This window comes from Pyrgilauda ruficollis, unplaced genomic scaffold (assembly GCF_017590135.1).
Source record: "Pyrgilauda ruficollis isolate IOZ18807 unplaced genomic scaffold, ASM1759013v1 scaffold24, whole genome shotgun sequence".
In the NCBI taxonomy this organism is placed as follows: domain Eukaryota; kingdom Metazoa; phylum Chordata; class Aves; order Passeriformes; family Passeridae; genus Pyrgilauda; species Pyrgilauda ruficollis.
The window spans coordinates 18,176,835-18,422,811 of NW_024523648.1; the positions used below are offsets into that span (position 1 = coordinate 18,176,835).

The 245,977-nt window shown below is 37.1% G+C and overlaps 1 protein-coding gene across 1 annotated transcript; it reads left to right on the forward strand.

Annotated features, from left to right (window-relative positions):
- Positions 1–12,090: 12,090 nt before the first annotated feature.
- On the forward strand, positions 12,091–216,756 carry RGS7 (regulator of G protein signaling 7). Its single transcript, XM_041469997.1, has 18 exons — positions 12,091–12,295; positions 13,356–13,467; positions 111,273–111,369; positions 141,495–141,545; positions 161,380–161,486; positions 171,427–171,478; positions 183,479–183,543; positions 185,248–185,324; positions 185,464–185,545; positions 199,975–200,049; positions 201,093–201,191; positions 201,935–201,996; positions 203,449–203,559; positions 204,030–204,155; positions 211,336–211,522; positions 214,278–214,367; positions 215,659–215,712; positions 216,525–216,756. Exons 2-18 carry the CDS (start codon positions 13,390–13,392, stop codon positions 216,597–216,599), a joined length of 1,488 nt encoding a protein of 495 aa, XP_041325931.1. The 5' UTR covers positions 12,091–12,295; positions 13,356–13,389; the 3' UTR covers positions 216,600–216,756.
- The last annotated feature ends 29,221 nt before the right edge of the window (positions 216,757–245,977 follow it).

The following is a 245,977-nucleotide window of genomic DNA, read 5'->3' on the forward strand; positions in this document are numbered from 1 at the left end:
TTTTTTTTTTTTTTTTTTAGTATTCCCTTTCCCCTTTTTTTTTTTTTTTTTTTTTTTTTTTTTAAAGATTAATTTCTTATGGGAGAAATGGCTGTCTGCATGCTAAAAATGTTCTTTTTTTCTCTTACTGTGTTCCCACCTCCCTCTTTGACAATAAAATCCTATTTTATGTCCTTTTATTCTGTTTTTTACCTAGCTGTACTTGACCTACTATGGACCAGAAAGGTTTTGTACTATTGTCTCTTGCCTTTAAATTCATGGCCCTAACTTTGTCTCTCATTATTCATCTGCTTGCTTCATACCTGCAAATTTTTCCGTTTTATTTTGCTCCCTATGCCAGAGTGACTGTCAGTGCTGTTTGCCAAGTAACATAGTTTAAATGACCTGCTCCCATTTGTCACCTGGTGTAATTGCACTTTTCTCTCCCATAGTTATCTCCTGTTGTGTTATGTGTCAGAAACAAGCTCACTGGCTCCTTAGGATGCTGTTGGAATGAGGTTTCCAAGAAGCCTTTTCAGGTGGGATTCCACAGGGTCTGGAGACCAAAACCCCTTTCCTTACTGTTCCTCAGGGAGCTGTGGTTTCTCAGAAGATTGCCATGAAATGGGATTTTGAAAGCTGTGGAATTATTAAGCCTGTCCTCACCTATGGGGTCTTGCTGTTCAAATCGGGAAGTTGCAGCTGTCCTGAGAAACACTTCTGGATTTTTCTGTGCTTTGGGAAGGTGTGCCTTGCTTGGAGCCCTGTGCTGATACTCTGAGTGCTCCTGAGCTCCTGCCTGCCTTAGTATCCTGAAAAGTCAGTATACCAATACAGAAGGTATTAAAAAAATAAAAAGTTCAGGACTGAGAGAAAGAAAACTGGAGAGAGGAAGGAAAGGGGATGGTTGCTGTCTCTGTACCAGTCACTCAATCTCAACAGTGTAGCTGAAGGGTGAAATTCAGGCACCAGTGAGCAAGTTGGACTTTGAGTTCTCTACACAAGAAATGGGTTTTTCAGGTCAGTTAGCACTTGCCTTGTGAAGTCAGTGTGTTCTTAATGAGGGAAGCAACACAGGAAAGGAAGAAGGTAGTTTCTCAGCAACCCATAACTGACTTATGCTGCTGGCAGCATAACTAGAAGTTAGAGCCCTCCAATGGTCTGTAATGGATATATTTCTCTGATTATCATACTTTCAATCTCTTACCCATCTCTTTGACAATTACATTGGGAAGATTCTATGGTTTATATGCTTGTCCTTTAATTGACAGAAAGTGAAATTCTTTGTTTAGAACAAGAGATAGCCAAACAAGACCCTGGACCCAAACCTTTGTATTACATCCCACTGCTATAGAAAGTAAGAGCTATGTAAATTGGTACCTGGAGGTGGATACAGTAAGTAATGTTTGCTTACAAAGTGAATGATGAAGATTCTTGATTTTTTTTCCAAGCCCTCTAATTTAATTTTCAGAAGCAGTTAAAACTGTTAATAATTACAAATCACCAAGTGTTTGGTGACCTGAGCTACATTAATCTGCATGAATAATGCAAATATGTTTCTTTTAATTAAACACATTTTTAAAAGTTAAAGATCTGAAAAAAATTAATCATACACTGTGCCCCACTTTTGATGCCCTAGAAAACTCCCTTTTCCATTCCCTTTTTTTGCTGCTTCACATGTTTAATTGTAATGTTCTAGATACTGTTCCAAGAAAATCTTCAGAAATATTTTGTCAGTGTTCAGTGAAGCCAGTTGAACTTTACCATTTGGACAGGTTTCTTTGTTGGTAGGGATGCTTTGTTGGCTCAGACGTCAGTGTTGCATTTGTTTAAGTGATTATTTATTTTTAAAGGAAGAGATACCACCCTTTAAGTTACCTGTTGGAACTTTTGAAGGTCAAACCTGATTTCTTGCCTCTTAATCATGGTGGGTTTTTTTTTCCTATGCATGAATTCTGGACTGCTTTAAACAGGTTTTAGAGTTACTTGGCGTCCACTGTGAGAATAATAATGTCTTTTTTTGGCAAGAGAGCTGGGCAAAAAAGGATCTTGGAATACTGCAGAAAAGTTAGTATGTTGAAATAGCAAAACTCTTCACCTCCTTGTGCCGATGCATGAAGCTATGAATATTTGGTATCAGTAAAAACTGTTACAGCATTTTCATTTTTAGGAAGGAGGACAGTAGTGGTTTGAGAAGGAAGGAAGGGCCTGTGAAGTGGGGATGCCTCTGTTACAGTCTGTAGCAAAAACTGAATAAAGCATATAATTTCTCTGGAGTTGTAGGACTTACTCTTAGAGGATTTTTTGTCCCAGAATGAAAACTGCAGTGTAAGTTTGGCTGCTTAGACATGCAGTCATTGCCTCAAAGCACTCTACTCTCTGCATCCACAGACTGCCCTACTAACTGTAGAGCAGCAGTTCTTTGCTTTTTTGCAGACTGCAGGAGTCAGGAATCAGCACTGTGTAGGAGGAGGAGGAAGTGTGACTTCTGTCCTCTTCATTTCCATCTGAATTGCTGGCATGGAGAGGTTATCCAGGTAGCATTGCCCAAATGCTGGAGAGTGAAATGGAGAGAGGCCAGAGTGAAGAGGATGGAACTGGATTCAGCACTTGCACCCTGTAATGATACCATTATAACCTGCTGACATTTAGAATTGAAGCATTTTCATATCACTGTTAATCCTCACCTGTTTGAGTTCATGGCTTTATTCTATTTCTACTCTAATAACAAATACTGACCTTCCATTGTCACAGATGCCTGCATACAAATTATTGGGATATTGTGTTTAGCCTCGTGGACGAGGCTGGGAAGGACAATCAATAGCTGTGTTGTGACTGGCAAAGCACGCTTACAATGTTTACAACATCAGGAACAATATACTTGAGCGTTCTTCTCCAAACCAAAACCATATTTAGTTGGCTAAAAATGTAGTTAGGTTGGCATGTGTGCCTATATTTCTATATTTGCTGTTTGCTTCCTGGATGTGAGTTTCATGTCTGACAAAGTTTGCTCTGAAAGTGATTACAGAAAGTGATTGCTGCTTTGCAAGGTATTGTCAGTCTAAATTGTAGGGTTGGTTCCATATTTCAAGGTCCTTCCCCTTGTGTGTTTGCACATTTTGATGCTTTAGGAGAATGAAAAATATTCCCGATGATGACAACTGAAATGCTAATATGGCCATAGAAATAATCTCCAAACAACAGAGAAAGGAAACATGAAATCAACTGGGAAGAGCCATGGCTGAGTCTGTGGACCTAATCATTGGTTCCCCTGAATGTCTGCTGTATGCCAGGAAGTGTCTTGATTGCTGCTTTTTGCTTGGTGAGCTTTTGGTCTGAGGTGAACCGAGCTGAAGCCAGATTTCACTTCTGTTTATTCTTCCGCTATCAAATATGACCCCACTGTCTGTGATGAATTTGTGCTAGACATAAGTGCATTATAATGGCATAAAATGACATCTATTTCAATACTGTGTATCCAGCTGGTGAATGTAGAACAAATAGTATCATGAGGTCATATGCACAGGGTAGAACCTTTGCATTGCCATCCTGTAGCACTATCAGGTGACAAGATGCTGCATAAGAGAGGGAGTGTGAGAGAACTATGAACAGTGCATTGAGTTTGTGACTGTAAATTTCAGTTCCCTCTGGCACATAAAAGCCATTTATTAGGTTTTTAGCTACCCTATTGTGGTTTTTTCTGCCTATAGAGAACTCCCTGAAATCCCTTGTGGCTTAGACTAATAAATTAGCTTTTCATATTTTGCAACCAGTTTTGTTCCTTACTAGCCACATTTATTTGTAGATACAAAGCCATGCTGTCCTCATCTGGAAGTTGCTCAGAACTTGTTCCTGTATTATTTTAGTCAGGAAATAGATGTTATCAATTAGATTTAAAGACTGGTTGTCCTTGTCCAGTAACAGTAGACTCTTTCTGCTCTGTACCTATATTGCTATTTGTTTTCTTTTTTGTCCAGTCTCCAAGTATTTTGGTTTCCTTTGACTCCCTGAGTCTCTTTTCTTTGTTGAGGTGAATAGCGAGGTGCATTCTTCTTTTCAATAGCATTCAATTTTTTTTCAGTATTCTTGGATTAAGTTTTAGTTTTTATTTCATTAATTTTATCCTGAAAATCTAATCAATTTGCAGAGAAAGTGGGATCAATACTTGCTTTCTGAATTGTATTTGTGAATTGTGCTTCTGAATTGTCTGAATTGGCCTTGCTTCCTCTCGTTCATCTTAGTCCATTCTCTTACTTTACCACTGGAAGCTGCATAAGTTTCATTTGGCATACAGTCATTGAGATAGTGAAATCTGGTTTTACTCTGCTTCCTTATTTAATAAGAAGTACTGTCCTTCCCCACTGGATCATTTTCCAGTCTGGATGTATTCATGCTACCTTCCTGCCTTCAATATTATGACCTCTTTATTCATTTTCCCCTCTCTCTCTCTCTCTCTCTCTTTCTCTCTCTCTCCTGTTACCCACAGGCTAAATAACTTTCTTTCCTGCCATATAAGACAAGCTTTTGTACTGTAAAAATCTCATGCTGGACACCTGATAGCCTTGCATGAAATTTTTGTTCCCAGTCTGGCACAGCAAAGCTCTGCTTTTTGTAGTACCAGATTATTTTCCTGCTCCTGTCTGTCTCCGTTCTCCTGCAAAAAATAAAAACCATTGCTGTATTGGGGGAAAAGTAATTCTTTCATGCTAAGCATTTTATCTGTCACATACCTTATCAGGCTTTAGTGTCTGCTTCTTGTACTTGAAGTAAAACCTAGTGACAAAGCCAAATGCATATATCCTTGTGTTAAGCAGTTCTTTCACTGGAGAGTGATATTGTGCACAGTACCAAAATTCAGACATTTTGGAAAAACAATACACAAAATCAGATTTCTTTTCCTACATGTCTTGCTCTTTTAATTTCCTTCTTGTTTTTCCTCACTGCCTGGGTATTTCAGGCTGTGAGGTCAAGGCTGCTTTTTTTTTTTCCCTGCTTGCAAAGTGTCTTGATATAGTATAGTCCAGTAAAGATGCATTTTTTACTCACTGAATCTAAAATATTGGAAGCTGAGGCAAGTATTATGATACCAGGTTTTTTCTTGACTGTCTTAACTATTCTGACTGACTACTTTGAACCAATGAATCTATAGCTAGTTTAGGTATACTGTTTTTCAAAAATAAATAGCTTGTTACGATTTTAGATAATACAGCCAAGGGTTTTGCAGTCTTTTAAAAATAAATATAATTTGTTTTCTCAGCCAACTCTTTTGAACTATACATGTATACTTTGGAATTTAAGGAAGTTTCCTTTAATATTGGAGAAGTTGTATAGAAGTTGAATGTTTGCTAATAATCTTGTAGGCTGAAGGAAAACAATCTTGTGGTAAGGAGTGCATTCTGGGAAGGACTTGAGTTTATACTGTGGTTTGAAAAAAACTCAGCAAACCCACATCCCTATTTTGTGGTTCTGTTAATTTTTTTTTTTTTGGTGTTGTTGTTGTTGTTAAATGGGACTATTTAGCCATTATAGACACCCATTTATTCTCTTTTTGTAATTTTTAGTCCTTTGGGTTTCTGGAGAATATGATTTAAAAAATAAAGCTCTCCTTTCAGCCTAGATGCTACGTAGAGTTTAAAAGAATGAAAACTTCATTCATTTCTTGTGTGAAAATGACTATATTTATTGTGTGTACTTGGATATAAATGGATATAGATTGGTTCAGTTTGTGATGCACAATCAGCAAATTGATTCTGGCTGATTTAAGCCTTTAGGAAAACAAAGCAACCTTGGGGGAAAAAAGCTGTTTTATTCCATTCTGTGGATATGAGGCAGGGAATTCATGAATGATAGAGGGAACTTCAAAATGAAAGGTGGTGGAAGGAAAGGAAAATGATGAACGAAGCTGGTTAAACTGCTGAGCTCTCTTTTTCTCCAGTGCATTCAGCTCAGTGAATTAATGAGATTAAGTCACATCAACTCTAATTGCTGGAGGGAATGAGCAAAGTGGGCAATTTCAGTAGTAGCTTGCTTAGGCAAGTTTGATACTTGCAGGCTACCTATGATGGCATGCTGTTGACATTTGAAGCTATTTCCTGACTTGATAGCTACCACAGTTTTTATTATTTTTGCAGTACATGTAAGCTTTTCTTGCAGTCTAAAAAGTATGTGGTAGAAAATTTGTTTCTTAGTAAGATAAAACACCTGTGAGAACTGACAGAAACCTGCAGAAGTCAGCCAGTAGTCTGCATTTTTCGGCATTTACCTATTCAACAGGAGTTTTTAGAAATTCTATCTCTGTGTATAGAGGATGAGATCAGATACAATAAGGGACAACTTTTACTTTTCCAAATTTCTCAGTAGCTCCCTCATCTCTCCTTCTGAACACTTCCAAGATATCTTCCCCTGAAACCATTTCAACAGCTTGCAAGAGCCACGCCCTGCTAACTGTGACCAGTGTGAGGGTTTCTGGATTTTGGTTTTTTTCTCCTTGTTTTCTTCTGCTGCATAATTCTTATTTATCAGCTCAGTTCTTTGCCACACAAGTTATTTCTCCAGCTAGTTCTCAGTGCTTCCTGTTAATTCTGTTAGGAGGTCTTTTGACAATTAATCTGTTCTGGTCTGTAACCATGGCATTCTCACACATGCTACTCTTTCCTCCCTCCCTTTATAGGGCTTCTGTGTCCTCCTTTCTCTGGTCCTTTCATGCCAAAGGATTCTAAATCAAAGTCTTCCTAACTCATCCTTAATAAGTGGCTTATTCTATTTTGATCTGAGCAAGTGCTGTCATATGAATCAGGCCTGCCTGAGAGATTTTCTGGAGGAATGAAGGGGAAGAGCCTGTTCCTTGGTTTGTTGGAGTTTTTTATTGGTTTAGTCACAAAAAAATACTATGGGTATTTTTTTTAACCTGAGACTGCTGTCAGATTGAATTAAGCTAATACCTTGGGATAAAAGCATTGTAGCTAAATTTACAAAACCACAATCACTGTGTTTTCTTTCCTTACTTTGTATGAAGTTGCTCAGTAATTGGACACTCCTATGTGAAGTATGTGGCATCTGAATATGTAGATATTAATCTATAAACTGCTCATCTTTGCCTTTGGGGAGAGTGTTGTAAATACCAAGTGATAAGAGATGCTGAGAGCAGCACACCCTTATTTTAATTATTTTATCTGAAGCAGAGACAAAATGTCCCATTTTGTGAACTTGGGTTTTGTTCTGTGCCAATAATAACTTTTTTACACAAAATGGAAAACATCCCCAAGAGCTATTTTGGAAGTTAGGAGACCAGGATTCAGAACTGTGCTTGAATTAAGGCTGTTATTATGATGAGCTCCAAATTTGACTGAACCCTCTATCTTTTTGTTTTATTTTTTTTTTCTTCCCTGCAGATTTGTTCTATCCCTCTGTGCTTGATTGATTTCTCCAGTTTGTAACTTACAGTAAGATCAGGGCTTATTAATCACAGGTCTTCCAGGCAGTTTTAAAGGAACATGGTGTGATGTTTCATTTCTGTAAACACTCTCACTTTTTGATGAAATGATGGTGTATAGCCAGTTGAGGTAACTCTTTTAGGAGGGGAAAAAAATGCTAGTGGTCTGTCAGGCAGCTATCGTAGCCTGTCTCTCTTTGTCTGAGAAAGCCTGCCCTCTTCTGGGTGCAGTTACAGCTGGATAAATTGTCAGGACTGCAGTGGAACTGCTTGAGGTTGTTCTGCTTTGTCGGGAGAAGCTATTGACTTTCAATGGATAGCTTTGGTGGGTCACTATATTGACACAAAATCCTATGTACCTGTAGACTTTCTGTTACAATAACAGTAAGGGATAAAATTTGTTGCATTAAGGTTTCAAATATATGCAAATTGTACTGTGGTCTCTGTGGGGATGTGTGTATGTCTATCTATCTATCTATCTATCCATCTATCTATCTAATACTTAAGAAAGGTTACGGAAATATGAGCTTTCCATATTTCTAATAATTTTGCATTGTGAAATTATGTCTGTCCACAACTTCTTTTCCTATCAGATCAAAATTCTTTTTGTTAAATGCAGATTTCTTTTTAGTTACCTCCTTCTTTTATGTTCTAAAAATATCTTTTTGTTGTTTTTTAACTCCTTCCCCAACTGCCAGAACACCAATAGCTTTGATCATCAGCATCATAAATTGACAAAAGTAATTAACATTTTAATAGGGTTGTAAGGTAGATGACAAACCAAATTCCAAGAGTGTAAAAAAAATGAAGAATGTGGTGAAGTTTCTAAGTCAGTCCTGGGTTCAGTTCTAGAAAATATATACTGTGACCTGTAATCACTGTGATGACATTTGAAGACCTACATTAAGCAGATTGATTGCAAGGAGCAGCTGTTCAGTTCTCATCAAAAAGGCCACAGGCTGGGCCTGGAATCACTAGGTACCTGCTCAGAGCCTGGCAGTGAAACACTTATGGATTGGGAGGGTCACAAATACATGAGTTCGATTAAAGTAGGCAGGTTGTCTCTGTGCTTAACCAGCTAGAGAAAAAAAACCTGGGTCTTATACTTTAAGGTAGCACAGTATTAACTCATGTCAGTGTTTAGAGTTCAGCTAGCATGTTTACATTATTTTAGTAAATTTGAATGTAATTGTTTATAATGCTCTAAAGCTTTAAAAATTTGGTCATAGAACAAGATCATGCTGTGATAAGAGCTTGCACAGTATGTCTTTACTCCAAGGAACATTTAATCTGGGCATAAGACATAAACTGATGGATATAGGGGCATACTGACATAATGCTACAGCATTGGCCAGCAGGACAGACAGCAAAATTTCTGATCATATCCAAATAGATTGTTGTACACATCCTGACGTAATATTTTTACTTAAAAATGCCACGTGCATGTGATGTTACTGGAATACTTGTTGTACTGACAGTGAAAGCTAAACACAGAAAATGTAGTCACCACCTTGCTCAATCATGTGTACTTTATTGCCTTGTTAGATAAAGCTGCCCCTTGGCAGCCTTTCCCCATCATCTTTGTTTTATTAATGAGTAGTTTTGCCTTGCATTTTGAAAAGACCTTTCCTCTTCTGGCAGACCGTGCTTTCTGGGGAGGCTAATGCTGGTTGTATATGAGATAAGTGATGACTTTCAGCATGGGAAAGATGTGTAAGTAATTTATGAATTAAAGCTTTTTATAGGCTATTGAACAAACACACCCAAGTACAATAGAATGAGACTATCTGGTTACATATTTTTTAAATAAATTATTTTCTTTCTACTTGTATTTATGAAAGTAGTCCAGCCCAGGGTCTCTTTCACCACAAAATGATGGCAAAAAGCAAATTCTGTTGGTAGTTTCTGGTCTTCTGTTTAACGCCATTAGGGTTTAGAGTTCTACTTCGTTTAGACAGTGGACATGCTGGTGAAAAAATTTTGTTGTGCTTCAGTGTAGCAGGTCTGTAGTTGTGAGATATATGACTAAGATGTTTAAGGTATTCCTCTGGCTCTGAGGACAAGATTAAAAACTGGAATAACTTCTTTTTGATGTTACTGGAGAAATACCTCTTGACTTCCATGGGCCCAAGTAATTTCTCTGCTTTAAAACTGCATTTATGTTATTAAAATTTGATTATTTTCAAAGAAAATATATAAACTTTGTCTATTAGTATAGGATTTTGTATTTTACTTTACTTGGAAAATAATCACAATGGTTAAAACAAAGTTAAAGCAAAGGCAAAATTTGAGGTAGCATAGCCAAAACCTAACTCAGCTGGGTATGTCTCTGCCCTTAGTTTTAAGGACATTCTCAGAGAATAAAAGCTTGGAAAATGTTGCTGCCTAAATTAGCCAGCTATGTTGGGGAGCTTTCCAAAGACACATCACTGCTACCAAAGTCCATTCGCAGAATAACTTATAGAAAGTAGCTATCTTGAAGTCAGCTTTTGAGTAACTTCAAGTAGGTAGTCCAAGAATTGTAGTACAAAATGTATGTAGTTCTTTTTGTCCCCTGCATTAACAACAAAATGAGGCAGAGTAAGAAAACAAATATTTGATCTCATTGGAAACTTGCTAATGTTTGATTTTTATGCTCTTTAACACAATTACTATGTTTAGTGCCTGGCAGAACAAGTGGAAAGAATATGTGTCTTATCAATATTTTTAAAGATTCCCCTCCTACCTCTCTTTAAGGGTAAAATTATATTTGAATTATATTTTGTGCAGTTCCCATTTTTACTCTGAAAAAGAAATTTAAACACCAGTCTGATAAATAAGATTTTGAGTTTATTTTGATGCCATACCACCACAAGGGCATCACTTGTGTTCTTAGCAGACCTTGGGAGGCATTTCCCTTGTCTTCTGGTGCACCTGTCAGACTTGTGAAGTCAAATCACTGAGCTCTGAACACTCAGTGCTGCTCATCTGGGATGTCTGTGTGAAAATACACCGAGGTCTTTATTGCTGGTTCCCATTTCTCAACTGTGGACTGGGCTGAATCAGAGAATCTGATGGAAGATTAATATTTTGATCCTTACTTTATTAGCCTCACTGAGATGCTATTGTATGTGAAGAGAATTTTTGTGGGAAACAGGTCTTAGTTCTGTGTTTAATCTTTGGTTTAATAAAGTCCTCTGCCAAATACTTTCAATATTGATACTACTTCACTTTATGCTTGTGCTGTTGAATTCTTTCTGTAGTTCTCTTCCACCTCAAAACTCCAGAGTTCTCTGTTTTCTAACACCATTTGTTTTCACACTTCCTTTTCCTTGTGACATGATAAATTATTCTCCTTTATCGAAGCTGATGCGCAGTGTCTGTCTGCTACAGAGCTCCTTTTCTTTGCAGCCAGTGTATCTCACTGAGCAGAGTTGATTATTCTTATTGTGTCATTTCGTCTTTTACAACTTGTCTCTGAAAAACATTCTTATTTGTGATGGAGATCATATTTCTTTACTCTGGTGTTCATTCTAGGACCATTATTAAACTTATATCTTCCTTTCCTCAGCTCTCCAAAAAGTCCAGATTGTTTCTGTCCTTTTTCCTTCATTTTGTTTTTGCCAATGTGACTCCCTATCATTGTCTGAGCTAATTTACCACATCCTCTGTTAAAGTATCTCAAGGTGTCTGAAAAGTTTGGAAGAGTAATTAAAAGTAGTTGCAGTAGATGATAATAACAATCTTCTTGCAGGATAGTGTCACTTTGAGGCTCTCTGAGATGTGAGAAAGGTAGAAAGAGTAAGAGTCAAGGTGACCCACTGTGCATGGAAACCTCTGCTTGAATTGCATGATTTACCAGCACACACTCCACCAAGGTGCAGTGCACAGTAGAGGATTCTTTTGCAAGATCATTCTTGTAATAAGAGCTACTGTGTCCAGAAAAGACACTTTTAAATCGAAATGTACCAAAGTGAAACCACTTAAGTACCTTGTGTTCTTGTGGATGTTGAGTTCTGGGCATTTCAACTCCCTTGCAAAAGCAGTATTGCAAAAGCATTCTTGTCTGCATGTGATGGGGAAGTAAGTGTGAGAGACCTGATCTTTTTTCTTTTATCGTAGCCAATGTGAGGCCTTCACAAATTAGGCAGTTAGCTGTCTAGGACATGGCAAGTCCCAGGTGGGACTTGAGGTGTCCTCAGGGTTTCTTCCTATCTGCCTGAAACAGGTTCACTCTCTGCTCTCTCTGTTCCACTGCTCAGGGAAGTCTACAGTGCCAAGAGAGCACAGGCTCTCCTTAGTTTTCACTGAAAAATATACATGAGGTATACAGCATAAGACAGAGGAAGAGGCAGATTCCCTGTTGCTGTCAGTAAAGAAATATGAAGGAGGTGACACAGTTTCCCCAACAACTCCCCTTTTCCTTCCCCATCCCATTAGCCCACATTCTCTTCCTGCCCAGCCCACCAGCGATGCCTAATCTCATTTACAGGGACTGCTGCCAGATCTGCTGGCAGCTGCATTTTCTTGGCCGCTGTTTTCGGTGAGGGAGCCTAGAGCGCCGAGGAAGAGGAGGAGAAGGAAGGAAGGAGGAGGAGGAAGGTTGCTGCTGTGTGGCGGAGCGGCGGCAGCACCTTTGACGTGCCCGTCCCCCACGTGACGGCCGCTCCATTGCGGGGAGGGAGCTGAGCTGCCGCCGCTCCGGCAGAGCACGGCAGAGCCGCAGCCTCGGCGGCGGCAGCGGCAGCAGCGCCTCCGCCCGCAGTGCGTGTGTGTGCGTGTGTGATGAGCGATCGCCGCGTCCCTCCGCCCGCTGCCGGCTGACACCCACCGCGCGGGGCGCGCCAGGAGCAGCAGGAGCAGCCGAGGAGCCGCGGCCAGCGCGCAGTGACCTTGGCCCAGGAGGTAACCGAGCGGGCGGGCTCCGCGCCCCTCCGCGCCCCCGCCCCGCGCCTCCCGCGGCGCAGCCGAGGCCCCGCTCCCGCCGGGCCCCCGGGCGGTGCCGCCGCTGTCCGCGGTGCTGGAGCTGCGGGCTGCCCGCGGGGGAGCCGGGCTGCCCGGCCTTCGGCCGCCCGCAGCCGCCCACCCCCGGGCACTGCGGGCGGACGGGGGGCAGCCAAGCCCGAACGCGAGGGGTCTCGGGGGCTGGAGAGGGCTCGGGAGGTTAGTGCTTGGAGTAGGGCTCGGCGGCTCTCCGGGCTCTCCGCATCCGCCGGTGTGGTCTGTAGATGGAGCACATTCTTACACCTGCGTGCAAAGCCGGAGCTACGGCATGATCCGAGCTCTTGCTTAGTGCAGCTCCCGTGTGACCCGGGGGAGGGCGGGGAGCAGACGGGGCTGGCAGGGAGCCGGTGTTTGGCGGTAAAGTGCGCTGAAAGTAGGTGAAAGCAACCGGAACAGTGTTCTGGCTTATTTCTCCATTTTCCCTCATCACCTGCTCCCCTGCCCCGGCGTATGTACGAGCACAGATGTGCTGGTGAATTACAGGGAGGTTCAAAGCGTCTGGCTTGCTTTTCGTGCCTTTGAATGTTGTGAAAGTTGCTACGACCCGAGCTGCGAGCGGAGGGCACTGCTGAATACGCGTCACGGGCCGAGTCAGTCCTCCCAAAACTGGCCTGGAAGGTGCAGAGCGTCCCTTGGTGAGCCCCGCGCAGAGGAGGAAGAAGCGCTTTGTGAGGAGGCGTCTGTGTGATGTGGTGCTCAGCGGTGTGTCAGGGAGCTGTTCCCAGGGACAATTCATTAACGTTTAAATTAGATCAACACGTTACATCCATAATTTACCGGCAAAAGAGAGTAATGACAGTAAATGGTGAATTAGCAGCTTCGCTCCCATGTAAATATCTATTTGAGTGAGAGCATACACTGATTTTGATAACATGTTGGTAGAAAGTCAGGTCCATTAATCATCAGGGAAGCAAGGAGACCTGAGGTGATGCCCTATTGAAACCACTTTTACCTTTTACAGTGCAACATCCAAAAGCGGATCAAATTTGTGGGACATGGCACAAGGAAATAATTATGGGCAAAGCAGCAGTGGGGTGGCTGATGAGTCCCCAAACATGCTGGTGTACAGAAAGGTAAGCCTTTGTGTTTTTCAGAAGCTGAGGAAAGTGAAGTCCTGGACTTTTTTGCCTAGCAAGCGAAGCCATTATTTTTGTTTTTCTCCAATTTCTTGAATAGAGAAATGACTGTATCTGTTGAATGGTTTGAAATGGTAAAATTTGCACACTTCAACTTTGCATTTTGTTCAGAAGCAGCTGCTCTTCAGTTTGAGATACTTGATGTATTTCAGTCACTTTCTGCATTGATACATATGATATGTGATGGTGGTGATGTGCCAGAGACTGGACCATATTTTGAGGTCAAGTGTTCACTTTTAAAGTTTATTTGTAAAATGATTTCATATGTATTAAAGCTAAATATAAACCGTACTATACAGTATTTTTGTCTTGTGCAGAGAAGTCAGAACCATTAAATTATTTCATATGAGGGGAAAAACTGATTAAAGATCTCACTTAACTGTGATTGCCACAAGTCAAAATCCCCCAAAAACATATACTTTAGAATTTTTCTCTGGTAAGGCTTCTAGTGTAGTTATTCTTACAACATCAATAAACTAAATTTCCAGGTATTGAACTCTAATAGTGAGGCTTATTTAGTGATTATGCTTTAATTTAAGTGAGGGTAAATGCTTGGAGATTTTGCATTATACATTTTTTTTTTTCAAAAAGCCTTAATTACATCTAAGAAAAAAGAATAACAACATAAATTCCAATAATAATGGAGAAAAAACAATTTTGCTGTTGCAAATTGAAATAAGTAATTATACAACTGCTTGTTTATTCTTAGAACACAGTGCTTCTTAACTTGTTTGTGGTTGTTTTTACCAGGCAGAAAAAAATCAATACTTTACTTTGTTAGAGGCATTGACTTTTCCCCTTACAAGTTAACTGTAATAGAAAACATCTGATATATAATCAGTTTAGTCTTTGTGGTGAACTGAAGTATAAACAGTAACTGGTAAGTGTTCTTTTCCCAGAAATTAAAAAATAGTCTCAAATTGAAGTGCGATGCATGCTTTTTTCTCTTCATGTTTTCAGATATGTTGCTGATTTCACTTAGTTTGTTGTATCTGCTATTTTGTGAAATTAGCTTCCTTTTTATGTAAGTGAATGAACTTATGAACCTAACTGTGGTTATCCTTCTACAAATGCACATCTAGAAAAACACAGGATTACCTTGCCATTAACACCACCGATGTGTTTCAAAAGGCAATTGCATACATGAAAATATGCTGCACATATGAAAAGCAATATACCAGACCTTATATTGTTCCTTGTAGGTTTTTGATCTTTCTAAACAGAATCTTTCCACATTTGCCATTTACTTCAATGCTGGCAAAAAGATGTTTTCTCAGCTAGTTTAGGACACGGAGAAAATGTTTTTTTCTTCCTTTGGTGAGTTTGGTAAAATTTGTGACCTGGGATGTTTAGTAGGACCTCATGCCAAAATTTATCATGGCCTCCAGACAGCTTCACCTCTGAGCAGCATCCAGATTGAATGGAACAGCTGAGGCAAGTGATGAGAGTCCTGGTGATGCACAGGAGATTTGAAAATGAGGAGTGGGAATAGGACACACTTCAGGTGTATGCTCAGCAAATCAAGACATCAAGTATGTCTTTTGTTCTCTGCGATACATCTGTAAAGGGATGATAGGAATTTGTGTCCTTCAGTGCAGCCGTGGTCCTTCCCTTGTTGTCATTAAGTCACTAAGAGAACAAGTTGTGCTCTGAGTATTAAACTTTGAAAAATACTGATCTTCTACAGCATTACCTGCCCTATTTGTTTTTGGGGTTTTTTTTGCCTACTTATTTTTTTAGCATGGTGAATTAAAGATAATTTGAGATTATGCACACTGTGTTAGAGTACAGAGAGAAAACTAAGTAGCCCTTCCTTTGGCAGTACTCAAGAAACAGGCAACAAAATAATAGATAACTTTTCAAGAAGTCGTCTGCCTTTTCTTGAAATAGGATAGTGGTGTAAGCAAGTATGTTCTAAATTTTGGGTCTGGAACATAAAAGGAAGGCAGTCAAGTGGAAATCATGTCACTTTAGAGTATATAATCTCTGAGTGTAATTGTTTAATAGGAACAACTAAATCACAGGATTTTTTGTAATACATTGAAAACACAATACTTCTCTCTCTGTCTGTCATTGTGTTGGGAATGAAAGCACTGCATGAACAAAGAACTAGATCTCACAGCTTCATGAAGGACTCTCTTTTTTTGGCCAACTGGAAATGTATTAACAGTTTTTAGAAAAAAAAAATATAAACATGCTACTGGTTGAGTTCAGTCCAAACTGAATTTGAAGTCTGATATTTTGAGTAATGTTGCTGAAATGCATAAAGGTGGAAATGCTTTCTTTCAGTAGTTTATACATCAACAGATGGAAAAGCAAACATTTTGTGATATCTGTACTGGCAAAGAGTAGATGGGACATCTCTTACTTATGTTAATGGAGAGTTAAAATTTGGCTGTGCTGTGAAGGCTGTTATTTTGGCTATAAACCACAGTTTTGTAATCTGGTAATTCTTCCAGTCTGAATAACTTCCAGACACAATCTGAACTAAATATGTTCTGAACTATATGGACTTACAGGCCTGTATTGCCTAAACCCTGATTCTGTCAGGAGTGTTTTATAGAATTTTTAAGCAGAAGGAAGGCCTAGTGTTTTCAAATTTGGTTTTTAAGGCTTAATTGTTTCAAACTCATGACAAAAAAAGTCTGGTTTTCTATTTTTTAAAATGTATTTGTTTTTTGATTAGATGCTTATTTGAAGAATTGAACAATTGATAATCAAATTGTAATTTCAAGTAATATAGAGTGTAGATAGTATCTTATTCTCATAGTAGCTTTTATTCCTAGCTGAGCAATGGTTTAATTACGTTTTGTTTTCAAAAAAGAATTAAAAAAAATCAGCATAGGATAATTCAATATTCAATACACACATAACTAAGAATAACTTATTTGATTCTGGAAAAGACAGCAGCACAGATAAATAGTTCCCTATATAATTTTTACTCTGCCTTTTAAGATGCTAATGTCAGTGTTTTTATGCCTTGGGGAATAATTTTTATTTTAATAGAATGTCAGCTGCATTATTCTTTTTGTCTATCAGCCTAATTATAAAGTAATGACATGTGACACATCATTGGCACTGACATACCTTAGAAAAAGTCCTGAATTTTTCTGCTGGTAGCCTGAGGCAAATATGAAAAATATAAAACTCCTCCTTTCATTTCTTCTCTGACAGAGTCCATTTTATTCAGCAATTAAAAGAGATAAGAGACTGAAATCCATACTATTTTAACATCACAAATTGCTCATGCAAAAATCTTATATTTTGGCAACACTAACTTGCTGCTGCAAGCTAGGTCTTAGGGAAGAAACTTGAGATGTAGTAGTGTAGTAGAAGGCCCTTACTCTGAAGTTTTTCTAAGTTTCAGAGCCTGACCAGCCTTTTTTTATTTTTAATTTTTTTTTAAATAGTTTTAAATCTCTGCACACAATTAAAAGAATAAGAATTTCCTGTTAGGAACTCCTGTTTTAGACCTACTGCTGGTCTTGCTAAACCTTTCTTTATCTTTCTGGTCTGTGCTTTGCTTACTTTTTCAGTCAAACATATGCTGCAACTATCAGGCGTCTTGATTTGCAAGTTTAATGGTTATTGTATTGCTGCCTGAACTAATTTCATTTGAGAGCTGATAGCTTTATTTTGTAGCAATAAGATTATCCTTGTTTGAAAAGTAATATTTTTGTGACTGAGATTTTGGCTCTCTACCTTCCTCAGTGCCCCAAGTATTAAAATAGCTTTTGCCAAGTCTGATTAAAATCACTGACAGTGGGGCTTTTATTATCTAATAAAGATAATGAGGTGTTTGTTCTGTTTCTGTGACAGTGGTGGAAGGTCATATATGTCAGTACTCATGTATAACAAGGGCTGACTTTGTAATTTCAGACTCCTTAGTTTATCATGATCTGATATTCTCCACAGAAACCACACCTCCAAAGCATGATACTTTCTGCTGTTGTTGTAAATGAGCAGTAGCTGGAGGGACAACATATGAGGAAACAATGACACCATCTTTTAATAACGATTCTCCATCTCTGCTTCCACCAGAGATGACTTCCAGTGTAGACTGCAGAGAGTGCTGTGTTCTCATGTGGCCTTTGTTAACTGCTCCCTGAAAAGACTGTTAGAAGAAAATGACATCATGGATAACTGTGTTCCTTAGAGCCTGTGAGACTAAGGAAGGACATTTTAGGTGGATTTTTCTGAGTGCTGTCACTCACTTTGAGAAGGGAAGAATCACTCTGGTACTACGTGTTTCTGAATATGCCATGACATTCTATGAAGGCATCTTGTTTGTTACTACTTTGGAAAAGTCAGGGTGCTCTAAGGTACTAGAGATAAATTGTGTGGGTTTTTTTTTTTTTTTCTTTTTTTTGTGTGTGGTTTTTCTTGGTGTGTTTATAAATTTTTAAAAAAAATTATTAAATTACACTATACCTCTAGATTATGCTGTTTCTTCTTCTGAGAAGAAGAGTAGCACTGGTGTGAATCTGGTTGATGGTCTTGGTGTTATTCCAACACTCATCATTATAGAATTGATGGGGAAGGGTCTACATTTGTGAACCTTGGGAATTCCTGCTGTAGGAAAAAAGGAATTTACGTTCCTATCCAATAAGTTATGAGGAAGTTGTAGTCCTGGAATAGCTGGTTGATAGTGAAGTATCAAAAGATAGAAAAGTAAGCTTTTGCACAGGGAAATTTAGGGAGCAGGAACTTGATAGAGATGGACAGAATAGTTGCTAGATGCTGTGGAGTGCTTTTTGTTTTCCTGTATGCTCTCACCCTCATGTTTTGTATCTAGCCTCTTTGCAGATTCACTTTGCTGTTTTCTCTCCTGGAATGGTTATAGTTAGTGGAATGGTTATAGTTAGTACTAGGTGTAGCATGTATTTAAATTCTGTCATCATTTGTGATAAAAGCAGTATAAAGGATTTGATTGTCTTCACAACTGTATAGAATTACTGAAAATTCCAAAGAAACTCGATTAAAAAAAATGCGTCTGAGTCTGCAAGTGGCTAGATTGGTGAAAGGGACGCTTTCCCTGTTTTGGTGATTCCTGCTGGTATTTTCCATCCTTTCTGTTCTTCTCTTCCTTCCACTAGGTGTAGAAATACATCAAGTGATACTGCAGTGAGAGGTTTACTGCTGCTTACTGTTCTGAGCTTGATGTGCTCACATCACTGGCATTACTGTCAAATGCAAAAACCCCACAGCATTCTGTGCCACCATGTTAATTCCTTTCTCCATCCCACATGTGCTGTCTGAAAAATGTATGTGCCTGTTTTGATTGTGCATTGTCATTTTCAGTTTCTCTGCTTCTTTCCTCTGAAGCAGTCTACATTTGTAGCTATGGAAACAATGATGCTATTGAGAGTGACGTGCAATATTGAGGCAGAAATTGTTTGTTTTGGAGTTTTGTTTTCTTTCAGTTCAGGCTTAAAACATTCTTTGTGGACTGCAGGAATTTTTATAGTAATCTCTATCATATCATAATATTTGACAGGTCCCCACCAAAGCTGATATGAACTATACTAGTAAATACAATAAAATACTTCCACGTACATACAACTTTTTAAAATATGCTATTTTCCCAATTCAGGAATCTCAAACCAATTGAAGCATAGCTGCAACTTTTAGTATAGGAATCACTACACCCACTTCTTCAAATTGGTTTGTAAAAGCTGCTAAAAGAGAAGAAATTCGGCTTAATTTGCACAGTAAAATGGTCAGTTGAGAATTTTGACTTTCTGGTCTTGATTGACACTAGCTATTAAAAAAAAATCCCAGGTCCAGCCTAGAAAGAGTAAAGTAAACAGCCGAATATATATATTTTTTAAAATATGCTTTAAAACTTTCCTGACAGGGTAGTGGAAAGGTAAACAGTGCAGGTATATAGTAATATAGAGTGTGAACAAAAGCTGTTTTTCAACTATGACTCTAAAAAACAAAGCTTTTGTGAAAGAGATACATGGAATTATTCTCTGTGTTGCAGGTGGGTAAACTGCAATAGTGACATGCCAGAGCAGAGTAAAAGTTAAAAATCCTTTTATTTTTGGTAAAAAAAAGGAGCAAAGTATTTTCTACAGAAGAGGGAGCTTTGGGCTAAGACTGCAAAATACTACCTGGAATGGCATCCATTATTCCTGCTTTTTATTTCCTGTCTGTTTTTGTGTTGTTTTTTTTTTTCTTTTTATCGAGACAGATTTCAGTAGTAGGGCAAGAGAAATCTGAATTTTAATAGTTTAATATGAACCTTACTAAAATGCATAAGGAAAGAAAACCTTGAGGGTGGGCTTAGTACTAGTAGAGATGGACCACTTCAGAGAAATGTCTTCAGCTGAAACTTTGAGATGATGCATTGAAGAAAAAGTTCACGTGCAGTTTCCCATGGTGAAGGGATCAGCTGAGAATTTTGATTTTTGGTGAGAGATTGCCACCAGCTACAACTAAAAGCTGAAGATAAAAAACGTTGAGCTAGTTTTTAAAATTTGTGTTGGTTATAGGAGTAGCTGGAATAGATACAGTGGGAATGAGGCTGGCTGGGAAGCCATGGGGGACATTGGAGCAGAACTGTCTGAGAAGCAGAGCTGGGAACTACAGTTTCATTTGGCACCTGAGAACAGCCTGGGTTAGTGCAGGAGAGCCAAGAAACAGAGCTGTAGGAATAGGTATAGGAGCATCTCATAAATTCATTGCAACTGTCAGGGGAAGCTTTTACTAGATAACTTATGGAATTCTTAACTGACAGGAATGGGACTATGGCATTTGAACTATTTAGCCTCCAAAAATTTGGGGCTGGTTTTGTGCTTGTGTGTGTATTTATCTGTGTTTGAAAGCTTCCTTTTTTAGATGCTGCTGTGGATCTTTCTCAGTAATGCTCAGCATGTCTTTGAGGAGACAGTTTTATGGGTTAGTTTCAGAGAAACTGCCTTGTCTGTGAAGGTGGTCAGGGCATCAGAAAGCCAGTGACATCACTCTTGCTTTCTCTTATTGTTATTGCCTTCTTACTGTTATTTCCTCAAATATACTTCTGGGTAAAAGTTTATTGCTAATTATTAGAAACTGGAAAGATGACTTTGTAACGTATATTTTATCCATATTTTCCAATGAAGAGGCCTATTTTTCAAGATTTTTATAGTTTTACTATTTTTACTCAATTGAGGACATCTCGATAGCTGTTAAATGAAACTGGAGTCTATTAAATCCATCGTGTCACTCAAACAAATCTTTTTGGGGAAGGCTCTAAGAATTTATCATGTAGTATTCATATCAAACATGTGCTGGTTTGAATCTGAAAAACCTCAATCAAGAGCCAAATAAGCACCAAGAACCATCTGGATGGAAATTTATCCATTGCAGTGAAATGATCATTCTCCTGGCAATCATGTACTGTTTTTACCGAAACTCAGTAAAATGGGAATTTTGAAGCTGCATTAGCTCTTCTGCGTCACTTCTGCTGGAGTTGTGTGTTTGCTTTCTTTGACCTGTGCTGAGCCCTGTTGACTAATGGAGTGTGAAGTTCTAGGGAGGTTGTGCCACAGAGAAAGAGGTAGTAAACACAGAGCATCTCTTCACAATGCAGTTTGGATGTACAAGGATTATCTAGCTGAAAGTGAAAGCTGCTCCCTGTAACATCAAAGGAATTTTTTTTTCTCTTCAACTTATTCTTGATGATGAAGATGTTTGTATAATGTGAATGTATATGTGTGTGTATGCATATCCTCCCAGCCATGCAGAGTCCTGCTGCCCTAAGACCTATTGATTATTGATTCGTTATTGAGTAGAGATGACCAAATGGTTGTATTAAAAATGTATACTATTTGTATTTAAATATATAATAGTTTTTTTACAATATCTCATGTAAGTGACGTAGCACTATTGTACATTGTCTTCCATGTTATGAAAATTAATTGCACTGAAACATTTCAATCAGCTGTTTAAAAGCACCCTTAATTCTGATGGGAAACTACAGTTTTTCTGATTTCCTTTTGTAGCAGGATGAATAAGCAGTTTACTGAATGCTTTTTGAAAGACATATTAATGCTTCTTAACACCTACACTTCTCTGAACTAGAAACTGCAAGAAGTATTAATCTGCTGTGAGCTAGATTCTGCCCTCAGATGTAGATTCATGGCATCTCTTGATATCAGCAGGAGCCATACAAGCGCATTTGATGTAGAATCAATATCAAAAAGAAGAATGACAAAGTTTAATAATAACCCTCAAAATTGCAAAAACTTTAGTCAAGTATTTTACAGTAAGAATTATCTTTATGTTGTATACTTCTGTCTGTATGGAGGCGAAAATACAGAACTTTTGGTGGCTGTAGTGCAAACCTCCTGATATTAGCATAATTAGTGCTGCAGGCATAAGTTCAAAATTGTGAAAAAGGATAGCTTCTTAGTAGCAAATGTAAAACTTAATGTATGAATGTTTTGCATAGGGCTATACTAAAGCTTCTGTATGTATAGACTGGTTTATTTTAGCTGTGCAAAATATGTGGTCTATAGTATAATTAAACAAGTCTTAGTGAAATTCTGTAAAGATCTGTTTGCTGTATGCAGAGTACCTTAAGTTCATCTAAGTACTGCATTAGGTGGTAAAGTGCTAGAGTTATAGGTATGCAGTTTTAGACAACCAGAATGCTATAAACAAGAGTTCTGTATGGCCGCTCACAGCATTACTAGTTTTCAAATGTCTCAGTTTCCTTAAGAGTTACTAAGCAACAAAAATTCTCATTCAAGTCACTAGGAGCTAGTGGTTTTTAGTGCCCTTTCATAAATCATGTCTGTGACTTGGTGGAGTCATCACACTACCTGCCTGAAATATTTAGATTCTGACTCCTGTGAACTGGAGGGTGTATCTGTGTCCATCACTGTTCAGGAGCCATACTAATGCCCAGTAAAGTTAATGCATTGGTTTGGTTTCCAAAAGTGAGAAGAAATACCTTTGGCTTGTTTAATAGATGAATAGCAGATAGCTGTTTTATCTGTACTAATTTCTTAAAAATCTGTACCGCAAGAAGAGTACATCTGCTATAGGAAAATCTTTTTTAGAGTTTAAGCAATGTGTTGCTCTAGAGAGAGTTGTGCCCTGAAGCACTTAAGTTTGTATGTGTTTGGAATGGAAAAAAATAGTTCTGATCTTGTTTTCTCTTTACCATCAACTCCACTTCTATAGCATTTTTTTTTGGATGTTGATGTTCATGTTCAGCAGTTCACTGAACACACTGTCCTGTCCTCAATATAAGTATTGAGGTGGTGTTTGTATCTTGTTTTGAGGTACATTGAGAAGAAAAGCCTGTGGAAATATTCTATTTCAAATACAGCTATTTATGTAGCTGTATTTGAATTTATCTGTGGTGTATCTGTGGCTGTCATGCCAGCAGCCTTTCAACAGACACTGTGGTGCACAGCTGGTGATGCAAGCCATAGCCAGCGCTTGTTGTCTCTGGGATTCTTTTGCTTTACATTTGTTTTGCTCCAGAAATTGAGGGCTAACTTTGATTCCAAGATACTGAACTTGACAATTATTTGTAATTCCATATTCCAAAGTTTAGGAACTCTCAAATGTAAATTACAGAAAATAAGACATGCTGTTGTGCAGGGCAAAGCTCAGGGCTTTCACTTGCCATCTTTATATAATATGTATATAAATTTAATTTAAATGTATTAAAGATTTATACATCTTCATTCCCCTTCAAACAGGATTTCTACCTTTGTGTTCTTGAATAATTTATTTCAATAGCTCATTATATGGGGTTTATTCCTGGTCTCTTTTGGCAGTAGTAAAGGATATGGAGTACGGTCAAGGACAGAATGCTGAGTGTGAGGCACGGAGAGAAAAATTTTAACATTGCATCATTCTGTCGCTTGCAATACACTGTATTCATGTGAGCTACACCACCAATTGCTCCGGCTGGTGAATATGGCGAGACAATCAGGGATGACCAGGACTGCCAGAATTCTGCTGGTGCTTCAAGAAACGATGCTGGAGCTTCACTAGGTGGTGCTCTTCCTCCTGAGTAGGGAACACACATCCCCCAGGGATGCTGAGGGGGATTCTCTTGAGGAAACAATGAATGCTGGTCTCATAAAGAGATCTTCCATGCTAGATGTTGATCTTGGTGCCACTGCCCCAGTCAAATTGTTGATCAAGTCTTTTGATGGTGGTTTTAATTCATTGATCCTTGTTCTGCAGTCTCCAGGGTGGGAAGTCTCCACTGTCACCAGGTGTTTGTCAGTCAGTCTAAACACTGCTGTTAATTTTCTGCTCTGGTGTTACACGCGAGAGGGAGAGAGAGTGGGAGGCCACTGCACTTAGCATTCTGTTGGCAAACTGAAAGGATAATTTTTGTGCATAAGATTTTCAATCTAAATATAAAATAAGAGGCATTGAAGTATTTTGGGGAGACCATTCAGGAAAGACTGGTACCAGGTAATTTTTGTTTTTTCCCCCAGTGCATGGAATGGTCTTTGTATCACCTTCTAAACAGTATTTGAGGATCACCAAAATAGAACTCAAATTTGCTACAAATTCAGTCATTCACATGATATGGTCCATATGTCAGTGATTTTATTTTTTATCTTGACAGGTCTTAGCAAGAAGAAATATGTTTCTGTATGTTCTCACTTTTCTATCATATCCCACCTTTTTGACCTTTGCATATAATCCAAATGGATTTTAGTTGAGTAGGCCATGGCTGTTATGAATATATTAGCATCTGTTTAAGTTATAGCTATATGGTTGGTTGCATTGATATATTTTTGTCCTATTCTTTTTCCAGGCTATCTTGATTAGTATTTACAAGATGGACTGTTTCTGTGCCTATGTATTAGCCACTTAGCGTTCAGAATGTTACTAGAAATGCATTGTTACTTATTCTGGGGTCATCTTTGAATGTCTCAAACCTGTAGTAGATGCAGTTAAGGGTAAAGGTCACTCCTCTGGTTGGTTTTTTTTTTTTTTTTTTTTTTTTTAAGCTAGGTTCTTTCCTATTTACCTTGTAGAAGTAGAGGTGGAATTTTGCCTTATTTATGTGGCACTAAGTGCAGAGTAACTGTTGTTCTCACTAAAGTTATTAAGGTTAATTCCTTAAAAACTAGTACCACAAGCTTTCTCTGTTGGTGAAGTGCTACTACTACTGGAAGTTGTTCTGGTGGTGGTGTACTAGAGGTGTAAATTCCATTTTTTCTTGTTTTCTGCTGAAGTAGGCTACATTGTAGAATGAATTAGATGAAACCTTAAAAAAATTAATGTGTTCCATTTTCCCTTCAAAGAAAATAAATTTAATGATGACTTTTGAATGACTTGGTCCTTCTCCAGGCTACATAGGTTCTTACAATTGATATATCAATTGTAACATGGACTACTAATGTAGTGAATGATATGACAAGTGAGAATAAAGGACATAGTAGTCAGTAGCCAGCATAGCACCTCTTTCCTGGAAATGCATGGCATCTTGAGGACATAATCTGCATTAGAACACAGTGGCAAAACAGTGGCAGAGAGCGTATTATACTACAATTCAGCGGTATCCATGCTCTCTGCCAAGGCTAGGAAGATTTGTGATCAGTGCTCTGGTACATCACTGTCCTAATGTCAGATCTCAGCTGATTGCATCCCTATAGGGCTGAAAGTGATCATGCAGGAGGAGACTGAAAGTCTGAGAAATTGTCTGGGTTGTGCTGCTGAGTGGTTTTGAATAAACCACTCCATATCAAGTAAGCTGAAAGACACATAGGCACTTTGTGCTTAACTCTGGATACAGATAAGAAAAAGGTGGGTATTATTTTAAATAATATGTGAAACAGCATTTATCTTAAAAGTAAATGACCCCTTTCCACTTCTCTAAGAAGGAGGATTGGAACAACAGAAATCTTGATTTGTGCAGTGCTTTAAAAACTGTAAACTCCTCATGGCTGCAGAATTATTGTGATGCTACCAGAATGCTGTTTGCTTAAGAGCAAGGAGTTAGTTTAAAATTTGGGTAGTGGACACATGGAATGAATAATTGTTCTTCTGTCATATTTGAAAAAATGCTGGTTATTCTCTGCCTCTCTTTCCCATTTTCAAATTGGAGATAATTCAGGTGGATTATGAAGGCACACTGATGATAAGATTGTGGTTTTGAACATTGTATAGTGTAATGATGGCAGTTTTGTGATAACCACTATTTCCTTATTTTTCTGACACATCATTTTCAGTTGTTTTTCACAATATCACTGTGATTAATTACAGATCCAAACTTTGGCTTTGGTGAGGTGATTTTGTTTCCCTTTTGAGTTAGGTTTCATCAGCCTGGAAAATGTTGTCTCTCTCCCAGTGGAGTGTAAGTGGAGACATGGTGGCTAAATGTCCACATGGAGTGCTGATAATATACTTTCTAAAGTCAGTGCTTCTGTTCCTTTACCTACTTCTAATTCTTCAGTAAGTGATGATAGAGGAAAGGAGATGTACATGACCTATGGTACAGGCCCATCTGTGAAGACCAGATGGCATATTTAACAAGTTTTCCAATGATTTGGTTATTTTCCCTTCAATTTCCCGTAAATTGTCTAGGGGAAACTCATGTGCTGAAAGAAGGAAGAATGATGGAAGTGCTGATATTTATTGACAGAATGGCATTTTATGCTTTATAACCACTGCATCCTAATCTCACTCTGTAATGCCTCTAAGTGTTGTGTTCAAGTGCTTGTGTTTCTATGGAAGTCAAGCGCATGGGTGTTGGGTTTTTTTTTGTATTGTTTTGTTTTGTTTTTTTTTTTTTTTTTTTTCCTTTGGGTTGTTTTTAATTCATGTTACTAAAAACCCAGAGGATATCTGTAACTGATGTGTGGAGCCATGTTTGTGAGATTTTGCTTTTCAGGAATTTAAAGCTAGTCAGAACGCTGAATAGGTGTCATGGTGAGTGACTCCAGGAACACTAATCCATGCTCTATTTACACCAAGGTTTAATTTTTGTAACGTATGCTTTAATTGTATCTTTCAGCAGTATATCCTAACATTCATGATGCTGAAGCAGGCTTTCACTTTACATTCATAGGGAAAGAGTGAGTCTAACATGGATACTGATGATTTGAATGAACCTATGCAGCTTTACACACAGTATTCCCATGAAACATGATTATACCTGCAAATCAAGTGGCTTGTTTGTTTCTTTTGCTTGGCAGTTGCTGTTGGTTTGTGGATTTTTGGTGGTGTAATTTTGTTTGCTTGTTTGTTTTCACTGAGGTTGATGTTATTGACTTCTGTGCCTTTGCCAGCAGGATGCAATTCCCCAAACTCTGTGTGTGCATGTGTACCCATGTAGGGTGTTCTGGTATTCTAGTTTTGCCTAAGTTGTGCTCTGTGATGATGAGCTTTGCCAATGATATAAAATACTTTTCTCACTTTGGATTAGTGTTCAGTTTCTTTTTCACTTTTCATAAACTTTTATAAAATAACATTAGGAACACTTTACTGTGTCACTTCTAAAATCCATGATGCTAAACCAATATATTTGTCAAAAGCGTCTTTACGTCTCAGAAGCTGTGAGTTTTTTTTGATTATAAGTGGCAACTTATAACACTAAAATCAATATCCCTTTAAATTGTTTTTTTAGAATATTGCTGCATGCTAATGAGGTTGAGTCATGGTCCTAGACACTGCATGATTTTGAGTCTGATGCTATGTTGGGTTTAATGCAGTTTCTGGCTGTGTCTGAGACATACATGACAAATTACTGTTTGAAGCTAACCAAGATTTTCCTTCTGCAATCAAAAAAACTTTTATGAGCCATCGGACATCTATTTTTGCAAATTTATGGTTCTATTTCCAGTGCTTCAGTTCAGTATAGAAATCTAATAAATCCTTTAATTTTATGATTTCATTGCACTGAAATTGAAACCATGTTCCCTGAGCAAGGGACCAAATTAAACACTACATACAGTTGATATGGACTAAAGAAATGCAGCTTATATACAGAGGCAAGATTTATTTCTTAGTCTAATTAAAGAATTAGCATCCTAATCAGAGTTTTTATTTGTTCCATTATAGTATTTTACACAGACTCTCAAATCTTTATCCCTAATTATCCTATTGTTCTTGATTTCATAAAGTTTTAGAGCTAAAACTCAAACATGAGCTGTTTAGTATCCATTACTTTCTCTAGCGTTAGACTCTTTAGGGCCCTTGGGTCAGTAATGCCAAGTTGTCTTCTAGAAGGATGGTGAAGGAACTGCATCATGATAGAAAAGTATAAGTTTGATGGTAAGTATTTCTTCCTCATAGCTCTTGAATGTGCTTGTATTTCTTATGTATTTCTTATTAACATGATCATATTGCTTGCTCTTTATTTGTTATTTTCCCAAGTCCTATTTTATATCTGAGTTTTACTATATAGGTCTTGTTTTACCCGGCTACTAAGTCTGCATTACTTCACCAGGAGTTTGACAATATATGATTTGTGTTTTTACTCCTGGAGCCCAGGTGTCAGCCTATACCAGTACCAGCAAAAATGTCTGCTATCATCTGCTGCCTGAACTTTTGGGGATTTATGTAAAAAGACCCCTACATTTCCTTAACAACATTCAAGCTTCTTTAACATAAGTAATAATTTATTAGGACATCCTTGTCATCCCCTTGTATTGGGGTGACTGAATTGTTCACTGTACAAAAAACAATGATCCAAAAGAAATTCTGTGTATTTACTGATACATGTAGATATAATGTTTTGGTAATTCATCACTGTTAATTTTGTTGGTGTATTACCAAAAGTCCCCTATAACAGTTTTCACAAAAGAAGACAAGTTAGTCTGGTTGCAAATACAATAACCTTTAAAGCATCTACATTTTTGCCTTTTCTGAAGTAATGAGAGCTGCAGGATTTGTCTTCTAAATCTTACATGGTCTACAATCTGTGGACCAGAACACACCCTTTACCAGTAAAACTGAGGTAAATATAACAGGTCAAATCCATAGCTGTTATCCAAAAATAGTCACTTGTGCAGACTTAGACTCTCGGGGAGTGTAATCTAAGAGGCCCTATTGAAAACCATGACCTTTAGCAAACAAGTGATTATTACCCCTGTTTCCACTCAAGTCTTATAACTGATGCCCGACTTTGCAGCAGTTTGAACTTTGCAATCATCTTAAATGAATGCAGGAGAAAGACCTTATTAAATAAAAAGCAGAAGCAGAATGATTTTGGACATAATTTGAACATCCTCTCAGATTAATGACATTTACAGTATTAATCAGAGACCCTGAAAATCAGAGTTGTTGATGCCCAGAATAATTGAAGTATCTCAGCTGACAATGTTTATGCTCTTGAATTTGAGATACATGAAAAGCAGTTTATTTGCGTATAAATTTTCTTGTTTCCAAGTGCATTCTGTCATCATTGACTATTTTTATGAAAGGCTAAGAATTCAATTTCCATTGTGAGGTTACAAAAATATGTATTTTTCTATATTAATCAAGCAATATTGCTGTGAAAGCTATAACTCAGTAAATCAACTAACAATTGCAAGTGATATTTATAAAAGCTCTGTTGGAACCATATGTCTTCTTAACCACTGCAGCCAATGACTTCTGCTTGTTACTTTTTAAGCAAGAAAATCTCTCTGAGCTTATTTTAATAATAGTCTGCAAGGGCCTTTTTCAGTTTTGGCTGTTCATATTTTTTCCTATCTTGAATTGCTCACCAGATGTTGTAGTTCAGATGAACAGAGTCTTTGATTGTCAGTGCTTCACTAATATGGCAAGAGAAAAATGCCTTTTATCTCACAGCCTGACAAATTGATTTTTTCCTGCAGGGTACTGTTGGATCTTACAGCTTAAAAGTGCTCCAGTAATGTCCCAGATATATTTCCATTTACTGTTCCTTAAATGGGATTTGCAGTTTCTGAATGTTGCCTTTTTTGGAGATTCTTTGAAAGAAATGAGACTTTTTTTGATACACAAAAAGGTGAAGAGAATGTTCTATACATCATTTCATGACTAACTTCAACCATACTCCCTCAAAGGAGGTGTATTTATTTTCTTTCACTTTTGAAATACTTTGAATTCCAGTTTTAAAATGAAGTTCCAAGGTTGCACAAAGCTTTGAAATTCTTTCCATTATGTTAGTTCATTTTTCAAATGTTTTTATTTTAGAGGAATGAATCGGGTAATTGAAAACTAAGCTGTACACTTGTGATTTTGCTTTGAAATACATACTCTTATCAGTGCAGGTGTCCTAAAAAATGAACTGATTTTTGCAAGCACTAATTGGATGAATTGATGATAAACAGCATAAAAAAAAAAAGCGCTGGGTAATATTATAATCTCATTTTGTTACGTGGAATTAATGTGCTTGAAGAAGGACATGTTTAGGGAAATAAATTGCCAAAACAGCACTGGCTTTTATTACTCTGATTTGATTGATCAAAGATATGACATTGTTATTCTTTTTTTTCAGTTGCTGTACAGATCTTGACTGTTATTCTGTTTGAGGGGCTCTTAAGTTTCAAGCTTGTGTTCTGTCTCATGTGTCTCTGTGTGACCACTTGCACTCAGCATTTCAATCTTTGATCATCATAAACTTTGAAATGCTGAAATACTACCTGTATATTCTTGTTGGAACAAGTATTCCTGTAACTCTGTTGGTGACTGATCACTTAATGCACAGGCTAATGTATGCTTTTGAAAGAGATCTACTATTTTAGTATCCCAGCTGCAGAATTAAAAAAAAAATAAAAAAAATAATAGTATTAGTAATTTAGTAATGGCAGCAAAAACTACAAGATCCTGATTGAGTGGTCAAATTTTAAAACTGCCAGAAAATGGCACTGTGATTTCAGGGAGTATTCTGAACCACAGTTAGTAGAAAATAAATAATAAAACATTTTTCTGACTGCATCCCCACGACTATCTGAAATTTGACAAATATGAATAACATTGCATAGGTCACAGTAAGTTAGGTAGCCTTTAAATGTCCCTTCCAACCTAAACTATTCCTGTATTTCATGAAGTCATCTGAAAGTGGATTTCTTAGTAGGGGATTGGAGTGGTGTTTTTTTCAGTGTGGTTTTATTGGTTGGTTATTTTTTGTGGTTTGTTTGGGTTTTTTGCTTTTTTTTTCAATATCAACACTGGTTCTCTAAGTCTTAGCAGGAGACAGACTGTTACTGAGCATTTGTGTTGCCAAAATGGTAAGGCAGATCCATTCATTAGTAGGACTACATGGCTATGTATTTTTAGAACCTTCCTTTAGTTCAATTAAGGTAAACTGTGTGATTTGTCTTTGACACAACAAATAACAGATACAATTTGCTATGCTGCTGAGCTTAATTTCAGCATGATCTGGTTTTATTCCTCCTCTTGCACTGCAGAATGTTTGGTCTAGAAGCAAAATACTTGGCAAGGTTTTCTAGTTGAAGAATGCAGGCCTTTATACTGGTGGGTGAAACAGCTAGAGGTATGAATTTGAAGGTTCCTTAGTTTCCTTCTGAAACAATTTCTATGTTCAAGGAGAGGCAGATTTTTTTTTTTTTTTGTTTGTTTTGGTTGTTTGTTTCCCTGTGGAAAAAAACATCATCATCAAACCGCCTAACTATAATAAAATCTCTTCCTGTCTTTTCCAAATGTTAATTGTCATGTTTTATAAAGTAGATGATACATATTTTAACCAAACTAGTATTTTTAAGTTGACTTGCCAAGGAATTTTAATTAAATTGTGCTTTGTTTATTGGATACAAATCCAGTTTTTTTGATAGGGAGTTTCATTAATGTTGCTTTGCATATGGAACCATTTGTTGTTTGATGACTTTCTTGCGGGTGTACTAACTGACATTAAATTAGTGGTTGATATCATTGTAATTTATCAGTGTTCTCATCTTAGGCTGCGTTGTATTTATATTTAACTACCTGCTTTACCACTGATAAGTATCTATTGGCTCACCTACTTACCCGTACATTACTGTATTGATCTCTCTTCTTATCTTGTGTTTTGTACTCTTGCACTTGAGTCAATTTATTCCAAGGACACAGAGTACTTTTCAAGTCATTTAAACACACAGCAGGAAGATTATCCAGGTGATAGTTTTATCATTGATTTTTATAAAAAGGACTGTTGTTCTTTATTCTGAGCTGGCACCTAAGCCCCACACAGCTGCTTGCTCTCGCTTCTCCCTTATGGGACTGGGGGGAGAATCAAAAGACTGGAGAGAGAATCAAAAACTGAGGAAACTAGTGGGTTGATATAAAGACAGTTTAACAGGGAGAGCAAAATCTGTGTGCACAAGCTAAGCAAACCAAGTAATTTATTCGCCACTTCCCATGGTTCAGCCATTTCCAGGAGAGCAGGGCTCCATTAAGTGCGATAGTGAAAATTGGAAGAAAAATGCCATCTCTCTGAATATCCCCTGCTCCTTTTCCACAGCTTTATATGCTGAGCATGATGCTGTATGGTCTGGACTGTCCCTTGGGTCAGCTGTCCTGGCTCCGTCTCCTTCCAATTTCCTGTGCACTCCCAGCACACTTGGTGGGCTGGGGTGAGAAGCAGTAAAGGCCTTGATGCTGTGCTTGTGCTGCTTGGAAGTAAATAAAACTTCCCTGTGTTATCAACATTGTTATCATCACAAATCTAAAGCGTAGCTCCATACTAGCTGCTTTGAATTATAGTTTAGTGTATAGTGGTTCCCATATGCTGCCAGGGTTCCACAGCTACGAGGTGTGGGTTTTATTGCTGGAGGACTGATGGTATTGTTTTGCAAGCTTGGAAAACAATTCTTCAGCAACCTGCTTATGCTGCACCAGAAGACAAGAAGAGCATAAAATGCTTTTTAATTGGATGATTTAATGAGCAGGCCCAGAGATCACTTACTGCTTAAATTTTTTTGATGCTACTTCTTCCTGGTGCTTAATTTTCCTGATTTTTTTTTTTTTTTTAATTTTGCTCCATCTTACCATATTCCAAATAGGAAAACTCTGTCTGAATTTCTTAGTATGTGAGTGGGGTCCTTCTAAATAGACTGTTATGCAAAAATAACATACTCTAAAACTATTGGAAGTAGCTTTTCATCAGGACTGTATTCTCTCCTTGTGTGCATTTACAGAACTGGGAAACAGATTATCTTTTTAAAGAGTAAAAGTGGCTGCAGCCACAAAGAGGCCACTTTTAGTTACTGTTGCAGATTTTGTGTGTCTATGTGTGTCTCCGTGTAACTGTGAATTAGTACAAATTTGATGACTCTTTCTTTCCCTGCTTAACAATTCTCAAACAGGCTGTGTTTAACAGCTTCCTTTTTCAGGTTATTCGTGAGAGTGGACAAAGTGAGTGGTTAAGCATTTGTACCCTGCAAATCTGATGTTTGAATAAATGTGTAACCGTCTTGTCTCCTTGGTGAAGGGGGATGCTCCAGCCAAAGTTTGTTTTCAGCCAACAGGATTGCATCTGCATAAACCAGTGGAAGATTAAGAACAGCTTCTTTTACCAACTTTTTCCTCAGCAGTTCCTGATTAACACAAGAAAAAGTCTTCCAGGGCTCCACAACAATTGCTTTTCCACTGTCAAAGCAAAACATTTCTTGTATGGAACCTTCTCTTTTCTAAAATATTAAGCTGTTTTCAATGTATTGAAGTAACAGACCTCCCACACTCTCTCCCTAAATATACATTATATCCAAAACATGCCAAGATGATAGGAAAAGCTGTGACCAGTTATTTTCTTATAAAATGAAACTATTCTGTAGATAACTCTCCTAATCGATCTTCTCTCAAAGAAGGCAAACATTAATTTATTGTCTATTTGATTAGTTAATATTCTCTAGCAGAATATCTCATGATTATCTTTGTCTTGTGGAGCCCATTTGTGTCTGCTCCAGCTGAGAGAACTGTTCCTGGTACCCATCCTGTTGAATACACTTTAAAGAGTGCTGCAGCACTCTCTGTAATGCAGATTATTCATTGTTGTTTATCTTTTGGTACATTTTCTACTTTCCACTAAAATGGTGGAAAATTTTCATTGGCTTACTCCCCGGGTGTTTTATATTGGTGAAATGATATTTGGGCAAAATTATGCCAAATCTTTCATAGGCTGAGAAGTTTTCTGCTGTATTCCCTGTTTTGTACAAAGAAGTATGAGGTTTCTGTACTGTCACAGTGCTTCTGATGAGTCAGCTTCCAGTATTGCTGTTAGGAGCCATCCATGGAATTCAGGCCTAAGGTGTGTGCATCTCTTTTTAATCTATGCTCTAATTAGGGAAGCTGTGTGGATGTGATGCTAAAACTCTTCACTTGCAGCACCACCTTTGTTTTCTCCTTATTCAGTTAAGGTACTCTGCCTCACAAAATACCCCACAGTAGACACTTTTTAAGTCCAAGCTTTTTGCAACTGGAGTTCTCCTATCACTATGGCACCTTTGCTTAGAGGTACAGTCCCTGTTTTAAGTTGATAATGAATGCTCTTATTAGTTGGTAGGATAAAAACATGATTTCTAAATTTATGTAGATATGCCACAGAGCACTGAATTTTTAAAAAATCCAAATGAGATTCTATAAACAGCTCTGAAATGTAATCTCTTGGCCAAGTCATATGCAGTACACTAAATACTTATTAAGGATAAGCTGTTTCTACTTTTAGAACAAACATTAAATGGCAGATGCCCATAATTCTAATACCAGATGCTCCTGATGGAAAGGATTTGTGACCTAAATACTCCTGAACAATTTCTTTCCTAAATGCACATTCAGAGTGTCACATGACTTAACTGATCTAGGTAACTGGAGAAGTCTTTATCTCTGCTCATGTTAGGAAACATACATTGGCAAGGTGCCCTTGATACCATTCTGTTTGCGTAGAGTGGAGTAGGTAAAAGTACAGAAAGTATGGAGTTACTCTGTTTAGTGAAATCAGTTAAAACACTCTGACTCCAACATGGAAGGCTGTGCACCAATGTTTTAATTGGAACCCAAGAGTGCTAGAGAGAAAATATTGCTCACCTTCTCCTGAAGAGGAACTTTTGGGTATTTTTGAGTTACTTCCTGTTGTACACTGAAAGGACTCATAACAGTGCTGATGTATGTTAAAAGATAAGATTGCTTGGAGAAGAGAAATGTTTGTAAAGGCAGGGTGGATGCAAGAGGCCTGTTTTTTTTTCCTTTACAAACCATTTAGATGTCTTAGGCTTGCTGCAGAATTAATTAGAGGAAGTTCTTTTGTACTTTGTTATATACAAGGTCAGATTAGATTGCCATTGTGGTCTCTTGGAGCTTTGTATTAAAACAGAGTCACAGTTTAACCCTGGTTAGCAACTAAATAGCAGACAGCTGCTTGCTTGCTCCTCTGCCTTCCGGGTGGGGAGGAGAATTTGAATAACAAAAAGTGAAATTTATGGGTTGAGACAAGAACAGTTTAGTCATTGAACCAAACAAAAATATACTAATGATAATAATGAAAACAACAACAATAATAATAGTAATAATAGTAATGAAGAGGAGAGAGAAAGGGAGGAATAAAACCCAAGACAGACAAGTGATGCATAATGCAATTGCTCACCACCCGCTGACCAATGCTCAGTCCCCCAAACAGCGATCAGCTCCTCTTGATCAACTCCCCCAGTTTCTGTACTGAGCATGGTGTTCCATGGTATGGAATATCCCTTTGGCCAGGTCACATCAGCCATCCTCAGGATGTTCCCTCTCAGCTTCTTGTGCACCTGCTCCCTGGCAGAACATGGGGAGCTGGAAAGTCCTTCCCTTAGGGTAAGACCTGCTCCACAACACCGAAAGCACCAGCGTCTTACCAACAGTGTTCTCATGCTAAATGCAAACCACAGCACTGCACAGCTACTAGGAAGAAAGGGAAATCTATTGCAGACAAAAACAAGACAAACAGTCAAAGGATATTACACTATCTTATGAAATTCTAAGATCAAGGTTACCTAAGCTAGAGAAGGTTACTTTTGTTTCAGAATGACTTGGCAGCTTTGCCAGTAAAATATCCAAACTTTTATTCTTATATTTATTTATTTGTTTATTAAACAGAATTTATTATTTTCTGGAAGCCCTTTCTTTTCCCTGTCTGGAGCTGTATGCGACTGCAAATGTCACTTTGAGACACCGTGCAAGAGATCTCAATCTGTGGTGGATTCTAGCATTTTTTTAAAGCTCAGTGGTTATCAGCTTTAGCTGGTGGCTGTGTGCTTCTCACTGGCTATTGTGCCCCAAATTTTGGGTGAAGGGGTACTTATCTACCTTCCACTGCTGGTTGCCCTTGAATTTTTTTTTAATAAACAAAATATGCTGTAAACTAACTCTGACTTAGAAAAATTTAATCCACCTATTCATCTGTATCTAGCTGACAGGGAAAGTTTTGTGTGCATCTAGAGTCTCCTTTAAAGTGAAAGAAAAAGACTTGTTTTCACTTATACACATGTTTCTTCTGGGCTGGTGGTTGGTTGAATATTTTGTCACAGATACCATCCAGTCTAAAATTTCAACATTGGGAAACATTTTAAATATTTATCCTTATAATCTTCCTCTCCCCTTTTTTTTTTTTTTTTTTTTTATGGTTAATGTCAGTCTGTGTTTATTTTGTATTTTGAAGTTAAAATTGGTCCTTGAATCTAAACGTGTCTAATGGTTCCTTTTTTTTTATCTTCCTAAACAATTACTTTCTGATTTCGTGTTTCTCTTACCTTCTTTCAAGTGTTTTCATCTCTTCTGTGGGTTTTTATTTCCTTTTCCCATCAATTCTATTTGTCCCATTCATACTGCTAGGCCATTCAGGAGTGACGTGTCGTAATGCTTTTTTGGAAATGTTCCGATTTTGCCATGGATTAACCTAGAAATACTAAACTGTGATGCTTTGCTTAAAATTTGTTTACAGTGCTTTTCAACAGATCAAATGGAAATTTGATTTGTAATTATTAAACCTTGTCTCCTGATTCTAGTTATTTACTAGATGTTCATATGAAAAATTGGTGTTCACAGAACAGAAAAACTACTGATATTCAATGTTGAATCAGAATTGTAATGGAAGTTCTAACCAAAAGCAGATTTTTTTAAAAAAAGGATCTGAACTGTAGAAGGAAATCATAATGAATACGTAACCTTTTTATTAGAGTTGATGTTATCACTGAACATGTTCTGTACTCTTAAATTATGTGATATTTGAATTTATGTGTCATTTCTAGAGAATAAGAATGCAATTTAGATGAAGCTGCAGTTGGTAGAACTTCAGCAGAAACGTCTACATTTATTTATTGACAGCAAAATTAAATTACTTTCTAAAGACATCTCAATACAGTGAAGGTAACAAATGTGACTGAAGCAAATTAATTTGAAACATCTGTTAATTTGTGGGAAGTATTTTCCTTCTTTTTGCCTTCCTCTACTTGCATATTCCAAACCAAACAATGCTAGAATGCCAAAGACAACATAGCTGCTGTGGTGGAAAAGAAGAAAATACTGGGAAATCTCAGTGTGAAATAACAATAAAATATGGTATTCTGATCTAATAACAAGGTAAATTAACTCCCTTTTCTTTATAGCTTGTAATGGTACAGAGAGGGAAAAAAAACTTTAGACCTGTAGAAAGCAATAAAAATGGACAGTCTGTATTGCAGTCTGTAGATAATCAAATAGTTCTGTTGCTAAAACCTTGGCCAATCAAATAATTTTGTTACTAAAATTGTAAACTAAGTTATTTCTGTGACTCAGAAGGCAATGATGTGAAGCATGGTGTGAAGCAAAAATTCTCCTTCATCTTTGATACTAGTATGTAACTGCAAATTTTGACTGCATTACTTGGAAAATATTCATTTGAACAGAAATGCAACTAATTGGTTGGACTATAGGCTTGTTTTGTTTGTTGTTTTTATTTTCCTTTTAGGTGAGGGCAGGGATTTATAGTAAATTTTGTTATTATACAGGAGAAGTTACAACAGGAGAAATTAACTTATCCCCAACACATGCTTTAGTAAGGTCAGTGACCAATGGCAATGCTTCTTGTAGAAACAGTGAATCTTCAAAAAATTTAATCAAGATAGAAAACAAGGGTTGGAGGTATCTAGTTCCTCTCTCAGATACTCAACAGGACAAGAAATTTCCAGTCTGTTTACTTTGAGTTTTAGTGAAGCTGCACCTATCCTCAAAAGCACTGAAATGTAGTTTTCACCATAAATACCCTTTAGAAAAAGGTCCCTGTGAGAATTTTATCATTCAGGCACAGATCCCTGCCTGATTATGATAAACTGGTCTTCATGATATTGCATGTCAACACCTATGTCTGCAAGGCAGAGAGTACTTATTGCACACTATGACATTTGAATTGTCTATCAGCTGCCCACGGCACATTCTAATGTACAGCAATACCTCTGTTATGAACACATCTTTTTACAAGTTCAGGGTACAAATTTTGTACAAAGACCGATGAGCAAACAAAAGGAGGTGTATGATGCATGCATCCTTTCAGAACATCCTTCTGTGTACAACAGAGCTGATACAGAATCTACATTATGTGAAAGAATAGATCCATCTTTTGCTGTGAAAGATGGGTTTGGCTTGCACTATATTTTAAAGAATGAGTTGATACAGTTCATTACTTGTTAAGATGGAAGGGTGAGACACGTGGATAACTCTTTCATTGCATTTCTGGCTAACCCAGGAGAGTATTGTCAAGACTATCTTGGACAATAGGGTATTTTTCAATAGCGTAGGTTTACACTAGTGCTACAGCAGGTGAGCACACACTGATATGGCTGGTTTTGTAGTCATGTGTACATACACAAATAGTACTTTAAAATATCTATAAAAGGCTGAGTGATGCAATAATAGATTTGAGAGCACTTATTATTATTGCAAACATGCCTTGAGAATATCTTTTACAGCATGATGGTGAGCAGGCAAATAAGTCCCTATTGACTTGTGTGGATGTAGCTGCCATAATCATGTCTAGGAAATAAGTTTAGTTACTCATTTATCTATGTGAAGTACAGGGGATGGAACAAAAGCAATGGAGGCATGCATATAGAAATTCAGTTCCTATCAGTGTAGCAAATAGGGAAGAATTTAGAATTATGGTATGCTGTAACTGACATTGCTTGTGAGAATCTGTTAAATTTACTCGGTGTTCACTGTTGAAGTATTTGTACTTATAATAACACATTTCTCATCCTTCCTATAATTCTTGTTTCCAGTGAGTATTCCATGAATGAGGCTATATTTTATGTGTGATGGGAAATAAAAAGAAAAGCTTTATGCTAGAAGCTAGCTGTAGAATCTGGAGGGATTGCTGCCGGACTCTTCTGATGGGATTTCATTCCAACCTGTACAGCCTCCTTGAGCTCAGTGGGGCTTTCAGCTAGTGAAAAAGTGCTCACTTCACACAAAGTTTTTGTCTTCAAAAAAAACCCAAGAAAATTTCCTCTTTCTCTAATGGTAATTGGAATACTTATTTTGGTCTCCACTTCAAGTATTAATGTTTTGTGTTTGAAGAAAGTAGAGGTAGAAATCTTTGTGTGTCTGTTCTGCATTCTGTGGTGAGTCAAATGGATTTGTGCTTCATAGAGATATTATTTGTTTATATGACTATGCTGTAGTTTGCCCATTTTGTTTTCTGTCATGTTCTTGATTTGATGCTAATATTCACATTTATTTAGAGATGTATTTTGCTTTCTTACTGTTTGTTTGTTAACAAGCTGGGAATGTTGTAAATGAATTAAATAATGCTCACCTTTCTGCGTTAGAAGCTAGTTTTTCTGCAATTGTGTAAACTTCTTAAAAGGAGTGTATGAATGAATGAGAATCTTAGCAAGTAGCAACTTCTGAAGTTCAGTGATCTAGGAGACAGTGAAAAATGCTCTGCTGGACCTCCCACAGACAAGTAAGGGCTCATTGTGAATGTGATTGGCTGCAGTGACTATGAGATGATAAGAGTTCAGGATTCTGAGATGAGGGAGCAGGGCAAAAGGCAAGGTCACAGTGATGTCACTTTAGGAGAGCAGACTTTGACTGTCTGACTTCAGTGATCTGCTCAGTGGAGGCCCACAGGATAAGGCACTGAAGCAAAGAGGGACCCAAGAAAGCTGATTAATATGCAAGTATCACCTTGTCCAAGCTCAAGAGAAGTCCATCTTAAAGAGTAGGAAGTCAGGAAGAAATGCCAGGAGGTTTACATGGAGTTCCTGTCAAAACTGACTCACAAAAACACAGCATGTAGAAGGTGGAAGCAGGGACAGGCACCCTGGGAAGAACACAGAGATACTGTTTGAACATGCAGACATGGAGTTAGGAAAGCCAAATCCCAAAGGCAATGAGGCAGACTTCTGTAAGAACAAAAGTGACAAAAAGAGCAGTAGTCAAAATGTGGACCTACTGCTGAGCAGGGCAAGGTAGGAAAGGCTGAAATACTCAATTCCTTCTTTGCCTCAGTCTTCTAGTAAAGACTGTCCTTCAGGAAACCCAGGCCCCAGAGACTAGGGGGAAGATCTGGAATAGGGAAAAGGTTTCCTTGGTGAAAGATGATCAATTTTTAGCAATCTGGACATACATAAGTCTGTGGATCCCGAGGTGGGAGACACCTACAAGTGCTCAGGGAGCTGGTTGGTGTTGTTGAGTTGTAATTGAGTTTGAGGCCACTCAATTATCTTTGAATGATTGTGGTGACTGTGAAAGGCACTTGAAAACTGCAAGAAAGCAAGTGTCATTGTTATCTTCAAATAAAATAATGGGGAATCAGGGGACTACAGGCAAGTCAACGTTGAACTCTGGAAAAGTGAAAGAACAACTAATACTGGAAAGCCTTTCCAGGTACTTGGAAGGCTAGAAGGTCATCAGGAGTAGTCAACATGGATTCAGCAAGGGGAAGTCCTGCTTGACCAACTTGATAAACTTCTATATTGAGTTGACTGGGTTCCTGGACTAGGGTGGAGCAGTGGTATTGTCCACCTTGACTTCAGTAATGCTTTTGATGGTGTCTCCCATAAGATCTTCATAGAGAAGCTGATGTCGGATGAGCACACAGTGAGGTTGACTGACTCATTGAATGGCCAGAACCAGAGGGTGTTGGTCAGCAGTACAAAACCTAGTTGGAGGCCAGTAACTGGTGGTATGCCAGGGACATTTTTAAAGAGTCCTAAGTTTAACATCTTCATTAATGATCTGAATGATGGGGCAGAGTACCTCCTCAGCAAATTTGCTGATAACACAAAACTTGCAGGAGTATCTGATGCACCAGAAGATTGTGCTGCCATCTAAAGGGACCTCAGCAGGCTGGAGAAATGGGCTGACAAAGGACCTCATGTAGATGTAAAGTTGTTCCTGAGTGTTGGTTGATTTTATAACAAAAATGCAATGAAAGTGCTAAGCACTATGCAAAGGTAAGCACTGATTTATACCATTTCCTATACCTTAGTAAACATCGGAAACATATGAACTCATTTGTTGGTCAAAAGCCCTAGACCTTATACATCTCCTTCCACTTCCCATCCTCCTGCCAAGTCTGCTTTCTTCCATGAGAGGCTGAATATGATGTGGTACTTACTTTAAATTATTTCCTAAATAACTCTGTTGCTATGGCAGCAACTGCTGCTGCTGCTGGAATTTACATGCAGAGCACTCCAGTCAGGAGATTTACAGAAAAGTAATTTAAAATGGTCATGTTTGTCAGCATTTTTTTTGCCCACCCACAAAGCATTATGCATCTCTTTGCTAGAAACCAGATGATCTGTTATGACAGGCACAGTTCACAATATAATAAAAGAGAAAGAAAGACCCAAGCTATGTAGTGTAGGGTCTTAGGTAATTTTTTTAGTTCTTGCGGAATGTAATTTGCTATTTTGTGGGAACAAGACCTCAATATGATCAAATGATTAAGTGCAATGGCATTTTATGATTTTGCTTACAAAATAAAGCTGAACTCTTTGAAAAAAAACTGTCATCATACTATACCTAAAATGCAAAGGGCAAATCTGGAAGAGTCTTGGTAGGATGTGGTGCATTTGGTGGAAGCTTTGAGACCTGGTTTTGGCTGGGAATGGAAGAACAGAATGTAGGGTAAAGCCGTACCAAAAGGTCACATCCTAAGTGCTCAGGCCGTGGCAGGGGATCATTAGTCTTGACCAGACTTGCTCTAGACTACGTAGTTGAAAGAGTTGTTTGTATAAAAACAGACTCTCAGGACTAAATGCAGCATGAAAATAATTGTTTCTGTAAACTTGCAGACTTCAAAAACTCTTGCCTTTTGCCATCTGCCTTCTCTGCCTGCTTTTAACTATCTCTGGCTTTACTGGCTTACTTATAGGTAGCACTTTCAAAATTCATTTTCACCATCAATAAACCTCTTGGAAAAAGTACTCAATACATGATTGGAGATGCATGCTGAGATTGTACCTAGGACTGGTACCACCCTGAGCAGAAGTGGTATTTGTTCTCATTTGGTAATTAATGTGTACGTTGTTACTGTTGACATTATTATTTCTTTTGACCTTGTAGGAACAGAAGGGAAGTGTGAGAAAGGACAAGACTTCTATGCTAACACCATATTGACAGTGACAGAATACTAGTTGAGCTAGAACCTCAACTAGGGTTGAAAAAGGAGCCATCATAGATGTTAGTTTACCTTAATATTAAAGGATTAGTAGGTTTTACACTGTGACCAAAAAATCTGAGAAATAAAAATTTCCTAAAAGCTTGTTAATTACTGAATCTTTTGACTGTCCTGCTTATGCAAAACTTGACTTTCTCTGCTTGGCAAGGAACCTTAAAACATGGTATGGTAATATTTAGGGTCACTCTTCACCCCTCCTGTCCTCAAAGTACTACTTTTAAAGATATTACTTATATCTTTTATTCTTCTTTCAATTCTGCCAATGATAAAGTTTGAGTCCCTTATAAAGTAATAGTAAGAACCCGTCACACTTTCCAGAGTTTTTTGGTTTTGCTTCTAGTACACATTATGGGTACTTTTGAGGAAGATTTTGAAGGCTGCCATACTTGTTGCATGGATTAAAAGATATTTTTTAATCATGCTAAATGAGCTCCACAATAAAAATTCTACTCTAAGAAATAGAAGTGCTTCCAGTGAGACCATTTCCTATTTTCAGGTGTTATGTGTGGCATGCTTTTGGACAACTTGATAAAGGGTATGACACGTTTTCTTACTGTTCTGCAGGAAACCAAAGACTTGCAGTCTTAAATTTAGTGCCTTCAGTGTGGGAATCTCGGTGGAACTAGGAGGTGGACACTGTCTCAGAAAATCTGTTTGTTTTTACTTGTCAAACTTAGAAATTCAGGGCTGTGCCTCTGAATCTAGGTGGTCAGTCAAGATTGCCTTTAGAGGAGGCAATGACTTTCTCCATTGCTGATGCAAGGAAGAAATGTAAGAAAGAGGCGTTACAATTTTTGGTAAATTAAAAGCAATGATTAAAAAAATAGGCTTCAACAATAACTAGTAATTTTTGACCAGGTGCATAGATCTAGCATTTTAAATACTTCTCCATGGCAAGACATGCTTTTGTGAATTAGTAGTTCAGTATATGTGCAATCTCTAATGTTTTTTAAAACTGATTTTAAAAAGAAAACAACCCCAAAAGAGTCACGCATGCTTTGCAATAATTATGTAATTATGTAAATGAGACCACTGCAGAGTTTTAGACTGTAAAATGTCCAGTGCTGCTTGTCAGGACAAAAAGTGTCTGGCTGGGAAGAATATATTCCTTTGGGTATGGCACAGCTAGTGCCCTTTTTATGTAATCAAATAATCTTGCAGGTTTCAAGTATCTCTAAAATTCCCTTAGAAAATAATGCAATAAAAATGCATTCAAGATGATGATAGTAGTTCTTGTGGAAATTTGTTGGCGGTAGCCAACAGAATTCTTTCTCGTTTGTAGATTGTGTAGTTCAAGTCATATGCTTTGCAGTCGTGTATAGTTCAGCGCAAGTCACTGAATATTAATGAAATATGTTCTTTATTGAAAAAAGCTTACATTTTGAGTGTTGAAAATTCTTCATACATTCAGAATGGCCATTTGCATCAGCATTTTTATAAACCTTTTAAGTTGAATTTGGCTGACTTCAAAGGCAGCTGTTTCTGTTGATTTTTGAGAATTACGTATCCTTGAATGCTGTAAGGCAGAGCAGCATTATGAGACAGAAGATTGGAACAGCACACCAGAGCAAATAGCCTAAATGCTAAATATTTTACCAAATAATCTCAGTGCTGTTTAGCTTTCTTGTCCTGAGACAAGGATTTCTTTTTCCTTTCTAATCCATTAGGCTAATAGATATAGATGGCTTCTGTTTATTTAAGGTTTTAGACACACTGTGTCCTTCTCATAATTAATCAGTTTAGGGTAAGTTTGCAGGGTACAAACCTCACAGTGCCCAAAAATGCTGCATTTCTGCACTCATTACAAGTCTGGGTAGTAATGTAGGGACAGTTTGTTCCGTGGTTACACACAGCAGCCCACATAGGAAGTAACTGATTAAAAAGAAAGGTGCCTGACCTAGTCCAGAGCATGCAACATTAAGAAATTCCCTATCAAACCAGGTTTCTGAAAAGATTTCTCAATGTCTGTCAGCTGTTTTTATGCACTAAGAGCATATACTACAAGAAAAGGTGACTTGCAATTTCAATAAAATTCCACAAAATGCCAAAACACATATTTTCTTGGAAGAGATGGAAAAAGGAAAGGAAAAGGATGAGACTTTCTTAGGTAGTACCATGAGGGAGAAGTTTTGTCCTTTTATGAAATATGAATTTCCATGCTTATCATATGTATGTATGTTGAGGTCAAATGAAATGGCAAGCTCTCTTCAGAGCATGGTGAAGATAGCAGAAAAATCTAAAGATAAGAAGTTATGCATTTCAGAAAATTCTACTGTTTATTCTAAGAGCAGAGAGAAGCTGTGATTAAACTCTTGCTTAAGCTATAGATGACCCAGTTAAAGCTTTGTTCGTAACAGAAACTGTAACTTTAATCAAGCCTCTATATAAAATCTAATTATATTTCAATGTGTATTTAAGATTGAAAATGTATTTGTGCTTAGATGGGGGCAACAAGTTGCAGCTTGCTATAGGCAATTTTGTTTGTGGGTAGGGATGAGTGTAATAATGTAATTCTGTTTGCCTTATATTTTAATTGATTAAAAAATGCTCATGTAATTCTTCATGTATTTTTACCTTGTCAAAACCACTTTTTATCATCTTCCTCTTCCACAACTGTTTGGGTTTTTTTCTATAGATATGCAAACTGTAGCTTCTTGCAGCTTGCTTAGGCTTTGCAGACAGGGATTTCATATTACAGGAGAATAAATGGAAGCAGAAGAAACTTCTGCCTTCCTGTAAGATAATTTATTTGTAAGGAGTTTTATTATTGTTGTTTTGTTTTTTTTTTTCAGTGATGAGTGGAACACAGTGGTTGTTAAAAAGTAAAATATTTTACTTTGAAATAATTGATATTTGCTGTTTATAAAACAATACCTAAAAGTGAACTGAAAAAGTACATGAACACTGCCTTCTAGTAAAATTAGTGAGGGAGTGGAAATGACTATCACCCTGAAAATAGAAAACTGTATCACTTGTCATTAGACTCATAGCCATGATCTTTTTCTTCCCCACTGACATTGTTAGTTGCATGGAACAGTCTCACATATTCCTTGTAGATGTCTTTCATGGAAAGAAACTTTGTGTCGTATTAGAAATGTTGGTGTAACAACCATCTACTTATTAGAAGAAAATGTATGAAATGGTTACATTTCTGAATCAACCAGAAAGCTAAATTAGAGCCTCAAAACAGTACCCAGAAAATATCTCTTCTCCTTCCTTTTTTCCTGTTCTTTGTCCCTAAATTGCATTTTCTTTAATGAAAGTTTTGTGAATCATAGGAAGAGTCACAGAGTAAAGAAGATGAGACAACTGGAGACAGAGGAATTGATGCAGAAGAATAATAGGGTGATCCAACTGAAGTTGAGCAAAAAAAAAAATGTCTTCCTGCATTCAGAAAAATTTAAGTCTTAAATTAATTTTAAACAGGACTCTAACCATGATCTGTAGGTTTAATAATTTTCCTACCTCTAGTACTTTTTCATTGTCTGCCATAAGCTGGAAGAGTCTTGACTTGAACTACCTGATCAGGAGAGATGTGAGAAATAACATGCTTCTCTTGGTGAGCAAGCGCTAATTCTGGAAGAAACATGTTTCCCTGTATTTCTTTGTGTAAATACTAGGTTGTTTGGCTGGTTTTTTTTGGTGAGGGAGAACCGTGTTTTAAACAATGCTGTGCTTCCGGCCTGTTCTCCAAATGATCAATGTGACTAGAAAAGGAATGAGTGATTAGAGCTCTAAGTATGTGATGGCTACTGCAAGTGTCAGATGATCTGGCCTACATTGTGCCTCTTATCACATGCTTCAGACTTGCTTTCTTGCAGAGTGGGGGCATTCTTAAAATTATTGCTACATTTATAAAAGTACTGAATTTTATCTCAGATTGTGATTAAAAACCAGAAAATAATTATCTCCAGAGCAGAGCAGAAGAAACTAAAAGTGATTTAGTGTCCATGGCCCCAGTGACTTTCCAGTCTAAACTGTATGTCTTTTATTCTGACATTCTTTGTTCTAATTGAATAATGTTAAAATTCTATTAAACACAAGGGAAACAAGATTGGTGGAGGATCTAGAGTACAAGTCCTACAAGGATTATCTGAGGGAGCCAAGGGTGTTTGTCCTGAAGAAAAGGAGGCACAGGGGAGACCTCAATTGTTCTCTACAACTACCTGCAAGAATTTGTGGAAAGGTGGAGGCTGTTACTGGGTTCTCCCAAGTAAAAAGCAATAGGAGAAGAGCGAAAGGTCTACAGTTGCACCTGGGGAGCTTTAGACTGAATATTAAGCAAAATTTCTTCATCTATAGGGTTGTCAAGTGTAGGCACACAGTTTGTGCTGATTGGGAGTGGGGCTGCAGCCCAGCCTCATCCCCAATGGGCCACAGCTGTGGGAAGCAGGTGAGCAGCACTGGAGGCAATGAGACCTGGAGTGCCCAGGGGCACTGAGCAACCACCAGCGGGAACAGAGGGCACACAGGTGCAATGCATTAATGATGGGGGTATCAAAGGTTGGGCTAAACAACAAGAAGGGCAGATGATTGATTGCAGCTTTCTGAAGTGATGTTACTCTGTAAGAGCAGGTGCTTGAAGCCTTCTGAAGTGGTAAGGTGTTGCTCTGTATGGGCTGATGCTTTCTGAAATTATATGGCAGTACTCTTCATGTTGTGGCATATATCTCAACTGTGATATATGCTGTGACAGTCAAGCATTGGACCAGACTGCCCAGGGAAGTAAGTTGAAGTTTAAATACCCCTGGAGGTATTTAAAAGATGTGTAGACGTGCCTAGAAGGCATGTAGGAATGTGGTTTAGTGGGGGACTTGGTAGTGCTGGGTTAATGGTTGGATTTGATGATCTCAAAGGTCTATTCTAACCTAAATGATTTGATGATCTGAAAAATCTGGAGATTTTATACTTAAACTGTATTAGGTTTTGAGGATTTTAATTTTGCTTGTTACAGCTTATTGTCAGCAACAAGGCTTCTGCTTTTTAGGTAAGTACCTTGTTTGGATAAGTACAATTAGGCAATTGTCATTAACACCAACAACAGTAGCTCCCTCCTGTAACTGGCAGAAATGATAGAATTACATTTATAGAAGAATATTTGCTGGGGACATGCTTGAGTGACTGTTCAGTAAAGATCAAACAAATTACATTTTGCAGAGTAGTTAGTGCATGGGCTTCATTGATCCCAGCTTGATCCACCACATATGACCTATATCCTGTCTTTTTCCTCTTGTCCCCCATCCTTGTTTCCCTTGCACTAATACATAATATTCCAATATATAAGAAATAGTTTAATATTGTCATATCTTACTTCCATAATCATAGTAGGTAGTAATTATTGCAAAATGGCAGCCATAGTAGAGCTCCAACAATCCTTGCTCTAACAGCTAGAAAATTACAAGGTGTCAATGTGGCACTTTCTGTATAATTACATGGATACTGTAACTTAATTTTCATACTTTGAGTGAGTTTGCAGTTTGTTTTTTTCAAGGGTGCCTAAAAGTCAAACATTTGAGTGCAGGTCTTGAGATTATGCTGCTGTTACTGCAGCATTTAAGATTGTGTATCGTAGCATTTCAAAATGTTTTTTTTAAGCTTTTAATTTTTTCCCCTCATAGAAGGAAACAGTAACATGACAAAGAAAAGGTGCTTGCTGAATAAGCATTCATTATTTCTGTATTTATTTCTTGTTCATATGAATACGGATATACAGACAGGTAGGAGGTTTGAGATTTCTTGTCCTTATTCAAATACAGAATGTTCTAGCATCTGCAGTTTCAAGTTTTGATTATCCTGGAAGAGATCTATGGCAGAAATGGCTCCAAACAGCAGAGTGCAAAAGTGAACAGAACTATTGCTTAGCTCAGGAAACGATTTCTGGTTTGAATTCCTAATGATTCAAGGTTATGAACAGGAGTGCCCAATACAGCCCATGGGATATCAGGGCAGAACAGCCTCTGTGACTGGCCAGGTTTCAGACTGATTTCTATTCTAAATTTCAGGAGTTGTTTTAATATCAACATAATAGTAACATTTTTCTTTTGATTCTTGGTGTTATTGGCTTTTCTGCAATATTTTCAAATGAAAGTCTTTAACATGTGTCAGGCATGTGACACCTTTAGTTAATTGGTTTATGTAGTATAATTTTATAAACAACTAGGAAAAACTTCTTATTATGGGAAGTACTGATCTGTTTTAATAAGCAGTGCTGTACCCCCTGCTCTGTTAGGCAGATTTTATCAATGAGCACTGTCCACTACTAAGCAGAATGGAAATGACATCTTACCATTTTACTAAATAGAGTTCCATCTCTTGGGGTCCATCAAAGCTGTAGAAGTTTCTTTTGTTCCCACTATGTTAATATCCCAAAATAATTTTGCCATAACCTTGGCAGACTTGATAAGGAGTGCTGTCACCCTTCTGCTCTGTTAGGCAAATTTTACTGTAGGACACAGGTAGATATCAACTTACAAAAGTACAGATGATGCCTGGGGGTGATATTTTTTGGTATCTTAATTATATTTTTTTCTAATTTACTGATAAGTGGATGTTGCTTTACAAATGTAGAGCTATTCTGTGTAGCTTCAGCATTGTGTTGTCTCAGCTCTGGAGGTAAACACTGTAGGTATACCATGACACTTTTTGTATTATGGTATGATAAGGAAGATGCTTACTTCCCCTACTCCTTCCCCATCTCTTCTTTGCAGACAGTAAACATTATTTTCATTTATGTGGCAGAATGCATTAAATTCCTGATAAAAATGGAATAATGCCTTATTAACAAGGATGTAAATCAGTATGAACTCGCTGTGGCTTTCAATGTTGTTGCTAATGAGGTGCAACTTTCAGGACCTCTGGACATGCTTCAGGCTCCCTAATACTCTTTCTAGGCTTTCATCGTACTGACATCTGAATTCAGAATGTTATACTGGATTATCAGCACATTCTGCTTATACATATAACGCATATTTAAACTTATTTGGTTCCCTGTGGTATCCAAGTCTTTGAAACTCCTGCTAATCTGAGTCTCACCATTACTGAGCTCCAAAATTGTGTACTCACTTTGATGCACCCTTCTGTGATCAAACTGTCACCTCTAAGAAACAAAGTTCTGTATAATATCTATGTGAATGGCGTAGGCCTGAAGCTGATCTCTGTGTCTCCAGGGAAGGTAAAGTTCCATCTCTTGTTGAAGATATAAAAGTTGTTCTTCCCTAATTTGAGATTACAGCAACTTAATTCTGTCATTGGATCTTGTGAGGTCAGGTTTCTGTTCAAGGAGTCAAAGCCTAGAGACCCTTAGAGGTTCATGATAGTTTGTTAGATGCTGCAGAATCTAAAGAACTGTGGACTTACAGAAAAATCAGTAGAATTGGTTCAGGGATTAAACTGGCTCTAAGCTTCCATGACCCAAAATGTGAACTTTATATAATGTCTAGCCCATTTCTAACTTCATTCTAGATTTTTTGATATCTTCAGATTGCCTACTTACAGCACCTGTTAACAAAATATCATCTTAAAAATGGATTGTGACAATATATTTGAATAGACCTCTAGATTTTATACTTGTTGAAGGCATTAGGAACTCTGCTTGAATAAATCCTTTGCTCTTTTTTCTAACTAATTTTTTTTCCAGTGGAACTCTCCTTCAGTTTTGCATGCATAAAGTAACTTGCATGCATAAAGTATGCAAAATTTGTCCCTGAATCCTTAGAATGCCTAGGAGAACACAAACTGGCATCTCTGTCTTGCCACAGTTCTTGTTGGCATGAGATCCAGGGACTGAGATTTCTTGCTTTAGATTTATCCTCTATAGCAAGAGCCAAGTAAACAGAGAGGTATGAGTGTTCCCGTTAATGTAGAGCTGAATTTAAAGCATATGTTCTACTTTCTGGAATCTTAAAAAAAATCCTTTTAGGAACTACTTTTGTTTTTGACATCCCTGAGATGTTTGAGCAAAAATGGTTTTCATCTACCTTGAGAGACCTGGAGAAGAATGGTCAGATCACTTCAAACTGTAGCTCACACTCAGGCTTGTGTTTGTTTGAAGATTGAATTCAAAGTGATTTGCAATGAGTACAAACGTCCACTTCTTGCCAAATTTGCCTCAGTTCTCCAATCATTTTTAACACCACCTCCAACATGATTTAGAGTCGAAGTTATATTTGTTCTGCAGTCATACTAAGATTGCAGTGGGTAGGTAAGGCTCTTCTGAATTTGGCCAAGGCTGCTAAGTGGCTGCTGGCACCCTTTGTCGGGGATTATGGCATGTTTTTTATAGTTGTTGTAAAAATTTTGAGTTGCAGTTGGGAAACAAAAAGCTTTTTTAAAAATGATACATGTCTGAAAAAATATACATTGTGAAGACATGCTGTGTTGCATACTGACAGCTAAGTCTTATGCATTCCATGCAAGACAGAAAGCATGTCTGCATCTGGAGCTTTTCATTGATTTCAGATTAAAATGTGAAATTGAGTTCTGTACTAAAAGTTTTGAATATGAAAATGAGTAGTGGGATGTCACATCCTTCCGGCTGATAAAATTTTCAAAGGCAAATCATAATATCTAAGAGTTAGAAATAACTGAGGCTTGTTCTTCCCATTCTCATTCTAAGAAGATGTAGGAGAGAGATGGGTTTGCTTGAAGAACATTAACTATGAGACAGTTAATGCTGATGCTGAAGTGAAACTGAAGAATTCATAGTTCTGAGCTCTTATGTCAGGCTTTATGCAAATTCAGGCAAACATGACTTCAACAGCTTAATTGCAGTTTATGAACTTAGGTCTTATTTCCTACCAAAAAGCTACACTAGAATTACATTTTTTATGCTACAGAATCTTGATTTTCTACATAGATAGTGTGGCAAACTCTACAGCTGCAGAATTTAAAAAAAATACCAGGCTTTAGTATGATTTGTTGTTTGATTCTGATACTTTACTGATTATACCTATGCTCTTTTGTAAAACATTTAGAATACATCCTTCAGGAAAGTATGCATATTTATTTTAATGTATTGTTTTAGATAACAATCTTTTTCTTCCTCTCTTGTTTTAATACCAGTTTTTTCAGCTGCTCTGTCCCTACCTACAGGTATACCCATGGAAGTGCAGCTGCACAGGGTGAACTCTACCCCTCTTATGCTGTGCTCCAATAAAGTTTGTAACTGTCTCTTAAGTCAGGTAAATGAAGGCTGCTTACAGCATGACAGATAACTGGGAATCTGAACACAATTTTGGCATAACTTTACCTGTGCCAGACCATTCTTGTGCCTTTGATTATATGACATGGAATATCTTCAACAGATTAATGGCTGTAATCAAAGAGGAATGTTTGAAACAGGTGAATCTGTTCATCAGTGTTTTGTTCGACAGCATGGCTCCAAGCACCCTGAACAGAAAGCACCATATGCTTTCCAGCAGGAATTGAAATTTGTGAGTGTATGTATGTGCTGGTGAGTTAGAGTAAATAAAAATATGAATTCAAGTTTGATAAGGGAAACTGGCCTTGAAAACCTGTGAAGTATGCTCAGGTTTGAGACAGCTTCTGCTCCCAATGTTATTGCCAGGTGTGTCTAGCTGTAAAAAGACAGCTAAAATTGAGCTGTAGGAATAGGTTTGTGGTTTTTTTTCTATTTTGAGTTTTATCTTTAACAATGTTGAGAACTTAAAAGTAGGAGAATTATTGCGTGGAATTGTCCCTGAAGTAGAGATATATCAGATTTTTTTTTCAGGCTTAGTGCACTCCATGCAACACTATGATGACTAACAGATAACACTCTTCCTGGAAAATGTTATTTGGCCAAAATGCTTGTGTGATGCATTATTTAGAGGTAGGAGAATTTACTGAGCAGAGACATTTACATCAGTATGAATATTTGACTCTGGTTTGAACCCATTTTTAATTTTTACTGGTGATGGGATTAGACGTGATCATCCAACTCATCACTGGGCCTTCTCCCACTTTTCAGAAGATAACTACAGGCCAGTTATCCAGTTCTGATGAGCTCATGAAACAGTTCTCCCTTTACCACAAAACACATTCCAGCACTTCATAATAAACTGCATATGCTGCCAGATGGTAAAAATGTGAATATTCTTCAAATGTTTAAATAGTTTAAAATATATGCTGTCTCCTTTCTCCCTTATTTTTCTCCTTCCTTAAAGTTCTTGCTCACTTCTTTTCCACACCTTCCCCCATACTTTTATGACTTCACTCTCAAGCACCAATTCTTCTTTTTCCACCCCTTCACCCAGCTGCTTCTATGGCTCCTCTGACTCTTTAATTCCATTCTCTGCTTTTTTGTTTTTGTCTTTTTGCTGCTCTCCTTATTTTAAAGCTTTAAATTATTTCCTACATTTTTAATCTGATATTGGAATAATTCTTCCAATTTGTCATTATAAGGTTCTTCATGAGTTGCCCATTCATAGAGAAATTAGAGGGGTGAAGTTAACGCTTGGCACCTTCCTCAGGGGTCCAGTGGTACTTAAACAAAATTTCATCAGTTTTTGCTTTCTGCTTATGAAGATGATGTAACATATTTATTGCTAAACTCAAAGCTCTTCAGTACCTTTAATGTGGACAACAAATGTGTTTTTGAGAAAAAGATTTGAAGGGCTAAAAGACCACTCCTTGAAATGTATCTTTCTCAGGCTCTGCCCTGCCTTTGGTCTGTTTGTACATCCACACCAAGTAAAAGCAATTCTGATGGTGGGAGGTAGGGTCACTTCCAAATGTCAAGGGACCTAAAATACATTAGCTTTGTTTTGAATGAAATTCTCAAACTTTGGCTTTCCCTGATAATATTTTTTTGCAAAATACAGCATATCACTCAGATCTGTTTTCTCATCTCCCTTCCATAAATCCTCTGGTTTTTATACATTTGATGCTCTGCATGCGAACTTTTACTAGTCTAAAGTACCCCTCTTGGTGTCAGCTTTGGAAGTCTCTTGGCATATTGGGTAATGTGAATTACCCTTTGTGCGAGGAGTATTTGGAAACACAGAAAACCCATTAAAGTCAATAGGGAGTGTATCACATCTCTTGTTTTAGGTATGACTACCGTGCAGTGAAGAATAAAATACCTTGAACATAATCTCTGTGTTCTGTGAATATTTGTTTTCCATTTCATATTAATTGATAAATATGCATTTGTTCAATGATTTCTTACCAGTTTGGAACATGACTTGTTCCCTCCATTCCTACACAGCCATCTCAGCCTCACAAACAAAGACCTCAACTTTTAATAATCAAACATAAATTGTGGCAGGAAATGTTTCATTTCAGCTCATTCAAATGGTTCAAAATTATTGAATAATCCAGGCTAGTTTTTAGTGATTTCATTTGACTTTGAACCTTAACAATGATATAGGCAAACCCAAAATATTTTAGACTTTTTCCAAAATGCCTTTATATTTCTGCATAATAGAAATGTGACTTTTTTTCCCTTTCATTTTAGGCCTGAAAATATGTTTGAAATCTTGTCTCTTTCTTCATGGGAAAGGAAAAGTCTTGGTCTAACTCTAACAGCAACTCATTGGTTTTCTATTTAATTTTATTGTATATGTAAGAGTTGGGATTTGTATGTAGACTTGAATGGGAGTGGGGATCTTTTAGTGTGAATGAAAAGGACCTGATTCTCCTTGTTTCTGTCTTCATGTCTAGTGTCCCATCTCCTTAGCCAAATGAAGGCTGTGTGAAACCCTCACTGAAACAAGATGTTCTTTTGAGCACGTTATACGTTCCAGAGTTATAAAATTAGGACTGCTGGATTTTTGCCTGAGGAAACCTAGACAGACATGCAGGTGGATATGTTGGAGAGTACACAAGATGTAAAAAAGTTTTACTAGGGATCCAACCACTATATATACTCTGTCAAGCCAGCTGCTGGACTGCACTCAGTGGGTGGAATGATGCTGGAGTTGCTAGAATGGTGCAGGCCATGGCGGGGACTCTTAGTTTACTATAGACTTGAGGTTGATTTAGTGCCTTCAGATTATCTTTACGGTCAATGATGATAAAGAGATACTTCGTGGGGTTTGATTTCCCCCCTCCCCCCGCCAAATGTAGCTGTTCTCTTTATCAGAGGGAAATCACACCCTAGAGAAGATTGTTGGGCTGAAAAGAGAGCTCGGAAGGATTGGCTTATAGGCAGATGTCTGCATTGCTTGATGACATCTATTCAGATGTCAGCAAATTCAACATAGGTGTATTCCCTCCTTAGAGAGGGCCAAAAGCTTTGTAGTCTTTGTACCCTCACTGCATTTTCCAGGTCCAGCCTAAACCCAGTTTTGTCCTGTTGCTGTAGCTGAACTTGTTTGAGGCAAGAGACTGTGCAATTAGAACCTGGTATGAGGAGCCAGAGAAGTAAGTGTTTTTCATATGAGAGATGTATTTCAAGGCTTAGAGAATCTGTAGCTTCCTGGACAAGTCCTTCACAGAATCTGTTTGCAGAATAAAATAAACCACAGGCCTCAGGCTTTAGTTACATCATATCAGCAACACTGGAGGGAAACAAGGGGTGAAGAAAGTCACTCAAGAACTGCAGTGTGGATGGGAGCCTTGCAGAGGACTGAAGGAGGTGCTGTCTTGGGTTTCTAGAAGTGTTTTTAAAGAACTAAGGAAGAAAATCTTTTGTGATAGTCCTCAAAGTGTTAATGGACTGCTAAAATACTTCATGGCTGATGATGGGAAGGACAGATAATTTCCTTTGACAGCTGAAAATATAGTGTTTTTTTTTTTTACAGACCTGTGCAATTATAAGTATTAAGCTAAATAGTGTGATAAGACTTGTAGACAGTAGGATTTTAAGTTGGTCTTGATTTTTGGTAGGGAGTGGGTGATTCACCTCTTATGAAAACCCCATTTTCCAACTGAATTTTAGTGCAGAGGTTGAAGAGTAGATTGATTTAATAAAATGCAGACCAAATGTAGAATGGAGATTGTTATGTCCTATCAGAGGGTGTAAACTTTCTAAAAACACGTTGTTGTTGACAGCTGTGTAGTCTGTTGTCAAAGGAGTTAACAAAACCCAACAGGACCTGCAATGTCACCTTCTCTCCCTTAGAATAATGCCACACAACCCTGCTTCACTTAAAGATTTGTGGTTAAAATCACAAATGGTTAAAATGCACAGATGGTTAAAATAATCTCTACTGATGACTTTGGGAAATTAAATATAGATAAACAAAACTTGTCCAAGCTTTGGCAAGGCAGGGGTTGGAAAATCAATCTGCAAAATACAGAAAATGTCTGTGACGTCAGTGAAACTCAGGTAAGATGTGAACTCCAAGATCGTGTGTAAGGATGTTTGAGGTAGGATTATACCTGGAAGGTCCTGTGCAGTGCCTGTGTGTGCTATCTTGCCTTTTTCTGTGCTATTTTACAGGGAAAAAACATTGCTCTGTGTCTGACTGTGACAAAGATAGCCCAAATAACATAAACTGTGACATTGGCTGAACTCTGAACCAAATGTGAGGCAGCTATGTTAAATTTGAGAGTAGTAGCACTCTAAAGGCTCTAAACCATGCTCTGTCAACTTTAGGAAATGCAATTTACACTATTTTCCTTTTGAATAGAAGGCATATTTTATGCATCAATCTCTGAATCTTATGCAATTGAGGCTTTTTCTGAGTTTAGCGCTTATATTGACCTTAGTGTTTCTTCATATCTCCTGCTTTAATTGAGGAGGAGTTTGGCAGAAGGCCTGTAGTTTAATATTACTACCCAAGGAAAGTTTTAAAAGGTTTGTGTTTTCTAGTTTCCTTCTGAACCTTTGCTACAGGTAATTTGTAGCTGGCAAAGGAAATTTGTATAGCTCGTTTCCTTCAGTCACTGACTGGTTGAACAGAGATGTGTGAGATGGGTTTGTATCTGGGAGATGATACTAACTGTGAGGTAGTAGTTTTTCCTATCTGTAGTTTTTTTCATAAGGAATTGCATTTTGTCAAGAGAAATTTTATTTGGACTTGTGCATTAGTTTTCCTCCTTCAAAGAAGGTACCTTAAGATTAAAGGCATCTTTTTCTAGTTAAAAGGTTATTATTATTATTGTCTGTTTAAATCCTGTATTAAAAGTGTGCTTTTATGGCAGTAGAAGTATGTCTGGAATACTCATTAAGCATTGTAGCATGAAAGCATTTTCCTAACTAAAAAAGTATCAGAGCAGCCAGCAGATCCACAGAATTGCTTGCTGACTTGTTTAGGCTGAGCTGATACTGACCCTCGCCTCAAGCTCTTATCTATCCTGTGTTTTACTGGTGTGGTGCTTAATGACACCATGCCACTTTCTTTCTTATGTGGGCTGTGTCTCAGAACGAGAATTCAGACTTCTACAGCTCCTAAATTAGTGTTTTTTTACAAAGTGAAATAAAAATATTAAGAAGTTGGAGGATGCCAAGGGGACACCTTTCTTTGCTTCTTGTGGCTCCTTGTCAGGGACATTTCTGTCCAGCGTCATTAACTTATGATTGTTAACATAAGTTAATGATACTTAGCTGTACAGCTAAACATCTAGCCTCTATGAAAACTAGTGAAATACATCAAGATTAGAATTCTTTTGTCGGTATCTCTGACAAATGTTTAATATCTTTGGAGATTTTTCCATAATATGAAACAAAATGAAGACTAAATCTCAAATTGATTTTTCTTAGTAGGTGAAACTCCTCATGGAAGCAGAACATCGTTAGGGCAGGGTTTTTCTTTGTGAGATTGTAAAGCGAGATATGAGAATTGCTTGATGAGCTTGTTTTTTTAAGGGTTTCAAGATACGCGAATCTCTTTTTTGCTTCTGAAATGAAATCTAAAATGCTACTGAGGGGAAGCTCAGTTATACTTTGAAAACTGGAGATAATGGGCAGCCTGCCTGCTCATGCAGCACTTACTGTGTTTCTAACTTGTTATTGCTGTATCAGATGACATGGTGTTATTCTCAGAGTGGCACTGTGGGCTTTGGGGAACTTTCTGATGACTGGAAGATAAAACTATCCTTTTTTTAAAATTTGAAATGCACTTTATGCCATTAAGTATCAGAAATAGACTCTCTTAGATTCTGAACACCTGTAGCTCATTCTTTCTCTGCAATGCCACATATATTTTGGAAGAAAATTATAAAGGAGGTAGAGGAGAAGGATATCTTATTAACTCGCATGCATGAAAGGAAAACCATCTTTAGCACCTCAAACCACAATCTTACTCTTTTCTCACGTGGCAAAAGAATGACTAGATAAAGTTAAAATCCTGCCTTTTGATAACTTGTTTTTAATGAAATTTGCTGTGTCATAGTTATCCCTTGAGATTGCCTATGCTCAAGAAATGTGCTACTTTGTTTATACTTGTGTTGGTTTTATAAAGCCAAATAGCAGCATTATCATGGGAGAGTTAACACTCCTTTTGTGAGGCGGTCTTATTTAACAAATATTTCAGGTAGTAATGATACCAGTTTTTTATAACTATCACGTTTAGTCTCAACACTAATATTCTCACTGTTGTCACAGTAAGAAGCCTCAAGATTCTTCAACTGCCAGTAAAAGCTGACTATAACTTGCTGCTTACTTGAAACAGTCTGTATTGGAGTGCTGTCTTGGCAGTCATCTAGTCTTCTCACAGTATTTATTTATTTATTTATAGTACCATTTATTTTTTTTTCTGTGGCAATAGATTCTTGACTGTCAAATCACTGTTGGAGTATGAGTAAATCCTTACAGTTCTTCTGTGCAATGATTTTGTCCTGGTTGTTACTTGGTGGTTACTAAATGGATACTATCTGGAGAAGGACTTGGGCAGAAAGGTTTGGGTAGGCAGCACTGGTCCCTTGGGAAAACCCCCTCTGGGGGTCCTTGCAGGAGTGCATGTGGACTGCAGCTGAAACTTGCTTTGATGAGAAAAAATGCTCCTCTCAGGGATGATATAAAGCTTTGAGTGACAAAATCTCCACATAGGGTAGCAGGGGGTAATGAGAGGAGATCTGCGTTATTATGAAATAATTGCTGTGGTCCCCATCATACACACTTTAGGGACATTATTTCAGCCAACCTCTTGTCTGGTCCCATGGTACAATGGATAATTAGGAGCATGTTTTTGTGTTTACCTTAGTGTGAAAAGAATTCAGCTGATCTCCTGTGAGGACATCGCTTCATAATGTGAGATCTCCCCAGTTAAGTGAAAAGCTTGCCTTGGAAGTAGATTTGTCATCTAAACTGGTGCACTAATGTAGATGAGTTCACAGGGAAGCTAATCATCCTGTTAGGAAATGCCATCAAGAAGCACCTCACCCCAAATACCTAAGCCTTGGGCATGGTACATACCATGCAGTTTCCACAGCTATTGATTCTTAATGGCTGTACTTGGAATTGTTTAAGTGTGAATACCATCCAGATGTGAAGCCTTTTAAAACCATACTTAATAGGATGCTTTCTGGGATAAAATATGGCTTTCCTTTTGGAGAATGTTGAAATTTTAAACATATCTGTTAAGGAAAATTTAGTTTTTGAAAGAGAATAAAAACCTCTGAATAACTTTAAATGAATTTAGTAAATTAATAAATTAACAATTGCAAAAGGTTCTTTATTCAATGTATTTCAGTAAGTTTTTGTGATGAGTGCTGTTACTGGACAAGAAGATTCTGTGAATTCTTTATTTTCTGTTGTCTTTGCATTTTTTGGCATATTTTTTAATTACCCCACTTTAAGCTACCTTTGGGCAATTGCAAATGCAAATTGTCTTGTCAAAGAAAATTTTCATGCTGATATAAGAAATAACCTTTTACAGTAATAACAAAATTTTGCTGGAATGATCTGCCCAGGAACATGGTGGAGTCCCTGTGAGTGGAGATTTTCAAGATGTGACTGCACAGGGTGATGAATAATCTCATTTTAAAGTTCCCTTTCCTACAAAAGTTTGGTCTGGAGGATTTCTTGAAGCCCCTTCTAACCTGAGGTGCTCTATTTTTCTGAAATGTACTGTCAGTTATTTTGTAATTGTTATTTTGCTTACTGAAGGCTCAGTGTGTTCTATACGCTAGCAGTTAGCTAGAGTTCAAAATTTTCCATCAGACTTAAATACTGTGAATTGATGCATATAAAACTTACGTAGGCTTAGACAGTTTTGTAGTTACAAACACTTTTCGCTGAGCAATTGATGTATTTTTCTGAAGTGTAAAGCCTTATTTTCTCACTCCTTACACTGAGTAATAGCTGTGTCCTCCCCTTGCTCCCTCGTGTAGCTTAGTCACCCAGGAATGGCTCTCTGAGCTCTGCCTCTCTGCAAGGTGAACATTTCTGAGAGCTCTTGGTGGCTATTAGTGTATGGCTGGGGAGGCCATAATTTGTGGTGGTTTTTAACTGTCTGTTTTGAGGCTGTTTATTTTCTGTAAAAGATTCACCTGTCTTTCAAATTTATCATATTTGAAGAATGGGAGGAAGGCAAACAGCCTTCTGTTGTGAAGGTGTTTTGGTGGTGAGCAGGTGTAGTTTTTCTTCTACACATTAATTTCTTCCAGCTATTAATCTTCTTTCATGAGAAGGTTCTCTCAGATGTGTAAAAATGCTTCTGTTACTTTGTACTGTTTTAAATCATGCTGAAGTAAGATATAAAATGGCTGTTCCTCTGTCACCTCGACCTAGGCAGTAAAAAAACCCAGTGTTTACTTGCCATTTGTTCTAGCAGGATAATGCATTTTTCAAGAAAGAAAGGGAATTGAAGAATAAAAAAAGAGTTCAAACAAGGCTACCAAAAGTGTTTCAGAGCTGTCTTCACAAAACCAGCATGGCTTATTTAGGAGAGCTAGGAAGGCTCTTCCTAATAGAGATGATATTTTAAAAGCATGTTTAGTATGTGTCATTTTTCCTTACCTGTACTCTCACCTTAATGCACAATTGCTCAGTTTATTGTAACTATTTTGGATCTTGTGGCAGCCTTTTTGAGGGAAAATGAAAAGACACTTGTTCCTTTTGCTTCTGTCTTCTGATATGTGAATGATTATCTGCTATAAGGAGATATTAGAAGACCTAGGATAAGATCATTTCAAAAATTAAATCTTAATGCAATTATAAGGTGAAATTAACTAGGATTCTGAGTTTCTGGCTGAAAATGAAATGAAGGGAGGTGATGGAAAGGACTTTTAAACTAGCAATGAATGCATAGAGCAGACATCTAAAGGGATAATGTTATAAATATTTGAAATCTGTCTTTAAAATATGAAGTCTAGTATGTGTTTTCTAAAAATTGTCTTGTAAGTATTGTTACTGCTCCCTCCTCCTGCTATTCATAGTCCAAATTGCCTAGAATGGTACTAAAACCTAGACCTGAGCTCTATCACTTGCAGCATATTTCTGCTACTCAACAGGAGAAATTCAATGAGTTTAGGTTGCAGATCTTCTGGGCCCAATCTGCATCTAACCAGGGTTGTCAGCTTCTGAGAGTGGAGTGCTTAATTTTTGTGCCTGTGTGAAAAGGAAAGTTTCTTATTCCTGAATATCTTGGTGAGTTCAGGTTGTAGGGGTTTTCATGCATAAGAAGGTCTGGTTTTCATTATTTTGGATGGGCTTTGGTATTTCAAAGCTAATACAATTTTAAATCAATTTCTAGCCAGATAGTCATCTTTTTTCTCTTTCCTAGAAACACTGAAATGTAATGTTTCTAAATTTTAGCATTCTCCCTGTATGCTACAGTTGCTCAGCGACATTATCAAGATAGCAGCCAAGGGTTCCTGAGGTTCTGAGTCACAGTTCTGCAGTAGGGTGCCAAAATCCTTACTAGACTTCCCAAGCATGCCTGATTGCAAGCTATGGCTCCTGGGACTTCTAGGCTGCCAACTCTGTGGCAGAAACTCTGGCATAACTTTCTTTCCTGTATCTGGCAAACCGTGGGTGCTGGTGTCCTCTGTTAGACACACCTGGCACACTTTTCCACAACCCAGAAATCTCATTTTTGAATATCTCATGGTGTGAACAGTCTGGTTGCTGTATATGCCCTACATCTACGGGTTTCTTCATTTTCTTCTTCACAACCTGCAGCCTTTTGTGCCAAGAATTTTGAAGAATGTCTTGGAGGAGGTCTTCTGGCAGGAGAAGACCTACTTCTCTGTCCTCATTGTTCTGCAGGAGATAATAGATGTTAGAGAGTACCCTTTAAAATGAATGGGTATTTTGGGATGCCAGGTGCATTTTGAAATTCATAGTTAAGAGTTAGAATGCTATTCCTATTCCTGGAATTGTACCAGAACTTTTTCATAAGAAGAATCTCAAAAAATTGGGATTGAGATTTGGATTTTCAGAAAAAAAGACTGGAATAAAGTACTCATGAAAATAAATTTCATGCCCAACTACATCTTTTGAAGAAGTCCCCCTAATAAAACAATAGTATCTGAGTAATATACATGTTTTTAAAATATCAAATGTAAGGAAGCAAATTCATACATATGAAGAGGCTCAGAAATCTGAATTAAAAAAAAAGGTGGAAATAACTAGGAAATTCCAGGAAAATGAAGTTAAGAATTTCTATGATTTATTCATTTATATCACTTCGACAGTACTTGTTATTACATATCTAATATTATTTTTATGTCTTACAAAACAGCTACAATTTTGATGTTTCAACAAGTTTTCAGAAAGAACCCTGCATTAACTTGGATCTGTAATAATTGTTTCAGAATAACATAGACCTTGATGTAAGAGCATTATGTGTTATGGCTGTTTGACTAGCAGAACAGTAAAAAACCCCACATCTTTCATAATGGCAAATCAATAAAACTTGGCTGTTCACATAGTGGAGATATTTGGATTTCATTTTTCAGTCAGGCTTATATTGTTATGAAGCAAAATGGCTTGGATCTAGCATCTGTCCTAGAAATTTTTCTACCCATGCACACCAGCAGTCAAAATGCCTGGGCTTGTTTCGGTGTATTTGTGGGTGGAGAAAAGCTAACAAGGGAAGTGTTCCAAGCAATGTCTATGTTTTTTGTTTTGCTGGTGTTATATAAAAGGCGAAAATAATATTATGAGATCATCTGAGAATCTTAAATATGCAAATATGGGTTAGTGTTACCTAACACTTGCTGTTTATTTCCCTGTGCTTACTTGTTAGGCTCAGGAGGATTCTGTAGAAGAACACAAATTTACACATTTAGATTCTGTGTATTTTTACTGAAATAATGCTAGTGCCTGTTTGTGCATTTCTGTAGCTCAGTGGACCTCATTACTCTTATATTTACTTGATTAAATAAAACATTGAGTTCTCCATAAATTTTGCCTACATCCAATGTGTCAGTGGGGTTTCTGGCATCACAAGTCAGTTGGTTAATTTATGCTGGTGATGTCAAAAGTCAGAAAATAAAAATAATATACAGAGGTGAATTTGATTAATTCAGTTTATTGAATTGCTTATTTGAAATGTCTAATTGTATCTGACAGTTATACTGCTTCAAAATATGGAACAGGAGGAGTCTTTCAGTATGTCTGAAGAACGCCTACTGCCTTGATAATAAACTACTTGGAAGCGATGGTATTTGCCCAGGAGTGCTGCAGGAATTCAAGGGGGAATTCAAGTAGTAATGCTGAATTACTACTACAGTGGTGATGTGCAGTTTCTCATTTAAAATTTTCTTGATGCCTAGGATTAGGGGATGGTTAACACAATGCCAGTGTTTAGAAAGGACTTAATAGGAAATCTAAAGAACTGCAAGCCCATAAGTCTCTTTTCTATATAATATAGTACAAATTACTCAAAATAGACTTTGTGAACTAGCGGATAAACATGATATAGATACAGTAGATATACTTGGGAAGTGTTGGCATGGCTTTTGTGAAAGGTGGTCTGGCATAACCATTGTATTGGAGTTCGCTGAAGGATTTGGCTCATTGTTGATGAGGGTGACCTTAATGATATGCAGTACTTGGACATCCCATATATAGTAACAAAATCTGGTTTCATAAACCAGATGATTTTATGGAAAAAAGGCAGTCAAGACCCAAGCAGGAACATCTTTGCTTTGACAAAAAATCAGTGGCAAGCCAAAAACTGACAACAGTAATAAATTATTTGATTTGGTGATGGGAGGAGGGAGAGAAGACTTGCAGGGATTTGGTCTGCATTCTGAACTATTCAGCATATTTTTAGATGGCCTGGAAAAGGGAGTAGTGTAATGACAAGTTATTGTGGGAAGAGGGCTATGGCTAACTGTGAGGAATGGCAGAGGTATGTTAAAACACTGTCTGACTGGTTAAAGGGCAGGTAAAACTGAGGTCAATATTGGGATCTTTTTACTTCCATCAATTCATATATTACATGACTGTTTCCAAGTTGGTCCTTACTACACAATGAGTTACTGTCTAACAACGACAAATACCAATCTGTCCTTACAGATATAGTCATGGAAACATCAACTTAATGCTAAATAGCAACAAAAAAAAAGGAAATAAAATGCTAGTAGTTGTTAGGAAGAGAATGCAGAGCAAAGCAGAACATCAGGGCAGTGTTGCAGAAATCCATGATTTGTCAGCATTCTGAAGGCTGTGGAGGTTTCTGCTCTTCTCAATGTGATGAGGAGAGAGTGGAGAAAATTAAAAATGGTTTTTCAGTCGCTATCCTTATTCTTTATCAGGAAGCTTGTTGCTTGTGTATTCCATAAGATGAAACCCTAATATTTCACCCAGTTTTTAGTCTCTTACAAATAGGAATTCAAACTACTGCTTCCAAAATATGCCCAGTTTGATACAAATTACAATAGGAAGCCAATTAGTGTTCTTTTCCAAGCAGTTTTTCAGGATGCAGCTGAATCAGAGCTTAATGACATCAGCTGGCTAGGTTCCTGTGAACCGCAGTGGGCCTGGAATCAGGCCTCCCAGAACAAATTACAAGAGGGTTTGGGTTCTTACATAACAAAGAAGCAAAAAATAAGCATTGTGCAGTTTTGCCAAATATCCATTGGATACACTCTCCCCTAAAAAAACCAATTCTTTATGCCTGCATCTCAATTTATAAGGGGGGAAAAATGGCTTTTTAAAAAACCTTTATCACTCTTCAGATTGTTCTTATTATTACCAATATCTGGGTGAGAGATTCTGGTAGAATCCAATTGAAAAATATGTAATAAGGAATAAGATGGAGAAGGTTTTCTTTGTGTAAGAAAACAGGTAGCATCTCAAAATGCATAAAGAGATATATTCCAGAACACTAGTTGCATTAAACCAGTGCTAGTTACAATCAAGTTTTTGCAAATCTCATCTACTCTTCATGATATCATATGCATATAGGGCAGTTTATCAGTTTTTCTATTTGCAATTTACACTTGTATTTCAATCACTGGCAGGAGATATTATTTTTAATAAGTATAAGCAGATGCCTGGGGGGGGGGGGGGGGAAGATGATTTGCTAATTAATGTTTTTGCCTGCTGAGACATCTTACCTTAAGCAAGCCCTGTTTGTCACAGTTGCATAGCAAGCGTTTTGTCCTGAGGACTAATTGGCAGGCTAGATGGACTGTGACATTCAAAAATATGGAACAGAATTCAAGAAAGTGGAATGCAGCCAGAATTTTAGACAATTCTATGCATTTAATATGAGGTAATCTCAGTGGTTTTTCATATGGTTTAGAGCTGCTGGGTATTTTAAATTGCAATGGATTCTGCAGGTTTTCTTTCTTTCCTTTTTCCCCCTCCCCTTAGAGTAAGCATCTGATTTAAAACCAAGCCATTTCTTTCAGAAACTACTTTTTTTTTTTTTTTTTTTTTTTTGAAATTGTGGTATAATGATGGAAAATCAGTTGTGGTTTCAATATACTCACCCTTGTATGTTGGACTACGTTTGGGATATTTTTTCCCTTCTTCCTTTATTTTACTGAGAAATTTTATAATTGGCTATAGTGGGTTGATGCTGGCTAGATGCCAGGTACCCATCAAAGCCTCTCACTCCCCTCCACAGCTGGGCAGGGGAGAGAAATATAGTGAAGTGTTCATGAGTTGACATAAGGGCCAGGAGAGACTGCTCATCAAATACCATCATGGGAAAAACAGGCTGAAAGTAGAGATAATAGTTGAGTTTATTGCTAACAAAATCAGATCAGAAAAATGAGACCTTAAAAAAAACACCTTTCCCCCATGCTTCCCTCAAAAAACAGCTTCCCCACCCTTGTCCCTCCTTCCCAGCTGTCTCCTCCCCCAGTGGTGCAAGGAGACAGGGCATGGGGGTTATGATCAGTTCATCACCTGTGCTTTCTGCTGCACAGGGGAGAGAAGCCCCTGCAGCAGAGGACAGCTGCTGCACTGTGGGGTGCCTCCCGCAGGAGACAGTTTGCTGAGAACTTTTCCAACATGGCTTTATCTGATGATCATCTCAACTGCTGCAATGTGAATCCATCCCATAGGCACCAGTCCCCCTCAGACTTCTGTGGTGTGGGTCACTCTTCCAGGGGGTGCAGTCCTCCAAGGACAGGCTGCTCTAGCCTGGAAGCAAGGGCTGCCTCTCTACACTGGGCCTCCCACCAGATCACAGCCTCCTCCAGGGAACCACCTGCTTTGTTGGGGGGCTCCTCCACAGGCTGCAGGTGGATCCCTGCATCCCAGTGGACCTCCAGGGGCTGCAGTGCAGGGGCACAGCTGCTTCACCATGGTCATCACCACAGGCTGCAGAGAAATCTCAGCTCCAGCTCCTGGAGCACCTCCTACCCCTTCTTCAGCACTGACCTTGGTGTCTGCAGATTTGTTCTCACATGTTCTCACTCTGCTCTTTGGCCGCAATCACAACCGTGCAGTAACTTTTTTCTCTTCCTCTTAAATATGTTAACACAGCAATGTTACCACCATTTCCAATTTGCCCAGCCTTGGCCAGGGGCATGTCCATCTTTGGGGCTACCAGGAGCATGGAAGGTCCTTCTGACAGCTCCTCACAGAAGCCACCCCTGCAGCCCTTCTGCTATCAAAGCTTGGCTATGCAAGCCCAGTACGTTGATACAGGACTCTATCAGTTTAAAAAGTGCACATTATTTTACATGGTTTCCAGAGGAACTTATTGAGGAAACTTCCAGAGCAGTTTCTGCAGGTCATCATGTGCTCCTGCCCAGTATGGAGACTGTGATCTGAAGCTGACATGACTCTTAGTCCATGTAACTGACGTTCAAGTATAACTAGTATTGTAAATACTCTGCTCCCACTGACTCGGTTGAATACTGATGCCATTCAAAAGAATTGAACCTTATTTAATATTTGCTTCAAATTGTGCATTCCTTTTGCTTTGTCTAGACCTGTCCTGCCACTCTCATCTTCCTTCATTCTTCATAGATTTTATATCTTTACTTATCTGCTGTGTACACTGTTCAGAATCAAAACTCCTGGTTGCTTGGATTGTGACAGTACCTGTAAACGTCAGTCAGGATCTGCACTTTTCTGTTGTGTGTGACAGAAGAGCTTGCTATTTTTTCCCTTTGGGAATCCTCTAACAGTTGCATCCTGGAGGTTACTTATCCCAGCAACTGTAGGCTGGGCACACATCTGAAAATTTTCCTGTATGCTGTAATCCTGTTATATTTTGTGATAGCACATTAATGAGGAAGGAATATGAGCCCAGAATGCTTTGCTTTGGCTTTAATGGTGATATTGAGATCAAGCTTAATCCCTGCTAAAGTGAATTTGAATTTGAGAAGAACAAATTTGGTGTTCTTTGCCCTTCAAAAAAGCTGAGAAAAAACCCAAACAAACCTGTTGTGCTAAGAATCCACAAGCCATGAATGGAGAAGGGGTAGTTTGCTCGTTTGGGGTGTAGACTTTAAGTCACTTGTGCTCCCTCCAAATTTGGGCCCTCTCTTTTCAGAATACTCCTAGTGAATGCAGTAAAACAATTTTTTAATGGAGTAACTATATAATGCAAGTCAATGCAGTGGTTGGCATGAAACATGCTAATTAAAGTGTAGCAATACTTCCTGTTTACATTTTCCTATGCTGTTGGCATATTTTGTTAAAGTATAATCAATCCTTTTTATCCCCAGATGCTAACCCTTTCAGTGTTTATAGTAATTAGAGAGCAGGTCTCTAATTGTCTCTCAATGTCAAACATGATTGAATCAACCTCATCAATGTCAAACAATATTGAATACCTATTGAGGTTTTAACATTATGTTTTAAGACCTGCAATTTATGATTTTTAGGAAATATATGGGTTTTACTGTGTTTCTAAATATTTTGTTATTTGATCCTTGTTTAGACACAGTTGTGAATAGTTAGCCTGAATGGCAAATTAAAATAATATAAATCATGAATAAACTTCAGATGAAACTATTTTTTAAACTAAAATGTTTGCTGAAAATTTAAGGTATGGGTGAAATGTTAGCAAGAAGGGGAAAATTTAATGCTTAGTAAAATAATGGCTTTTCAGTTACTAATGAATGCTGGTATAGTTAATTTTTTGTCGAATTTTATTTGTGGAACTGTTATTTAGCTGGCTATTATGCCTTGTTGCTTTGAAACCTGGCATTGCTAACACAAATTGTATCAGCATGCTTAGTGAGACTGCCTTATTTAGCAGCGTTAACTCATACCTTAATCTGTAGCTAGAATTTTGTGAAGCAACAGGGGCATGACAGAAACTACGTAACATTGGACAGAAGTTAGAAGTGGACCAAACTTGAAAAGCTTCCTTAAATTTATATCTCCTTAAAATAGTATTTTAAAGAATTATATGGGATCCTGTCATACCTCACATGCCTGAGTGCTTCAGCATCTGAAATGCTGGGGATTCAACAAGCTCTATGTTAGAGAGTGCTACAGCTTTGTGGATCATGGAGTTTTTTAAGTTTTCTTGGCTCTTTGAGAGCTATCTGTGTGATAAAGCATTTTTCTGTCCTTTAACGTATTTTAATTTTCATGTGTTTTACACCCACCAATTTTCAGTCTGTTATTCCACCACTGCCATGAAAGGGTTTTAGGTTACGTCTTGCTTTTAGGTTGACTTGGATGATAGGATTGTGTGCATTAACAGTGAAATGAATATACTGCATATGTAATATTTGAATTCTCCACTACCCATGTGTTTGGTTTGGGTTTTTTTGGTGGATTTCCTACTTACATTAGTTGGAAAATATGAAGGTGTGTTTACTCAAGGTCCTAAGTTCTTAGACAATATTCAAGGTGTATACAGAAAAAGAAAAACAGCTTCACTTTTTTAGCAATCTGTGGGCTTTGAATTGTATGAATTTTAACATGTAATGTAACTTAGCAAAATCCACCATGATACATGGAAATATCAGTGGCTTTTTGATCATCAAGCCTCTTGAATACTCTTTGTGAGGTATGGGAATTTACAAATGGCAAACAAACATTGTTCATCTGGCCTATAACTATGATGCATTCTACTTTGTTTTCAAAAGCATGGAGTCAAAAAAATTAGTGTTCAAGGCCTTGGAGGCTTGATTTCTATATTTAAACAGGGTAAACATGGATTTAACCTAGCTGAAGACAAAGGAGCTATTGATAGAACTAATAACAATGATGTATGTGTTAAAATCAATTCACAAGACATTCAGAAATATCCTTGTGCGTTTTTTCTTGGATTAATGTCAAAAATCTTTGGTTCAGAGAAGAAGAAAATCTTGTGTGTGTGGTTTTTTTTTTTTTTTTTTTTACTAACTACTAAAATTAGGCTTGGAGTTTGGAATGTGTTTTATCTGTATGTTTGATAGCAATTTTTAATTAATTTAAATAAGGGGTAATATATTAGTTTATTTGTATATGTGTTCTTGGTAGGAAATATTTGACACTGTTTCTCCTTTCTCTTTTATCACTTTTCCTCTTGAACTGCACCATGTTCCCTTCTGATATGAAAGAAGTATTTTTTAATTAATTCCTTCATTAACTGCTGAAGTTTAGCAGGGCTGTCTTGGGTGAACTGAAGTTTTCTTCTTTCAGACACCTTCATTTTTTGAGCGAAGTTATGAAACTGTGAAAGGCTTCTACTCATCCAGAACAGGGTACAGATGAAGAAAATCCTCTGCACAATTTTATGGGAAGACTTTTTATAGAAGAATGAGAAATTACATGTCTTAAAAAATTATTCTAAAGACTGATATAGCAAGTGCTTATATTATCTCAGAGATTACCTTGAATGCTTCTGTAGAATTTCACGATGTTCTAACTGGAAGTTATATTTAGTACTTTAGCATTTTCAGTGTCATTTAGAACATTAATAAATTTGGAAACTGTATCAATTGCTTCCCAGAAATTGCAAAATTACTCTTTCAGTTGAGGCTTCCGAGTACATAATGTTCTGAGACTAAATATCAGTATTTACTGATAATAAACCCGATAAGAGGCAACTTCAGTGGGCAAATGAGTGGAATAATGACTTGATAGTGCTAGAGGTAAATGACTTAATGAAAATAATTTTTCAAGAACACCTTTGTTCAATTTGAAAAATGTGATTCATTCAAATAAAAAACCAGTTACGTTACCAACCAGAGATGGTATCAGACTCTTCTTTTTCTTCTGTAATGTTTTGCCACAGGCAAATGGCATCTGATGATTACAGTGGCAAGATTGCTTTTTCCCTAAGACAATTTCTTCTGAAACTCTGAAGAATTTAGTTTAGATTGTTTTCCTACCTTGTTGCCAGAAGATTGTAAATTACATGAATGGTCAATTGAAAATACTTTGTTTCTGAACTTTCTACTTCTGCATTACATGTTTGCATGTTTTGAAGGGATTTTTACCTTTGAATAATGTAGCATGTTTTTCATCACTGGATTCAATGTGATTGAGTTTGGATTTTTATTTTTTGTTTTCATAAATTGGAATTTTATTCCTGATCCTTGAAGGGCTTGCTGTGAGTTTCAAATCAATGGCAAATGCTATGTGATTATGTTTTATCTATCGTCCTTTGAATACTGAAAATAACATGATCTAATGTGGAGTCCTCTGCAGGAAGGTCCCAGGCAGACTTCCAGGCAAGGACTAATTCTTGATAGTTGGCTAGTTATATATCTTTCCTTCAGTAATTTGGTTCTACTTGTTTATGAGATATTGTGATGTCATGAAAATTAATACAAAAGGGATTTCAGGAGATCTAGTCCCTCCCAAAAATCTGGAAGCAAGAGCAAAAGTAATTTTAGGCCAACCCTGACAATTTTTTTTTTTTTTTTCCTAGAACCTTCTTTTTGGATATGTATTGCAGAATCTTATTTTCATACCTAGTTACTTCCTAAGATGTTACTTTCTGAACATCAAAACACAGTTTCACAAACAGCATTGGAAACTTATTTAAGCCTGGTGTCTAATATTTCCCCCCTCTTATTTAGAAATTATCTTATATAAAATGAAACATAGATTAGTTTAATTATTGGGGAGTGGGGTGGTGGGGGTTCAGAGGGAGGGTGTTCTTGCAAACCTCATACTGACCATCATGTTATCTTGTATGCACCACTAAAGTTGTTTAGCATTGCCCAGTATCTTTCTGAGTGCCACAGTACGATTGTCTCACCTGTAAGTTTGTCTATAGGTTCCTCCCTGTGACTTTCAAGTGTTATAATTGTATTTCACAAATCCTTTGCGATTTCATAGGTCTTCCTTGAAGTATCAGAAAGATGTTCCTTTAGCTGATTCTTAAAATGCTCTAGATGAATCACTGAGTTCTGCTGAATGAAATATATTTAACCTCTCTAAATGTATTTAACTCTGATTCTGACCTGAGTTTTTGGAGACAACTGTTCTTATGCTCTGTTGGAAAGGATTACATGACATAAAACAAAGGTGATGTGCAGATGCAGAACAGGGAAGTGGCTGCTGCTTGGCCTGTAGCACATGAATGACTGGTTCTACCAGTGTTCTTCACCTAAACTGGTGATTTTTGACGTGCAGCAGGACGTTTCAAAATCTGGTATTTATATATTACAGATTTCTTTTGACTGTCTCTGGAATTGTTTCACTTCCTGTGCAACACAGCAATTACATTTCGCTGAAGTAGGAATAAATACGTGGGGCAAGTTTTAATCCCAACAGCCCTATACAATTATGAAGCCATAGTGCCAAAACTCTAAAGCTCAAAGCAAATAAGTAGTTACAAGACTGCCTTGTACTCAGTTTTTGCCCTGAACCCTGCCCTTCTTCACTCCCAGAATCAGATGTTTGTTACAAAAGGAATTGGCCAAGAAAAAGTTAATAATTTCTATTTATTTATGTAAATAACTGTGGAACCCCAGAGATGGGGAAAAACATTTCACACTCCTCAGGATCTGAAACTGTATTTGGAGATGAAGCCCAAACTAATTCAGAGATGCGCATGTTAACAAATGTAACTCCTGAGATTCAGTAATTCTTTCTGAATGTTCATTTTGTGACTGTGTGGGTCATGTATGGCTTTTTTTTGTAGTGTTTTTGATAACACAGATTCTATAGTCTCTAAACCATCTAACCCTGAAACACATCCTAAAACTGAGACTAGTAGATGATGCAGACTGGTATTCTGCCAGTTCAGCTGTTACTGATTATATGGACTAGATCAGTACATCTCAAGATAAATCAAAACCATGAAAATCCTTTTCCATTTTTCCTTCCCTTACCTTAGAATGTTTCAGTTAAAGCTAAAAAAGATTCAAAGATGGATGACAAGTCTTCTTAATGGTGTGGAATGAATTACTTGCTATTAGCCCATGATTAAATTTTGTCAGAGCAGTTTTCCACTACTTCTTTGTCATTATGAGAATTTGTGCCCATGAATTACAAAACAGCAGAGCTTATTGGTTGCAACAAGTACAGATCACTTGTTTCCATTGTTTCAGATTGTGATGTCAAAGTGTAACATATCAGAAGCAGTAATATTTCTCACGGGATAAGTTTTGACTTGCTCTTGGCCCCAGATAACAAATAGTAGCATTTTTGTTTCCTTTAGTGTGAAAACAAACTTAAGTATAAAGATTGTGTTAAAAATCTCCTTTCTAGAATGCGGGTGTTAAAAGAAAAATCTGCTGTTCCCATCTGCCTGGAATGTGTCTCATGCTTACCTTAGAATGAGAAAGAAATTCAAAATACCTCTGCAGTACCTTCTGTTGGAGACTCACTTTACTTTCATTAACTAATTGGAATTATGTGACTTGAAGGTGTTAGAATTTTTCTCCATTCTGAAAAAACAACACCAAACAAAAAACCAACAAATTGGTTGGTTTTTTGTTTGGCGTTGTTTTTTCAGAATGGAGAAACACATTCTGAAAAAAACCTAACAAAAAACCCCTATTTTTTTTGTACAAATTAGATTCAGAAAGTTTTTATTCACTGTTTTCTTTAAAGAATTTTATAACAGAGTTTAAGAGTAGGGAAGTACTTGTAGTGGTGTAAAACTGTAGTTCTGTCTATCATAGATGCACATTTTGTTTAAAAATTCCTCGAGTGGTGGCAGAATGGAAAATACAGTACTCATGGAAAATAAATAACAGTGGAAATAAATATATAATTATTATATAAACAGATTCTGCACTCTATATTTTCATGCAGGAAATATAAAGATATGTAGGTGTTGACGTGGTTCATGAGGCATTATGTAGGAGGAAAAACTATGTTCTTAGAACTAAGAAATGTGTGAAAATGGCTTGGCTGTGTTTATACTGGGGATAATGTGACATGTAAAAATTGCAGTAGTAAGCATATTTGATCATGTGTAAAAGTTGTTCTCTGCTTCATGCATTTTTTTCAAAAATACAGTTGATTTATCTCGACTGCATCCATACTAAACTATGGCTTGGATACCAGCCTGTGCTCAGGGGTTGGAGAGCTTTAGGGATTGTGAAGAACACCCTTAACATAAGCCCAAGAACATTCCTATGAAGACATGGAATAGGGTGAGCATTCCAAGTGTGGCCTTGTCCTTGCCACATGTTCTATCTGCCCCTATACCATCTATAGCCAAGCCCCTGACATGTCCCCCAAGATACAGGTTGAAAGTCTTATATCTCTACCTAAGATTTATTTAGGATAAATAAAAACCTGGGAAGAAAATTTTTGGATCATAAATTATGTGGCAAGGAGATTAATACTCAATATTTAACAAATTCTGGTGTGAAACTAATTTTCAAACTGGCACTTGTACAATAAGCAAGTAAATATGGCAGTCCATCAACAGAAAAGAAAATTAAGTTAGATAATTAGAGTGGACCGACCTTAAGAATTATCTCAACTTTCCTGATTGTCATGAAAAAAACAAAACTGAACTGCTCAGTATGGATTTAGAAAGCATTTGAACTATTTTGGTCGAGTTTGTATTAATAGAGCCACATATATTGTCTGATGGGTAAAACTGCTTTTGAAGTAAATGCTGTAGAAGTGTTAGCCATTGATAAATTGAACTCACTTTTTCCTTAGGCAACTTAATACCTCCCACACTGAATATAAGGAGTTTATCTATTAACACAATCTTAAGAGATTATGTTTGAAAGGAAATAGAATTTGCACATGAATACTCAGCTTTCCTAACAGATGTTTAGTGGAAGAGAGATGCTACCTGTATGACAATAATTTGTATGATACTAATTGGAGGCTTAATTTTGCCAGACAGACAAAAGGATGCTCAGAAAGTGTGGAGAAAGCTGGATCTGAGGGACAGCTGTGCTTACATGCTGGAAGAATCTTCACAGATGTGAATTTATGAAATCCAGTTTAATGGCAGCATACCAAAGACACTATGACTCATACAAATTGAAATCTGCTATACTTATTCATCACTTTAACAGGTTTTTGTTTTTATTTTTGGACATATGCATTAGTTAACAAAGACATGGAATATATCTGGTTACAGTGAGTTACTGGAGATTTTTTGGAAAAAGTGCTGCTGATTTTGCCAGAGAAATGCAATACCAGGGCGAGTTACTGAAATTTTAAAATCAGTAGAATATAAGAAAGGCCTTTAGGAGTAGTTACTTTTCATAATGCACTACAAATACTCTTTCAATAACAAGCACCAGTTGGAAAATACGAAATTAGTATATACTCAAACTCCCTATCTGACTATTCAGATGATCTATCATTATGTAACTGGACCATTCTGCAGTCTACCTTTGAAAAAACTTCTCCTAGATTTCATAATGATTTATAAATGTTTTTATTTGAGTTTGCAAATATATTGAAAAGTACTTGAAAATCATAGAATTATATGGCTTCTTACTTCATACTGAACAATTTCTTTTACTGGGCAGTGGTGAACCTCAGCTGTCTTGTAGCAGAGGATTGCTGCAGCACTTTGTAAGTTACATTATAAAAGAAAAAATAAGTTGTATCAGTATATTGCTGCATAGATGCATTTATTAGAGGTCTGTATCTGACATTTTAAATAGCTTCACAATTTGATTGTGCATCTAATTCCCTAGTCTTGGAATATAATAAATTAAATTAATTAATTATTAAGTCCCAATCCAAATATCTGCTGAGTCTAATAAACTTACATGTGATTTTGGTGCCAGTAAATTCTGAAAAAAACCTCAGTCCATGTCTCATTTACATGTCCTTGTATTTTAGGTAAAAGCTAAATAGTGTAAGTTGTTTCTATTTTTAAAATTCTTGTAGTGTTCAAGAGCTATTAAATTGCCATCCTGGTTTTGACTAAAAGAATCAGACTTTAAGAATAATATGTATTTTATTGGCTTCTCTGTAAATTTTTTACTATTAAATTTGAACTCAGACTTTTCTGATTTCCGCCTTGCCCATGCAAAAAGATCAATTCTGTTTAGTTTGTTCTTATCAGCTCTAAGGGACTAAACTTGCATGGTTTCCTAGCAGTACATATGTTTATTAACATATTCTATTGAAACATGGCATCTAGAGGAAAAAACTAGAAACTGCCACCCCCCAGCTGTATACAGCAGTTAATTGCATAGATGAGGACATTTTCTTCAATGTGTGAAGCTTCATGAGTACTGCATGGCCAGCACAGGAAATGAATAATGGCTAAGGTATGCCTCTTTCTTATATTAATTTCTTGCATTAGCCACTGATTCTCCTAAATTTTGCAAGAATTTAACACTCAGGAACTTTACCATTGGGTGGAATGAGCTAAAACTGTCCTTTGAATGTAGGAACTAATAGGACTGAATGAAAGGGCACAAAAATATCAAATAGGTGATATCAGCTTCATAACATTGATGTTTTTTGGAGGCCAGCTACAACTGCTCTGCCTTGCTGTCAAAGTTAAGAGTTGCAGTGTAAAGCAGTTCCTCCACTCTTGTCCTTGGACTCTGAAGTGGCACTTCTGTTCTCTGCTGCCAGTAAAGCCTCTTATGGTTCCCACTGGCTGAATGGCAGAAGTGGGGCATACCTTTGACTCTAAAGCTAGCATTCACTTTTAAATGTAAACCATCTTTGCAGTAATTGCTGTTACTTAGTTCTTGTGATTTGTCTTCCTTTACCTGGTCTTCCTTCCTTCCTGCCTGTCTGTCTGTGGAGCACAGGCCATCATCCTTGATCCTCTTCTACAGTGATAAAGTCAAGAATTATTTTATTTGTGACATGATTTTAACTACAATTAGTATGCCAAATTGGTAATGTTTTTCTATTTGAAACTAAATATTCTTGTATCCAAATGAAATGTTTGTCTAACCTACACAGTCAGCTGGAATTTTAACTTGGAAAAAGATTTTTCTTCTAAAACTTTTTTTTTAATTGCATTAGCTTCTGGAGACCTCAGGCTGACATATACAAACATCTTCAGTTCAGATTGAGTAAACCTGGCCATGTCTTCTTGCACAATATTTTCTTTATTACTCTTCTTCTCCAGCTGTGCAGCACTAATCCAGACTAGGCTGAATTATATGTGTTATGGAAATACTTTCTTCTCTGTTTTGGGAAAGTGCAATCTAGCCCACTCATATCTTTCAAATGCTTTTAAAAATTCTGCCTGTTACTTTCACTATGGATATTTTTTCTTCATTTACCTCTCACTTCATTTACTTCTCAAGTGAAGGTTCTTTGAATGTCTCAGATTTGCAAACCCTTTTGTCTTCAAGTTTCAAAGTAGTTTATACTGAAGTCTTTCCTTCACAGCAAGGTGTTGCAACATTTTCCTGGCTGGTTTAGTGGTGACAGATCTTGTTCCCCTTTTGATAAATTTTTAAATGAGTGCTTTTTTAGAAGACCTCGTTTAATACTCAGTTAATACTTGGATACTCAGATTCCCAGCATAATTTTTAACTTTTTATGTGCTGTTTTGTATGTGCTTATCCACTCATTTAACATTTGTAACATCTCTTCCTTTGATGTTGTGTCACTCTGGGTTGTTCACTGGGGTACTAACTCAAAAGTACCATGGATCTGTAATTTTGTCTTGCTTAGGATGTTTGAAATATGCTCTGAATTTTCAAAAGTGAATGTGTTCTTCATTTCATGGTATTCCAAACACATTTTGAAAACTAGATTATTGAATATTTAATATCTTTACACCAAAAAATGCTAATTGAGAAAGATTGCCATATCACAGGCTTTCTTGACTAGTAATCATTTAACTAGAAACAACAAGTATCACAGTATTTGAAAATGTATTAACCTCCATGTTATACAAGTTTGTGTGGGAATATGTCTGATTATTTTCTTTTTGCTGTGATTGCTGTTAAAGCAGAAATAAAACTCTTGGCTAAGAACAGGAATAGGTACATATCCACAATAATGGCAAATACTGTCTTATCAAAAATGCTAAATGTAGCAGATTTTTGGCTCTTGACAAACAAGAAATATGTTTTCCAAGTCAGTAGTTGTCATTAGACATAGAGATAACACCAGAAATTCAGATAAGTGTAATGAAAACATAAGGGGATTGAGTGCATCTATTGTTTGCTCTCCTCACTGCCACAGGCTAATTCTGGACTGTAACTCTTTGTAGACAAGTTCCACTCAGGAAATTTTATTTACTTAAGGAAAAGTGAGGCATAGCATTCTAGAAAGAAATATTGAACTTCAGGGGAAAGAAATAGAAATACAGTTCATTTCTTGACAAGAAACTGAAGAGATCTCTAAACACTGCAGCTCTCAGTCCTCTTCCTGGCATAGGAAAAGTTAATGGCTGTGGTTACATTTAAGCACATTACTGTAGCACAAAGTTCTGTCTTTTCATTAATCACATTATTTTGAAAAACAACTAGCAGAATATTAGCAGAGATTGACATCAAAATCTGCACTACAAAGTTGATAAGGATGTTTGAACATTGGTACAATTAAACCTAGAGCAAGTGACATGCTTACTCTCTCCCTTTCTTAGGATTAAACAGCAATGAACAAACACTGCTGTTTATATAAATAAGCTGGCTTTTGTTCTTCTGCAACGCTTGCATATTCTCAGCAGCATATAACCTCCTGGAGTTCTATTTCCCAAAGTCAATTGGAAGAAATAGTTAATAATTTTTGTTATTACAGTACTAATAGAAGCTCTTCTAAAAAGTTAGGTAGAAGCTTCTCCATAGGTGGCATTAACAGTAACTTTGCAAAGAATTTTTCTTGGGAATGACAACATATGATAGAAAAGGATTTCTAGCACAAACTATACAAAGGTTTTGAGAGATAGAGAGTTTAGTTCACAACCCCAGACTAAAAGCTGTTGATTTGTTGACAGATTACACAGGGATACAGAAACATTTTGCGCTCATGTTTCCAGGCTGCAGGCATTGAAGGAGTTCAAGTTTGCTGAAATGCTGTACCAAGATCTGCTTATAGCAGTTACTAATTATTGCTGATTTTGTTTGTGGGATATACCCTGCAACTTTCTATAAACTTCTGTCTCATACAAAGTGAAATTTAAGGTCTTGATGTTTTTCTGAGGATACAGCATCAGTATGCTTTTCATAGTCAATCAATGTTTTTTCCCTTAAGCTTCAAGGCATTGAAAAGAAAATTTGTGTAATCACCCAAGTAACAAAGAGCTTCAGTCTCAAACCAATTGTGAGAAAGGAGACCAGGAGTCTCTATTAAATATGCAGGAAAAAAAGAAAACAACTGGGAAATTTAGTTCATACAAAATGCTATAATTTGCTTTATCAACTGGATTTTTTTTAATGCTGAGATGTAAATGAATGAATGCATCTATGTTTTTCTTCCCTGTTTTTTCTTGCAGTAAATTCCAGCTTGTCTGCCTCAATAAGTACTTTCCAGCTGTCATTTTCCAAACTTTCTAATTGACATGATGCTATTCTAGTTGAGTCCCCATGGTAACATTTGCAAAGTCTTCAAGTGGAACAGCAGCAAGATTGAGCTGTCATTGAGGTGGTTAAAGTTCTTCAGGCCCTTCAGCATCAGGGAAATACCACTATATAAAAATGTTAATGGCATGATTTGCATTACCTTTTTTACATAGAACGAGTACTTTGGTTTCAGACATATTCTGGGCATTGGATGTGGACTGAAGAGAAAATCAATACCAGCTATGTCAACACTTAGCATTACTTTGAAGCTTGAAGTGACCTAAAAAATTTTTTTTTTTTTAGGATGAACAGCTGTGCAAGAAATAAAAAAAAATTTGCGTAAGTGCAATTTTTTTTAGAACTTCAGCTCCTGCAGGCGTAAAACTAAAACTCTCCCATTCATTACATCTATTTAATGTTTTGTTACTTAGTGTTCATCAGTAAACATATTTTTCACTTTGCAGTGCACTTTTAGAGTGTTTACCAATCTTTAATTATAGGTTACATCAATGAAAAGGTGAAAGCTTAAATAATGTGTTATGCTGTAGCATGCATTTCTCCCTCTAATTAAAAGGGACTATTATTTAAAGCAAGCAAAGCTATTACAAAATGTCTTAGCTTTTTTTATGAAAATGTAACAGTTTTAACTGCTAGTTCGTAAAGTTCTGCTACATAGTAACACAACACCTGCAGGAATAATAAAAGGATTTAGGTTATTAGCTTTAGGCCAGGCCACAGAATTTTTAATGCTACTACTTGCAAGTGTTCTAAAGTTACTGAGTAGGCCACTGAGGTTTTGCACATTCAATTGCCATGTAATTGACCCTGTTTTGAGCAGTGTCTTGGGCTAGGTGATTTCAGAAATCCCTTCCAATCTCAGTGGTGCTGTTTCTTTGTCATACAAGTGAGCAATAACCAAGAGAGATTTCAATCTGCTGGCAAGGTCCTTTGGCCTGCTGTTTCAGGGAAAGGTGTGGAAGGAGAGGCAGTGGACTAAATCTGTGTTAAGGCATGTTTTAATTGTCTAGAGCTTTATGATGATATGCTCAAGGGTCTGTTGGGTAAGATGCAGGAGGAAAGCCAGTAAGGGAGATGGTGAGAATCTGTCATAGACCACTCAACCAGGTGAACAGCCGGATGAAATACCCTGTAAACATCTCACAATTGCTGGTCTTCATTCCCTTGGTGAGCTTCAGTTTACCAGATGTTTGCTGGAAGTAGCACACAGCAGAGAGCAAACAGCCTGGGGCATTGCTGGAGCGTGTGCAATAACTTCCTGGTGCCACTGGTGAGAGAGACAGCTAGGGAGGACACCCTGTTTTCTGTGAACAGAGGGCTGGATGATGATGTGATGGTTGGAGGCAGTCTTGAGCACAGTGATGACAGGTGTAATTCTTGGAGAAATAAATGATACAATAAATAAATTAATAAATGATAGATATAATTATTGGAGACATAAAAGAGCAGGATCACCAGAACTTGGTCTCCCAGAGCGCACACTTTGGCCTCTTTGGGAGACTAGTTGAGAGAGTCCCTTGGGAGGCAATATTGAAGAGCAAAGGAATCCAGGAAGGCTGGACATTCTTCAAGAAGGAAATCTTAAAGGCATTGGAGCAGGCCATCCTCTGATAATAAAAAAATGTTCGTTTAAGTACATTGGCAACAAAATTAGGGGTGAGGAGAATCTCTAGCAAACACAGTGACAAAGGCTGAGGTGCTTAATTCCATCTCTGCTTCAATCTTTAATAGAAATAATAGTTGTTCTGGGGGTCCCAAGTCCCCTGAGGTGGAAGACAGGGACAGGGTGCAGAATGAGGCCCTCACAATCCAGGAGGAAATGGTTCCCTGCCTGCTACACCACTTAGACCGGCACAAGTCCATGGTGCAGGATGGGATCCACCTTAGAATCCTGAGGGCCCTGGCAGGTGTGTTCTCTGAGCCCCTTTCCATCGCTGACCAGCAGTTCTGGCTGGCTGGAGAGGTGTCATTTGACTGGAAGAGATGCCCATCCACAGCAAGGGTTGGAAAGAGGATCCAGGGAAGTACAGACCTGCCAGCCTGGCCTCAGTGCCAGACAAAGTCGTGGAGCAGATCACTGTGAGTACTATGGTGTGGCACATACCACCAGGAGATCAGACCCAGACAGAATGTGTTTATGAAAGGCAGTTCCTGGTTTACCATCCTGATCCCCTTCTGTGAAAGGGTGACCTGATTAGTGAAGGAGAGAAAGGCTGCAAATATTTTCTTTAGGAAGACTTTAGAGTCTTGACATCAGGTAGGATTTGTCATAGGAGGAATCAGTTTCCATACTGAGCAAACTGCTTTTGGGGAGGAGTAATTTGCAGTGCCTTAGCATATTGGTGTATCATCCCCGAGGTGAACGCTTAGACTGTTTTAAATAAGGGCTTCAATAATAAAAAACAAACAATGGTTTTCTGCCACTTCAAGAAAGCTCCCATCCACCCAAAGAAAAATTAAGCAGGTATGAGCGGGACACTGAGACAGCTCTAAGACAAAATCTTTGTGGCTGATGTTTTGTTACAGATGTGTCATAGAATTTGAGGTGATACAAACTGACTGCCAAGAGTTGGTTCTGTCTAATAAAACTAAGCCATAAAAGGAGAAAAAGTTCCATAAAATAACAAATGTTTTCTTCCTACCTGTTGTATTCCATTTTATTTAAATGGTATGCTCTGTCTCACCCCTTCAAAATGTATGGTGTATTCTAAGCCTGTGGTCCTGCCCTGAACCATCCTGTACCTGTCACCCCATTGGCCCAATGTGATTCCGCGCCCACTTCAATTCCCCTCTTAAGCTGTGCTAGGAGATCAGTCTCTCTCTTAGCCCTTCCTCTCTCTCAGCCTCTTCCCCTCTCTTGCCCCTTCCCTCCCCTCGGCTCCCCCTCCTTCCCCCTTCCCCCCTTTTCCCTCAGTAACCATGCTGTTCCCGGGGTTGGGACCCCAAATAAACCTTCATCTGATCAGCACGCTCAGAAGCCGTGTGGAGTCTCCTTGCCTGCCTGCTGCTGCCAGCCAGCACACAGCCTAGGGGGCCCTCCGGGGACATCCCCGGGGTGTCCCCACCCCATAACGAACCGCAATACCTACCCTTACATTTTGCAGTTCCCCTGTGGAATGTAATCAGCTGACATAAAAGCAGTAACTTTATTTTGGACCTATCTTTTCTCTCTTAAGCCCAAAGTTGTGTTTCATAGTCACCACAATATATCAAACCTTATTCAGACTGACAGCTCATGGAGCAGAAAGCTTACCTCTGAGAAATGCTGCTTATGCAAGTAAAAATCTTACTAAAGGTGCTTTCTGTGAATTAGGTCCAGAGTATTAGGTGAATCATAGAGGTTATTTAAGAATTTGTCTTTAAATTTGTAGTTCATTAAGTACATGTTCTTTCACAAAATTCATGGCTATTCTGAGTGAATTGGACAAGAAACTAGTACTAAGAAAGTGTTGCAGGTTTTTAGAAGCATTTTCTAATGGAAGCACAGAAATAAAAGTATGGAAGTGTTCACACTTCAAAGTATCAAGAAAAAGATTGAGTATATAGTTGTCAAGAAAAAGCACATAGTTACTTTCTCCCAGGGAAGCAGAAAAAAAAGATGTCTGGTGTCAAGATGATGAATTGTTCAATTGCCTGCTCCTGTTTGATCAGACTGTTGTGTATGAGTTTATTTAGAACTTTCTTTGCTGACACATGGTAAATATATGCCGCTGTTTGGGTGTTTTGTGCATTTTTTTCTTAAAAAAAAAAGTCTTCAGCTCTTGGAGATACCCTACATGTGCTTTTGACCACAGTTAAAACAACTCTACTTTCAGAAGAGGAACATATTGCCATTGCTTTTAAAATTTAATTCCAGTGACTTATAGTATACTATGCTTTTTCTTAAAATGAGCATTGGTGCTACCACTTAAAAACAGTTTTATGCTTTCATAGTGTGATTAAAAAAACCCCAAAACTAAAGGAGTTGGGGGAATAATATTTCCTTTCTTTGTAAGTGAAATAATTAGATATAATCAGAGAGCTATGTACATTGTTGTTGTGGGGTTTTTTTTATTATTAACATATTTATGTTACAGAACTGCTACTATAAAGAAAGACGCAGGTAATTTAGGAATTTTCCCAAATTTAGGGAATTTCTTTCCAAGCCATTAAGATTCTCTCACATTAGGATTTCTAAGCCAGCCCCATCCTTGGCTGCCTTTTTTCATTGTTTTTTTATCTCAAACAGTTGTAAGTAAAGTCCAAAGTGTTGCAGAGGTAACTTCTTAATGAAACTGAAGGATGGATGTGTGTTACCTCAATCTTCTGCCATTTCTATCCTATTGTAATTATTAAACTTTTTCTGATTTGCATCATTTCCATTAGGAGACTGTTGGTGTTAAAACTCACCAGCCACTCAGTAGTGCATAGCAGCTTTATGAAGTGTGTCATGTTGTGCTTTGAAATGCCTTTTTTAAGATACTCTATTCTTCATTATCCTATGCTACTTATTCTTATGCCTAATGCCTGCTTCAAGACACTGCAGACACTTCTCCTGTTTCAAAGTATTCTTGAGTTTTCCTGACTTATTTTGATTTTTTTTTCTTTTAATAGAGGGGAGGATTCTGCTGTGATATGTCTTTGTATATAGCTATTTAATCAGCCATCTCCAGCTTCCTAGCTACACTGTGATAGGGCAGTTGTTTGTTGAAAGCTTCAACAATCTGTGTCTTCACCCCATAAAGGTGACTTGCAAAGAGTAGTGTGGGGAATATGGTTTTCCTTTTTCTGAAAAAGAGCAAGAGCAGATTTTGTCAGGAAGGGGGGAAAGGAAAACAAAATGCTATTTGTATTATTGCAGTAGGGTAATAGTACTGAAATGAATCATGGTGATTTCTTGGTGAAGTGGGGATGGCTAGTCATGGTGAATTCTTATGTGTCCTTGAGAAGGGTGATAATCAGATTCACGAGGACAGTGATTAATGTGAGCTGGGGGATTACTCCACAGGCTTTGACATCCTGCTCCAGGCTACCTGCAGATTCAAGTCAGTGTGGCTGTGTCATTTGTGCTTACTGTACTGTTGTGATATGTCAACTTTCTGAAAAAAAAAAAAAAAAAGCGAAACATGACAACTTTCCAACAGAACTAGGGGAATTTCACTTCCTTTTTTTATGTAAGCATGCCTCCCATTTGGGATGAAGACTATTGGCAATAATGTAAATAGGTAGTGGTGCCTCTTGGCCTCCAGTATTGAGTGCAACTTTTGGTTAGCAGTGGTTATTCTCATTGCTCAAGGAATAATCAAGAAAGAGCATAAATGAAAGAAATAGCTTGTGGGGTTTTCTGCCAGTGGGTTGTGGAGGCAGCTTGGACTGCTCTGTCAGTGCTTCTGTAGCACTTATCTTGCCAAATCCTCTTCACATGGGAGCTGTTTGTTCTTAGCGGAACAGATAATCTAGAGTCCTAAGCCTCTTTTTCTTCCTTTCAAAGTAACTATACAATTTGTCCTCAGTTTATACAGGAGATTAACTTAGATCCAAATACCAATGCCTGTCTGCAACACTCACTTTGTTGATAAGGCCTAATGATTCTTCAGTTCAGTAAAAGAGCCAAAAATCATAGTATGAGTCTCTGGCTAAAGGAAAGTACTGCAACAGATTGAAGACTAGTTTATACCTTATGAGCATATTTATAAGCCTTGTTTATTTCTTTTGCATCATTCCTTTGTCCAAACAGAAGGAATTCATATTTCATTCTCCTTGCAGAAACCAAAAGGAAGAGAAAATAAAAAAAAATAGAAACAAGTCTTCAGAATAATTAAAATATCCTCAAATTATGTACTTTATAACTATTTAAGAAAATCATAAGGAAGTTTAAAATGCATGTTCATGTTTTTAATAACTCCAGAAGAATACTATCTAAAAATATAAAACACAGGCTTATAAGAGCTACATTTTTTTCTAGCTATATGTAAAGAAAGTGTCAACCTTTTTATCCTGATTTCTTGCCATCTGTGCACTAATGAAAAAGATAATTTTGATATGAAGATTGTATTAACAGTTTGTCTTTTCATGCAACACACCTTGTTATGGTAGCTATGATGGATTTTGACTAAAAAACATCCAAAAATCCAAAATGTGTCTGAAACACATCATTACCTCAAAGTATCAATAATAAGCTTCATGGGGTTATATGTCACTTTGTATCACCTTGATTTTATTGTGCTGATTAAACATTACATTTTCATTACCATAAAGAACCACAATAGTCTTTCAGCCTGACCCTTGCAGGTGTCTAAAAGGATTTTGTGATGTACCATGAATATCTTCAGTATGAAACTGAACTATAATACATTGTGAATACCCACTCTACATACTTTAGAAGTTTTTATGCTTTATAGCACCATCAGGCCCTATGTCCTTTTGTATGTCAAAGGTAAACTATTATGCATGACATCAGTCTCTCACTGCTTTGGTGCCAGTAAATAACACACTTAGGGCTACAAGAAGCCTTCCTTGTTTATATTTTTGTGTTTAAAATGACAAACAGACAACTCTCCTTGACCTTTAATGAGGACAACACTCATTAGCAGCTGCATCTCCCATCTCATATTGTTTCTGCCTTGGCAAAAGCATGCAGCTGTGCAGGTAAGGTTTAGGTGGAGTGCTTTGGAGGCATTTCCAGCTGTGGCAGCAGAAGTCACCTGTTTCTCCACAGGCAGAATATCTAAAAGCTTTTACATGCTGAGCTCTTCCTGTATTTCTGTACTCTGAACAGATCTGCTTTAGGTGGGTCAGCTACAGAGCTTCTCATGGCCTCCTCCCTTTCCGTGGGAGAAGAGGGAGATGGCCTCCTGCTCCTCTGATTAATCTCCCCAAGCTGAACGGATTGTTGCACTAAGCAAACATTGGTAGCCAGAGGAGGCTGTCAGTGTGGCTTTTCTGATGTCTGCAAGTGAGAAACCTTGCTGACAGCTGTTGCTTATTCTTGAGTGCTTGGCAATGCCTAATTCATGCAGAGCTCTATGTATTTTGTGTAGTTTTTGTTGAGCTTTTATGTAGGTTTTCTTTGAGCAAATGATGGCAAATAAAATTGTCTAGCAAATGGCTAAGAGCTAGATAGCATGGTATATGTAAGCATTTCAACTGAAACAGTGAAAGTAATAAAATCAAGCTGGATATTTTCCCCCAGTGCATTTTCTGTTTCATAATTCATGGTAGATATGACAAATTGGGCTATTAGCTTCATATCCCAAAGCTTCAAGAAATATTGTGCATGTGTTGAAACTAAGATTATATGGAGATCAGTTAGGCTTAATTATTCTTTCTACAGCCCAGACTTTTGTCTTCTCTAACCCAGACTTTTGTCTTCACAGAAGACTATGTAACCACATCTAAGAGTATTACAGTTTTTCTTTAATAAAAACAAAAAAGAAGCAGATCCTTAGACATATGAAGATGACCACTAATTTGTAAAAAGATGATTTTTCCATCAAATCTACTCCATTCTAATTATACATGAGTGTTGCTTCCTTTTGATTTATGAAGTCTCTCAATTTATAAATGTATAGCCCAAACTTATGAGAAGTTGAAAATGCCTTTTGAATTAAAACAGCTAATTGACTTTGTTTTCAAAAGCTCTCTGAAATTCTTTGTTGAAAAATAGTGTTTAATTCTGACTCTTATGTGGTCAAAGAATGTTGGACAAAAACGCAGTACTGCCAAAAAGCACTAGAGCACTAGGCTGGAAAAAAAACTATGGAGTTGTCAGCTATGCCTCGCTCTTTACAGTTAGTCTTTCATCTTCTGAAGTGAGGCAAAAATAGTACAATGTCATGTTAGTGTCTGAAAGGGAGAGCATGGAGGCAGATAGACTGTGCAGTGCTGGAAACCCTGATTTTGGCTTTGCTTGGTGTTTGTAATGATTAAATGACAGTTTATTTTATTGCTGTTTACCAGGTTTTTAATATCTATGCAATGATAACATGATTATTATATGACACGATTGTGTGTAAGTAGATTAAAACCAAATAATAAATGCCTTGTTTGTGAAACAATACATATTATATCTTTGCACTATTCAGTTTATACTTAGCTTAGCCTAGGGGATTTTTAAATGTTCCTTGTTTGTGTTTTAGATTTTCTTTTATTTTCTTCAGAGGTGAACATGGTGTTACTGAATCCTCAGACTCAGAGAAACTGAAAAATAGAGTGGACAATTTATAGTCTCATTCATACATATTGGTGTCTTTCAGATGGCAATATAATCTGGAAGAAATTAGATGTCATTTAGTTGTTTGAAATATGTTAAGTGACATTTCATAACAATTCACAAAGAGAACAATTTGCTGAAAAAGAACTTTTTTTTGACTAATGAGGATCAATAGAATGGGACCATTAGCATGAAAGAATTGAGTTCTTGGTAGAATTTTGAAGAGAACTTCTATAATGGACTTTTCAGTGTCTATCACTTTTGTATCTACCATAAAATAAAGTCTGCAATATTTCATGCATAGTTTCTTGTTAATGGACCATGTATATATAGAGTATGTGCACATAAGATAATATGAAAAACAGAGAATCTCCTTTGTAGTGCTGAAAAACCAGTAACATAACTATATCAGGAATGCCTTGCTCATTGCTGTGTTCTCAATCATGCATTTTGAGATTTGTAAAAGGAGTTTCTGAGCTTGTTTTCTGTGTCAGGTTTACCTTTTATTATTTGTACCACCATTCTGCCAAACCTTGGCAGAGCACCTTGCTTTATGCTTCATCTTCTGCTTGCACAGTGAGCACACAGACCATACATAAATGTGCAGTTCACGTGACTACATGAAAGCTGCTGTAAAACTTAGTGCAGAAGCATTATAAATATCAAAAACATGTGTATGCTGAATTAGATAAGAATCATTGAGATAACCAATTTAAACGATTATATTAACCATTAACCCATGACATAGGCTTTCCTTCCTCAACTGCATCACCTTCAGAACAAAATCTGCCACTAATCCTCTTTGTCATAAGCACAGCAATTGCTGTATTCTAGTGAAGCGATGGCTGGTTGCATTTGTAATATATCAGCCCTTGAATCTGTGATGATTTTCGTGGACCAATCAAACAGTGATCACTAGTAACCTTCCCCACCCCAAAATTACTGATATAAATGAAAATTTATTATACCTTTTAAATATTTCAGTTTGCATTCTCAAAGACAATATTGCACCAAAAATGTGGTGATATTCTCAATTAGCTTAATTGGTGTAGTTTCACAGCAGTGAAGAAACTCTAGAGACAAAACAATGGAAAACAGAATAAATATCTAAAGATTTGTCACAATACTCCAAATACCCCAGATGACACTACCTTAGCTTTGTCAGTGAGCTGATGGAATTAACATGCAAATCACATTAAATTGAAATGCCTTCATGGGTGTTTTTCAGAAGCCTCAGTGAGCTTTTTAATTCAGTTAAATATCAGTGCTGCTTTCCTGTGTAGATCAGGTACCTCACAGCTCTGACCTCTGACCACACACTGGCTCAGTCTGAGCTTTTAAAAAGTCACTCTTGGGGGAACCATTTGACCATAAAAACAAAGCAAGTGGAGGAGAGTTTTGCAAATGTGGTGCTCCGCTGATGAGTGCTGTCTTTGGAGAGAAATATTTAGTGCAGGTGTGAATGGTTTTCTAGACTTTTCCATTGAGCAAGAGAAAGAGAACAGGCTGAATATTAGGCTTTGTCTGTGAATCCTCTTTTTAGTTTTGATATGAGCACGTGTTTGTATCCCATGTCACCAGCAGATTTGTGGGAGGAACAAAGTAACTATAACTGACAATGGCACAATTAGGAATGTAAATGCTTTAAATGTCTTTGCATGTGATATATCCTTCATCCTCTGAAAGAAAATACCTTTTCCTCTGTGGAGTTTTAGGATTAGCAGTAACAAAACAGCATTAATGGATCATTTCAAGCCCATTAAAGTGCCCTTACACTAGCAGTATTTTCTTTTTTAATGGAGGGGAGCTTTAAGGCTATGTAAATATGCAGTCTTATCCACCTGTTCTGGCTGGACTTCTCTGCAGGCTGCCAGGGAATCCTGTCCCAGTGCAGATGGCACAACTTCCCTCCGTCTGGGATGACTTGTGTATTTCCAGAGCTATTTCTCACACTTTTGTCCCTCATCCCTTGTTGCTCTACAGGGTTTTTTTTGTCCTTTCTGAAACACACTTTCTCTGAGGCACTCTCCAGGGTTGCTGTGGGGCTCAGCTGGGCCCTGCAGTAGGTTGGTTGGAGCTGACCTGCTCCTGTCTCTCCTGCAGCACCCTGGTACCTGGGCAGGGACACCCAGAGCAGAGGTGTGGCAGAACATCAACTTATGTTTTATTCTGTGGTTCTTCTAAAAAAAACAGCAGTGAGAAAGGAATCTGCCATTTCAGTCATGGCCAGAGATGGCAGACTGGGGGTGACCGAAGGTGGGGTATCTGTGCTCTCCACTTTGGCTGCCCTTGCTGCACTCCATGATGTTTCCTTCAGGCTTTTCAGGGTGTGAATTTTAGCTGAGTGGCAGTGAAACACAGAAATCTTTCAGGGTTAAAAGAGAGGCTGAGTGATGAGAACATGGCCTCTGCCACTGTGAGCTCGATTTTGGGGAGGGCATCCCTCAATTAGGGCACAGGTCTCTGCTGCAGGCTGTGCGAACACCAGCGTGTAGTGCTGGGCTCTGAAATGTCATCCTCAGCCTTGGCTGAGTGCATCTACTGTGGTCAGCAGTTTTAAAAACTTATACGGCTACAGTGCTAGGTAATTGTTTCTTGAACTTAAAGCAGCTTGATAAAAAATATATTAATTTCTCTGAAATCCCACTGATTCCATGACCTCCAAAAGCCTTGAAAAAAGAGATTTTCTTACCTACTCCTTTTGCTCTCCTTTATGTGACAGACTGATGACTCATTTATCTGTCAGCAAAACTACAACATCTGAAACTTAAAAAAAAAAATCAATCCATATGGAATGCTGTACCTAATTACAGCAGTTACTAAGAAGCTGATAACACTTAAGGACAATAAATGGTAGAAACATTCAAATTGAAATGTTAAAGTGAAGACTGTTTTCAGTTATGGTTTACTGAAGTGTTTTACATCTTCATTTCATAAAACTCGTGTTTAGACTCAGTAGAAAGCTGTGGTGGTTTGAAATGGACTGGCAGCAGGACTGAGGTCTTGGCTTGAGGGACTTCTGGTAGTGAGATAAAGGCCAGACGGGGTTGAGAAATTGGAAGATGAACAATTCCTGTAGTCTTTCTTCTTGGTGTTTATAAATGTAGGAAGTTCTTGAATGGTGACACACACTAATACCGAGAATATAAAAGGAAACTCTCAGAAGTCAAGGCATTGCTAAGCTGTTCACTATGATGGTATGCCTATACCTCCTCCTCCTTTTTTGTTTCCTGCTTGAGTACTTAATATTGGTGGTGGTCTGACTGCCTGTCTCTGGCTTAAGCTGGACTCTGGGGAGATACAGAACACAGTAGTTAGAGCCATTAGCCTTGCTGAACAGCTGAGGGCTATTTGAGCATGTGCCTACCAAAGTACAGCTGGTACATGAATGTGACTATAAGCAATCATCTTACTCCATAAATAGTGAACAGCCCAGGGGCTGCTGAACTTTTGTGCATAGCAGAAGGTGGGGTCAGGATCTTCCCTTGAATCAGGACACTCTCAAAGTTACTGCTTTGGGCTGAGTCAGTAAGTGAATTGGGAATAAATGTGCTGAAACTTTGAAATCTTTTCTAAGTGATATAAAGGATTGATTGTACACATATAATTCTTTAGACATAAACCATTGGCTAAGTCTGGGATGAGGTCTGGATCAGCACACCTTAAACTCCCTCAGTATAGAGAGTGAGGGGGTTCTTTTGTCTGACCCTCTTCTCTGGAGTAAATAATGAAGTATACCTTGCTATTGAGTCTTGCTAAACCTCTGAGCTATTTACTATTCAGCTTTGTTGCATTGCTGTTTTATATCAACAAACTTATTGCTGCTTCTCTCTTACAAGTGCAGTGCATCGCTCCATCCGTGACACCCACGTAGTCGGGTATGTGCATCCTTACAGGGCCTCTTGTAAGGAGCTCTTGTACAATTTTTCTCACAGCAACCCAGCTCATTGACAGCATAGTAAGTGAGGACCTTGTGGAGCAATTCAAGGTCTTACGTACACAGATTTAGGATTTAATTGGCACGTATGATGTGGCTACAAAAAGAAATGCATTCATGTGCTATCTTTGAAACAGATTCCTTCTTTTGGATTTTGGAACTATTAGGTTCCTTGATAGAAGCTAAGTAGTTTTTTCCTGTTTGAATTTTTATGGGTAAACTCTGTTTAAAAGACTTTTAATATTTCATTTATTTTATTAACATTTTTGTTATAATGATGCCATTAAATGCTTTATATTATTATATTTCTAATTTTTTGATGCTGTGTATAACATGTATGCATAACATATATAATCAAACCATGGCTTGTGATGAATAAACTGTCCATATAAATCTGAATGTATATGTAAAAGAGAACAGTTAATATTGAAATGTAATTGTATGAATAGGCAGAAACACAGTATTGCCATTAGCTTACACTGGAAGTCTCTTTATCACATTGTGTTTCCATCTAACTATTTCTTTCAGCCTTGTTTGCACAGAAAATGCAAGTGTACCTGTAAAGTGCCTAGTGGCATGTGAACCTAGTGGCAGTGAAAATTCCAAATAAGCATTGTATTGGTATGTTTCTATTTCCATAGCCATAGTGAGGTGTTCTCTGTTTCTATCTGTTCTTTTGAGATCTTTGCATGGAAAAATTTGTCATACGTCAAATTACAAATGACTTTGTGCTTTGGATTTTATTGGTAGATATTCTCTCATTCTATCTGCTTTTACTTTTGAGATTTTTCCTGGGGCTGGTAAATTAAAGATTGAAGCTGAGAGTCCTATTATAGAAGAAAAATGTGTTCTGGTGTTTTAGGTCAGTTAGAGAAAAAGAGGCAATGAAAAGCTATTAAAACTCAGAACTACAAACAAATGTGAAAGAATGCCTCTAGTCTTTCTTTGCCTCCTATTGCTATCAAATAATTGGCTTGGATAGAATCAATAGTTTAAATCGATTTGGTCGTGGTACTCTGTAAAATGTCTGCCTATTTGGAACACATTGCTGACCAGAAATGCAAATTTTTGCCCCACAATCATTTCCTGACTACTGTCACTGACTGAGCTTTCTGCATTAGTGCATACAGCAGCAAAGTGATTGCTTCAGCACAGATAAGGATGTGAAAGTCATCAGCAGTAGAGAAAGTGTGGCATGAGAAAAAGAAGTCTCTGGTTTTATAAACCTTTTATATAGATTAAATAGTAGAAATGGTCTCCATCAGTGATAGCTCTACTAAGTTACTTTCTAGTTCCTATACACTGAAGGTTTCTACCTCTTAGTTTAGCTACCTGCCAAATCAGTTCTCAGTTGCTTTTTTTTTTTCATTGCTTGCAAGTCCTGAAATAAAGTAAAAAATGAAATATTATTTTTCCACTGATATCAGTTCATATGATGTTTGCAGCTACAACCTTGACAACCTTATTATTCTTTTAAAGCTCTGAAGTACCTTCACCCTCCTTGTGAGACAGGGCAGAAAACAGGGAGTCCTGAGTCTCTCTCTATCTGGCAGTGGAAAGCATAGCATTCAGGATCTGTAAAATTGAATGGTGTCTGTTTGGAAAAATCAGTAAAGAAAATTTGAAATAATCAGGGGTTTAGTATGCAGAATTACTCATAGAGTTTGTTGTCCAGCCAGAGTATTTCACTTTCGTTGTGGAGAACCTGTTTGTGATCCCTCAAAAAAGTTATAAATTAACTTTGTCACAATAAGTGGTTGTGACTGGTTGAAATTCAGGGCAGTCTAACTCGATGTTACCAATACAAAACAAAACTAAACTTGAAATAAAATACTCTTCCATTTAATTTTCATAATACGGAATTAAGAGAAAATGTTTTTATAGTATATGAACTGTTTAACACTTTATATTGGTATCTAGCAACTTACTTTAAATACAATAGAATTAAAATTTTAAAAAGTAAAAAAAAAAAACAAAACAAAACAAAAAAACCCAAAAAAAACCCCAACCAAACAAAACCCCCCTTTTTCAATAGATGGAGCAGAAAGTGGGAAATTGTTAGTAAGAGGAAGTGCTCAGCTTTAAATAAGAAATACAATATTAATTGAGTTTATTTTATGAAAACTCATTCTTTGGTAACTGCATCTTGAGCTTAAGCTTGGGTTTCTTTGAAATTATGCATCATGATGCATAATTTTTGTACTAGAAAACCATAAAATTTTAAAATGGCTTTTAAAATAATATTAAATGTCTGTAAATACTGTATGCACTTGTTTAGTCTTGATATGGTCATATTGAGATTATCCTTCTGTAAATGAGCATAAACTCTGAAGATTTGGTGAGTATGTATTTACAGTTTTTGGGAAATGTGTAAAGTGCATGATTTTTTTGTCCAGGTGTACCAACTTGCTGTTTCCTTTCCCTCTCCTTTACGCTCCCTTTTCTTTTAAGGATTGTCTCTTTAATAACTTGGATATGAGAACATTATCATGTGGTTCAGTTGTGAAAGAAAGTGAGTGGCAACATTGTCTTCATACATTTATAAAAAGACCTGAACTAGCGCAAAAAAATTGAAAACTTCTAGCTCGATAACTGAAATGATTTCCTGGGAGGATTCATTACCAGCAGTACTCAGTTCTTTGTACTTAGGAGAGACCAAGCTCTCCATTAATAAAGAAATAAAGCAGAAGTTTTTATGCAATTATTTTCTGGCATTTTTTCTCTCTCATTCTGAAACAGTACATCCTGCAGTATGTGCACTGCATAATGTTTATTAGCTGGCTCATCATCTGTCAATAATAGATTTTTGTCTTTTTCAGGCACCTAAAAGAAACTGCAGAAATCAATCTATGTAACTACAAAATCATTAATAATCGAGTCGGAACAAAGCTCAACCATCTGTCTACAAGTAGCTGTCTTAATTTCAGGTTGTTGCTTGGGAGATATTTCTGTGTAGTTTACAAACAAATTATTGTACTTGATTTGAGGATGTCAGTTATAGTCTCTACCTGATAAATCAATGACATGGGGGATATGTACTGTGTGGGAGCCTGGCAATATCACAATTTGAATTCTGGAGGGCAGAGAAGAGTTCTGTTTGCTGTTACTTCGGATGAAAAGGGCTGAGACTTCAGCTGAATTCAAGGATGTAGTACCAACAGCTAGAAGGCAGATGAGAGGGCAATGAGAGTTTGAAAGGAAAGAAGAGTAAGTTGAATTTGGAAAAACAAAGAGGCACAGAGAGGAAAAAAATGCTGAGTTTGATGATCAGACAGATAGTGGCACACTTTTAAATGGAAGTGTTGAGAAGACCAGCTGTAAATATTGGGGTTGAATTGCATTGTACAATAAAAAACAAAGTATCTGCCTGGATCTGATAATTGCTGTGAAACCTTGAATCAAAAATTTGGAAGAGTTGCTATAAGTTATGGTAGGAATTGATCATCTCATTTAGCTTCCTATCTGAGCAAGTATTCCTGTATTGCTATTACTCTTAGTTCAATTGCCTTTAATTGATTAAAAGAGTTTATGAACCAAAATTACATCCAACAAGAAATTTGCATACAACTAGATGAGAGGCTTTGCTGACAAGTACAAAAGAATTTATGAATTTTATAAGCCCTTAGCTGCCTTGGGAATAATTCTTTATTATGACTGAAACAAAAATGAATTCCATGGTAACATGTGCTGCAGTATAAGCAAACCATTTTTTAGTGGGTTTTATTTTATTCTCTGAACTGTTATTTAACAGTATCATTTGATCGTATAGCTTACCTAATGAGCTGAACATTGACCCTCAAAATAAGAAGTTTTTTTTAAATTTATAAGCTGCAAGTATAATATATGCATAAAAATCAATTACGATATATGCAAAAAAAAAAAAAAAGTACATCCCACATGTAGAGATTCAAAGCCAGGACAAACAGAAGATTTGAGTAGTGTTCTACTCATGGAGGGACTGACAAGAGCTTCACTATCTTGCACCTTTAAGTCTTTTAAGACCTTTAAGACCTTAAGACTTGAGTGGTCAGAAAGTAATAAAATATGAATAATGTAGGCAGAGTTTATAGAAATCTGAAATCAATTTCAAATGGAATCCTTTCTAATTTTTGTGTGTGTGTGTGTGACATTTGTGTGTATGATTTGAGAGAAGGATTATTGAATCCAAAAATCTTTTTGACACCTGAGTGATTGAGGCTGATATTAAAGATACCTCTTGTCCAGTAGGAGTAGAAGAATGATGGAAACTATAAAAATGCAGATGTTTTCTACATTTTATTTTATTCCATTTCTTTTAAATTATGGCAGACCTCTTTTGAATTCAAGGTGATTGTCTCAGTCTTTGCAGTCCGTGTGTCCTAGGCCCAAAAATTAGATTGCTTCAAAACATGGGATGATGGTTGCAAGTACTGATGGACACCACAAGAAGGGAAAGAAGTTTGACATGCTTATAGGCTATCCTTGTGAAGTGTGGATTAAATTTATTGCTCTTCCTTGTATTTATTTCACAACCCTTACCAAGTTACTAGTAGTAGAGAGGTATTGTAGGTGAATGTGACTGAGTTATGCCCTGGAGCTGCGCGCAGAGCACAGACCTAATCTCGAGCTGAAAAAAGCTGTGGGTCTGGCTGTGTCAGGTTCTTGCCTTTGTGTTCATGTGCCTACTTGGCTGCTCATTACTGCAGAGCACAGGCAGGGCCTGCTTGTGTTTGTGTGGAGAATTTTGCCTTTCTCTTACTTCAGTGGCTTATATATAAAATACAGATATAATTTCTCCATAAAAGGTTACTCTGAGGAAAGAGGAAGTGCATGTTGTGAGGTGATCAGACTGGGTCACTGCTGCCAAGATTGCCCCCAACCAGCTTTTTCTTGATTTACACCCAATCTCTTGAGAGGTTGTAAAGCGCAAAAGGGCACTTGCGCTTAGATTATCAGACATCTCTGTCAAGAAGTTATTATCAGTGCCCTCCAAAAACCTACTGGGAACAACCAAGATCTCCAGCTCCTCCTGCTTGTTTCTCTTGTTGTTTGTGTTGGTGTACAGGCACTTCAGAGAGGCACCCTGTGTTGATTTCTTAGGAAAGTCAAGAGCGTTTTCCCCACAAAACTCTCCTGTAGGCTCCTGTCATCCTTACTTAGGTGGACATGCTTGAAGTGGGCTCATTTTAGTCCTGTGCTGCTGATTAGGAGGACTCTTGTGTCTGATAAACCCCAGACAGCTTTTGTTTGCCCATCTGCTTCACCACTTCTTCACTTGATTGTTGATCATCCTTTTGCATCCCTGTTGGTCTTAGTTTATAGCAAAGACGCTTTGGCCTCATTTAGTCAGAAATAACTTGACATAATTATATTGCTGTGTCTGGAAAAAATATGGATTTGAAACAAAAATGTACTATTTTAGAATTTTTTCAACAGTAGTAATATAAAATGGAATTACTGGATAAAGTACTTAAATGGTACATTTAAAAAATGAATAGTGTTAATTAAAATAGCTTTTGAAGATAAATGGTTTGGTTCTCAAAAACTTTCATGTGATGGGGAAAGGATGAACATATGATAAAGATCTGAGATCTAAATATTGAAAACATATATATATGTTTTTGTGTCTGTGCACTTTGTTTCAGCATGCACAGCTATGTAGGTTCTCTTAAAAAATAGTTTCTATTTTTTTTTGCTGATTAATTTCATTATTATTTGATTTCATCATAAAACCACTATCTCATTTTCTTCTGACCTAATTTTCTGTCTTCTTCTGTGTCTGAACTGTTTTCAGTTGTACGCACAAAAGACACGATATATATAACACAGTCATGCATCATCCTAACCAAGCCATTAAATGGTTACTAAAGTTCTCAAAAGCAGTCACACCCTGCCAAAATTTTTGCAGTGAAATTTTGAAGATACTAAGGAAGAGAAAACATGACCTGAATTTGAGTAATGTGTTTAAAATAGTATAGTGCTATGCATTTTTAATAACTGCAGTTGAGGTTCTTGCAACAGCACTGAAAGCTGTGCTTTGCTCCCAGTATAGGTAACATAAAGATCATCTAAATTTTAAGAACTCTCATGTGCTGCAGAAGCTGGAGCAACCATCTATTTCGTCTAAATTGAAATTGTGTCTTACAGCTCATTCATATACTCATTTATTTCTTTGTCTTAAACCTTTTACCTAATATAATTTATTTTTTTAGTTTGTGTGTCACACAATATTAATTCTGTCATACTAATTTTATTTTGCCTTTCATTGATCAGTAGAATCACAAAAGGCTACTGAAGGGACCCTTCAGGATCATCTAGTTAAACTCCCCTGCCATGGACATGGATGTCTTTTACTAGATCAAAAACCTTTCTATGTCTTTGACATCTGTCCTCCACCTATTTGGTAATCTTGATTCTTTCTTTTTCAGTGCAGATGTTTAACCTCTTCCTTCATGGACCACATTCCATAACTTCATTTGTTCTTTTCCACACTTCCCTTTTTCATCACTACATCTTCTCTAGATATAAATATTATTTCTGTATAGTCAGAAGATGGAAAGATACTGTTGTTTTTACTTCTGCAAGTTAAATTTTAAAAATCTAGAGAAGTTAAACGTTTTTAATGCTGTTAAGTTTGTAATCAATGTAACAAAAGTACTGTGAATGTTTTAATTACATGAGCCTTGCTGTAATGTCTGAAGTTCTAAAGTAAACTTCATGTTAATCACTTATTAATTATAATAATCTGATTTTTAGTGCTGTAGTCATGGATTTGACAGCATCTGAGATGACATTAGGAGAGCATTAGTGAGGTTAAGAACTAATTATTGTTTTATGTATGTGCTTGGCAGGGATGCAAGAGGAAAGGCAGCAAGAGCAGTTTGGTATTCAGAGCAGCCCCGGGGCATTGCAGTGTCCCAGTTGCCTCTATGTGAACTGCAGAGGGACTGAGCTGGGGCCATCCTGGTGCTGTGTCCCCACTCAGGCTTTGGGGCAAGGCCAGAGAGAGCTCAGCCCTGGACTTCAAATGAATCTCAAAATGGTTCAATAGATTTCAACAGTGTGGCTTACTGCTTTACCAGTGTGAAGACGACTTATTTTGGGTATGAGTGAGGTGTTCCGGTGCAGTAATATTGTAGGAGTATTGGTTTGCCAGCAACAATGTTCACTATTTACAAACTATGGGAATTACCATGTGTTTTTGTATAATTTGGCACCTGATTTATCTTTTAATTTCTGTGTCTTTGAGGGCTATCAAAGGACATGCACTGTGCTGCTTTTGAGCTTTTGGTAAAAAATTATAGTTTTATGTTCTGGTTTGGAATATGTAGTCCTTGGAATAACTTGGACCCTAAAATAAAGTCTAGATTCCTCATTTTGCTATGCATACTGTGAACAAATTCTGATTTGCACTTTCCAGTTGGTTGTTACTACTCCTTTAGATGCTTTAGAGCACACAGTGGGGATGGTATCACAGGATAATAAGCCTAACTGACATAACAAAAAAAGGAAATAAAGAAAACCATAACTGTCTCATTTTTGGGTCAAACTGATCTCATAATTATTCCTAATGAATTTTCTGTGTCTGGGGATGTCTTGCATGTATTTTATTTGGAAAGTACAGTTAAATGTGCAAGTGATTACTGTGTGGATTCATAAATATAACAAAAATCTTAGAATTTTAGGTCTATGGTTTGATAAGAAATCTAAAACCAATACAATGTCCAAGAAAGCCGTTTTGCATCAAATTTTTTTAAGACATGCCCACAACTACTTTGCTATGGAGAATGGACTGCTGCTTAGGAATGAATGTGTTAGGCTTCAAAGATCCTATCTAATTATCTTTAAGTAGAATTTTGTATGAAAAAATAAATCCTGGTAAGGGTGTGTATGATGACCATTCACTAAAATACAAATCTACACAGTTTCAAAGGAGATGACAAGATAATGAATGTGGATCTTTCCTTTGCCCTTCTTGTGATTCCCTCCTCCCTTTCTGCTTTGTTTGACACATAAAAGCCTTTTAAAACTATTTCAGTGTACAAGTTATTCCTTATATTTCTCTTGCAACATCATGTACCTCAACAGGATGTGATAAGGTAATGATGGAACAAAGAGGCATACAGTAAATAAATATGTCTCTAAACATTCTCCTTCAGAATAATGAACTTCTCAGCTAAGTTTAACATATTAAATGAATTCAAGACATCAACATCTAAGAGGTTAAATTAGATGTAAGGGGGGGACCATACAGAAATACAGTTTTGTGGGTTTGTATATGGAATGCAACATCTTTAATTTAATTTCTGGAACCTTATAAATAGTTTAGCTTTTGGTAGAAAAGGAGGACATATGCTGTGGCAGTCATGAAGTACTTAATATTCAGAAGCCCAATACCTACTGATGCTAATATTTATTCCCAAAATATCAAAGGAAATGCCTTCACTGACTACAGTAGGCTTTGATTTATGTCTCTGAGAAGACATAGGGTGGGAAAAATGTCAGGACTCTGCCGCTTTCTGGAACAGAAAGAAACTCCAGTCTGTTTTAAAATCTGTATGCTTTAATTTTATCTAGCATTACAATGCTCCAGCACAACAAAAACTTTAGCAAGTTTATTATTTAATGTTTGTTTCCTTAGTTGTCTTTGATATTTCCCAGCCACTGGAGGTTACAATGGTTGCCAAAGGTCAGTTGGTAGCAAAGTGGAGAAGAAAACCAAGGATTCTCAAATCCTCATTAAGTGACTCCTGTGCTAAATGCAACTAACTCTGTTTTTCCAAATGCCAGAGGAATCTCATCTGTGTGTGGATATTTTCCTTTTCTCTGACCTTATTTGAAGCCATTTAAAAGAACACAATTAGGGTTTTCTGTATTTGTACACAACATCTGCAGCCCCTTAATTTTTCCAGGTAATGACTAGTTGTCTAATGTATTACCACTTTTCAGCCAAAAGTAGGAATCTCTTGTTTCTGCTTGGAAGATGTATGTGCTTACAGACTAACCTCTATTTATTATATTTTAATTTATTACTGTGGAGATTTCTTTCAGAGTAATCACACTGTATAGGAAAATATGGGGGTTTTTTTAGGAAGAGTCTAATTTCTTCTAGCAATTTTTCATATCTATTTGCAGTATAAGACAGGTCATTCTAAATGTTTCCTAACACAGATACAGGATTAACTGAAGTAGTGATTCAGTTGTTAAACTTGGTTACTTTCTATCCTTTAAACTGGTAAAACAGATAAACTCATGATGGAAAAAATCTCTTTCAAAAGACTTTGATTTTTCAAGTGACAAATGGCTTTATTGCAATCAAGCTTTTCTGTTCTGAAAGTAACTTTGTATGACAATTGTTCCCATTCATGCTAACAGTTTGATCCAACTGGATCTATTACAAAGATTCTGACTTTTCCAAGTATTCAAATTAACCAGCTACAGATCAGTTGAGAGATTTGAGGTTGAGTTGAGAATGTCTTATCTGCCCCTACAGGAAGGCTGACAGAAAGGTGGCTGCAGCATTCAAATTTCCACTGAGCATTATGTCATATATACTGCTCAGTGCACCAAGTAACTGGAATGAGTTTGTCGTTCTGGCAAAATAAAATTTGACCAAAAAATAGCATTCTGTAATTCTTTCCTGAAGTGTTTTGCATATGTTTTTTCCTAGGGTAAAAAATGATTTCACAAATGAATTTGAGGGCTTTAATTCTGATTTCTTCTGGTTTTATGGTTTTTAATTTTAATTTGCTCAAATACATTTCCTTTTTTTGGTTCTTAAGTTAGAGTGTGTCTGATTTTAATATTTTTCTAATCTCATTGCATACATATAGTAGTATGTGAATGCCAAAACTTGTTTATAATAAAAGAAATTCTCCTTTGCCAATTGTGTATCAGATAGAATAAAGAAATGGTTTTATAGTCATTATTCACAATTCTCAGAGCTCACATATTTCAAATCTGTTAATGACTGCTGTTCTACTTTCTTTTGTGGCACAAATGTGGTTTGACAATAAAGACATAGAATGTTTCTAATCAAAAGGAAAATGACTGCAAAGGAAAATAAAATGTAGATACTGTAAATGTCAAACTATGACTAAATTGGACAAGTACAGAACATCCAGACCTGATTTGCTTTTAAGTGTCTAAATCATGAGAATTTAAAAGCTCTAGTGTTTTGATGGCAAGATAGCCTTTTCTGCTTTCTTTATTCCAAAGGAGATTAAAGTATGGTTGGTTTTTCTGGGAAAATATAGCATGAATTCTTAAGAAAAAATCATGTTTTTAAAACAGAGAAAAATTAGGCACATAGTTATTTTAATTTTCTTTAATTCCTTCAGTCCAAGTCCAGTGGAGTGCTAGAGCTGATACAGTTGCTGCATACAACTGAAAGGACGTACCATAAAATGTTCTGCTTTACCTCATTATGCTGCAACCAGTCAAAATATAAATTGGGAAATGTCACACTGGAATGGGGTCCAATTTCAAAAAGTACTGGAACATGCACACTGTGTCCCCCACTGTCATTTGATATGTCACTTCACTGGTTTTTAATGAGTTAGGTGTTTAGTTGCTTCCATTTTCTTAGAAAATTTCAGCCTTAATGTTTACAAATGGTTAAGCGCTTTGATAAATAAACCTTTACTGAGGTTGCTCCCAAACCATTACATGGCATAGGATCCTTGTGAAGATACAGTGATTTAGAGTGGGATTGGGAACAAACTGTGTCCTTTTTTAATGGTGGAAAAAGAATCAGGTAAATTTAATTATAAGCAATGAAGCCAAGAAGTCTTAGCTTGTGTGTTTGTAAGGTAACTGTGTACAACGGACACAGGTGTGGACTGGCATTACTGCTCCTTAGCAGTGATTTCTTTTAAGAGAACTCCTGTGAAAGCCTACTTTGATCAAAGAGTATGGCTAACTTAGATTTCATTTGTAAATGAGGAACTTGCATTTCTGTTTTGCCCGTTCGTTGTGTAGAATCGAGAACCCATATGGAAATTCTTACTAACTCTCTTCTTCCAAATAACTCCTAAAGGAAACAATGGGCTGCATTCTGTTAATCAAGTTGTTTTTCTATGACTTCAGTAATTTTTAGAAGAATGTCAGGATTTTGTGAATGCCATAGAAACATTTCCTCCGTTTTAGGAAAATAAGATTTTAAATTTGTCTTAAAATCTGGCTGATACAGTTAGAATCCTATACAGGAATAATTCTGGAGATGCTAGAAATTATAAATAAAATAGTGGCAGTTTTGGAATTCTTTGCAAAATGTCATTATTTAAATTACATTTTATAATTTTATTTTATAGCAAATATATTTTGTTTGGGTGTTTTTCCACAATCAAATCAAAATACATTTTAAAACTGTAAAAACCAATTCAGAAAAACCTGTTTATTTCCACATAAATCCACTCCAATGTTTTTGTTTTAAGTGCATGTGGAACTTATTTTTTACTAGTCCTTGCTGTGTAAGAAGACCTATGGCCTATTTTTCTTAAATTCTAATGTTCTGATGGATGAAAAGCTTGACTAATTTGTGTAGTCAATAGGAGATGAAAAAATTTGCTTGACATGTAGAAATGCATGATTTTTGTCACTGAAGAGTAGGCTAATATTTGTATGCATTGCTTGTCTTACATAAGCCTATGGTTTGCACTACAGCTCCTGAATTGCTACTAGCAAGAGCTACATAAAATAATTTTCCTTTTTAGCATGAAAAGTAGTACTAGAGTGTGTGTGATCTTCCCAAGAGGAATAAAAAGATGATCAGGCCTGGAGCTTCTGCTGGCTCAAAGGGGAGATGATGATAAGACTTTTAATAAGGAGGAGGGAAAATGTACTGGTGTTATTGGGATGCTGGTAGCTAAATTTTTATTAAAAAAAGGTGTAAATGTTCTGGTTCATTTATATCAGTACTCATCTTGATTTTTTTTTTTTAATTGCATAGGGAACGTTCCACGACTGCATTTTCTGTGGAATTTAGCCATTAATTATCTGTATTGTTCACTTGGCAGATCAATAGTTCAGTATTTCATTTGTTTTCATTTCTTTTACATTGTTCTTTAAGTGAAAACGGGTGAATTCAACATGCTTTAAGAACTGACAGGCAGAACATCCACCACTGTCTATTCAGATTAGGTAAGAATAAAATATTTGTTTTCAAGTAAGTTGTGTAACAGAGGGTGAACAGACTACTGTGAAACCAGTCCATCTGTCATATAATGCTACATTACTGTATTATATCAGCAGCCTCTTTTTTTAAATGCCAAATAGAATTGATACTGAAAGCTTTCCATACTGTAATAAAATTAAGAATCCTTTTATTTTTTTTTCAAGAACATGATTTAATAGTCACTTGTAAAAATTTATTTTTATGGTACCAGTTCTACTTCTGTATTCAATGGAGTTTAATGACTCAGAGCAATTTCAAGGACCAAGAGACTAGAAATAAAGCTTTTATGAAGTATTTCTGTTCTCTAGGTGCTGAAATATTAACAGAAGATCAACTTGCCTCCTTCAGTCTTCCCCCACCACAGAGCAGAGAGCAATGCAGAAATCACCAAAATACTTATCATTTACCCTGAAATGTTATTTCTGTCAGTGTAATTTGAAACATTTCTTGTAATTAGTTTTTTGCTCATCAGTATTTGAAGGATAATGATATTGTACTTCTTAAGAAAGGTTTCATCCTTGGTCAACAGTAGCTTCTTCTAAAATGATCTGCTGCTGTGATGTGGCTTTGTAATGTTTGGGATCATCTGACAAGTGAGGAAAAGAGATTCCAACAGACAAATTTAGATTTAAAACCATTAGTAACAGATGACATAAGAAAGATGTACCAATTTAGAGAAAAACAAATCTGTTTTTCAGACTTCAGAATTAAAAGACAATATTTTGGAGTAAATGTAAGTGTTCTCCAGAGGAATATCACTTTTTTTGTTAGGTGGATGAATACATCACAACTCTATTGTAGCTAATATTTTGTGACTGTTTCTTGTGAAGGCAAAATGTGCTATTGGCTACAATTCACTTTTGTATTTGAGTTACCTATATATAAGCTAACTTATTTCATTATTTTCCATCTCCTACAAAAATGTCTGCATCTGTTTTCTTCTTTTAAATCCCAACCTGACTCTGTGGTTTTGTTTTTGTGGTTTTTTTTGGTTTTTTTTTTTTTTTTTTTGTTTGTTTGTTTTTTTTTCTGTTGAATTTTGAAATTGTACTTTTCTTCTTTTTTGGAAAAAGAAAAATCAAACATTTGGACCACTTTTGTAATATTGTGTTTGAAGGTCCATTTGGGATTTCAGAGATCAGGTTTCCATTGAACTTCTCTGTTTCTGAAAAGTACAGAACACTTTTAGTGTCAGGACCATCATATTACAAATGATCAGTACAACCCAGAAAACAGCTTGGCTTTGAAAGACTGTAGTTTTAAAAATTTGTATTTTGCCTAAGAAATATTATTTCTGTCTCTGGTAACACAGTCTAGAAGCTCAGATCTTGACCTGACAGATTAATAAAAATAGTTTATAGGTTTAGCTGCTTTAAAAAATGTGTATTTTCTTCTGAATTACGTATTTTTGCAGACATCTATTAATGAAAGCAGTCCTTCATGAAGACCTTCTTCATCAAGCTCTGTTTTCTTCTGAAGTGTCCATAGTGATGCTTCTCTTTCCTCTGTCATTCCAACCAAAATTTCATACATGTGATGGAAATAATTATTTTACTGAAAACACAAATGCAGTTTCCAAAATTATCATTGACTTAGGTGGTTTTGAAATTTCACCATCTGGATGTGTTTTTTAACTCCTTTGGGTAAGCTCTCTCTGGTTTTGTTCTGCAACAATAACATTCAAAATTTGAGAAATGTGTCTTTTTAATTAATTCTCATTAATAGTTTCTAACTTCCAAAAAACCAAGGTAAATAAAATGAAATGCTTTTCTTTATCTATCTGGAATTTAAACATAAGAACCATTTAGTTCAAGTAGTAGTTTTTACATCAGTTCATAGCTTTTATGTGTTCTGTATCTGATTCTGACATTGACTAAATATAAAATACGCTTCTTGGCTAGGAAAGACCAGAGTAAAAGTAAATTATGAAGTATTAGTACTATGAAAAAATTTAAAATATCTGAATTATTTTGCAAGTGGTTAAATTAAAAACCAGCTTTTTTCTTGCTTAAGAGATCTTTTTGTTGCTTGAAGTTGCGTTTTCACAAGGGCTAGGGAGCTGGAATTTCCAGCTGCCTGATTTTTCACAGACTTAGTAGAGCATTTTCTATAACCTTTTCTTGATTTCAAAGCTGAATCAGTGTGATGTATTCCTCCAAAGTTATATGATCTTTCTGTAATGCCAGTTGAATTGTTTTTAGCAACTACTTCAGTCTGCTCTTTGCAGTCCAGCTATAGAGCATTGATATACATTCAGTGAACTGGGTGTATGTTTTATATATCCAGATGTAGGATTCTTAGGTGAGATAAAAATTTAATTCAAAAGAGTAAAAGCCCTTGCAGTGTTATAGGTTTGTTGGCAGTGTTCTGACATACTGAGTTGTCAAAAAAATTGCAGTCATACAAGCAAACTCGCACTATTTTTCTGTATTTTTCTGAATTAGCATGAAAAATAACTTTTTTTTTTCAGATCAATTTATCCAAAGAAAGAATAGTGATAAATAACTGCAGAATGATGGAGGAAATAGACAGTTCTGTTTACCCAGTGTATGAAGTCAAGAAAAAGAGTGGTGCATCAAACTATGAGCTCAAGACTAGCAGTCCTTAGGAGAAAAGATAGTTAATTATTGGCATAAGTTGCTACCTACAGAATGTACTGTATGGTACCTTCAGGATTTTCCATTCCATATTGTACAGTTTCTTGTGATGGGATTACCCTTTATTCAAACTTTACCTAGGGATCACTCACAGCTTTAGCTTCCAAACAGGCCACATGATTGCAGGTTAATGACAGGAGCTCAAAGTATGCTTTCAAGTTGTCCTTCTTTCAAAAAGTATTATAATAGGTATTTGGAAAGCATAAGAACTCCTTGTATGGTTTGTATTAAACTGCAAGAACCTTTTAAATGAAATGCTGGTTTTGATGAGTCAGCATTTTAGTTACATGAATAAGACAAGATCATGCTTAAAATAATCATTCAAACCCACACTTTTAAATCAGCAAAGTGTGCAGAACCCATCTTATTTTTGTAAGTTCAGTGATGAACATATAGGTTGATAGTAAGGAGAAGCCCAGTGGGACTGCTCATTTAATTATGTCTCAAAAATAATTGCAAAAAATTGGCATCAATTTTCTAATAAATTCAAAATAGCCTTAATTATTCTTAATAAATGACAAAGGTTTGCCCTGTGCTCATTTAATGTAAGCAGAGGCTTATATATGTAGTACCACTCCTGTTTTACCAGTCTGAAACATTACCTGTATGTTGAATCTGAAACAGTATGGATAATTAGGGAAAATAGATTTGAATCTTAACTAGAAATTCACGTGGACAACTACAAATTAAGCCCTAAGATAATGATTCAACACAGATTTTTGTGCTACTTGTGAAGCCAGAACATCATCTCCTCTCCACAGATATTCTGTTTAGGGACAGAGTGTGGACTATTTGCTCACACCAGCATCTTCATATACAGAAGGAAAGAAACATGAGGCAGAAGTGCCAGCATTATAGGTACATGTAGGTTCTTGAAACTATCTCCAATGCATCTATTTAATACGGTTGGAAACTTTTGTGTTGGTTTGTCATTTAATTTTATGATGTCAAATAATTATTTCAGCAAATAGAGGCTCTAAAAAGAATGAGACCAGTCATTCTTGTATTCTTTTAATTAAGTTATTCTATAATTTAATGTTCATCAGAGAGTACCTAGGGCTGTTTCCTGTGTTGGTAGACCAGAGATGCAACACTGCTGTCTTAGAAAACTCGTGACTGACTGCTTTTATATCAGCAAGGTCTGTGACTTCATGTCATTAGCAGTTTGGTTAATCTTGCATGTTTCAAGCCATCTTGCAGCACTGTATTTTAGTCAAAAATCTAAAGGTACTTTTCTGAACTTCTGAATGTTTTAAACTTGGTTTACATACCAAGTAGGAATAAAGAGTTGAAATAACCCAATTCGGCATTAAATGGAAAATGCTAAAATCTTTGACATGAGGATACTAAACTATCTTGTTTCTACACATTTGATTTAGAAAAAGAGTTGTCAGCATTCTTAAACTGAGATTGTTTATTTTACTTTGGTGACTTTCCTTCATACACTGGGTAAACTGGAGGTCTCCCATTAACCTTTTTCCACCTTCAAGGTTATTTCTTACTGATTTGATCTGGCAATCAGTTTGCCTGTACCTGTGGTTGTCAGCAAAGGAGTCAGAAGAAAAGTGGCCCTTACTTTGTAAGGAACCTTGTATCTGTCTCCTACCCTGCAAGTTTTGTTCAGCCCATGTTGCTTGGAGTACATCTCTGCACAGGGGACAGGCTGAGGAAAATTTCCTGCAACCTTCTGGCCAACTGCACTGATGACCTTGCACCCTGTGAAGTGTTAAAGTAGACAGGGGAGAAAATGTCTAAGGAAACATGTTGCATATTGTAAGAAATATGCTGTGACTCTTTATACTTTTTAACAAGTTTGGATCAGGTTTGTAGCTAGTTCCACTGGGCTATTCCACCCCTGCATTTGTGTAAAAGGAGAAAGATTTTAGCAAAATGAAGAAAGCTGTAGTGTGGGTGGACCCCAGTACACTCAATGTAAGAGCAATCTCCGTTCTAATGTATGATAACTGAGTATAAAATTATGCTTATTTCATTTTGGTATTCCTGAGTATAATCTTAATTCCCTGGCACAGTATTTATTTTTAAGGGACATAACTCAAATTAACACATTTGTGTATGTGTAAGTAGGCCAAGGCTTCAAGTTTTTACTGTGTATCTCTTGAACTAGCGTATTTCCAGATAAATTACTTTTTCTAGTATTCTTGTGTCTAGTGATCATCCTTATGGATGGAGTTGATTTAGGCTCAATTTTAGTGGATGAAAAAAACTCTTTTCCTGCACTAACAAGCATTTTGTTTTTCACTTTTGTTGTGTTTGAATTAATAAAAAAAAGAAAACCCAAACCAAAACCAGTTCTTAAGACTCAGTGATGCTGAAGTGTAGTTCAAGTTGATAATTTTTGCAAGATGTGCAGATGAGCAGCAATGAAATTATTATTTAGATTTGGAAGTTTAAAGATCAGGGCTTCCCCCACAAACCACATGGCCGAGTGGCACTGAGGAACCATAAAAATTCTGCTCTTAGGAGCTGTATTCCTTTCACCTAGCTATAAGTAGCTAAAGGATACTGTCCCTGATGGTGTTGTCAAGACCTCCTCTGGTTCTGCTCCTGGGGTAAGTTGGGCATGCCTAGCTCCCAGTGTGTTCAGAGCAAACTCAGTTGTCATTGTTCAATAGCTCCTGTATCCTGTAGCCCTTCTGTAACAGGATATTGTTATCTGCCTTCTTTTTGCTTTAAAGAAGATGCATTGTCACTGTTGTCATAGAGTCAGGCTTTGAAATAGATTTCACAGTCTTTACGTGTCAAGATGAAGGCTGCAAATTATCTTCACAAGGAGACAAGTGAAGTTTTAAATATTAATATTGTAAGTTTGTTCTGATTTGTCTATGCATCAGAAGTTTAGTGAGTTTTTGTTAGGGTTGGAATTACCCCACTGGTAAAAAAAAATGGCACATTTTTTGAAGAAGAGGTTTATTTAGAAAGCTTTCTGTAGGATCTGTGCTGCACTGAAACGTCTTTCTAGCTATACTTTCTCAGTTAATGATGTATAATGATGACTGAAAACTCAAGATATGCTTATACACCTTCCTCTTCTCAAGCATATTGAGAATATCCTTCATTTGCAGAGTGATCAGGAGACAAATTATTTGTGGGTTTGTTTGAATTACTTGAGAATGTTTAGGATTAAAAAGACAAGACAAGGGCCAGACAGGTTTAGCCAGGTAACAGCATATGAATACAAAAAATTCTTCTGAGGTGAAATGAAGAAGTTTCTATTTCATTTTTGAGCATTGGGTCAGGTAACTCAGAAACAAACAATGATACATCAGGAAGGGAAATTATTATATCAGGCAGCAGCATGTGTTTCCCAGATTAGGCTCCTTGAGCAAAATTAGATTAAGATTTTCTTTCATCATTCCAATTAAAATATTCTGCCCTTTTCGTTGTCTTAGGTTATTGTTGATGAATGACAGAGGAGTGCCTTGACTGTTGCTTCCAAAATATAATGAAGTTTGATGGTTTTCGGTGGAAGAGGTTATATATTTGCTGAATTTAAAGCAGCTGTAACAGAAACAGCAACTGCATATTTTGAAAGTTAAACTGTGCTCATGCATATATTAGATTGGATAGGTTTGAATCTTTAAATTAAACTTTTTTCTTTTAAACTTCCCTTCATTTTCTAGAGTTCTTATGTTTAAGATTTAAGATAACCACAAGTAACTTAGATTTCCATGCAAGAGGTCAACTGTATCTAATTAGTGGACTGCTGTTGTGTTGTGTGTTCAGAATGTTCCTGCTCACTTAGGAGGTAATTTTTGTTCACTGAGTTATCCAGGCAGTTCCCAGTAATGCTGTCTACAGAATGAGCTGCCTTTTGCACAGACAGAATTCATGCCCAACACAGAACGTCAATATCAGCTTGATATAAAGGGGAAGGTGTAATTTTGCAGTGCAGACACCCTAGAGTTCACTTTGCTAATCAAAACCAGAGGACTCTCCCAGAGCTTCAGTCTCTCTCAGAGTGAGATTTTATGCTGTTTAGATTCAATCCTGTCTGTGATGAAAGTTTAGGAAAGCATATGTAAATGTCAGTTACCAAATTCTTCCACGTACTCTCAAAAGACTGACTACTGACAGCACTGGGAATTTAACATTTGCACTCATGTGTTCTTGAGCAAGCAGTAACTGCATCTCTCTACCTGTAATGCTATGTTTGAGAAGTGTGGCTGTGCTTGTAGCAATCCTTATTATATTGCAAATATGCCTTTAGTGTGTTGCCTTATATACAAATTGTTTTCTGTACTTTGTCCTAGAGTAATGTGTATTATTCACTCCGTGGTTCTAGCAATATTCTCACAAGCTTATTATGCATGTCTGTAATTTATCACCAAATATGATCAGCAAAAATGTTTACTTGAATTTGAGTGAATTCCTGTTCACTTAAGGGCAAAATAAGGCAGCTTACCAACAGAATTTGGAAGGAATTGATACAAACCTTCAGTTACCATGTGGATAAAAAATGTAGGGACAGATGCCATTTCACAGGCAATGGCTGACAAGCATAGATATGCTTGACAATTTTCTATTAATAGCCTTTTCTATTTAAATAATTAAATTCCATGTCAGATGAAAATTGGTTCTTTTCTTCTGTTAGATTTTAGACATTGTTTAATTCTGAACAATAGACTCCATTTTCACACCTTGCTAATAATATTTACTTCTTGCGTTTACTTTTTTAGTTTGGACAATGACACTGGATTTGTATTCCTTAGGTTGTTAATATGTGATCTATAAAAACATGGAACATGGGAACCTCCAGACACTCTATGTATAAATAGCTTTTTTATGAGCAGTCAAGCTAAATTATTTTGTTTTCTTTTTTTCTTTTGGGTATGGATTTTTGTTCTTTATCCCAAGTACACCCCTGGTGACCCCAAATGCTGTTTGCTTTCCTGGCTCTGTATAACTCCCTTACTGGGCCAATTTAAGCACACCTGTGCCCAATGCTGGTTTGCTATTTGATAATGTGGGACATCTGACTTTAGGGGAAAAAGGGGTATGACAGAATTTTGTCTGTTACTCTGTTTCCACAGCACAGCCCAGCCACAAACTTTTAATGAAGTTTTTGGGAATCTATTAGGGCTAAAGAAGTGACATAGAAAAATTTTTTAAACTTTGAATAATAGAGTATAAAAGGCCCTGTAACACAGAGTTGTTCACATGGTGCATGTTGGTGATATAAGAAAAAAGAAAGAATTGTAATTTATTTCATCATAGTTACATTGAACATTTTGTGAAGCTAGATATTCAAAGAAGAAAGAAAGAAATTATCAAATCTGTAAACTTAAATTCTGAAATAGGAAAAAGAAACACTGGCCTTGTAAGCCAGTGACTCTACTTAAATATTCTTCGTTTTCCAGTGAAAGAGTTTTCTAGTCATAGTTCATAGAAAAGTAAGCCTTTGAGTTGGGCACAATTTCTAAAATATACAATTTCTAAAATCTAAAAATTGATCTGGAAAACTGAGCCAATGTAAAAATAGATACATAAAAAAATCAGAAAATTATTTTTTTTTTTTTTACCTACTCCCTTATTACCTACAAAGAAACCTTAGGTTTTTGGCTCTGCTGTCTCCAGGAATTACAACATGTTTTATTTTTTTTCCCCTTCTCAAAACAAAAGAAGGAATTTTAGCTTTGAACTTAAAAGCTCTATTTTGTTTTGAAAATTGTATTTGAGAACTCTATCAGTCCCCTAAAAGCCAGTATGTGTCTATTTTGCTTTTATGTGTGGTACAATACCATTAAAACAATTAAAACATGAAGTTTAATATCCAACAATGGTTTTTGACTAGTTTTTTTAGGTACTTTAACTAAATCTAACTTTAACTAAGTTGTTCTGCATTGCTGTTTCTTTCTCAAGTGTCCTTGAATACATGTTTTCTGCTGTTTGTCATGAATAAATTACTTGCAGTTTTAGCCTGTTCAATGAAATGATAGAATATAAATTAAAGAAAAATAGAAAGAGGGGACCTGTCAGTCTGAGAGATTTATCTAGGATTTCTTGGAGATTTACTTTAGGAAACAATTATGGATTTATTTATTCTTTTTATTTTTAAATTTGTTTTTTATTTCTCTATTTAGATGGAAGATGTCATAGCCCGCATGCAAGATGAGAAAAATGGGATTCCTATTCGGACAGTGAAAAGTTTTCTTTCCAAGATTCCCAGTGTCTTTTCTGGTAAGAGTCAAAGTGAATTTCATACTATTTTAAAGTTTTATGTGAGGGGATACTCTAGTGGGAAACACTTTTAAATAAGTACTGTTGAGAATTCACAGTCATCTGGTCTGGAGGAGACATTATTTATCCTTTGAATAGTTTAATTATAGAAGACTTTGATTTTTCTCTCAGATTGGACTTGGCTTACAAATAGATATTTTTGTCCTGAAAATTATGTGACGGGAATACTTAATTTACTACAAAAAGTTAATTATTTCAAACTGGCAATATTTTTATGGCAGGTCAGGTCTGGTTTTCAGCCAGCTTCCATAGCAAGTATGAATTTAGTGTATTGGCCAGTACATGAAGATAAGAAATTTCATAGCAGCAGAACAAAAGAAAAATCATCACCATAGAGTCAAGCCTCGTGTCTCCACACACGGAGAGTCCTCAACAACACTCTGCAAATGGTGCTGATGGGGCTGTGACATTTATTACAATGTTCATGACCTGCTTCTGTAGCCCAGTGCCTGAGCTTGTGAAACTAAGGCTGAGATCTTTGTGGTGATTTGCAAGACAGCTGTAAACTCTATAGCTGGTCAGGTCAGCACAGTCATAGACACAAATATCAGTCTATTTATTAATTAATTAGCATATAATTACTCTGCTATTTACCTAGATTTATGACAATTTATGCATTTGTGTATGTGGCTATATACTCCAGTGAGTATTGAGTTCCTTTGAAATAGATGTCATTGTTGAATCCAATTTTTCCATAATTTGTAAGAGGGTATCCTAATGCAGAAATTGCTATACAAGTTTCTGTGGTCCAGAACATCAAGAAAAATTCTATAGTTTAATTTTCAACCTTTGAAATTTTTTTATAGTGAATAATCCTGTCATAAAAAAGGATAGAGTCTTAAGAGTGAATGAAATTGCTTCCTGATTTTAGAAAATTAATTTTAGATTTTAGAAACTTACATAAACAATAGCCTCTGGAGCATGGACCTTTATTTTGCCATGAGTTAGTGCAGCATGGCATCTAACTGAAGAATTCATCAAGAATTCATTGTTAATCTCTGCCTTAATTTGTGTATAATAGATTTCAAAGTAGACTGACCAGACTGACCAAAATGTATTTTTTTTTTCAACTGGAATAGGCATCATACTTTTAAAGGTTGAGTTAGAATATATATACAGTTATACATAGCCGTTACTTATATACCAACTTTTCTATCAATGTGTTAACTTTATTAGCTTCAGGGGGAAATAAAAATCACAGGACAGTTCATTTTTTTTCTCTTTTCTGATTTTCTCTCTCAAATACCAGGGAGTACCAGTAATTTTTGCTGCACATGACTGAAACTCCCACCAGAGCAGCATAATTGTCATTTCAGTTCAATTATTCTACTTTCCTGTCAGTTCTCCGTCCTGAATGGAATATGAAAGCTTCAACTCTATGTCCTAAGTCACTAACATCATTTAATGTGCTAGGAGTTTGTATATGTAGCAAACAAATATCAGCTTAACTCTAAGCTGTTGATTTCTAGGAGACATGGGAATATGGTCTAAGGGTCATGACAACAATAATGCAAATATATTTAACAAAAAACTTATAGTACTTTTAATACCCTCAAAAGCATCAAAGTAGATGCTCTCTAAGTATATATATATATAGATATATACTTATATGCTCATATATTTTTAATATATATATATATGTGTGTATGTGTGTTGTGTGTGTCTATGCAAAAGATATCTTGTACACACCCTCTGTCCTGGATTATGCCCCATAAATACTGGAGCTTTGCAACTGTTTGGTAGTTGGTTTTCCTTTCCTTCCTTTCCTTGGGAGAAGCAAAAAAGAAACTACCACAGTGAAATCATGTTCCTTCAGGCACTTAGTAAAGACTACAAGTCCTTTAAACAACATGTAAAAGCTAAGGATGTCCATAAATTGTCTGTAGGAATAGGGTCTTATGTGATAATAGTATTGCTTCTAAAACCAGCAAATCAGAAACTAGTTGAAAGAGCAAATTTTTATTGTTGAATTACTGGCCATCTCTAAAGATGACTGCATTAGCAAAATCAGCCTGAGGAGTGGTATTTGAATTTCACGGAATGTTGTGATTGTAATAAATAGGATGATGTAACCATACTATCTCCTTCACTGAGTCATTCCTGAAATGTTTTCACAAGTAAAATATCAACAGAGAGAAACATTTGAAATACAGATATTTCCCTGTACACTATAAAGATTTTTCTTCTTCAGAAAAAATATAATCCTAAATTAAAGATTAGTCCACTTTGTGAAATTTTGAAAAGATGAGGAATAATTCTGCTTTATGTTGCATATATTCTATACATTCATAGAAAGCAAATAAAAATTTGAAACTTTTAAGGCTCAAAGGGAAAAAGTAGACAGGAGATTTTGCACCTTCTATCTGCATTTTGATGAACAAAGGAAGGATGTACTGTTTTTGTCTTCATGCTTTTGAAATGTTTTGGAGGAGTGAATAAGATAATGTATATAGACTTCTTGCTGGCCAGCAATAATGATTGCATGAAGGTTGTCATGTGCATTCTTTATTAACATGGATTAGAATATTAAGAATAAAGAGGACGTGATTTTCCTGGTCCATGGTTCACCTTTAGACCTGGAAATGGATAAAAAAAAACTTGCTTGAAATGATGAATTTAGGGACTCTGACATATGAATCATAGAGATTAGAAGGAGCTGTAAAATATAATTTTTATTTTTGCTAAGGAGGGATACAAGAAAATGCCAAAGATTTGCTGTTCGCTTCGAAGCAGAAAGAATCATTCAGAGTTTACTGACAAATCAATAGCTGAGGGTTTGTTTTGGAAGTCTTTGTGAGGTGGTGTGGGTGGTTTACCCAGTCCTAGTGCTGGAAGCTTCATAAGCTAATCAGAACATGAATATTTCATTAAGAAGATGTAGTGATGCTTATGGTCATTAAGGAATATCAGTGTGATTCTTCATAGAACTTTAAAGTGTGCAACACTTGGGTGGGCTTGCTGATGAAACCTGTGGAGAATGTGCCAGTTGAGTGGTGTGTAAGCTTGAGTGTGGAACATGAGAATTTTTATTAAGGAGCAGGGAGAATTATTGAGAAATGTAAGTTCAGTTAAAGAATACACACAGAGGGAGAATAAAGCCTTTACAAGAAAAACATGCTCATACTTGTTATTACTGGGTGTTTCTGATGCAGGGCTCATTGATCTTGGAATGTAGTCACAGCTTGAACTGACAAAAATAGGAGAAGGAGATCAGTAGAAAGGTGTGTTTTTAGCATCTCCTGTGTTAAAGAGGAAATGAAAACATTAGTTTACTTTTCACTGGAAAATATGACCCACGTGAAGTCTTTAGTTTTTTTCTCATTCTTGTAGCTGAAGCTGATATAGTATCTTTTCCATATAAATATTGTGTTTTCCCATTTGTTAGAAAGATTATTGCAGTTATTACATCAATTTTTTTGTTAAATGTTTGCAATTATTACATCCATTTTTTGTTAAATACTTTTCTTGATCTCAGAAAATGCTTATTTCCCTTTTACCTGGGAAATAATGAAAATAATGAGATATTGCATTTTGATTAGCAAATGTGTTAATATAACAATTAATTACCAGTAGCAGTTTGCTTCATAAAAAATTAAAGAATTGATGTGTTTAAACATAAAAAAATCCAAGTTAAAACAGAATGGCAGTCTCAGTAGCCTGGACAGATGTAGTAAGAGACTCCAGAGGAAAGCAGTGTTATAATCGCTCATCATTCTCGCAAATCGCAGGTGGGTGAGCCCAAGGAATGAGTCACGGGGGCTACCTGCAACAGTATTGCTTGTTATACAGAGGCAGGCAGCAAAAAATGAGGAGTACAGTGAGAATTGGATGACTCAGGGGACTAATAACAGGAGTTTCATCTGTCAGTAGTTGTCTTTTCCAGTTGAGTAATGAGTTGTTAACACCTGATGACTTCTCAGTGCTGCATGTGAAATTGCTTGATTGGTTTATCCACTTCAGTACTGGAGATTACCAACCTGAAGCACAAAATGAAATAGAAAGCTCTACTACTTGGTTCCACAAGAAAGCATAACACTTCAATCATCTGGTGCCTTTGGAGCAAAGTAATATTGCATTATAGGTAAATAAAAGGATTTTTGAATTTCTGTTTTTGAGAGATTTTTGAGAGTAAATGAACCATTTTGAAGAATCTGGGATTCCCAAATCCCAAGTCTTGGATTTTATAAGACCTTGTTTTTAACTTCAGTGTCTCTCATGCTGGGTTGATGACAGGTTCCTACTTTCTTGTTCTGTCCATTTCTTCATCTCTCTTTCCTTGCATTGTCCTAAAGTGTGATTTAATGATAGATTCATTGCTGATTTCTTTGTGCCAAATGAGTCTCTTGTTACTTGCAAACCAAGTCTTCAGTGTTAAAACTGGAAGCTCACTGCCTTGATGAGGTTCCACTCTTAGTGAAATGCTTTGATGAAAAGCTTGCTGTCAGTTCGTCGAGGACAAAAGCTGGATCGCTCCCTCTCCTGTGCCCTCTCAGATTGGCAGATTGGAGCAGGCACTTGCCATGTTTAGAGTTTCACTTTGCAAAGCAGAATTTTGAGGAAAAAAAGGTTAATAAACCTATATTCCCAAATGAATAGTTTGTCTGAAGTTATACCACCAGTCTCTTGCATTTGTAATTTTTTCAGAGTGACTGATTTGCATTAAAATGTTCATAATCTTTTGGGAGTGGATATTTTTTGTTCATGATTTTTAGAATCATGAGTAGAAGAGATTGACTAAGTGGAGCCATAAGACTGGACACACAGTCATTGCCAAGTATTGACATAATTAAGTGACTAATGAGTGATGGTTTTTATGCTTTACAGAAAACCAAAGTGGATATTTGAGTGCTGCCTGCAACCCTTCACCTTCTGTTTCAGTTTGTTTGCCTGGCTTGGCCTCGTGACTGGGATGGTTACTGAGGGTGATCTTAAGCTGCTTAAAACTTGACAGAACTTTTGTATCTTACAGAAAATCAGGATTGTGACAGCTTTGCCATTGGGAAGTGCAGAATGAACAAGCTGTGGTGGGCTGGGATCAAATAAGATGAATGCTCCTCAGAAAGAAAGGAAAAACTCTTTCCACTATCTTTAACAGTAGAATTAAATAAGAACAATTCTGTAAGAGTGATTGAATTGTTTGGATTGGAAGGGATCTTAAAGATTATCTGGTTCCATTCTCCCGGCTATGGGCAGGGATGCTACCCACTAGATCCTGTTGCCCAGGACCCCATCAAGCCTGACCTTGAACACTTGCAGGAGTGGGGCAGCCACAACTTACCTGGGCAGCCAGGTTCCAAGATGATTGTGCTCTCCATTTTAATTTTAAGGAATGTGTTAATATCAGACCTTTATTAAATTACTGTTGGAATGAAAAGCTTTTCAAAATGTGAAGTTACTTTAAACAGAATAACAAATACTAACTTAAAGGTTATTGCTTCTTCCTAACCAAACAACATAACAAAAAATTTTATTCATATGCTTACTTTTTGATTCAATGGCAATTGCCATTGGGAGCTTTAGTATAACGAAGGAAATAAAGTAAAAAAAAAAGTCTGAAGCAATTTTGCAAAATCGTCCTAGGAAACTGAAATATACTGAAAACCCATTTAAAAAGTCTTTTAAAGTAATCTATGTGCAAAACAATCATCATAAATTTCTTTTCCCTTAAAATATGAAAAGATTATTTTCACAGACATTTGCAAAAGAGGTAGGTATAGAAGTCCTGCAATGATGGAAAAAAAATACCTCAATAGCTGTTCACTTGTTGTGAGATGGAAAATTGCTAGGAACATTCATCTTTGAGGTTTGTCCACATAAAATGTGCAGCTTGAATTAAATGGTCTTGTTTCCCAAATGCATGCTTCCTCCCAGACTCCTATTTCCAGAGAATTAGCTCTGGGCCTTGTTGATCAGTGATAGAAATTTTTTGCTACCTTTTCCTACTATGTTGTTTCATAAAGAAAATACTTCCCTACCTTTGTTCCATCTTACTAATCTCCTTGTGTGTAAGGTTTTGCCACTGTTTCAAGTGGAACAGGATTGCAGCTTTGAAGTGTGAGGATGTTTAAGAGGAGCAAGGGAAAGCCTGCTGCATTCAGCAAAGCCAAAAATGTGCCTAGTTTGGCACCCTTGACACTCAGTCTCTGGACTCTGGACATGTGACATTAATGGAAAATGTGGAGTGAAAAGGAAGCCCTGAATCAGCCTCACACAAACCTGAAATTACCAAAAGTTCCACAATCTTTCACAGCTTCAATTTCAGTAGTGTGCCATTTGTTCTGTTAACACTGGTTAACAATTTTGTTTTGCTGGTTTTCCATTGGCAACAGTGAATAGTACTTTGAGAAAGCAGAGAAAATAGCCCCATCCAAATATAAGTATAATGCTTATTTATGCCATTTGTATTTGTCCATGGAGGCAGTACATAATATGTCATCTTAACAGAAACCCTCTTGAGCTGATATAATCTGCATCTGTAGTAGTGATAGCTTAGCTAAAATCTGTTAGGTGCACAAAGTCCTCTAGGAAGAAAAGACTAGGTTATGTCTAATGACAAGTGAATGTATGGAAATATATTCAGGAATTCTGTGAAAAAGGTTTTCTTTCCTTGGTATCTCTTGGAAATCTCTTAAAAATGAATATTACTAATGCTGCATAGCAATGATTAGAACAAGTGAAATAAGTATCAGTGAGAATTTGTTGGAGATGTGTATTTTAAGTAATTGTTTTAATTAGGAAGCAGGGTGAAGTAAACTATTTAACTTGACCACTTTAAGAAGTACTTCCCTGACTGCAAAGATGTTTAAATCACATTGGAATTTTTGCACAGAGCAATTTGAATGAGGCAGAAGAGAAGTGCTTTCTCAGGAGAAAGGATTGGTACTGTGTCTGCCATCAGTAATTTCTGAGACAGGAGGGAAATTTGTAGCTCATGTTAAGGGGAGAGGAAGTGTGTAGGTGAAGACAAATTAAGTCCTATCATTAAGTCCTTTTTCAGCATTAGTAATGTTGCCAAAATGTGAAATCTGTTTCATTGTGCTCTTGTTAAATAGTCTCTGGATACTATTTCAGAAATGAACATCCACTTGGACAAAAGGAAAAGAAAACCAATCTGGTTCCTCTAAGGTCAGAGCCCTTGAGTCCCAAAACGTATCCGTAGTCTTGCCAAAAATCAAAACTTTGCAATGGTACATGGGATTTGTAAATGTCAGTTTGTAGAGTGCAGTGTAATTCTAAAGCTGGGAATATGGGTTAGCTGGTTTGGGTCCTGAATATGCTGTCAGTTAGAAAGGAATAAAATAGTTACAGGGAATTTCTGCATGCAGTGCTGTAGTTAAGCAGGTGCTGTAATTGTTTTATAAACAGAGACAATAATTATTGATGCAATTATATTTTGGAGTACACACTGAGAAATATCTAATTTTTAAATTTATGTGGCATTGTACCCTATTGTCTTGTGGCATGTTTTTGCTTGTGTGATAACTATTAACTATAATTTAGCAAGCAATATAGACATGTGATAAGTATTGCTGGTACAGGCACAAATAACATATTATTTACAGGCATCCTGATAGGTATAATACAGTAAAAGCAAATTTCCTTTTCTCTTTAGGATGATACATATGTGTCTGAAATAGTAGTCCCATTTTCCTCTTAAATGATGTCTAACATTAACTCCTTTCGTGACTTTTCAAGCATAATTTCTTTCTACTTCAGTTTTACTTTTTTTAGTACATAATTTTCTATCTTATTTTCTTTAAATCTATTTTTTCAAAGTAATTTGAAATATTTAAGCAAACTTTATGCAAAAAGAAAGTGGGTCTGTATTTGCAGATTTCAATCTCCCATTTTTACAGGCACATAGATATAGTTGGCCAGCAGTTAAAATAACCAAACTAAGTAAAATCATTCCCCAGAGAATATGCCCCTTAAGCAAGAAATCAAGTTAGCAGGGTTTACAAGATTACTTTTGATTTAGCTCCTAATTCTGCTGGTTCCAGAGGAAAAAGACATTGTCATTGCACTTGCATCAGAAGACTGCAGAATTGTCTTTGCAAAAGGAAGCAAGTAGTAATTGTAATTGTTTATATTTCTGTTGTTGCTGAAGTTATCTATAGGCTAGTTTTGCATGATACTGAAGCAGTTCTGCTGCTATTTTCTGTCAGCTGCATTCCTGAAAAAAAGTAACATATATTAAATTAGAAAGTCACCCTTGTGGGAAGTAAAGGTAACTTCATGAAACATACATGCTGTGACTGACAATCTATCACTATGCGAATAAAGGGTCCATTGATAGTAATACATTTTCTGCAAATTATCAAAATAATTTTAAATGGAATTATGGTATCAAGAACAATTTTTTACCAGGAAATAAGAGTGCTCAAATGTGCGATGAGTGTTGCTTACAATGCTCCACACATTTGACAAAGCCTATTTTACTCCTGAGCTTCATAATAAAGGTCATTTGAGTTCGTTGTTTAAAAACCTACTTTCTAGTCTATGCAGTTGGAGAGTAAGCCTTGATGTTACAAAACCAGCACGTAAGCTGGCTGTAGTTATCATGTTTTCTCTGATCCCAACCCCTCAGTTTAAGCAGTTCCCAAGGCCAGAGGATGTTGGCAGCTTTGGAGGCACAAAGCCCGGCGTTCCTGCTGAGTGCCTTGCCACACAGCATCTGTGCCTTTTTGTCTTAAAGGATGCAAGACCTCAGTGGGGGATGCTCTTAGTTTGCTTGTTTCCTCTTCTGGGGAAGATCACTGGAGTAGGTGCTGCTTCCCTGTGCAGCTCCCCATAGCAAAGGTTAGCCCACAGTAGGAAAGAGGCAGAGCTGTTGCAGTGATTGTCAGGAAGTCAGAAGGAGCAGGCCTGGTGAGTTTTGTGTCTGAAGAACAGAGCAGAAATCCGGGAATCTTCCGGAATCCAGGTAGATGGCACAAAAGAATGACTTGGTTGTGGGAAGGAGGACACAGTCATTGCCGAGACTTGGCTAGTGAAGCCAAACTAATGAGAAAGCATTGAGAATATTAAAAAAAAAAAAAAAAAAGACAAGGAAATTAGCATTACACTCCCCTCCCCAAGCACACATATTGTGAGATAATATTTTTTATTAAAAGGGCTGGTAGTGCTTGAGTGTACAAGCAACATGTGGGACTTTTTTTGCATTATTTTTTCTTCAGAGGCAATTACGATAATATGTGCATGCAAGGCTCTCATGGATACCAGCACTCATGTGCTTGTCTGATACCAGAAGATTTTGAGATTTTATAACAAAAAGTGAGACAGCCATAATGTGGAACTAGTTTAAAGACATACAGAACTGAGTCTATAGGTCTGTATTTCAGATACTTTGCCTTTTCATCAAGATCATCTTCTTGTAAGTTTGGACTTACCGTGGAAAGATGATTGCAGATCTTAATAAGTATACAGTGAGATGCTCAGTTGTTTTCTGAGCTGTATCTCTAGTCCAGGCAATATGTTGTGAATAGGGAAAAGGCATTGAGCCAAACCTGCCTGTTAATGGTTTGATCACATGAATTCCACCTTCTGCTTTTCTTCCCACATTTTTACCCTCTCCTCATTTTTCTGGTTGCTTTAATCAGTAATCAAGTTGAATTCTCATTTCTTCCATAGTCTTTAGAGAAAAATAGACTTTCTTTGTTCTCTATTCACTTGTTTTCTGAGTAGTAGTATTTTTGTGTTTCTAGTACCTGAGTTCTAAAGTGGGTGTTTTTTTTTTTTTTAAATTTATCAAGTCCTTTCATACTTACAAAAGCATCTGTTCAATAGAACAAATCAGGATCTCTTAATCAAAGGTGGAGGTGGGGTGACTCATCTCCTTGGCTTTTGTACCCGAGGTCAAATATAGTTTCACAGAAATATTTAGGCCTTGCCTGTTACTTACATCTTTTCAGGCTGTTGATTATATAATCTAAAAAAATTGTCATCAGTACTAAAATGACAAGCCACGAAGCCATGGTTACCATGGTCAGCATTTGCAGAAGGACCCCATCTGCTCTGTGTGAGTGATGGGTTAGTTGGTCTGGACTGGAAGTAGGTAGAAAATATGGTTGTGTTAAAGAACATCATGTTGCTCAAGCAGGATTTATGAGGCTAATCTTAATTTTGTGTCGTGTGTACAAGGAAGCTTCCAGTAGGGATGATGTTCCCAAACTCTAGACCATTTAAAGGCCAGTAATTGAGTCTATTTTCCAGAAAACTGATCATAGTGGCAATTTGCTGTTCTAGTACAGTTGCTGAAAGTAAATTGAAGAGTACAGCTTGTCTCACTTTTTTTCCTCTGTCTTAAAAATACATTTCTTCATGTTTGATAAGAAAAAACAATCAGCCCCAGGCAAAGGGACGTCCATCTCTCTCCATTTGTTGGTTATAGCTCCTTGTGACAGCAATGCAAGGGAAAGGGAACACAGCTCCAGTGTACTGAGCAGGTACAATTCAGCACTGGTTGTTCTGAGCTGTGTCACACCAGCAGAAAGGTAAATTATGCATGAATTGGATGGTCTAATATTGTTTAATTTCATGTGATGTCACTGAGGTCTAGGACACTGCTTCTAAATTACCTCTGCAGTGAGTTAAATGAACTGTGTAATTTAGTCACAATTAGAGAACTCTCTTTCTATTATTCTAAGGGATTATATGCCATGTTTAATCCAAACAGTCACCTAGTTAGTTTTGGATTTAGTCTGATATAATTACACTTTTGATTATTCTTAAACCTTTTATTTCTAATCATTAATGATGGGATGCAAAATTTAAAAAAGTGTTTAAACAAGTTTATGTGGGCACAGCTATATTAAAATGGAATTGTGTATTAGGCAGGGGAGACCTTATAGGGCAGGTAATAGGCTATGAAAGCCACGCTATTTTAGGAGGCTAGAGGGAAACCATTGTCGGTGAAATTCTAAAACTGAGAATAAATTGAACATTGAATACTCTTTTGAAATGTGTTTTAGTAGAACCAAAATAAATTGTTAGAGTAACAAATTTAAACTAGTATACTAATTGGAAAGTCCCAACAGAGAAATGGAGGACCACCTGATTTTAGAAAGGGGAAAGGGACCTGTTGAGCTCTCAGCTGCAGGGAAGAATTGAAACAGACTTCTGAACAGGAAGTGCATTGAAAAGAGGGAAGGCACCATTAAGTCTTTTCAACGAGGGAAGGAATGGCATTACCAGACACTACCAGTTTAAAGGTTTCAAAGTGCTTCAAGAGTTATACTTTTTGATCAAAAGTATTGCATTTTTTGGAAACTGTATCTGTTTGGATTATTTGGGAGCAGTGATTATTCATGTACGTGTCAGAAAATAGGAAAAGACTTCCTCGGTGTACATAAATTATTAAGTGGGGAATGAGTCATTAGTTCTTGTGGAAGAAGCAAAATTTTATATAAATAGTGTGTCTTAACTTTTGAATGATGTGAGTTTTGAAGGACATTCATGTTCTATAAAAGGCTATTTGAATTATGGTTATTCAGGACAAGGTGTCTGTGTAGACCTTGTCTTTATTCTCTGTAGTAATCTTACTATTTTGTAAGAATTAAGTATCTCCATTACATATGTACTGGTGCTTTAAAATGTAGTATTATAATTGGTTTCAATTGAAAAATCACTGATTGATAGCTGAAAATTTAAAATAAATAAATTTCCTTCCAATTTTATTTCTTTTAGAACAGTACAGAAAGCAAAATAATTATTAATATTAAAGAGTGAAATGTCAATTTAGTTCTACATATTGCATCTATTTTAGATCAAGTCATGATTGTGTGAGAAGAAGCTCCCATTTAAGAGGTTTGTGTAAAATAGATTTTGTTCCTTTGTTTTAAAAAATGAGATAAAAATCTCCAATTCAGTGTATTTAAATTACTCTTCTGGCACATCTCTACAGCTTGGATATTCAGGCCAATCCACCAAACATCAATATTTGCTGAATCTCTGTGCTCAGTTTGTTACTAGTCAAGCCAAAATAGAAACTGTCTGTACTATCTCTACTCTTATGTGCAGATAGATGTAGAGAGACATCTAGAAGTCCAGAAACAAGAGAAAAAGATAAAATATAATTTCATGAATAATAATTTTTACCTTCTGTCCAAGACTACTTTCAGATGCAGATAACTATTTGCTTTAAAAATTTACATGTCATTTGTGCTTTAGCAAGGCAGATATTCAGTTTAAATGCTGTATAATTTTATAATGGGTTATCCAAACTGGAATTTTTATTTACAGAAAAATAGCAAAAAGAAAGAAAAAGGGACACTACACAGATTAAAAGCAAGAGTTCCTAAGTGTTGCATTAGCTTCAGCAAGCATATAAACAGGCACAATACATGGCAAAAAGAAAAATGAAATATATTAGTTGTAACATTTGCAGTAGGTATCCTCAGTCAGCTGAAACTCTTCTCAAATCAACAGATCTGTCAAATCAGAAGGAGATTATGGCCCTAGATCTCAGATCTAATGAAGATTTGTATCACTATTGGAAATCTTTTGAAACTACCATTATTTTGGAAAGGAAGAAGTTGTTCTTGCTGGCATAGCTAAAAAAATAAAATGTGTTTTTCATCTGTGATCAGTATTGACTTGGTAAGAAAGAAGAATAAAAGAAACAGAATAAAAAATTCTGCCTCAAATCCAAAATGCTTTTTTTTTTTTTTTTTCCTGAGTATTACTGCTTTCCAATGTGAGATTTTCCTGTTGGTAAGTGAAGCCTGCAACTTCAGTGCTAATAAAATAAATAGATTCATTTAAAAGATTCGTATACACAAAAGGGATACTTAAAGTCTTTTACAGGAAGACAAACTTGAGTAAGATCCATGTGCATTTGATTTGATCTTTCTTCACTCAAAATCTAAGTAAATCACTGAACTGAACATATACCACGGCACCAGTACATGATGTATGTGTCTAAGCAGCCATGAAACAGCAGCCTTATTTCTATGATTATGGGTGAGGAGCCTGAAACTATTAACGGGCTACAAATGAGGCAGCACCCAGCAAGGTCAGAGAAAAACAAGAAAAATGCCCCCCACCCGTGTTGTCAGGGCCCTGGGCTGCCGCTCTGCTGGAGGGGATGAAAAATCCTGTGCCTGCTCCTGCTGCTGCCAGGAGCTGTTTGCCCCCGTGGGGGGAGCTGCCGCCGACTGAGGAGCAGGGCTTGGAACCCCCAGCTGCTCTCAGCCAGAGCTGCACTGCGTGCCCCAGATGAAAAAGACTCCTTCTGTGGCTGCACCAGAGGCCCAGTTAATTGTCTGAAATCTGACAAAGTGTAGGTGCACTCCCATCCATTAGGAGTGAGATGTTGCCTTGGGTTTCCAAAGGTGTTTACTCTTTGTCTGCAAGGTTCTTTACAGTTTCCAGTTGATGGTGTTTATTGACAATATCAACCCTAGCTTTGAATCACACAAATTGTCCTTTAATGACCATTTGTAACTGCAAAATAATCCTCTTTTCCCAAAGCAACTTCTGTATAATAAGCAGACTGAGTGTAATTAGCATTTCAAAAAATGTAAAGGACATGATAGGAATCAAAGTGCTAGAAAAGAGTGATTGGTATTATATACATGCTATATATTTTCATGACCTTTTTATCTGGCAGACGCTAGGGGTAATATATGGTTATAGTGCAACAAAACCAGAGAGAAAGCCTGAAGTTGAACTCTTTTCATTGCTCATTTATATTCCCTTTCACCTGCTTAAATAACAGCGAAAAAAGAACAATCTGGCAAAATTAATGCTAACATTAATAAAAAAGGCACAAAAACCCACTTAACTTATGCCCAGCCATCGACGCAAATGATATGAAGAATTTTCATATGAAATAAAATCAAGAACAAGCCTGATATACTTTGAAGTCCTGCCTGAATTCATCATGTTAAACACTGACCTTTATCTTTATGTTTCCTGTATCTTGCATGGCTTTTCTAAATAAATAGACCAAGGGTCATTCATTATTAAAGAAGTACTTGCAACAGATAGTTCAGCAGGCTAACAAACAGTGTTATTAAGGCTGAATCTTCCCATTTGAAGCAACATGAAAATTTTCCTGTTATTCTTTACTTATGTTTTTTTTTTTAATATTTTGAGTATAATATGAGTATAGTAGTCCTCTTGTAAATGCAGCAGGCCCTGCACCACCCCCTGCCGAAAAAAAAAAACCAAAAAACCTGGTGTTGCCAAAGGCATACTAGCATAACCTATGGTTCATAAGTGGGGCTTAAAATTGAGGCCCTTGGATTTTCAATATTTGCTTAACTATTCTCTCTTTGTGGCAGCAGTATTTTCATTTGGCCTCTCTGACCATCACCACAGCTGTAAAGTGAACTGTGTACTTACTCATCATAGTAATACTAGAGGACTTAATGTTGCTGGAGTTCTTCCATATACCACTGTACAAATTGTAAATCAATTAAAAAATTTTTCTGTAATTGTTTGCAGGGCACTTTGTAAGTTTTATACCTTTAGGAAATAACACTTATTTTACTAGTGCATCTTCTGGGACAAACTGAGCATTGTTGTTTCCCTTGCTGAAAAGCATTTTTAAGCAGTGATCATTCTTCTGTCAAATCCTTTCCCTTGTGCCAAATATGGGTAACCAACTTTGGTGCAGGTGACCACATCAGTCAAACCCAAGACAACAGCAGGTCCTTCAAATAAAATGTGCCTCAATAGCCTCGTCCCACTTGTTTGTACATACCCACTTGTCTTTCCTTTTGCTTTCTTTTCAGCATAGTTACCTAACTGGCATCTAAGACGCTTCCTTGTTTGACACCCCAGGGACCTGTCCTCCCTCAGCTTCCCTGCACACAGAGGAGGGAGCACAGCTTCTCCTGGTTTTTGCATACGTGACTTTAATTACCAGCATTTGTCATGTGAAGGCATCAGTCATACATCAAACAAAGTGTTTTTGAAGGAGGGAATATCATTACATTGCTAATGCCTTTGGTAAAATAAATGTGTTTTATGTCAAAATAATCTGAATGTTTCTTTATAGAGTGTGATCATGCCCAATTTAGAGCATGGTTGCTATAGTTTGCATAGCCCAGGAAGGTGCTTGAGAGACAATCAAGAAAGCTTCTTAAACAATATGAGGAGCTGGAGCCTTTTTTTGCACATCCCTTTCACCTGTCAGCTAGCAAAAGTGCAGATGAGTACAAAAATGTGCAGTATTGTATAGAGAAGTTTTATGTTAGAAGTAAATAGCTCTAGATGGTTATGGTTTCACCACAATTTTGCATGCATACTGATCTTAGAAGGAGTAAAAAAATAGACTTTAAGTCTCTTAAGCAACTTTAAATAGCCATTTGTTTTCTGTATATCTCAACATATGTCATAGCTGAGAAGAATTTGAGCCATATTTCAATATCTTTTTCAGTCACTATCTTTTTCAGTCACTTCTTGAAACTATGTTGATTTGACACTTTAAAAATGTTTTTAGTGACCGTAATGGAGCTACTTTGGATTTTCCCATTGGAGCTAAGACAGAGAATGGTTTTATAATATTCCCTTTGATTTATCATTCAATAAAGAGAAATTAATTTTAAGCATAGCACCAGAATTAAAAATAGGTTTGAAATTAAATCTTAAGAGGACATGATTCAAAACTGCCAAAATAGTAAGTTTGCTCTTACTCTTATTTTTGAAGAAAACATCTTTTAGAAGCTAAATTCCAGATACTTCCCAAATGTTTTAAGCCCCACTATATATAATCCACGGTCTGGAAGCTGGTATAGTAGTTACAGGAGCTGTGATTTTACAAATACACTTTCCAAATGGTATTTGCTATATAAAATTGCAACAAGTGTTAGCTTTTCAAGACTCATCTGTTTTTTTCGCTACATGGTAAGAGGAGAGATGACTCATCAAAGAGGAGAGAGGCATGGTATGAGATAAAGAGAGCTATCACTGCTATCATTATAATGTTTATATTGTACAATAAGAATATCTTTGAATTTAGTTTAGGTTAAAATGGAAGTGGCAAGTTATTAAAGATATACAGTAGATTAAAATTTTTTATTTATTTTAATAATGATTGACAAGCTAACATCTTAAGAGAAAAAGGCAGACAAAATTGTCCATTATTCTTTTGTTATTTTATCTCTTGTGTCTAAAACTATCAATGGAATGTCCCTGAGTGCTCCGTGTAGCAGATCCTATGGCTCTGTCCTCTGGTCTTTTCAAAGAGATCATAGGTTCAGAGGATAATGAAGCACATCCATCTCAGTTCTCTTCAAGTTTTCTACATCTGCTTAATTTAGAAGAATTATCCATTAAGAGCATTTATGATGCTGTGTCTGGCAAACTGGTTTTCTGCTGTGAAATATTTTTAGAGCCACACTTTTTCAGGAGAATGTTTTTGACATTGCCATTATCAGAAAGTACTGAAATACTGAGGGTTTTTTTATTGTTTTATTATTATACTACTCTTAGAATCTGTTGTATGAGTCAGAAAGATGAAGATGAAAAATTCTGTTTGTTTTATGCTAAGAAAAAGGTTTTGTCCCTGTTGAATCACACATTTTGATAGCATTAAAGGAAAATATTTTTAATTTTTCAGTTTGTGCAAATCTTTGATGTTTGATGTGGGGTTCCACTTCATATCAAAATGAAGTTTGAGAGCCTCAAAGTTTGCTTCAAGGTAAGAAACTCTGGTGTCTCTGGTTCTGTTGTGATTTGTGAAGCATCCTTTTGAAGATGCACTTTCGACTGGGGAAACTCAGAGAATAAGAAGAGAGGCAGGGGCTTTATTGAGCAACCACTGAACATGATAAATGCAGAAAATCTTAATGATTCAGTTAAATTGTCACATCAGAAATGCTGATTGTAGGGTCCTTAGCAGAGGGACTTACTGTTCCAACATGTTTGAATAGCAATTAGTATAAAATGCTTCCATATTAAAATTACTGAATGAGCTCTGCAACGTGAAACAGCAGAGTAACTCTTACCTCTGCCAGATGATCTGCCTTCACTGATATGCTTGGTTTGGTAATCATCATCTTTACTAAGTTTAGAGTACATCCAATTTAGGCATCGTTAAAGCATTACATGTTTGTATCTGCTATGTATGTAACAAGAGTTACTTGTGTGGGCTTCATCTTAAGAACCTGTGCTCAGGGCTGTAATTTTCCTCTGTGTTCTCCGTGCACACGTTCTTCTTTGAAGAACAAGAACTTTTCTACCTTTGTTAGCTTACTTGCTAAAATACAAGAAAACACTAACTAGCAAGGACATCTTTCATAATGCAAGCTAAATGATAATTTTAAACTCGTGAGAAGGAAAAATTGCTGAAAAGTAAAGTGCATTAACAGTAGTAAAACCTTGTTGCTTCCTTTCCCTGAGTGACACTCACTTCTAGAAGCATAGCCTGTGAGGGAAAACTCAATACTATAAGTAAGAAAAGAAGTCAGTTTTAAAGTTGAATCTATAGATACTTTGTAATATACTCACTTAAACTAGTAAGCCATCACTTTCTTAAAAAAAAAAATACAAGCATATAAATATATTCCATCAGCCATTACTTAAAACTGTGGGATGTTGTTTCCAGAAATGGCAATGGCCAAAGACATACTCTTTGTTAAGTCAATAAAGGATGAGAGTAGTGAATTTGAGATGAAGAAATTCTTCTGATATTTTCTGACTGGTGTGAATTTGTATGCTGCAGGACAAATAGAGTAGTCGTCTCTCGCTTGAGTGCGGCATGTTTTACTGGCTGTTAATGTGACTCGCCTGTTCCCATCCATTGGACGTTATTTGTTGATAGCAAACAGTGCTAAGGAAGGCATTTATTTGTATATTGGTTATTGACAGGAGCCCAGTTTTATGCCAGGTCAGATGGAACTGGAATAGTAGAAAGGAGGACTAAAACAGCCAAGCATATTCTTAGTTTCTAAGTATAAACCTGCTTCATTCAAAGTGAAGCTTAAATTTGAAGGGAATAAGATACTTAAGAATTTGCTTCTACATGATTTATAGCCATCCTGTTTTGCATCAAGAAAAACTCTCACCAGTAATATTACTACTACTCCCTTTCCCCTTTATTTTGAGAAGAGAACGGTTCTGTTCCCAGCTGTCAAATTGCCATAATCAGGCTTTTTGCTAGTCCAAGCACAAGCAGCCTTTGCTGCTCTCCCCTGATTTCTTATCTGACAATAAGGTACCAGGAGAATCATATTAATTGCTGGTGACAGATTGAGCAGGATATATTTATCTATGAAGAAATACTTTAAATTTTTGAATTTTTGGGTTTTGTTGGGTTTTTTTTTTCCTGTTGCAGGGGAGGGCAGCTAATTTTCTTTTGTATTCTGTTGATGAATTCATTTTAGCTCTTTTAAGGATGTAAGATTGAGCAAGAATGTGTTTTTCCCAAATGTCTCCTTACCCCTGCCCCTCCCAGCCTTGGGACCATATTTCATGTAGACATCACAATTCCTTAGCTGATTGACAAATGTTTATTGTATCCAGGCCCTCAACACAAGAGTTGTGTGTACTTTTGCTTTGCACTAGTGAACAGTAATCCTAGTACTGGATATCTATTTGCTTTATGTTTCTTCACTGATCCTGCCTTTATTTTCCCAAGAGAATATACATCATCTGTTTCTGAGTCTGCAGTCAGTGGGGAAGGAAGAAATGGTGGCCATCAACAATTTTACATAAAATATGTAGAAGTCAAAAATTACATGGAGAAAACAAAAGTCAAATAAATGGTTTGTACAGGGGCTGGGAAGAGGGCCAGGTTTGGATAGGTAGCTGAATGGTTGTGTATACATGTTCCCTCACCAAGGGTGATTTTACATCTAGATACTATTTATTCTTACTCTGACAACGTAAACAGCAAAGACGCAACAGGTGCTAAAAGTAGTATTCACGTCACTGCATACTCCTAGGCAACAGTATGAACCTAATTTTTTTCTGCATTTTGTGAAGAAGGAAAAAATAATGAACTACAGTCTCATCTTTACTAAGAGCTTCTGTTCTCATGAGTCTAAGTTATAAAAGAACCATCCTATGTTCACAGTAAGACGCCATCGGTTCTCAGCTGTTTCATCTAAAGAAATAAAACATTGAAATGTACATTAAAATAACCCGAAGAATAGACTCCAGACCATGCAGTATTATTTTTTGCACTAATACTTACAGGTTGGTTTTTTCAAAATGCTTCTCTGTTCTCTAGCCCCCAAAATCCACAGCACAGTATGAGGAACTATTATCTTTACTGTAGGAATAAATACCGAAGGTTACATCTTGGACTAGTGGTCCAGGATTGTTCAGAATAATGTCTTTTTTATCATTCTTCTACTTGACAATGGATGGTGGAAAATTACTCTCTCCAGCTTTTCCACACAAACTTACAAATGCTTCCCGTGAGGTTGTGGATTAGTGTTATTAAATGGTTGCTCTGGATGTAATGAATGTGAGGGTAGGGATGGTTTTTGCAGAGATTGTTTCTTTGTCCAGGTTCCAAGAGATTCCTAAAATGGAAACATTAGTGATGGCTCTATGAACATTGCCTGATACTGATGGAAAAGCAAAGTACTTTGCTTCAAAAATGTATTCGATTAATGTGGTACCACATTACTTGTCAAAGCAGAAAGGTGGCTTTTGAATTCCTATAAAAATGTCATAGAGAAAAAGCCAATACTAGCTACAGGGCAGCAATTTTTATCTTACAAATGGTGATGTGAATGTCCCTTGGGAAACACAGCAGCAAGGGAATGAATGTGGTAAACTGAAATATAGAAGGATTTATTTTCTCCAAGTTTTACTTCTTGGTTTGCTAAGTTCATTGTGATGGATGGGAGCACAATATGTAAAATGACTGGCTTGTATATTCACGTTTATGAATATATACCATCGAGCATATACCATGCTTCAATTTTCAATTTGAGATAGAAATATATTACCTATTATGGATGATATGATTAAGTTTATTTTAAACCCAAGAGCTGTTGATTGAATATTAAAATAGTAGTTCATGTCTATCTCAACTTTTGGTAAATCTCCATTGATGGATTAATCTTGTTAGAGAGTTTAAATTGTCAACAGAACTTATATTTCAATGAATAATTGGGAATTTTCTTCAAGAGCTAATAAATTTTACCTTTATTTTAACAGGGTTTCTTGGGGTGCATATGTAAAGAACTACCATGAGAAGAACAATGAGATTTTTATGTCTTTGAGAACAGACCCAGTAATATCTGCTTCAGATAGTTGTGCAGCACAATTATCAACATTTAGAATAAATTAATTCATAATCTCTGAATAAGAACGAAAGACTGCAAATGAAAATTATGCTGAATTTGGTGGAAGTATTGAGTTGGAGCAAAGTAATTTTTATTTCTAACACAGTTCATTCCATACTATATAATTTTTTTTGTTATGCGAAGCAACTAAGCGTACTAAAGTCTTGAAACGACCGCATATTTTGGTAAAAACTGAATGGGATTAGATTTTCAGTCAGAATTATGCTCAAAAATATAGGTACTTAAAATGTGAATAACTTAATTTTCTTTCCCTTTTGAAAATGTAGCCCTGCAGCAGATCTTTTGAAGTGTAAATTCTGAGACATAGGAGTATTAAAATAATCATGGATCTGGAGGAAATACCACAAAAACATCCAGGACAGATTAATCAAGAATAGAAATTAATTTGAACTTTCTATGGTCTATTGAATATGAAAACATTTCATATTTCAAATAGAAAAAAAAAGCCTTGAGCAAAGTTTTGATCAGTCACTGACATTTTTGGTGTAACACCTGAATATTTGGATTAAGGTTGAAGGTTTCTACTCAGCATCAGAAAACTTTTTTGTGTTTTATACTTTTTTTTATTAGTACTAGTCAAAAAATAGCTGATCTGTGGTACAGGCTGAGGAACAATGGGAATAAAGAATGAAAACTTCCAGATGACTGCTTTGGCCAGACATAGTATTTTTATTCTGCAATTTCTTGGTATTTTGTTGTGAAATTCGTGTTTTCAGACTTTCTGTTATAGCCTGTGTCCCTAGACTGGATTGTATCTCTGAAGATAAGTATTTTGTGCAACTGCTGTATTGTAGACTTTTTTTTTAATTGAGAAGAGGTTTCCTGTTGGAGTGGTTTCTGTATGTGTGAGAATGGCTGGGTAATGATCAGATTCTTGGGAAAATTGTGGTTCAGGAGCTTCTGCAGAGCATCATATTGTGCTGTTGTGCTAAGAATCACTAAATCTCTCTAGAAGGAGTATTTTTTTGTCAAAATAACTAGTTAAACAGGTTGGATTAGTCAAGAAATAGACAATGATCAAAGGGGTTTTTTTTTGGACACCAGTTTTGAGAGTCTTAAGTGAAGAGAACAGTAAAAGCATGAGTCACTGAAAGAGTGTTTTGAAATAGCAACAGTGGAAAAACCCATTTTCAAACCAACTGTATAAATTAACTATTATTGTGTAGAACATTTTGTAAGGAAGTACATTGACACTGTTGCTGTGTAAATGTCAAAACTGCAAGTCACTATGTCCCCACTGACTTTCCTACTGGAGTCAAAATCCCAAATCAAGTCTAATATAATATATATATTTATTACCATTACTCCTGAATAAGGACTTGAGGATTTTCCCCCGTGAAAATCCTCCATGAATGTTAAAAGTCTCTAGCAGAAATTACATTGCTCCTCACTTCCTTCCACTGCCATCTGTGTGTGGGTGTCTTTTGGGGGCCAGTGTGACAAGAATTGGAAGAAGCATTTCTGAAGGAAAATATTGTATTTCTTAGAGATATTAATGTGGAAATGTAAAAAAAAAAACATAATTGCTTGAAGCATGGTCAGGAGTTTCACAAAGCTTTTTTGTTGAACTTAGAGGATTTTTGGTTCTACACTCTATTTCAAACTGCTGATGTAAAAAAGTAAGAAAACAAAAGAGTTTATTGTGGCAGAGATAAACTCAGGCAGATTTTACTGTGCTGTGAAGATTATCAAAGTGCAATGTGCAAACACTGATATGTGTATGAGAGAAAGAACATATGCTTATCAATCTACCTCTTTTCTATATACAACGTTGTCAGCAAGACACAGTAAAACATCCAGTAGATACAAAAAGAAGGCTAGATGAACTATTTATGGCAAGTAGCAAATTTTTCTCTTAAGAATACATTGTCAATTTTCCTGAAATAATCTTGGATGAATCTTGAGGGTTCAAGACAATTTGACAAAAGTGATGTTACTTTTGCCCTTTTACATGTTATTTCAGGAATGGGAGGTCAAATTTGGCATAGGAGTCACGTATTCATTTCCTTCTCAGCTTTTCTTGAGGGTGACTGCTCTTAAATTCATGCCCTGCAGTGTTCCCCACCAGGATACACTTGCCAGTGCTGTTCTACTTCCCCTTAACCAGACTGCACAGCAGTAGGGAGGGGACTCCAGGTGCTCAACTTCCCACATGGGTGCCCTGCAGGGCTGTAAATAATTTATTTTCTCTTCTCATCTCCCAAGCTATTTAACACAAAAGAGCTACAGCTCCAGCAAAACGAATTAAAAGGAGTCACAACCAGAATGCCTAAAAACTGGGGTGGAGACATTCAAGTTCAAAGGCCTGAAACTGCCTTGTGTCTGAGTAGAAATTTGGACTAAGGTGCCTCATGATTTAGAGAATGTAATTAGCAGACAGTAGAGACTGTTCTCTTCCATGTGGAGTTTCTCATTACTTTCAAAAAGAAATTACATCATCATTGAGAAAGATAGAAAAAAAATGTCTTTTAAGCTGGTGGCTAGGTATTCACCTACAAGATGGGGCATTGATATTGCAGAGCAGCCTCAATGCCTGTTGATTTACACAGTACACACTGGTGGGTGGGAAAAGCATGGACACCATTATGCTTGGTGTTTGGAGGCTTCCTATCCTCCACTCGGCATTGGATACAGAACTGTATTGGAGGATGTGATTTAGCTTGAGTTTCCAAAGGTAATGGTAGATGGAGAACATGAAGGGTAGCTGAATTCTTGGCTGTTTCGCTCTTAATAGTACTCAAGTGTGTCTGCAGGTTTTTGAAAGGTAAAGAGAGGAACTGATTGTGAGCAAAAGGATGAGATGAGAAAAGTTGGAAATCACTTACCTTCTTATCTTCTTTTATCATTATTTAAGATTTCTAACCAACAGGAAATCAAGTAGGTCTCACTGATAAGTCTTCTGGTATCCTTGCTTATGTCAGATTTTAGAGGTTTTGCTTGAAGAAAGCATACAGTAGTTAAAAATGAAATGTGCTTTTTTTCCCTGGCTCTCACTGGTTTGTTTTAGTTTTGGTTTTCTTTTTTATTTGGAGGTGAGGATTTCTCATAAATGAAATATCTTCAGGGCATTTTTATGGTGCTTGAAATTATATTTTATGGGCTCTTTCCCCCACAAATAAGTTTTTAACGCAGAGAAATTGTGCACACTGATAGTCTATTTAATCATTCATCAAGATCATGAGGATTTACATAATTTTGAAGAAAAACATAAAATTTCCTTTGCAGTAGACAGGCTGTACATGTGTGACAGGGCTTTCATGCAACTTAGTTTTTCTAAACAGCATCGCTCTTGTCTTGCAAATGTTCAGCATGGAGCAATGTTCTTAAGCAAGACGCTGAACTCTAGAGCCTTGGGATTACAGGGTTTCATCAGTGGTTACTGGTATGTTGCCAATTATGCACAGCTAGTGTCACTTGTAAAATGGTCATTTGTGGTTGTGGAAGAGATCTAAGTAAAGGATGTCTTTTTTTTTTTTAGAGATAAATGTTGCTGGAATGAAGTAGCAATCCCTTTTGCTGGAGGACACATAGACCTGTGTGGATTGCCACTTTTACAATAATGAGTGGCACAGATACACAGTCATATTAAATTATCCTTTTAGTGTTTATAAACCAGATTTCTGCTCTGAAGCTTGGTTATGAGACAGTGTGACTCCAGGGTTTACATTACTGAAATTTGTTGGTCAGCAACATTGATTTATTTCATATTGGTATGGAAATGGAAGAGATTTTTGCACTCTTTGTTAGCTCTTTTACAATATGAATGTAGATGAATTTTCCTGTCTAAAGCAGAAAGTCAGAACAGTATCAAGCAACATGTTGTTCTTCACAAGGTTAGGCTAGCCAGAATTATGGATTCTTTGTGCCCTTCTAGGCTTGAGTATTTCTGAGCACTGCTTACAGCTGAGAAAGAAAGAATCCAACTCAAAAGCAGTAGGATGATTCATTTGAGGGTTTTATTTCTGAAAATTCCTTTATCTACCTTCACTTTGGAAAAAAGTATATTTCAGCTTATGTTGTTTTAAAACTAGAAAACTGCAATTACTTTTGTGCTTGAGTAGTTTCATTAAAATATGTCATATCCTCTCGATAGTTAGTATTATTCAGATGACATTTTTAAATCTGCATCTGGGTACAACTCAGACAAGTGTGGTCTACCCTCAATTATAATAGGTCAAAAGAGAAAGTTTCTGCATTTGTTTTCATCAATAATTCTAAAAAAACAAGCGGCAGAAATATCTGTGAAAGTTGAGATGTAAATAATTTCCATAATCAAATTGCACTCTGATCAATGATGTCTTTTTTCTTTAAAAAAAAATCAACCCACTTAAATACTAAAGATCAGAAAGTTAAATATGTAAGTGCAATCAGCCTGGTATTCAAATTATCAGTGTCAGCTCTGTTGCCCCTCATGAGAAAGAATTCTACCAAGTTAAATCTATAAATCTATTTTACATTAATCCAAAAGAATACAGAAAAGAAAGAAAAAGCCAATTAACTAAAAATGTAGGGTGGTTAAATTTTATGGCATATATGATCCTTCAGACACTTCTGTAACCCCAGTCCCAGAGAGGAGTCTCCTCATTCTTCTTTCACCTTTCTGTGGACACTGCAATCAAGTGATGCAAAGCCTCTCTTTGTTCAGCTGTAATAGACATAGGGAAAAATTAATCAGAACAATCCAGTATTTTTCCATACTTTAAGCCAAATATAGCCATTGATTTTCTTCCCTCTGCCCTTCTGCCTGTAACTATATAGTACTTGATTTCTTTCAGATATATGCATGAAGAATTCATACACAAACTGTGCTTCTCAGATAAAGAAAAGAAATTTTGAAATATCCATGCTGATATAACTGTGGCAATATATGCTATGGTTTGTGATTGTGAAAACTTCAGTGAGAATACAGATAATTTTTGCCCCATTCTCTAGTGAAAGGCCTTTCTTGTGGAGTCCTCCTCTCCATTAGACAGCAATTTTTGTTAAAAACCAGCTAGTGCTGAATGCCTAAGAGACCACTGGCTTTTACAATCTCCCTGCTCATCTAATCCACTTTTTGTGTTTCCTGTGTCTGAATCAGTGGTGAGAAATGAAATTGCACATTATATTTTTTTCAGTCATGATCAATGATTTTGAAGTTTATATCAGTGACTAAATTTAATTTCCTGATGTATCATCATGAAGTGATGGTATTGAGCACGGAAGTTAAAATGACCCAATAACCTCCTTTCTCAATATAAAAAATAAAGATAAATAGTGGAAATACAGTGTTGGGTTTTTTTGCTAATTTAGTAGTAGTTTTGTCTTAAATTTAGACAGTGATATTTTCTAGAGTCATATTTATTAAGTTTTCTGTACTGTGAGCTGCCCTGCAAAAAATTCTCCAGGTTCTCAAGGCTAGGTGGTGGTGAAGGACTGAAGCTGAGCCATCCAACCTCGAGGCTCCCTTGAGAGAACACCCGGATGATCGGCTCCTGCCTCTCAGCACCAAACAGGCCCAGCTGCCCAGATTTCACAGTGCTGGGCAAACATAACCATCATGGTTTTGTTGCTCTTGAGAGCTCAGATGGCAAAAGCCTTGATTGTCAACAGCAAAACCCTCTCTCTTGCTATCAACAATGCAGGGCAGCTTCATGCATTGCTTTCCCTCTTCATTATCTGCAGATACTCCGATGTCTAAAAGCAAAAAGAAGAATAGGTTTCAGTTGCTAAACCAAGATATCAACAGCAAAACACTATTTACTTTGCAGGGTTGAACCTGTGTCTTTATGAAGTAAGAAATAATTGAATTAAGTTTCTCAGTGGTCTATTAATTTGTGATTCTGATTAATAAAATGTACTTTCTTGAAGCTGTCTCTTCTTCCACTAGATATGTTTTTGAATTTTGAAAAAGAGCATTTTGAATTTTGCTTTTCTTTTCCAGTACTACTGTCATATCTTTTTTTCTGTCAGATCAAGGCTTACATGGCTCACTGCATCTATGCATAACAAAAATTTGATTTATAATTCCTGTGAAATTTTCTATAGCTCAGAACCAGCACTTTTTGAAAATGTATTCTGTAAGGACTTGTTTAGAATAGGTGATTTTCTCTGAAAGGTAACCTTAGCATTGCCCTGGCCTTTATGACTTTGACTTGGAAATTACTATTGCAGAGTGCAGAGAGCATGCTTTCCTCAAAAATATTTTCTTAAAATGCTGTGACAGCCTCAGCAGCAGCTATTTTTGGACCATTTCATTTAAAATTAATCACTTGTAGAATCTTCAGCAAGTACATTTCGCAAAGAACATGACTGAGTCTTTTTTGTTTGTATATGAATATAGATGTGTTTTTGCCTATTTCTTTAAAGAAGATTAAAGTCTGTCTTTTTTTTGAACTTGAGTAAGATCTTGTGAATTTCATTGCCTGTATCAGGATAGGTGCAGGCATTCAAGGAATCTCACTCTTGGCTTTCAGGTTCTAAGTCTAAAAAACTTCCTTTTTTCAACTCTTTTCTACTTTTGCTAGCTTTAAGATATTATTAAAATTATTGCTTTGCCTTGTCCAATTTTTTTTTTCTTTATAAATTGGCATGACAGCTGAAGGTTTTTCTAGGATTTCAAAATTCAGTCGGCAGTTTGACTGAAGTTTTCTGCACTTTGCAAATCTAATAGCCAACTTGCCTTTTTTGCTGCTTGCTGGAAGTGAGACAGGGAGACCTGGAGAACTTGAGAATCTGCTTTGACAATGCTATAGCTGGGTCTTTGATATCACACATTAAACAGTATACAGAAACTGAGTATCTGGCACAGCAAACAGTTTCTATTTTGGATTGTTGAAATTTTCCTTTTCAGGTGAGTCCAATACCAAGGCAGTGGCTTCCATGAAATTTATGTCATCTGACTAGCTTGTCTTTTTGCTAGATTTCTGGTGATAACACAGAATCAGGCTTGAAGGTTAAAGATTTTTTATTCTATAAGTATTACTTCTTGTTTACAAATAATGAAGTTTATAGTCTTGAATCATAACTCCTATAGATGTGAAGTGTCATGTATGAAAACTGTCATGAATTTACTGGTCAGATTTTTTTCAAAGCTCCATTCACAGGAAGTATTATTGTCCTGTTTTCACCTGTTTTGCTGCCTTGTTTGTTGTTTTTTTTTTTTTTCCCGAGATAAGAAATTAGAGTAATGGTTTTGCTTTTAGAAACACATTTGCATAAGTAATAAACCTTAGAAGAGGGCACAGGAATAATTAAGGGAAACAGTATTGTTGATTAGATGTTAAAACTAGTAGCTACAAAAACACCCAGCCAACTCTACAAGTAAATACCTTTATTATTTTAGGACTAGAGTTGGCCCCAAGATCTCCCAAAGGAATAGGAACTGATGCATTTCTCACTTGCCATATGACAAATTGCAAGTTTGTTTTGCTTCAATAGCCTTTACTCTAGAAGGAGAGTGTTGATACTGCTATTTACTCATCTGTCATGGAAGCCATACCTCTGAAATCATCAGTGTGTTAGAAAGCAACAGCTAGCTTAAACTCTGTCCAGGCTTTCATGTGCCAGGGCAATGGCTTCGGGGTAAAGTGTGAATAAAGCATTAATGAACTTTCATAATCAGATGGTGCCATTTTCAAGAAAGTAGATTTCCCACTATTATTTATAATAAGCCAATGGACACTGGAACATATGGAGGTGAAATTTCTGATGTGCAGACCATGTGTACTCAAATGTGAGGCCAGGAGCTGAGGACTGAGGAATACAGCATGTCACTGTAAGCGTTTTCGAAAGAGGCAAAATGGAAAAAGTGTTTGAAGGCGAGATGAAAATCATAGAAAACTTCTTCTCATATGGTACCAGAGAGATTTGAAAGAAGACAAAGTTAAAAATCAGTTTTCAAAATGTCATTTTGTTTTTCTAATTTTTTTCTTTGATCTTTGAAGATTTAGGAAAATATTTAGGGCTGACTAACTTCTCTAGTCAGCTGGTAGAAAAATATAGCTATGCTTGGAACTGCTTCATTGAGGTTTATGAAGTTTCATCTTATATTAAACTAAAATTCGTCTTTCAGTGTCAACCTTGTAAATTTCATATGTACAAAAAAAGGATTAAAATTGTATTTAAAAAAATAAAATATTTTTGAGGTAGGAATATCTGTCGAAACATTTTGTATACCTCCAACAGCATGCAAAGGTAAATTCCCTCATTTAAGGAATACAGCCATGTAAATATTATGAGAAACTCTGCCACTGCAGTTTAAAATCTCTCAAGATTTAGACATATAACATAGCAATGAAAAATGCTTGCTCTGGACATGGTTGTTAAGTCTCTAGATATTTTTACTGCTATGTAATCGAGTTTGTAATGCATGCACACATGGAAAGCTATGATATAATCAATGAGGCTTTCTAAAACGCATGATAAAGCTATTCACTAAGTGTAATAGAATAAAAGCTAGAAGGAGAAGCAAATTTCCCCTTCTTTTCTGAAAATGAACTGTTTTCATTGCCTTAAGGAAAGCAAAGAAAATGATGCAGTATGTAAAATACAGGAAGAAATTGACTCTATGGAGTGACAGGGCAAATATACTTCACATTCTAATTTTATATGCTATAGTGCATTCAAGAGATTTTATTGGTTTGATTTGGTTTATATTTGTGTAAGTTGTATAGGTTTTTATTATTGTTTTAAATTTAAGGTTTGTAAAAGAGTTTTGTTATTATGCTTGGTGGGAAATGGATGAGTAACTTAAATATTGGTTCTATAAGGAAATATGTGACATCTCTATTACATTGCTTGTCTGAACTGCAGATATCATGAAATATGAAGAGCATAGATGTAACATCCCTCAGTGTTTCACCCATTTTCCCTCTAAACCAGTTTGATTATTTTAAGTTGCTCAAATTACGAATGTGGGGGGCTTTTTTTTGGACTTTTTTGTTGGGTGGGGTGGGTTTTTTTTGTTTTTTTTTTTTTTTTTTTTTTGTCTGCAGCAATGTTTCATAATTCATTTTGCAAATCACAGTGAGTAAAGTTCAACTGTAGCTTTCTATCTGAAATACAAGGCTGAGTTCAGCTTGTGGCATGAAGTACAAAGTGTGATAGAAGTGCAATTGATAGTAGTGCATGCCCAAGAGGAGCAGATGGGTTGGGAATTAGGAGGTGAGGTTGGAAGGATACTCAGTGTGAAAGGCAGGAAGAAATCTGGTATCAAAGGTGTTAGGAGGTAAGCAATAGCATGGGATCTTAAAATAAGGCAGGAAATTAAATACAAAGGAAAAGATATCCAATAAATGAATGGATAGAGAGAGCAAGGGAGACTGGAGTGGTAAGGAAAGCACTTCAGCACCGAGGGAAATATGAATTTTGTCAAGAGCTTAGCCATGAGGTGGAATTTGATATCCTGGTAGTCCATATGTAGGTAACTTTGCCTTTACTGGTAAACTAATTTTTAAGGGGTGGGGGCTGGGGTGCACAGGGAGTGGGGAAACTTTAATTAATAAAGTGTTTTTCTATGTGCATTTTGCAGTAGTATAATTTTTAAAATGAAGATTACTATTGCACACTTAATGCACTTCTCTTACTTTTTGTAAGTCTCAGCCTAAAGAAAGAAGTTCTACGTTCCACTGCTAAAACAAAGCTAAAAAAAAGAAACTAAACTAAAATAGAATGACCAGTGGTTTTTTTTCTAGACAGACTGAGCAAAAAATGTACATCTCTTTCATGGAAGAACAATATGAACTGCCTTCAGGGATGTGAAGAATAGTGAGAGAAAACTTACTAATCTATAAATGCCTTTTCTTTTGCTCCTAGGTTCAGATATTGTTCAATGGTTAACGAAGAACTTATCGATAGAAGACCCAGGTAATTTCTCTTGTTTTCTCCTCTTCAAATTCTAGTTTGTTTTTTCAAAATTGTTGGATCTGACTTTGTTTTCTGCTGCGGTGGGAATGCCAAGACACCACATTGGATCAATACAATTTCAATAGCTAAACAGACTTAAAATCTTAGAAACCTATACTAACATACTGAGGATTTTGATTATCCATTTTATTGCAGCAGGTATCAGGAAACAATATGAGAGTGATAATGATAGTTCTTTGGTAGAAAATGTGTTTGAGTGCATGAGGAATTTACTCAGTATTATGCTAAATAGTTTGTTAAATACAAGCTCTTTTCTTACTGAATTTTTCAATACACAAAAAATAAATAGAACTATTAAAATACATTATTGCACTGTTAACAAAAGCTAATCTTAAATTTGGACATTTCTATAGCATCTTAAATGGAAAATGAAATTCAAATAAAATCCCTGAAATGAGGAAATTAGGATGAACAGTTGATTGCTTGATCAGCTGGGTTGCAACATGAAAGTAAGGGTTTGGTTCCAAACTCTGCCTTGGTATCTTGTATGCCCAGCAGGAAACACAATTTTGTTATTGTATTTAGCTGTTTTTTATTTCCTGGATTTACAAGAATCTAGTTACCTGATCAGAAATTTTCCATAAAGGAATGATTTTTAGTAGAAAATGCTGAATTGTAGAAATAAGATACCACATGGAGGTTCCCATTTTCTTTTGGTATGAGGGAAAAATAATCGTCCTTCTTTAAAAATTATCAGAATTTATTAAAAATTGGGTTTTTTCTTGCTTTCTTTCGGTTGGTGGGTTTTTTTGCATTTTTGGGAGTAATTTTTTTCTTTATTTTTAAAATGTGTTTTTCTGTCAAATTAGAACTCAAAGTATGATGGTCGCAGAAAGCAAAATCACTGTATTTAAAATTGCGACTTGAGCAACGAAGAACTAACAATACATAATCTGTTATTTGGAAGTAGTCAGTTCACAACATATTGACATGCTATATGAGAGAGATGACTACGTTTTTAGCTAACTTTGAACAGTGTTGCATGCTTGCTTCCTGGAGAAAATGTGGAGGCTTCGCGTGACCTAAGTGTGATATTGCATTTCTCAGTTGTCAGCTACAAACCACTCACCTATCTGTATTTAAAAGGGTTGAAAGATTTTTAGGCTGCGTTTATTTGACATGGAAGCTTAACCTTTATTTGTCGAACCAGAACTGCAATACTGGAATAGCTTGTCATTCAGATTACCTGCTTGTTGCAAAATTTGGAATAGAAAAAGCTTCTGCTAAACAGAAAACATGTCTCCTTGGTTCCTTGTGTTCTTATCCAATTAAAATTAAACAAACACACAAACTACTAACACATGTAACCAAAACACCACAGTAATTTTACTGAAGCTGAGTTTTATCCTCTCAGATTACATGGATGGAAAAAAACCTACCCACAATGACAAAAATGTCTTATGTATTTTGGTCCTAGTCCAAAGTCAGCTATCTGGAGCTGGTTAAATTCTGATCTTCAGAAAACAAATAGCCCTAAATGCTTCCTTTGGGTAATGTTCAGAATTGCCAGATGACAGTGAACTTGACAGATGGTGAGCAAGAACTTTTCACATGACAGAACTTCTGAAAATGTTCTGTTTTTTCAAAATCCGTAAGTGTCTTGCTTTTCATTTCATTTCTGGACAAGTCAATCTAGAACCTCATGTGAAAAAGCCCTTAATTTCTGCAATCTCTTGTCACTGTAATTTGGATTTCCAGTGTCTTCTGATCGCTTTTTACCTGTGTATCAGGTTTAACTCAGTTGTCTTTTAAAACTACCCTGTAGGGTCCTGCTACAAATCACTTGTGAAGCTCTGCAGTTTTGTGATGCAGAAATAAATAATGCCTTACTTTGCACTGAAAATTGTCATCTCTGTCTAAATCTGGTATCAGCCACGTACCTGGAAGAACAACATAAGGTAGATTGGACAGCATATTTTAAGAGTATTTTCTACTCTGTCCAGAAAAATGTAAGGACTACTTGCACACCTTACCTACCAGTGCAAAGCTGTGCAAGTAGTCATGCAAGCAAGGCAGGTAAATTGTGATTTAAGGGGTAAGTAGAGAGATTCACAGAAGAGTCCTCAGGTTAGAAGGAACCTCAGAAGATCAGGTGGTCCGGACTTTCATGGAGGGGCAAGCCTGGGTGAGGTTGCTGAGGACTCTGTCCTCTCTCATCCTGAACACGGCCACTGATGGGACCTCCACCACATCCAGTGATGGTTCTCACTGTAAAAAAATTGAATAGATGAAACCTCTCTCCATGCATCTTGTATTCATTGCACCCTTATCCTCTCAGTGTGGCTCCCTCTGAAGAGAATTTCTGTCCTCTAAGAACTGGAAAAATGCGATGAGGTCCCATCCTGAGCCTTCTGTTCTCCAGGGTGAAAATATCTAACTCTTACAGTCAACTTGCTCTTTAATAAAACACAGAGCTAGTAAGAAGAAAGTGGTGCTACCACACTTTATATACAAAGAAGTAATATTTTGAAATGCATTTTTCCCTTTATTTGCATAGGGAATTCAACTCCAACACCATTTAAGTGAGAATGAAGTAGGCAGCATTATGGATAGTGGGAGAACATAAGGCAGAAGAAGGCCTGACAGCAACATTTGCTTTGGTGTGTTAATAAGTCTAAAGCTTTCACCTGGAAACAGCAATTTAGCAAAAAGTAATACCAAGTTGGAACTTGTAAACTGCCAGTCAATAAAATCATTCAAATTTTTAATAAATTGAAAATAATTTTCAGTGGAATATTTAAAAGATTCTGGCTTGCTGCAGTAGATCTCCATCAAGAAAATAAACTGGAGATGATAGGTGGATTCTGCTAATTTGTACCAGATTTGAAGTTATTTCAGTGGAGCAGAGCTTGTGCCCAGAATAGCTGTGCACAATGCAATGTACAGTTGCTGTTACATTGTTTGCTACTCAATATGTAGTTAAAAAATGTTTGTTTCAGCCTACAATTCATCTGTAAAATTTTAAGGAACAGAAATTGTCCAAGTTATTTTTAATGGGGAAGTTTTATTCAGGCATAAATATAAGCATGATCTCAACCTGAAACGAAGCAATTAACTGAGTTTACAGAACTGTAAGGGCTTGTGGTTTGGCACTTGGACATGTGTTGTCGAATTGACCATTACAGGGTAAGTGCTGACGCTTCACTGATGTTGCCGATTACTCTTAATGTGGAAAATCTACTCCACATTTTCTACATTGTGCTTTCTTTTTTGAAGTGGTCATTAATGACGTGAAATGCACCAGACTGACCACATCAGATACTGAAGTTCCTTTAATCCATAGTGAGAAAAATAGAACAAAAAGGGTAAATGATTTAAAGGTATCAGCTCAAATTCCCAAGGGTGTAGTCCTGAACTTGGTTCTTGCGCTGATTTCTTCAATGTCCTTTCAGCAAACACTTGATTTCTCTATTCCCTAATAGTCAACATTCTAATAGTAAATCATGCTGTTGTCTCCAAAAGGAGAAGGAACTGTATGAGTTTTCCAGTCTTTTCACAAGGAAATTGCGTTATTCACAAAGACTCATTTCCAGTCATCCCATGAATAATTTTCATCTAGATATCCCAGAAAATGCCTTTAAGCGTAGATAATATATTTAGACATAATCCTTGTGTTCCTTTAAAGTACCTTTATTCCTGAGTGTTGCTTATTTAATTTTCTCATAGCTGCCAACCAGCTGAATTTGGCTGGAGGGACTTCTTTACTGAATGGTTGCTCCAGCAGAGCCACTGCAGCTGCTCCAGAGTGCTTAACCTCTGCATTCACATTGCTTTGCTCCAGCTCATTTAGGCAGCCTGTTGAAGTAGTTTGCTATTGCTCTTGGACATCATTCACTGAAGTAAAAAATATATATGACTAAATCTAAGTTCTATAGTTATAAAAAAAGACTACCTTGATTTTTACACCCTTCTGTGATTTTTCAGTTTCAGTTCTCACCATTTGTATGTAGTTTTTTCACATAACTGGTGTAACTAATTTGTAACTAGATGCCCATCAGCATCCATGTGAACTGTGGTCGCTGAGCCAGTGCAATAAAAAGGGAGGGCTCAGTAGCGCAACATCTGTTTCTGTTTCTTCATTTTCCCTCTTTAGTAAAGTCTCTCTCCAGCAGCTGGTGTGCTAATAATGACCTTGAAAATACACAGTACTTGTTTGAAAGAGTTCGAAGAAAAAATGTGGGGCTTTTATTTGAGTTTATGAAAGTTTATTTGAAAAATTGTTCAGTTCTCAGTTTTATCCTTTCCCCAGTGATATGCAGAAAGCTAGAACAGGAGCCAGACAAGATGTTCTAGACAACTGCCATTTGGGAAACAGCAGCAGAGAGCTGCAAACAAAGGGGAGGTGCTTCCAGAGATTGCTAACAGAGAAAAGAGTCTCTTATGAGAATGAATGAAGAAGAGAATGGAAAGGTCATGTTTATTTTTGCAGTCTTTGCATTAATCAAAACCTGTGGAAGTGAAGCAAGAATAGAATGCTCCACTTTTATTATCTTGACTTAAAAAAAAATAAACAACCCAAAACCCCAATAAAAGTAATTTATACTACCTGCCTACCATACCCCTCATACTGGGAACCCAGGGACATCAAACACTCTCATTTTTCATATGCCTGATAGAAATTCAGGCACATTTTGTTCCGTAGCAAACCTCACAAACCTTCATAAATTCTAGTGTAACAAACTTCCCAACTTTCTTCTACTGGGTTTTTGATCTAAGCTTGTCAGATCCTGTAACATTTCAGTGTAATAATGACTTTAATCTCAGATGAACAAGAAGAAAGTAGAACAAAATTCTGTTTGAGAATGGAAAATGTCAGAATTTACAGACACTCCTTTAATACCAATAATATTAACATTGTAAGACTCATGCAAAAAATGTATGGGTCAGGTTTCCTATAATTACAAGCAGGATAGCGGGTACTTACCTTTGTGTGACAATCAGTGGGCTTCTAGCCACTCCTGAGGTTCCAGGAGTGCAATGGTAAATGTTCACGTGAGGAGAGTGTTTTATTTGCCCAAAGCCTTTATAGAGATTTTGTAAATGGTGAACAGAAGTGTAATGTCTTCAATTCAATTGTGACAGGATATATCAGATTTAATGGATTTAATGTTTTTTTCCACTGAAGCTTCTTCCAGATTAGTATATATTATCCTGTGTAGACTGCATGTGTTAGGAGTGTTTCCAAGAGCACACAGACCTGCACAGCCACCTGCTGTGAGATGTTTTTTCTGCAAATGTGCCTGTACTGTTGAACAGTCTCATTTCCATGTAGTCACTTTTGAAAGTTATTAATATGTTCCTAGTTTGGCCATTTGATTTTCTCACTTGTAGGTAGGTGATAGGTTACATCAGTACTCATTTTCAATTTTCTTTGGTGGAGCAGTCATTTCTTCTGATCTTTTTGGTACTGTGACATCTGGTTAAAAAACCACAGTTTTTTACTCTTATTGGGAAGATTCAAATTCTGTGACTGGTATTGATTCAAGGTATGTTACCATGGTATTGGTGACAAAGTGTTTCCTTCACATAGCCTGATAGGTCAAACTATGACAGCTGTTTTATCATGCTAAGCATGACTACATAAAATTCCTCCTTTGTTATTTTCTTAAGGAGGCATTATTTTGCAAGATTTCGTAAAAATAGTTCATGTTTTTTCCCCTTAGTAATTAAGACATTTTATAAACATTTGAATTACCTGGGAAGTATAAATTAATTTTGTCTGTTTAATTTATACATAAATGTGCATCTTGGAGTAATGGTAAAGATGACAAGTATGGAATTTGCTGCTGTCTAGCATAATTTTCTGTACAATAAAATGATTGTAAAAATAAAATGATAGTACTAGGTATTGGTATGACAAAGTATACGTGTTTGTAAAGTTGCTTCTGTGACCAACCTGTCTGATATTGTGAATAGAATACTGATTCAGAAAGGATCTCTTTTGGCTTTGGGCAACCTGACCTACTGAAAGATGTCCCTGACCATTTCAGCAGGGTTGACACTAGATGAAATTTAAGGTTTCTTCCAACCCAAACAGTGCTATAGTTCTATGATTCATCTATAACTTGTGTGATATACACATTTTCTGTATAAAACAGATCTCTATTGATGCTTCCTTATCTCTGATTAAAAGCAAGGCATCAACTGAATTTTTTAAATTTTAGTTTTTCTTGATACTAGCCCTGGTGCTGACTTCCATGGTCTGACTTCAAAGATATTTATTTTAACAGGAAATAATACTGCCTTTAATATTAAAACCTCCAGTGTCTGATACTCAATTAGGTTTTAAAAATTGAAACAAACCAACAATCAGCATACAATTCAGTAGGCAGCATGGGCTTTATTCCACTGAGGTCTTTGAGAGTCTTATTGAGAGAAAAGGATGAAAAAAAGTACTGACTAGAATACAGAATACTGATTACAAAAATAAGTCTGAAAAAGCCTACTGAGATAAAAAGTTAATTGTAAAAATATTACCTGATCAAGATGAGAGAAGCACACATCAGTGCACTTTAATTTTAAGTAATTTCTTTGGAAAAAACTTCAGATGCTCTGTTGCACCATTTGAAGGAATTATTTTCATCCTGTCACAGAACAAATTAGGACATAATCTAAATTACACAATTAAAATCTTTAGCCATGAAGTTAGGGCAAAGTATGCTGTTTTAGAGAGAACTCTGATAACTTTTAGAAATAAATAAATAATTTAATTGCATAAGTTGAATTATAATGACCTTCTTAATAAATTATTTTATTTGTACTAAAGTTACTAGGAATTTTTGTGGTTTTCTTACTGTTTGACAGCCTCCTTCTGAACCTCTGTGATACCAAGTTTTGGAGGTTTAAGAGGAAGAACATTTACTAATTCCCAATTCACACTGGCATAATTAATTAAAAGCAGCTAAATAACTGTCTAGAGACTTCATTAGATTTCTGCTTCCTTGTTTGCCAAAGAACTGTGTTACATAGTAATGGAAAATGCAAGTAGGTGGAAGTGAGATTTTAAATCTGGCCAATTTAATTGAATAAAAGCAGTTGAAATCCTATTTCATCTTTCTGACAGCTGCTGCAGCTATTTATAGTCAAGTAAACAAAAATGTTTTGATATTTACATGTCATATGTAGTATTTGATGACTGAAAGGTTAGTGTGAGGCTTTCTCTTGATTTTGTTAATAATTGACCTAAGGAGTATTTTAAGGGGGTTTTTTTGTAGCACAATAAGAAAAATACTGCTCTACACACAGGGGCACAGTGACAGTCCAACATTTACTGTGCAAGGACATTGCTTGGCATTTCATCTTGGACAGATTAATATTCCCTAGGCACTCGGTCATTTTTTTCAATCTCTCCTCTCCTCTCCTCTCCTCTCCTCTCCTCTCCTCTCCTCTCCTCTCTCCCTTTGTTAATCTCCATGGTTCACAACTCCAATTTTGCTGCATAGAATCTTCTGGTTCTCATTTCTTTATGGTTGGTGGTTGGATCTAATCCATGTGTTCTTCTACATTCAAATGTTCTTCCTCTAATGTTTCTCCCTTTTTCAAATTTCACTGTTTCATGCAGTCATCTACTCAAATTCCACAAATTATCAGGATTTTAATTGTTTGTGTTGTGGAGTGGATGACGAGAGCCGTGTTGACTCTGGTTTTGTAGCTGCAAGACTGCATTTGTCTCCAGAACACTTGGAACCACAAAGTATAAAATATCTAGTGTCAATAGAATTTTACTTTTATAGGTGCTAGAAAACTACTTTTCTCACTAAGTCTGAGGCTTAAATTAATTTAAAAAAAAAATCAAGACATAAAAAGACTCTATTCACCTCAGTTAGGCATGCAGAAATTGTTACAAGTAGTTTACACTCCCTTTTGAAAATTTGCTTCCTAATTACTATCTACTTTATAATACTTCTTATTACAATACTTCATAATATCTACTTTATAAACTGGAAAACTTAACCTTTTAATAGCCTTTAAGCTTATTAGAAATGTTAAATATTTGCCTGTTGAAATTTTGGAATTATTTATGTCATCAAATATAATCTCTAGCATGAATAAAAAAAAAAAACCAAAAAATATAAGAAGCAGCTACTATAGCATGGTAACGGTGGAACCAAATCATAGGAACCAACTCATTATAGTTTGAAAAGACCTCTAAGATCATTGTGTGCAGCCATTAATCCAGCATTGCCAAATCCATCACTAAATCATGCCCCTAAGTTCCACATCTATGCATCTTTTAAATACCTCCGGAGATGGTGAATCAATACTTCCCTGGGCAACCTGCTCCAATGCTTGACAACCCTTTCTGTGAAAAAATGTTTCCAGTCAAAATCACCCCTTGTGCAATTTGAGATTATTTGCTTGTCAGTCGGTTGTTACTTGGAGGAAGAAGCTGGCCCACCCCTGACTGCAGCCACCTTTCAGGCAGTTGCACAGAGTGATAAGGTCACCCTAATACTCTTTATCTCCAGGCTCAACACCCCCAGCTCCCTCAGCCACTCTTCACAGGACTTGTGCTCCAGACCCTTCACCAGCTCTGGTGCTTTTCTCTGGACATGCTCCAGCACCTCAAAATCTTTCTTGCAGTGTAGGCTCAGAAAAACACCTCTAGTTCACCTTGAGCAGCAGCAATTACCTAGCAGCCAATTACTGGGCATGTACAATTGGGAAGGTTCGTATCTAAAATGTTTAGTATTTATCAAAATTCCTTTTCAATGTTGTTTTGTTGTATAATAAATCAGGATCATGTAGTTTTACATTATCTCCTCACAACTCACTTTTTGCTGACTTCAGTAATGTTATACTTTCAGTAAATTTTATATCTGATGTAATTTCATCATTCACACCCTTCTGTAGATAATTTAGGATTATCCTGAACAGTCCAGGACCTATTAAACAGTTACTGTGGTTACCCCACTTCAGTGTAATATTATTATTTCAGTGTAATATTGCACAATTTAGTGCAATAACTGACCTGCTGTGCCTAACCTTTATTCCCTCCTTTTTACCTATTGCTTTTCTCATGATCTGCTTAATACCTTTAGAAAACATTTGACAGAATCATGCCAAGAGCTCCCTGGGTATCCAAGATAATATGTCAACCAGATTTTCATAACCTTGAATGTTCTCTATGTCCACATAGGAACACTCACAGAGTTGTGAGATGTATCCAGCAACAAATATCATCCTGAATCTTCCCTTTTTGTTGCATTTATCTTTATTTTCATTCTTTCTATCCTTTATTATAGTCCCTAATGTGTTGTCTATATGAGTGTCTGTTTTGTACATTCTTTTTTCCCTCATATTTCCCCTGGATGTCTTTCTAAAACCTAAGGACATATCTTTCAACTTTTTTCCTTCGGTACTGAGGATAATTAAATTATAAGTGGCACACTATGGCTAACAGTTCAGCCATTTAATATTTAACTTGCCATAAAACACAGATTGACCATTATTTTGAACCAGATACTTCTGTTCATTTTATCAATTTATTTTAAAGACTTTGATAGTTTTTGCTACTGCTGTTCTCATCAGTCCCATCTCTTCCTTCTACATTTAGATTCTGTCACTAGAGAAGAAATAGGTCATTCATTAAGGCTTCTTCTCTTTTTGTGGGAAAAAAGGCACTTATGAAAGAGTTTTCACTCAGCTATTTTTGCTGGTTAATATCTGTCAGTATTTCTTTATTTTTAATAGCAGAGTTTGTCTGGCTGAACTGATAGTTCTCTATAATTATCTGTGTAAATCCATTGCAAAGGGGAGAAGTGAGCACTAGGAGTGGGAGTTATGATAATAGGAACAAGGATGGTATAAAATAGACTTTTGCAATATTAGAAATTTCACTCTCTCATTTTGATGAGGACAGTGAAATATATTTTATTTGCCAACCAAACTACTATAAATAATGGACAAAGAAAACTCTCAAAAAATGATCCTGTTTGTAATAACTACCTTAGGGATTCTTGTGTATGTGCATCCCAGATAACTGAATCTGATCACATAGGGAGTGGCATGCTATTCTTCAGAAAAGCCACCTCCACATTCTTTGTTATTACCCTTCCTGAGCTTTGATGGCACTTTTTCTTGATGTGTGTCTCAATGACACCAATTTACTTGTAAAGCTGTTAAATCCTCGTGGACTTTAAAAATCACAACACTCTTCCCACAGAAAAAAAAGTACATTATTTTCAGTATTTTATGCTCTCAGTTTGCTGGATGTATGAAAAATGTTATAAAGAGAATTGTTTTCTTTTTAGAATTGAGTGCAGTAAAAGAGGCAGTTATTTTTCTAGCTGTGGCTGCTGTGTGTTCTTTGTATTTTCTGAACTGCTTGGTCATAAGTGGGTGTTTTGTGATTATGATAGCAATGCATGACAAAGTTAGTGGTTGGTGCAATAGCAATTCATATCAAAACAGACTTAGAGACTAAAAAAAGTGTCATGATTCATCTTGACCAATAGTAATCACTGTGAGAGTCAGTACTACCTATTTCTTCCCTCACCCAACTTCACGACCTTCCTGCTAGCTGATGTCCCTCTGATTCAACAATATTATCTTCTGTACAAATGTTATCTTTCTGAACAAATATTTTGTGCACTGAAAATGCCTGCACTTATGTTTTGTATTTGCTGGACACGAATCCAAGTGGAGCATCAACCACACTAGTTATTCACACGCCCCACATCTGCCAAACCTTAAAGACAGGTGTCCTCCTTTCAAACCCCATCCCATATATAAAGCTGTCTGTGGCAGTGCCTATTGGTCATGTGCCTGGAATGTGCTTTTCTAAATGCTCCAGTGCTTGTGGTGTCCAAGCAGAGCTGACTGAGTGGGCAGTTGTGCCTTCCCTTGAGTGTGTCAAAGAAGGGAAGAAGCAATGGCGCTGTGCTGTGGCCAGGAAAGCACCGTGTCTGAGGGAACTGTGATGTAAAGTACCTTTCCTGGCTGATACTAACATGCACAAATTCTTGGGTGTCATGTGGAGAATGAATCACATGCTTCCGCACTGAACATTTGCAGCCAAACAATTTCATCACATATCTGTAGATTCAGCCACTGGGGGCAAGAAAAGTAGGAAGATCTGGTGTACTAGCAGTGACTGGCAAAGAGTATACAAAATACCCTGAAATAATAGCATAATAATTGTAATACTGAGCAGAAGTAGTCTATGCCCAGTATTTTGGGTCTTTTACAGATGCTTGAAACTGTGGAGCAAGATTTCATCTGAAGGAATTCTTGAAAGTAGTGTATTTGCAGTAATTGGAATTTTTGTAAAATTTTGGTTTTTGTCTTTAGCAGGTTTGCTCAGAAGGGTGCACTTTATATGACTTTAAATATTAGCTCAGAGTTTCACACTGGAGGAGGGAATGAGTGAAGTGTTCAGAAATATCTTACAGAGATAAGTTCAGAGAGTCATTAGGGAAAACAAGACACACAGATTTTGATTTCCTCTATTTTGCCTTAGAGAAGCATGGGAATCAAAGCTTAAACCAAAAAGTTGCAGTTTCAGAGGAAGACCCAGAAGGAAAAACAGGAAACCCATACTTCAAAGGAGTTTGGAATTCACCCTACTATCATTTTGATTTGAAGAGACAAGAGACATCAGTGATAGAAGAGCAAAAAGTCTGTAATTTCTACAAAACTGAAAATAGAAAAGATCAAAGAGTAGTAATAGTGAAAATAGAGGAGAAGTTTAATAAATGCTGACTTTCATTTGTACAGCACTAGATTCCACCAATGGAAGGCCCAATTGCTGGTGTGATATTGATAGGTACTTTAAAAAATTGAGGCTGGAGATGACAGGGAAACTATGAAGGCAATTCTAAACATTTTCAGGCCGCTTTTCATGACTGCATACTGGATGAACTGTGACAAAATCTAGTTACCAATTTGTGCCATGTTCGGTTTTGTCTGGTAATTAAGTCTACCTGTTGGTTACAGCTTGGATGGATTTCTTCCAGCCTCTGTAGCAGCGCGTTTCCAGTTTGTTAAACAAACACCACAAACAAATATTCCAGAGGTGAAGTTATAGCACTGCTCAATGCCAACACCTCACTCCTCATTTGCCTGTTTCTTGACACCTAATGTTGCAACTTCAAATTTTTTTTTCTTTTTATTTTTTGATCAACAAGAAAGCTTTGGTTATCACCTCAAGTCATTGCATTTTGACATCTCAGGCATCTGCTTTTCAAGATACAAATTTATTAAGAGAATAAAAGCAGACTTTAATAGGACATAGGAGTTAATATGTAGTGAGCTGAAATGCAGTGGGAAACAATCACATAAGAAAATTAACAGGTAATACTTAAAAAGTTATAAAATTGAGGGTTTGTACGTTTCTAGCTGGGAGATGCAGCTTCTTTTTCAAGGACTACTTTTTCCCCCCTCCAATGTGATAATTTCTTTTTTTTTTCCCTTTCCTGTGAGCGAATAAAGGTGTTTTGCTTTGTTTTTGTTTTGTTCTTTTCAGAAACTGTGGGCCAACTTCCCCTTTACTTCAGTCTTTGATGGTGACATATCTTCTGCTGATCTTATCTGGATAAAAGTTTTCAGATTTAGGTCAGTGCCCCCATTCACCCACATTCTGTGAGCACATAAGGCAAGTGTCCCTGTAGCAGAGTAATCAAGAAAATGTTCTTAATCAGGCATGAAAAGTAGGACATTGTGATTACGTAGATGATTATGACCAGATTTATTGCTAATACAGTATCTAAATCTTGCCAATGCAATATTTAAATACCAACTGTGTCATCCACTACAGTGGATTAGTATAATCAGGCTGTGGTCCTTCTTGTTGTGCCAGTAAGATGCCCCTACTTTTTAAACTTCTCGGACAAGCCTGGATGCAGCTGAGTCTACTTAGTCTCAGATTTGGTCAACATTTGATGTTTAAAGGCGTATAATATAAGGAGGTGCAGCTAGAAATGTACAGGTTTGCAGTCTTTGGCTTTGCAGAATTCACAACTACAAAGCAACAAAGCATAAATGTTGCTACTCCAGGATTTTATCTCTGCATTTGACTGGATTTAGTGCATTTTAGTCACCCATCCTAAAGTGTTCTTCACCTTTGGGCTGGATGTACTCTTCCAGAATCCCTGCTGGGGGGAGTTTCCACCCAGAAACTGTGTCCAGCCTTGGAAGACCAGTTTGCCAGTTGGACCAGTCTCCAGAAGCATTTTGCACCCTCTCGCAGGCTGATGTAGATGAAAGTCAGTCACAAGCATCTCATCTCCCCATTGCTGGAATACACTAATCATGTGAGCATCCAGAAATTCCCCCTGAAATACCCACCTGCTGTTCTTATCTTAGGGCAAACCACACTGCCCATCAGAGACAGGGGCAGAAAGGGGAGGATACAGGAAGACCCAGCTGTCTTTCATCACTGTCACAGTGCCTGTTTTGCTGCATATTTTTGCAAAGAAAGTAGTTGATGTTTCAGGTGTGCATCATTGTTCCTAGACTTGGGATGCGCCGCATGTTACACATCATCTCAGACTGTGAGGGTGGAAATTACCATTCCTTGGGCAGATGACGACTCATAGCCCATCTTTGATAGGTTTTCCTCCTTACCTGCTGAGTGATGCTCCTGCCAAAGCCTCTGCCCTATTGACGGCATCAGCAGACACTGTCTAGCACAAGAAAAATCCTACCTATTTAGTTAAGATGCTTTGTTGACAGATAATGTGGTTTGTGATTGTTATCTTGAAGTATGAATCTCGTTTTAATTGCGTTTGGGTAAATAGTGCCTCTTCCTTCACCACTGGGTTTATCCTCCTTGAAATGGCTCGCACCAATTGCTGCTCCCCTTACAAATTCAATTCTTCAGATGGGACAAAAGAGAGTGGTTTGCAGTGTTGTGGGCGTTCAAGAATGTTTCTATCTGGTTTATTTTCTCCTCTTTAAACACCAAAGTCAGGCCAAGACAGTGAGTCTCCCCTACGCTTTATGTCAGCATGAGAAGCAGGTTGTATTTTATTACCCTAATCCTTTGCAGCTTGTGTTCACACTGGCAATGAAATGACAGCAGGAGTGAGGTGAGAGTAAGTGATAAAGTCTTGGCATTAGACACTTACAATGAATGTGTGCTTGTGAAGTTCTGACTCATTAATTCTTTTTCCAGGCTGCTGTGTGGCTTAGCTGTGCACTTCAGTACTGTGATGGATTTTAGATTTGTCAAATAACCCAGAATACCAAACACTTTATTGTTTCATGGAAAGGGAGGTTTTAATTTGTTTGATATTTTTTGATCCTAAAAATATATGAGAATTGGGAAGTTTGGGGTTTTCACTGTTTTTTACATCATAAAGCAATTTTAAGGATGCAAAATGCACAAAGTCGTGTTCCTTGTAGGAAATCTTTCCACACAGAACATAAAACAGACTCCAGAAAAGGACTTTTGAAAGTGGAGCACAATTGGAAAATACTCTATTTTTCTTTCCTCACCCCCTCAGAGATTACTGCAAGGTGCTTCAGATGTTGCGAGACTATACCGGTGTGATAGCATAAAGTGTTTTATGGACTTCAGAGTAAAAATAAATATAGATACCACATCACAGATAGACCTGAGATGTGTAAGAAAAAAAAGAATTCACACTAATCAATGAAAAGATATCCTTTAAGGGGTTTCAAAGGACAGACACATCTTTATTCCAAAGAAGAACAAGGAATGTTCTTCCTTTAATTCCCTCCTGTGGACATATCATAAGAAACAACTTGTTCTGCCAATATCATACCCTGCAATTTAAGATGAACAAACTGTCAGCAATCCATGCAATACAGTAAGAATAAAACTGCACTATGTTTAAAAAGAAAATAAAGTCAAAACTCAGCCATTAGGGTATGTTTTTAATTCCTTTGTTTTTGTCAGATTACATTGTCCCAAAGCATTGAAAATATCTGACTCTTGTATAACAAAGTATATTGAAAGTGACTGACATTTAATATGTCAAGATCACTGTCTTGTAATGGCACAGCAGATGGTGGGCAATATTTTGTCTCACAGAAATGATTTCTAATCAATCTATGTACGTGTTGCTCACTTCACCCACTCAACTAAATAAAGTTCAACAGCAAAGTGAACCAAGGAATTTTTAGTTTTTTCTGAGCTTTTAGACCAGCAATATTTTACACATTAAGAATCAAATCTACACCCAAAGTAGTATTTTGATTTTATATAAAATATTTTGTATCCTGCTGAATTGCAACAGGCTCATAAAGATGCATTTCTGTCTTTCACCTGAGGAATTCTTCTTCCATTAGCTGTTGTTTCTCCCAACACTTTCCTGTTTATACCTATAAAAATTAAAACAGTGATTTGGGTAAATTTGTTTTTTGAATGTACCGCTCCACTTTTCCACAGTTTAATTACTAGGAAGTACCTGGAACCTTAAATCAGATAATTGATATCTTCAAAAGAAGGTGTCGAGTTGAGGAAGCCAAAAGTCTACTCCATTTTACTGCTTATACCTTCAGAAGCTTTGTCTTCCTCCGATTTTTTACAAGGCATCTTTGGCTGCAGTTTGTATTCCCTGTGTAGCAGCTGACTGCCATTTGAATTATGCCTTCTCAGCGAGGCTATCTGGGTGTGACTGCGGATTTTGTTTTTGCTCTGTGTTTTTTATACATAATGACTGAGGACTGCGAAATAATAGTTGTGTAGATATCACATTTCTGTGTGCATCTGTGTACACTTGCCATCTAAAAATCCAGGTTTTTTTTTTCTTTTCTTCTTCTTTTTTTCTTCTTTTCCAATTTTTTGGGTTTGTATTCTGTGGAAACCAAGGGTATGAGGAATATTTCTCTGTCTGCTCTGGGGTGCCCTGACCCCCAGGAGAGCACTAACTTTGACCTTCATTCATGGAGAACGTTTTTTAGACTTCAAGATAGATTAGAATCCACAAAAGTGTGAAATGGATTATAGAGAGTAGTGTAGGTGTATCACTTAGTGAGAAATTTAGGTTTTGGGTTTTTTAGTATGTTGTGGATGGAAACAAGATGGAGGGCACAGGGTGTTGTCCTGGGTTTCTTTTTCATGCTTCTTCTTCCTTCTTCTTCATGCCTTTGGGTGGCATTTTCTAGTTGGGCAGAAAAGTCCGCATTGTGGGCTCTTTGGGATCAGTTATTGGGTTAAAGGGGAAAATAATCTAGATGTCAGTTCTTAATTGGATAGTTTAGTCTTAAAAGACCTTGTAACAAGAGATTGTTAGCCATTTTGTGCCTTCTAATAAAAAGCTGCCGAACTTAAACTACCTGTTTTACTCATAAGAAGTAATAAACACTTGAGTCTGAACATGAACTACTGTCTCAAGTGTCTTCAATCCAGACCCAGAGAAACCGACAGTATTCTGAATACAAATAAACATTACTCTATCTACCTGGCAACCAGTATGTCTAAAAGCATTTCTTTCAGACTTCTTTTTTCATCTTATCTAATGTACTTCATAGATGTTTTTGATGTTCCCAACCTACATTTGCCATTTTTCCAGATGAAATGTGCTTCTTAAGTGAAGATCCTCTAACTTCATATGCAGGAATGAAGATATAGAAGCCGTCTGTATTTGAGTTCTAGGAATTTAGGCATGTCAGATTAGTCTGTTGCTGGCTTAATTTTCCTTTTCAAGCTCATGGGTTTGTTTCCTAAATACTACTGTTGTACTTCATTGGCTTCTTACAGTAGTTATTTCTCAGTCTGATTTCAGCAAATTGAGATGGATATCAAAGTGTTGCCTCTGTAATATACTGGGCAGCCTCTTGCTTGGAGATTAGAAACCTCCTGAGAGCTGAGTTTTCTTTCTGTGTTGTAGTTCCACTGCTGCTGCACAGAGAACATCGGTATTAGCCCTTTACCAGCCTGGTGTGAGACAGGAATACAAACTTGCGGATATTACTTACTGGGTATAATTTTGTAACACTCAAAGTGTGAGCTACAGTGGATCTTAGGTGAATACTAAAAGGGAATATTTATGCATTTATATTCTTGTAATTCTGAAACAAGCAGATGGATTGACAACCATTAAAAATGAAAATTAATTGTCTATTAGTTAAGGAGATAAAAAGAGAAGTTCATATGTCCATATTAAGGCTTAGTAGCTGAATGGAAAAGATACACCTTAACATTGAGTTAGTGTGAATTCCAGCTGAATGAAATTGCTTGAGGTAAGAGCATAATCACCTCACACCCCACACATAACTGGAGAAGAGATATAGGCTGCTAATTCAGACCTTAAATAACTGTAATTGACTTCTGAAGGAGGGTAGGTAACTATTTTTTCACAGGATGCTATTGTGACTCTCTACTTGCTTTTGTGAGTCAGTCAGTGAGAGAAATACAAACTCTTACTGCTACTGTATTCAGCCTTGCGTGGAGTATAGGCTGTTCTGGCAGGAACTTTCAAAAGTTTCTTCTCCAATTGTCTTCATCCGTTTTTAATCTTCTATATTCCACTTCTGCTTGACCCATCTAGTGTCACAGAGCTGTAATTCAATTCAAGCTGAGAGGGACCTCAGGAGAAATCTAGTCCAACTCCTTGCTCAAATCAGTGTAAACTGTAAAGTCAAACATGTTGCCCTGGACTTTATCTGTTCAGGTCTTGAAACCCTCCAAGGATACAGATTACACAGTGTGTCTGGGCAGCCACTCCTGCTGCTTGGCTGAAAGTCGGGACTATACCTGATTTGGTTTATTACCATTTTCTCTTGTATTTATTTCTTCATTTATTTAATTTATTTCCCTGCAAATCCATAAAGATTGTGGCTCCCTCATTTTGCAATTTCCTTTCAGGTATTGGAAAGGTACTTCTAGACACCTCCAAAACGTTTTTTTTCCAATCTGACAAAGCCCAACTCCTCCATCCTCTCCTTATAGGGTGCATTCTCCAGCCCTAGTGATCTTGGTGGACTACCGCTTGACTCACTCAAAGTTTGCTGATGTCTTTCTTGTAGGGCAATGGACACGTTAATCATAACTAGTCCAGATATGCTCTAAACATTGCTGGGTAAAGGAAATAATATGAGCTCCTTGTGATCTTGAAAAAGATTACAATTCAGAATCCAAGAATCAAATGAAAGAAATCTGGAGGCAATTTAGTGTAGGTTAAATCAAAAGAGAATGCACTCATCTTTGTCAGAGCTCCCTGGCAAGCCCTGTCACCCTTATCTGAGAAAGCCTTTCTCTAGAAAAGTCAGCAAATTTCTTCTTTGTTTTTCTCTCATTCCAGCAAGGTACATAATACATGCAAAAAAAAGAATTTTTTGAGTTGGTGATAAGTTATAGTGATAAGATACAAGGAGCAAAGAAAAGCTTAATAAAATTAAAAGGCACATGAACTCAAACAATAAAAAGAAATCTCAGTGACTGACACAATACAGAAAGCATTGATTCAAAATTTCTGATTCAAGGGATAATAAGATTTAGCAGCTTGAAATGAATGAATAACAACAATATATAAACTTTTTATAATTAGGACAAAGTTTGGATGGGGATTTGCAGACACCGCAGTCACAAGGAACAAAGCAACTCCCTTCCTTCTGTTAGAGAGATTTCTTGTAGGCTTGCAACTGGAAAAGTCTAAACATCATTGTGGAGTTTTACATCAGGCTGGAGAGCTCATTGTCAGAGAGGATGTGTTGTATTTCAGGTAATGGTTCTGGCTGGAGGGACAAGAATCAGTTTGGTAAACACAGAGATGACAAGAAATATTTGGTATCAAATAAACCCTGTAGGGTTATGTGCTCTCAGTTAAGTTCTATCCAGATCCCTTTTCTTGTTCCTTTCATGTTTGCTGGCTTTTGTCCCTCTGCTTCTCCTGTATCTCCTATGTGAGTCAATGTCTTCAGGTGAGCAAAGGGTGAAGGAGGGAATTTTTTGGGATGCTAACGAAATATGGGTAAATAAATAAGCCTTCTCACATTGAAAATAATAATGGGTGAAACATAAGTGAATGTCTCTTTCTGTGTTTGTCAGCAAGAACACAGGTGTCAGGACTCAAATTTCTTTCTGTGTGATGATGCTTGACTGCTGGTTGGGTGCTGCAGTGGTGTTTTGAAGAGTCAGGACAAGCCAAATCTGTGCTAGCATTACTGAAAGCCAAATTATAGGCAATAGGAAGAAATGAGCGCTTCTTAGAGGATGATATGAATCTGGGCATTATCCAGAGGGGTTGTGGTTTCTCACTCCTTTGAGTTATTCAAAAAACACTTGGACAAGGTCCTCAGCTAGTAGCTTAAGGTTTCTCTGCTTGATTGAGGGAGTTGGACAAGATGACCTTCACAAGTACCTTCCTACCTCAACTGTTCTAGGAACCAGTCATCCTTTGCTATTTTTCCAGTAATAAACTTTTGAGGAAATCTCTATCTTTTGCCATAGCTCTGATAAAGCTACTGAGAAAGATATCATGTAATTGGAATCAACTATTTTAACATGTAATCAGAAACTATTCTGAAGAAGAAAAGCAGGCTGCACCATCAAGGTAAAGGTGATAGCTGTTTTCAGCTTCAGAACAAGTGAGTGAACATTAAGGCTACCTTTTAATGTCAATATAAGTAGTGGAACTGCAGCTACAAGTGGGATATATAAAAGCTATTTGTTAAGGAAAGTGCAGTGTTCTTTTGGTTGCATCATTATATTACACCGAAAAAGACAGCTCTTTCATGATGGTAGGACTTAGAGAACAAAGTGGTTATCTGCAGGATATCAGGTGAGTCTTAACAACAAAACTAAACTGCTGAAAATATGTTATTTAACTTTTTAAGGTTATCGTTCCTTTTTTCCTTGAAACAGTTGAAGCTCTGCATTTGGGAACTCTGATGGCAGCACACGGCTATTTCTTTCCAATCTCCGACCATGTTCTAACACTGAAGGATGATGGCACCTTTTATCGATTCCAGGTAAGTATTTTCAATATGTTCTTGACTTGCACAAATGGAGGTTCAAAGACCTTACAGATAAGTTCATAGCAAATATAATCATACTTTGTTTCTTACATAACCTGGTAAAAAGTATAAATTCCCCTAAAAATAGCAAATTGTAGAAGGATTTTATTTATAATTTTTCAGCAAAGTGTTGATATGATGATGACTTTTGATATTTGGAATAAAAGTGTGATAATGCTGAGTGTGGAGCTATCTCTCATGAAATAAATTAATGTACTATTTTTGAAATATAGTAAACTATATTATATTATTGCCTCTTATTCCTAGTATAGTTTGAATTTAGAAAGGGGGAGATATTTTAAATATCAAGTCTATACCAGAAATCTGATAAATAACGGAGGTAATATTTATTTTTCTTCTTTTGTGAGAGTTTCTTTACTGGTAACTCAGTAGTATCACAGTAGTGTGTATTCTTCTAGCAAGTACAGAGACATTTTTATATTGATCTGTCAGTCCCATTGCATACTACAAACGGGCAGATGGTTCAGAACAAGTTGGAAGCATAAATATGTACATAAGTCTTTACCTACACTTGCATATATATTATTCAGAAACCCACATAGTTGTATTTCATTATATTATATTTCAAACTAAGACCCTGAGAGCAGAAGCGTTGTTTTTCTAATAATGGCTAGTGGGCTAGAATTTTGCAGAACAATATTGCTAATGACTTGAAACAAATATGTCTGCAAAGTACCAGATTATGGATTCAACTGAAATAATTCACTTTGTTTGTCATGTGCCGCTTTTGACAATGGTGGCTGTGTTCTGTATTGCTCTTTCTATTAGGTGGTGTTCCTGGTCTGTATCACCAACAGCTGCTCCCAGCTCTTGTTTAGATATTTATTGCTTTGAAATGATATGATGACTATCACTATGAAATTGAGTTTGTTAATTCTTCTCTGTTGCTTCTAACTCTATTAAATGCTCAGTAAAAAAACATCAGGTAGAACAACATGTATTGTCTTCAAGATATATAGGTCAAAACTTTGTCTTAAACATTGTTTAAATAAGAAGCCATCAAGAACAAAATAGTACTGAAATTGTGATCTTTTAAATGCAGAAGAAAACTGGTGATTGGAGACCAGTCATAGTTTCAAACATCGTATTATATTAATCTCTCTACAATATTTTCACCAATATTTTGGCTCAAGTCTCATAGACCCGTGTAAAGGAAGAGAAAGACTTTTAATATTTGTGTAAATCAAAATCTTAGCATGAATAGAATTAAATATGCACAGCACAGTCTGGCAATGAAGAGAGTTATCGCATACATGCAAACAATATTATCCAGTTTTCATATTTAGATCTTGTGAGTCAGACTGCAAAAAAGTTGTTCTTCAGCAGAACAGAAAGTTAGATGTGTACATGGGTAAAACTAAGAGCAAGCATTCCAAGCCTCCTCCCCTAGATCCACAGTTACCTTTGGTCCTGGAAAGACTATTTGAAAGAAAAGGGGTTTTTTAAGCTCATGAAGCTTCAATCCCCTCAGTGCTCAGTATAAAGAAGAGTGATGGCACATGGTTGAAGGGGCTTGCTGATGTCCTTATAAGGTAAGTGGAAAGGAATCCTGAAGTGGTTGAGGCTCCAGTTCTTGGCTTGGTGTCTGAATAAGCAGTGTCCAGAAGGACAAAATATACAAGGACTTAATTTTGTGGAGAATAGTACTTTCAGGAGTGCTAGTCATTGAATTCTGCACAGCTGCCTCCATCTCTAGCACAAGAAATAAGCACCTCTACTGGCATGACCGTCTGACTGAAGCAAAGTACAGACTAGAATTAGCTGCACCGTGGACCACTGAGAGTACTGCAGCTACCCTGCTGTGAGCTTTCCTCAGAGAGGTCCACAGCCCACATTTGGACACAAAGCTTCAGCAAGGGCTAGACTGTATAATCTTCTCAGTGTATTTGCATAAGTTAAGAATTTGGTACCTATTTGACAAGTGCATGTGAAATAAGGCGCTTTAATCAAGTGTTGCTCAGTCTGTATCTGCAGTGTTTGGCTTGTTTGCTGTTCTCTGGTACCTTTTTTGTGTTGCTATTCCTATGCGAAAATGTGACTTTGCTGTTGTGACAATGCAACTTCAGCTGTTAATATATAGGATGAGAAAAAAATCATAGTGGTGACATACTGCTAACTGGGGTTATAACAGCAAAATTTGTGTGCTTACATCTCCACGTTCCCACCAAAATAACCTGGTATAAAATCTGTTACTGAACTGCTAAATTAGAAGATGAAGAGAACATATTAAATGGGGAGGAAAGTTTGACTGCAAATGTGTGAATTTTACACTAGAATAGATGTTCATGTTCTCTGCACATAGTACCCTCTTAGTACTGGACAGGATTCACAATTTCTGGATATTTTGATAAAAAGAGAAAACCATGCACCTGCCAGCACTGAAAAGTTCAGAAGCCAGATCTGCAGAGAAATCTTTGCAATACAAAGACCTAACCTACAAAAACCAGACTAGCTATAGTAATGTTCTCCATGTGCTTGATGTTTTGTTCTCAAAAGGGTGACACATTCCCTCCTGAGTAAAATTATCTCTAGCTTGTTTTAAACCACCTTCTGTTGTATAGAAATAGCTAAAAGCAGTGCAGATTGAGCTTCATTTGGACAAATGCCCATTTATGGGCAAAAACTATTCTTTTCCAGTTATTACTCTGTTCCAGTTATTACCATCAGGAGGTAAGAGTATAGTTACATCTGCTTTTTTAAATAATATGAGATTAAAAAAAATTATGGATCATTCAGTGACCTACTCAGGTGTTAATTAGGTTCATTTCTGTGCTATCAATTTAATTCAAAGGAGATGAATATAAATATTAATTGCCTTATTAAGAGAGGAATTTTTTTATTAGGCTCCATAAGAAAAAGCAGAAACAGCTGCATTGCCTTTTCCTGGTAATTTAAACCTGTGACCAAAAAAGGAGCTCACCATCTTCCTCTACCTGAGAGCAAATAAATATGAGGGGCCCAAATAAGAAAAGAAAGCTGCATCTTGGGAAACATATCTTCCCTGGACCAGGTATTTCATTTATGTCCACACAAATGATAATATGTCCATCTTGAAGAGGAATGCCTGACTTGCCCTCTCAGCTGGTAAGCCTCTGTAATACCATCCCACAAAAAAAAAAAAAATGCTAATTTCCTCAACAAGCCCTGAATGCATAGTGTCTCCTGATGTTAATTGTGAAAAATAACATTTTCCAGTATGTTTTGGCTGTAAACAAACTCCTAGGATACCCAAGACTAGTGGTAGTCACACTCCCATTTTTAAATGAGATTAATTCATAATTTAACATTAATTAATTTTCTGAGATGAGGGTTAGGTTTTGCTGTTGTTTTGTACCTTTTATGATGAAAGGCAAAAATATCTGAGGAAAAGTATGAAAACAGGAACAGTTTCATGTGAAAGCAAGAGTGAAGACAGCAGCAAAATTCATGGACCTTGGAAAGACAAAGGTATGGACTTTGGTATCTTGTCCTGTTCTGCCACTGGGAATGCTTTCTTGACAAATGCATTTAACCACTCTGGTTTGTTTTCCCATTCCTAAAATTCAGGATAAAATTGTATAGCTATTACTGTAAGGATCTTGAAATATCTTTGTTGCAAAATAGTTTAGAGTGTGAAGTGTTATGGATACCTCATGTCTCAGGTGGAGTTACGTTGCTTTACACATCTCTTTGGGTCAGCCTTACTGAGCTAGCTTCTTCTTGGCTCATTCTGGACCAGCCTCTGGCCATTCTGAATTCTGAGTCTGTGGCTGAACATCACAGCTCTTCAGCCACTCTCCAGAGCTCTTCTGGATCACCTGCTGTGCCTTGAGGGAAGGATTTTATTTGAAGCCAGATTTTAGAAATGAAAAAGAAACAAGTCATATTATGCAGAATTTGGCAGATTTTTTTGGCAGTTGCAGGTGTGATAACTAATTCATTGTCTTTTCAGGTCAGGCTTGGTATATACAGGTTCTGTTAAGGTTTCTGAGGGAAAAAGATTTTAAATCTATATGTCTTCCTGACTCCCCCATCAGTGCCACTTTTGATTTTTTTTAACTCCTTAATCAGGCACACTTTGCCCCACACTGCTTTCCATGCTCATCCTCTTTTTGATTAGAAAAGAGGAGTCACAGAGCCAAAATCTTGTTTCCAGATTCCTCAACCTCTTTTTTAATTATACTGAGCTAACCATGGAGCACTACTTGCTTCCTGTATGGGATTGACAGTGCTAGACTAGCATTCTTACCCTTTTGCTTTACCAAGAAATAATTTTTGTGAAGTGCAATGAATATGAAACAGAATGCCAGTGAAATCTGCCATCCATCATGGAAAGCATTTGAGATTGTGCATAGCCACTTTTCAGCAGAGGCTTCATTTCTGCTGTTTATAAAGACTCCCTGGTGCCTGAGAGAAGAATAGCAGTAATATGCAAAGGTTTATAAGTGATTTGAATACTCGTCCCCCATCCAAGTAATTGGATTTTAAAAAATTTTGTGGAGTGGAACACAGCAGCTTCAGAGACAACTCTTTTCTTATTACTATCAACAAGGGGTAGCTGAAAGATGCTTAGTGATTTTCCTCCTTGGTTATACAGTTTAATGCATAGAAATTAATAATGTTTATAAAAGCTGATGGATAACACTGAGTTTTACAAGTGGTTATTTCATTAGCTCAGATATTGTTATTGATTAATTTTGAGGTAAAGCCAAAGCAGATCTATTTACTTTATCACATGGATTCCTTACAATGCATAGCAGCCACTGCTGATAGTTTGTTTATTGTGGAATATGTGCTATATTACAGGATTTTGTTTCATATGACTTTATTACAGCAGGATTATGGATTTATGTGGTTAGGTTTACCTGATGATATTAGTGTATAACTCAAGAGACCAGTATGTGTTTGTGTGTGCAAAACTAGTTTTCTGGTTAAAGGGCATGGAGGTCTTTGCAACGGTTTTGTTCTGGAGGCTTAAATGTATCTGGAATCACATTTGCAGTGCTAGGTAAGCCTTATTTCTCTAGCTCCTGACTTGTTCTGGCTGCTGATTCAAGTTACACCTACAATCAAACAAAGTGCCTCAAAAGCATACTAAAGCATACTGATAAAAACTGGCAGCATCATTTCTGCCTGGGCTGATAAACAGTGCTTGACTTTCCCATAGCCGCTCTACCACCCACCTTCCTTCAGCTGTAAGTGGGATGTCATGGCAAAATGACAAATGTTCCCTCTTTAATACTTCTTCATGATGAACTGCTTCATATTTCCTTCTGAGGAGAAGTAAAATTCTCAAGGATGATAATTCCTTCAAGTTTTCTACACTCATGGAAGACAACCAAACCACATCAGTATTTCATTATCTTCTCTTTGAAAATGGTGATGTTATGTAATGTATGTGTTAATAAATGTACATGCTATACCACATCCATAGCTCTCCTGGGTGAAATCTTCACTTATGAGCTTCTGCATCATGAAACCAGGAACACAGATTGTGTAATATTCATTCTATAGGAATATTCAACATTGCAAGGGATGCTATAATTATTCTACAGTGCATTTGGATATGTGATTTGTAACAAATAGTTGAACCAAGCTTTGTTTGCATAGTCCAGCAATTTAGAAGGTAATTTATGTGAGCAGAGCCTCCCTGCATTGCTGTGGAATATTTTTAATAGATCAGATGAGAACAGGCAGCTTTTTCCTTTGCACATGCCTCCTATTCTCATTCCTGACCTCATTCCATTAGGCCAGGGATCTTCTTATCAGACTCTTTTTATTTCCTAATCCTTCTGTGTTGAACAAGGCAAATCTTTTTCCTGTAGTCTTCATGGATAACCTCACCAGCAAATTCTTCTCAGAGATTGTTAAATATCTGGAGCGTGAAATTGTGTGGAGACTTTTGAAACAGAAATGGAAATGTAAACTCAGCACATGCATTATAGTCACGTGTTATGTGATTAAACTGTTTGATGTCTGTAATAAGGAACAAGGTAAACTTCAGATTAAGACCAGAATTTTATGACTGTTAAAACCAAGCAATTAGACAAGAAAATGTGGAATATTCCTTTGAAAAACATCAGTCATTTTAACTACATACATGTTTATTATTGGTGCTTTTTGTCCATACAGTCACAGTATTGCAAAAGTCAGGAAGCAGAAACTGATTTTTATATCAGGCTTTATTTTCAGCGTCCAGAATAATCAAAGATTTTTTTCTTGATGTTTTGGACTTACTTTCTGTTTAAATCTTTATCTGTACCTTATCCTATTTTTTGCCTGTTTTTAGGAGAGTTTTCCTTGTCTCTGCACGCATCAATGCTGTTTCCTGCTTTGAGAATGTATAATAGATATCTGCTCTTCGAATACAGCTTTATCAGCAGCGGTAGCTGCATTTGAGCACATATCTTAGGGTGATACCATAAGCCTTTACTTGCTGGTAACAAAGTAACATAGGACTTTTCCTTTGTCAAAATACATATCATCTAATGTTTATTTCTCCACTAGTAGGGGTTTTACACTGTCAGTGACCTAATTTTTGAAAAATCCAAACATTATTAACCTTTAGCTTTCAAAGATTGGAAACATGTAGTGTATTGCAACTGTTCAATCTAAAGAGTAGATGTAGAAACATTATAAAAGAGAAAATTTGAGATTTTACCTTTTCTGGAAATACACTTCTTCCCTTTGCTGTAATCTTCTGAAGCTCCTCTGCTTCATGTAATTTTTTAAAAAAATAACTGTCCATGTTTCAAAGGTTATTTTAATGAATATTTTTTCGGTGTATAAATTACCCTTCAGGTAATTGCACCCCTTTAAATATCATGCAGCTAATTCAGTACTTTTGATAACTCTCACCAGTTAGATAGTCATTGTTACAAAGTATTGTAGATAGAGGAGAAAGATAAATACCAGAGGAAGTATTTAATCAAAATATTTACACGTGTATATAAATCACAGTTCTGAGGAATCAGGAGTCATTTTTTATCTTGGTGAGGCTTTTTTTTTTTTTTTTTGCTTTTTTTGGAAATAAACACAGTTTACCCATGTGAAAACACAAGAAATCCTTAAGCTTTCTGTGCTGAATTTCATCAGCTTTCTAACCTGAACTGTCCGACCTCATAAAAACATTTCCCTCCCTGAATTTTTTTTGCCCTGTGCTTTGCCCTGTAGCCTTATCTCCATGTCCAAATTAATTTTGGGCATGTTCGCAGAGCTGATTGCAGGCAGAATTGAACTTTGTTCCCTCGGGGAGCCAGCTGGCTGGGGGCCGGCTCTGGCCAGGCTGCAGTGCCCGAGCCCATGAGCTGTGCCATTAGACGCCTCCGGGCAGCAGGCAGGCAGGGTCGTGCCTCGCACTTCAGAGACAGCTGGTGCCTGCCCGGCTCAGAGCCTCGGCAAGGAGACCTCCTGCCTCTCTGAAAGACCTTTGTCTCCCTCCTTCTGGAGGCTCAAACAAGGAAGGCATTTAATGATCTTCTGCACTTATCTGTACTAGCTGTTATTTGAACCCTTTTCTCGTCTTGTAATGTCTGCCTTTTACTGGCGTTTCTTTTCGGCTTAGCCTATCACACGTCTTTGAAACCTTTTAATATGGTTTATCGTGTGCTTTGCTAATTAAAACTCATGTTCTGTTTTAAGTTTTCTGCTTTTCCCTAGCGCAGGGAGGCTTACACTCATCCTTAATAGCCAGTGCATTATTTTCTGCTTTTTCCTTGATCTCTTCTCCACATTTAGGTTGCACCTTTTTATCCTTCAGAAAAGCCTTGGTCATCTCTGCCTCCTAGCGAGCTAAAGTGACAACACTTCATAACACTGAAGATCATGTCCCCTTTCTCATACTGTGTTTAGTGCCCACGCTGCCTTCACCCCCAAAGTGCAATTTTTAGTAAAATTTAAATGTGTTATTTAAACTAAATACTGAAAAAAGTACTCTGGCTACACATAGCTTTTCATTTATGTGTGAAACAACAGAGTCCTCCTCTAACATCAATAACCTAGCTGTGAATATATAGTATTTGTTCATAGCCTGTTGTGAAATGAATGCTGAAAGCAAAGTTTGTGATTTTTCCCTAAATCAGAAGATGGAATTTGTTTTTAATCTCAGCTGGGATGGGAGTATATGCAATTCGTCATGAAAAATCCTAAGTATGCCTGAGGGGCTTTAATGTGGACTTTGCAGTAAGTATGCCCACAACTGGAAGAGTTTCTGCTGAAGACCTGCTTGAGCAGATATGATTTCTGCACACTTTTTTCAGAAGCTCAGCTTGAACCTATAAACAGAGGTTAACCTTCCTTTTAACAGAGAAATGATGTAGCTGTGCTTTTCTTCTTGGGCCTCTCTGGATGTACATTTTGTGCTCTAAGGAAGGACTGTTCTCACTTGCTGAGTTTGTAAGCTGTATATTTCAATGATGGTGACTTTTTGCTTTATATGAATCACTCTATTAAATTTCATAGTTACTTCTCCAAAATGTGCTGAGTACTGCAATTAATTCTTTAGGAGTTCATCTTCTTTCTATTTGCACTTATATGTGCTTCTACTCGTCACTTTGATTTCAGTGGCGCTGTGAAAGAATGGTTGATTGGAGAATTACTTATTGTTGGTCCCTTCAAATATACCAAGTGGCTTGCAAGAAACACAGCCTTTTAGCCTTTGAAGCTAGCTTGTGATAGTTCCTTTTTTATCCTTTAGCTCCTTGCTGTTGCTTGATAAATAGAAAGTTCTAAATTGCTTCTGTTAAATTTAATGTGTCAATGTTACAAAACCAAGAGATTTTTCACAATATATATTTAATTTGACAATTGGTGTGAATGTGTCACCCTTCAGCCCTGTTAGTTTCCAGATTAACATTGAAATAATTTTAAAGAGAAGTGGGCAGTAAGGAGGTTTCCATTTTTGCAGCTGGGAGATTTTTGAGAAAAAACAATAAGAAATAGAGAGTAAAGCAGAAGGTTTTCCTGAAGAACCACCTGTGTTTTTGAAATACCACTCAAACCACTTCACACATTTAATGAGCTGCATTCAACTTCTCAAATATTATGTAATTCTCTGTAGCAGTGGGTGTGTTTATCTATAGATCAGTCACTCAATCACAGAATATTCTGGGTTGCAATGAGACCCACAGGGATCATTGAGTCTGACTCTTAAGTGAATGGCCTGTGTGGGGATTATGTGCTCTATAAAAATGCTATAATAATATCTGTTTTAACCAAAAGCTGTTATTTTAAAAATGAAGTAATTTGTATGAAAAATGTCTATACAGTCTTATATTCTCTATTTGTTTGAAGTGAATTCTTTTAATAATACATGTAGCACAGTTTTAATAAGTATAGTGTTGAAGTAGTTTTTGGTACTTTTTTGTCTTTCCCTTGAAAAACTCCTGCATTTTAAATCACAACCAGTAAACACTCATTAAAAAGTAGACATTGATGTGAAACAGGATGTTTGTGAAAACAGGATGTTTTTAGTGGCATTTTTAAACAAGCAAAACCTAGGAAAGATAATTGAATATTAATCTGTGAATGAAAACTATCAAAAATCAAGAACTGAATGAACTTCAAAGTCTTTAAACCTGATTCTCCAGGACATGTGAGAGATGTATTTTTAGGGAAAATATAAAAGAGAACCCCATTACTTAGCTTGTGGGTTTTGTTCCCTTAACTTTGAGAACAAAAAACCCAGGTTTTTTCTTTTTCAATGTCATTCTGACACTAGTGTGATAAGCAGTGTACAAATGTAATTTTCTGTTTTGATTTCAAAAATGTCAAGTTAACAGTATAATAGATCTATCAAAAATAGAAATTGATTCTCAAAACCAGTAACAATCCCAGGGCTGTATAATGCTTGCATTGTCTAACTTGAGTTTCCTACTTCTTTTTTTTTTGTCTATAGACACCCTATTTTTGGCCATCAAATTGTTGGGAGCCGGAAAACACAGACTATGGTCAGTGTAGAAATATTTCCTGTTTCTTTTGGAAATCATGCATTTTATTAATGAATGTGTCATTGCAATCTGTCTTGTTTCACCATCCCACTGTTTAAAACATAATTATGTGTCATGTAATTCCTGTGCAAGAGCTACTGATATTGAAATGAATGTGTTGCTACCTTTTTCAAAGTTTTTCAGAAGCTTATCAAAGTCATATTTTGGAGTGGATCTGAGGAAAAAAGAAAAAAACCCAAGCCCCAAAATGCAAGACTCATCAAAACCTACCTTGCTATTCATATCCTCTGCTCCAGCAAGTGTAATTATTTACAGTGAGAGAATCTCAGTGAAGCAGAGGAGACTTTATTGATGGTTGTGCAATGGTTATTATCAGATTGAGACCCAAAGATTTGCCTAGTTTAGAATGCTTATTTCCAATATACACCATCTGGAAAATTACTGATGATGAAAACTAATATAGTTCTAATATGAGCGGTATTAGAAAATACATTTTATTTTTTATCTGCCTGTGTCTTGGGAGTTTATTAGTAAAGTATATATTGTAATTACTGATGTGTGCTTAGACAGCAAAATCTGAGGATAATAGGTAGCAATGTATTAGGAAAAAAGTATTATTAAAAATTATAACAAAGTTAGGTTCCTCTGTACATCAAATGGTGACCTAATTTTTAAAGAAAGTGTATCTATGAGCAGCCTGCTGTTCATTCTAATCCAAACTGTAAGTACTGAGTGCATTTGAAGACCAGGTCACTTATTTAGGTAACTGAATGTGTACATGATAGGTTATGTTCTCAAAATTTCAGACCATGAATATCTCTTTTTATAGCTTTTCAGAAATTTAGGTGAGTGTTCACTTGTAATTAGGATTCTCTGCCCTTGGGAGCCAAAGACTTCAGGGATGGATGGTTCCAATAAATTCTTGCTTCCTTTTTAGAGCAGACTGAGTTTAATTTCAAATACATTGCTAAATAAAGTAATTTTAAGCTGAAACTCTCAGCAGAGCTGCATGTTTCCAAGGTACAGTTTGAAAATGTGACAGTTTCCTCATCCTATAGGAGTAGAAAAATGTTCAATTTTTTATTGATATTTGAGGATGTCCAGTAAATAGTTACTGAAAGCTCCCAAGGACAAGGGGTTCTTACCATGTGTGTGCGCTTAGCCACTCCATATGAGAAAATTAGTCACTGAAGGAAAAATGATTGATTTACCATTTATTGCTTCATTAAAGTCCTCTAATATGTTAAAGATCAACAAATAATTAACTATGTTTTAAGAGACATTGGGTTATTCAGCTGTTATATGTACCACGTTACCGGGATGGTTTTAATAAATAATTATATGCTTAACGTGTCTGAATTTAAGATCAGGCTGAGAAACTATATATTAATATCCTTTAGTCTAAAGTAGGTGATACTTACTTTCCTATCACAGCTGATCTGTGGATTGGTCAATGTTATAAACCTTAGTCAGTAAATAAAAATCTTGTATAATGTGTCCAGGTTTGCCTGCCAGGAATACGGAGTTAAACTTGGCATCAGTGTCTTCATCATACAGGGAGATGCTTTTGTTGAACAGTAAATTTACTCATTTGAGAGCTTTTGAGATTTAAATATGTTTAGTTGCTGAGGTAAACTCTTTGGGTGCAGAGGGGAGAAGGAAGGGGAAGCAACCCCCCCAATTCTGCTATCTTATTACTTCTTCCATGTCATGAGCCAGAAGTGCAGTCCTGTATGAAACAGACCCACAGCTTCCCTGTGCAGCACGGCCAGAGCATCATATTGGAGCAACCAAAGGTGACTGTGTGTCACCAGAACTGGATAATGCTAGGGCATTTGCAGGAAAATAGAATTTTAAGGCATCTTTTCAATACTGTTCTTATTAGGTTAGCATCATCCAAGTCCCAGAAATTAACATTTCCCTTGTAAACAATGGTGATCAGAGGAATACAGGGAAATCAAAATATTTAAGGAACCAAAATTAATCTAAAGTAGGTTTGCATGTTCTGCAGATTTTCACAGTAATTGTTACCTCCTGGAAAATATAGTACATAGAATTTATGTTACTACAGATATGCAAATGCATTTCGCACTTATCATGCATTATGGTGCTGTGTAGTGCTACCAATTTCATGGACTTATCTTGAACAAGTTAAAACTGTGTCCTCTAAAATTATTGACTGTGGCAGGCATTAGAAGTCTCTCAAGACTGGCAAAAAGCAAACTCTCTCTGTAATCTTCCTTGATCAAAGTTACGAACAAGGCAAATCACTTTCTTTGCCATTAACTTATTTTAACAAGCCACTGGAAATACTCTAGAATTTTATTTGAGTTTAAAAATTAATCCTAACCATTCATCTTTACTCATCCATAACTGGGCTACTGTCCAGAATGCAGCACACTGCCAGGAAAATAATTTATAATAAACAAGAAATTAAATGAGATTGAGATACCAGTGTTAGTTTATTACCAGAACTAAGAAACAAATAATCCTTACATATTTGTATAACATGTTAATATCTTTTTAAAAATATAATTTGATCTATATGATCTTGTAATATCAATTATTTGCCTTACAAAATATTTTTTCTGTAGAAAGTATATTTGAAAAAGACATACAAACAGAATGTTCCAATATGTCAAAAAACCACAGACACATTCTCATAGTAAAGGTGTAGTGAACTGCTACGTCGTGGTGGCAAAAAGGACTTGGATTAAGTTAATTTATGTCAAAATGGAAAATAGCCTTTAGATTGCAATTTCCAAAATATTGACTATGATCATTCTGAGGTTACTGAGAAACTACCAATTTTCATAAAGTGCGGAAAATCACCCTGCTTTTTCTTGAAAATCATGCTTTAAATGTTGTCAAGAGAGATTTCTCAAATTGCAAATAATTTTTACAAAGGCAGGTCATTAAGTTCCATCTGTTGAAGTCCATTTTAGTGCCATATGTCTTGGAGTCCACCCAGGCAGGACATGCTGTTCTTTGTAGAATCCCATTGGTTTTAGAGTGATTTTGTTAGTGAAAATAAGTAGTAATAATAACAACTACTATTATTAAGGTTAGTGTAGTTCAAATAACTTTGCTTTTTTTCTGTGAGTTAAGTCATGTTCCCTGAGTTATGATTAGGTTTTGTGGCAAAAAGGATTGGATCTCAATTCAGAAAAACTGGCTCTTGAAGTGAACACAGCTAGTGGCTGAGCATGTGACCTGCTTGGAATTCTCTTCTCTTTTCTTACAGATATAATTTTGTAACTGACAGTTGTTTTTTTTCCAGGCATATTATAAACAGGTCATGTCATTAAGAAGTATTTAAATAGGGAGGCTAGTTAAGCCAGTTGCATCCCAGAAAGGGGAAATATAATGCCACATATGAAGTGGTTATTCTGTGTGCATTTGGTCTCAGTTCTAATAGAACCTGTCAGGTTCTCTTGGAGGTTTAGTGACTCACAGCTATTGCAAATTTGAGGCATTTAGTCCATTACTGTCCTCTTTTTTGAATAAGTAGAAAATATGAAATGTTAGGGAAAAATTCCATTCACAACAAAATTACAATTATTTGCCCTTTTTAAAAAAATTTTAGGCTTAATTTAACATATTTGTGAAAATATAAGAGGCTTATATGAATTTCAGATGTAAAATAAGAAGAATTAGTAACTTTTACGCATTTTCTCTAGTGAACTTTTGCTGATAGTGCCCTACTGTCAGAGGGCACTCAAAAGTTTCTTTGACATATCACACTTTTTCTTGCAGTTAAATGCATGTTTAAAAAAGAGATCTGCTCAAAGGAGAGAAAGAATAAAATTTAGTAAGTGCCACAGTCACTTATAGTCTTAAGGAAGTTTGGACATACTAGAAGACAAAAAGTCAACTGCGTCTATATAGTTGCAACAGGATGTTTGAGCATTGTAGGTTTTTTTTTGTGTGCATTTCTCTCAAATGAGTTAAAATGAAAGAGGACTGCAGAATGTTGGTAAGTTATAGAGAAAACTTATAGAGTTACTTATCAGTTATAAATAACTGATAATGCAACATGAGTTTAAGAGCACTTGACCATATGATCTTTAAATGATGCTAAATGAGACTGTTTTTCTCTATATTCAAAGCAAATTCTTAAATTCTCTTGCTGTGAAGAAGGACAAGTTTTGAAAATGTAACATATTTTCAGTAGCCTTCCAGGTAAAGTCATTACAAAGTATTACAAAGGAAATTAGAGCAATCATGGGGCTTGGGGTAAGTCTTAATTAATTACTCCCTTTTAAACTGTGAGATACTTGTCTGGATAAATGCTGCAGCTCTTTAGATAGTCATCACTTCGTTATCTATCCTGTGTTACAGTAAAATAGAGTAGCCATTTACTTTTGTTGTGTCAAAGCTGTTTCATTGTTGTTCTCCAGCATTTTTAAGAAAGTACAAGCCTGTCCTTATTAAATGTACTTGGTAATCAGCTAAAAAGTCAGTCTGAAAAACACTTCCTTCCTAATGATACTTTCTTATTGCTTAGAAGTAAACTGACAGAGGCCTCTCCATGTTTTGTCTCTGCTGCTCTGTTCTGAACATGAGCCATTTCACCTGGCTCATTTCCCTCTTCTCTCCCAAACTCACAGTAATGCTAAGAAGTACATACTGCACAAAAAGTAACTGCAGTCACATACCATGCTTTTCACATGTTGAAAAATTTCCTATAATTTTCTCTTTAGAGTCTCTTGCCTAGTTATTTTCCATGCTTAGCTTCAAATTCCTCTGAAAATTTGAGTAGCCCAGGAATTTTCTCTCTCATTTGTCTTTCTGTACCCTTTACCATAGAGTGACTATTTGGAAGAACTGTGTGGAGAATGCATTATATATTTTCATTGCCCAAATACACAGGAAGGATTTCCTTGGCAACAGCTTATTAGTAATTGTATTTGAGACATACTGATCCCTATTTCTTACCTGAACTCTGCTGGAGCACTGCATGTTCTCAGCATCTCTTGAAATCAACTCAAAATTATGAGTCAATAGCTTGGGGCAAAACTGGGAGCAGAGAAGCACTTTTGATACAAATTGACATATATATTAAAAAAATTTGTTACAATTCATGCCATAAGAATTTACGAAGAATGTGTGAATAGTTTCTGGACAGCTCTGCCATTCTATAATCTCAAATCTTGATTCTCAGTTCCCATTTTTTCTATAGCTAATGTCAGACTATGTCAGCAATGACTCCTGCAATCAGTTCTTTAAAGTCCTTAATACAGATCCCTCTGTTAATGACCCATGTCTCAAAATTTTCTGTATTTCTAGGTGTAGTAAGAAACAGACTTTTCCTACCAGGACTCAAGCAATTTACTAAACTGTTTCTAAGACTGAGTTGTGACTTCTTAAGTGAATGACTTGCCTTTAGGAAGCTACTTATACAGAATATATTGACTAAGATCTTGGTGACAGGTCTGCGTTACTACAGTCTACCAAGAATAACAGCCTCTCAAGAAAAATGTGACTGGTGTCAGTGCTTGCTATGCATAAAATTTGATCTGGCTAGAACCAAATCAAATGAGCTTTAGGAAAGACATATATGTTAGAAGATAGGTGGAAGAGGTGACCTACAGTATTTTTTCCCAATTCTGAATTCATATACCATTATATTTCTTGCATAGATACATTATCCACTCATTACGAGCTATCTCTGTCATATAAATGATGAAACAAGTCTCACTTCAACAAGCATGGCCTGAATTTTGTTCTGATCCTTGCTCATTCTGACATTGACAAATCACTACAATGAGGCCTCTGTAACCAGAAGGCATTTCCTGATAATGCTTTCCAGTCATCTCACACTTCAGAGTTTTGTGCTCACCTGAATTATTCTTTCCATAAAAGTGTAACTTATTCCCATAATATGACCATGGAAAATGTGTTTGGCCAATGCATGTGTATGCACACATAAGAAAGGGTAACTGATGCAAGTACCTGTTTCTGCAGTACTGTTTTAAAAGCATTAATAATCTGCATCTAGGTCCCCTATAAATAAAAATAAAGTTTCTTAACAGAATTCTGATATTTCTAAACATAACTTGGAATTTTCTGAGGACATTTCACATTTCTGAGAACTTTTCAAGTTTCTATGTTGAGTAAATTAATAGGTTTCATAGAATATCATGAGTTGGAAGGGAATCACAGGGATCATTGGAGTCCAACTCCTGCCCCTGCACAGGACACCCCAAGAATCACACCATGTGCCTGAGAGTATTGTTCAAATGCTGCTTGAGCTCTGTCAGGTTGGTGTTGTGACCACTTCCCTGGGGAGTCTGGTCCAGTGCCCAACCACCCTATGAGTGAAGAACCTTTTCCATATATCCAACCTGAACCTCCCTGGACACAGCTTCTGGCTTTGTCACTGGTCACTACAGAGAGGGGATCAGTGCCTGCCCCTCCTCTTCCCCTGAAAATTAAGCTGTAGACTGCAATGAGATCTCCCTAAGTCTTCTCTTGTCTAGGCTGACAAGCTGAAGGACCTCAGCCCCTCCTCATGTGACTTCCCCTCACCCCATCACCACGAGTGACCCAGATTAGAAAGGTGTGGAGGGGGCAACGTTGGTGCGCTGCTGTGATCACTGTGGCATGTCTTCTGCAGCACCAGGGTCCCTGGGGGCTCTGTGGCTGTTTGAATGCTAACCCTAAAGGAATCTTAGTGCTGAGGCTGAGGTCCCCATTGCTGTGGTGGTCCAGGTTAGAAGGGTGTGGAGGCAGCAATGCTGGAGTTCTGACATGCTCTACTTTGCATGCCTTTTCCTGCCCCACTGTCCCTGGAGCTGTAGGCTTTCTGACTCTCTGAAAATATAACCATAATGGCAAGTTGAAAGCATTATGACCATATCAAGAAGCATGAAATGATTCAATGGATGTAGTTTTAAATTATATTTGACAGTTGGGTATTCTTTGTCTGATTTTGGGTGACCTTTCTCCAATACCCGTTTTTTGTCACCCTTCAGGATTTTCCAAGGCCATCACCATCTGGGGACTTCTGTATGTTGAAGATGAATTTGCTTTTTTCTAATTCTTGATCTCTTTGGTAGTTTGAAATTTGGGTTCTTCCTTGCCCTTTGTTTATGTAAGAATGTCCTCTGCTTGTGTAAATCTATAATTGACTTGCTTTCCTGAATTGTTATAGGAATGAATAGGATTAAAGAGTAATGACTAGAATTGGGGAGAAGTGTTTCAAAAGTTAAGGTTTTGATGATTTGGCAGTTTAATATACATAAACCTGATCATGGTCTTCCTTCTAACATAAGTTTTTTAGCATTTACTTAAGAGTGTGGTCCTTTTGTAGATATACAGGGCTCTGTGGTGACCCATTTTTAAGACTGAGTGAAAGTCAATAGCTGTTGATAAGGGCAATTCTTTTTCTATTGACTAAGAGCAGAGGTGACCTAAAGATGGTATGAAATAGCCCTAGAAATCCCAATGTTTAAATAAAAGAGTTAATTTCATGCTTTACATCCTGCAGTCATGTTTTATGCTGATTGTCCTGTAATTCTCCATCTGAAGCAGGCACTTGGATGTAGAGGGAGAGCTGTCTGTCTGCAGGGCACTTGGAAACCCTTAGACTTTGCAGTACTTGCTTTTTTCTTTGCTCTTTAGACACAGACTAGGCTTATACACACTGGCTCTGAAAACAGGATTTTGGCTCAGGGACTAGATAAATTTAACCTGGCCCTAGTGGAGGTACCGAGAGTTCACTGAAAGCACACTCACTGTTGGGGATGAATCCAGATGTGACCCCACTGGCACAGTTATGGAAGGATTTTGTGTATGTGGTGGTGAGGGTGTAGGTGCCATACTCTGTGGTCTTCAGAGGCCCAGCTGAACTCCCATTGAATTTAGCTGTGGCCTTTGCTCCACTGTGGCAAAAGGGAAGATTTAGCCCCTGTTTAGGAACCAGATAAAACTCCCCAGTGTGGGTTTTTGGTGAAAGTTTTGGGTTTGGTTATTTGTGGGTTTTTACTTTTTTTTTAAGTGTGTATAATATAATGTGTACTCAGTCCAGTTTCTTGAGTCTAGAATGAAATGTGTCATAATCTCTATGATCTTATCTAAAGGAAAAATCTATAGAGGTTTCTTAGGATCTTTCAAATGCAAGTGAATGGTAAAGAATAGGAAACATATAGTGAACCATGAAAATGGTTTTTTTGGGTGTGACAGTTTAAAAACTTGCAAGAGGGAAAGTATAGGCATCCTCTCTATGCAACTCTGGCATTGTAATCTCTCTTGAAACTCTCAGATTGCCCATATTTTGTGAATGCCTGAACAGAATCTTCAAGAGCTAGTAGACTGTATCTACTGCACAGCTACAGAAATGTGTTTCACCACTTGTTTGTTGTTCAAATACCCATTTATAAGCATCACTGACCATCTTTCATTATGAAATGTTACAAATTAATATGGCCTTTAAAATTATTGGCGAATCTGTTCTCTCATGGTAATCAGTCACTTCTAAAGCACAAGCTATAGCATCTAATATATAATTCACTTTAGTAGAGGCAATTATGTTGATTGCAAAATCCATCAGAATACACTGGCTCTAAAAATAAGTGTATAAGGCAGTCCATATTTAGCAAATTGAGGTTATTAATCAGACCCTGTTCCTTGCATATCATTCATCCCCATGGTGAGCATTTTGCAGCACCCTTGTCAGGGAGTGGCAAGCAAGGAAAGGTAGGCAAGAACTGGGGTTGGCAACAGTGCAGGCAGGAACAAGACAGCAGCATGGATAGGCTACAGGGCTGATTAGAGATCTATCTACAGCACAACTCAAGCCTGTGCCAGGGGGAGTAGCTAGGCTTGAGCACAGTTCAAGGGTACAGGCCTCAGGGGAACTCCTAGATGGGCTCCTCAGTGGAATCACAACTCCTTGGAGTACTGAGTGCCCTGACCAGGTCCTTTGCAGGACAGATAAATTGAGAGCTATATATAGAAATAGTTGGAGATCCTTCCTGCAGGCTGCACTTCTTGTGAAGCTGTAAAAACACTGTCAACCTATGGGATTGGAAAAGCAGATACCGTAATTCACTGAAATTCTGGGAGATCCTGACTCTGCTTTGAGAGGGAAATGGATTGACATCCTCAAAGTTGGGCTACTGAACGAGTACAGTTACTTCATGTGTGATTTGGTGCAGAAAAGGAGTGGTGCCTGTGAAAGGTGGGAGCAGCCATATTTCAAATCTCATTGTCCTAAAAGTCAGAACAAAACCTCACTACTCTATATCTTCAAATGATCTGGCTGAAAATGAGGGTGGTTTTCACATTCTTGCTTTCCAACGTGCTACTGAATTTTTTACAGGTAAGCCAAATAATGTGATAGAGAGCATAAACAAGTGAGGACAAATTCCTGAGCTGCTGTCAGCTTTTCGTGGCAGTACAATTAGCTGTTAAATACAGGCTCAAACATGCACTTTTATAAGGATGGAATTGTTAGCACATAGCAATGGCAATTGATTGAGTTAGAGTAGGAATGTCCTCCAGCACTTTTTCTCCTACCCTAGTGGATATGCTGTACTTCCCACAATAGTAATTTTTCCTTGGGCATATTCTACCTTATTCCCAGTGGCACATAGAAACATTTTGGGCATAAGAAATCGAAGCCACAGGTGTTTTAACCATTAGACTCCTCTGAAGGGGAAGGGATTTGGATATTTCAGTTTAAAAAAAAAGGGATGAATATGACTGTTTGAGTCTTGGCCAAGTTATGCTCATTATGAACACCAAACATCTTTATATGGACTCTACTATGGATTGGGAGCAAAGAAGGTCATTAAAAGAACCCTGCAGGGAAAATAACTGCAGTAGAGTTGCACAGTGAAGACACAGTTTAAAATTAATAATGTGTCAAGCTAATTCGTCTCCTGGTGACCTGCTCATTGTTTCTCTGGTGTTGAAATCTCTGTTATCTAAAGATACTTCTTTGATGAAACCTATCCTGACAGAAAGATGAGCAGTCAGCTACCTCTGAAGAGAGAATTTTTGTAGGAGGTAGCAGGAAATATAATCCCAAAATTTGCCCACAATAGGACTCAAGAAAGAACTAAACTAATTAAAAGTGCCTGCACTGGGACTATAAGAATGTGGTTTAAAAGTTTTGATTAAGTGCAGGAACAGGGAGCTTTTTTTGTTTCTGTTCAGATATTAAATTGGTAGACAAATTTTGACCCCTGGAATTGTCAGAACTGTCTACACACTCATATAAAGTGTGTATTTTATTGCTAAGATTTACAAGGGGCTTAGGAATTTTTTTTTCTTGTTCGATGAAATAATCAGTTTTGAAGGAAAAGAGGAAAATGCTTCACTGTAAAAGAAGCTAAATGACAAAGACCTTCTCTCTCCTCAAGAATCTGTTACCAGTGTACTGATTGTGAATGCAACCTAGGTAAAAAAGGTCCAAAATTCATCCCCTCATCTTTTTTGTGATGTTTCAGCATGCATGCCAATGCATTAGTGTAGGTGTATAATAATATTACAATACATGAAAGCTACAGAAACTGTCTGCTGTGTGTGACATGGATATATATCTGTCTTTGTACATTTTGTAGACACAGAAACTGCCTTGAAACCAGAGGGTATGTGGGGGGGCAGGGAATAGGGAAAGAGACCATGGCTCCCTATGAGAGTGGAAAGTGAACTGTTGTGAAAGAAAATAGATCAAATAATAATACATGAAAAGAGGAGGGGAAGAAAAGACAAAAATTGCATTAAAATATAACTCATTTTACTCAAGTAACACCTTTAATTGCAGGTAGAAGTACTTGTAATCAATTCAACTAAAAGAACATTCACTGGAGTGGGTTTGCATGCATTTGCAGGTGTCTTGCCAGGAATAAATATTTCCATGGAATCTTAAATTATATTTTACTAACTTAATATTCAAATATATGTAAAATGAGCCCCTCCTTCTTCCTAGTTAGGAAGAATTACGTTCCTGTGTGAAGTTATTTCCCAGAGAGGCTTTGCTCCTGTAGTAGAGCAGCTGGCAGTCAGGGAGCAGGAACGTTCCTAAGCACAACCAGTAACTATGGGCTCTTTTTGCTGACTGTAAAGATGACAGATAAGTTAAGGTTTTATTACCTACTCTGATCAAAAGATTCATCCATCTCACATGAGCAGTGCTCTGAAGTAATGAAGTGGGTAAGTATTGCACAATTAGGAATTGTGCTGCACTCATTGTCTCACTGGTGGGGGAATCTGTAAAATATTCAGGGTTGTTTGGAAAGTATTTGCTGCTAAATAAAGTCTATTGAAAATGTACTTCAGCATTTTATTACCAAAGATTCTGCTCTGTCTGAATGAAGTGGAGGAAGGACAGGTCTTCTGAAGGATTTTTTTATTTAGAAAATAAATGAAATAATATTTTTTCTTGTATGTAACAGATGACATACGAGAAAAAATTTTTTTTTTTTCATTTTTTGGTCTCACATTATTTTCTAGTTTAAGTGTCGGTTATAGCAAACTAATCTGTATGAGACATGAATTTTATCTAGAATTATTTTTTAGCTGAAATCTTCTTAGGTTGAAAGTTTATGTTTTCTAAATGTAGAGTCAAAATAAATAAAACCATGTATTCATGTTCTTACAATCCTTTTTGACTAATGCAGCAGCAGCTCCTGCTAAAACTCTTATGCATTATGATTTATACACAGACAGTTTGAAAAATGTCTTTGCCATTTTTCTTTAATGTGCTAGTTCCCTGGCCATTAAAAAACCCTGACCTCGAGTACCTCATGAATTTTGCACATGATGTCTGTTGCATAAAGCAGATTTTATTATTATTTAATGAACCTATGTATCTGATTCATCATTTCAGTTACAATCCTGGTAGCCTTGATCCCATATTTAAAGCTTTCTAGAACAAAAGGAGAACTCAAACCAAAAAAAGCTAGCTTTAAACCAGACCTGAAGCTTTTATTTCTGATCTGCCATCTTTGTGAGATAGTAGCAAATTCTGTTTATTTTGTTCTGTTCCAGCTGTTTACCTCTGCAAGCGGACAATGCAAAACAAAGCAAGGCTAGAACTAGCAGACTATGAAGCTGTAAGTACCTGGCAAAAAGTAAATTTCTCTACTGGGCCTGATGAGCCTGTGAAATAATGTGAAGCATGAGAACTATGGGCATTATGTGTGAGAATCTATCAGTTATCCAGTTCTTCCAGCTTGTGGGTCTAACGCTGCTCAAAAGCCATTTAAGACTCAAAAGTCTTAAATGGCTTTTTTTGAGAGATGATAGTGAAGGCTAACTGGACAAGTGTTGAGATTACAGTCCGTCTCTAATCTTACTCTGCTCAGATCCCCATGCCAGGATCACAAATAACTTCACAAATCCCAGTTGCACCATGAGTTTTTGGAAGCAGTTGTTCTCTACACCATTTAAGGTTTGAATGAAGGATTCCTGACAACATTTCCAAAAGCTCTTGATAGATGTAGAAATGTAAATTTCATTCTTTATAAGTGATGCTGACACTTGAGCCTTTTCCCATCAGCTAGATGAGAGGCAAAGAGGGTCAGACTAGAGGCATTCCTACTCCCTGACAGTTGTGCTGTGCCTCGGGCAAGGTAAGATAATTGGGGCCAGGAAGAGCTTGAAAAAGAGGGAGTTGGAAGGAGAAAGATGTCTTGAATTCCAACTCTACCCCCAAAAAGTTCCTGAATTTTTCATGAGCCTGTCAACATAAAATTCACAAACAGCCCTGTCTCTGTGCTGAAAGCTGTCCAGCTGTGCTGCTGTGACCTGATAGCAGGATAGTCAGCCAGGCCTCTCAACACGCCAGATACTCCAGCCACAGCACCATGCTGACACACTGTATTGCTTCTTTTGGCACAAGCTTGTTTTTCAGTGTACTGCACTGTGGGACATGCATAATTTTAAACTCACATGCCTTAGAAAACTCCCCTTCAATGTACAATCCATAAGAGCCTTTTCTGGTATGCACAAGGTCTCTAGAAAGTCTGCTCTTCTCTTTCTGTAGTCTTCATTTTCAGTGAGTATGGCACAGAGATATGTTTGCAATGCATAGAAATATAGTAAAAACAACACTTGTTAAGAAGACTGCATACTGCTGCTGATTAAGCTGGGAAGAGATTTAGAAAGCTCTGTTGGAGACAGTGAAAATGTTCCATCATCAATGGAAGAAAGAATTTTGCAATGATTTTATAAATTTTCTTCCTGTTATTATTAGTAGGCTGTAGGATAGATACATTTCCTGTACAGTATTGAAGAACTATAATCTGCATTTTTAAAAATGAGGATAGCTGTGGAGGTTTGGCAATACTACCAAAAATGGCAGCCAACATTGTTCAGTGGAAACTGTTTGCATAGATGACTGATGAAGAATTGTCATGTGGATCATCCAGAAAGGAGATAACTGCTGTTATCTTTCATTGTCACATACTATCAAAACAAGGATGTTTCTTTGTACTATTTCAAAATTGCTAAGATAACACACAGTATATAAAAATGTTTCAGAAATCCCATGTTCTGCTGAAGGATGCATCTGCCCTTTTTATCAGAGTTTCAAAACTAAAATAGTCGAGGCATTCAAAAGTATTCCATCTCATTGGGTGTCAAGAACAAACTTTGTATCAGACAAGTAAGGTCCTTTTACACTGACACAGATATCATGACTTGTATTGCGTTTTTGGTGAGGGGGAGGTGAGGAGAGGAGGGAAAGATAAAGCCTGAACCTATTAAAGAGTAAATAATTTGCAAGATAACCCACTAAAATTCTGATGTATTTGCAGGAGAGTTTGGCCAGGCTACAGCGAGCTTTTGCTCGGAAATGGGAGTTTATTTTTATGCAAGCTGAAGCACAAGCAAAGTAAGTTCCTTTGGAGATGAGCCGTTTTCATTTTGCATGATTTTTTTGAAAGGAGGGGGGAGAAGTGGTTGGACACATTTTGTGTTTAAAATTACTGTCCTCAACGCTGTTTCTTTTAAATGTCCTGTGACTTTGACAGGGTTGACAAGAAGAGAGACAAGATAGAGAGGAAGATCCTTGACAGTCAGGAGCGAGCATTCTGGGATGTGCACCGTCCAGTGGTGAGTGCTGGTGGGACCTGGCTCTGTGAGCAGGGCTGCTGATAAATGTCACCTTCTGTGGAGCTTTGGGTAGCCTGGGCACAGCTAGTAAAACAGCAGTAGAGTGAGGGGCTGGGGCTTGCTTCACTCTTTTAAGGATCTGAAGTTTACATGAACCTGATATTGCAGACTTCAGATGTGTGTGCATCCAGTTCATGATTTTCAGTGAATAGATGTGTTGTGCCTACTTTATTGAATCAGAAGGTACCTGTCTTCGACTATTATCATCTCAAAGGTTTCCTGGGGTATGAGTCACATAATCAAAATTATCAGAATAACTAAAAATACTCTTAAATAAGTCTGACTATTTTTCTTTTTTAGTCTGCTTTTTTGCTTGCTAAGTCTTTTAACTTCACTCTAGTTATGTTTCCAAGCTATTTTTGAAGTACATAAAGATTAGGTATTGGCTTTGAGCTGTGGGAGTCACTGTCTAAATAAGATTTGTCTGAGTTCTTTTGTCAAAGTCCATCTGAAACCAAAGTTTAAAAAAGAAATTTTCTTACATACCCAACTATATTTGAGTGCTAAAATTGTGAAAAAATAATGTCAATTGTTACAATAATTCCGATTAAACTGTACATTTTTTTGCTTTACTACAGAGCAATATTGAGTTGCTCTGAAATTTAGAGTTAAGCTTTCCTTTTCTGTTCATGCAGTTTGGTATCATTACCAATGGAATAATATATGAACTATATCTTTTGCTCTGACACTGGGGAAAGCTACTTTTAGTAGGGGAAGTAAAATTAGGTGATGACATATGTGGAAGAGTAGAATGAAATGAGAAAGTTTAAATAAAAAATTATAAACTTGATCATGCTCAGCTTACATTTGTGACTGTGAAACTGAAGTGGTTGTAGAAGAAATGGATTTTTAGGTAGGATTTAGAATGTCAGTGAAATAGGATTAGAATGTTAGTGAAAATAACTTGATTCCAACCACAGGAAATAGATTCAAAGAGACTGGGATGTTATTGTCTAATCACTGACATAAAACAAGGAAGGAGAACAGAAAGCAGTTTACCATCTGATGTAGGTTGGAGCTACATAGGGAATAAACACAAAGTATCTGTGGACCTGAGACCTGTGAAGGTGCAGAGAGCTTTTATATTTGCTGCAGAAATGGATCTAAAGGTTTTGAATCTGAGAATGAGATGTTATTTTCAGGTTTGGAAGAGATGAATTGTTGGAGCTTCAAGAGAGTAAAAGGGAACAGGACAAGAGGAAATTGAATCTGACTAAGAGCTTTGGCTGAACTGTGGATAAATCTGCCTGGTCCAGCAGATGTTTTTAATCTGGATGTAAACATACCTAGGAAATATCAGAGGCAAAATACTGGCTTACAGTCAGCAGTGTAGGCTCCTGGCTTTAGAAGATATAAATAGATGAATGGATAGGTTCATACTTTGGCTAAACTGCTCCTCTCAAGAGTCAGTGGAATAATTTTTTTGAAAACACCGTTATGAATTTACTGTCACAGTAAAATCCAGAAGCTTCTTTTGAAAAGAACAAAGGATAAAACACAAAAAGACTGAAAAGAGGAGTGTGATGCTAGAGCTAGTTACAATTTGTAATGGATTTTCAAGCCTCTGAAAGGCCTCAAAAAAATTTACAGAAATGCTGCTGCAGCTCTGGAGAGCTAAATTTTTTTAAACAGTTTTTTAAGGTGATGTTTGAATGACAATCCATGTATAATGCTTATTTTTATTTACAGTGTTTCCTTTTGATAAAATTTTAGGGGCTAGGGGCAGTGACAACATAGTTCAAAATCCACCCCAATGTAACTTTTTTTCACTGAAAATGAATTTTGGTCATTAAATGTTTCATTATTTTTGGTTGGTTGGTTGAAGGTGAGCAAATAAATATTTTTTCAGGGTTTTCTTGCAGACATCCTTGCAGTCCTTAGCTGCTTTATTGCTATATTTGTTACTTACCCAGGTACAGTACAGATACAGGAGATTCCCATGAAAAATATACACTATGAATACTGCATTTGCATTATATTTCAACTTTAAGTTGATGAAAGGAGCAGAAGAGGGAAGCAAGCCATCATTCCTAAAGGACAGTGCAGCAGTGCACTACAGGAATGGGAGACACAAGAACAGCTGTATGGCAGTGGAGACAAGAGAATGGCAGTGCAGAAAAAGAGGATGATTAGGTCTCAGAAATGTCACTGTGACTCATAGCATTGAAATAAGGGAAATTAACCGAGGCTGGACATGTGAAGAGGATTTGCCTCAAAAAACACCACTGTTTCATAGGTCCCAAGTCAAAGGCAACCCTGTAGATGATTACAGAAGTTCTAGAAGATTTGTGCCACAATCTGACAGACAAATTCTTGAAAGTCATTATGACTGTTACTTTTGATTGGCTGGCCCATAATTTTTTCCAGGGTCTTCAGACTTAGATGATGCTTGCAGATGAGCCAGAGAAATTGAATTTGGAAAGGTTTATTCAAATAATCATCTACTGCTCAATTTTCTTCCGAGAGACAGTTAAGAGAACAGCTTTGTTATCTCACTGTTTAGTTTCCATTCCAATGTTTACTTAATTGCTGTTTCAAACTGTACATCTTTTGGTTTTTTTTTGTTTTTTTGTTTTTTTGTTTTTTTTTTTTTTTTTTTTTTTTTGTTTTTTGTTTTTTTTTTTTTTGCGGGGTGAGGGAAGGAGAGTGGAGCTTGTGGTGTGTATTTCAGGGTATGTGGAGTGCAATCTTGGTAATTTCTGTAAATCCCAATTTCTGCTTTATGTAGAAAAATCTTACCTTGCAGTTAAAAAGAGTACGGCTGAGCTTCAGCTATAGATAACTGCAGCCTGCAGAGACTTTCCCAAACAATATTTAATTTTACTACTTCAGATACCAGCCATAGAAAAACCATGGAAATGTGTGTCAGGAAGAGCTGTATAAAATCCCTTGCAATCCTGAGCATCAGGCCAAGGAGAAAGTCCATGCTGTTATTTCCAAGGTAGAGCCAGTATCTGGCATAGGTCTGAGATTAGTATTATTCACGTATAGTGATGCATTTCTCTTTTTGATGGCAGAGTAAATATATCTTGAAAAATCTTTCTCTTCTTTTCACCTGCCTAGGAAGTGTATTATTTTCATAATTTTGAAACTTCTGTTGATAACAGACTGTGGAAATAAGCAAAAATTGGTTAGGAGGATTAAGGTGTTAGTCAGAAACAGTAACAAATCAAGACAAATTGCGGAAGTAAGTTACTTCTAGGAGAAATTGAGAAGCTGCCTTTGTTCAAGAAGAAATGTCATGCTCCTCATTAAAGTATTTGAAAGAGAACTTGTTTCATCTTTCCTGAATTATTATCTCTTTTTAAACTCCATAATCTTACACTTGTTAAGAAGGGACAAATGGGTACGAAAGCAGTAAATCCTCTGAAACATTCTCAAACCCACACTAAATACAGTCAGGGCAAAGTAGCTGTGGCTTGCTCTAAAATTAACTCTTTAAGTAACAAGTGAGACAGTTGATGTCTTGCTGCCACAAATTATTCACTTTTCTTCCTGAGTTATACATTCATTAAACAATATGGCAATAATAAAAAATTCCTTTTGGGTACTTGCTGAGATTCACATTAATTCCAAAGATAATGGGGGAAGTATCCTTTTCTTTGAAAGTCGCCTGTATACTTTGTAACTGCAAAAACTTGAAAAAGCATGTCATTTTCTCCAATGCCTCTCTGACCTTTGTCATCAGTCTGTGCTGGTTGTATTACAGTCACATCTAGCAGGTTTCTGTGCAGTTGTTTTTAAAATGAAGATGGGAAATATGCAACAGATACGCATGTGTCCCTTTCCAAAGTTGAAACACTGGCTGTGGTTTAGTCATAGTGTGATTTGATAAAGCATGAGCATGAGTCAAAGTGTGAGCCCGTTCTTTCATTCTGCCATTTGTAACTTGGTTAAAACCAATCCACAGGATTTCTATTCCCATTGCTGTTACTGCTTTGCTGGATTATGGTGATTATTTTGGTTCTCTGGGAGGAAATGGATATACAATATCGATAACGGTCAGACCTAATGACCTTCAAGGTCCATTCCAACCTAGATGATTCTATGATTTTATGAAAAACAACAGTATTTATGCGATTTAATACAGGACAGAGAAGTATCTGGGGTGAGTATGTCTGGAATTGGGTGTTCCTTGCCATTGCTTCCTAACGCCAAACTAGGAAAACAGTGTTTTTCGAATATTTTGTACTTTGTCACATATCCCACACCTTTTGCTTCTCTCTCTCTTTATGAGACTCTATGTCCATTAATTTAATTTCCTCTGTTTTTTTAAAATTGTATTTTAAGTGGTCTGAACATGACCCTTGACACCTGACCTGGCAGATAACATTACCAGGAGCTGAGGGCCAGGCAGGGGTTTCTTCTGTATTTTAACAATTATTTCATCCTGTCCTTCAAGATCAGCCTCAGAGCGTTGTCAAAACAGTGAATTTACCTTGGATAAGATGGTGCATGCCTGCATTTCATACTCAGTGCTAGACTTTTCTGGGCCAGTCACTTGTTTAGCCAGAGAACACTTATCTCTGCTTTTTCATAATATTTTCAGAAAATTTATAAATGTCTTCAGAAAGCAAATGTGAATCATGCCATCCAACTTCTCTAGTGATATATATACATACAATTTTCATGTCTTCTTTTGCACCTGGTTTACCATATATCCTTGCAAGGGAGTTGCCTTTACAGCAGACAGGGAATGCAGCCAAACCAGGAATTGTCATTCTCAGATAATTGCCATTCTGATAATGAAACAAAGCCTTGTACAATGCTTTAATTTCAAAAATTGGTTATAATGTTTATGATCCATACTTGCATGTGCTTGAAGCACATATTTCTAAGCCTTCTAGCTGGCCTGCTAAGATCTTTGTAGAAGATTTTGTATTCACGTTATTTAGCTTTTTTATTTAGTCGAATACTCGAATAAAGATGGGGCAGATGGGGAAAAAGAAGCAAAGTTTCTTGCAAGAGTGCAACAAAATGAATTTTTGGAAGTTAAAATTGAGAGGTAACAAGCTGTGAAATAGTTAATTGATGAGGTGATGGAAGGACACCAAGAAAAATTATATGGCAATATGGTTTTGATTAAGACCCAGTTCTGTGTGAAACTAGGAAAGTAACCTGAAGAAGTAAGTATAAGAATTTTTTTTTATAAGTGCAGTGTTTATACACAGATCCTTGTATCTGTGGGAATGAAATTTTCTGCTTTAATCTAAAGCATTTTGAAAAAAGATCTTTTTATAAGTCAAAAGGCATATAATCAATTTCTAAATGTCACCTATATTTGCCATCAACTTTTTCAGAGATGTGTTAGACTCTTCTGTTGCCACTTATTTTCAAGTGAGTAACCTAAATTTCTTCTGTATGGAATCTGTAAAACAGCAGTTTCCTGCCTTTTGTGGTAAAAAAAATAAAATATTGAGAAAGCAATAATGAATCTAAGTATTTAGCAAAGGGGCAAGAAAACAGAAAAATTTAACAAGTTTCCTTGTGCAATAGCATAACAAATGCTGGAATCTTCACAAACACAAAAATCATTTTAATACAGCCTTAAGTAAAATTAATACTACTGAAACACCATTTGAATAAATACAATGGATCTAATTTCTGTGCAACAATTTCTGGTTCTGAAAACCAGTGGCTATAAATCTGAAATGATATATCATAAATTAAAACTAATTAGAAATTAAATCCACTTGCAAAAATAATTAAGCATAGAACTTCAATGCAGGAGTATTTTCTTGGGTACAGCTTCTTGTTTAATTTCATATAACTAGTCTCAAGAATTAAATTTTTTACCTTCTTTTTCTTATGCATTTTTCGTAATTGTAATTCTGTGACACACAGACTACTAATGTTTTTTTAAAAAAATTATCAAATCTTGTTCTCTTAAGGTGAAATTTCAGCTTTCAACAACATCTGACCTTAAACAACCAAGTATGTGAGAACATAAGGATCACTGTCATGGCTGAAGATATTCTATCTCCTATGGATACATTTTATGGCTTCATTTATTAGTATAATATTCCTTCAAAATTTCTCTGTGTCTCTCTCCTTTTTCAAACAGGTCTTCCGTTTGCACAGGCAGTGAGATTCCTTGTGTGTCTGATACTACTCAGGGAAAAGATTTGAACTCTAGTTTGAGAAGACAAATAAGTATAAAGTAGAAATTGGTACAGTGCAGGTTTCTTTATTTTGGAAAGTTTTGAAAAATCTTTGAAATTTTAAGTGATCCTAAAGTCTATATGAAGTAAGACTTCACATATCTTAGTTTGAAATCATCTGGGTGTTACCTTGCTGCAAACATAATTAGTTTGATCAAACTCATTGATCAAATGTCTCTTCTTTATCTGATGGTGTTTGAGCATCATTTGTCTTGTCCAAATAAGGGAAACAGCTCATGGTTGAACTTTTATCCATTAATTGCACACTTTTCTGTGTTTTGATTAGGTTCATTGCAGAACACAGTGGAACTACTGCTATTTTGGTAGTAGCCAGTGATCTCCAAATCAATCCTTGAATAAAGGATGTATTGATTTTACTAATTGGTCCGATGGCAAGTTTTCTGTCCTCCATGTGGGGCTCTCTACAGTACGTTTAACTTATGTATGAATGCAAAATTCAATTTCTCCATCAATATATTTCTAGTGTATGATACAATAAGGCTTATTGCTCATTCATTTTATATTAAAAAATACATCTGTAACTTTTTATTATTTATCTCTGTTCTTTAATGAGTCAAAATAAAATTAGCTATTGAGGACAAGTATTGAGCATTTAAATTCATTCTATGCTATCTGCATAATTCTCTACTAACTAAAACATTCAATGGAAGAGAACACTTAATCCTAATGAAGGTTTTATTAATTCTTATGAACTAAGCCAATCCCTTTTTTTGAAGGAAGAATCTCAATAAGATTTTACGCTGAACATTCTGTGGTCTGAAGTATCAGTCCACTAAATGAATAAGAAAAAATGAAAAGTTTTTATTTACTTAATTAAAAGCCAGTAGATTTTACATTATTATCAGCTGATAGCTGGTTTTAGCAGTTGAGCTGTGTACAACTAATTTGTTTCCATTATCCTACTTGACTGTAGGTCACTATTTTCAGGTATATTTGCAGCATATTGACAGATGTATTGCATGTTTTAAAAATAGATTTGTATTAAGAAGTATGAACAAATTTGAGGTTATTCTATGTAAGTCCAGTTCCAAGTTGTATTCACTTACTTCATTGTCACACCGAATCCATACATTGCAATTATTTACCCTATTCTGTGTTCCAAAAAAGGTAGTATGTAGAAGCATAATGCATACATAATGAAAAGACTGTAGATATTGAAAATATCGAATGAGTCAGTAGAAAAAGCAGGTTTTGATAACTTTACCCTGATTATCTGGCAAATTTATGAGGCATCTAGAAATAAATTATGAATTATGCATGTACAGGATGTATACTTGAGAATAATCTTGGGTTTGCTTCCTAAAAATTGTTTCACAGGTGGTAATTGAAAGATATAGCTGTACTTCAGGGAGGAGGTAATTTCTAACAGGCATGAGTCTAGGAAAAGCTAGTAACATTGTGAGCTAATTTTAGAAGTTTGGTCTGGAATTGTAGAGAGGTGAAGTCTTGATAGGAGCTCTTTCCAAAGTAGTCATCAAACTCACATACTTATTACAATTTACGTTTGCGGTTACCGCACCTGTTGGACTCCATTCCAAATGCTGGTCTCTGTGCTTCTCATTAGAACTGTGATGCGAGTGGGAACTCCCAAAAGCACTGTGGTTTAACAGCACATGTTGGAAGTCCAGTCACCCTGCTTGTTTCTCAGTCACACAACTGAATCAAAAGGGCATGTTTTCAGAGAGATTGTTGTGCTAAAATTCATTGTGTAGAAGCTTGGACTATGGTACTACTACAAGTAGCATATAATAAGATAATTTCATATTTTTACACTACTGTATGTGTGTATGAAACTCTAAGTACTATAACATTATATAATACAATCATTAAGTAGCTAGACCAACCCAGTTTAGTTTAGAGCTTGTAGTTATGGGATTATGCTGTGTGATGAAAAAAAAATTCACCACTTGTGTCATAATACTTAAACTCAGAATAATATTTTCCCTCTTTCGTCAGACATCTGCTGACTTACTGGGATCTTGTTACTAGAGGTGTTGTCAAGTTCTAGTGCTCACACACTTGATTTCTCAGAGTTATTTTCACAGAGCTGCTGAACCACATGGAAATAGTAATTAAAACATACGCTTTTAGGAAGGATCATAAAGTTCATAAGAGTGTTTCAGATTAGGTACACCTAGCTGATTGTAAATTACCCCATGATTAGGTTCTGCAGTTTTAAGTAACAGTATCTTTTACTAATCAAAAGGAAGTGGTTCCTGTAGCCTAGAGTCTGTGATCATTGGTTTGCCTTTGCTGCCTTGGGTGCTATAACAGGGGCTGGAGAGATCTCCCCTAGCAGTACTATCAGCGCGTAGTCCTATGGTTTTGCAGGTTCTGGCAGATTTGGCTCCTTGGTTTATTTTCTTCATCTCTTTAGCTGAGGCTCATTGATTTCTAATTGAAAAGTGAGCTACATATATAAAAAAAGGTGCATTTTATTCTGAATTTGAAATTTTGCTGTCCTTTGGCTGGGCCTTGAGATAACAGCCGTTTTTCCAGTCCTGTAGAAAGACTTGACCACTGGTACTCAGTATGTTTGGAAAGTTCCTCTGAAAGTTCCAGCAAAATTTTTAATAGTGCAGCTCTTCCACTGGAAAAGCCTCTTTATTTGTTGGCTCTGAAGTGTGTAAAATGAGGTAAAATCCCAGAATACAATGATAATCATTACCTAAACCTCAGCTTTTTCTTGTAAGCCTTAGTGGGTTCTGCACACTCGAGTAACTTCCATCTCAGTGAAATGAAAAATTGGTGCAGTGCAGGAGAATGTAGCCTGTGTTTTTCTTTATGAGAGCCTCAGTTTTAGCCTTTACTGACAACTTACTCAATATAGGATTTTAATGTCTCCTTTGATCCTAGACGATGTAGGAGAAAAACCAGTCTTTTCCACATTACCCAACTGGTTATTTTTCCAGCTAGTAACTCTCAATTTTTTCCAGCTGAGTGCCACTGATATTTTTTCCCCCTCATTCCGTTATTTTGTAATTTTCCACTTCTTTTTTATAAACTTCTCCCCTTGATTTTTAACTATGCACTGTTCAGATAGCTGCACAAGTAAACTGGAATAGAAAACCTACAAATAAAAATGAACTCTGCTGTTCGGCTTATCACTCACTGCCTGATTAGCTTATTTTCTCTACTTTAGAAAGTGATATGAATAGTTCCTGTTGAGAGTTAGAAGACACCTAGAAAAATGACAGGAATAGCAGCAATGACAGAAATAGCAGAATAGACTGTTGCAGAATCCAACTCTAACATTTGACACTCAGAAAATTTCAAATTTTAAGCTTACTCTTTTGTGATAATCTTCTATTTCACATAATGTAAAACAAAGATTTAAATCCCTGCTTTTTCTTTATGCTTGTGTGTCTGACTTTTATCTTTTCCAGTGAGAGAGACAGTCTGTCATGTTTGTAGCCAGGTCCATAATTTAAATTTAAAGTCTTTTAAATTCTGAAAGCCTGGAGATCTTAAAATTTAGTATTTTCCAATTACACTTAACAAGTTAGCCCATGCCTGCAAAAAAAAAAAAAAAATCTGTTACCCAGTGTATTGACACTGAAATGCAATGAAAGTGCCTAAGGTATGTGAATCAATCTACCTAAATATTTACTGCTTTAATGAACTCTGAATTTATGGGTGTGCATATTGAAATGAGGTAATTATTTTAAATAGTACCTATGTATTTTTAGCTAAAGAGACTGTGAAATTACATTTCCTTAAATCAACCTGAGGTTTGTTTGCATGGGTTGAGAGTGCAGCACAGGCTGCTGGAGGGCAGGGGCAGCAGTAAGGAAGCAAATACCAGTCTTGTTTCCACTCTGCTGTTGTGGGGTGGTGAGGCAGAGAGATGAATTTCACACCAATGTGAATACTTGGTTAGAGTGTTGTGTAAAGTGGATTATTTGAATTTCACTCCCTTCAGCTTGTGAAGAGTAGGCTGCACCACAGAAGTGTAGGCTGAGAGGGACCTCTGGAGGTCTTCTAGTTCAACTAGAACTATTGTCAGCAGTGCTGACAATAAGGTTGTCCAGGCACTTGGGTTAAACAAGCTTTGAAAATCACCAAGGATAGATATTCCACTTTTATTGTGAAGTATATTTCTTTACAGCTGACTGGAAATTCCTTTACTGCAGTTTCAGATTGCTGTCTCCTGTCCTTGTAGAGTGCACCTTTGGGAAAGGTCTATCTCTGTAAGCCCCACTGGAGGCACAAAAGGCAGCAGGTAGCTCTCCCCTTTTGCAAGCATAAAAAAAGTCTGTTCCTCCACTGGATTTTCCCATTTGAAATATATTTATTGTGTTGTTTGCTCAAAAGACTATTCTTGGTGTTGCAGAAGTTTCCTTTTGATGCTGAGTAGAAAGAAATAAACACTTTGCCTGCTGGCTAAGCTGTTGTTCATGCAGCTGGGTATGTGGTTTGTCTGCATTGCTGCAAAGAGATACTGCTGACTCATGTTCAGCCTCTCCTTCAGATCCTTTCCTACAGAGCAGCAATCCAGACAGTTCCCAGCCTATCAGAATGCACGAGCTTATTCCCTCCCACATACAGGGGTATATTTGTCTCAGATACATGAAAACTTCTGGTTATTTTGGCTTAAGTAGATTCACAGATAAATTGCTATCTTCTTTGTGAAAGATAAAAAAGACATCAAAACTTCAGCTGACCTAATTATAAATATTAATTTACTCTCTATTGAGCATTCTGCACTTTCTAGAATTACATCATGGCAAAGAGATTTTTATACAAAAAAGGCATTAACAGATGTTGACTTGGGCTACATGGCCAGGCAATAAAAAAGGTACTTGGAGTATGCAACTTTGTTCAGCAAGCAAACTATAAATACTCCATACTCTGCAGTGCTTGGATGGAAATATACCATGGCTCAAACATGCCATATTCTGTAAACAATTAATTCTTCCCAAGAGTTGTTACAGGTTTCCTAAAATTAATACACTGTAGCTCTATTAGAAGGGCCTAAATAATACATTCACTGTTGCCCCAGTTATCAGGGATAGAACATTAATATCAAGTGGATTTTTTATTTAACTCAACATCCTCTCAGATATTTGCTTCAAATGCTGGTCACAGCCAGATCAAGGCATATAGGTTCTGGTTCCTCCTCTGCTTACAGACAAGGCTTCTTCCTTCTTTTGTGTTTCTTAGCAGAAGCCTGGTGTGCATCCTCCTAGAAAGCATCAGTAGAAGGTGCTGCTGCTTGGGATTCATGCTAACTTGCTATCCAATAATTGAAGTAGGGATTGAAATTCCTCTATATGTGGGGGGTTTTTTTAATATTATTTATCTGTAACCATTTATATCAACAGTGAATTTATCACAATTGTCCTTTGATTAATACAAGGGCATTTGTACTTTGAGATAAGTACATGCTACTAGATGGATGAAAAAAACTAAGTGAATGTAAGATAGTTTTTTGATCAGATATTTAAAAATTGATGAGGACCAGATTCTGCCCTGGTTATGATCTTGCTGTACGGTAATTTCAAGAAGGTCACAAGGCTTTCCTCTCTGGGTTGAGGGGGAAATTGTTTTCACACAAAACATTACTCCTGAAAGAAATAAGTACTCTATTTACTCATGTAGAAGACTTCTCAAGTCTTCCAGGAAATCCGTTTGAAAACTATTTACAGTATTAGTATGCAAATTATATACCACACACTAAATGGGATTCTTGCAGCAGAGCACTCTGACAGGCATCTCACTATTTGAACTATGGTAGTACAGTTAAAAAAACAACACAAAAAGAAAACACAGCTGGATATAATTGTATTCAAACACATACTTATTACATTAATGAGGGCATACAAATACAATTAAATGTTGTCCAGCAAAGGTTTTCCCACAAAGGCTGAGTTATTTTAGCAAAATGTTCACATAATGCAACTTTTTGTGTTTATTGTAATTGAAAATATGTTTGATATTTATTCCTAAATATTTACAGATGAAATTTGGTAGCATCAGAAGAACAATAAAACCCAACTTGTATCAAGTATAATTTAATAAATATACTTCAGCTGAGAAGAAAACATAAATTGTGTCCCAAACTACATTAGGTACTTCCAGTCATAATTTAAATCAAATTATGAGAATGCTATTGTATAGAGGTATTGATACATGCCTTAAGCTCCTGTTGTTATCCCAGGTTGTCAGAATAGTTGATACATCCTTTAGCCATCTCCCCTTCTTCACTGAAGCTTCCTGATGCTTCCTTGCCTCTGCCTTCTTGGGGCTGCTCTCCTGTCAGCTTCTCTGCAGTCCCACCTTGGTCCAGCTTCTGCCCCCACAGCCTCTGCTGTGTGCCCCTGCCCGAGCATCTTCACTGCAGTGTTTGAAACAGCCAGGTGTCAGTAAGAATCCACTAAGTGCCGTAGAAGGTCAATACTGGGTTGGGCCTCTGCAACCAGCAAAAGTGTTGCCCTTGTTTTTTTTCTAAAAGTATCCCAGAAGTTCTTGTCCCCCTTGCATCAATCTGCACAATTCTGGCATGTAAGTTACCTAGGAAAGTTGCAAGATCTGTCCGTACAAATTTACTTCTGGTGAGCTAGAAATCTTTAAAAATAAGAGGCTTCGGATGGGGTTTATGCCTTTTTCCACCCCCTCTCCATTTTCAGAACACGCTTAAAAGCATAACTTCAAAGCATGCTTAAAAGCATAACAACCCATAACTGAAAACTGAACAAATAAAAATTTGTGCCTTATGTAAGTGTGCCTGCTATTCAAATTGTTACATTCAAAGGCTGTAAATGTTGCTAAAGCCTCTGCATTTTCACTGCCAGCTGCTGCTGTAATCCCAAAGTAGATGCACTTGGTATTGTTAAACTTTATATCTCAGTATACTGCCCTGGGAAATTGCTTTCTGCTTTTAAATTGACCATCATGCAGAACTTTGTATTTTTCAACTTGTCTTTTTCTTTGAGATTTTTTTTTTTGCAAGTTATTTCTAAGTTCAAAACTTCCCATTTTTGTTCAGAAGCACAAAAGGTACTGTTCCAATTCTGGTGTGTCAGGTGCAGTCTTAAGAATATTGTCTATTTTTATCATTAGCAATGAGGAACTGTTTCTACTTCAAATGTTATATGACCAAACGCACACTAATTTGCTACTTTAAAATAGAAACTTATTTATTTATAAATTTAAAAAAAAACCATACTGGATTAAAAAAAAAAAAAAGCAGTCTGTTGTTTAGAAAATTCTCCAGCGGCAAAGTAACATTGCTCTGTGTAATGAAAGCTATTTTTTTCTTAGCCTATACAAGAAACTTTTAAAATTTTGTCTTATTAAATTTACAGTCACATCAAGCATTGCCCATTATGATAAGAAGACAGAGGTTGTATCATTAGAGCAAAAATAAGTCCAGCTTAGCTGTTGGGCAAGTAAATTCAATATCTAGTCACTTCCATTAAAAAAAAAAACAAAAAACAACCCAATCTACTTTCAGTAAAAGCCTGTTCCCACTAGAGAGCAGATTTTGTAGTTTCCACTCACTGTCAAATGTAATCCCTCTAAAATCAATAGATAAAACTCACCTGAGAGCAAAACACTTATTTTTATTTGTTTCCAGCAATGGGTGAAGAACAGATTTACAGATAGATTTTATACTTAGAGGGAAGTGTCAAAGGAAGATGAATTAGGAGAAACTACAGTGCTTGTGTGCTTTGGGAGGCCACAGAGTTGTGAGAAGGAACCACTGAAACTCAAAACTGACGTGTTGAGAGTAATTTTATTTAGACTGTCAGTCTTCTGGTTAGGCTGCAGAAACCTCTTTTTTTTTTGTATTGGTTTGGTTTTTTCCTTTCTTTTCTGAAGAAACAAAAACTCTTTTTTTTTCCCATTTTGTTTTAAAACATGATCCTCTTTAAAAAAAATTGACCCAAAAGCAGATACTTATGAAGACAACCTGAGGTTAACAACTGAGGTGAATATTTCACAATTCTGTTTATTTTATCTCATTAGGTCAACCATGCTCCTTAGAGATATATCTAGAATTTAATGAATGGCTTCCTTGGCAAAACCAAAGCAGAAACTGACAGGTTTCCATTATCTTGGAAATTTATTTTATTTCAATTTCATGGTGTGGAATTTATTTTTCAGTCTTGCACACTGAAGAGGAGTAGCTCAGAGAAGCTCCATCACAGATTTAGCCTTTTGCTTTCCTTTTTCTTTTAATAGCCTGGCTGTGTAAACACTACTGAAGTGGATATAAAAAAATCTTCGAGAATGAGAAATCCACATAAAACAAGAAAGGTAAGTATGGTTATTATATCAAAAGCAGGAGGTGGAGGAAATTTATAGAATGAATTTCCATGATTTCTTAAAGCACTTTTTTCTTACAGCTGCAAGGAGCAAATGCATGAAACGTATGTTAATATTTCATAAGCTTTTAGTTGAATTAGTATTAACAAATTTGCTAATGCTAAGTGAATGCTATCACATAAGATTTTGGAGAAATACAAATAGATTTTGAAGATAAAATTAATTTTTGCATGCTTTATTCATATTGTTCAGTAAATAACATTAAAATGTTTCTGTCAGTAATAAAGAAAAAAAAATTAAAAATTCAGCATAAACTCTAACAGCAGTTCTTTTCCTGGTCTTCATGAAAAGGGTGTCTCTATGTTACAATTATGCCCAAAATGGATGACTGGAAATGATGGAAGAAATTAGCTCTATCTAAGTTAAGTTGTAATCACAGTGTAACTTCTCTAGGGATGTACAGGTGGATTGGCTCAACACTTTTACATCCTTTGCACCACAACCATGCAGACTGACTCCCACTTTAAAGTACTTCCTTTGAGCTGCATTTGCATGTTGACCCACAGGAAGATATGTTTTAAAAAGGAAAGTGGATTTAGAGAAAGTTTTAACTTGGCTTCTTTATGGTAGTGAAAGGTCCAGATTAATGTAATTTACAAGAGAGTAATTGCAGTTTTGGAAGTCATCCAAATAATCTGTGAATTAGTGTAGCTCTCAGGATACTCCACCTACCAGTCATCTCCACTTACTGTAATAGCATCTCTCAGTGTCATTCCCCACGTTTAGTATGATGCTAATATAGAGACCTAATAAAAGTAGATCCTTGGTTTTGTGGTTTTATGGAATTGTGGGTGTTTGGGAGTCTTCATTTTATACTCTAGTGCAGAAGCACGTTTTTATCTGAGTGCATGGGTTATTGCAGTTTCTCTAGGTAAAGATGATCTTGGCTAACTTCTTGAGCACAATGTGCTATGGGTGTGTGTAGAAAGCGTTGTCTGAAAGCAACCATCATTGTTCCATGTTTTTTTGCATAGTCTGTCTATGGCTTACAAAATGACATTCGAAGTCACAGCCCTACGCACACACCAGTGCCAGAGACTAAGCCACCCACAGAAGATGAACTACACCAAGAGGTTTGGAACATAACTACAAACATGTACTTTTAAAAGAACTTTTTTAGGAAATAACTTTTTAGGTATAAACCCAAAAATTATTGTAAATGGGAAGTTATTCAAACAGCTGTTGCAAACATTTAATAAACCTTTTCCTTGTCTCAAGGTATATGGATTTAGGCATGTAACTTCCTCAGAACTAATAAGACAAAAGCTGAATTTTTTGTGTCATGTATTAAACACCTAAATGCAGTGGGAAGTAGGCCAGTGAGTGGGTTCATTGTATAGCTAAGCCCATTAGCCCCTTCAGCTGTAGACAGCTTGCTCTTCTTTCAACACTGATTTGAGGCTGTGGGGGGATACTTACCACTCCATATATGCATGTACAGGGTCATACTTTTATCTACTGTTAAAACTTTGTTAATTTTTCCTGAGATGTTAGAGTCTGGAGAAGGTAAATGTCTGAAGAAGTATTAGTTCTCCTCAAAAATATACAAAAAGGCTAATTGGATTTCTGTTGGTGAACCTTTAGGGAAAATGTTATATTGGGCACATTTTTTTGTCTCTTTGTGATCTTTTCTCTTTATTGGAAACTTCCATTTATTTTAGAGCTACACTGGTGAAATGTTATTTTAATTCAGATATATTTCTCTTTTGTGCCCTAGGATAAATTAATGTTCAATTACATCCCTAATAAAAAAAGTTATAGGAATAGGGTCAAGCAATAAATTACTCAAAAAACTCTTTGCCTTCCTTTCTTGCAGATTAAGCACTGGCAAATGCAATTAGACAGACATAGATTAAAAATGTCAAAAGTTGCAGAGAGGTATGTATATTGTCACATTTTCTATTTTTTTCAATTAGACTGATAACTACTGGGAAAAATGTCAGTATGAAATAGCTTCAAAAAGCTATTCACAGCAAATAGCTCTTCAAAGAGAGACGTGAGAGCTCAGATGTCATAGAAATAACTGATGAGAGTTTACTTTAAGTGGAGAAGTATGAAGTTCTTTTAGTGATAAAAATATTCCAGATATTCCATGATACATTTCTGATAAACCTGAGTCAATGAAAGAGCCTCTGACCAAGTGATTACAAGTTTCACCTTTCATTGGCAGGGAGGCTAAATGGGAATAGGTCTGGGGTTATTGTTTTGATATTTCAAAAGGGCAATCACTGATGAAGCAAGGGAACTGGCTGGTGTGGAGCTCAGTCAGTGCTTGAACAAAGTGAGTTTGGGCTCAGTTTGGGTCAGAGATATAACACTAGTAGGAATCTATCTCCAAATAAAACCAAAATTTGTCAGGAAGGGGCTAGAAAGCAAATAAAACAAAAAGCCCAACACTGCAGAAAATTGAGCTGCATGGGGCTTAGTAAAGGAAATAAGGCCAAATACAAATTGCTGTTCATCTTCTCATAAACATTTCTGCATATAGGTCTACTCATTTATGTGTATGTGTGCATACATATGCAAATACATATAAATATTTATTTATAAAGAGAGGAGGTCAAGAATTTTTTGGTTGCTGAGCAGTAAAAAAAGTACATTAAATATAATAGAAATTGAAAAGAAAGAATAGTTGTCCTCACTTGTCAATAATTTTACAAGAATTATGAGGCCAAAGGAAACAGCAAGCATAAATAAGAGCAATGGGAGATGTAAATTACCAGGATACGAGCAAAGTTTTTAGTGTGTGTGACTGCCAGACCAATTCCTGAATATTAAAAAAAAAAATTGTGAAAAAGATTGATTTATTTTTGAAAAAAATAAACCTGGGAATAATGTCCTTTGATTAGGAAGTAATAATAAAAATTAATTATATTTAAGAGAAAGTAAAAGGAGTGCTAGCAGCTGCAGGGCCAGTAAATATAATCTGTGTAACATGCAGTGTTTTAGAACAAATTTTAAGGAAAGTGTTGATTAAAACCACAGGGATATAAAACATGTTCCTTTATGAAAACAAATGTGCATGGAAGAGGTTGTATGATTTAATTTATTAGTGCCTAAAGGAACCTTGAATGGAGCTATGTGGAAGTATTAGGGAAGCTTATTTTATTTCCACTCTTGGTAGACCTGAGCCCCCCCTCCTTCTTCAGTGGTCCACTTTCAAACAGCCTGAGCAAATCTATTTCAGCCTGAGCTTGTGGCTGCCTTCTGAGTGTGTGCACACACAGTTACCATGGCTCAGTTGATGCAAGGTAACTTGTTAGCTGGGGTAACCTCATCAGTTGTCTTCTCCTCCTGACATGACAATGTTTGATGCTTTTGTTTTCCTAGTCTATTAGCTTATACAGAGCAGTATTTGGAATATGATCCTTTTCTTGTGCCCCCTGATCCCTCAAACCCTTGGATATCAGATGACACGACTTTCTGGGAACTGGAGGCAAGGTACACAATTTTATTTCTTCTTTGGAAGTAAGGGAGTATAACAAGCTTTTCTGGAAATGTGAAGATTTCAGACAGAGGTACTGCAGGAGAATACTGAGGCAGAAGGGCAGTGCAGTACCCTTTTGGTCTTTCCAGTTTCACAGTTTTGTAAGATGGGAGGTGCTATATATTAATAAATCTGTGTGAAATGTTACAGTAACCAGTTTCCAGGCTTCTAGTATGGTAAAAACCAAAAAGACAGCTTTTAAAATCTGACAACATTCCTAGTTGGAAATCTTTATTTTTCTGTGTATAACCTTCATCCTATGTAACTACCAACAGTCTGTTTGCTCATTGCTGAACATTGCACAGATGTGAGCACTAAAAAGTGAGAAAACCAGGGAACTTTAGGACTTAGCCTAAATTATGAACACTTTGTTAGAATACTGAACTATTGGTCACTTCAGGTTCTGTTGTTTTTAATTCTGTAGCAAAGAGCCAGGACAGCAGAGGGTGAAACGATGGGGATTTGGCATGGATGAAGCTTTGAAAGACCCTGTGGGAAGAGAGCAATTTCTGAAATTCTTGGAGTCAGAATTCAGTTCAGAAAACTTAAGGTAAATGAGAATTACTTTATTTTTTAATAGCTTGTAAGTTATATCGGATTTTTGCTTTGTAGTTTTCCTGATACTTTTCATTTTCTGGCCTCTTCAAAAATTTTCCTCACCTTTCAGAATCAATTAATCCAGATTGTTACTTGCTTTCATGTACAGGCTGAAGGAAATATTCATATAGTTAACAGAGACTCACATGAAGCGTATTTTTCCATTCATACTCAACTTCTGGTCAAATTACTCATGTAAGAACTTTTCTCTAAGCTTGTCTTTTAAACAGGTATAAAATGGACTCATTCAAAGCCTGCTCAATATATTTTGTTTAGTCAAATATTATGAGAAAAGTAAAATGAAAATTAAAAAGTTTAAAAATAAATAAAGGACCTAAAAATAAAATTCACCAACTTGCATCAGGTTGATTGGTTTCTGGGGATCATTTTTAATATCTTCACCAATATGATCGTACTTGTGCATCTGACACAGCTGAAGTAGGGTGACATCTAGCTCTCAAATTGCTCACTAATTATCAGATGGAAAGTGTTCTTAGTGTATGAAGCATAGTATGTTTTTAAAAGCGTGCTTACAGAATTACTTTTAAGTGAGAGGAAAAAATTACTTGATTTTAAAAATGGCAGTCCATCAATTGGTTAATAGCATGTTTTGGTTTTACTGTTTTAAGAAAGTCATATTTCAGTAAGAGTTATTTCTGAGAGATTATTAACAGCCTTCCTATAGACAGAAAAATTAAGCTGAGGATAGTACAAAAATACAGGCAATATGTTTTTATCTTAATTCTTTTCAGATGTCATCTGTATCACTTTCCATTCAGCAATAAGTAGTACAAAATCCTATTTGCATTTACATTCTAGAACTTGGAATAATCCTAACTTACTTTTTTTCTTACTCTAATGTGGTGCAGCATAGCCATTCATACTAAAATTATGCTTTTGTAGCATCTTACAAGAGGTATTTAATATTTATAGTGTTGATTTATAAATGCTGGGTAATTGCACAGATCTCCTTGTTGTTAATTTAAATTTGTCAGCAAAATAATTGGAGTTGGAGTCCTCTAAGTTGCTGACCATGTTCATATTCAAACATAAACTTTGCATCACAAATATAGCCTGACCTGTATGTGTATGTGTGTGTTGATGACTTTATTTGTCACAAATACAGATTTTTCTTATTAAAAACTCCAATTGGTAAAATGAATTTTTAAAAATCAGAATACCAAGAAAAAGAAAGGTATTTTTTTCTTTTAAAACCATTATTTAAAGAGCATCCTGGTAATTTGTTATGCAGAGCAGCTGTTCAAACATGAACCTATTGAGCCCAGTGTGTGCTGCAGTTTGTGGTGCTTTTCTGTGATTAATTTGTCTCTTTGCCAACTAGACTGTTACCCGCATAATCCCTAACTCTAATCCTATTTACAACACTAAATACAGGCAAACTGCAAGTAACTGATCTAGAAAAATTCCCTCAAGAAATTTCTTCAGAGATGATTCTTTGGCATGCCATCTACTCTTTTGTGTCTTCCTCTAAATTCTTAAATTGGCATTATAAAATATAATATCTGAGTAAGGGTGAATATTATCTTAAAGGCCAGGCAGGGGATAAATTTTCTCTGGAAAGGTGTTTTCTGTTATAATTAACTGAAGGGAAACTGTCTCAGAATCTCAGAATTATGTTTGTAAATGCCCAAGCTTTAGGGAAATCAATCCATTAGGTTCACATAGTAAATTTGGGTTAGAAAACATGAACTTGTAAAGCTTGTTGTGTATGGCTGTCAAAATGTTTTAGATGTAAATAACAGAAGTTAAAAGCTTGATGATTTCAAGCATTACCACTAAATAAACCTTTGAAGGCAACCACTTTCCTTGCTCACCTGTTAACTCCATCATGGTAATTTGGGGGTTTTAGTGGTATTTTTTTAACCATTATTTTGACAGCCACCTTAAGAAAAATAATTGTGTCCACCCACATATTCCCACTGCAACAAATTCAACTCAAATCAGTTGCCGGTTCTTGTACTTTTACAGATCTAATAATGATAAAATTTACAACAGTGCCAAGCCTATAGTTGGATGGCAGCTGGGACCCTGCTTTTGAGCTTTCAAGCCAAGTACACAGGATACAGCAGGGACTGCAGGCATGACAGGAACTTCAGCATTAGTAGATTAGATGTCTTATACCTCATTTTGTGAAACAAACACCACAACCATGAAATGATAAGTCTACCAGATACATCATTTCTATTCAAGTGTAATGATACTACATAGCAAGAAGTCCCAGTGTTACTGTTACATTGGCTTTGACTGAGAATGTCTAAGGTATCTGAGAATATCATTGTTGGTGGATACAGATCCTGTCTTAAAGAGTCTGTATCCCTGCCTTAGGATACGAATCCTGTCTTAAAGAACACAGCAGGATGCAGGACCTTGAGCTGTGATTTTATACTAAGAATTGTCTAGTGATCAGGAATATAACCAGGTTTCCTTCCCAAAACCTCACTTCCGGGTCAAACCACGACACCCCTTCTTACTTTGTATCTCTGTGCTTTTTTCTTTGCCTGTAAATGGGGATTAATAGTATTTCACTCTCTGAAGGAGTGTTGTAAAGCATAGCAAAGGAATAAAACTGCATAAGCAGTTCTGTCAGTGCAGTAACTTCACTACAGTGTGACTGCAGTTTGCAGGTTGGATTCTGCACTCACCTAATGCAGGGTGTGACTTGTGATCTCTTGTTACCATGCACATTTTTTGGAAGAATTGCTTTGTGTGCTGCTCAATACATAGAACAAATAGCTAAAGTAGCATATGATTTTGATAATAGAATTTATGAAATTCCTGATGCCTATTACAAAAATGGTGACCATTGTTTAAAATTCACAAGGCTAAAGTTTGAGCATGATCCAGTACTATTGAGCTTAGTCACAAGGTTTTCCAAGTACTAAAAAAAGTACTTTTCAAAGAGAGTGAGTTTGTGAAATCAAACTTACTGCAGCATGGCACCTGGAGACCTAATGTCTTTAATTTCTGTAGGAAATTGCATTCCTCTTCTTGTTTTTCCTTTGTCTGTAGTGCAGTAGAATTCTTTGGAAAATTAATATTTGTATGCTGACTATAGGTTTGCTCCCAACTGGTTATTTTGTAGGAATTGCAGCCTGTAAAGATTAAATCATTTCAGACCTGTCAACCTGAAATCCTGTCCAAATCCTTATGCAGTGAGTGTGATCTCCAAAGCAGCTCTCAGACTGAAAAACCTCCTAAGTTAGTGAAGGGAGAGTGGTGACAGGTTAGGTTCCATGATACACAGAAGGAAAAGCACTGGACCACCTGTCCCTTCCCTTGATGCTCCTTTCTTAGGTCTGTAATGTGTGACTAGTAGGGAAAAGGGACTTTGCATTCTTGTTATCCAGAAAAAATAAGAGAGAGACTGAGAAGTTTGATAGATTTGGATGTCTTCCCTCAATAATTTTTGTCTAACCATCCCCCTGCAAGCTGACATTTTATGAGGTGTTTATCCTTTACACTGGTGATTATGAGGCCCTGTTGTGGGTGCTAATAACTTGACTGAAATTTAATCCTCAAAGCTGAATTGCCTGTGAGTTATTCCTCATTCAGACTCAAGCTTAAATGCCAAGTGCCAGCAATGTTGCCATTTCTGCAGAGTAGATGAGAAAGAACTAGTTGCAAGATTTAATGAGTTTCTCTGTCATATTCTTGAAATCCTTCAGTTCTACTATGCCTTGATGCTTGAAGTTGTAGTGGGCAAGAAGGTGGACTATAGAAATCAGAGAGCAGTGTTTCCTGCCCCTGGAAAAATATTATGTGATTTTATTCATGGAGTTTTTTTAGGTTTTTTTTTTTTTTGCTTTTTCTGAAAATGCTGAAAGGTCTATCCTCTTACTTGTTTTGTCACATGCACTGAGTGCAAAGTTCTCATAATTCCCACTCCAGTGTTTCCACACTGAATATACCTCAGGTGTTTCGCAGAGAACCACTGCAGCCTTTCTCTCACTCGCTGTTCCTGTGGGATAAATTTAACTGATTAGCTTGGTCTGGAATCTGGCTGCACCTGCATTTAGGTCAGTTAATGGGGCAGAAGCTGTGTTGCAGCTGTGCTATTTATCCATGAGGCCATTGTGGCTTTGAAAGTAATCCAGCTGGAGGACATAATCCCCAAATATCTTGCAACATGTGTTTTAGGAGTCCATGTGGCTGGATGTGCTACAGTAGTACACTACACACCCTCATTCTGCTGTGTGTCTGCTGTGTGACCCAGCAGTGGCAGCCCAAATGCTGGGGTAGAAGACAGCAGCGAGGTTTACACTCAGCTTCTCAAGTCTCTGTTCAAACAGTGCTGAGCATCTGCTAGAAAGGGTCTCCATGGCAAAAGCAAACCTCCACCAACGGGAAATGCAGTTTCATCCAAGGGCAGCCAGACTTGAGTTCTAGTTCCTTACACAAAGTAGCACCAAGTCTGTGTATATAATTCTCCAAAAAATGCAATTCCCTTCTCCTCTTGCCTGCCCTTGCACATAGTTTATATTGCAGACTGTGTGCTTTTTGCCACAGGAGTCTTCCCTTGCTCTGGTCGCAGCTGATGAGGCAGAGAGCTGTAAAATGGTACAGGGAGCTCTTTTGATTTGAGGCTCTGTGCTGAGGTCTTGCTGACTCCATTTCAACTTCATCTATGCTACTGGTTGCCATGGGATATTTGAAAAAGTTATTTTTGAAAATGCAAGAGAGAGCAGCCTTATTTTTGTCATTTCTTAACTTTGAATATTTGAATTCAACTCTCTGTGGGAGGAGGGCAGGCATCTTTTCTTGAAAGATAAGTAGATTAGATTAAAATCTTAAAATGTGTGTTGGCTGTGAAATAAGCACCCTAGACATAACAGAAATCATAATTCTTCCCACATTTAGAGAGGTTTCTATATTTAGAGTTTCACATTTTTAGTTGAGTCTTTGAATGCTATTGTTAGAAGGGTAAAATTAAATTAGTCTATCAAAGAACTGGTGTTCAGCCTGTAAGAATGGGTCTATACAACCTCCCTATTCTATGCTGCAAGCATAGAAGTTAAATTTATTGAAATTTATCTCCCATCTATTTCCCCATAATTGAGTATAACCTACTATATGAAAACAGTTTACTTGCAAAAGCAAATAGCATCCTAAGGCCTGTTTGCAGTGACTTCCAGAATTATTGGCAGTGATACAATGGAACAAAAAAGGAAGTGACATCTCTGAGCTAGATCCACAGGATGTCTGCAGGGAGACAGAAAATGTGTGTTTACAAGGAGCATCCTTCCCTTTCATTTTTATTCCTTACCTGACTTGGAGACACATGAGCTATCAGTCAATCCCAGAAGATGCAGTTGAAGGAGTTAGCACTGCAGGATATGTGCTTTTAAATGCAAATATCTAAAGCAGCTTAAGGAAACCAAAGTAGGTTGCCCAAATCTGAGAGAATGAACTGAATTAGAGTTTGTGAGCTTTGCAGTTATAAAACTTGAGTTATCAGGCATTTCTTCTTGCTGCATTGCCGTCAGATTCTCAGGATACATCCCCAGGCTCTGTGCAGAATTATGTTCAATTCACACTGTAGTTCATATATAAAAGTGATGCTACCAGAAGTTTTGAAACTGCCGTTCTGTTGGCACAGATCCCCTTTGTGACCTTGGAGAAACCACTGTACATTATTATATTATTAATATATTTGCAAAACTGGGACAATATTGCTTCTCTGTCTCTTGGAGAATCTTAGATGAAAATATTGTGCTTATGTACAACTGAAATTGAAGATTGTAGAAATATCTAAGATAGTCTTCTTGGTAGCATGAAGCTAACCATACTGGCTTGTGGAAAAGGAACACAGGCTCCTTCCATCTCTGCTACTTGGAAATTTCAAAACAGGACTGTAAAAGAATAATTGCTTCCTGAGAGGAAGTGAGGGATAACTTATAGCAAGAATACTATAAGGTTTGCTATGCTTTACTATCCTCTCTTAAGTTTTTTGCAATAATTAAATTAGAATTTGGATTGAGGGTGGTGTCATTTTTCTTTCTTGGGGGGGTCTGAGTACAATTTCACTGTTCTCTCCTATCCCATCCTTGTTGAACTCAGCTAAAAGAGCTTAAGTTGATCCCACAGTGTAAGTAGGGTGCAAACCACAAGGTATTCCCAATTTATTTGTGAGCCTTGGAAAATCCAGCTGATTTCAAGTTAAATCACTTCAACGCTCAGTTTGTCTATTTCATAGGATCAGCTGTGTCAGAACAATAATGAAAAATTGCAATGGTATATATTGCATGTTTACGAAAGTCAAACTTTAGTTGAGCTCTTGGATTTGGGGGGAGAACTAAGTGGTGTGAACCATGTCTAAGAATAGGATCCTAAATTAATTTAGGATTATTTTGTGCCATGAGAGAGACTGAACACCAATAGAAGAAATAATGAAATAAAGCTTACAGCTAGTTAGCTACAATCATAAAGTGCTCAAGACCTTTTTAGTGATCTTGTTCCAGACTGAATGAGAATACAGTGAACTGGCTGTGCTACATGTGGCTGCCCAATGTTGGTTTGCTCAGCAGCAGAAGAGAGAATGTGTAATTCCATTCAGCACTTTTAGCAAAAATATGCATGTAAATGGAGTGCTGAAAAGAGAAATTAAATTATAATTAGCAAAACAAATGCTTTTTCAGTGTATGCATGATTTCTGAGTAACAAAATTAGTTACACAGTTTAGGATTTAGTAGGACTCAGAGATTCATGTAGATAGCAAGAATATAAATGATTAGTTTTTGAAGGAAGGTCAAAAAGCAGTTAGGTTATAAGTAATATAAGCCCTTGAGGTTCAGCCAAAATGAAGTGTCGATTTAATTCTAGCTAAATCTGGAATCTTCCTGCAAGCACATTTCCCATACATAAGTAATGAAGGATTTCCTATCCGTCCCATGAAGAGCCTTCTAAAAATTTCTTCCCTGGGTGGATTGATTGCCTTGAGACAGTACACCAGAATGCTGATCCCAACATAAAATCACTCAGCTTTTTCTTATTTTAGCATGTCTAGATGAAAACTTCAGTTATCAGTAATTTCTTTTTTAAGAGCAAGGAATAACGTGGGCACTTCATTAGTGGTTATCCTGAGCTGGAAGTCAAGATGCTGTGTTGTGCCATAGGTTCTGGTTAGCAGTAGAAGACCTGAAGAAGAGGCCAATCCGTGAAGTTCCTGCTCGCGTCCAAGAAATTTGGCAAGAATTTCTTGCTCCAGGTGCACCCAGCGCCATCAACCTAGATTCAAAAAGTTATGACAAAACCACTCAGAATGTGAAGGAACCTGGAAGATACACATTTGAAGATGCTCAGGTCAGTTTAGAATCGTGTTTATGGACATCTGAAATGGAATATTGGCTAGTGAAATCTATATGCAAAACTGAGATGTATTTGGGAATTAAATGGTAACAAACACCCTGTTTCCTAAAATGCCATTTTGGCAATGCCAGTGTGTAGCATTCTTTCTTTCATGAGGCATATGAAGTTCTTCATGAAACTTCTGTGCTTGATATATAAAGTTTTCAAGTAGACTTTGAATAGAGGAAAGCATGTAGTGAGGAAAAAATGAAGTACTTCTGTAATAAATGCAACACTTCATGTGACTTATAACTTAATATTTAATCTCTGAAGACTTCTGGGAAAAGCAATATAAAATGGTTGGATTCACAGTAAAAGCAGCAGAACTGGTATCATCCTCCATTTTCATCAGCAGCCTAGTGATGAAAATTTAATTATTAATGCAAAGTGAAATGCTGTCAAAAGGAGAGGTTGAGATCATATCCCTGCAGAATTTCCTGCAGTTTGATTATTAGGTCATCATCAAGATGATGAGTCAAGAGATGCTGCTACAGGGCCCATGGAGGAGAAAAGGGAATTGAATTGAGGTTTTCCACTTTTTGGGAGAGTGCCTATGCCTTAAATATGAAGGGGAATAATTTTACCTCCGTTTAATTTTTCCATTATGAGAATAGCAACCTATGAAGAAACAACAAAATTTTCAGTAGACCCTATGTTGTAACCACTGTTTTGAAGTACTCTGCATTAAACCAAACATACAATTTTTGCTTGCATCTGCTGACCTCTGGACATTTAAGAATGCAGTGTACAGCAAAGACATAAAAAGCAAAAGCAAACAATAGAGCAAGTTTAAAGGTTTTTAAAAATGTGTCTTTGCAGTTGAGTGAGTAATTGACATTTAAATTCCTTGCCAGGATAAATTTTTTTTTTTTTTTTGTAATAAGTATAAAATTTCAATACCCTTTTACTTTCAGATCTCTCTTGTAATTTTGTCCTTCATTTGTGAAAGACACAGAGTATTCAGTATATATGCAAGCACCTGGGGAGGACCTCTGCTTACTTCATCCAGTTCAGCACAAAACCTTAAATCTGGAAGCCTCAATTTCTCTGGAAAAGGGACAGGCTGCACCTGCTGCTTCTTGAAGCTTTAGGAGCTTTAAAGTGTCCCATCTGAGGTGGAGGACTTTGTCAGGAGTAGGGCTTTGCTTCTGCAACAGGCTTTTTTTGGCCTGCCAGCTGGGAAGGAGACCACTGGTGTGCCATTCTGGCAGTTGGTGGGTCATTTATTTGTGGTTAAAAATGTATGAAAACCATTTCTGTACTGGAAATATAGAAAGATGAAACTCCATGTCAATTGTAGATGCATGAGTAAAATGGGACACATAAGTAGCCCGATTGTGCTAAATATGTGCATTAATGTCCCTGGCTAACATGTACAATTCACAATACTAATACAGCCCAATTTATTCTTGCTTTTACAGTCACATTTCTTGTACAGAAATAAAATTTTAATTCTCATCTCCACTTTTTGCTCTCTGTTGACTGCATTGTCTGCTTTCACAGACACTGAGTGAAAAAAAACCTTCCCCAAATAAACCAGTCTAAGTTCTGAATATACATCAGAATTTCTCTGCTTACTGTAAGAAATACAAAGACATTTGGAATAATTTTTATGGTTTCTAATACAGCAAAAATTAAACATCAGTTCTAATTTTACCTTGCCTTAATTTTCAGACAAGGTGGGGAGTTTTGTTTCGGGTTTTTTGTTTGTTTTGGGGTTTTTTGTGTTCACTAATTTTATGTACTACCAAGCTGAGAAACAGTATTTTCTTTGCAGTTTGTTTGCTGTTTCCCAATTGCTGTGCTACAAGTTAACTACAGAAAAAAATAGAATCTGAGTAAAACAAAAAGTCCATGAAAATAGCTAATGATAAAATAGCTAATGATTCAGGATTTTTAAAAAAATATTTTTGAGACTATTTTCTGTTCTGGCTGCTTTTTCTACAAATCTTTTCTCTAGCATATCATCAGAACTAGAATTATCAAGTGTTGTACATCACAGATTTTTTGGTTTTCATCTTTTTCAGAAAATAGAACGTTCCAAAATTAAGTTGCTCTTGTTATTTATTTTCTGAATAAAGGTTTCCAAATATTCATATGCCTCTGAAAAATTAATATCCTGACAATTAGATTGGCCTGGAACTGTTTTTCAATTTACATATGTATTTTCCTTTTTGTATTGTAAACTGGAGAGCAGACAAAACACCTGTCAAAGGATATTGTCAAGAGAGGCCAGTGGAAATCCTCACTAACCTAAGCATTAATTGTGATGCTGAATTGTAAACCTAGTGCCTCTTCTTAGATTCTGAAATCACAAGAGTATCTCCAGAAACTAATTCAGAAAATCTGATGAGGAAGGACCCACAGCTCTTAGTTCCATCACTTAGCTAAACTAACTAATGTAAGGGACGTTTGAGGTTGGACCTGAAGCTAGGACTCAGTAATCAATTCTTAGAAAATAATTCTGTACTGGAAAATTTGGTCAATAAATTAAAGAAAGGTGTGTTGTGTAATTATGCATAAGAAATGGGTGGGATTTTGGCTTTAAGAATAGAAAGCAATTCAGCCTTAGCTTCAGAGCTGAAACCTGCTATCCTGTAATACTTCTTATTCATAGTAGTGCTAGCTGGTGTACATTCCATGTGTGGCTGCCTCCCATTTTACATGTGTCCTCTTCTATGGCAGTAACAGCTCCTTCTTTCCTTTTCAGGAGCACATTTACAAACTGATGAAAAGTGATTCTTATCCTCGTTTTATACGATCCAGTGCCTACCAGGAGCTGCTACAGGCCAAGAAAAAGGTATTGGTCCATCTTGCCTTTGTCTTGCCACTGTGCAAAGCAGTGGTTATGTTTGCAACAATACTCAGTCTTCTCTCCCCTGTGCCAGTGCAACTGGATATCTGGTAGGTGACCAGCTTGGCGTTTTTGGAGGGTCACATACACACAGGAGTTCAATATACATATATGTGTATATATCCTGCATGCGGGCATGTTTCAATAAGTTAATCTAGCAAAACTTATTTTTATTTTTACATCCCATATTGTACTGTTTTCTCTGTTATGAAGCACCTTAAATTGCAAAGTGCTTTACAAATACATTAAAAAAATAAAATAAAATCCCAGAAGAATAGTCTTTCATGTTTGCAAGTTTGCTTATGTAATAATTGTTGTTCTCTTTATTCCACCTATGAAAGCTACAGAATGTGTTTAGAAACAATCTTATTCATATGAATAACTTCTAACTTCAACTATAAATATAGGGGCTTCCCAATTTTGTTTCTTTCCCTATTACTACATGAATAGTTTTGAGTAGGCTAGGAATCTGACTTGAAAGACTGATCATGTCACACTTTGGCAAACAGAGGTTCATGTCCTGGTATGTAATATTTTCTTAGAAAAGTCCAGTTATGGAATGGGTTCTGAATAGCCACAGCCCAAAGTATGTGGAGCAGCCTGTACAATGCAGATTTCCATGATGATAAATAATTCTATTAGTGGGCTCTAAACAGTAATCTCCTAGAATCAGCTGAGAGCCCTGTGCCTTGCAAAATCGGGGCCCTGATTGTTACTGGAACAAGGTAGTTATTAACACCTTGTAGCATTCTATTGTTAATAATGACAACCTAAAATTATATGAAAGTACTGTGTTATTTTGTTTTTTGTTCAAACGTTGATTTCTGAAGATCCAATATAGAGAGAGATGTTGAAAATACCAGAAAGCTTCAACTGTCCGTGTGAAGTCCTTAAGTTTGTGAATGTCAGTTCATTAACACAAGATGTGCACTTCATTATTTCTTTTTACTTTCAGTTTTTCTTTAAATTCAAACCAGTTTGATCCCCATGAAAAATTACTTCTGTCTAGTACTGTATCTGTTTTGCCCATCCCCTGTTTTGCCAAGTCCCATTACAGCCTCATACCTGTGTTTGCTTCCTGATTTATACAAACTTTGTTTTGCAGTCCATTGTTACATCAAACCTCCTTTTCTATTCCATTGTTCTTGCTTTTCTTTTCCCCCTCCTTTTTTTTTTTTTTTCTTTTTTTTTTTTCTTTCTTTTTTTTTTTTTTTTGTTTTATTTTTTCAAATTTAAGTTGGAAAACACTCTGGATCGTCGAACATCTTTTGAGAAATTCACACGCAATGTGGTAAGTTTGTTGCCTCGGAAGACTAGTAAGCCTGATGGGACATCCTTCTTCCCTTCCCCTCACTGGTCCCTACTTTCCCTTTTGCTTCTCTAACTTGGTGGTTAAAAGTGTATTCATCACAGCTTGTCAGTTTTCCTGGGAATGACAGCTTTATAATGTGTTTTCATTACAACCCCTCCTCCCTAGTCCCTTTGCCACTGATCTCAATCTCTCACACATGGAGGAATGGACCTTTGGGAGCCATGCTTTTTGTATTAGGAAGCATGAAATTAGTCACTTTTTTCCCCCCTATAATTTTAGTAAAGAATCTGTGAAAACATGCTCGATGTTGTTTCTTTTTCTGGTGCCTTCTCAAATACTAAGTCTAAAACAGTTGAATACATTGGATTTCCATCCTGTCTTCTTTTTATTTTACTAAAAAAGACTTTGTCCCTGTTTTTTCAATTGGGCACAGGGAAAAAAAAACAATAATAATTTTCCCATCTTCCTTAATGTCTAACAGCTTCTACAGGACCAAAGAATTCATGCTGTTTATGTGCAAGGGTTTGATTCGGATTAATTTTCATAATGGATTAAAAGAACTTTTTTTTTTTTTTTACTTTTCAATATATAACTTTCAAAAGCTATTTCTCAAAGGCAAAAAAAATGAAGGCTGGTAGATTTTGTCTGGGCATTCTTTTGCCACCTGCCAGAAGATCCACTGATTTCATGATACTTGGGATTCTTTTTACTTATCCAGTTTCTTTGGGAGTTTTTTTTCTTTTACATTGTGAAAGTTCCAACTAAAGAATTCAACGCATTTATTTTTGTAGGGCAGAAACATCCCTATTTTTCCATGCCATAAAAACTGTACACCAACACTGAGAGCGAGCACTAACCTGTTATGAAAAGAGGTAGAAAGATCTTGGATTATACTCGAGTTTGTCTGCATTGTCTGTTGAATTGTGCAGGTGACGCTGCTCTGTGTGTGTGTGTGTGCGTCAGTGGCTTTTTCTGTGACCTGGTTAGTGGAGCTGTGTGTGTTGAAATGAACAGTATGAGAGCTTTCAGCAAAGATCATGGTTTTTGTTTTTTCGGTTCCTAGGGAAGGAGAAGCAGTTGTCAGAAACTGTCTCCCCTATAATGAGGCTCAAGAGTATCGCCTCAAGTATTTAAAAAATACATATATACTTTTCAGTAATCAAAAAAAACCAAAAAAAAAATGCAGTGAAAGTTTTGTGAGGCTGTGGGAATATCTCACATTTAAAAACAAAACAGTAATTCTTTAACTACTTTCTTATAGGTAAAGGCTTCCTGTAATATGCTTTGAATCCACTGTAATCAGGAAGAAATTTGGATTCAATGGGACAAAGTCAGTAAAGGACACTAAAAGTAAATAAACAGCCACAAAGGAAACTATCCCAATGTTTGAAACAAAAACCCCTATGTTTTGCATGGTGGTGTTGCCATAGCATGTTGCAGTGTGATTTGTGTGTTGTCTAAACAGGTTGGATCTATAAAACAACATTGTACATGGTAGCACTATACATGATAATTCCATTATAATTCAGTCGGAAGTTCCATATTAATAAAAAGTCTGTAAAAGGGAGTGCATAGAGTGGGTAACACATACGGACCTCTGCGAGCCAGACTTTTTCCCAGTAACAGTGCCTGGCAAGCTGCAATGCCACATTTATTCATGGCATTTTGAGCAGCCCAGGGGTCAGGAATTGGCTATGGTAAACGCTGTGCAAACAGGTGGCCATGAGGGGGGAAATAGCAAGCTGCAGGTAGAGGCGTCGGGAATACAGCACAGAAAGGGAAAATGGGAAGACAAGACTGGGAGAAGGTGAAATTCCTCCCAGAGCAGCCTTACAGATAAACCAGCAGTTCTGGGCACAAACATGGGAGCATTGTGCCCTGCAGCCCAGCCGTGCCCGATTTTCATCCTGCTAATCTCAGGACAGAAGTTCCAGAATCACAGCATGCCAGAGAGGCAAGGCAGGCCCCATAAACCAGCTGCAAACTAGAAATGGAAAAGAGGATTTCTGGGCATTAGTAGTTTGGTAGAAGAGGGGGATTTTTTTTTCTTTTTCACAGAACAAACTGACATAAAACTGGGGTTTTGCTTTTTTCCCAACTACTACCTGTTAACCTGGGTGGAGTCTGTCAAGTCAGGTGAGGTATGAAAGAAAAACATGTCACTGCTAGATCTATAATCTCTATTAGACTGACAGTTCTGAGGCTTGCAAATTAATTCAGAATATCAGGATGCTCAAATGCAAACCTTTTTTCCAAGGAGACTGAATTAATGTCAACCACTTCCTCAGGACCTCTTTCCACCAGACATCCTTGTTCTTCCACTCTTGTTCTTGGTTGTGATGAGTTTATAATATGTAATTGTCTATCTTGGTACGGTGGTTCCAACCAACAAGGATGAGGCAAACCTATCTCAGAATATTCTACAGTGTACTGATTAACTTGATCAACTGTGAAGTGAGGGACTGTGGAATAGATCTGTTCTACTGATTAATACAGAAGATAGGTGTGAAAAGGGTCTTCTACAACCTGGATAAATGCTATCATCTCTGATTTAGTGAGATGAAAATTACAGTTTCTCTTCTCTGATGGTTTGCAATATTTTCACTCAATTTTTTTCCTCAGTTATATCAAATATATTTGTATTATATCAATATATTTGTATTAAACTAAATTAGACCTCAGTTTCTTCCATTTGAGGTGTTTAATAAAAACACAGTAACCTTGGCTGTGTCTAGGGACTCAGTCTGAACAGATGGACTTGTATTTCATTATCTGATTTGTTGACTCTAGGAGGCTCCTGATCAATGTTAAACGAAATTGGGTTATACTTGCTACAGAAAGCATTTGTTAAAGTAGAAACTTTAGAAACTTTGTAGAGGGCAATTACTCTGTACTATTTCATGAATTACATGGAAATAACCTATTATAATGAGTCATTATTTTAGTCTGATGGAGAAAAAATAGAAGTGGAGCTATACACTAGGCTCAGCTCTGCATTTCTTTGACATTGAAGGGTTTTCTTTCCAGAAAATTTTCAGTAAGCTGGTGCTGTTCATGAAAGATCTAAATGCTCAGTTTAAAAACTGACTAATTAGCTGCTCTGTAGATTTTATAGTACAAAATTACTAATGTCTTCTGCAGTCTGCAGCAGAAAATCTGGTTAGCCTTAGAAACAGGTCTTCATTCACATAAAATATACAGAAGTAGTAGCAAGCTGGCATTTGCTATATGAAATATTTATTACTGAACACTTTATAGTTTGTATCTGAGCAGTAAGTCCAGCTATCCTTGGTCTGCCTCACTTACACTCCTGGATACTGTGTGAAAATACAGAGCACAGACACTGCAGCACTACGGGAATGAAGCCATCAGATACGTGAATTGCCTTGGAGTAACACGGGCAGCCACGTGTGTCACAGCTTTGAGTCAGAGGCAGTGACACAGAGGGCAGTGACACTGCTCTGGGCTCCCCCCTGCCTAGCTCAGCCCCTCAGCTTCCTCTTTGAGACTAATAAAACTCCAGTCACCTGCAGCTCCCCAAGGTACTAGGGAAGTTAAAGATCTAAGTGGTGGAGCAGGAGGATCTCATTGCATGCTAAACAGTAGAGAGACTGAAATCAGCAGTTTCTGTGACATTTAAAAACTCAAATTCTTTTGAAGAATTCACATGGGGAAAAAACTATTAAAAAAAATTAACAATTAAAAATTAAAAAGCTCAGCAAATTTACCTCAAGTGCTAATATCTAAATTACAGGGGGTGGGGGGAAAGTAGGTGAATATACACTGGTAATGTTGATTGGGGCAAAAAGGTTCTTTAAGGAACAATTTTGTCTATAATTTCTCATGTGCACGCAGGACTTGTGACAGTGGCAGACTGAGCAAGATTAGAGCCCAGCCTGGTGCTTAGCTGTGATTACTGGTCTGGAAACCTCGAGACAAAGGGACCTGCTTTACAGGGGAAATGAGTTAATTTAATTTCCACCCCATGCAAATTTTATTGTCCCACCAGGAACTAAGTTAGTGAGGCAAGAAGGGGTAGCCTCCCCCATTAGAGCTGTGTGGGGAGCCACTCCATCCTCATGCCTTGGTGCCATGACTCCAGACACCACCATCAGTGTTAGCATTTCATCTGTCACTGCACAGTTATACAGCACACACAAAAGAAAAGAGGTGCTTGTATGTTTGTGAGGTCTTAGGGAAATACAGCCAGTACACAGCAGACCAAGTTCAGTTCATATATTAAATTAGAAAGCTATCAAACTACAATTATCTCCACTCACAACCTCATAAACAAGACCCCATTTAATAATTCTGAGTTTGAAACCATTATATCTTATACTACCTGTATCCTTTCCAGCTGTCTTCTCCCACTTACCTGGAAGAACTTGCTGACCAGAGTCCTTTGATTTTTTTCCCCCTCTAAACCAGTAACAATAGACCATTTCATGCATGAGATTTGAAGTGCAAAGGCCATTGAACAGAGCACATTTTCACTGAGTTTGAATCCAATGTCACTTAACATGACATTGTGAATTACTGCCTAGAGATGGAAATTAAAACTCATAAAAGTAGCTTCCTCAGTTCTTATCAGTGGGTCATAGACTTTCTAGATGTTTAAACAAGTGTAATCTCCTTTCATGTTAAAATCTATCCCTTTTATGGAGGAACAAAGCACATAAATAATCAATTTCATCTGTTAATCAAGAAATTTTACTGTATGAATAGGTAAAACTTGTGTACCCTACTGTGCCAGACCAAAAGTCCATCTAGTCCTGAAATCCTGCCAAGGGTTAGATTTTTCTCAAGTATAGCATTATCCAAGAAATTCAATGCAGTTTCAGCTCTGGAATCTCATTTTGGACTTACTTACAGGTTATTCCCAAAATTTAAACAAAAAAACAGTTAGTCAGAAGAAATTAAAACCACAAAGCTACTTATTTGACAAATACAAAACAAGAATGAAAATAATAATTAATTGTAGAAATTAAGGCCTTCTCAATTTCAGGAAGAGATATCGTTCATGTTTGAATAAAAAGAACAAATAAACAATTGAAAATTCTATTTCTGCCTACTAATTAGTAAAAACCCCTAGTTTAATGAGTTTTTTAAGAACTATGCCCACAGAGGAAAATGATAAAGGACATGCCAATGAGGAATGGTCTCCTTGTGCTGTTCTGCAGTGACTGGAGCTAAGCTGCTGTGCTCTGTGCTGGAAGAGAGGAGCTTAGGAGCAACACTTACACAACCAGGTTCATTCAAGTGAGGAGCCAGCACAGACTGGTCAGGTACTGGGCCAGTGTCTGCCATTTTCCAGATGAAAAAAATGTACCTGATTCTTAGGCTTTTTGCAGGAATGAGAACTGTGGAGAGGTATGGAAACTTGAGGAGTCAGGCGCCCAGGGCAATCATACTAAAAATATTTTTCATGTGCATCAGTCCCTTGGAAGACTGCATTTCAGATGGTTATTCAAATTCAAACTACCCCATCTAGCAAGAGGTTTTAGGTTAATCACAAATGAGAGCAGCTCATCAGTAAATGCAAAGTGCAAAAGGAGAAAGACGTGGATGTCCCTGGATTTGGAGTGAGCCAAAGCAGGAAAGCAGTTGTTCAGCTGCTGCCTCCCGCTTCAGATCATTGCAGGAAACAGTATGGCCCTAATGAGAAAGGAACAAAAGCTGCAAATCTCAGCCAGAGGCAGAAGGATTTCCCTGCACATGTAACCACTCAGCACTGCAGCTGTGCTGACAACTTGTTCCCCAAATTCAGTAAATACTAGCCTTGTCCCCTTCCTCATATCTGAAAGAGGAATACACCTGCACAGATGGCTGACAGCAGCATCCTGTGCTGCTGTGGGAGCTGAAGCTGAATTCTGAGCCCCAGAGCAGTGCTGAAGCAATTCCCTTGTGCTGGTAGAGCAAGGGCTGCCTCCCCATGGAAAGGGATTTACTGCTTCTTCTCCCATGTCTCTCCAGATGAGCTCCTGTCAGGGGCTGTTTACCCCCCAGCTCTGTGTGTAGGGCACTGCAATGTCACTTGGAAGCGTTCCCTGGTGATCTGGCTGAGCTGACAGTGTGCTGCAGGTGTTTCACACGTGAGCAGATGCAGAACACTGAGACCAAGGAGGGCTGCTTCTCACTCCACATCTCATTTTGCTCACAGTGGGACTCTACCTCTCCTTCCCCATCAGATGCATGGAGTTCTCTTTTGTAGTGCTACCAGTATAGGTCCTGGGGAGTAGCACCTGCACTGGCAATAAAGAAACATGAAAACAGGAACAGTTGAGGTTGCTTAGCAGAAAGGAAGATAATTAATCTTCTAAAAGGAAAATATGTGATCTTTCTCTACCATACATTTCAACTCCAACACCTGTAGACATTTTATATTGATTTCTTTTAAGACACATATGTATGGAGGTTGTTGCTGACTTTTTTCCTGGATCATTTGAGGTGTAAGTGTCATGCTGCATAAATGGGTCAGTCAGCACAAGTGTACAACTGTATTTAGCAGCATCTGTACATAGCTTTACAATTTTGCCCCCTAAGTTCACTAGAAGTAAAGCTGAAAACTCTATGTCAAACAATTAGTATGTTCAAACAGGGACTGAATGCTGAGGCCAATTGATTTTGTACTTTTAGATGTACTTGTTCACTCCAGCTGCTGTGCTGCCTTCTCGTACTCTGACTCCCTTGTCAGGGTATGTGTGCAGGGTTCCATTTTGGCATCTGCATTATTAGTAAAATTCTTAAATAGTTGCAATTGTTATGTCCAAAGTGTGCTAATACAGCCAAAAAAAATCCTAATAATCTTTAGAATTTAGCCATATGCTTCTAAATGTTGATGGCAAGAATATATTGAAAATATTAAGGATCTCTTTTTCATTATTCAGATAAACATTTGCTACTTCTGACTTGCAACCCCCTCCCCCTCCCCCCCCCACCCCCAAATTTTCTTTAATCTCATTAGCACAAGAAACATCTTTATATGCTACAACGCTGAAAACTGCCATGTTCCCAAATCAAAATCTGGTTTATGGAAATGCTGTTAACATTGTATCTGAAAGAAATAGGCTCAGCTCTTAAATTATGACCCACAATGGATGATCCTTACATCAGTCTGTAAATTAAGTAAATCTGGAAATCTACTAGAAGCAGTAATTATGAAACTCTACCACCAAGAGCTAAAGTAAAAGTATACTCTGGAACAGAGTTTGAAAGGAATATTTTGTAAAGTGGAAAATAACAAGTCCCTGCAGATCTAATAAGAAGATGTGATAATTCTGTATCTGGGGCTGTGTATTAAAAGCTTATTTTCCTAATCAGAGAATTTAATATGATTCAGAATCAGCATTTAAGAAGATCTCCTAAGGAGGGTGTATCTTCTAAGCTGTCATTTTTCCAGCTTTGTGATAAATGAGAACTACTAGGCCATGGAAGAAGACCATTTGTTGTTGTTACTGTTGTTCAGATGGAGGTTTCTCTGAGGCAGGGGAAGGTTTCTCTGAAGGAGGGGACCATCCAGAGAGTTCCTGATCACTGTGGGGCTTTGGAGAAAAAATATCCAAAGATCAGCAATATCAAGGGAGCAAGTAATGTGGAACACAGAAAAAAAATTGTCATGACATCTCACTGTGTCTCTAGGGGAAAATTCAAACAATATGTAGAAAACAATCACACAAATCAGATCAAATAATAACTACTTTTTGGCCTGATTTTATGTCAGGACTTCCTATTTTATGTGATAACGTAATTCATTCCTGAGGTGCTAGAATTTGCTTATGGTCCATCTAGAAATTCCAGAAATTTTGAAACTCCTAAATAGTTATTGCAAATAATACTAAAACATTTATTTCTCAGATTTTATACCACAGCAAGCATTTATGTAGCTTTTCAGTGTAGTTTTGAACAAATTGTAACTAATCAAGAACTCCTGGTTTTAATATTTTAAGTGGGTTATGCAGTTCAGTACTAAAGGGAACTCATACATGTTTACAGAAAGTAACCAGACTTGTACACCTGTTAACTTAAGTGCAAATAACCTAATGAAAGGCAAAGATAAGCATATGTTCAATATTTTCTGAGATTATGTCTAGCACCAAAAGTCCTGAATTGTCTAATAAAATTGTCAAACAAAACATTAATCTCAGAAATCCTTTTAATGTTTTAAATTGTGTTCCAAGGCCACACTGCTGTTGGGGCTCTTTTGACTATTTAAAAAGAAAAGGTGTCTTACTATTACAGCTTACCTGCTGCATTAGAAGAAAATATAATTTAAGGGTTAGAAAGTATCAAGAATCTGTGAATTTAATATACATAGAAAGTGGCAGATACAGGGAAGACAGAGCACCAGGAAAGAGACTTTCCATCTTTCAGAGAAGTAGGTAATAATACTGTCAGGTGATATGGGGAACCTGATGGATGACCAGTCTAACCCAACAGTGCAAATCATGAGTTTCCTTTCAAATGATGTTGTAGGGGAAGTATTCATCCTAATTTGTTCAACTTGTATTTCACAGTACAAAGAATAAAATAGTTATTCTTCCTTTTATGAGGACCCACTCTGATGTATTGCATTTGAGAGAATGCTCAAGACCAACTTACAGATCCCTGTGAGCTTAAATTTAATTGATAATGACAATAGACATTAATTGTGTAATTCCACTGAGTTATAATACTGCAGATGGCTTAACAATTTATTGATATGGCAGAATAAGTTCATTTAGTGCAGAAAATTAAGCATCTCTCCATAGTTACAGTATTTTTTTTACTGTATTCTCCTTGAAACCAGTTTGATATTTCTGAATTGGGCACTTAAAATGAACAATATAATAAATGTAAGTATTAAATATCTGACTGGTGAGTTAGAGCCATTTTCTATTTAATGTTTTATGATATATTTGTGTTACATTGTCAGGGTATGCCTGTGATGTCAGCTTGCTGTGCCAGCTCTGGCTCTGTTGGATCAGAGCCACAGTAGGATGGCACTTGGAGAGCTAACTCCTTTTATGTGGCTGCAGGAGAGCTAATTCCCATTCTGTGGTTTCTGTCTGGCTCAGATAAAGCTCAAATCTGCCTGAAATATACCAGAGTGACATACCTTACACCATCTTCTTCACGCTGTAGACCTAGCTCTTGTGGGACAGTCATTACACCTTATTAAGAGAGCTTGTTAAATAATTGAAACCACATCCTTGCAACAGGAGGAATGATGAGGAAAACAACAATATGGAAATCAAATACCTTCAAAGCAGTTTTATGCAGTCACATGTAATATACCTGACCAATGTTCCTTATAAATAGTAAAGATGGTCTCAACAAACCTATAACTGTGTTCATGGAAAAGCTGCTTTCCTACCTATATGCAATCTGCCTCTTACTTTCTTACCTTAACTTGAAAGTAGCTTTTTTGTCCTCTGTGACAGAGCTACTGCAGTTTGCACATTCATCTTTGCAGCACAATGCACTCCTGCTTGTGGTAGCCTTCAAGTTCTGGGTGTGACTGACAGCAAAAACTTCAGCATCAGGTTCTCATCAGCCAAAACAAATCTTGTTCAAAAATGGCCTTTAAATTTGCTGGCTTGTTCTGTGAAACAATCTGGCTGGCTGGCAGTGCAGGTGTTTAAGTGTAAGGACTTCCTGTGGTTTAAGGTTTGACAGACTCCAGTTGGTGCCCCTAGTTATTTGAGAGTGATGTGGCAACACTGAGTGGTTGCTGATGAACAGGTTTGCAGTGATCATGCCTCTGTTTTCTGTTTTTGTTTTTTGTTTTTATCTTTTCCTCAGGGGAAATCGCTCACATCAAAGAGGTTAACCAGTCTAGTGCAGTCCTACTAAAAGGATCACCTTGTAGCATGGAAGCAGACTCAAATCATTATACATACTTTGTAGCTCACTGATTGCCTGACTCAGAGGACAGTAGAACAAGATGTTGCATGAGCAAGGACCTGACTTGTTTTCTTTTGTGTATACTAAGGCATTACAGACTCCGAGGGACTCTCTAGCCTTTCGATGCCTCCATTTCGAAAACTGTCTGCTCACTTCCTCCTTCATATCAAGCTGGATCTGTGTCTTTTTATTTTCTGCAAGCTCAAGTACAGTGAAAAAAAAGCTTCTGCTAGGCACAGTTTATTAAAAAAATACTTCAATCAAAAACTGGAAGAAATGTAAAAAATGCATATATTAATAAATATACATATGGCATCACATTTATTGCACAATAAATTAGCACAGAAGGTTTCATTTCACTGATGTATTCACATTGAGAAAGAAAGCCTGTGTCTTTGTCTGTTGTCTGTATATTCTCTGTTAATGTTTCTTGCATTTATTTTTATACCATATTTAAAAAAAGAACACCTTTTACTCCAGATGTATTAAAGTTGATCCTTTCTCTGTAAATTTGTGTATGTTTATATTGTTGTTTTATCTTTCATTAAAAGATGCAGAATCTCTTTCCTTTGGGAAGTTTGAGATTTTAATATTGAATCTGAAGATTAGTCAAGAACAAAATGATCCCCAAAAGTTACACACCTTGTGCTTTCTAAAAAGTGACATGAAATGGCATTTTCTTTCTCTCAGTGACACCTAATCAAACACACTTTATTGATAATCATTTACTTTTTCTTTTCTTTTTATCAAGCTAGCAGCAGAGAGACCTTTCCCGCTTGCTCATCATCGCATAAGCAAACCTTTCTTTAAGCCAGGCCCTGCTGTTGTGTAACAGTGCAGCCTGCACAGCGATTCAGTCGCTCCCCCAGAGCGGATGGACTGGACTGCATTTCCTTAGGAATGGACATGAACAAAGCTGCCTGAGAACACAGGGGTACACTTGCTAAATAGGAAGGACAGTGCTTCTTTCTCCTTTCAGTGCTGTCACTTGCGATGCAAGGCAACATTTTAAGCTGAAAAGGTTTGGGAGTGCTAAGCATGTGGTTTGTGCAGAAAACCTCCGGTAGCAATGCAGGAGCAAGCTGTCATTTTAATTCCAGAGCTCTGTTTGGGGATGCTGTTGTGTGTCCACTGCTGAGCTTACTCACACACAGACCTGCTGACAGATTTATGAGGGGGTGTTGATGTTGACTGTGAGACAGTAGATATGGAGCTCCTGAAGCTAATCTGAACTGGAACCAGAAATCTGCTTGGCCTAAGAAACAACACTGTTGACTGATAGAGGTGATATAAGGATAGTAAGACAGAATCTCAGAGTAGAAAAAAAAGGATGGGAACTAAGTCAAATGACGAAATGATGATACCTCCAGGGCATGGTAGGGTGCACATGACAAACAAACCTTTTTAGCAATGCACAGAATAGACTCAGGACAGCCAACTTTACTACCATCTGTCATGCTACTTTGGTTTGATATTGACAATCTTGTTTCAAAGGGACTACGAATCCTAGACATGCACACATAAAGTGGGATGGTCATAGATACAAGCAGACAATCAACTTGAGTGCCTTAATACCAGAGACATCTCACTGAGCATTGGAAAACCACCTGCAGCAGTGCCATTAGGGACAGGACTGTTGCACACAGCAGCTCTGGGAAGAAGGGAGCGGGGCTGCCTTCTGCAGGGAGCACTCACTTCTCCACTGGCTCTGTCAGTAGTCTGTTGCAGCCATAATCAGGAATGCAGCATCTTTAAAGAGGCAGTCTGAGTGAACCCAGTACAAAATGTATTACAAATCCACGAATGGCTGTTCCCCATATTCTGCTCAGTTGAGGTTTTTTGAGGTTTGGGATTTCTGTTTGTTCATTGTTTTCATATGCCACTGTGTTTCTGGTTTCTAGCTAGGATGACAATTACTGCTTTAAAGTGTCTTTGTTTTTGTTAGCACAATTCTACTAAGCTTTTATGGAAATATCCCATCAGAGCTGGGTCCTAGCAAGATCTTAGCAAGAGCTCCATGTAGGTCAACTCAAAATATTCACAACCTAGGGAGGTCAGATGATTTTTAGTAAGTAGTCGCACTGAATCACAGATCTTAAACTGATATTTAATTTTACCACAGAAATGAGCTCTGAGACATGAGCTTGGGGCTAGGCAATCCACAGAAATCTGAGCTCTGCTTCACTTCTCACTGCCAAATAGAGATATTTATTTCCAAACTCCTGCTGCCACCAATTGCATCAACTGGTATATTGCCTCCTTTGCCTTAGTGGTTAACTAATTAGAAACCGCTGTCTGCTTCCAAGAATCACTGCCTTCAAATACCTAATGTTTCAAATTCAAGCATTGGGCATTTCATGCAGCTTCACCCTAAGAAATATTTTTTTTTTTCCAAATCACTTTGCAGCACCAACTGGTCTATAAAAGTCATGGAGCATTGGTATTCCTGAACTCATTCTGTACTTATTCTAGTTCTTTCCTGTCATGGTTTACTCCATCTGGCAACTAAGTACCATGCAGCCGCTTGCTCACTCTCCTCTGCCTCCAGTGGGACTGGGAGGAAAAGAGGGAAAAGTAAAACTCATGGTTAAGATAAGAAAAAAATGAATAATTGAAATAATTTATATTAATAATAACACTAATCTTAATGAAAATGAGAGCAAGAGAGGAAGGAATAAAATCCTTCACTCAAGACAGACAAACTATACACAATGCAATTGCTCACCACCCGCTGACCAATGCTCAGTCCCCCAAACAGCGATCAGCTCCTCTTGATCAACTCCCCCAGTTTCTGTACTGAGCATGGTGTTCCATGGTATGGAATATCCCTTTGGCCAGGTCACATCAGCCATCCTCAGGATGTTCCCTCTCAGCTTCTTGTGCACCTGCTCCCTGGCAGAACACGGGGAACTGGAAAGTCCTTCCCTTAGGGTAAGACCTGCTCCACAACACCGAAAGCACCAGCATCTTACCAACAGTGTTCTCATGCTAAATGCAAACCACAGCACTGCACAGCTACTAGGAAGAAAGGGAAAACTATTGCAGCCAAATCCAGGACATTTCCTTTCAAGAAATATGAAGTCTGTATTGAATGACTATCTTTCCCTGTATTTGCACAGGATTTAACATGATGTCTCTAAAGTAAAACCAGGCATTACTAATAAGGATTTCAAAGTAGTCAGGGAGCTGTGTTAAGGTTTCATTTGAGCTTGCTCCAAGTGATACAACTCCACTATTACATATGAGTGAACTTGGCCTAAACAAATTCAATCCTACTACTAGATGATTTTTAAAAGGTTTGTCTATAATCTTCTGGTACTTCACCTCATCACTGTCATCAGACAGTGAGTGATACAATACTGGGACTGGAAACTCCAAGCAGGCACAAACTTCCTTTTGCTTCCCCACAGAGAAAAGCTAAATTTGTGTTTCCAAATTTATAAAAATATCCACTTCAAGAATTAAGATTGTCTCAGATAAAAGCATGCATGTACAATAACTGAACAGTTGCAGTATGATTTTGGTTGCACAACAATTTACCAATTGAGAATGTCAGTGAAGCCACAAATCTGCTGAGGAAAAATGAACCAGGAGAGAAAATCACTCTGAAGGGACCATATTTCTTGTCTTCTAGGGAAAAGCCATCAGTCAGTGCCTCCTGGCTCTGCCCAAGAAGCTTAAAATCCCCATGTAAGTTATTAATTGTAATATTCCTTAAAACAACTGGTTGGAGCTTGAAACTTTCATCTGAGAATTGGGATTCTTCAGCCTCTTTCCCCAAATATCCTTGCACATCCAGCTCTACAGGATGAAGTGTTTGATGGTGCTGCTACACACTTCAGATGGTTTTCTGCTCCCAGATCAGACTGTGAAGGAAAATGGCTGGTGGAAGAGGCAGAAGATACCCTGGCACCTACCTGACAAGTACAAAATATTCACCCATTCTTCTGTAAGAAGCAAGTAAAAGCAGTCCTTCAACCTTAAAAAACCAAAGAGGGAAAAAAAGGGCCTTACAATAGTGATGAGTTAAATTGCAAAATACTGAGCTGAAATAGTAGTGGAGACCTGCCAAAAACTAATGAGTTGAAGGTGAACACAGGACTAAGAAATGGGAATTAATTGTGGTGATCAGAACAGAACCGACGAGGGAGGAGAGCTGAATAATTAGGAGCAAGAGAGGCAGAATGCAGCTGGTGGATTGCCAGCCTGCTGGCCACAGCCATGCTGAGGAGATGGAATTAGAACCTGAAAAATCAGGCAAGATCAACTGTGACTGGCACCTTAAAACCCAATAACAACATTTTTCCATCCAGAAGGCAATACTGAATAATAATAAAATATCTGGGGTTGCCTTTTCAAATTTCACAAGACATAAATGCCAGATAGTCTCCTAAGAAATAAAAAATAGGAGGGCAACAACAAGTTCCAGAAAACAAGACCTGTAGGAATTAATTTAGGATGTTTTTTATTTAAAAAAAGTAAAATAAATAAAGCCAAAGCAGGTCATCAAAGTGAGGAAAGGCTGTTTATGATATGTAACTGGAACTAGGAGTTGGAAAAGACAGAGATTTATTTGTGGCTCTTCCAATTATTTATTTTTATTCATGGTGAATAACAGCTCTTTGAATTTCGGTTTTAAAACTGAAATGTTTTTTATGTCTTTTCTAGCTAAAGATATCATGCAGAGAGCTAACACTGCACTTATAGTAGGTGCATAACACTCGACTTATAATAACAGGGCCATAAAACATGGGAATTTTGCTAAAAGAATTTTAACAGCTACAGAGACTTGAACATGTTTGGATTAAAACCTTATTTTCTTTAAGGGAAATTTTCAGCAAATTATTTGAACATATTCTGTGTCCACAATTCATTTAAGCAAGTTGCTAAGTGATTGTGACTCACACCAGTCTGCCTTTTGATCTGACTATGCTGAACAGATTGCTTTATTCTCCAGTCAGTTGAAGATATGCTGAAGTCCCAATATTAAAGAGGTGAAGAGGAAGGGAGGATGAGTTCTCTGAGGTGGATTCCCCTCCTCATGCTGTTGCAGACTGTGGAGTCCTCAAGTGGCATTGAAAGTACAATTGAAAGTGTTTTGTTTGTATATACATCAACTTGAGGGCTGCAGAATCTCTCCAGGCAGTCATTATCTCTGAAACTACAAAGTTTTGTTTCCCTAATATTGAAAAAGAATCTTCCTTGCTTTGATTTATCCCTTTATTTTTGACCAGGCTGCTGCACTCACTACAATAATATGTTCCTAGCAGAAATGGACATTGCAACATCACAACCTCCTTTGGTTTTTTTACTGGTTTTCTCTGAAGTGTTGAGTGATTTTATTACTCTCCTCTGGGCCAGGGGTTCTTGTGAATTTCTTGGAGATGATGCTTGCAGGACTCCCACCAGGCTTTTACAGGAGGAGGTCAGAGGATTGTTGTTGTACTTCTGCCCATGCACACAACCACAGGACTTGCCCATTTTGCAGTAGATGGCTTCTACTGAACTTTACCAGTTTATGTGGCACAGTGATGCCCAGATCCTGTGCAGTCCAGCATAGATGGTTGCTCCCCTGTGTGGGTAGCTCACTCTTCTCAGGTCAGTGAGGTGCCTTGAGTTGTCTCTTGAACAGCATTGTCTTTTTTCAGACCATCTTTCTCTTTTCCCACGATCTTTTTTTTTATCATTATTATTTTTTATTCCACCTGTGCACTACTAGCAGTGCTTTTTTTCTGGAGGTATCTTTATGTGAGAGTGAGGAATCTGCTGGCCTGGTTCTTTAACACAAACACTTGAATGAGAATGAGTACAATCATCACTATTTGCTGTAGGGGATCTGTATGTGTAAATTGCAAAGAAAAAATTGTCCAGATAATAAACTCTGAGAACCTGCTCAAATGCTAGATGATAGTCCTTATTTACAAGTGTGGACATGGACAGTAAATATCAAACAATATTAAGACACGATGGTAAATGTTACCTTGTTAGTGGCATTTGCACAATTTTTATTGCACTTTGCTCCCAAAACATATTCTGCTGCATTCACCTTCATTGGCTTTCTTTTTAATTTGACTAGATTTTGAAATATCTTGTTAGATTCATCACAGATGTCATCTTTCCCACCCTTCCTCTTAACCTGGCAGCTGCTCCTTCAGTGTGGGTATCATATCAATGAGGCATTTCATTATCTGTTCTATCCACCTTTTTATTTCTTTACCCCTTTCATTTTTAAAAGATGAGTGGCAATGACATATTTAATGTGACTTACTTTTCTACCTTTTTTGCTGAGAGGAATGTATAACTCAAAATCTATGAACTTTTTTGAGTTCATCTCTTTTGATGCACTGTTCTTTAGACAACTTTTCTTTAGATTCTCCTTCTTCTCTCCCCCTCCCCATCAGTAACATCTTTTTTCAGGATTCTTCATCTTTTATGGTTTTTGTTTTTTTTTTTACCTTTGTTCCTCTGATTCTTGCTCTATTGATCTCTCCTGCATGGTCTTATGGTGCCCACTAATGCTCTCTATACTCACCTTCCCTGTTTTATCTTTCTTGGAACTAAAACAAATTAGGAAAAAAACCCCCAAAACAAAACAGAAAGCATTAAAAGAAAGGCAGATGAGTGATAGGGCGGGGGCTGATGGGGATGCACAATGTGCCTTTGACTCTGTCCTGATCTCAGGGGACCATCCTTCCCCCAGCAGTCTGCCTCTTCCCTTCCCACCCTGTTCCCAGGAGCTCTCCACTCCTCCTGCAGCCACTGCTCCCCCAGGGTGAAGGGGAAGGGCCATGGGGCAATGTCCTGGGGAGGAGGGTGCCTGTGCACGGCAGGAACATCCTTCCTTGCTGCTGGGGAGGTGTCTCTGGGAGCCTCAGGAGATACAAGGGAGGTCAGTTATTCCTTTGCTTAGGTGAATGGAGACTGACAAAAAGTGTGGCTCCTCTGGTACCTGTGACTGATGGAAGGAAGGGGGTGGATACTCGATTCTTTCACTCCCAGAATCACAATCTGGAATTAGTTAGGATCTTGAGCTTTTTCCATGGTAGGAGTGAGGTGAGGGTGTTCACAGAGTGATGCAGAATGTCTGTATCTGTTATCAAAGAAAGTGTCTGCGGGAGGCAGGAATGAAGTTAAAGCCCAAGACTAGGAAATATTTCTAAGTCCTGGTCCATACTGGTCTGGGTGGTAGCTCCATTGACACTAGTGAACAGGTCTGTGGAAGTTCATGTTGTGCCTAAATCATGGATAAAATGTTTTGGGGGAGGAGGCACAAATGTGGAATTTCATCAATGGACAGAGCAAACTGCTGATACAGTTCAGAGATAGAAATATATGCTGAATTAATGAGGGACAATTAGACATATATGCTCAATTAACAAGTGAATTTGTTTCCAGAAAGCTGTTTTTAGGGAACTGATAAGTTTTTAATTCCTAAGTAATTTTGGGTGACTCCATTTCTCATTCCTAGATCCCTTCCGAAGTAGTTCAGCAACCTTTCTTCACTAGCAAGGTTTTGCCTTATCTCTCTTCCCTTTATTTTCTTCTCAGCTGTCTTCCTAATCCTTTTCTGACAGTGTGGGAGATCCCAACCAAAAGGGAGTAGCAGAAGCTGCTCTCCCACCAGTGCATTTGTGTGCAGAGGGGAATTTTCACTTCCATCTTTATTTTTGTCTTGTGAGGAGAAAATTGAAATATTAGACTTTCACTTTGTTCCAAAGGGCTTCTTCCCAGTGCAATTCCCATTATAATCTACCTTTTCTGCATACTTGTGGTATTAAAAAAAAAAAAAAGACAGGTCCCACCCCTGACCAACTGAAAAAACAAGCATGGAAGATATGATTTTTAGATACCTCTTCTGCTGCTGGTCTCTAGAGCTAAATGGAACAACAGAAAAATACTTTCTCAAACCTCATTTGAGGTTTGTATTAAAACTGTACTCTGGGATTCCCATCTGCAAGGAGTGCCAGTTTTTTCCTGCCCCAAAGCATACTTCCACTGAAATCATAGATGTGAAATCTTTCAGACTGGCTTTAAAATACACTTACCCTTTGTTCCTAAATTGTGCTTGCTAGCTGGATGTCAGTGGTGGAATTGCTTTGGTACAGCAGGGTGGGCTAGTAGGGTGGATTTGAGGGTTTTTTTTGAAAGATGGTTTGGATTTCTCCTGCTTCTTCTCTCACCCCAGACCACAGGATGTACTGGGAATGCACCTTTGTCTCTAGAAAAGTTTTGAAGACAACCTCTTTCCACAGAAAGCATGGACTAGGTGGAGTGGCTTTGATTATTTTGTGTCTTTTAATAAGAAAGGAAACAGCAAGGGTTTACAGGCCAGAAGACTTCAAGTAATACGAGAGAGAAGTGATAAAAATAACAAAAGCAGCTGCTTTTATTGTACATCTAAATAAAGATTTTTGATTATCTTACCCTCACAGCATAGCAAAGGAAAAAGAAAAGAAGAAAAAAAGCAAGAAAGAGGAGACAAGAAAAAACTTTTCCATGCCCATTGTGGTGAAGATGTCTGATGTTGCCTGGAGAAGCTTCATCCTTTTCAGATCCTGAGAGCTTCTGCACCAGGATGGAGGTCATTACTCCTCATTACTGAGGCCTTGCCACCTTGTGCATGCAGCAGCAGCTCTACCAGAGAAAATCTGCCTGCAGCAGTCAGCATCAGTCCTTCATATAACACAGAAATGGCTTTTTTAGCAACTGCATTCCCTACATAGTCCTGTCTTCTGTTTTATAGGTATTGACATGGGAGGACCTGCATGGCCAGTGCATCAGCACTGGTCTGCCGCACTGCTGCTGCATTTTCCTGCAAAGGAAAAATGTGTAATCTGAATGGAACTACTATGAATTGTGTAATGCTTGCTGCAAAAAATATTCATTAGAGAAATTTACTGGATGGGACTATTTTGGTATTCATTATAACCTATTATTTGAGAAAACTAAATAGAGCATAAAATCAGAAACAAAAGAAGGAAGCTAAAGTATTTTTCTTTACTTTACCACAGTAGAGCAAACTAGTTAGGTATTATCAAAAGCCCGGCGATTTTTTTTCTTCCTTTTTCCTCCCGTAGTCCTGAGGTGATCACATACCTCTTTTTCCTATTTGACATTTTTGGTTTGAGTCTTGCTGATGTGTGTGCCGACAACTGATCGATATCCATGGGAAACAAATAAACCCGATATTCCGCTCCTCCCCTAAACCCTCCGCTGCGGCGATGCTGGAAGCGGCTGTGCGGCAATTTGGAGCTTCCCTCCAGCGCCAGCCCCCGAGCGCTCTGGCGCGGGCGTGCGGCTCGGGGCAGCAGCGACACCTGCGGGAGCGCGCAGGAAGCGCGCCCACGGCGCCGGGATGCTGCCTCGGCCCGGGAACAGCGGGACCCCTCTGCGGCCGCGCTCCACCAGCGCTCCCTGTCCCCTCCCCCGGCCGGGGACAAACGAAGCGCCTTCTGTCATATCCCAACAGAAAGACCGTGGAAGATTTTTGTCGGGTTACATCAGAGAAGACCGTCTGCTTTTAAGAGGATTCCTGGGAAACCGTGTTGCTGCGCTACACGAGCTCCTTCTAGGATGTTGGGGTTTTATCAAGATATATTTGGTTTGTAAGAAATTTACTTCAGTAGCCAGTGGCACTTGGTTTAAGAAGAAAAAAATCAGAGTGCTGTGCAACCAAATATAAAGTACCTCCAAAGGAAGAAATAATAGTGATAGCCATGGAGCAAAGCCAGTACGTCAAGGTCTGATTCCGCTCTGGAGACATGCAGAGGCTGAGGACTGATGGAAGTTGTACTTCTACTAGTATCATGTCTCCAGCAAAGACTGCCTCCCTTCCAGCTGGCTGCCCGTAGAGAAGGGGAGTTTGGAAGTAATGCATGGGAGTGTGTAGTCGTTCCTGTTTCCCTCCAGGGCAATGAAATTTTGGACCTATGATCTGTAAGTAAACAAACTGTTCAGAAGGAACCCCATTGCCTTCTGATTTTAGGGAGAACCTCTTGACGAAGGCCAAAATATAATTGGTTAACAGCTGCCAGACTGCAGCAGTATGGTCTGTATTGTTCTCCACACTTCATTTCTTCTTCATTTGTTCATTTCTGTACATTGTTAAGAATGAGAAACCAAATCTAAAAGCTGTGCTTGATTTTCCTGGGCTTCCACCTGCACAGTTTCATTGATTTTTGTCTTTTCTACTATTCTCCAGAGCCCCTACTGCCTCTGATGGGATTGCTGAGAAGCTCTGATTCTGTGTTTCAACCTTTTTTAATCTCATCTTTTTTATATATCCCATTCCAGCTTTACCAAAGAACCTGCCTGTAAGTGCAACAGGCAAAGCAGGAATAGGCACCCTGACAACCTCAGGCACTGAACCATTTTGGGGAGGTTTTTCTGTCGAGAATCATGTATGAGGAGGTTCTACTCTCCAGTTTTGAAAGCTGGAGGATGAAAGCAATCCTTTCTCTCCATTAGTAATAGACAACTAACCTTCATAACATAATGTTTAATGAAAAATACTTTAGATATTTGTATGTAATAATCTTTTATGTCTGGAGTTCATACTATGGGAAAAAACTGTCCTGGCTTTAGGGGATGGAGAGGAAGTTTGTCTTTGCTTGGATATATAGAACTACCCTTTGGGATGGTGTCATTTGATAATTCCTGCCACATGTTCTTATGAGTAGGATGTTTTTGTTTCCTTACTGTGTCTCCCCTCAAGTCCTGCTGGGTAATATTTCAGATGGTCACGGTCAGAAAAGGCATGTGACAACTTCCAGATGTTCAAATAATCAAAGCGATCTGCAGATCTAAGGGAGCACACCAACAAACAAATGGAGGATAACTTGAAGGGCTGCGGTCTAGGTGGGGGGTCACATTGAGAGGTGGTGTAGCAGGCTGAAGGATAGTCTTTTATTATCTGGAGAATTCACTGATGTCTAGATCATTTGCTAAAAATGAGTAGTCTGATGATGTGGCTGGGCAGGCAGTAAAACCTAAAACATGGGGTCTGGTTGTGGTTTTCCCACAGCTTGGAGCACAGCTGGCTTCCCTGGGGAGTGAGGAAGGCTCTCATAGTGCGCCATAACTCTGAGCTGAGCTGGTCTCTGGGCTCCAGCTTGCGTGATGCATCTGAGCCTAAGAAACGCTGTGCTGTCATCCACGCCACCACGGCATCTGGGGCTGCATCCTTGCTGAGCTGGTGGTGCCTGAGACAGTGCTGTGTTCAGCTGAGAGAGGGGAGGGCACATCTCAGCTCAGAGAAACCTGTGTGCTTCTGTTTTGCTCCAACCTGGCTTGTATAGGCACCTTGTATAGGCGGCTTTTAGATTTTCTTCGCATACTAATAGCTAGTTCTAAGCTGAGTTTTAGGAGACCTTAATCAAAGCCCTTCATCACCCTAGATGAGTTTTGTTAGTCCATCCTCCCAGCTTTATAGAAACAGACAAGACAATTAAAAATGTGCGGTGGGACACAGCATTCCTCGTTGGGAATGTAGAACCATTCATCATCAAGATTTAAAGAACTCATATTAGTCACTGGCAACCTGGTATTTGTCGAGGTGAATGCGCATGACTGTGGTGCAGTGTGTGTGGAGCGGCAAGGAACACCAGGATGGAGGATGCATGTTGCTTCTGTGACACAGACTGAACAGTCCTCTCTCTGGTCACAGGAGGGACAATGTTGACTCCCTAGAGGATCCTGCAGCAAGTTTCCTGGTGCCTTTTTGTACGCTGCCATTTGATGTCACAGTGTCTGCACTGCTGGCACATCCTTTGAAACAGATGTTCTCTGCATCTGTTCGCTCTGTGTGCGACTGGCACAGCTCTGCTGGAAGATTGCTTTCCAAATCCTTCCAGGGATGGAAAGGAGTGGGCAGTATTACTACTACTATTTCTACTACTAATAATTTGTTTGGAAACACTGCTGGCTCAAAACTTGGCTCAGCTGCTGATGAAGAAGGGAAGATCTGCTCATGTCAAGAGAGCTTCGAGGGTTTTGAACTACAGGCTGATGCTTTTGAAGCATAACTATTTGGGACATTGCTACCAACAGTTCTTTCCCCTCAGTAATAAGTCTTTGTATGACATTTTGTGCAATCCTGTATGGGTCTTCTGTTGCTTGGGAGGTAATGGTGTAGTGTGCTAAAGAATTCAGTTCCACTCTAGGAAAAGGAACAGCTTTGTGACAGTTTGTTCATCATCAATGGCTGCTTTTGTCAGCTGGCTTCTCCATATGGCATTCCAGAAGCACCTGTAGAATTTCTGACAAAATTAGTCTTTGGTTTTGTGCAAAGAATACTTTTCTATGTATATGGAAGGGGAAAGACCAACACAGTGCACTCCTGGGGAATCAGACTGGTGCCTGTGTGCTTGGAGGGGCCTTAGCCTGAGGAGGGCATCGGTAGCAGCGGCGGGGGCTTGGAAGGGACACACCACAACATGGGCAAACACACAAAAGTGAGGAGGATCCTGCAGTGCATGAGAACACTGGTATCTGAATGTGCTGCAGGAAAGTGGTGGCCATGAAGAATTAGGTCTGGATCATATGACATATATTTATCAGATATTTATTGTGACAGCTCATCTCTGTCCTGATCCATGTTTGTAAGACTGAGCTAAGAAGGTCACTTTATGTATTAAACTCTGAAAATATTGGAAGCCTGTATTCTTCTACTGGCTGGGGCATCAGCAGCACATGCTTCCGTCATTTATAATGTGGTTGTCAAAACTGCAAGCTCTTTGCCTATGTCCACAGGGAAAGATATAATTATGTATGTATAGTATATTAAAAATGGAAACCATTCATTGTGCTGGAAGCCAACTCAAAAAGGACAGATGGGGAGATGTGATAAGGGAAATAAAGCTACAACAAACCAGAAAACTGTGGGAGAAACAAACTAAGTGGCCTCTATCTACCAACTACCCATCTGTTGGTCATCCACCAATCTCTCTACTAGCTACATATTTGGATGTTACTATTTAAAAAACAGACAAAGCAGCAGCATGTGGAGGTCTGGCTGGGACAAGAGGAAAGCGGCTAAAGGACCTTTTTACTGGCTGGTAAACTCATGCCTGGTCTCCCTTCAAGATTTCATAGTTTAGAAAGAATTTCAGTTTGTTCTTCAAAAGATGCATCAGTCTGTTCTGGATTAAGAAGACAATATGCCTTCCACATTTACTCCCCCCGCAAAGACTGATTTTTGGAGGATTTACTAGTCATTTCGTTTCAGACACATTTCTTAACAAGCTGGCTTTCTTCATGGTTAAGCTTAAATTCTGTCCTTCCTGAATCCTGTAAGACTCACTATGTGGTGTTTGTCCTTTCATGGTCATTACTGATACATACTCGCTGCACTCACTGTGCTCTACTAAAATGGTTTGGTCAGGGTAAAAATTGCAAATTAAAACATTCCCTAAAAGGGAGGACCCCAAATATAATTATATAACAAAAATTCCACAATCATTTCCAAGCAATTTAAAATTGAAGATAAATCTTTCCTTTACTACCAGATGTGATCTTCCCAAAGCTTCAGACATGAATAATCTCTCTGAATTTTCCTGCTGTTTCAATATCCTATCCATACAGAAACCAGCCTGTGCCTCTACCACCTATTCAGAAAAATTTGGAAACAAGGCCAATGACTGATATCTTTATCCATTGAAATCAATGATTATACATATTTTAATTTACTTTCTCAGTTTTCATTTCCTTCCATTGCTTTTTTGCAGCTGAACCTCCATTTTCCTCCCCCCGACCCTGCCTTTTTTTAAATGGGAATCTAGGAAGTTCCCTCTGTTATCCTTTCTCTGCCTTTTCTTTCTTTACAGTCTCTAGTCTCTTTCCCTTACTTTAATAGCCATCATTCTCTGTTGACAGCAGATCTTGGTCATATCTTGATAAAGTCAACAGAAAGGTTTTCCCTGGAATTTCAGATGTGTTTCCATATTGGTTTTTCTTTCCACTCCTCTCCTTTTTCTTCTTGATGCCTGGCTGCCCGATTTAAGCAAACATTTTCAGAACAACTTGTCCTCAGCTGACTAAACTGGTAAATAACAGATAAATATAGTTTCAATTGGGAACAGCTTTCTGGCAAAGGATGGAGAACAGCACTAAAGAAGAGTTTTTCTCACCTTGAGTCATGGGACCTGGTTGGTTAAATTAAAACCATTTACTTAACCTGTGTTTAGAACATGCAAACAGCAGAAATGTCCTTTACTTGTACTGATACTTTGTGCTGCCTACAGTACCCTTGTTGTTGTGAAATACTAATAGACCATTTTTCTTTCTTTCTTTGAATCCAAAGAAGCACACACCTGATTTATATATTTAAGCAAAGGCCCAGGCTTATTTTTTCAGTCATTCTTTTTTTATTTCCCCACCACCTAGAAAGCTCTGTCATAAGCTTCAAGCTTCAATGTGTAATGATGGAATTATAAATTCCTTGATGTCCTAAGGCTGGCTACCTCCCATCATAACTCAATCTTGCTGCTACACATTACTGTCTTCTTATCACAGTGCACTTCACTGAGCACGCAAAAGGGATGTTGCTATGTTTGTTAAGATGATAATTTGCATATTTGCTATGAAGCACACAGAGGACTTTTATATATTTTTTATATGTGTTTATTCATACAGATAGGCTAGAAAGCTAGATATTAGAGTGCTTGTGATATATAGAGAGAAAATGAAAAAAAACAATTCACAATAGTAAGTCATTGTATTTTGAAATTTATTGTAATAAATTATAGCAATAGTTCACACAACCCAGCTATTATCTCAGATTGTCTCTCTGCAGAATCACAAAAACAATCTGAGTCATCCTGACTTGATTCATGTTCAGTTCCTTTTTGGGAAGACTTCCCTCACCAACAGGCTGCCTGGTAGCATTTTTTTTTTCTTTTTCTGTGACAGCTCAAATTCTGTACAACAGTCCCACAGCCTATGGTGGGTTCTGCAGAATGAATCATGGAAAATATGCATCCCTGCTTGTTTGCAGCTGGCTATTTTTGCAAAGGTCCATGTGGAAGGAGAACTATGCAATTTTTTCCTCCATGATATGTGTCTTTTTAGCACCCTGACGGGAATGGATTAATAGAGACTTACCAAACATATCAAAAGATTCTTGGCATTTCAAAAAGAGAAAAGGAGTTGACATGCAGAGCCATGGTTGAGTATCAGCCATTTTCAGAAAGTTAATTTGTCTTCATGAATAAAGCAAGGCACAAGAGAGTTGTCTCCCTTTTTCTCCTAGGGTCCTCTTCATGGCCTGTCACTAAATTCTTGTGAAACTTTTATTTATATTTGCTGTGGCTTTCATTTCACCTACATATGTTATATGAATTGGTACATGCAGAATATATTATTTTAATTAGTTCATGGATCTGATTAATTAATAACTTACTGCTCTTACCTGAAAAGCATGACAGGAACACAGAAAATTGCTTGCACTTGCTACCCTTCCTTACATTATTTGAGAGAGACCTCTCTGAGCTGAAAATGCAGCACAGTAACTTTATATAATATCTTAGACATGAAGTGAATAATAATGTATGACTTCAGGGAAATGAAGACACGCAGAGTACCAATGACACTGGCTAATATTTCTGCAGTTGAACAGGTCAGCAGTGAGCAGCCTTGCTTCTCACAGTGTCCTGAAAAATTATGGTATAAATTTTACTATTAGTAGTAGAAGCATAAAATCATCACTGAAAACATTACAATGATTACGAAGATTACCAGATTCCTCCATCTAAGATGAGGACTGAAGGAACTTTAGAAGCAAAATTTGAAGTGTTTGGTCATTTGAAGTTGTGTGACTGAGAAAATGTCATTTATCTGCTGGACAAAAGTGAAGTCAGGTGCAGAGAAACAAGTTGTAGGGGCTGTATGAGCTGTGGGGAGAACCAGGAGTTGATGGGCTTAAACTGGATACGCTGGTTCATGTCCAGGGCATTAGCTGGGTGTCAGCTCCAGGCAGAAAACTGGTTGGGAACTAATGCAACCCCTGGGAATATGCATATTTGGCACGAAGTCCTGATTTCCTCTGTATGTGTGTTGAGCTCTGAAGTACAGTGTTTGCTTCAGGCACTCTTAAAGATTGCTCTGAGACCAACCAAAAGGCTTGAAAGCATCTTTGGATAGAAGTGGTAGGTGTGCAATCATTTAAGCATGCCAAGAAAAAGTTTAAGGATTTTGGTTGTAGATGGTAAGTATTTACTTCAGGACTAATGACCTAGTAAGAAAAGATATAAAAAGATCTGGTGGCTGGAGCTGGACAAATGCACAGGATGAAAAGGCTACACATTTCACCAGGGAAATACTTAGTTACTGGTGTGGATTGCAAGATGTTATTGTGGCTTTTCTACCATTAGCAATTTTTAAATCGAGAATAGATGTTGTTGGGTTTTTTTAATCTAAAATATTTACTCAAGTTTAAACTGGATCAAATTCAAGGATGTTCTGTGTCCTAAATTATGTGGTTAGGTGACCACACAGTGACTCCTGGTTTTATAATCTGAAAATCCTATTGCTCTGACAAATAGGGTTGGAGGAGTTTTCACTGTGATTGATGACTTGGATTCATGGATGCACACTGTGTTTACTGGGGTCAGCACTCACCTTTCTTCCTTCTGAGCCAGCTCAGCACTGACTGGCCAGGCTGCAGGACTGCACTAAGCAGACCTGTCCTGCCTAGGCTAGGGATGCTCCTTTTTCACTTATTTCTCTCCTCCCAGGCTGGAACCCCACATTCCTTTTTCCGAGGAGCCAGGAACCACCTTGAACCGGGGAACATCTGTAGCGCTTTGAGAGTAACCATTCACAAAGACCTTACTGCTCTGAACTACAGCACGCACAAAGAACACTTTTTTTCTAACAACTACAAAATGCTGCAATAAGCTTTGCTCCAATGAAACCTCTATTAGTGGTAGTGGAGCTTGGTATGTTAGTGACTAAGGATTTGACTATCAGATAATTGCAATTATATGTTCTTTCCAGAACAACTTGCATTATTTAAGAAGAAAAACAAACTCCAAGCAAGCTGGTCAGAGGTTTTGAAATATTCAGATGCAGAGCTCCAAGCTTTAGCCATTGGGGTACAGTGCAAAGTGCTGCTAAGCAGGCAATAGGCTCAGGATTTATTGCAGTGACTGAACTTACAAATACAGAAAGTTCACAGAAAAGCCTGCTCGTGTGAACTTTCAGCCAGCATTTGCAAACCAAGAACCCATAGGTTACTTATATAATAAATGGATGCATATCTGTCCAAATGTTTAATAAAGATACTATGTGAGAAGCATGTAACAAGTCATTTTCCTCTGCAGTAACAATATATTTTTTCTATTGCATACAGGACAGTCACAATAGCAGTTTAAATCTTTTGAAGCTTGTATGTTCAGAAGGTTACATTCTGACAACAATTATACCCAAAATACAGGTATCAGAATGGGAATTTTCAGGTCAGATCAGACTAAAATTTGGTAACGACTGCATTATCTTTAACTGTTATTAGTATATATGCACCATTTAAACAAGACCTTGATACTAAAAACAAAAAGTGAACTGAACTGTGCAATATGATCCAGTAAAACCTGGTTTTATAAGTGCTCTTTGTACCCTGGAAGACACAGGGATGGTGACACTATTGATTTTCAAAGGCCAGATCACCTGTTTCTGGTTACCTTGGCTAATGGAGTGTGCTTGGCCTGGAAGGGAGAGTGCTGTTTGGCCACAGTTGCCATGCACCCTTACAGCTGCCTGCTCCCCACGCGTCCTCTCTCTGGCTGCCCTGCAAAGCACTGCTCAAGTGCACACGAGTTACATCAGCACAGTAATGGTGATTTTCATTTCCCCATTGCTCTCAGAGGCATGAACAAAGCTCCAGCCCCAGGCTGATGCTTTTTGCCCTATTGCCAGCACAGCTGGCTCCAGGTCTGGAAGTCTGGTAAGATAAGCTGAAAGTCCTGTTTCTTCCACACACACTCATGTTCCAGTTGCAACTTAAATATATTAAAGCAGTTTTCTCTCTCTAAATGTATCTTCACATATCTGTGTTTCAGGTTTTTGCTGTTGCCAATTTACTTTACATTTTGCATTATACCAAATGCCTACTTTAACTGTGGATATTTGGGCTCAACAAGAACAGGAGGGAAGTGAGGAGAGGGAAGAGATTAAAATGACTTGTGGGTGTATTAGTAGGAGTTATAAACTTGGGTTTAGGTCTACTGAATCTTTGACAGCACAATTTCCGTCTCACAACAGGAGTGGTGGGTGCCTATCAAGACTGGGCAGTTCCCAGGTTGGAGGTTGGGAGCCATTCTGTCCCACTGGCACTAACCACACCTGGAGCAGGAGGTCTGCTGTTCTGTAAGCACGAGTCTGCTCTCTCACCTTGTTTGCATCTTTTCACTAAAGCACACACAGAGAAAATGCTTCTTTTGAGTCTAGCTACTTCATCCTGAGGATGCAAAGATACCTGTTCTTCTTGCAGCAAAAGGACTCTCAAAGCCTTGCATTTTTGGAAGAGGTAAGTGACAGAGGAGAGGGATCTGCAAAGGTAAGAAAGACTATTCCTCACAGATAGGAATTACAGCACAACTCTTATTAATTCTCAAGCTCCAACTTTATGGATTACAGTGGAGAACCTCTGCCGCACTAAATGCTGCTTTACTACTGCTATCTGTATCAGGCAAGGAGATTCTACAGTACTTCCAAGATACCACTTGCCAAAGATACCACTCCATAGGATATCACTCCATAGGGTGCTATTAGAATAACAGAAGGTGAAGCCAGGTGATGAAAAACACATTTGTCAAGAGTTTGGTGTGACAGACATCCATTCCTGAGCAGTCATGTGCTGTAGTATCTGTTTTACATTCCTACACAGGGTTTTGTAACAGTGAGAGGAAGTGGTCAATCTTTTCAAATTTGAGAGAGCCGTGCTGGCACTGATTTCTGTGGCTGCAGTCATGTGTCAAGAGATTATTTGTGCTGGCACAGTGAGTTCAATACATGTCTACATTCTTGATACTTGTATCTCAAAAACTTCACTAGAAGAGATGCCAGTAAACTGTTATTTCCTCTAAGTACCAGTTCTCCGTAGATATAATCATAGTAACAGCCATCACATTTGTGCTAACACTGGCCAGCAAGGATTGAAATCTTGGCCCTGTTGAAATCTTTGGTAAAGATTTGGCTGAGAAGTGTAAATAGGTTTCCACAGGAAAAAAAAAAAAAGTACAGAAGGAGAAAATAGATGTCTGTGTAATAACAGTAAAATGTTTTTCATTTTCAACATCTTGGATGTCAATGTTCTTACTCTATAAAAAGTTTCAATTTGTTTGTGCTGCAAGGAACCCCCTACAACAAAAGTTCACTCCTCATTTTCATATCTACCTCCAAAACAAAACTTCTGTCAGGACTGTGTTTTAACCCAGATGGTGGCAGAACTACAGCCCAGCTAGATACCAGACAGCCCAATGAGGGTTGATGGCGCAAGTCATATGCCAGCTGAATTCCTTCTGATGAACAAAGTTCACGTTCTTAAAAGCTGATACCAGAGGGTATCCAGCCTTCGGACAGAAAGTTTCATCTTTACAAATGTGATCTAACAGGTGCCCTGTGCTAATCAAAACAAGTTTGTTCCTTAGTTGGTTTTAATTGATTTTGGAAGCCAGCTCTGTAAAACAAATACCTGTGGCACCAAATATCTAAACCATGAAAAACACTGTAGGGCATCAGGTCCTCAACCTAACAGCCACAGGAAATTCCAGACTAAATGTTCCCAAAAGTTGAGTTATCATGCCTCATCTTTTTGATGACCTTAGGAATTACTATTAGCATGTTACACAAGGATTCAAAAATACTGCCAAAAATTAAAGGTTTAGTGAGATTTTTCCATTCCAGGCTCTTTACCTATTTCCCTTTAGAATTATCTTTTATTTATTCATGATGTTGATTTATTTTAGCTGCCCGTCACTGATTTGCTCGAAATCGTGGGCAGCATGAGCAGTAGGAGCAACAGCAGATGGCAGCACCAAGCTGCTGGATCCGGGCTGTCAGCGCACACAAGGGGAAATACACCAACTGAGATTAACAAAAGTTTCTGGGAGTCTGTTTGCTTTCAGATCTCCTTCTTTTCTCCCATTGCTTTGGATTTATTTTGTTTGCTTCCGATTTTTCTACTCAGTATTGGAAAAATAAAGAGAAAAAGAACAGCAGATGAGGAAATTTGCTGTGTTGGGTCATCCTGTATTGATTTAGTAGAAGATGGTAAGACCTGATGTGACCTGCTGAATAGATGACATGAGGTTATGGCCTAGCCTACCAGCACTTCACGTCCTATTAAACACTCCACAGGGGCAACATC

What these genes read in the sequence shown, in the direction of transcription:
- RGS7 (XM_041469997.1), top strand. Translation starts at nt 13,390, where the DNA reads ATGGCACAAGGAAATAATTATGGGCAAAGCAGCAGTGGGGTGGCTGAT. An exon ending in GCCGGAAAACACAGACTATG is followed by an intron (nt 171,479 to 183,478) that starts GTCAGTGTAGAA and finishes GTTCTGTTCCAG; the next exon opens with CTGTTTACCTCTGCAAGCGG. An exon ending in GGGATGTGCACCGTCCAGTG is followed by an intron (nt 185,546 to 199,974) that starts GTGAGTGCTGGT and finishes TTCTTTTAATAG; the next exon opens with CCTGGCTGTGTAAACACTAC.